This window comes from Carettochelys insculpta, chromosome 6 (assembly GCF_033958435.1).
Source record: "Carettochelys insculpta isolate YL-2023 chromosome 6, ASM3395843v1, whole genome shotgun sequence".
Lineage (NCBI taxonomy): Eukaryota > Metazoa > Chordata > Testudines > Carettochelyidae > Carettochelys > Carettochelys insculpta.
The window spans coordinates 85082349-85370706 of NC_134142.1; the positions used below are offsets into that span (position 1 = coordinate 85082349).

Consider the following 288358-nt stretch of genomic DNA (forward strand, 5'->3'; position numbering starts at 1 on the left):
TGCTTTGTTACTGCTTGGCTGTGTCTATACGTGCCCCAAACTTCGAAATGGCCATGCAAATGGCCATTTCGAAGTTTACTAATGAAGCGCTGAAATGCATATTCAGCGCTTCATTAGCATGCGGGCGGCAGCCGCGCTTCGAAATTGACGCACCTTGCCGCCGTGCGGCGCGTCCAGACTGGGCTCCTTTTCGAAAGGACGCCGCCTACTTCGAAGTCCCCTTATTCCAATGAGCTCATGGGAATAAGGGGACTTCGAAGTAGGTGGCATCCTTTCGAAAAGGAGCCCCGTCTGGACGCGCCGCGCGGCGGCAAGGAGTGTCAATTTCGAAGCGCGGCTGCCGCCCGCATGCTAATGAAGCGCTGAATATGCATTTCAGCGCTTCATTAGTAAACTTCGAAATGGCCATTTGCATGGCCATTTCGAAGTTTGGGGCACGTGTAGACATGTCTTGCCAGGAAGCATACTTAACTGCAAGTTCCTCTGCTTGCATGCAACACAAAATAGACAATTTAAGGAGAACTGCCATGTCAGAAGTAGCAAATAGTGGATTGTAAAAACTAAAATAAAAAAATGAGTCAATGACACAACTGTCCATCCATCTTTAATGATGCTTAGTATATATGCTGTCATCATCAGAGCTCTTCCGACTGAAGAATTTGTCAATGATATAAAAGACAATGCTTCCAGAAAGTATTTTAATACCAAACCGAAGGCACCTTGCAACAAGTAACAGGGATTTATCTGAAATAAGATCTGGCAAAACTCCACTAATATTTCACAAGATAAAGTTCTTTCTTTCCTCACCCTAAATTGCATCAGTAATAGAGGTTTACAGGACACACTACTTATTTACAGATAGTAGATTTCTGACTGAGTCAGAATTAAGTACAGAGAAACATGGCCATTTCATTCTCTGAAATATTTCTAGCAAAGGATATGAAAGGAACAGTAATAAACTTACTCTGTTAAATTACATTCTATCAATGAGAGTGGTAATTTAGGAAAACTGCTACATTTACAAAAACTATCCTGATGAATTCTGTATTCTTGGGCCTCTGATGACTTTTGATTCGGGTCAGATTTAAGGACAGTCGTCCAGGTGACTGTCTGGCATGCTGGGCTTAAAGGCTACCTGGTTCGGGGTGCTGTTTGCGTTGTAAGTGACAAAAGGAAAAAAATAGAATGAAGTAACACGTTTCATGTATTTTTATGCAAATTAATTTTTCACCAACCTTCTAGAATGTCCTGAACCTTAGTAGAATCTCATGGAACTATGCCAGACTTTCTGAAAGCAACAAATTCCTCAAACCTACTGCAATGTTGTTAACCATCCTCTCATGGTAGATAGAGGCAAGGGCATTGCCAGTCTTATGTAAGAAGGATAAATCGTGCATGCAAATTGTGCATTGAAGTAAATTGTGCATTAATTGGACTACAAATACAATAAAATATGGCAATGTAAAGTTTAACAAATTGGGGAAGCGGGGACATGGAACATGTTTGTCACTTGAGGCCAGTCCAGCTTTTGATTAGGTTGTGGAGTCATGATAGCTATACTAAGCGTACGATAGAACTTGAGTAATGTCTGTCCTTTATAGTGGCAAACATGGAGATTTCCTCAGGGAAGTTAATGCTGACATTGAGATCCCTGCCTTATGCAAATGCATTATCCATGCCTTCAACATCTCCCTAATAGGTGGGAGGCAAAGAGCCCTGCAGCTCTAGTAGATAGGGAATAACAAAGAAATTTGGGGGATATGAGTGGCTATCCCTAGCTTTTAGAGATTTCAAAAGGTCACCAGAACTTCCCTCTGGATCTAAGCACATCTACAGGTTATCAAGGGATACTTGATACTCTACTTAAGTGGCCCTATTTCAACCCTGACATCTTGATGTCAAAATTTTCAAGACCACAGGTTTTTCTTGCTATATTCAACCTCCAATTGGCTCCACCACATTTGGGCATGATCATGGTACCAGAGTTAAAGGTTAGAATACAGGCTGAATTGGCAGCCTAGGTACCTCACTGAAACTACTGATCCTATTATGAAAGTGCACCATGGGCATAGTCAAAGAAAGTATTTCAGTATTCAATTAAATGGCGGGGGGGTGGGGTACTTTAGATTTAATTCACCCAACTGTCTGTGAAATGAGAGCATTGGTGACACACGCTCTAGCATGACTTGACTCTCCCAGGAGAACAAGGGGGACTGGAATTGCCCACAGAATTTCTCTTTAAGAAGGTTCTAGAATCTTCAGGGGAAAGGGACATAGAGGCAGCAGAAGCAGCAGCACTAGGCCAACTTCAACCTGTCCTCAGTTCTTGGGTTTTCAGAAGCAAGTGCCAATGATATTTCTGCTCTGTCCTTTAAACCTCAGCCTTCCTTATAATGCCTAAGGCTCTTCATTGCTTTGGAAGATTAAAAGACAGGAAAAATCTGGGAAAAGGTAGTAACTGAGCAGGAACTTACATATAGCTATGCCAACAACACAATTTCACTACCTTGGGCAGTAGTGTCAAGACTCAGGGTGTGTGCTCCAGTGCTGATCAGTAGAGCAACCATTAGAGATTGTCCATGTTAGTGGGTGAAAAAGAACACTAATAAGCAAATGAAAAACAGTATATACATGTGAAACAATCATTGTGGAGTGGTAGCTGCCTTTAGCTAGGGTTCACACTAATTTTATTATTATTATTATTATTATTATTATTATTATTATTTTAAGCATGACACACAGCAACCCCAGGAACATTTTAATGCTGATAGTTGAGAGGTGTGGGAGCAAAAGTTCAGAAAGCACAGACCTGAGTTAGAGGGAATATTTAATACAAACAAAATGTAAATGATTCATAACCATCAAATTGTACATAATGAGAGCGTACATACCCATGCAATCTTATCATTGTTACCTCTCATGCTCACTCCCACATTCCTACTTATGGTTACATTCAGGGCCTCTCAGAAGTCCAGAGGTGCCTGGGCCACATCCAGCTTTTGAGGTCCACAGTCATAATGGAGTGAGACCTAATTTTACTTTTTTTTTAACTTAACAAATGCTATTCTAGCCTTTTCTTTGCAAACACACTGATTACTGAGGGAGGGTCAAAAAAATAGTTTCAAAATTTATCAAATGCCCCAAAAACTAACTAATGTCTAAATTTGAGATCCCCCTGCTTTGAGCTTTGAGGCCAACGCCAAATGTTCCTCTCCTCCCTTCTCCCGCCTGGCCCTGCTTACTTTAACATATATCTTGTTTTTAAATCAATTATAAATTCCTCATTTCAGGCACCATTGCACCTTTTGGTTTTTGCACTGCGGCTAGCACAACAGACAGATTCTGACTGAGGCCCTTAGTGCTACTTGAACACAATTCTTATTCTTATTCTAACAGATTGTTGATTAAATTAAATTGAACGATATCAATAACAAAGAAAGTTAAGACTCCTTAAATTATAGTGCTTTCTCATTGTTTTCACCTTTGTGGTGTTTAAAGAAGCCTATGTAAAGGACTCTATGAAGTTCAAGGTTAATTACTGTTGAATGATTTCAAGTGAAATCCTCAGTTTTCAGGTGAAGTCCCTTTCTTTCCTTCTTTCTTTCTTTCTTTCTTTGCAAACTCAATTTAAGACTGGAAAGAAGCTTTGTTCTCCCTGAGCCATAAATTACTATATTTGAAAAGGACTCTGTAAGATAGCGGACTACTATTTAGATCATGCAAGAGTCAAACAAGAATACAGCTCACTCCTCCACCAAAGTGTTGGGTCAACAGGAATGGCACATTCTTCAGGGTGGCAAAGTGACTGCATGATTTAAAGACATTTGGGGAACAAATGCATTGATTGTGAAATTTCTATTTTAAATCAAAATTACTGTAATCATGGATCCAATCCTGTAATTTACAACGTACAAGCAAACTGTACCTGTGATGAGTTCCAGTGACCTTAAGGGTTATGAATTGTAAGTTACAAGACTGGTATCCATTACTAATCTTGAAACGGAAGAAGGACGATATTTTAAAAATCTTGGTGAGCTAAAACTAATAACAGCTGGTGGCCACTAGCATGCAATAAGCCAGATCCTAGACTGATATGAACAGATATAGGTACATTGGTATTAATTAAGTGATCTGAGCTTAAACAGCTGAAGATTGGGCCCAATATGTCCATCTGTTGACAGCTATTGGATAAATGTGAATATTACACTCTCAGGTCCTTTGAATAAATAAATGTGGTTTTGTGTTCATGTTAGTTAGTGAAATTAGCATCTACTGGTCCCATAATGTTTGTTTACAGCAACCAGTCCTGTCTCTCAGCATTCTGTGATGTTATTTAGTTCTAATTTACCCCTAATTGTCTTCTAAGAGACTAGTATACAGTGGAAGTGTTGATAATGCTGATAGACATTATTGACCTACAGTGGTTTAGTCAATTCTTGTTCGGTGCCAGTCAAGAGTGTCAGACTGGAGAGGTTCGACCTGTAGTTAACACACTGTTAATGTTCTAAATTGCACAAAGAAAACAAAGTCCAATGAAGCTTAAATATTGTGTGATGGTTACAGGGATAGATACATTCCTGACTACTTTTATAAAGTATAAAGTGACAGCCATCTCAAAGCAAAGTATTGTAATCTTTAAAGCAGGAACAAAGAATAAACATAATAGAACAAGGATTTTAAAATTAAAAAATCTGCATGTGTGTACTAAGGTCTTCCACCTCATGGAGAAAGTTTAAGAAGGCTTAGTTTCTTCAGACAACCCAAGGCTGCATTAGACTTCCTGGGATCCAGGGCCTAAGCAGAAGCCTGAAGCCTTGAGTGGCAGGGCATAGGGTACAGGTCACCTGCCTGGGGCTGAAGATCTTGGACTTCATCTTTGGCCTCCCTACCAAGAGAGGTGGAGCTTGGGATTTGGCTTTGTCCCCACCCCCCACCTTCATATCCCCAGTCTGTGGCCTCAAGGATCAGGCAGGCTGAGGCTTCCATCCCCAGTTGTGGGGTTGTATATTATGTTTTGTTGTCAGAAAGGAGTTGTGGTGCAATGAAGTTTGAAAGCCCCTGAAATAAACCAATAACTGTGTCACAAACAGTATTCTAGAGTACTCCTATATTCTTCACAGACCTAATCATGATTTATGGAAAATTAAAATGTGTAAAATTTTGTGTAAAAACAATTGTGTCAATAAATCCTATATTTTCACACAAACAGGACCTGCCTGGCTTTAGCAATGTATCTGTTTTTGCAGTTTATTCTAATCCCAACCTGAAGTAATAATTATTTCTGAAGTAGCTAATTGTGCTGTCCACAAATAGAGGATTATATTTCCTGCTGGGGAATAAGCAGCAGGAGCCCACGAACAATGTTGCTGTTTTCATGCAATTATCCCTAATAAAGAACAAATAGAGGAGCTGCCTGACAGAGATTGTTGCATTACACACATTTTTATCTTTAGGTTAGAAGTACAAGACCATTTTTTGTCAACATGAAGGCTTGGCAAGGATTTATGTGAAATTAATAGGTGGCTCTCATTCCATTTCCATTACACAGAATAAACCCCACCATATAATTGGCACTACCTGGTGTCCTTGTTAGCATCCTTGGCTGGAACCATAAAGCCCTAGAGAAGGTTTATTCAAGTTGGTGATGAGGCACATCAGCAGAATGTTATGTGGGAAATAGCACTGCTTTTGCTGTTTTTGTCCTCAGGAAAAAAAAAACTAAAAAAAAATTTTGTGTTCAAGATCTTCAGTCTAATATTGTTCACAACATCAAAAATAAGATAAAAACAGAAGCCAACAGAACTCAAAACATACAAAGAGAGCTGTCCTCAAATATTTTCTAGAACAGTTTCAAAATTTACCATGAATAGTAACTGGGAATTTAAGCCACAGTATAATTACTGTTGACACTAGTTGACACTGTTGACACTAATCAAACCACATGGATTAGGGCTAACTTTTGGATACTAGTCTTGAATTTTCAGTTATAAACTATAGAGAAGTGACCATCCGTCCCGTATTGGGCAGGACAGTCCCATATTTGGGACACCAAAAAGGCATCCTGACTTATTTTTTAGAAGGGACTCATTGTCTCGTATTTGCCACCCCTGCCAGCCTCAGGGAAGCAGGGGAGTGTGGATAAAGGCCACTTCCCCAGGGCTCCCAGGGAGGCTGGCAGCTGTGGCTTCCCCGGGGCTCCGGGGGATCGCTGGAGGCTGCAGCTTCTCCAGGGCTCCTGGGGAGCGCTGCCAGCAGCCACTTCCCTGGGACTCCAGGGGAGCACTGGCAGCTGCTGCTTTCCTGGGCTTCTGGGGAGTTCTGGCAGCTTCCACTTCCCTGGGCTGCCAGGGAGTGCCAGTGGCTGCTGCCTCCTTCCCAGATCCCCAGGGCTTGGAAGAGTTGCTCCTCCCCACATATCTCCCAGTTCTGTAATTGGGGCAGGGGAGATATGGTTGCCCTAACTGTATGGCTATGTCTACGCAAGGCAGTTTTTCCAGCAAAACTGCTTTTGTCAGTTAAAAAAAATGGAGCATCTATATGCAAAATGTGTTTTGTCAACTGTCTGTCGACAAAACTCAGCACATCTGCCAGCATCATTATACCTTTCTGCATTCAGGTATGACGCCTATCTCAACAATTTCCGGTTGACAAAACACCTGTGTAAACACTTATGGACACTTTTGTCAACAGACAGGGCTTCCAGCTCACCAGGCAGCCCTGTTTGCAGAGCTTTTGGTCAGGCATTCAAAGGAGAAAGGGCCAGGCAGTCTGGCTGCTCTCTGATGACAGAGCAGATTGCTCTTTCAAGCTGCTTTTATGTGTAGACGCAATCTGTTGACAGAAGTTTTGAGAAGAAATCCCTTCCAGCAGTCACTTCTGTCTAAAGATACTTTCCGTGTAGACGTAGCCTAGATGGAAAGCAGTGAGCACGGGGTTTTAACATCCATTATGTGCACCTATACTTTAAATCCCACATCTGTCTCTGAGTTACAGATGCCAGGAAATTAAATGCTTGGATGTCAAATTTATAGATGCTAATAACAGAGGGATCAAAAATAGCCGATTGGTTCTAAACATTTGGTTCTAAATTAGTAAAATAATTAATGCTTAGAAATATTTGATGAAAATGAAATTTCAGTGGGAGGATTTTTTTTCTCCTTTTTACAGCCAATTACAAAATCTCATGAAAAACAATTAGAATCAGCATGAAACTCTTACAGATTCAGTTTCAAAGTTTTCTCTACTAGGAAAAAAAATAACTGCCTTTAAAATGGGACTCATTCTACACTTAGTCTTAGCTCACAGGGATCATGGTCTATAGCCCCAAACAGGACCCCTCATGGGAGGATGGGGGAGCACAAAGGGATAGTTGCACAGAGGCCCCACATTTCAAAGGGGCCCATTTCTCCAGCTGTTGCTGATGCTACTTCAATAGCAGACGGAGCAGTCAGACCCTTTGAAATGCCATGGCATTGCTGCTGCATCACTCTTTGTGGCTCTGAGGGAGAGAGGGGATCTGAGCACTGGGGCCTGAATGGCACTAAAGGCTGGTTGCCCTTGGCCCCACCCCTTCCACCTTTGCCCCCCTCTTCAAGGGGCAAGGAGCTGGGATTTCTTCCCTTTGCCTCAGGCCTGCGGTGGCTGTCAATCCCACTTGTCCCGAAGCTACAAGAGGCAAAGTTACATGCAGTGACCTGTAGGCTTGAGACTCCCATACGTCATCTCTTGAGACCATAGAAAGTCAGAGTGGTACCAAAAACATTGAACTATTTCGCAGGAAGGTTATACACTAGCTATTGCTCATTATTCAGAATGATAATGCGTCAGAATCCAAAATCAGAGAGATAAAGCAAGATAGTCCCTGAAGCAGAGACACACAACTCGCCTACTTTGCCTAAAATGGTTGGATGCAAACTGACTGCCGCTAGGCCCAGATGTGTGCTGCCCTTAGCCTACAAGCAGAACCAGGAAAAAAAACTGAAATATAAAATGACAGCTTATAATTTTAGGACAATATAAGTACTCCACAGAGACCCAAACAACTAAAAGATACAGAGGGACAGGGCTTCTGTAGTTGATAAAGGACAGGACTACAAGTTAACAGGTCTAGATTCTAACTCTATTTCTGCCACTGATTCTCTGTTTGACCTTGAACAAATAATTTTAATTTAATAATTTCTTCTGCTGTGGTTTATTAATCTTTGCAATGGGGATGCTAGTTCCAATATCAGAGATATGTTGTGTTGCTAATTCATCTGTGTGCCTAAAGACCTTTGGGATCCTTTGATTAAAAGCACTAGCCTGCTACATTACACTATTATAGCTTATAATTTATGTAGCTAAACTCAAGAGGACCATTCTGTTAACAGAGTTCCAACATAAAAAAAATCCTTTAATAAGTAATTGTATACTCTTGATCAGTCCTGTAGGCCACTAGGGAAAAATATATTTAACCTCTGAGCCATGTAAATGACGCTATACAATTTTTTTTCTCAAGTTTTATTATGGTATGTCAAATGATTTGGGGGAAATAAAACCTTCTTCCAAGATATGTAATGTTGTCTAAATTCATGAGACTCTTGGATAAAAATCTATACACACACTACATCTTGGAAGCCAGATCCCTGATTTTCTGAGCTTTCTTATTGTAATGTAACACTTGATCTCAGAGGCACTGGCGCCGTAAGTGCTGCAGGGCTGGTGCATACAAGGAGAAAAATTGATAGGTGCAGAGCATCCACCAGAACCAAGCTCTTCCTCTCTGCCCCTTCCCCACCATGCCTCTTGCACGCCAGCTTCCTTGTGCTTAAATATTTTCCCCTCCCTCCCAATGGCCCTGTAGCACCACTAACAGCTGATTTATGGTGTTCAAACTCCAGCAGAAGCAGAAAAAAGATGGGGCATGGATGGCAGTGTGAGGGAACGGGTGACCTAAGGGCAGGATCTGGAGTGGAAGGGTTGTGCTAAGCAAGAAAAGAACCCATTGCCTATGCTTGTTATTTAAAAGATTGAAAAATTTCCGCAGTAAGTTCTCGATGCAACACTGATCTGCGCTCACACAGCGTCTCACTGAAGTCAGTGAGGATTCACCCATGCATAGCGCTTGTAGGAGTGAAGCCAAAGTATGTAACATTCACAAATAGCACATCACTACTGATCAACCTTATCTTACATCTATTGGATGGGGTTTGCAAAGTGGCCTAAGGGAGTTAGGTGTCCACTTCCCATTGAATGCCAATTTCAGCCAATATTCTTTAATAGGAAAGTTTTCAAAACCTTGCCTATTATAAGGTTTATGGACAAAATCCAGTCTTAATATATGACAGCTGTACTCCCCATAGCTTCAAAATTCAGTGAAACATCAGTGGGAGTTGCACCTGATTATGTATGAAGGAATTTAGCTCTGTGACTTTAAATCTCACTCTACCTACCCTAATCTCTCCCTTATTTAGATTGTTTTTGAATGGGGTCCTTATCCACTTCACTTCATTTATATAGAAAAAAGTGGGGGGCTGGGTGCTGCTTACAAATCCATCCATATTCAGCAAGCTGATAAATATGTAAGATGCTGTGTAATAATACCTAAATAATTCTTCCATTATCATCTCAGACAAATTCTATTATTTGATTTCAGAAATAGGTTTTGAACATGGGCCTGTTTTAACTAATTGGATCATCGTTTTCCTATTCTTTTCTATTTAAATGTCGAGTAGTGTAGCTGTGGTTGAGCAAGTCAGTGATTTCGTTTCGCCAACAGAGGGAACTGCCATTCCAGCAAAGTGACAAGAGGCAAATTGGTCAGGGGAGGAAAATACTCCCCGCTAAACTGAAGGGAACCACAGGAGAAATTAAAGTGAAATGTCGTTTCTCAAACACAACGATGACAGGATTACAAAAATCTAATTAGCCGTTTCATTAGCCGAATCCTATCTGTGGCCATGGCAAACAATGGGTATTCGGAAGCTGTCCATCCATTTAAAATACAGGTGCTGTCATGGAGATACTCTGGCTAATGTATTCTTTGCATTGCCACTAATTGTGGAGTGGCTTCAAGAAGGCATTTGTTTAGTTTTAAGGGGAGGGGGGCATTTTAAAGATATATTACCACTGCTGTAATGACACATTGCATGCCTCCTGCTGAAAAAAGTCTTATTTCCTACTTCCCTGCATAACTGAGTAGGTTTGTTTTACAGTTATTATGAAAACCACTTCAAAACATATGAATTCTTAAACCATGAGCTCTCTAAGCTTCAGAGTAACATATACATGTTCAGAAACTTTCTAATTAAAAAAGTCTAATTAGGACTTAATTAGATCTTAGAGGAAATAAAGAGCTTTTATACAGTGCACAGACCATGAAAGTGGTAAGTGGCATTTTCTCTTCCCATCATCAAAAGAAAAGTTATTTTATTAATTTTAGTTTCTAAATAACCATCATGGCTAAGTCACAGTCAACTAGTTAGTGCTGGACACAAGCAGTAGCAAAACATTACAGTATTGATCTTTCACAAGAAGGAATTCAGGAGGTCCTCATGCTGTTATTGGCTACAGCTACACAGTGCTTTTAGTCCGGTCTCCTGACACCCATGCAACATGATTTGTGGCTGCCATGACTCCCCAGCTTTGTGATGAAGGCACTCGAGTATTGTCTAGCAGGAGTTCAGAGCAGCAAAACTTCACAGAGGTAAATCCACAACAGGATTTGAACACCCAAGTCCAAAATTTAGGTCTTCAAAACCCCTGCTCATTTGTCACCTGACCTTGGACATGCATAAGTTTCTTAGGCATGAATTTTTCCACCTATTAAGTTCCCTAAATTCAACTATTGAATATGTATGTGTAAGACCAATGGACCCTAGCTCTCTGCAAGGTGGGAATGAACCTGTTACTTTTGGGGATAAAGCCAGTGCTTCTACAACATGAGCTAAAAGCCAGTTTGCTCTCAGCTAACATTATACAGCAGAGACTTCACTCTTCCTTGTCACTGGTTTCAGTGTCTGTGGGGTTACATATACAACTACCCATGGCCTCATGGTCAGTATTTATATCTGGCTTAAGTTCCACCAGAATCCTCAAAGTAGACATCTTTCTGCTTAATTTGCCTGCTGAGACCAGTCTTGAAGAGTTAGCTCCCCTCCTACAGAGGAGAAAGTATGCTGGTGCACCCTTGTGCAGTGGTCTGACAAGAAAAAGCCAGCCAGCTGGGGCACTCAGTTGCAGCTGCTCCCAGCCAGGTTCTCCTGCAGTCTCCCTTGCTAAAAGAGCAGGCAGCCAGGCAGATGAAAGGGACTCGCTGAAGTCGTGCATACCCCCTACTCCAACTCTCCCTGCTACCTCTGTACCCATTGGAGGTTATGGGGGCTACAGCCACTTATACCTGAGACAGTTCCTCTTCCTCTAATGATCAGGGAGTAAGGGCCAAAACAGCATCCTTGCTTTCACCTTTCCTGCACTCACCCCTCCGCACCCCCAGCCCTGAGCCCTCCACTCCCAGGCCCGTACCCTGACTCCTGAACCACCCACATGTCTGCCATACACAGGCCTTCTGCTCTGGGCCACTCAAACACCTTCCTTGAGATCCACCACACCTTTAGCCCCCTCACCTGACTCTTGCATCCTCACAGCCCTCTGCTCTGAGCCCTCATTCTCCGGCCCTGAAACACTCCTCATCTCCCAACTGAGTCCCGAACCTGCCCATGTCCCAGACCACTGCTTTGAGCCCATCCTCACACCCAATACATGATAGTATCTATTGTACCTTAACTTTAGTAAAGCTTTTTATAGTCCCCCACAGTATTCTTGTCAGCAACTTAAAGACTGGATTGTTGGCAAGTAGTGATCAATGCCTTGATGTCTAGTTGGCAGCCACTACTGAATCCCCAGAGTTTGGTCCCGGAACCAGTTTTGTTCAACAACTTCATTAATGATCTGGACAATAGAATGATTGCATCCTCAGCCAGTTTGCAGATGACACTAAACTAAGGTAGAGTCAGATACACTGGAGGGTAAGGAGGCATGTCCCATACAAACTTGAGGATTAGGTTAAAAGAAATATGAGGAAGTTCAACAAGGATAAGTGATGAGTCCTGCACTTAGCATGGAAGAATCCCATGCACTGGGGACTGGCTATGCTGTAATTCTGCCATAAAGGACCTGAGGATTACAGTGGAGAAGAAACTGCATATGCATCAACAATGTGTCCTTCTTGCTATGAAGTTGAACAGAATATTGGGCTGCATTAATAGGAGCATTTGTAGTAGATAAGGGAAGTGATTATTCCCTTATATTCAGCAGTGGTGAGGCCTGGTCTATGTTTACAATATGTTTACCCAACACATGTGAAATGCGCCTGGTATTTCTAAATATTTTCCAAATATCAGGTATGCTATTTCACCATCCCTCTATAACGTATTGCGGGAGGAGTAAGGGATGTCTCGAAGTAACACAGTATTTTGTCATTTGGCATTGTGTATACAGCACCAAATAGTGAAACATCCTATTTGAAACAGCACAAATTGTGTATCTTATTTCAAGTTAAGGGCACTGTGTAAATGTAGCCCTGGAATACTGGGTCCAGTTTTGGGTCCTCTACCACAAAAAAGATGTGAACAAGTTGGAGAGATCTGACAGAGGGCAATGGCAATGGTTAGGGGGCTGTGGCATATGACTTATGAGGAGAGGCTGAGGAAACTGGGGTTATTTAGTCTGCAGATGAGAAGAATAAGTGGTATTGGATAGCAACCTTCAGCTGCTTAAGGAGGAGTTTCCAAAGAGGATGGAGCCAGGGTATCCTCAGTGGTGGCAGATGACAGAAAAAGAAGCTGTAGTCTCAAGCTGCAGCGGGGAGAGCTATGTTGGATATTACAAAAAACTACCTTACTAGGAGGGTGGTGAAGCACTAAAATGGGTTGCTGAGGGAGGTGGTAGAATCTTCATTACTAGAGGTTTTTAAGGTGATGTGAAATGGTTCAACTGGGGTTGTTCCTGCTTTGAGCAGGGGGTTGGACTAGATAACCTCCTTAGGTCTTGTTTGCACCTACCCTTGTATGGTGCTATTTACATGTAGGGCTTTCCTCCACAAGATACTTTGCTATCCAAAAATAAATTCAGGTTTCCTTAGAAAACAGGCAGCTATTTAATCAGATGAAATAGCAGAACTTCTAGTTTTATTCTCCATGCATATTGAATTCATGCAAGGCACATTTGCCATTATGATCAGCACTAATAGTAAGTAAACAAAATCAATATTTTCCATGGCTCAGAATATCAAACAAGGTGAAAACAAAATGACCACTGGGAAGAGACACAGAAGAAAATTTCAGGAAGGTCTTTTCAGCCAATGCAAGATGTAAGTAAAACAACATGTTAGCACCCCTTAATCTCTTGTGTGTGTGTTTCATTATTTAACAGTATTTTAGTTTGGAAGCTCTTATAAATTTCATGGAGTCTGTGTTGCCCCAGTTGTACCACTATAAGTTAGGACTGACTTGTGTCCCAAGAAGTTCTATAAAATATGGCCGCTAATTTGTGTCTCTAGTTCATTATTCAACAGAAAAAGTGTTTTGGTTGTTTCTGAGAAGGGATATGCAATGTATCCATTGACCTTCTGGCTGAGAAACATAGTAGCATACTGTGCAATTTGAAACAAATTTGCAGGTGTAACCCAGAGGCACTGAGAACATTGACAAGGGAGAGTAAAGTCTGCTCTACAGCTTTAGCTAAGAGCAAGCTAGCTTTTAGCTCATGCTGCTGAGGCACATGTTTCCAACTTCTTTACACCTACTTTAATATAAAAAACGGGAATAAAGCTAGCAAACAGAAAAACAAAATCAAAATCATAGCCAGACAAGTTAATGCTAATAAACTACCCTAATGGCTATTTCTTAAACTTCATCCCTTCACCACATCCTACAGCAGAGTAAGCTTCCACTAAAGCTGGTCTTTACTCCAGGTAGAAAAGTTTCTACCATGCCATATTCTTAAAGGATTCTTACTTCTTTTTGAAAAGAAAGGCTATCCAAGCTTGTTGGAGTACAGAGAACCAAAGAAAAAGCACAATATACTAGAGGCATGTTGGTCTCTGTGGTTACATCTATACAGCAAAGTAATTTCAAAATAAGTCATTATTTTGAAACAATTTTTTCAGCATCTACAGTATGCACACGCTATTTTGAAATAAATTCAAAAGAGCAGCACATTATTTCAAATTCCATAAGTCTCATTGCAGGAGGAAGAATGCCTGTTTTGAAGCTGAATATTACTATACACAGCTCTTGACAAAAATAGACAGTAAACACCATTGCACATTTTCATATTTACTTTTTCTTTTTGATTTTCACAGGCCTGATATTTCTGCTATGAAAGGAAGATGATGTTTTGCCATAGATTGTTATGGAAACAACATTAGCACCTGGAACCACCTATACTCGGCTTCTAAGGTAAAACATGATTCCCTCCCCACCCAGTGCCAATATTTAGGGCAGAACATGGAGACATCTTTAGCCCAGATAAGAAGCCTGTGATGAAGTAAACAATCAAAATCAGGTGTCTGAGTTCCAGAGCCCCAATCCAAAACCCTAACCAAAAGACTATCCTTCCCTCATTATTGTTTCTCTTTCAAAGAAATACTACAGCATTCCATAGCAATGGACATAAATACTACACATCAGCTCATGAGGTTCTCACTCGGATACATTCCCATAAACAGAAAAAGAGTAAAAGCTAAGTAAAAATACCCAATCACTGCACTTATGATTGCATTAATGCAGGCTCTTGGGTCATGAGTTTACAATATTATAGTATTCTTCATTCAGAATATAACTCTTTCAGTGTATAAATAAGGATCCATTTACCAGCCTCCTAATTAATCCAGCAATACCTCCTGATTTCTCATCTTGCATTCCTACTGATACAGTTCCTACTGATAGAGCTTTGTGGCATTGCATCCACTGGAATCTAGGCTCTAAAAACATATAGAACAATATCAGAAATTACAGAACAATATCAGAAATTTTCATGGTTCCACTGCAGGTACAGTCCAGAGTCTGTCAAAAAATGTGTCGATCCCAAAAGTCTAGAACAAATGCCCATTTGTCTCTCCTTTGTCCAAGCAGCTTTGAAGGTATCTAAGAGTCTGCCCAGCTTCCACAGCCAGGATGTTCCATCACACTTTGGGATACAATGGTGCTAGTGTGAGCTTCTAAATAATCTGCCAATTAGGCTTATGCATATGAGATCATGTGATATTTGTATTGGTTGTTATTAACCCAAGCCTCATAAGTATGCCCTATAGTTTTTGTAACCAGAACAAGTACACATTATAGCTCAGTGTATAACATTTTAATATTTCTAGACCAACATTTTTTTCTCCTCTTGGCAGTTAAAATGAAATAAAACACACACAAAAATCCTTTAGGGGTGGGGAATAGAATATTGATCAACCTCGAGAGGGGAAGAAATGGGGTGGGGAAGCAGATGGGGTGAGGACAGCAGAAAAAACACTCATTCAAATTTACAATTTAAATTCCAGTCAAGCAGGAAAATCCTTATAATAGAGAGACAAGCGTAATAATTAATTGTAATTCAGGTACTCAGAAGCACATACAAATGATCCAGATAATAATTTTGTTCTTTTTCTTCATGTAATAGTCTTGTCCTCATCCTATACCCAACATAAATATTCCAGAAACTCTGCCAGAGGAAACAGAGTCACAGCTGTCATTTCAGCATTCTCATCCGTTGTCTTGTTAACTGCAGACCTGAGGACACAAAGTACTTTTTCCTTCTTTAAAAAGAAAAGAAACAAAAAATCCCACAGGAATCTAACATGCTTTGCTAAAGGTTATCTGAAAAGTAGAGCCATCAGTCAGGGTATTTGAAATGAAGATTGCAATGGAATTAGTAGTCCCAACAAATGTTTCAATTCATAATCAAATTAGCAGCTCAATATTTAGGGAATGAATTCAAATACATACACTCAGTCCGTACAGGCCTTATAATTCTTCATTCCTTTCTTTTATTTAGGAGATAATAATTAAGTGTGATTTGAAACTGAATGTAATAAAGTACAGCTTTGCAGTATTTCAGGATTCATAACAAAAATAATTAGATCTGCTGATATTATTTGAAACCACACTGCTATAACCTTTTATTAAAGTAAGAAAAAGAAAGAATAAGAAAACGATGATTTTGTCGACTTTATTAGAATCAAGAACGAAAACCTGTCTTTAAAAAGACGTTTTATATTGGTATTGCTTGAGCTATCTGGGGACACTCTCTTTCCATTTCTGACTCTTTTGTAACCTAAGATTTCCTTGACTACACAGTGGGTTCCTTGACATTTTTGCATTTGTTGAGGAAAATGCAAGGTGAAAATTAAATCACAGGGAATTGGAGAAAAGTGACAGTGTACTCAAGTAACAGGAAATGGAAATGAAATGTTAGCTGATGTAATGATTGCACGTTAACAATTCTGTAGAATGACAGAACAATTAACTATATCCTGAAAGGCTCAGATTTTTTCCTTTTTGAGAACTAAATAAATCATTTTTGGCCACAGCATATACACACAACCAGCTAGTACCTAAACAGAACCAGAGGCCTTTTTCCTTCTTAATGCAAAGATGGCTTGTCTTTGGCAGTTCTGACTGTTCACTGTTCTTTTAAGCAAAATCCAGGTGCTTTGCTTCAACATAGTTGTACCTCAATAGTTGGCCCTCATGTCTCGTGTGTGCATGCGCCTTTTATGGGATCATTTAAAGCCTCCAAAGAAAATATAAATATGTATTTCTTTTAAGCAGTATAGAACTGGAACTGCTTTGTGTATCACTTCCTTTTGTGCCCTGAGGTCCTCTCATCCTTTGTGGCCATTCCTTTTCTGTCTCAAACAAACTCACAGAAACCCAATTACATCTCATCTAGAAAATTTTCCTTCAACACAATTCAATTTATGTATCACATATTTTATATTTTTCTCTCACATTATTGATTGTTGGAGATATACGTGTGAAAAGAGAAGGTCAGATTCCATTCTCACCCAGCGCAAATACAGAGTAACTATTGACTTTAGTGGTGTAAGTTCATTATTATATTGTAAATGAGAGGAAATTTTGGTGCATAATGCCTGTGAGTTTACATTTCCTGTTGTTTAACTGTCTTTTGTGAATTATAACATTTACATTAATGAGAGATATTGCACATTCAAGAGCAGAATTCAGGAATAAGGGGCTGGAGAGAGAGGGGGGCTTAGCTAGCAGAGGCACGTTGACATGTCTTCTGTACTGCTGGCACCCCCACCATCTCCCATCGACAGCAAAATCTTGCGCAACTGTGCTAATTAGCTGCATGAGTTTCCAAATGGTCCTCCATTTGCAATTTCTTAAACTGTCATTAGCCTAGTGCTGCTGGCAGTAGCACTGTGCTAAAGGGCCATGTCGACGTGGCCTAGATGTATACCTTTTTGAAGAACAGGACATTTTTATTAAAAAAGCCCTAAAATTTGAGCAATGATAAAAGCAGGAGGTGAAACTGAAAATACAGGTATACATCTGCAGAAATCTCTCCAAATAGAATGTTTTTCTGGGCATGTTTAACTGGTCTCCAAGTTAAGGAGGCCTTTACACATTATGCCTGTAGCATCTTTCAGAATCTTGACTTTGTGATCAGAGACAGGTTTTTATGAAGAATTCTTTTAACTTTTAATTTGTGTGAGAAGATGTAGTTTCTTTGATGGCTTTAACTGAATCTTCTGTATCTTTTTTTTTATTTTTTTATTAAAACAGGTCCTTTATTCAACAATAAGAAGGGTCACACTGAGGAAGAGACACTACCATTAAAATCCTTGAAATGAACTTGTAACAAAGGTTGAAAGTAACTTAATTCAAGCTGTTAAATTGAGGAACATCATTTTTTCTTTACTATTTCCAAGATTTTTTTTCTTATCCTACATATTTGCTAAATAACAAGTCTAAGATAGAAAATTGGCACTTTTTAATAAAATTCACTGTATTTCCTGAGCGTTTTTCTCTTCTGGTGCCAAATGGTAGACAGACTTCACTGTGTCTATATATGAAGAAAGAGTGAGTCAGGTAGACAACATATAATGATCTGGTATGGTATAAAGCTTTTTATTTGGCCTAACTTTAAGATGAGTGCCTAACTCAAGACATCACAAATCTGAAATTCACTGAAAATATGGCAGTACAAAAATGCAAAATATTACTTCCTGTTTTTGCAGCAGGTGTGTTCTACTGTGGTGAAGATGTGAGTACTAATGAGACCTAAATACCATATGACACCATAATTTTGCCACAGATTTTACAGAAAAACAGCTATGCTTATGTTGCATATATTTCAGCTTTTGAAACTTCTGTGAGAACATTCCAGTACTTGAGACTGTCTCCCACTGATGAATAAGAATCTCTCCTTTGACATGGTATAAAGATTCTTGTGCCTTGCAAATCACACATGAAACCTAAATCCTGACTCTGGTTCAGGATTAAATATTACTGGTCTATGGACTTCAGTCAGCGAATTTATGGAAACATACTAATATATGAGGGGAAAGACTACTATGACAGTCTGTTTGGGGAGCAAAATGGCAGGTCTTTGAAGCTCAGACATTTGGATTGTTAGATGTTGTTATGTGGGGGAAGGGTTATTAGGAAGAGTCCAGATGTGATGGTCAAACAATGCAGGATAGATGCATTTTTTTACAAGAGTCCACAAGTTGTCACTTTAATATCCTACAATACAAGACTAAAACAAAATTGTAATTTTGGACTGGAAATTATTAACAAATTTGACACTTTGTGCCTTGGCTTTAATAGAGATAGCAATTACCTTATTCTTTACAAGGGCGACTTCCCCATCTTTGATATTTGTAGTGCTCTCAAGCAAGTCACTTAACTTAATAGACACTTGTGGTAAGTAATTTCTTCCCTAGCCTTCGCCTATCCCCTCCAGATGATTTCTCAATTTTCTTTTGTTGTTGTTATTGTTGTTTTTCTTTTCTATCTCTCTGTTATATATTCATCATGCCAGTTCACTTTCAGCACTATTTTCAGGTCTGAAGAAGTGGGTCTGCCCCACGAAAGCTCATCACCTAATAAATTATTTTGTTAGTCTTTAAAGTGCTACATGACTGCTTTCTTGTTTTGTGAAAATTGTAGTAGTTAGGGATGATATTCTCAGCTGACGTGAATCAGCATAACTCCATCATAGTATTTAGGAAGTTCTAACTCTGCAAACACATTTGCTGAGTATTGTAAACATATGCTTTCAAACAGCACCAGAAAGACAGACATAGCTCTGTTTATCTGCTAACTGGAGGAGGAGGGAGGGAAACATAAGCAACAGCTGCATAAGTTTTCATTGCATGGTTCCACTTGTAATGGTACCTTGTGGTAGCAGTGGACATTGTTCCATCTTGTGTTGGAGATGGTAGCTCATCATAATCTTGCCCCCATGTTATGTGATTACGGCTAGCTAAAATGTTCAGTCGCTCCAGCATTCCTATGTCTCACACATTTATTTGTGTCAGAAACAAACAAAACCATTGCCAAAAAATGGAGAAAGCAGAATCACCATAAACATTCATTTTGGAAGGAAACCTTACCATGATCAACTGGTTGCCTTGGAGATCTGGTCATTTTTTTTTCATTTTTAAGGTACTGAAATTATTCACAAATGTAGGTCATATTTGATGAATAGTTTCAACCATTCCCTTTCTCTTTCTCCAAAAAAGTTTTTTCTTTTTTCTTTTTGACCACTTTGGAATGTTTGGCTTCAATTTTTCATTTTGAAATGGAATTTCAAATATAAATTTGACCATTAAAAAGGAAAAAAAAAGTAGCCACACTTTTTTAAAAGGTCAACAAAAGTATTTCAGTAAACTCAAAAGTAACAGAACACTAAACCAAAAAAAAAAATCCATTTTGAATTTAACTTAAATATTTTAGTCAATTAGAAGTATTAGTATTTCTAAAAAGTATTAAAAGTCAAATTATGAAAACAAGAGCAAGATAAAACTGTCTATATTTTTAAGGGGTGCGGGAACTTTGGGTTTGGTCCCTGAATTCAAACATCCAGTATTCACTTGGCTCTTATGGTTGGATGGGATAGTCTTTCACAGAATCATTGCACCAAGCAGCATATTGTTGATATTTAATGTTAATTTGTCATGGTCAAAAATCCTTGAAAATGGATTTTATACACTGTACCAGGTTGAAACCACAGTGATCAATACTTATGCTTTCTGTAATAATCAATTTGCAGATCAATATATGTGAGTATTTTAAGTAGGCTTGCCATAGCAATGGAAGGTGCTATAGCCAATTGCCAATTCTCAGAGGTTTGGAGCATGAGACACGCTTGTTAAACAGAATCTGCAATGAAAGAGGAATTTTTAATTTAAAGCTAACGTAGGCAATTGTTCTAAGAAGTCATAATTATGCTAAATAGTCTCCTTGTGGTTAAACTTCGTCATTCACTCTCCTTTCCTGTTTCTTATGCTGTATGTCTTCCTTCTCTACTCCCATATTACCAGCAGTGGTTGATGTAATTAAGCTTGCTCTTATTCTAAGACTTTTTTCCTCTCTCTCTCTCTCTTTCATACAAATTCATTGAAAAAAGTTTCTGTAAAGAGGGCCCTTGATCTAGAGATAAAGGCAAAACAAAATCTAGCAACGGAAAGATGAAGTTTGAAATATTTAAATTCAACTGTTCAACAGTGAAGAGTAATCACTGGCTGATAGAGCATTACGTGGGCAGTAATTAGTCCATCTTGACATGGAGTCTTTCAAGAGACACCATACCTGTCTAAAAGATGTGCTTCAGTTCAATCACAAACCTCTGGGCTTGATAGCATTCACATATGAAGTAGGGAATAGTAAATGTCTCCACTGCAGTGACTAGTAGGAAAAATTCTGTAGGCTGAGTTATGCCTGATTTACGCATTTAGGTTAGATTATCATGATTGATCAAATAATTCAACAAATCCACTCCCCTCAATCATCTTCCACTGGATTTTTGACAGATAGAATTCAGCCAGCTCTGAAAGAAAGTTGAGCCTATGGTAAAATGGGCACATTTTTCCCTGTCATAATACCACACAAAAACCAAATCATTCAGTACTCATTAGGCACTTGATGTCAGGTTATGTCAGCCTTTGTATTGATAGAATTTGCAGTGATATACTGGACGTTTATCCCACTGTTACATTGTTTGGTTTTGTTTATGTGTTAGGATTGCAATTTTACCAGTGAACAATACCTGAACTACCTGAAAAGAAGGCCTGACTTTTCTGAGAATAAGATAAAATTAGAGATGCAATCATGGTGATGCAGGACCATTCCCAAGGTGATGCTCCTGCTCTGTTGGACAGTACTGGGGTGGTTTTTGCTTGGCTACATAGGTGGAAGAGACAACCAATTGAAAGGAACATTTTTAAACCAGTGCATAAGACTGCAGCCATAAGGCACCCCATTCAGGATAATCAAAGTTCTGACTCTCAATCTCCACATACCAATTGGAAAAAAATCCCAATGGAGCTAACTTAAAGAACAAAGCACAAGAGCAAATTGCTCTAAGGACACAGACTCAGTCTTAGCTTTGAGCTTTCTGGTTTCAGTCTGCCAAAGTCAGATTTCTACAAAATGCATATTTACCAAAGAACTATCCTTAAATAATGTTATCTCCCATGAAAGAATAAATGCAGAGAGAGCAGTAAATATGTTTATAGGCAATATTAAAATACATATTTATTATGTTCTTTGGCGATTGAAACAGCTTGGTTGAAGCTTTTCCAGTCTCTCATGCAAATCTATTTTAATGTATTTTATTATGAAGTAGGAGACTCACAAGACTTTAGGATGGAAAAGACCTACTAGGTCACCCCAACTATCTTTCTTCCAAGGCAGGATTGTTGCTATGATTGTAACAAATCATACACAGAGCAAATTAAGTCATAATCAGCTCTTTCAGTTTCTCAGTGAACAGTCTTCTTGTGAGCACCATGATGCCACTACCCCAGGTCAGCAGAAAAGACTCTCCATTCGCATAATAAAAATTAGCTCTTTTTTTCCCAAACAAGAATCACTTTGGTTTAATAAAATAACGTTTAAAGACACAAAAACGATTCAAAGGTCATGAGTTTAATTCAATGCAACGTTCCATTTATGTGCCCAAGTCACACCATTAAAACAATATAGAATACATAAAGCTGATAACATGGCTTTCTGCTGCTCCCAAGCATATGTATGTTGACAAAGAAGTGGATTGTGTTCGAAGTGGTATCCTGGAGCCTCTGGAGGAAACTGCCATGTGAATTGTAGTCAAAAGTATCTCTGAGGCTTTTCTAAATAGTGCTGCAAGCTGAACTGACCCCCAAATGGTCCCAGAAAGCTGGGTTATTTCTGTAAGTGCAATTTAAGAATACCCATAATTCAGTATTGTGTCAGGCTGACTGTCCCGGCAAGGCAGATGAAGGGTTGGGGCTTAGAGGGCCTGTGCAGAACACCAGCCAATAAGGAGAAAGCGTAGTAGGAAATCCAATCAAGAAAAGGCTCACTGAATCAGCCCACATATTAGCAAAGTATCAGAGCAGAAGTCAGTCTTTCTTGGGAGGATGAGGGAGAAGGACTGGCTGCTGAGGAGCACCTGAGATTGTGCTGGGCTAAGTAGCCCTGTGATGGGCTAGAGAGGAGAATAATAGGGGAACTCCTGTCTGACTGCGGCCAGACTGGAGGACCAAGGTAAGGAAAAGGAAGCTACTAGGGCTAAGTAGTAAGTGACCCAAGGAAACTGGCAGAAGCAGTAAGTGGCTGCCAGCTACAGGGTCCCTGGTCTGGGACCTGCAGTAATGCTCGGGCCTGGGTCCCCTACTCACCAGTGAGGAGTGTGACTTAAATTCAGACTGCCGTTTGCTCCTATAATGAGAAGTTAGAGAAGAGAATTCAAATGTTTTCCAAGGCAAGTGGGGGGACAGAAGGCTGTTTCTCCCCTGAAAGCTTGGGGGAAGAGGGGGTGGAGGGGAGGGCACACCTTGAGGGTTGTGCCCAGTAGAAGATGTTACAGTCTTGGGAGTGACACAGGAGTGGAGACAGATAAGTGAAAGTAATGGTGAGAGGGAAACACCACTGGAGGCATGTACCCTGTGGAAGGACGTGAGCTAATTCCCAGCAGGACCAGCAGGAGGCGCTCTAGTGATGAGTTGGCTCTGTTACAGGCATGTGAACTCTCTGTCAAGACACAGTCTTCTTAACCTGAATTATTAGTACTATTTCTATCACTAGGAGCAATTTAGACTTATAATCAGATTTTTCACCAATTTTATTGATTGAGCTGAGTTCAGGGCCACATCATGGCAACAGTCTTTAAGCAGAACTCTCCCTTAAAAATCAGTCAAGATTGCTGCTTAGAAAACAGTGGAACCATCAGATGCTAGTTGCAGACCATTATCTCTCTAACTGAAATCAGTGGTTGTCAGGAAAAGACCCATAACAAAACTAAGGACCTCAGGATTTGGTTAATTGTTTGTTGTTTGTGCTCCATTCATCTGGTTCTCAGTGCATCAAACTATAACCCTTAAACATGCTGATGATCTCATACACTCATAGTACCATTGAATCCAAACTTGACAACATAAATAATGGTTAGATAATCTGATACTGAATTTACACTAGTATTTACTTTCACATTTTTAATTTCTATTCATTTCCAGGTTCTGCTGCCCTAGTACTCTGGTGTCTGTCATTTTCCATAATGTCTAACAACAGACAGAAATTTCATGGGCCTCTAGAAATAAGGAAAAGAAAGGCGGTTGCAACTCATCTGGATCTACTCATACCATGTTTGAGAATCCATGTTTGAGCACAGTGGTGCAATGCTTGTGTTGAAAATATGTCAGAGAAATCTTTCTATGTATACAGACTAATTATATTCAGATTTAAAATTAATTGACACATTCACATTAATACTAAATCCTTCCTTGCCAAACCAAATGTGAAACCTAACTTATCTCCCAATCACCCTTTAGAAACATCAATTTCTGTAATGTTCCACTTCTTTTAATTTAATCAAATTCTTTGCATATATTTAATCTTTTATCTGGAGATAATCCTTTATGCCTCCCTGCTGTTTTGTAACAGTTCTCCAAAGGTTAATAATATATTAAATATGTTTATCTTATTAAGTCAGAATCTATTAGCCCAAGCGAATACAATCAGAAGGACATGTTCAGTTTTTGCCATTGGTTATTTGTGAGATTTTTCTTACGGAACTGGATTTGCCATAACTGCAGTCATTATATTTGATGAAGTAATCTTGACCCACAAAAACTTATTCCCAAATAAATCTTTTAGTCTTCAAGGCACCACATGACTCCTCATTGTTTCTGCAGACATTTTGTGTACTTGCCATCACGTTATCATGAATAACTTGGCCTTTGAATATACAAACAACAGCTTCAAAGCTGCCATGTTGATAATATGGCTAGGTAAAATGACAGATTCATGAGCATGGGAGACAGTGTGGATACCTCATCTTAGTCTTGGGTGTCTATAATCATGACATATTTTTGCTTTGTTTCTGGAAGGTGGAATTGCTTTTCTAACATGTAGAACACTTATTTTACTGACACTAAGGAAATTGTTAGCCTACTAAGTGTTATTATGAATTATGTGCTTTGTTTTGAACAACCTATAAAGAGATTAGATAGCGTGAGCAAGTTGGCGAAATACATAGATGTTTTTAAGAAGGCAGGAGGTTGACACCTGCCTTCCCAGTGGCTATAGGGAAGGCTGGCCACCAGATACTTGCTTCTGACTTTTTGAAACCATCTTATACTTTGGTAAGAATATCTGGGGTACTCTAGACCAAGGTGCACAAAGTGGAAGGGTCAGACCTCTCAGATGGGGCGTGAAATTTTGTAAGGGGGAGCAGCATGATCAGTTTCTGGGTCTCAGGCTCATCCATCTAATTAAAAATGTTAAAATACATTATTGTTTTTGTGTATGTGTAGTCAAATTTATATACCGATTAATAAAGGTTTTACATTCTACATATTTATTTTCTTACATGTGCCAAAAGGGATTTTTTCATATGAAAGTAACCAAAATCTCCATCAGTTTAGATTGCATTAGACAGGGACTGGGGGTGTGTGGGGGAGTGCTGCTAATTGTAGGGACAAAATGGGGGGCCCGACATAAAAAGTTTACTCGCCCCTGCTCTAGACTATTAGTTTAGATGAGTGTTTCAGACTCAGATAAAAATAAGAATTTTTGATTAAAGCAATTATTTGTATATCAATCTTGTTTCAGTCTTAGAAGATGTGTCCCCTTTGATTTATGTCGATAATCCTCTTGGAAAATAAGGACTAGTTACCAGTTACCAGTAAGACCCAGGTAATAAGCTATTTGGGTTTGCTATTCAAGTCAAGATGATTAAACATTTAGGCTGCGTCTACACTGGTAAGCTCCTTTGAAAGATTTTTCAAAAGAAGGAGGCTCTTCCAAAAGTTCCCTCAGATTGTCTACACGCAAAAAGTGTTCTTTTGAAAGTAAATTGAAAGAATGTGGCACTCCTTTTGAAATCGCTTTTCCTTTCCTTTTTCAGGAAAAGCACCCCCTTTCGCAAGCTTCTTTAGAAAGAAAATGTGGAGACACTCCACAGGCCCTTTTTTTTGAACGAGCAGTCCTCAAGGGGCCTGATTTTTTGAGCCCTGGCCCATTTTTCAAAAGAACAGGGGCTGTGGATGGTCTCTTTCGAAAGAGCAGACCTCTGTTTTGATTCACTTTTTTGTGTGTGGACACACTTTTTCAAAAGAAGTTCTTTCAGAAGAGGTCTTCTGGAAGGGCTCCTTTCAAAAGATCTCTGTAGTGTAGACATAGCCTTAATAAATGATGTCCCAGTGCTCTATCTAGTCAGAGGAAATAACAGGGAGGCTCATTGTACCCCTCTGAAAACTTTCTTGCAATCTAAATTAAATAAAACTTCTAAGGAATTTTAATACAGTGTTTTCAATCCTGAATTTTAACATAACGAAACATATTGATCAAGTGGGATTAAGCCTTCACATCTGATAATTATGTTTATGCTCTCTATGTCATTTAGGGATAGTTGCCACACAGTAACACCAATAAAAGTTCTGTCAGCACCGTTCAGCACCTCACTGATTTTACTGATGAATGCACCCACACAGCATCAGGCACTGTCAACAAGTATGGCATAGTGTGGGTTAGACATGCCAGTGCCCTTCATGACATTTCTGTTGTGTATTAAAAACTGTTAATATGATTAACTATCATTTGGAAATCTCAGGGGGTTTCCTGAAAATGTTTGCAGCCTAACAGGCTCAGAAGCAGGAGATCTGTGTCTTCAGCAGTCTGTCTGAAAAGACTTAGCCTAAAGCAAATGTGGATGTGTTGTGCTTCTCCATCTCAGAAAGCAGCCTACTTTCCACCCTGTTTTTGTTCTTCCCTAATGGAGCTTCGGATTTTAATGAATAAATACACTGCAAACTTTTTGAAATATAAAAATACAAAATATCCAGTCTCCTCTTTGTATGTTGTGAACATAACAAGCTTCAAGCACAAGATAATGAGAAAGGTTTACTATGTATTGTGAAGCAGCAACTAAGAATTCAGGGATATCCCCACATCTCAGAGGAGATTTGATGACACATGCCCACAAGTCCCTCTAACGTATCAGATAATGTTCAAAGAAAGTAGTTGATCTATGTGTTTTGTAGAAGACACCTTGCTACATGAATTTCAGCAAGTATTGTATTGCAGCTAGTGTCTCATGAAAAACATGAATAATTTTTTAGGGACATATGAAATGTTTTGTGATTATATGATTTTTATGTAATCCCACAGGCAACAATAACATTGCATAAACAACAATAACATTGCATAACTTTATGACAAATTTCTAGTTTATATACACAGTTCTGCTGTGTAGTAAATAAAGACTCTGATGCAAATTAGAATATAATGCATCTGTTTACAATATTTCAGCAATAAAGGAAAATTACATGTCCATTGTAACAAATGTGCAGCTGCTTATAAAGTGGAGTTAGTTTTAAAAAGTAAGGGCGTTATGGCTTCCCAAATCTTAAAGTAATAATCAGATCAGGGAAAAAGTCAATTTTCCCACAAACATGCTGGTCTTGTTCAGAAATCATTCAAAGAATACACAAAACTTAACTTATCCATGTAAAAGACGTGCAATTCCTTTTGTGGTTTGACAAGATGGTAGTAATGGGACAATTAATCTTGAATGGTCTCTTACAATATGTGAACTACTTATAATAAACAGTCTCTTCCAGTTTGTATTTACCAGTCACATTTTGTGCCCCTTTCTTAAAGATGAAACAAGAGCAGCTTGAAACTTGTAGTTCGCCAACAGAAAATGGTGTAATAGAAGATATCACCTCCCTCACCTTGTCTTTCTAATATTCAGAAACCAGTGTTGCTAAATGAATGTGGCAAAAATCTCCATAGCCATACCAGCTACATCTGCAAACTTTTCTTCAGTCCAATATTTAGGATTTTTTCTTAAGATTTCCTCTTACTTACTCAGAGTGTGAGATCTTCATCTCTCGTTTGGCTGATTTTATGACACATAAAAGGCCCAGAATGGGGTAAAGTGAACCAAAAGTGTCATATTTGGTTGGGGAACATTCCCTAAAACAGGCACCAAGGCAGACAGCTGGATAGACTCTGAAAACTACATTATGGGTCTGGGTCTCAGCAATATGGTAGTGGGTGGAAGAGAGTGCCAGGGATCAGACTAGAGGCTGCAGTACGTCATTCTGTAGGAATAATGCCTATGTTGACAGTTTATGTCAACAAAAATACCATGTAGATGCTCGGTGGGGCTGGGGGGGCCTCTGCTAACAGACAGTGCTTTCTGTTTCACTTGACAGCCCTGTTTGCTGAGCTTCTGGTTGTCCAGACTGTTGGAAGAGCGACTTGGCAGTCTGGTCACTCTCTTTCGAAAGAGCAGATTGCTCTTTTGATCCACTTTTGTGTGTGGACATGATCTGTTGAGAGAATTTTTGCTGGAAGATCTCTTCTGACAATAACTTCTGTTGACAGATCACTGTAGTGTAGATGTAGCCCATGATATTCCTAAGACTGCACATCTTTGAAATATAGGTGAGCTATTTCTATTTCCTTCACTGTTTGTTTTTTTGTTGGGTGGGGGAGGGAGGAGAAAATCAGAAAACTCTCCTTTAAGAACACTCACTTGTTTCACATAAATAAATTGACACACAACCACTTTAGACCCTTCTTTCTCAGACATTCTTGTGGGGTCTACATGGAGCTGCTCTCCCTGAAGCTCTGTGCTAATGAACAGCCTCACGATTTCGAATGGCTGCTCATTAGCATGGTCCCATGGCTTATTAGTATAGCTGCACAAGATCTTACTCTTGGCAGAGGGTGGTGCTGGCAGTAAAGAGGCTGTGTGGACATGTTCCTGCCAGCAAAAAGGCCCTCTGTTGCCAGCCCCTTATTCCTGAAAAAAATAAGGGGCTGGCAACAGAGGGGCTTTTTGCCAGCAGGGACACGGCCTCTTTACTGCTGGCACCTGCCTCTGCCGAGAGCGAGATCTCACGTGGCTATGCTAATGAGCTGCAGGACCATGCTAACGAGCAGACATTTGCAATTGCAAGGCTTCTCGTTAGCATGGAACTTCCAGGAGAGTGGGTCCACATAGACCCAGCCTCTATGTGCCTACAGAACCACACTACATTGTCTCTCTTAATATTGCACTCATCTGCCTCCTTTACAAATGCCCCCATCAAATGCGCACACAATTTCTCTGCAAACTGACAGCCCTCTGACATACAAAGTTCCTCTTCCTCACTCGACATTCAGTCACAAATCAGGCTGGAGATGATAGCTGTCAATACATTCCACCTGGAAAGTTGCTGCTTCCAAAGCATTTACAAACTGCAAGAGAAGTGGGAATTGAGGTGGAAGATGGAACATCATGAGAAGACTGGCTGTTGGTGCTGAGAAGGGTGGAGAAGCTGCTGTAAGGGAAAGGAAAGATGAGTGGAATTACAGGGCAGTTTGAGAATTTAGCTCTCTTCTAGATGGGTGCATTTTCTAACATCAAAAGCAACAGCCCTTTGCTTACAGTAGCCGCACACTGCATTTGTTAACCATGATACCCCTTCAGTCTGCTCCACAGCTATCAGCTACTATTGTATCCAATTGGGCATCTTATTTGAGATCATATCTGAATCTTCTCCCTGTTAGGGATTAAAAAGATGGTAAGTCTAGAAAGGTCTGAAATAAGAGAAGAATTTTAAAGTGAAAATAGAGGAGCAGGGCTAGGGAAAAATCTTGTTTTATAATTATGCTGTGGAATATATCTCTAATGGATTCCATTCTCATTTTCCCAGTCTTAATAAACTGGCATAAGGCCTGTTGTAGATTTGGCAATGCCTGTCACCGCTCACATTTATTTGATGAAAATATGGAACATAAAGTTGGATGTAACTGCCGAATCTCTGCTGAAAAAGTTCCACACATTAGTTGCTGGCAAGTGACACAGCCCAGCAATGGCAAGTGATTTGAAAGTACTGGAGCAAGGAAAATGAATACATGGGGGAGGCATTCTAACTTTCAAATTAGCTAAAATTGAGCACTTAGCTTTGCTGGACAGTTCTCCAGTGATACTGACAGAGAGGAAGCTACAAGATTATTGCATCTGCAGCCCTATCTCTTTAACTGATGTTTGAAATTCCAAAAACTTTCGTATGAGTTCAGTGGGTTCTGGATCAGGCATTTACTTCATGCTACTTTTAAGAATGTCCGTGGAAAACTTTCTATTTTCAATGTCCGCTTTTGCAATTCTTTTTGCTTCTCATACTTTGTCTTTGATCCATTCTCAACACATTGTCTCCATTTTCACACTGCCAAAAATGCTTTTGAAATAATAGCAAAATAAACATCTCCAAAAGAAAAAAAGGCCCTGAAAGTCTTGCTTTGCTACTCACTCTACTTTTCTCACTTACTACTTTCTCCCCACATCCTGTTTTAAAAAGTGTTTTCGGCATTATAAAACACTTTTTAGATTTCTATCCTGTTCCCACTGAAACCAGGGGCAAGCTTCCCATCCATTTCCTTGAGTCTTTATTTTGCAGCTCCGATCCCAAAATATGGGAATAGCAAAGGTAAGCTGTGAATAGTTCTCAAGCTGCTCTTATTTATGCTTGAATTGAAGAACACCATGAAAACCCCATAAACAGGAAAGTATAAAGGTAGACACAGACACTTTCCTAATGGCTGAACAGCTCATTCTGCATTCACCACTGAAAATCTTGACAAATATCTCCAGTACAGATTGAGCCTCTCTAAGCTGGCACACTCTCTTGTCTGGCAACATCCATAATCCAGCATGATTTTAGTTGGCCCAACAACCATTTATTATGGGTGCAGTCAAGTTTCCTGTGGTCCCATACATTTTGTTTACAGCCATCTGTCCTGGCTCTCAGTGTTCTGTCCTATTACTTAGCTGTAATTTACCCCTAAATGTCTTCTAAAAGCCCAGTAAGCGGAAGAAGCATTGGTAATGTGCTAGACAATATTGACCTCCTATGGTGCAGCAGATTCTCTCATTTGGCACAGGTTGGGTCCCAAGGGAGCCAGATGAGAGAGGTTCAACCTCTACTGTGTTTTCCATTAGTCATACAGTAGCATTGGTTACCTTGTGCTGAGTCATCTAGTCACATTGATTCTGCCCAAACTTAAGCATGTGCATTACATTCAGAATGGAAGCAGTTCAGTGTACTTCAGTGAACTGTTCTCATGCATGAAGTTATGAATATGCTTTTCTCTGTTTTAGACATTGTCAATCAAGGGTGGCCACGACACCTAACCAGCTCCAATGGCAATAATTTGTGGCTTATTCACTGGCTTGGGAAGAAGGGGTGAGGGGGATGCTAAAGCATCCTGTGTAGGATCCTGGTGCAGCTAGTCTGGTCTCCATTTTAGAACCTGTACCTGGGGTCCTGGCTTCAGGACACATGACTGAATTCTATTCCCAGACATGTCGACAGAGGCCCATATGCCACTGTTCCTGGCCTCGAATGTGAGGTCCCACCAGCAGATCCTGTAACTGGGCCTCTGCTCCCAATCTCCAATGAGGGATCCCAGGTTTGATCTTTTTTTAACTTTTAACTATATCCACATTGTTCTCCTCCCACCCAGAGACATGGATCCAACCTTGGGGTGTATAGAAAGGAGCATGGCAGGGTGAAGTCATAAGTTTGGGGAGCGGACCCCTGGCTTTCAGCATCCCCAGTATACTAAGGCTATATCTACACTAGCACCCTGCTTTCAAAAGGGGGATGCTAATGAGACACATAGGGATATGCTACTGAGGTGCTGCAATGAATATGCAGCACCTCATTAGCATAATGGCAGCCCTGGCACTTCAAAAGTGCTGTTTCAATTGTTCATGGCTCTGCTACACAGGGTCCTTTTTCAAAGGACCCTGCAGATGTCAAAATCCCCTTATTCCTATAACCAAATAGGAATAAAGTGATTTTGACGTCTGCAGGGTCCTTTCAAAAAGGATCCCGTGTAGACGAGCCACACAGGATCGAAATCGGCACTTTTGAAGTGCTGCAGCTGCCATTATGCTAATGAGGTACTGCATATTCATTGTACCACCTCATTAACATATCCCTATGTGTCTCATTAGCATCCCCCTTTAGAAAGGGGAGTGCTAGTGTAGACCCAGTCTAAATGTTCCAACACCACTTAACTTATTATCTGTTAGTACAGTCACTTATTTTTGGTCCCTTCATTCCACTTTGCTGTGTTTAGGAGCTGATCAGAGGTAAGGCATGCATGTGCATATATTGTGTTTATCTCTTTATAAAAATAAATGGCAACATGATTACTCTCATATATACACATTTTCTCTAAGTTTCATGTTACTTTGTTATACTACATAAAAGTAATGTTGGTGATATGATATGCACTGATATGTAAATTATATCTCTTGAGGACTTTCCACTTTCTGGAAATTGTAACAGGGTTCAAATACTTCTGCTTCAAGTGCTGCTATTTGTAACCCTTTGGGTCTCAGATTTTGTTTCCCATTATTCATTTTTTAGGTAGAACTGAGAATAAAATGAAAGCAAGACACTGCATCATCTGTTGTTTCCACATTTTAATCCCTAACGAGAACTATATTTTAATTATTCATGTACTAGAAATACTTTACTTTCAAGTATAATGCAATATTTGGGGTCTTTTTTAATACCCAGTTTGTTCAAGGGCCTTTCCCCATTTTTCTCCTTCTAGAAGAAATTACATTAATTTTATAATAAATTTAAATAATAAATTTATTTAAATAATAAATTTAAATAATAAATTTAAAATACATTTAAATAATAATAAATAAATAAATTTCAGAAAAATATTTATATGGGTGGTTATTTTATATTCCCCAGATTCTCAGATACTGTCTCATGCCTGGATTTATTCCAAAGTGAATACTGATTTCTAATTAATTGAAACGGATCTCAAGGTAGCCTATAAGATTTTGTTCTTCTTGGGCATGCAAATTAAAACAAAGAAACCTACGGCTCAGAGCAGTAAGCTTTCTATTACAATGCTATACTTATTTTCACAGGGATATAGCTGATTCGAAGCCAGTGCAGTGAATGTATCTCAGGATATGCTCTGTGTCTTAAACGAAACTTTATTTCAGGAACATCTAAGCAGCAGGGACTATCATAACATTCAACAGCTATGTTTCACATGCTGTAAATATTATTGCAGCTCAATCAGTACCTGATTACAAACTGAATCAAAGAAAACCTGGTTCAAAACTGCTCAAATAATACATCCGCTATAAAATAGTCCAAAAGCTTACTGACACAGTGAAAAACAAATCAAAACTCACCATTGAATTCATATTGGTTATCATAAAAAAATGTTTCAAACCTACTTCTGTAGAGATTACATGATCACACAATGACCTTTGAGCTGTTAACCACAGAACATCTGGGCCTAAATATAAATGGATTAGTTATAATATAATTTAAAGTCCTTGTTTTTCTTTTTTCCTTTCCCTAGAGTTCTGACAGAAACCCAAGGTTGTTTCAGTATGCAATTTTTATTTTAGCTTGATCGGTTGGCACTGATATGCAAATTATATCTCTTGACTAGTTTTCGCTTTTTGAAAATTTTAATAGGGTTCAAATAATTCTGCTTCAAGTGCTGTTATCTGTATGTTTCTTTTATGAAGTTCTTCAGATGTGCATAAACACACATATCTATCACACCAATTCTGTTTACATCTTTGTTCCTGCATCCACTATAAATATAATGAAATATGCATAATTTAAGACTGTATCTTTTAGCCTAAAGCAGGCCACAGCAGTTCATCAGGGTCAGCCACCGGTGGGCTATCAGGCAGTTTACAGGCATGGCTGTTCACAGCTCCTGGAGGTAGTGGTTCACTGTTACTGGCCAATAGGAGCTGCAGGCAGCAGCATGGGCCAGGCCACTAATTCACACTTCTCCCATTGGGCAGAAACAGTGAATAGTGACCACTTGGAGCTGTGGGGCACTGTGCTTGTGATTGCTCAGGTAAACAAACATTCAAGTGGTCCAACAAGGCTACCCCTCACAAATGATGTATAGCTGATATGCCAGAGGCTCCCCGCCCTCACCTGAGGACTAAATCTCCAAAAGCATTTAAGCCTAAATTCCATGGACTCAAATTTCTGCTGGTGAGCAGGCACAAAGCCACTTGAGTCATGATGCTCAGAACCCAGGTTATGCCTAATCCCTGGAAGAAACCTCAAACTAGATGCCCTCTATCTTTTGCCATTAAGGCATGACAGACAGAATTCCAAGCAAAACAGACAATTAAGAGGTGTTGCTCCCTACACTATACCCAGTAGCTCAAGCACTCAACTAGAAAGCAGGAAACCTAGCTTCAAATTTCTAATGTACCTGAGACTGAGGAGGAAATTTAACCTGTCTCCTCTTTTCTGGGTGTTTAGGTGGCAAAGTTGAGAGGGCCCTCTTAGTCTCTTTTTTTGAAGCTGTTCCATCGGGATCACTATTTATTAACAAGAGAAGGTTCATTGTTGTTAATCCCAAGCAGATAGAGGTAGGCACCATTAAAAGTCTAAGCCATAGAATCATAGGACTGGAAAGAACCACAAGACGTCATTAAGTTCAATCCCTGGCATTTGTGGCAAAACAAATCAACATCTACATCAACCATAACAGCTATTTGTCTAACTTACTTTTAATCTCCAATGACAGAGATTCCACAACTTACCTATGATGTTTATTTCAGTACTTCACTACCCTCACAGTTAGGGAAGTTTCCATAATGTCTAGCGTAAATCTGTCTTGCTGCAATTTAACCTTCTTGTCCTACCATCAAAAAGTGAGAATATTTGTTCTCCCTCCTGCTTGTAATATGTTTAGGTACTTGAAAACTGTTATATTCTCTCTTTTTCTGCTCTAACTACTTTTAATTGTTTAATCCATTCTACAACTGTTTTAACAGGAGAGACTGAGGGAGCTTCACATCACAATATCCCATTGCTCAGTGAGTAGGGTCCCTTCCCCACCTTCTTCTGAGAGTTAAGAGATGATGCTCCAGGGCACAAAATTGACCTCTGAACAGTGATGTCCCCTTGTTTCTCCAAACCAGGATTATCTTTCACTGCTCTGCAACTGACGAGCAGCCTCTCCAGGTCCTGCTCAGACAGCCATTAGTAGGTAAAGGTACAACCAGCAAAGTCACATGAATGCCTTCTGAGCCACTTATTAATTAAAGCAGGGCAACTGCATATCCCTCAGTCCCTGCTTTTCACCATAGAAATGTGTCTTTTACATTGCTCAAGACCCCCTTGATTAGTGTAAGCTCATCAATTCCATCAAAGGGTAATAGACATGCACCAGCCTTTCTGAAAGTGAATAAAGATTCCACAAACACTTTTGTCAAAATTCACTTGTTTAGATAAAATATGAAAACTAATTTTAATATTAACTGTAGAAAGATGTAAGTGATACAGACAGAAAAGGTCAGAATTGGTGACAAAAACAAAGTAAATCAGTCTAATTTCTACACTTTACCAAAGTAAGTAAAAGTTGAAGCAACCAACTGTTCTCATCCTCACCACATGCTGGAGGCCTTCTAGTTAGGACTAAATCTTTCTGCAGTTCAATGGTGCTACTTTTTGTCTGCCAAATGATCTTATTTCCAGATGTCAAAATGTGACAAAGAGAGTATAATTTGTATGTTGTATGTTCTCCCTTTTTATACCACCTCCTTGAAAATCAATGCAGACACTGAACAACTTCAGCTTTGTGAGGTCACAGTTCTAAGGGTCATCGCACAGGAAACTAAACCACAAATGGGATTAAAAGAAAGCAAAACAAATAAATTTTCTCTGTGTAAAAGTTTTACACAATAGAATCTTATCAGGTAGGCTCTCTTTATCAAAGAGAGATAAGCACAGTGGCTGCTCCCCCCAGGTAACAATTAATTACACTGGGACTGATAGTAAGGAAAAATGCTTTTATTAAGTACAAAGAATGTGATTTAAGTGGTTACAAATGAAGACAGATAGATCAAAATAAGTTACTAAATGAAAAAGAATAGAAAACACATAGCTAGTTCTAATTCACTAATAAACTTGTTACATGCAAAATCTTACCCTAAACAGCTGTATGTACTTCAGGTGTAAACTTCAAGTCAGAGATAGATTCTTTTAATCTGTTTTGGGTTTCCAGCTTTCTCTAAACTTCTTTGTATCCTTTTCCAGTGTATCAAGTAGTTTCCAAGGTCAGAGGAAAATCACTTACCGTTGCTCAAATAGACTCTCCGCCAAGGCAGAAATAATTTGTTTGGCAGCCCCCTCTTCCATGGAAAAATTCCATATTCAAAATGGCTTTCAAACATGGCTTGTCATATGTCTTTCTAGACCAAGTACCTTCTGGACTTACAGGACAAACAAGGCTGTTTACAAGTCATCAAGTTGATTATCAACCCATTAGACTTCCAGGGCACCAGTAATGGCTCTCATTACCACATTCAGAATTATGAACAGATTTACACTTCATAGGTTCTAACCTCTTATACAGGAATGATGAACGCACCAAAATAGGATATACAGATTGTAGCATTAAAATTAATAGGTTATGCGAGGTATTTTGTCTAAAGCATCTTCCACTTAAGCATATTTATAATCATAATCCAATTTTCACAAAGCATAGAGTAGAACTGTCACAGAATGTTTGTGTGTGAGTGCCCCATCTGTATCTATTCTATGTAGGTTCTTCTTATACCACCTTCATAACCATAGTATCTGTGTGTCTTCCAGCAGCACGTTAAATGATATGACCAGAATGTGCAGTTCCTTCTCTCATTCATTTTCCTCCAAGGGAAGAACTGTTTGTGCTGTGTAATGTTTTGTTTTAAATGCATATGTTGCTATGTGTTTATAGTAGAGAACACAAGGTCAAAGAAATGTGCTCTGATCCTATTTAGATTGAAGGCACAGGACAGCACATGTGCTCACCACTTATTCTCAGAAAGCTGTCTTGACAAGCATTCAGATCAGGGTACACAGGTGCTACTAGAGTTTAACAGAATGTTACCCTTAGCTGCTACTAAGTTCAGTGCATGTAGTGAGAAGGATGTGACTAGTTTACTGTTTACGGTATTAGAATGAACAACAGCAAATTTTAAAAACACTAAACATAATTCACTTCTGGATGTTACTGCCAAAAGAAATATAGAATATGTCATAACTTGCATTCAAACACAAACAGAAACTAGCCACATCTTTCCTAGAGCAGAGGGTGATTTATTGAGTGTGTCTGCAAAAACCAGGTTTTGACAGTACCAAGAGATTTGTAGCATGTAGGAATACATATAAAAGCAAGTACATTTTTCTGGAGTTCAGAATTTCTGTAAAATTATTTAAGGAAAATAAAAGTACTTGGGGGGATTTATCAACTCACTGGGGATTACTGAGCAGTTTTGCTACTCAAAGTATAAGCAGCAAAAGTAAAAGACATTTATGAATCATTGCACATGTGATAATCTGAATTTGGATAAGAGTTGGAATGAGGCTTAGTGAAGCTCCCTCTTGTTTTAGCAGGAGGAGAGGGTTTAAAAGTGAAGGCAAAAAGACTTTACTCAAAATCAGGGATGCTGCAGTTTTCCAAAGGAGTGGGGAGATCTGTGAATCATAAGCAAATGGCTTTTTGAACCAGAGTATTTATTTGTGATTGTGATTCTAACAAGGTATGACTCAGCGCTGCTTATAATTAGGTTGAGTCATCATCAGATGAGCAATTGGTGAGAGACTAATTTTTAAAGTACTTGCTGCTTGTCAGTGAGTTGGTTCAAAAAAGTGACTCCAATGGGACAAAGGAGCTGTAAGATAAAAAAGCTTCTGTCATGTTCAGCTGCTTACCACATGACTCATGTGGTTACCATTGCTCATTCATCTACTTTAAAATTAGAGGGTAGATAAAATGGAGGCCAAATACATTCATTATCCCTCTCCCAGGGGCAGTAGATGATAGAAGCACTAATTTTTTGGAAAGACTAAAGTAATTGTAACTAGGGTTGTATTAACTATTGTAACTATTGTAATTATTGTGTCTAGGGCAGCTTGCTTTCCAGTTTTTCAAAACTAGACACTACCAGTCCCCTGGGCAGCTAAGAAGACGCAATAGACTGTCGTGGGCAGTAACCCTGCTTGCTGGCCCCACTTTTCAAATGCCACCCCTCCTTCCCCTTTGTGGTGCCGCTACCTCCTTCTCTGCCAGAGCCCAGAGCCAGTTTGTTCAGCTGCAGCTGCTCTCCCCACTCTCCCAGCAGCAGAGGCTGATCGTGGTTACTGCCCTAACTGGACTTTTGGTGTGTTGTCTGTCAGCAGTGCTGACCGATCTGCATCATTGAGGGACAAAAAATATGACCAGTGTAAAGGCAAACATCAAAACAAAGAATATATTGTCAGGAAGGATACACACAAAACAATCCTTCTGTAAATACCTACATATAAATAAAAGCATGAATGTTTGTTTTTTTCTTAAGAGATAATATGTTAGAAATGCCCAAGGTACCCAGAGCCATGAGGTGGGTGAGGTAATACTTTCTTTATTGCACAAACCTATGTGGGTAGGAGAAATAGCTTTCTAGCTACACAGAGGTCCCCTTCAGGTACATAGAAATGAACTGAGGATCCTGTGGAGGATCAAACTTACAGTGAAGTTAATTCAGCATCGTCCAGCTATAGGTAGCCACCACCCCTCCTTCTGTGGGAATCAGCAGCAAATGAACAGTCTAATTGCCAAACCCAAAAGACAGTCCAAATTTATTTTCATAAAGCTATTCTATGTTTTTTTAAGAAGTGGTTACCTATCACAGATAGCTTGACCCTTAAACGCTCCCATTACCCAGCTACTGCATATGGCAATTGAACTCTATTGATTTCCCATCAATTCCTTTATTTTCAGCTCAGCTGAGGGGAGAAATTGCTGACATGATGTGGATTTGCTGAGTGTTTGTTGGTGGCAGAGTTCCTTAATCCACTTTTCTGTGTGGCCTGACACGGTACAAGGTAAATTGACAATGACGCAAAACCCTAGCCCACCTTCCTAAAAGTCATCTTGCTCAGGTTGTGCTTATTTTCTCTGCAGTTGGTCATCAGGCTTCCTCATGGTGTGGTTTATAATGAAGCTTCATGAAAACAGATAATTTTTATTTCTTCCTCATCTCATTTTTGTGTATATTAAGTCTAAATATAAGCTTAACAATGCAGTTTCTTCACTGTATTACTGCTGATGAAGAAGCTATGAGCTATGGAGGGGCTTGAGGGAACCCCTGAAGTTTGAGCCTAGGAATTTCACACTCATGGTCCTCTTAAGAGCTGCATCTGGGGCTAGGCCATGAGTTTTACCTGTTACAGAGCTTGTGCTGCTCTCAGCTTTGCCTTTGAAGTAGGGAATTTGTTTTTTAATAGAGGAAGGCAGGGTGATTAAGCTAGCAAAAGGGTTCATTACTTGTCATTCAAGTAATGGGAGAATCCTTAGATGATCATGGAACTATTGCCACATACTCCACTTAAAAGATGGGGGAGTAAAAAGGTAGAAATAAAAACACAATAAATAATCCCACTCCAGAGTGAGGTATTCAGACTAGTTCTGTTCAATTTATTCATAAATTATCTTCAAAAAGGGTAAACAGTGGCATGGCAAAATTTGTAGATGATACAAAATTATTCAAAGTTGTTAACTGCAAAGCTGAGAGTTACATAGGGATTTCACAAAACTGGCCGATTGGACAACGTAATAGCAGATGGATGTCAATGTTGATAAATGGACGGTAAGGCACTTGGAAAAATGTAATCCCAACTATACATACAAAACTGATGGGGGTCTAAATTAGCTGTTACCTCTCAAGAAAGTTAATGAGTGGCTATTGTTACTTCATATTTATTTTAGAGAAGCATTGGTGTTCATGCTTATTATGTATAAGCATTAGTGGGAGACAAATCTCAAATATTAAATACACCATTTGAGTTTTATCTGTTTTAGACCTCTGTCTATTTTTTTATTTTTTTCTTTGGAGTGATTTTTGGTTTTGGTGTAACTGCAACTCCTTTGCAGATTCCAGATGAATGAGAGAGGAGAGAAACTTGCTAATGCGTCTTATGTCATAATATTGTAAAGTAGCCTGAAAAACTTGCGAAGTGATTTCATAAAGTTCTGATACTTAGCAACCACGCAGCCCAAAAATCCATTTGCAAAGCACTTTACTAATTATGTTCTACTCCTTGAGAGTGGTAGTCATGTAATTTATTTTATATGATGTAAGAAACACTATTGATTTCACCAGGAACACTCACAGGGCCCAATAAATCTGGGCCCAATGGAGCCAACAGCAAAATCCTCGTTATGATCAGTTTCACCCACTGTGCATAAGCATATGTACAAATTTTTGCAAGATAAATGCCTGAATCCTCACAATGCTCCTGTGAGGTACTGAAGTCAAGGAGATATCATTAGACTTGTTTTCAAATTGGGAAACAGACACAGAAGATGAATCCTCCTTTTAGATCTAGGACTGACTTATCAGTGACTTCAATGGAGCCAGGATGTCACCCAGCATGCTAAGTGCTTTGTTCAGCACCACAGAGGAAGTCAGGGTTAGAGCAGTGATCACAGCTGCTCCTGGATTCCAGTCCTATGCTTCTGCCAGTTAAATCATGGCAATATGAAAGTAAACTCTGTGGACCATCCCCTCCTGCCCCCACCAAAAAAATAAGGCACTTCTGCTAATAATGTTAACAGACAAATTTCCACTGGCTTCCATGATACGGTATCAGAACCTAATTCCAGAGGAATTCATTGTATAATTATGTTGCTGTATCCAGGAGGAAAGATATGTACAGTTCATTAGCTAGTTAACATAACTGTAAACTGAGCAAAAAAGAGGCAATATATCTTGTTCCTATTTCCAGCAGTCGATCATCTCTGTTTCTTGAAGTGTAGTTGCTAGTTGCCCGATGTTATTAAATTTTTTACAGTCACTTCATAATGAAAACCAGTTAGCTGAACAGCATCTACCCAAAAACATGTATTCACATTTCCTGCTGATAATCTAAGAGAAAAGATACCAGCTAAATCTTTGACCTAAAGTTATTTTCTTCCCATTTTAATCCCCCCAGCTGGCTACTGCTTGAGTTTATCTCAGTGGAAGCAGGAAAAGACTGAGCCAGAGAGAGTGAGAAACTTCTTTCTGCCTGTCAATGAAACTGAAAGAAGGATCTTTGGAACCTTGTACAGGGTTAGAGAAGAAAGAGGGAGAAAAAATATATTGTGATAATTTTCCAAGATAAATCCCAGTGAAGGCTCAGTGTCTTTGAAAATAGAGTGCGTAGCTTAAAGAGCTGAAAGGAATTTATCAGTGAGGAAAGCTGAGAGACCAACACACGTAAGTGTTCAATTAAATTTAAAAAGGTTTGAGCATCCAGAGGATTTGTATATGTATGCTTTGTTTTTCAATGAAAGATGACTGAATGTAGAAAGTACTGCATATAGAGAATCATATATATATATATATATATATATATATATATATATATATTCTGCGTCACTCACATGACAACTTGGTGGCAACCTGTTTCAAAAGGAAATAACTGAGCATTTTACCTCCTGTTTCTGTGAGATACAAAAATGCTGCTATCTGATATTGCTTTCCCCCTGAGGGGTAAAACTACATTTTTCACTTAGCAATTTCAGTTTATGGAGCTTTGAGAGCATCATAAAAATATTTTTGGTACAGTGAGATCTTGATGCTTTATCAAATTATAATTCAGAGTTGGGTACAAAACTAATTCAACCTATTTTTAAAAAGATGTTTAGTTTTCCATAGATGTTTAATTAAACATTTAAAGTGAAACTCATGAGAGTTCCTTTAAAAATCTAATAGTGTCTTTTCTAGTGGTTTATTTGGATGAGTTGCCAGCACAGTCTGATTGGTTAACAAAGGCTTAAAAGGGATAAATCAGTCTGTCAAGTTAAAAAAAAATCTTTTTCACTTTCACTCTTTCAAGGTCATTTGACTATATATATAATTTTCCCTTAAGAAATCTTTTTTTTTTTTTTAATTCATCTAGAAAGTAATGGAGTGAAGTGCTGTAATGAACTCCATTTGCCTTCCACAGTACTTGTTTTCATGGAATGGTCCTTTAGTTTTCTACGATAGTTTCCTTTAGAAAGTGTGTTTTATATCAGAAAAGAGCCTTCCCCCTCCACCTGCCCTCCAGTGCCAGTGACCTTATTACTTCTCACCCAGCCCTGCACTCTGTCCCTGACACTGGGCACAACCAGGCTGCCAGACATAGCCCCAGATATGGCTGGGCTGTCAGATGTGGCCCTGGTCCCGAGGATTCCGGCTGCAGATGTGGCAGGATGTGGCCCCACCACTGGCTCCAGCTACTGCTGATCTGCTGATGAGGCCCTGGGGAAGACCCACCAGGTTCCTTTGCACAGGTCCACTGGACCAACAGGGCTTCCAGCCACCACCTGTCCTCCTAATAGCCTCCTGGGAGATCCAGTAACATCTGTGGTCATGCTGGACAAGAGAATCCAGGTTTTGGAAGGTGCAACCTGCATATTTTTTTCTGTATTCCAAGTCCTATACAAATTCTTTACTGACTCAAGTAAGTAGTTAACTACTTTTGACTCTAAGTCCACATCTACACTAAAGAAATCTTTTGAAAGAAGCTCTTCTGGAAGATCTCATCCAAAAGAGCTTCTTTCGAAAGAGTGCATCCGCATACCAAAAGGTGGATCAAAAGAGGGATCTGCTCTTTTGAAAGAGAGTGTCCAGACTGCCCCCTTTCTTTGAAAGAATGGGCCAGGGATCAAGAATGAAGACTGTTCTTTTGAAAGAAGGGTCCTGCAGAGTGTCTACAACTGTTTTATTTTGACAGAAGCTTTTGAAAGGGGGTGCTCTTCCTAAAACGGGAAAGCAAGAGTGATTTCAAAGGGAGAGCCACATTCTTTCAATTCATTTTCGAAAGAATGCTTTTAATGTGTAGTCGCTCCATGGGTTCTTTCAAAAGAGCCCCCTTCTTTCAAGAAATCATTTGAAAGAACTTGCTAGTGTAGATGCAGCTTAAGTTTCTCACTTGATACAGCTATGTGAGAATGAGCTGGATTTTGTATCAACTCATGTTTCCAAAATTCTCATTAAAAAAGTCTTTGAGACTTGGACAGAAATCTCACATGACTTTTGGGTATTGGATTATGTTTGCTGGACTAGCAATTCAAATGACCATCTTTCTATCTGGTATGCAGATTTCAGCTACTTTGTACAAATATAGTATTTGGATGTTCAGCAAATATGTTCATGCAACTTTCAGGTGCAACACAGGCATCTACACTTGAACATATGGCTCATAGTATGCTCAGTTGTGTCTTGCATTCTCATTGAGAGAATTTATCCCAAAGCAGTTAATAGCTATTATCCCTAAAAAGAGGTTATGTTTCTTCACATGGTTCTAGAGTCCAATGTACAGGATATTTTCTCTACAAGTTAACACTTGGAGCCAGTGTCTAGTACCACTGAATATAATTGTGAAAAAGGATCTGTCTTTATTTTACCTGATAGGATGCATGGAGTAAAGAGGATAGGCCTTTGATAATTAAATGTCTATGTCCCTATGCATGGTGTCATGTATCGGAGGGGTAGCCGTGTTAGTCTGGATCTGTAACAGCAACAAAGGGTCCTGTGGCACCTTATAGACTAACAGAAAAGCTTTGAGCATGCGCTTTCATGAGCACAGACTCACTTCATCAGATGCTGGTCATGGAAATCTGCAGTGCCAGGTATAAATAAGCCAGAGCAAGGCTGGAAGGGTGAGGCTTTATTTTGATAGAAGCTTTTGAAAGGGGGCTTACTTTGAAAGTGAGGCTTACTACCAGCAGTTGATCTGGAGGTGTGAACACCAAGGGAGGGGAAGCTGCTTTTGTATTTAACCAGCCATTCACAGTCTTTGTTTAAGCCTGAGCTGAGGGTGTCGAATTTGCAGATGAATTGTAGCTCAGCAATTTCTCTTTGGAGTCTGGTCCTAAAATTTTTTTGCTGTAGGATAGCTACTTTTAAGTCTGCTACTGTGTGGCCCGGAAGATTGAAGTGCTCTCCTACGGGTTTTTGTATATTGCCATTTCTGATATCTGATTTGTGTGCGTTTATTCTTTTATGTAGAGACTGTCCAGTTTGTCCAATGTATATATACCTTCAAATCAGCAGCACAGATATGGGTACCCGCATGGCCCCTCAATATGCCAATATTTTCATGGCTGACCTGGAACAGTGCTTCCTTAGCTCTCGTCCACTAACACCCTGTCTCTACTTACGCTACATTGATGACATCTTCATCATCTGAACCCATGGGAAGGAGACTCTGGAGGAATTCCACTGGGACTTCAACAACTTCCACCCCAACATCAACCTCAGCCTGGAACAGTCCACACAGGAGATCCACTTCCTGGACACCACGGTGCTAATACACAATGGCCACATTAATAGCACCCTGTACCGTAAACCCACTGACCGCTACGCCTACCTTCATGCCTCCAGCTTCCATCCCAGACACACCACACGGTCCGTTTGTCTACAGCCAAGCACCAAGATATTACCGCATTTGCTCCAACCCCTCCGACAGAGACAAACACCTACAGGATCTCTACCAAGCATTCTTGAAACTGCAGTACCCACCTGAGGAAGTGAAAAAACAGATCAACAGAGCCATTCGCATGCCACGAACCCTCTTACTACAGGACAAGCTCAAGAGAGAAACCAACAGAACACCACTAGCCATCACCTACAGTCCTCAGCTAAAACCTCTACAGAGCATCGTCAGGGATTTACAACCCATTCTGGACAATGATCCCCCACTTTCACAGGCCTTGGGAGGCAGACCAGTCCTTGCCCACAGACAACCTGCCAACCTGAAGTAAATCCTAACCAGAAACTATACACCGCAGCACAGTCACTCTAACTCAGGGACCCATCCATGCAACAAAACTCGTTGCCAGCTCTGCCCACATATCTACACCAGCAACACCATTACAGGACCTAACCAAATCAGCCACACCATCATGGGTTCATTCAGCTGCACATCTACCAATATAATTTATGCCATCATGTGCCAGCAATGCCCCTCTGCTATATACATTGGACAAACTGGACAGTCTCTACATAAAAGAATAAACGCACACAAATCAGATATCAGAAATGGCAATATACAAAAACCCATAGGAGAGCACTTCAATCTCCTGGGCCACACAGTAGCAGACTTAAAAGTAGATATCCTACAGCAAAAAATTTTAGGACCAGGCTCCAAAGAGAAATTGCTGAGCTACAATTCATCTGCAAATTCGACACCCTCAGCTCAGGCTTAAACAAAGACTGTGAATGGCTGGCTAAATACAAAAGCGGCTTCCCCTCCCTTGGTGTTCACACCTCCAGATCAACTGCTGGTAGTAAGCCTCACCCTTCCTGACTGAGCTAACCTTGTTATCCCCAGCCTTGCTCTGGCTTATTTATACCTGGCCCTGCAGATTTCCATGACCAGCATCTGATGAAGGGAGTCTGTGCTCACGAAAGCTCATGCTCAAAACTTCTCCGTTAGTCTATAAGGTGCCACAGGACCCTTCATTGCTATGTCCCTATGGTAACTATGCATGTGATTACTGGAAGAGTTGACTGGGGGAGGAAAGCCATAAGAAGGAAAGCAATTTCATATTTACACATATGTCCAGTTCAATCTGGAGAAAAGGCATCTGGTAAGATCATCACTCCTATCATAATTTTTATCTTTTGAAAGCCTTTCCATGCATTGCTACCAGTTACCAAGAGTGACTAGAATCTATTCAGCAGAATTGCTCCACTTCTTTTCTTATCTTGGTAATTGTTTACTATTACTCAAGATATTTTTCAGACAACAGGTTTGCTCTTAAAACAACAAACCATTTGGTTTCTGCCCCCTCAATCCACTTAAGGCAGAGACCAGAATAAAACACAATAACCCTGAAAACCGACTAGCAGCTTTAAGACTTTGGCTTCCTGGCTGCTGAATGAACAAACGGTCTTATTTTTTTAAAACAAACATAGTATATTACAGTCCTGCTTATCCTGTCAGGAGAAGCCTAATGTACCTTGAAATAAGTTTTGTTATGATGAAGTAGTGAACTGAAGTTGGAATAATCCTACAGGCCAGGGAAGTTTATAGAGGTGAGTATATCATGATGGATGAAATTTGAAACAAAGGCATACATCTCAAGGGATTATAAATATTGGTTCTATAGGAACAACATGGGTATTGCTTTAATTTGTTTGTGATGCTTTTTAAAGTTATTATTAGAAGTCCTATCTCTCCACTCATAACAATCAGCAAGGACTCCTCCAGTTTCCACAGTGATATTTCCTGCTAAGGATAGCTCTCTCCAGCTTTTGGGTTCCTAGCACAGATTACGGGTTTGAACCTGAATCATAAATTAATTTTCCAGTGCTGATTGTTTAAATACATTGCTCTTATTTCTCAGAGACTAGATATTGATCTTCCCATAATCCCAGGGCACGGGGAGGGAGTCAGGAGCCATACTAACGTTCCAAAAAATGGAACACAATGCTTCCTAAAAGTAATGCTCCAAAATTCTCAAGTTTCAGTGTGTAAACAGAGAAATGCTACAATGGCATTTGATTGTTAAGTCTCCTTGGTGGCAATAAAGGAGCCTTAACATATCTGCTTCCCTGCAGTGATCTCTTGCTGTGTTAAGCAGTTATTTTAGGAGTACACTGTGTTTATGAGGGTAAAAGCTTGACCAATATTTTTAAACAGCTCATATTTGTGAAATTCAAAATTTAAATTTGAGTATCCTCATTTTAATATTACTCACTTTTAGGCATGTGCTGTCAAATAAAATTCATTCAAGTGCAGAAAGCTAATGCACAGAGATTACACAAGTGTAAGTCTGAGTCAAGCACTATTTTGAGAAACATATAGATTTTGTACTGCCCCTATGCAGAGACGCTAATTTCTTCCCAAATATATTGAGGGGACTAAAATCCAAAGAAATTTTATTAATTAAATGGTAAATTAAAATGGACCTACCTGTACAAATATAACTGATTTATCTATATCTACATCTATATATCTGTGGTTATCTTAGAGGCAATATCCAATAACAGTCTATATAGACAGCAAAATGCCCTGATATGGAAGCCCAGAAAGAAGCATAAACATATATCCAATATCCTATAATACCAAAATGGTTTCAAATATGCTCCTAACAAATGTTTACTTAACACATCTGACTTGTTAAATAAAAGGCAAAAACAATCCGTTTCTTCAGCTATTAATATTAATATTGTACACTATATGGCTTCCCTTTTTAAATTTACAAGAGAGGAATGACACTTCAAAGCTGTAGCTTTTAAGAGCTATCCACTCTGTGCATAGAATAATCTTTCAATTCTTTGTTTTATCCTCTTTGATTCAGTATCCCCTTTTCCAGTATCCCCTTTTCTCACATATTAGCATGTGCTAGCTACCACTCACTACAACATCTCTTGCAGCTTCAGCTTATTCAAATACCATAAACTAACTAAACAATATTGGGACTGGAGCACAATAAGTTGTGATAGACAAATCTCAAATGTTTCAGAAGTAAGGTTCAAATAAGCATCCTAAATTTAGGTCTCCTTACCCAGATTCTTGGGCTGAGTGCTCTGCTGGTATATGTGCTGGAACAATTGTACTGGGGATGTGGTTTCCTCCCCCTGATTTGAAGTGCTTTCCATAATATTTAGGGCATACAGTTTTGTTCAAGGTCTCTCAGCGCTCTCCCTAGACCAACAGATGGTATATTTCAGTATAGTCATGTAGATGTCTGTGCCAGAGGGTCAGAAAGGTCAAGCACCTTGCTAAAGTCTCAGTGGTCAGTATAGGAATCAGCGCCTCCTGCAAGACTTAGCAAACAACCCCACAGTCCACCGGCACCTCACTCTAGGACTGGGACAGGCCTGGCAGCAGTTAATATAGCTCTATCCCTTCCAGCAGGGCTGAACAACAGTGTGTAAGCCCTTGCCCTGGGGAAGGGTGGGGCAGCAGACAATAAGGCTCAGCGCTTTGTGTCAGGCCTGAGAAACACAGTATATAAGCCTGGCCCTGGGGCAGGGCAGCAATCAACAAAGCTCAGCTCTGGGTAGCAGGACTGAGCACACAAACAGTGTATAAGTTGTTTGCCCTGGAGCAGGGCATGGCAGTAGTCTGTGGAAGGCTCAGCTCCCTCTTAACAGGGCTGAGGAAGCAAACAGTTTCCGTGTGGCTTCCCTGAAGCAGGATAGAGCTGTGGGCACAGCACCAGGGCAGTGTGGGTTTGGAGAGGTGAGGGGCTACTTCTCCAAAGGGGAGGAGTAGGAAGGAGCAGGGCCACCCACTCCACTGCACCCCAGCCCAGGGCCCTAACAGCAGCAGACACTAGCTGCCAGTCCGTGGGGATCCAGGCCACAATACACTGTTGTGGGATCTAGTGGAGTGTTCTTCAGGCTGCTTCCTACCATGACCTCCATCAGTGCAGGGTCTCACTCAGGGTCATCCGTGAGATCAGGTAGTTCCATGTCCTCCATGTAAGTAGCCTTGGCAAGTCCAGAAACTGGGACATGTCCACATCATTGGGGTAGGTGATGGATGGCAGGACTGTAGGCTTAGTAAGGTCCTGGGTCTCTGGATATTTGGCGGTTGGTAGGTTCCCAGGCTGGGACAGGTCTGGGACCTCTGGGTAGTTGGCAGCTGGCAAGCTCTTAAACATAGACCTGGACCTCTGGGTAGGGAGCTCAAAGTGAGCCAGAGTGTCCAGGTAGATCCAGGCACTTCAGGTGGGCAAATGGTAGGCCTGGCTACACCTCTGAGGTTTGGTCAGAGCGGCTGGCTGACCAGTCTGGTGTTGGCTCTTCAGCTCCTGCTTGGATGCCGCTTTTCTTATGAGCCCTGGACCCCACCTCTGGCAATTCCTGCCTCAGGTGTCACTCTCTGAAGGGCAGGGCATGGTGCTTTCTATTTTGAAAAAAAACCTCTCATCATCTCCTTCTTCAGGCTTTTCAGGGATATTTCACTGCCATCACTCATGTTGCAGGTGTATGTGTAGTGAAGAGGGAAGTCAAACATTTTTTCCTAGACTTTTCTATCTTCTTTTTCTAACTTTGAGAATACAGTCAGGATCCCTGTACTATTTTCAGGGATTGGACGCAATCAGAGGAGAGGGGGACACCCAGTGGATGGCCAGTTGAGAATTCAGCTACAGAAGAAAGATACTTCTGTAAACTTTTTTCGCCATCTCTGTGGATGCCCTACTTTTCCTTCCTTCCAATGGGAAAAATGGATGTTTGCTTACCACAGGAGTGGAATGAGGAAAATGCAATGTAGGAAGATGATCTCAATGATCAGCGAGCATACCCAGAATGCTACGGGGATGAGGGAACTGTGGGATAGGTTCCCACAATGCACTTCTGCAACAGTTGACATTTGCCAATTGAGTGTGGGAGCAATAAGTCAACTTTGTGAAGAGCAAGTGGGGAGGTGAGGATAGTCAAATTCAAATCTATAAATTCCAGAATTACAAAATCAATACTAATAAATTTGAATTTATCTCATAGTGTAGACTCAGCCTAAGAATGTATGGGAGTACACACAGGAATGTTCTACTCTTAACAAAGCCTTCCACATCAGCTTTATGGTCAACACCTTCCAAATTCCCTGTCCCCAAAGTATGGGGCATGTCCCCAGGGGGCATGGTGGAATGTTCAGATGGTATGATGGGGCCCTAGCCAACCCCATGGGTGCGGGGAATTGCATCCCAAAGCTCAACTTCGGAATCACCCTGCAGCCCCAGCCCCAGTTCTGGACCCTGTCTCAGCTTCCAGATCCCAGCCTGGTTCTTGGAGGTGGGGAGGTGGGGTGCGCCACAGACAGATAACATTAATGTCAAGGGGATGCACAGCATAGTAAGTTTGGGGACCGCTGCTTTACTGGCTCAAATACCATCTACTCATCTGCAGTCACTCAAGCCTCCATACTGCCACTTTCTATGGGAATATATGCATATCGGTTCAGAGCAAGTAGAAACAGTAGCTGTAATTTCAGTAATATAGCTTAGTCTGATCACCAGAAATAAGAGAAAAGGAGATCACAAACACCTCAATTTAGGCACAGTCCAGTTCTGTGGTTCAGAAGAGGAGTGAGCAGTGGTACCTTTCTTCCACCTTTCAACTTCTGGACTAACTGTGAGCTCCAAAACAGTATGGCAGTATCACTGCTGCAGTCTGTGGCCAGCAGCACAAACCAGAATAGTTTTTAGGATCATGTGCTACAGACCCAGCCCCTCTTGCTCACAAGCTGCCTGACAAAGAGACCTTTCACTATGTTTTTTTTTTTCCCTGAATTTTGTGGCTGAGATCCATTGATAATTCCTATAAACAAGAAGAACCAGTCTGGATCATTTTGATTAATCTAGTCCCTTTTCTGAGTGCAAGTGGTACAGAGTGTGAGCATATTTGTATTGATTTCTTTAAGTGAACATTATCACATTCAGACTGATAAGGTCTAGCAGCCAGACAAGATGTGCAGAGCGTTGGTACCTGACTTCTACTTATTTAACAGTATGTTTGAAATGAAGTGCACTTTTAAATTAAGAGAATGTCAGACAGATTCAGCATCTGTTAATTTCAGACTGCCTAAACTGGCCCATATTTGTCCCTAGTGTCCCTTGTTTTCTCCTTATTAAGTTGTGCTATTTTATTTTGACCAAGGGCTAAACAATATTTGAAACTGTAAAGTAAGTGTAGCTGAATATAAAGAAGAATTGTTTGGGCAGACTGCCCAAACAATGGAAAAATAGAACTGCAATGGTTCAAATGTAGTCAAGATTTGTTGTAGGCCTAGAGAGATAGTAAGAAGGATTTATCAATGCAGACAGTATCAGTACTATCCTATTACATGACCGTATACTGGTCTGAATATAACAAACAACAAAGCTAAACTTTCAGAACTCAGACCAAACTGTTTTATGAAAGATTAAAAAGATGTGCATACTGTTAAGCTATGTATGAGATCCTTTGTTTATGGGCTATCATATAAGGCATTAATACATTTGCTGAACATTAAGGTGAGTAATTCCACTGATGTCAATAGGAATACACATCTGCTTCTGGCTAAGTGTGTGCTCAAGTGCTTTGAGAATTGAGGCCTAAACATTACTCCTGCACATAAAAGTTTTCAGGATCAGGGCCTCTCTCTTTATGTATCAGTATATTCACTGGGTATTAGCTCCAGTATCTTTTTGTTGTTGTTGTTTTTTGTCTGTTTGTTTTTTTGCATTGCGTAGTTTTGGCTTTTGTCTTTAATGAAAGTGTAATGCTGAGACACTGACAAAGGAGAGTGAAGGACCTCAGAAGCAGTCAGCTTTTGGCTCATGTAGCAGAGGCTCATGGCTTTAGCCCCTAAGGTCCCAGATTCAATGGCTCCTGCTGATTATCGAGGATGTGAGTGACGTAAGAATAAGTTTGAATATTGATTAGGCTAAGTCAGTCACACCAGAGCAATGGACTGGACTAAAACTAAGTCCTTTCCAATGCTCCCAGGATTTTACCCGCGACCCTGCTCGCCGTCTACGGTGGGTCTAGTCACAACGGGGTTTCAGGGTGTGTGAATTGCGCTGCTGCGGTGTGTTTACCCAAGGAAGAAATACGGACAAGGTGTTAGGTTTAAACAGGGAGAAAGGGTTTATTTAACAAAGTAAAAGTGTGGATTATGATAAGCTAGGTGACACAAAATATGTGGACCCTTGTTTTTCTGAAATAAGCACAGGATTTGAATACTAATTGGCTTATAGCCTTAAACAATAGGTAACTGCTATAACAGCACTGCTATCTAACCCCTTAGCTACTTACTGCGCTTCCGGGACGGGCCGTGCAGCCTTCGATGCGTGCTGTAAAATGGAAGGATAACTTCAGAGCTGAATATTGTATTTATTTATTCCTGGATCTTCCTGAGGTTCACCAGGTCGCTCAACCCTTGGCCGACTACCGCGGGGAGCAGATCTTACTTAGAATAAGAATTTGCCTGCGCTAAGCTAGGTCAATTCTCTAGTTAAGTGGGTTGCCCTGCTGGCCAAGCAGGGGAGAGCCCAGTATATTCGGGGTTTCCTTCTGAGAGGTTATCTCCTTAGTTAAATGGTGGGGTTTTCCTAGTTAAAGGTTATCCCCTCAAAAAGGTACTGCCTATTTCGACCACCTTGTTATGGTAGCCCTTTATTGCAGACCTTCATTACCCTTAAAGGGTTACTAAGAACACCAGGGTTTTCCCTATATAGGGTTATCCCTGACCGCTCTACCCTCCTAAATAGGGGGGAGCTTATAGCTCTGGATTTTAATTATAAAGCAGTTTGCCTAACTATTCTTCTGTGTGCATGTAATAGTTTTAGGCTAGACCAATAGCATTGACCTCCTGTGCCTTTACAAAGAGACAAGGGATACAAAATTTAAGACGCAGATCATGGACTTGGGGAAGTCCCAATCCACTTTCTGTTACAAAACTATATAAAAACATTAACTGCTCACCTAATTACTTATATTAGCCTTACACCCAGACCACAAATACCTCCTTATTCCTGCTCTGTAATCCAGGCGCTGGGCCTGTAGTTCTCTTCGAGCTAGGAAGTGATGACCCTCACGGCGCGCTTGTACGGCAGCCGCGTCAGGTCAGATAGTAAAGGAGGAAGGAAGAAAAAGAGAGCCAGGAGGAAAAACCGGCTTGGTTAACAAAACCTCCTGTGTCTTTTCAGGAATGACCGTGATATTTCAGACACCGGCCCAAGCTAAGGTCGGTGACTGGAAGGGCAGGGTCACTGCTGCGGTTTCCCCGTGCAGGGCACCGTATTTTAGGCGGTGCGGTCTGCCGGGCAAACCCTCCGGATAAAAGAACCGGAGCCTTACTAGTCATTTTTGCTCTGTATAGGCTGGAGCTCTTCTGGTCTTCTGGCTGGAACTCTTCTGTTCTTCGTCGGCCCACGGCGGCTAGCGAGCGATGACTGACACGCAGGTCAGCTTCGGCTCTTCTGCCACAGATGTTCGGCTACAGGCTCAGTCCAGCTCTTAGCTCAGTCCTTCTCTGTAGTCTTCTTTCTTCTTCATCTGCTCTCCTCCGAGGTCTGGTCCGGAATGCCCCAAGCAGGGCTGCTCTCCTGAATATATGCTGCCTGGGTGGACCTGTTTGACAACTTCTGCCTGCTAGGTCCTCCTCAGTGCCACAATGTATCAAAGGGGCATTTGACTACTACATATGTATAAGGATTCTAAATTGACCAATCAGTTTGAAACATTTCAAACCATAACTTCATACATATTCATAGCCCGCCGAATATTAATTGTAACTGTCATTTTCCAGCGGCCATTTTGTGTATCTAAACACCATTTTGACAGTAAATATACTTTACAATTTATCTAATTTTGATGTGGTTTGTGAGGGAAATATGTCACCACTGCTGGTAAAGCAGATTATAAATTTTAAATGCTCAGCTTAAAGGCTGTTTGGTCAGGATGCAGGGCAACCACACAGACACCACGGCTCATGGACAGGGACATATAAATCACCTCAGAAGAGGATTTTTCTACACTGATGACCTGGGTCTAGCCACCTTACTGAAGTAATGAGGGTATGCTTGGAGCTGGCCAGGAAACCCTCTTATTTCTGGTTGATTCTTGGCTGTTTTATAGCCAGTTAAATGGAGAGTATCTGAATAAAATATTTGGAATAGTTTGTTGGTGACCAGAGAATATGCAAAGAATAGAGAAGCAAAATTTCTCCTGTTTTATGCAGCATCAAGCTGGCAAGTGCTTTTCCTTGAGCTTGTTTGGTTTTGTCCTGTAAAAAAGTGTGTCACAGGAAATCCCAGAGAACCACAAAGACTGAACAAGTACTGTGGCCTCTCTATATTTCCCAGAGAATTTCCCCTCTAGCACAACATTCTTCAATCTTGTAGATCTGAATCACAGAAACGAAAGTGTAAGATAAGGAGCCTGATTCTGATGTCACTCGCACCAGTTTTGCCTGAAAGTTACTCCTGATTTTCCTTAGTGTTAAATGAGATCAGGATGAAGTCAAAAGAATTTTACCTCATTTCTGGTGAGTAAGCTAACCAGTGGAAGGCCCTGACTGCAAGGCAGATGGTGAAGCATGAATGAATTAATATCAAAACATTTTTCTTTCTTCATTTCTAACTGAAATTGCTTTTAGTTTGCAGAATATTTAATGCATCCTCCGGTGATCACTTTTTCAGTCTCCCATTTCCACCCCCCCACTCTCTCAATCAGCTCAGCTGCGATGATTGTGCACCATGGAGATGCATGAACCATACTTTAAGATGTAGAGACATTATAATTGATTTTCCCCCTTCAGTTACAGTGAGGAGTGATCAGATTCTTTGTCACTTTCAAGTAAAATAGCACACTGTTTCTCTATTTCATTTTTTCCCTCATTTAATCATACTTCACTGAGACGTGTGGTGTGGAGATGTATGAATCCCTCATGCTGAGCCAACAGGCTAACTTTTAATTGGCTCTTATGAACATTTTCCAGGGGTTCTGAAATGGTAACAGAAAGACCTAGAAAATGTAAAGGGGATGTTGAGTCGTTCTGCATCCTGTTATTAATCACATGGATAACTGCCTGCTTTACTCTGGGTCATCCTATCAATATGCCCAGAAGATGCTGAATTTTAAAGGGACTTCTCGCTTTTGAGCAATAGCCTAATTAACTGAATATATTAGTTCAGTGATCTAATGGAATTAGAAAAAACATTTTTCCATTAAAAAACTTTTACTGTGGGTGGAAGCAGATGTTTAATTTTCATTTAACACCATATGGAAATGAGACCCATTCACTAACATAGTCTACCAAAGACAGACTCATTGTGTCTAAAATTCACAATCAAATCACAAGCCTAACACTGTGGTTGTTGCACCAACTAGGTGAATGTCCTGACGCCTTGTAATATAGATTCTCTCTTGTATTGTTTTTATACTAGTGGTTAGCGAGTAGTCTATACCACCCTCATTCCATATTGTCCAGGCGATACTCCAGCTACTCTAGCTGCAGATTAGCAAGGTTATTAGCAAAGTTATAAACATGACAGAAAGCAGTGTCACAACACCATGAGGTATTACAAAGTAAGATATTTAATTTTGTATTTTATCATCTCTGTTATCATAATACTTCCTTCTTTTCATTTCACACTCTGTGAACTAGATAGGTCTCTCTTCCTATAATGAAGCATCTTATATGTCATATTTAAAAAAAATCTACTTCTCTTAGTAAATGATCGATAATTCATAGCTATTTAGCACAACAGTAGAAATGGCCCTACTATAAGAACTCAACCAAAATTATTTCTAAAACAGGGACAAAATTACATTTCCCAAGGAAATCCTTTTCAGAGCTAAATTCATATTTCCCAGCCGGATTTCTTGTACAGTCATAGTTAGTGATTTAAGCACATAAAGTCAAATTCAGATCTGCTGTAAGACAAAGCAACCTTGTTGAAGTCCACAGAACTACACATTCTTACATCAGAGTCTAATATAGACTTCAGAAAGAAATATAGCCAATGTGACGCATGTAACTAACATTTATTTCTCCTAGTATGAGTCACCTATAATTTGTTTTTCAGGAGAATACTGCATGTAGAGTATACAGTGTTTGAGATCTTGAATGTCTCCATTTAATTTGAGGCAGTTTTAAACAAAAGCAATGGAATGACACCACTTGAATGAAACTGACTTTATCTAATACAGTACAGCTTTACCATCTAAGTGTTACTTCAACTCATTTAATAGACTCAGTTCGTCACAATTCCTAACTTTATGTGTATATAGATCCAATTTTTGTTGCTTTGAGGAGGTCTTTTAAAGGAAGAATTTAACTCTTTGCACATCTCTATAGTTCTTCCAGCTAGGTCAGTATTTCCAAAGATTGGTAGCTGGAGTTAAGCACTCTGGGTCATGTTTAAATATCTTTTAAAAGGCAACCTTATTTTCAGAAGCATTGTGCTTGCACTAATGTTAGTTCGGACATAACTATCTATGCATTTAACAGTCAGAATTTAGTCAACTGCCAAGTTTTTGTAGATAATGGGATTCAACATATTATTAATAACTATCCTCTTCTCTAACCTCCACATGGCTCTTCACAGCATCTGTGGTAACATCCCTTTCTATGATCTGAAACAAAACATTAGCTGAGAGTGGAGGATGAAAGGAACATTGTTTGCTGCAGGTTCTTTCAGTGGGAATATGGACTATTTGGGGCTGTCTGAGATAGTACTGTAAAAAGGGCTCTCCTACCTTCAATCCAGCTTTATCCACAGGAGACAACCAGCCAGGGAGTTTCTGAGGAATGCAAGAGCAACAGTTATTAGAGAGGTTGTGAATATGACAGAAGACAGTACCACAGCAACACTATTACAAAATAGGATACACCATTCCTTATTCCTTACTGTCATCCTGCTCTGCATGAACAAAAACCAGCTGAGGAACGTCTGAAAGGCAATGAGTTGCCTTCAGCTGCCTCTTTGGAACACAGGAATTCTCCCATTGCTATGCACTCTCTGCTGTTGTTTGGGCATGGGAAACCTAAGTGGAACATGTACATCTGATATCTACAAATATGCAATGTATACAAATTTGCTGAAAGGCTCCAAGATAGGTCCACTTAAAAGGAGGAAGTGAGTAAATTGAAATTACATTGGCCACTTACAAGATGGATGTGTCCCTGTAAGACACAAGATCAGAGATCCTTGTTAAATGCTTGTTATCCAAAATGTAGCTATTTTTATGAAATCATGGCCTGTACAGAAAAGCTGGAAACCTAACCTCTCTCAAGACAGTACTTTCACTCTCCACCAAAAATGAATCAATTTATTCCTTTTCCTTCCTCCCTCAGCCTTCACCATCCCAGAAAGACATGGTTCATATTAAAAAGTACATGGGGTCCAACAAAGGCCCTGCAGATCATAGTAAATACATAAATACAAATATGATTAGAAAACTATATGTCTATTTTTATGTCCAGCAGTACCATTGGACTTAGGGTTTGTTCCAGCAAGGCACTGAATACTTTGGCCCTGAACCAGCACAGAACTTAAGAAGGTGCCTAAAGATAAGCTCATGTTTAAATACTTTGCTGAATTGGAGCGAGGACACTCAAAATGTCTGAGATCAAGCTCGTATTTTATTTTGCAAACCCTGAAGGACCAGAGTAAAATCAGAAACTAAGTAAGTAAAAACCTTGTCATCTGTGCTGTAAGGAATCCTTGTTTTTAGTGATTTAAGGAATTTTATGGAAGCTGGGAATTTCATGTGGCACCATGGTCTTCCCCCATCTATGATTCTGATAGAAAGGACTTGGTATGTAGATGTGTTTCTGAGCGCTTAAAATAGAACTGGGAGCAGATATGGCTTCCTTGTTAAGTCATATGAGTCAGTAAACATGAATATTGGCAAAAGTTGTGTGCATGCTATACTTCCCACTGTACCTCTATTACTTGTACCAGGGTGTAATTATACTAATATAGAACAAAAAGTAGATGCTTGCAATGACTGAATGGGAAGTAAGCCTCTTCAAAATCAATATTTATTCCAAAGATGCTAATCAAAGCACTTTATATCTTTGCATAAAAACTTTGTTCTTAACAGTCCAACTAGCTTCACCACAGTCAAAGTCTTCCACTCTCTACAGAGAAGATAGTGCAGCATTTCTGAGTGTTCCTTCATGATTGGCTTTAAGGAACATTGAAAGAGAAGCTAATCTCCAGCAGGATTATCACAATAACATATTATACTTGAGGAAATTGAAATATTTTGTGTCTTAATTTTTTTATTTCCTGTTTGGAGTGGGGATGACGTGAAAAAAGTAGCTGAAACTAGATTTTTTAAAATAGTAACCTTATAGAATTGTTTGTATTGATATTCATCTGTGGTAACTTAATGCTGCATGGCTGCAAACTTGAATCTCATCTGTGTCTCACATGAAAAACAGATTTAAATCCTTCCTTTTCAGAAGAGTCGTTATGTGTTGTTTGCTGGGGCCAATTTTTTCTTCTCTAAGGCCATGTCTATGCTATAGCTGTTCATTGATTCAAGCTACATCAGTATAAAGCTGCTATAGTCAATGTATCGCTTGGGTACGTGCCTGGCTCACAGTGACAGCGCTGTGCATGCAATAGCATGCACTGCCAAATGCTACCATGGGCCCCAGGATAAGGTGGGGTGGGGGCCTGGCTCCATTCTCCTGAGGGGTGAGTCCAATGGCAGAAGGGGTAGGGCCTATGGTGTTCAGCCCTCAGTGCTGCGGCACTGCCCCCGTTCACACCCTCCCAGCAAGCCACACACATCCAGAGTAGTGCTGTCATCGCAATTCAAAGGAGCCTGGAGCTTTATCAATGGCAGTGGATGGAACTCTGAGCCCCTTTGGAAGGCTGGGCCCAGGAGCACATTCCCCCTTTACTTTTTCCACCCACAGTGAGTATGCCTGACAATAGCAATACATATTGGGGTAGAAACAAGCTACACAAGGGTGACAGGGAGGAAATGACAGGGGCTGCAGGGGGGGATCAATTTCCCATCATGCAATAGTCTCCCCATCCGATAGTGTCATCATTATCCCATAATTTTTAAGCTTTTCCAAAATAACTCCTATGAATCTGCACAGACCACTTCACCTTCCACTATCTCTGGCAGAGGTCTGGAGACTGCACAGCTCTGCTGGTGAATCCAGTCCAGCATAAGTGTTGCAAGGACTGTATTCACCATCCACTGGTATTTGCAGAGCTGTATAAAGAACTCAATCAGTGGGGAACAAGATGATTTCTTGGAAGACAGATTGCAGTGAGATAGTGACAACCAGTTCAAGGTTGGGGAAAATATAACCCCAAACTTTTGAAAACTTTGAAGATTTAAATATAAAAAAGTTGGACCACATTCTATCATTTGAACTGTAATTAATGTACCTCACATATTTAAATATAGCCAATGGAACGAGTGGCATGAATACATTTACTTTTTTACTTTACTTATGTCTAAGGTAACTGGCAGAGAGCCAGCCTCAAGTGACTTGTAAACATTAAATATATCTGTTTTTATTAAAGGCTGCTATATTCTACAAAGTGACTTCTAAAAATGGCACCTTTTTACTCAGCAGATTTATCATCTAGTGTCTTTCAGAGCCAGAGTTGCTTAAGCAAATAATCCAACCCTGGATTTTTGCAGTTTTCATCTCTACATCTCTTTCAACTCACAAAGTCTGTGAAGGCTATGACTTTGGTTAAAGTATCATGATGTCCATTGTGAAATGTAACAAAGTAGACCAAGTAGTCTTCAGTAGTAAGTGCCCAAAATTCCTTCCTTGAGGCTTTGGACTGCTAGTGTGCATATTGAGACACAGCATGAGGTGACGAGTCACTCTTCTGCTAGGCTCCAGTCAACTCACAAGCCAGGAATTCTTTTGTTGACCCCTTAAATCAGGTATATCAGCCTCAAATGAGGAACAGCAGCTTATTCCCTTCCAGGATTTGGAACTCTTTCCTATCTGATAGTGGCAGTAGACTCCCTAGGTCTTTGCCTGGTTCAGGCCTGCTCTTCCTTTAGCCCTGCTCTTAGTCCTGCTTCAGCCCTGCTCCTATTCCCACCCTCCTCTTAGTTTTGCTCCAGCTGCTAGCCTCTGATACCTGAGTCGAGCTCTGGCCTCAGGCTCCAATCATTAGGGTGCTTTGGCTGTGACCACTAATACTGTCCATTTCCATTATATTTCTGAAACACAACTCTCCAACTCAGAAAGACATATTTGAACAGCATTGTCTCCTGGTTAGTAACACATATCTGCAAACCTTCCTACCCAGGAGGTCTACCTGTTTAGAGCCCATACCTTGGGGGACTTAAATCTATCTGGATGGGTTCTACTGCTCACAGAGGTCACATTCAGGGAAAATGAATAAAAATCCTCAAATCTTTGCCCAAGAATGAGGTAGAGCTTCTCCATATATTTGCAGTAGGCAGTACTAAAGCTGGTGTGCTCCAGAGAAGCTTAGATGGCTCTGGCAGTCTATTAATAGGCAGTGACTCTCAGGTGCAGATGACTGCAGGAAACTCTGTATGGTATTCTCCTGCAGAAACTCTGCTTGAATACTCAGAAAAGCAGACACCCCTGCAAAAGGTTCTGGCACTCTTTGAGATCCTCCAGTATTGAAGAAGATGAAGAACCAGGGCCTGCAGAACTGTCCAGGGACAGCAATGAAATGGTCTACTGTGCCAGAGCCAGAACTTGCTCCAAGATCAATAATCCTGGAGGGGATGTCTCAAGAAGAAATAGGTTCACTCGTGCCTGGGCCTGTGGCAGATCAACAGTCACCTCCAGATGCCAGCTCAATGATAAGGAGTGGGTCCTCTGTGACAAAGAGCCATCACACAGATTCCATGAATCCCATCCCACAAATATGGACATTGACTGTGGGTCCTCCTCACTAAGCCAGGGATAGCTTGTTCTGATGTCTTCTGTGAGGCAAGGTGCAGACCATTTCTCACTGTCACCAAATATTCAGCTTATGATGTTTCTAATGATCTAATCCCATATAAGCACCATCTGTCTGCATCTCACAAATGTATCCCCATCTCCAGGACTTCTCGTCCTCTTATGTCAAGACTGTCTGTTGCGAAGTTGTTTTCCTCTACAACAGTGAATTTCAGCCTGTGATCCAAAGACCTCTGTGGGTCCACTGACTATGGTCTAGGACTTCTAAAGGGGTCCAAATCTCCACTTGAAATGTTTAAGGCCCTGCAAATAAGAAAAGGTTGAAAATCACTTATCTACAATATCTCTTCATGTTGCTTCTCTAAGGAACTCCATTGCTGTCTGTTGGTCTAATTTAGCAACTCTGCCCTCTACAGCAAACTCCAAGGACTAAGGGTTGCTTGCACTGGATGCATCCACACATCCCTTGGCCTAAAAAAAGTTACACATTCTCCCTTTATCAAGGTTACTTGATTGCTGATCTTCTGCCTTCATAGTACTTACTGCCTGAGACATGTCTAACTTGAAGGCAATAGTTTGTATGTGTTTTATAGGTTTTACATTGTCCACTGTCAAATAACTGAGCAGTCAGTTCCCCTGTGGTGCTGGACTGCCCCACAGTACCTATTCCTGTGTACTAATTCTGTCAGAGCTTCATTCCATCAATTTGAATCATTTGAGAAAAGAATAAAGGGCTACTTTAGCTGAATAATTTATTCTCAACATATAATTTGATACATTTCCAAGTAGACTATGCTCTTTTTTTCCACCACCATTTTCTCTACAGGCATTCTCTTTTCTGTACTTACCCCAGCACTATTCACACAAAGTTAGATATACATTTTAACATAATAGTTTGTACAATACAATTTTAGCATAAGAGAATCACAAAAAGTGACTTTTGACTCCTCCTGAGTCACTGCTGCAGTTAGTAGTAGCTGCATCACCAGCCCTGAAATATGACAGTAAAGGAGAGGATGAGAAGCAGAACTTGCAAAAACACTGTAAGGAAGGCAGAGAAGAAATGGGAAACACCAACATTGTCATTATTTTTATATATATTTCCAGCCTTAAAAGACAAATGGAAATCAGAGAAAATATATGAAAAACATTAACATTTTGGATGCCTCTCAGAAACAGCTGAATGTCCAAACAACATGTGCAAACAACTGGATGAGAAGAGACAGTTCTAAAAGAAAGTCTTCTACCCATGTTGAGGTCTGTGTGAATTGAAATTAGAGCCCTCCTGTATTACTGTTTAGCAGCGGGTGAGGAGAGATAAGAAGCATTATGGAAGAGGACAAAAGCATAAGAGTCAGAAAAAGACAAAGAAGCGGTGAGGTGGTTTTATTGAAAGTGAGAAGAATAAGGAAGCAAGTAGCAGGAAATCAGAGCAGAGATTCTGGAGGGGACAGAGCTTAACAGAGCACTTGTTACTTTGGGGTCACATGGTTTCTTATCCTATTCCTATTGCTGTAAGCACGGGCATGACTGACTTCAGGAGAACAAGGGTCCCTTGATCTGTAAAGTGTTTTACAATATCTGGGCTACGTCTACACGTGCAGCCAACATCAAAATAGCTTATTTCGATGTTGCGACATCGAAATAGTCTATTTCAATGAATAACGTCTACACGTCCTCCAGGGCCGGCAACGTCGATGTTCAACTTCGACGTTGCTCAGCCCAACATCGAAATAGGCGCAGCGAGGGAACGTCTACACGTCAAAGTAGCACACATCGAAATAGGGATGCCAGGCACAGCTGCAGACAGGGTCACAGGGCGGACTCAACAGCCAGCCGCTCCCTTAAAGGGCCCCTCCCAGACACAGTTGCACTAAACAACACAAGATACACAGAGCTGACAACTGGTTGCAGACCCTGTGCCTGCAGCATAGATCCCCAGCTGCCGCAGAAGCAGCCAGAAGCCCTGGGCTAAGGGCTGCTGCCCACGGTGACCATAGAGCCCCGCAGGGGCTGGAGAGAGAGCATCTCTTAACCCCCCAGCTGATGGCCGCCATGGAGGACCCAGCAATTTCGACGTTGCGGGACGCGGATCGTCTACACGGTCCCTACTTCGACGTTGAACGTCGAAGTAGGGCGCTATTCCTATCTCCTCATAGCTGCGTCTACATGTGCACGCTACTTCGAAGTAGCGGCACCAACTTCGAAATAGCGCCCATCGCGTCTACACGCATCGGGCGCTATTTCGAAGATAACTTCGACGTTAGGCGGCGAGACGTCGAAGTCGCTAACCTCATGAGGAGATAGGAATAGCGCCCTACTTCGACGTTCAACGTCGAAGTAGGGACCGTGTAGACGATCCGCGTCCCGCAACGTCGAAATTGCTGGGTCCTCCATGGCGGCCATCAGCTGGGGGGTTGAGAGATGCTCTCTCTCCAGCCCCTGCGGGGCTCTATGGTCACCGTGGGCAGCAGCCCTTAGCCCAGGGCTTCTGGCTGCTTCTGCGGCAGCTGGGGATCTATGCTGCAGGCACAGGGTCTGCAACCAGTTGTCAGCTCTGTGTATCTTGTGTTGTTTAGTGCAACTGTGTCTGGGAGGGGCCCTTTAAGGGAGCAGCTGGCTGTTGAGTCCGCCCTGTGACCCTGTCTGCAGCTGTGCCTGGCATCCCTATTTCGATGTGTGCTACTTTGACGTGTAGACGTTCCCTCGCTGCGCCTATTTCGATGTTGGGCTGAGCAACGTCGAAGTTGAACATCGACGTTGCCGGCCCTGGAGGACGTGTAGACGTTATTCATCGAAATAGACTATTTCAATGTTGGCTGCGCGTGTAGACGTAGCCCATGAGGTTAGCGACTTCGACGTCTCGCCGCCTAACGTCGAAGTTAACTTCGAAATAGCGCCCGACGCGTGTAGACGCGACGGGCGCTATTTCGAAGTTGGTGCCGCTACTTCGAAGTAGCGTGCACGTGTAGACGCAGCTCATAATTTTATTCTGATGGCCCAAATCCATATGTAGTATCCTGATGATGGGTACCGGTAAAGTCATACATGTTGGTGGCAGTATAAAAAAGATGGATGAATACAGCACTAGTAAATCAGTTTGTTTTTTTGTTTTGTTTTGTTTTGTTTTTTGTTTAAATCCTCTTCTGGAGATCAGGGATGATATTTTTCACATAGGTCAGAAGTACAACTGAGATTAAGGAGGTCCTGCGTAGGCTCTAAAGGACAATTGTTGACATTTACAAAACAAATCTTAAAATGTCACCAGCTCTGACATTGTCTGATCAATAGAATACATTTATATGACTCATTCCTAGAATCATAGAACACTAGGACCGGAAGGGGCCTCGAGAGGCCATCGAGTCCAGTCCCCTGCCCCGACGGCAGGACTGACCACTGTCTACACCATCCTTGATAGACATCTATCTAATCTGTTCTTAAATATCTCCAGCAAGGGAGATATTGTTTTTAATATTGTCTTTAATAGGAGGGTCATGCATGCATGCAGTTAGGAGAACTGAGGTGCATAGTATAAGAACTGCATAGCCTATAGGGAAAGCTTGCATAGAACCTCCGTAATCTATAGAAGTGTTTTAGTCCCTATATTCATGAGCATCATCTATTCACCTACAACATAGTTGAAAAGCCAGTGTGCATTAACAAAGCAATAGGCTTTTTTCATCGTCTCTTCTAACATTGTTTCCAAATGTAATCTGACTAACCAAAACACACCACCCATATAAAATAGTTGCTAGAGGAAAGTATTGTAAGCCATGTCACTTGGAACTTCAGGAACTACACCTCGGAAAGCACTCATATGTATTCTGTAGGAAATTGCACAGTCCTGGAAAGAGTGAATGGCTGATTTCCTACGTGTGCTCCACTTCTCTCCCAACAATTCTGTAGAACAAACAAAAAAAAATAATACAGTCCTGTGCCCCTATATTTTATATTTACTTCAGCACGAGGGTGGGCCAATCCTGCTACTAATAAAGTTCTCAAGAGTTCCATTCCAGTTGAAACAATCCATGCTACAAATGTATCTGAAAATTTATCTAAGGAGTCATCTTTTTTTTTTTTTGGCAATTTACATCAATTTCAATGTCACTAAGTTTGAAATTTATTTCCAACTGGAAATATGTTTTTAAACAAAAACTTTTAATTTTACATTTATTTTATTTAAATATAACTTTGGAAAAGTTGGTCAAACTTTTCCTCTGTTCACTAGAAAACCTATGTATAAATGTCAAACTGCATTAAATTGCATTATATGCTGACATTAAATTACTGCAAACTGCCGATACGCTTTTTCTCATTATCTTACTGGAACATCTGTCAATATTGATATGGTAAATGACTAAGCATTCATCCCTTGTAAATAAGCATATCAGATCCAAATGCAGGCACCCTTTAAGTAATTAAATGGAAGTTTATGAATAAGAAGTTAACATACCAATTATTTTGAATGACATTGTTTATGCCTATTTTTACAATATGAAAATCAATAGGTGGTTAAAATGCATATAGCAGGACAGGACAGAAATTCATCAGGATGACCTTTTCTTTCCTTTATTATATAAAAAGTGATCTGGAGTCAGATGATCACACTAAAATGCTTATATATTTAGACATTCTGTAAGGAGCCTAATATAAGTTTGCATATTATCACTAATTCTTAGTTGAAGTCAATACATTTTGTCTAGTAGCTATACAAATGAGCCGAGTTCTTCTGAGTTCTTTGCCCAGCCTTGAGCTAATCAGTCAATATCGGTGTGTCTTACAGTTTAGCCACTTGTAAAAGAGAGAAAATTTTAAACAACCTCATAACGATGTATGAGTTTTAATCATTTTCACAAATGCTTTGGGATCTAACAGACAAGCAAATGTATTTAGCTCACATGGCAAAAGCTCATGCCAGTGAAATAAATACTGAGAAGGAACAATATTGTGAGTAATAAACTCTCATGTTATAAATATATTTACACAGTGAAACTCAACCACCAGTCATGCATCTGATCCACACAGTCAGTAGTACCACTGCAGTTTTGTGTAGAAGGTGCCTATTCCTCAATATATTGTTTTTCTGCAGCTGTTAAGAACCATGCAGCTGTTCCAATTACAAGGCTGGTTTTCAATACTGTGTTCTTACCTACAGCCTATCTTTTGGTTCTAGGGTCTCACAGCCAGTCTCAGTAACTGGATCATTTTTGGATTTGGTGAAATTCTTTAGTTTTGTTCTTTAGTTCCAGATAGTTCAAAATAAAAATCAGCAAGTGCAGATGTAGCTAGTGGATATCTGTGTCCCTGAAATGCAGGATCAGACTTCCCACAATCATTACATGAAGTCTGTAATCACCCTGTTAGCAGTAGTTGATAATCCACACTATGCAATAAATACATACTATGTCATGGCAGAGCTAGTGATAAAATTTACAGCAATGAACATAACACACGTGCATCAAGAAGCAGCTCTTCTATCCGTGTATTAGTATTATTTCTCTTTAATGTACACTGCATCTGTTTCGTGGTAATTTTGTCAGTGATCTAGCTGCTAGCTTTACTTACACTGTGAACTGGCTGCCTATCTCCAAGACATCCTGGAGAAGGAGAAGGGCCTTTTAATGAAAGAACTATTGAGCTGGTTCTGATGTCTATTTATTTCTTGAAACAAACATTCCATAAAAATGTTTCCTTCAGGAAACACAATTCACTTTTCAAACGTGAATTAAGCTTTGTGATATCCTCTGAGTGAGGCATTATAAATGTGGGTTCATCCAGGTATAGATATGCTCAGGTTAAAACATTATTATGTGATACCTCCGATTTTCAATGCTTATCCTGAGACACAACAGGTCTAATTTGTGGAAGTGCTCAATACTCTGCTGTTACAACTGAAGGCAATAGTTGCTTTGTTTGTCAAGGGCCTTACAAGCACATGTCCACATTCCTCAGGACTTTTATCAGTGAGGCCGATAAATCAGTGGCTTCTTGAGAATATTGGGCTTTAGGGTTGTTGGTTTTTTCCCTTAAGCAGAGACTTATGCCACAGAAGCACATGTACACCTGCATTCTTTCATTTGTATGGCTAGTCTCTGCTGTGTGCATGCCCATTGCTTATTTGCATGTTTGTGCACCTGTATGCACGCATCACTTGAGCCAGCTCTCATCTAAGTCAAAGGGAAAATAACCACGGACCTGAAGGGAAGATGCATCAGCCCTCTGCTGCCTCAACATTAAGACATAATCCTCTAATCTCTAGTCCGGAAAACATTTGTTCTCTTCATTAAGTACTGAGTATTTCCCAGCCTTGCTAAGTTTTGGTAAGTGTCGCTAAGTTTTGGTTGCCACTTGTCTCATTATAACTAAAAGATGAAAAACTCCATGGACAAAATAAAGTGTTGGATGATAGTTTAAAGTAATCTCTTTGATGAATACCATTGTCTCAAGCAGTGAGTGACTATCATGAGACTGTGGGAGTGGCAAAGAAAAGATATCAAGGAGTGAGAAGGGGGCATAGGGGCTTTCAATCATATTTGAAAGTGTGGCGTCCCTTTTTAAACAGACAATTTCTCCTTACGTGTTTCTGGCCCTCCTTAAGCATTGATACTCCCGTTGAGAAAATGTTACTTGTCCTGAGGACAAAAGAGAATTTCAGTATAGAACAGCACAGAATGGTACTTAGGGACTGAGCAGCTTGCTGTAAATGCAAGGAAGAGAAATGCTTTGTATAAATAAGTACTTTCTAAAGTAAAACATAATTGTCATCTATACAAAAATAAACACCGTGTCATGATGCAAGGTTTTTTTTTTTTGTTTTTTTTTTTTAACAGAAATCACTGCAAACTATTTTTGGCACTTAAACATGAAATAATTCATGATAAAAATCTTACCTAAATATTCTCCCTCTCCTTATGAAAATGAGCAAGGAGTTCTTGTAAACAGCACTAAATCATTGAAATTAGAGATGGACAACATTTCTTAGGCTGAAAAGTACAAGCTCCCACTCCACTATTGCATGGGATTTAAGCAGCATGCTTGCCATAGTCCTGCAAGGAGGGACTTCTGGGATTTGTTTAGTTTCCCCATTTCATTTTAAGATAGGGCAAAGGGGAAAAAACAAAGCAGTTCACTTGCCTTTGCAGTCAGCATTAAGATAGAAGATAACACAAAATCTCAGGAGGAAAGAAAAGATTCAAATGGCTGTAGAAGCAGGGAAGAATTAACAAATCAAATTCAGTCTCGAAAACTCAAACTAATACACTTGGAGAAAAATGTATTTGTATCAGATAAATGACTGGTGAGCAATAATGCTGAGTTAAAAATAAAAAAGGAGTGACCTATATAGATATGAGTCTATAGTGTTCTATGGTCAAAGAGGGAAGCTAGTTTCATAATGGGCTTAAAATGTAGAGGCATAGATCAGGGAGATAACAGTTATTCTCTGCTTAAAGTTGGTACATAAGGGTGGGGTGGGATAGCACAGTAGTCTGAGCATTGGCCTTCTAAACCCAGGTTTGTGAGCCCAATCCTTGAGGGGGCTATTTAGGGATCTGGGGGAAAAAAAAAAAAAGGATGGTGCTTCATCTTGCCAAAAGGGCAGGCAACTGGACTCAATGACCTGCTGAGGTCTCTTCCATTTCTGTGAGATTTGTATTTCCACATTATATTACACCCTAATTTTGAAACTACATATAGTTTCAATCTCTCCAGTTCAAGAAAGGTATCAGCAAACTGGCCGTGGTGGGGATTGCTGAAAAGGTTTTGTTGTAGAAAGATGAAATGTTAGACATCAGGCAAAAACTCTTAACAGTAAGGTCATTTGGACGGGGGAACAGGCTCTGCAAAGGCAAAATTATTCCAGCTTGGCCCAGACAGAATATTCAGGAATGCTGTGCGTGGAATTAAACTATGTGGCTGGAAGGGGACAGGAAAAACAGGGATCTTCTTAGTTCTTAAATTTATTTTTTAAAATGTTTGTGTACTAATATAAAACAGAATCAAAGGATACCAAAATGCCCTATACTGTAAACATGTAAAGATTAGACAACACACGCTTACATGAATTTGAATTACCAGTGCATATTTTGTTAATAAAAGGACATAATACATTTGTAATGTTAAAACCTTTCTGCCTCACCTTCATGTTACTATGTAATTTTTTCTCTGGTGTTCCCTACATTTTGGATGTCATTATTATTATAAGTTTTTTTCAGAGAGCATTCAAATGTCAACATCTAAGTCCAACGGGGAGACTTTAAAATTGTTTGGAGGGTAAGAATAAGCTTCTATTCTTTTGAAATGAGCTATTTATAAAGGGAAGGAGGAGACCTATTCCTTCAAGTCATAAGCTGAATATTGCAAACAAAACTTCTGCCCAAGGCTCTACTCTGTTTATAAAAAAGTGAGCCCAAAGTTAAGACTAATGTATCAGCGGTCACACATTCTAGCACTCAAACAGTGAAATGTGTAATACTGAAACACAGCTTCAAAGAAATAATCAAACTATAACAGGAAGTTGGACAGACAGACAAGTTGGTCTATATAAAAATAAACTTTCCAAATAAAATTTTTCACTGACCTCATGTTGAAAACTGCCTCTGAATAACAAGGAAACTGTCTCTCAGATTCCTCTCCCCACATGCCCAAAAATGAGACATACCAAAGTAGTATAAAGCAATGTTTATACTTCTTTGTTTGGCAATGGCAACAAAACCAGCTGATCATGTTAGTTTCAGGGAGTCTGTTGATCATGTTTGCTTCAGGCACTCGTTTATAATGATGGCAGCTATAACAAAATTCCAGAGAAGCAATGTAAAATTCTCAGCAGTGTAATATCTATGTTCCCCTACAGTGGAAGTCAACAGGAAACAGAAACAGCTTCTAACCTGATTTCATCCAAATTGGAATGTATGGGAGAGAGCTGGATGAGAACAGAAGCCAACGTTCCGACTTCCTGGTTTTGTGTGTGTTTCCATTATAGAGAATAGACACTGCTGTAAATGTCAGATTTGCCACTAGTTCCTGACTCAAACTTTCCCAAAGACAAGAAGGATCAGATCTGATATAGTTCAGACCCATTTCTACATTTCAGCTGAGATTTTTCAAGGTTCCACTAGAAATTGCTGGGAGTGCCCTGGGTAGATAACAGCCATGACTGGCCCTTGAGCAAGGTGGGGACCTCAGATCCACACTGCAGATGGTGTAGGGCCATGGCTATCCAGCCCTCAGTTCCATCCAGACTGCCATATCCCTGCTTTACCAGGTGTAGGCTGATCTCAAGGCAGTAAATACAAGCTAGGTAAATAGGTTAATTATACTTCAGTATGATGATTTATGTAACAACCCTTCGACCCTGCCAGCTCCAGTCCAACAAAATGATGAAGTACCCGTAATTTGGGGTAGCCAGTTCCCTTGCGGCTAGTCTGCTTCTAGCTGTGTCAGGTAGTGGGAGGGCTCCTCACCCCCAGGGCCTGAGGTTTGTCTGGCCTCCCATAAGCTTAGCAGCAGGGCATCATCAGTGCTGGGCAGGGGTCCCTCTGGTGAGTATCCTGCATGTCACACACCACAGGATGTGGGAGGCAAGGGCAGATGGGATGTGCTTCAAGTGTCACTCAGGCAGCATGGGCAGGACCCCACACTGTGGTCCCAGCATGTGGAACCATGTGCAGCAGTAGTTTGAGCCACCCAGACACAGCAGGCAACCCCTAGGTATGGGTGGCATCCTGCTGCCAGGCTTATGGGAGGCTGGACAAACCTCAGGCTCTGGGGGGTGAGGAGCCCTCCCAGTACCTGACGTAGCTAGAGGCAGACTAGACACAAGGGAACTGGCTTGACCCCAGACACACCCAGCACATGATCATGCCCAAAGGCTAGAGGCAGCACCCACTCCTGCAGGCAGCACTGTGAGCTGTAGGTGTGTGAGTGGGCCCTGGGGAGGGCTAGGCTGCTCCTGGCCCACCCGCCACCCATAGGTGGACCCCTCTGCAGCTGGACAATCCTTTGGCCACTAGCCCATCAAACGGTGGTGGTGCGGGGCATGGAGATGCGCCATGGAGTCCCCATGCAGCAGGGCCTAGTGTGCATTCCAAACATGGCCCCGGGGTGTGTTGGTTGCTGCTGTCGGTGGTGGTGGGGGCAGTGCCTTACAGGCTGTATTTCGTGAATGATTCACCATCTCTGTTCCTTACATCTGGAACTGCACTATCTGAGCAATGGACCATTCCCTCCAACCTATCCCAGCAGCCAGAGGAGACAGTGGTGGGAGCCCATCATCATCCTGAGGAACATCCATGGGACCATGGAGCACCAGCTCAGGTCAGTGTAGAGTGGCGGTCACAGGCCTGGGGCCAGTTAATGTCCTGCTATGACACTGTAACCAATGTCTGGTGGGACATGCTGTCCAGCCACCCATGGCCATCCCTGCCATCCGGCACCTACTGCCCCTCACACATGCTGCCCTGGACCCCCACCTGCTTCAATGGGTGATGGCCATGGCCCCTCCCACATTCCCCAGTCCTCCCCTGCCGCCTCTGCTCCCCGTGCCCACCCAGATCACACCACATCACCTCCCTGTCTCTACTCCCTCTGTTCCTGGCCCCAGCCCAGCCCTGACAAGGGCCCAGAACCCGTGGTGGAAGATCCCAAAGCCAAAGCTGTTCATGGTCTTGCTTGCCTTTGGGTTCACAGCCCCTCACCCCATCCATGTTCTGAGGCCACCACCCCTGTCCAAGCCCCTCCACTGCAAATAGTTCATTGCACTTCACTTTGTTTAAATAGCTTAGTATTGCAGTTTCTTTTTCACATTTTTTTTGTTCAGTAAAACACAGATATTCATTCACCACACCCACATCCCTCTTCATTGTGCAGCGGTCAGGAGGGTGTGAAGGGAGGTGTCCTGGTGTGGACGGGGTAGGGATGTGGGCACAAGGTCCCTGGGAAGAGTTACTGGGGTCCTTGGGAGAAGTTTTCTCTCAGGGCCTCCCAGATCTGTAGCCTATCCTGATGTAGCTGGCAGATGGCAGCTGTGTCTGGCTGCTTCTTGGCATGCATCTCACTGCCAGCATCTTCCCCCTACCGCAGGAAGAAGGCCTACCTTTTCCCCTCCACAATGCTTTGAAGGGTACAACAAGTCACCACAACCTAGTGGATGTTGCACTCTCCCAAGTAGAGGCAGGTGATCAGGCATCTGAACCATGCCTTGAGGCAGCTGAAGGTGAACTCAGCCTGTATCGTGGTGCAGTTCAGGTGGCCCTTGAATAGTTCCTGGCTGGGGTCCAGCTGGCTGGTACAGGGACTCATGAGTGATGGGATAAGGGGGTAGGCCACATTCCCCACAATGCAGAATGGCATCTGCACATTTCCAGCTACCATCTCACATCAGGGGACTAATGTTCCTGCCTTCAGCCTCCAGCACAGGCTGGGTTTACAAAACACATGGGTGTTGTGTGCTTGGCCTGCCCATCTAATGTAAATGTCTGTGAACCATCCACAGTGGTTGACTAGGGCCTGCAGCACCACGGAGAAGTACCCCTTGTGGTTGGGTTGATATACTTGGCTGCACTATGCTCCAGGGCATGGGTCATGATGTGGGCCCCATCAATGTCCCTGGTGCAGTTTGGGAACCCCAGGGCAGTGAATCCAGCCGCAATGTTGTCAAGGTCTCCCAGCTGGATAACCCTGCACAGGAGGATTGTGTTGATGGCTGTCATGGCCTGCAGAGGGAGGCGACCAAACATACAAGACAGAGATTCAGGGAGAGTAACTGAGCCCCTTGGGGATCCCCAGCACCCCATGCCCTTCCCCCTTGCTCCCCAGGAGCCCCCCCCCCGTGAGGCTACCCCTGCAGCAGCAAGCCTGTGTGAGGGTGGTACAGCACAGTTTCCCAGGGATGGAGCTTCCCCCACACCCCATGCCCAGGTACTCTCTCCCTGAATCCCTGTCTTGTATGTTTGGTCGCCTCCCTCCACAGGTCATGACAGCCATCAGCACGATCTTCCTGTGGAGGGCTGGCCTCCAAGTTCAGTTCTTGCAGGAGTTGGGGCTTGGCTGCCTCCTCCTCCTTCTCCTCCAGGGGCTCCTGCTGCACTGTGTTGAGGTTCAGGCAAGGGGGTGAGATGTCCACACCCAGGCTGTTGTGCAGCTCCTTGTAGTAGGGGCACGATGGTGGTACGGCACACCTGCCTTAGTTCTTCTGTTTTCACCCTGAACTGCTCAATGGTGAGGTGGAGGTGGCCCGTTTGGCCAGGACAGCAGCTATGCAGCCATAGGTTTTTACATTTTGCCACCTGAACTGAGGGTCTTGCAGAGCTTTTTCCTCAGCCCAGAAATTCAGAAGGGCCTTGATCTCTGGGAGGGATCAGGAAGGAGCCCTAGGAAGGGTCCTGGGGCCCCTGAGGCTGCTCCGACAGGGTCATGGGGGGGTCTTGTGGAGCCTGTGGCTCTGTCATGTCTCTCAGCATTCAGACAGAATGGTCAGAGGAAGTGGAGGTGTGCAGTGTGCTGTCCAGCTGCTCCTATGCTCTCAGCTTCCTGCCATGGGATTCCCCAGGCTCCCTGAACCTTTAAGATGGGCCAGAGGCAAAAACCATAGTGCTCTGATTACTGTGTGCAGCGTGTCCTCTGGGGCTCCATTGTGATGCCCTGGAGGCCCCCCCAGAATGTCCAGACTGGTCTTTTGTTAACAGATCTCTGTCAACAGCAGTATTCTTCCTCATGAAGAAGTGTGGAGTCCGGCGCTTGGGATGGAAGAATCCCAAGCATCGTTATAGGCTGGGGACCGACTGGCTAAGCAGCAATACAGTGAAAAGGGATCTAGGGGTTATGGAAGTTGAAAAGCTGGATGTGAGTAAACAGTGTGTCCTTGTAGCCAAGAAAGCTAACGGCATATGAGGGTGCGTTCAGAGGGATCATTTTGAGCAAATCTAGAGAAGTGGTTGTTCCCTTCTGTTTGGCACTGGTGAGGCCACATCTGGAATATTGTGTCCAGTTTTGTGCCCCCCCTCCACTATAAAAAGGATGTGGATGTGCTGGAACAGATTCAGCGGAGGGCAACAAAAATGATTAAGGGGCTGGAACACATGACCTATAAAGGAGAGGCTGAGGGATTTGGGCTTGTTTAGTTTACAGAAGAGAAGGCTGATGGGGTGATTTAATAACAGCCGTCAGTTTCCTGAAGGGGAGCTCTAAAGAGGATGGTGAGAAACTGTTCTCAGCGGTGTCAGATAGCAGAACAAGGAGTACTGGTCTGAAGTTAAAGAGGGAGAGGTGTAGGCTGGATATTAGGAAAAACTACTTCACCAGGAGGGTGGTGAAGCACTGGAATGTGTTGCATAGAGAGGTGGTGGAGTCTCCATCCTTAGAGGTTTTTAAGTACTGGCTTGACAAGGTCTTGGCTAGAATGACTTAGCTGGGGTTGATCCTGCTTGAATCAGGGGCTGGACTAGATGACGTCCTGAGGTCTCTTCCAGCCCTATGATTCTATGGCGAGTGGGATACATCTGTCAACAAAAGTGCTTCATTCTATTGACTTACTATCAACAGAACATGCTTCACACTCTGAACACTTCTTGGATTTAGTTGACAAAACAGCTGTTTTATCAACAAAACCCTTCACTCTAGACATAGTGTAAGTGGATGCCTAAAACACACTGGCTGAACTAACATTACAAACCAGGAGGCTCAATACAGGTTCTTTTTTCTAGTCCTATTTTGAATCTTTTCCATAAGAAAAGTGAACCTGCTATACAAGGGATCCTCTCTTGTTTTAGAGATTTCTCATACTGGTGTATTTTAAAAGTTTCAAAGTTCTTCCAGGAACACTTGGGTGATATCAAATAATGTGAATCACAGAAGGATTGTTCCATGAATAGCTCATGCTTTTATAATGCCAGAAAATAGCTAGACAAGGGTTATTGCTGTGACGGTCAAATAGTGAAAAAGGTGTTTTATGAATATTTGCTTGAATACAAGTGCTGAATTTAATTCAATATGTTTGTGGGTGCTTAACATAAACAAGCGCTACACTGTGACTTCAGACACAGCACTAGACAAATAGTAGTAGGTAAGTTACTTAGCCAGTAGCCTTGTGAGGAACTATTTATCGCCTAAGCACACATCTGAGTCACAGCTCTTCCTATTTGATAACATTATTGCTACAATCACCGTCCTGAACTGGTTCAGCATGTAAGTGATGGGAGTGAGATTCAATCAGTTACCTTCTCACTGGCTCTGGGGAGAAATAAAGTGGGTATTATCTCTGGCTTACCTTGCTACATTGAGCCCAAGTCCAAGCAGTACTTGTGAGGGAAATTTTTCCATTCTCTCATGTCCCTGAGTAAGCTGAATCACAATCTAACCCGCTAGTCACAAGCACTCTGACAGCTGATGTGTATTCATACCACAACTGTGTTATCCAGTGTTCACCTGTTTACAAAGTTTCAGATGTCCTGACAGGGAGCTGAAAACCATATGGCACAAATGAGGAGCAAACAGCATGAATAATAAATGGAGAATCCACAGAATCAAAACAGCTCATATACAAACTCATTGGTGGCGAAAAGTATTTTCCCAAAATAAATGATGGATGATAATAAAATAACATATATTCAGAGAAAATCAAAGTGTTTTGCAAACTGGTCACTAGAAAATAAATAAGAGGGGATATTCCTTGTAAATATAATTTATAAATGAATCATGTGACTAGATCAAATAGAATGTTCCAAGCACTGTGGCACAGGCAACATTGTTTAGAAAATAAGCGTTTTGAACGTTAATGTGTCTTTGCTGAGTTTATGCGTCCTGGTGCTATCACCATAAAAAAGTGACAGAATGCCAAATTCACCAAGATTTATCATTGACTTCAGAATCAGCTAAATCACTTCCAAACTAATAGAAAATTCTTCATCTATGGACAACCACTATTAAGGTGCCACATTCATATTACCTACAGTGCTTTAATATCACAGTCAAAACCACCTGCCCCTAATGAACAGCACATCAATACCACATCAACACTTTAAAATAAGAATATCACAAGTACTAAATTTCCTGGAATGCAAAAAGATAAAAATATAGAAACACTTTTTTCTGATGAACTTCAAATAATTACCAGCATACTTGTTTGATCCTTTTTTAATAACACAAATAAAGCTAATCGAATAGGGTGATCTATTTTGTCTTTGTTTTTTAAAATTGTAATCACCTCAAAAATTGGGCACCTGGCTCTTAAAATTATTGCCCATAGAAGGTACAACTTGTACCAATGAACACTTCCAAATCACCAACTCTAAAGTTTTCAGAAGCATTGATGTTGTATTACACTATTTTGAATGACTAGTATCAGGAGAAGAGAATGAATCCTAGAATGAAAATCTAAAATGGGATATCTGTACCCATTATTCTTTTGTAAGAGCCATTTTATCCAGGTGATATCAACAAGCATTTGGTAGGGGTAAATATATCTTGGGCCTGAATGATTATATTCATCGTATGTGTGTGTATGGATGAAGATTTAACTTTTGTTTATCAAGCTCAAAAATAGGACAGACTGATGAATTCTCATTCCACACTAAAAGTAAATCCTAACTTTTATCAGGGCTCAGCATGGGTCATATTCTCCATCTTGCCTTCTCCTAAACCCAAATTTTCTTATGGCTATGATCTGAAGAAGTGGGTCTGTCCCACAAAAGCTCATCACCTAATCAATTATTCTGTTAGTCTTTAAAGTACTACAGGACTGCTTTTTTGTTCCAAATTTTGTTGTTTGCTATTTTCTTTTTCAGTTTAGAGACTAAAAATGAATTTGATGAATTCATACAAAAAAGTTGTTCTCACAATATTTGTTTCCCAACAAAAAGCGGGTTTTACCTGAAATCTCAGTAAATGTTTTTCTAACACAGCAGGTCTTGGGGATGCAACCACATTTTAATGGTATTCCTGGGGCTAATTTATGTTTGCTGGGGCCCACAGCAAAAGCTTAAGCTTCACTATTCGCATTACCAATTTTGGTTGTATGTATTCCTAGAAATACTGTGTGACAATCTTTAAAGATTAATTTTTAATTCCTAGAGACTCCAGGCCAATCCTGGAGGGTTGGCAAGCTTCCCCACAGCCCAGGTCCAAAGAAGCAGCATTTTGGATGATGGGGCTCAGGTTACATGCCCCTAGCTGTCTCAGAAGCCTTTGGATTTTGGCCCCGTTGCCCCAGGTGGAGTGGTTCAGTTGGACTCAGTCATCATCCCCCATCCTGAGGTCATGTAGTAATTTTTCTTGTCAGTGAAGTTTGACACCTCCTCATCAAACAACATTTACAGAAAGTTTTGCAGAAGAATCAAAAGGGTATAAGAATTTTGGAAAGTTACACTTGATCATTGGAACCTGAGGTGCTCACCTGAATGGAGCCACCAAGGCTCTGGATACTTTCAATAATTACAAAATAAACAAAGTAATTCTTTTTAAAGTGATATTGCTGAATTTGGTGGCTTGTTGGTAGCATGTGTTGAAGTTATTTATCCCTTTTCACCTGAGCAGCTTGCCAAATTTGGAATGTTGAAGTTCATCCAGTTAGGAGAAATTGATTTCTTAATGTGATATTTAATGTTCATTTACAAGGATTATACAAAAAGCTCTCTTTCCCTGAATTAGTAAAAATCAAATCACAGAAGACAGTTCCTCTGTTTGTTGTTCCAAACCTGCCTTTCCCATCAGTGCTATATGCTCTTAATGTTTCCTCTTAGCTTTTTATCAGGGCCACATTACCAGCACTTTTATTACTGCCTGTGTTCAAGTGGACTATCAGCTCACATCTTCTCTCCTAGGAAACCCAATCTCACTTGTCACACCAGCGTTACCCCTTTTGACCCAAGGAAAAAAAACATGGAGTCTTTTAGTATTTGTAATTAGGAGGAGAATTTAATGAGAGTCAGCTGTTTCTCTGATTCTGTTTTGTTTATTTACAAAGATGTATGGAGCCCAGTTTCAAACTTTGGAATCAAACAAGGAGAAACAATCTTTTCTCACAGGTCTCGGACTCTTCCACACATCAATCGAACATGTAGCTTTTTCGGGACTTCTCCCACAGCCACATGCCTTGTCTCTAACCCTAAGTGACTTTATCTGGTTTGATTCCTTGACTGGTTGTTCCTGTGGTCCTTTCCCAAACAAAGCCCAGCCAAGCTCTAACCAGGAACTTACATGCATATGTTTTGGGTGCTACTGCTATATTGTTCAGTCACTTCTTTATATTATCCTGCATAGAAGGTAATGGCTGCACCTCATCCACATAAAAAAAAGATCCAAAACAGAATTTCATTTTCAATCTACATATCTCATTTTTATGCCAGAATCATCACTATGACATCAATGCTTCTCTTCAGCCACCTGTTCCTGATTTTTGTCTATTAATTCCCATGCAGTTCCACATTTAGACAATTCAGACTCCAAACAATTTTCTATTTTAATATAAAGCTGTTTGGGGCTATTTATATATTTATTTATTTACTTTGGAATGTTGATTAAGAAACTTTTAGGTCGAAACCTCTGGGAATGGAACTTCAGTGATTAACATTGGCCACCACTTACACAAGTGGAGATAAACTGTGTTATTTTTTTCTTTTGTGTATGTAATGTAACTCATGTATTATGGAAGGATCATTTTACAAAAAAATCATTGTCTCATTCTTAATGCTTCAGCCACCTGAGTATGCTTTACAAAATAGTACAATTCAGCTCTTCATTTTCAGAGCTGCTGACACTGAGTCATTCGCTATGAACTATGATTCTAAACAGAAACGTGACATACAAATAGTCCCTGGAATAAGGTACTCTTTAGTCTCTTTCTATTTGAACAGGGGAGTCATTTAAAAGCCAGATTCTGATTTTCACTTCTCCAGTGTAAACTTAGACTAATTCCCACGACTTCAGCTCAGTTCATCAGATTTTCATCTGTGTAACTGACAACAGGATTTGACTCACCAAAAAGAGGTTAAATGATCCAGCTGTTTGGTTTTATTAAACTCCTCACTCTTTCCAGTAATGTAACACCAGTTTCTTTTACATGTACACAAGAATTCCAAGCCAGGAAAGGAGGGTTTGAATTTTGTTTTCATTCTAATGCAATGCAAAATGATTCTTTGAAAAAAAAATCAAAGACACTTTAAAAAAGCAGATCTACCCAAGAATGACCAGTTTCCTAGGAGTTGGACCACTTTCTTGGAATGGGGATGGTTAGGTTCAAGTCTCTACTCTGAATTAGACTATTCTGGAATGGCTCTGACTGGTTTTATATACACCATTTTTTTCCAATTCATAGCAAGTTGTCCATTCTCTTGTACTAAGTCTATGAAAGTATTTGTGGATGCAGTGTGTAATAATGGCAATATATATCCACATTACTTCGTATTGTAATGCTTAACATAGACCTGCTACGGACATCTTTAAAGTAAGGACTGATAGGTGAAAACTTAAAAAGTTAGAGTACTTGCAAAATACTTGTACATAAGAATGAATGTATTGAACTCCTGAAAATATGACTATGGCTTCAGATGAATTAGAAGTTGATCAAAGATTAATATATGTGTGTCAGCCAGTTACAAGAAGTTGGAATATGGTCACCTGTAGCAGCTTTAGGGCTGCTGATGGAGCAGTGCAAAACAGCCAGAAAACAAGTGATGGTGAGTGTTAGTTATATAATAGTTCAAAAATCCATTACATTTTCTATTATGAAACATCACTTACCGGATGTGTTCAAGTATATTGCAGAGGTTACTGAAAATATACTAGAAATACCATGTGTTAAAGTTTATGAATAGAGAAAGATGAATGTGAGGCCACATCATCCACTATGATGTACAGTAGCAATTATGGGAGCCGTTTCATGATTGCCAATATTCTGTCTGTTTAGGACTTCATAGTGAAGATGCTACCATGAAGGGAAAAGGAGTCCAGGAAAACTGGCAGTATTTTAAGGAAGCCCTGTTGAAGGCGCAGAAAGAAACTGTCCTGATGCGCAGCAAGAGAAGTAAATATAGTAGGAGACCAGACTGCCTTAATGGGGAAATCCTTGGAAAACTTAGGCACAAAAAGGGAGCTTACAAACAGTGGAAACTGGGACAGATGTCTAGGGAGGGGTATAAACATATAGCTCAAGAATGTAGGGCAGTTTTCAGGATGGCGAAAGCACAACTGGAATTGCAACTCGTGAGGAATATGACGGATAACAAGAAAAGTTTTTACAGGCATGTTACCAAGAAGGTTATCAGAGAGGGCGTGGGGCCCCTACTGGATGAGGGAGGTAAGCCAGTGACAGATGATGTAGGGAAAGCTGAAGTACTTAATGCTTTCTTTGCCTCTGTCTTCACAGACAAAGACAGCTCCCGGACTAATGCGATAAGTGGTGCGTTGTGAGATGAAAGTAGACAGCCTTTGGTGGGAAAAGAACAGATTACGAGCTATCTAAAAAAGCGAAATGGTACATAAATTGATGGGCCCAGACCTAATGCATCCTAGGGTTCTGAGGGAGTTGGTGTATGTCGTTGACGAGCCCTGGGCTGTTAACTTTGAAAAGTCGTGGAGATCGGGAAAGATCCTGGATGACTGGAAAAAGGCAAATGAAGTACCCATCTTTAAAAAAGGGAAGAAGGATGATCCAGGGAACTATAGGCCGGTCAGTCTTACATCAGTCCCTGGAAAAATCATGGAGGGGGTCCTCAAGGAAGTCATTTTGAGGCACTTGGAGGAGGGGAGAGTGATCAGGAATAGTCAGCATGGATTCATGAAGGGCAACTCATGCCTGACTAATCTGATTAGTTTCTACATTGAGATAACTGGGTCTGTGGAAAATCAATGGATGTGATTTATCTTGACTTTAGCAAAGCTTTTGATACCGCCTCCCACAATATTCTTGTCGTCAAGTTAAAGGAATATGGATTGGATAAATGGACAGTAAGATGGATAGAAAGCTGGGTAGAAGGTCAGGCCCAGAGGATAGTGATCAACGGCTCGATGTCGGGATGGTGGTCGGTTTCTAGTGGAGTGCCCGAAGGTTCGGTTCTGGGTCCTGTTCTGTTCAACATATTTATCAATGACCTGGATGAAGTGTTGGACTGCACCCTCAGCAAGTTTGCAGGTGACATTAAGCTATGGGGAGAGGTAGGTACGCTGGAGGGTAGGGACAGGGTCCAGACTGACTTAGACAAATTGGAAGACTGGGCTGCAAGAAATCTGATGAGGTTCAATAAGGACAAGTGCAGAGTCCTGCACTGGGGCCAGAAGAATCCCAAGCATTGTTACAGGCTGGGGTCCGACTGGCTCGGTAGAAGTTTTGCAGAAAAGGACCTGGGAGTTGTAGTGGATGAGAAGCTGGACATGAGTCGACAGTGTGCCGTTGTAACCAAGAAAGCTAATGGCAGATTTAGGTTGCATCAAGAGGAGCGTTGCCGGTAGATCCAGAGAAGTGATTATTCCTCTTTATCCGGCTTTGTTGAGGCCGCATCTGGAGTACTGTGTCCAGCTCTGGGCCCCCAGTTATAGGAAGAATGTGGATACACTGAAGAGGGTCCAGCGGAGGGCAACCAAAATAATTAGGGGGCTGGAGCATATGACTTATGAAGAAAGGTTGAGGACATTGGGACTGTTTAGTCTGCAGAAGAGAAGACTAAGGGGGGACTTGATAACAGCCTTCAACTTACTGAGGGGAGGCTGCAAAGAGGCTGGAGAGAGGATGTTCACAGTGGTCACAGATGGCAGAACACGGAACAATGGTCTCAAGTTGCGGTTGGAAAGGTCCAGGTTGAACATTAGGAAAAACTTGTTCACTAGGAGGGTGGTAAAGGACTGGAATGGTCTACCCAGGGAAGTAGTGGAGTCTCCATCCCTTGAGGTGTTTAAGTCTCACCTCGACAAAGCCCTGGAGGGGCTGATCTGATGGGTTTGGTCCTGCTTAGAGCAGGGGGCTGGACTCGATGGCTTCTTTAGGTCTCTTCCAGCTCTATTGTTCTATGATTCTATGAGAACAAGTAGAGAAGGAATTCAGACTCTCATGCTGCAAACTACCAATGACTCTAGGGAGATTCACAGTTAATTGCTAGCTCTAGAGTCCCTAGAACACATGCTGACTGACCCTCATTTCCAACAATAAAGGACAATGGTGCACATTCAGAACAGCCTGATCATTCCAAAATAGGCACCTTAATTCCCATGATTTTTAATCAAACTTACTTCGGAGAAAAAAAAGTTTTATTACATTATAAATTTCAGAACAAAAACACAATAATGGACCAGGTCATTTGGTTTATAAAACATTGTCAACCTATTGATACCAATGTAGTGTGACTGATATGCACCAGATGCAAGTATGACTTAATATTCTATTCTCACTACAAAACTTACAATTCTTTAAAAAGTTGGCCTACATAGTGAACATCATACTTCTCTGGTTTCTCCCTTATCTATGCAGGAGTTGGTAGTTGTGTTTGTTGGTTTATGGTGGAATCAGATATTTATTCAGAAAATGTATGAATCATTGCGTATTATAGCACTCTTGGAGCAGATGCCACAAAAAGCTTAATTAAATAAAATAATATGCAGTTAAAAGGCATGGCCAAATGAATAAATCCTAAGGGTTTATTTTAAAAGTCACTCAGTAGAGTTACAGTAATAAACTTGCAATGGGAAGGGAATGTCACAGACTGGTAGGTCATAAGAATAAATATATTATGTACAGTTGGAAGTTGAAATATTACAAGAGTAATTAATAATAATGCATAGTATTTATATAGTCATTCATCCCAAAGCTTTTTTCTGTATTAATAAAAATCATGTAATCATTTTCTAAAATGTTAATGATTCTGTGTTTTTAGTTTGTCAGTTCCCATTTAGTTATGTTTCTTATAAAAATTCATATTATACTAGAAAACATAATACTATATATATGGACCCAAAAAAAAAGAAACCCTTCACAAATCTCTGTGCTGAAAGGTTGGAACAAACAACCAATTCTCCTCACAGATTACAAAGTGTGCAGGTAACAAAATATACAGATTATCCAGGGCTTTCTTGGTTGATTATTAGGAAAATATCACAAACATGCTTACGGGAATTACTAAGCTATAATAATACAAGTAAAAGCTTCTAATTTTTTTTTTCACTTTGACCATTAGAAGCAGAAAGAAATCTTACAATCTAGCCTATTTTTTTGCAGGTGTCCAGTCTACTTTCAAAAACAAGACATCAACATCAAGGAGATGAATATAAGCTGCAGACAGCAACAGGGACTTTTCTGTTTCAGTTGAAATCAATGGTAATGAATGGCTTGTGTGATTTGCCTCACAGCAGTAGCTATTCTCTGTGTCAGAACTTCAACTGGTGTAAAATGGTCACAATTTACACCAGGCTAGCATCTGTCTCTCTCTGTACAAAATGGTAGTGAGACTATTTTGACACTTCCACAACATGGTCCATAGCCAAAAGAGAATAATGAACTAAACACTGCATTCTTCATTCTTTGAAATTAAATATATCAATATAAAATATGTAAGTAAATAATTGGTGGGAATAAACATGTGAAAGAATGAATTCATTCTGTAAAAAATAATGTATATGGGACTGTGCTCTTTCCTGGATATATATTCATGACTCCCATTGTTACTTAAGTGGGAGCATCTTATGACTACCCCTTCTCACTTCCCCACAAGCCAAACAATAAATAAATTAAAAACAAAGATTCAGCACACCTTTTTGCAGTGCTGAAAGTGCTAAGCAGCAGAAGTTTGAGTGCTGTGGGAATGATCAGGTTATGATCACATCTGGTGCTGAAATTCCAGAGACAGCGTGATGGTGGGGAAGGAAAGAAGATAGCTGTAACTGCTTGGTGGGAAGGTTGCAGTCTCTGTCAATTTACACATGAAATTTACGTTTATTGACACTTTGCTCTGGTTTTATGTCACCATAAATACTCTGTGCTCTGGATGACATTTATGATCCCTTAGATGTCTGTCAATATCAAAGAAGCCTTTCAGTTCCTGAACAGCAGTGGCAAACATGCTGTATGTCAATCTTCTCGGCTGCTTCACAGTTGCTTTGAGACCAATGTGGTTTTATGGCACGATTATGGAGAAGCATGCAAAAAAATCAATTTTATTGGGAGCAGTAGGGGTGAGCAGCTCTAGGGATATAGAGACTTTGCCATCCCACACAAAATTCAAACCAACTATTAAGGCAGTGAGTAATTTGTCTGTTGCTGTGCAGATCTGTTTGGAACCTATGGTTCTCTTTTAGTGAAATTCACACATGTACAGAAGGCCAGGATTAATATTTCATAGGGAGCTAAGGGGATTGCATACATGTGAATTTTACATTTGGAATAATTACCCATAATGGACCAGTTTGGATTTTTGTATTAATTTACGCATGGGTTTTAGGAGCTTCATTTCGGTTACACGATAAAGGGCTGGTTCATCATGGTTTCCTTGTGTTTCTTTTAGAACATATGCTACTCAGCATGAAGCAGGGTGACAGACCAGCATCGAAATAGTAGACAACCAAATGTGTGAAGCATAGTGCTTGAATAAATCCTCCATTCATTGGATCTACATCCAGCATTGTCTCATTATGAAAAACAAATATTAAGCAGAGGAAAATGGAAAAGTCAACATAAGGTACTTCCATTCCTACAAATTCACCACAATGCAGGACATTTCTGAAATGTATTCTACATACTCTTTTTTTTATATATATTGATTCCTCCTTAGGAAATTCTACCATCTCTTGCTTTGGATGGAGAGAGATAAACATATCACAAGACGTATCTCGATCATGCGCATCACTGCACTGAGTCAGTCTTAAAATATTCAGTTATTTTAAGTCATGATAATAAACTGAATAATAAACATAATAATACACAGAAGCCCAGAAGAATATGGACAATGTTTATTTTTATCAGGGATAAGGCGCTGTCGACAAGGAAGGGGTTGGAAGACAGAATACAACCTTCCTCCTGCTCTGACAGACCAATTTTGAAAAATTTGACTAACATATATACCTTTTCCTGTAAAATAAAAAAAAAAATTTCTCATAGAAACTCAAGAATTGGCTATGAATTTCTTTAAAAGTAGGGTGGCTATGTTTTCCTAGGCCAAATATGGGACAGCCTAGTGAGATGTAGGTCCCTGGCTGTGGCTACCAAGTTCCCTGGTTCCAGGAGCAGTTGTAGAAGAGTGGGGTTCACCAGATGACCCAAGCTGCTGGGCACCTAGAATGGGGCTGCTACCCATGTGGGACACCTCACCAACTGCCCCACATGTCAGAGTGCCAGGAATGGGGCTGGGGCCCTACCAGTGCAGCTCCTGGCTTCTTGCCAAGATGCAGGGAGCAAGGAATGGGTCTGTGGTCCCACTGGTGAGGATTCCCACTTCTCCCCATGCTTCAGAGAGCTGGGAATGGGGCTGTGTCCCACCGGTGTGGCTGCCAGTTTCTCCCAAGATGTAGGGAGCTGGGAACAGGCCTGCAGTCTTGCCTTATGGGCAGGGGGGTCTCCCTGGCTGGAGGGGGAGCTGCCCAGGGCACCGGGTTCCATTAAAATCTTAAAAAGGACTTGGGGGACAATACTCACTTAGTTTTCTGGAAATCTAGCTCCTAACAAATACATGTAAGCTCATTTCACTAAAGATTTAATATAAAAATACTATATACACAGATTTTTGAGAGTCATGTTCTCCTAACATAATCTATGTCTAGCCTTCAGATCCATCAGCAGAGATCTGCCAGTTGGGAGCATTCTGTCAGTATCCCTGTAACCTTGTTCCATGATGAAGAAAGGAGGTCTTGACAGAAGGGGGTTTTCTAACATTTGGCCCCATGTGGACAGGCCAAATGTTGGAAAAGCTTCTCCCAATAAAACTGTTGACAAAGGCTTTGCCCAATTTTTGTATCTTTTGGGCTACGTCTACACTAGCCAAAAAATTCAAAATTGCCATGCAAATGGACATTTCGAAGTTTACTAATGAAGCACTGAAATACATATTCAGTGTCTTATTAGCATGTGGGCGGCTGTGGCACTTAGAAATTGATGCAGCTCGTCGCCACGTGGCTCGTCCAGATGGGGCTCCTTTTTGAAAGGACACCACCTACTTCGAAGTCCCCTTATTCCCATCTGCTCATAGGAATAAGGGGACTTCAAAGTAGGCGGGGTCCTTTCGAAAAGGAGCCCCCTCTAGATGAGCCGCGTGCCGGCGAGCCGCGTCAATTTCGAAGTGCCGCGGCTGCCCGCATGCTAATGAGGCGCTGAATATGTATTTCAGCGCTTCATTAGTAAACTTCAAAATGGCCATTTGCATGGCCATTTCGAAGTTTTTGGCTAGTGTAGACACAGCCTTGCAAACAGTTCTCAGCAATCTAGACATAGCCATGGTGTATAATGGCTGATGGCCTTTTTCGCACATTCTAGCACATGGGTGGTTGCAGCAAGAGGACACAAATTCATTATTCCAGATTTTACATAAACACATATATTTGTACAGTCCTGACTTGTCCAGATATATTTATTATATTTAAAATGTAATTAGAGGCTGGTTTGGAAAAGCTTAAAGCTGGTGTAGCTAGTGATGGAAGGATCACCTGGCATATGGAAATCTACTGGAGATTTAGAGTCATGAATGGATATGGTCATGACTGTGGTCAGTTTATGACTATCTACCAGCTCTGGGAACTATTCTGTAAAATACCCGATGCTCCCAGTAAAGCAATGGACTCTCCAACGTGCTTTGCCATATCATCAGTACCTCAGTAGCACAGTTCCTACCGTTTGCATGATCAGGAGTAATTTGTGAAGACTGAAAATCTACCACAGCAGAATTTACTAATTTAACAGGATTAATAAATATATGCCACAGAATTTATTCTCAAAGGGGTTGTAACATAACCAAAGACACCTTGAGATCTTAGGGGGTTAAGTAGCACAATATGAGATGGTGTGACAAAGTCCCTTGTCAGCCTCTGTGGGTCCCTGTTCTTCCTAGCAGATCTGTGCTGCCTCAGAGACTCACGGAGGCCACCCTTTTGCCCAGGCCCTTCCAAAGGCAGGGGTCTCCGCTTAGTGAGCCAACCTTATCATAGGCAGGACCAGTACAGGGAGAATAATACCAGTCCCCTTGCAGGCCCGTGCCTGCTCCAGTAAAGCGATGCCTCGGGGGAAGGGTGGGGGGAGTCCAGACCCACCCTCTACCCTAGACTCCAGCCCAGGGTCCCTATGAGAACAAGAGGCAACCAGCAGGACCTTTACCCCTGCCCCAAAGTAGTAGCCTCACCCTGGACCACTTCGCCCACCACTTCCTCATGGTACCTTTTTGCTGTGCTCGTGCTCCTCTGGTGCACCTCCCAAAACCTTCCCCCCTGCTACCAGATGGGGAGCCTTTATTAGGGAGCACAGGGCCTATCTGACCAATGAAGGTCTGGGCCTAGACAGGGAACAGAAACACTCTGTCCTCTAGGCTGCAGGGCTGCCGCTGGGATCCCATTTGGGGAGCCCTGCGGTTGGGAGGTGAGGTGCTGGGCGGTGGGCAGCCTTTGAGGTTGTCTTTTGGCCTCCCTTTCTGGGCCAGCTTCTCTTCCCTGCCCTGGGCAGGCTGCTTTCTTCTCCCACCCCCACCCCACCCCTCCCAGCTAGTTTTTTTCTGGAACTGCTGGGTGGGTGGTGTGGGGGGGGACTCCTGCTGCCCTGCCTTTTGGCAGGGAGGGGGTACCCCCCCTTTCCATCTTCTGGGGGGGAGTCTGCTGGCCCCTTACTGGGGCCCACTTCACCATCTACTGGCTGCTGCATCCCCGCTGCTTCAGAGGAGGTAAGGGGCTTTCTTGGGCGGCAGCTGGGCTTCCGTCCACAGCTTGCTGTGGAGTGGTTTGGGGAAGGGTGAATTTGGGTGGGGCCCCTCTCTGCTGGGGCTCCAGAGGGGTGGCTGCATAGTTGGGGGTGGGGTGTTAGGGTGTGGTCCCTGCTTCACCCCTGCAGCCACAGCCTCCTTTAACCCCACCCCCAACACCCAGGTGCCGCTGGGGCCCTCTCCAACTGGGCCCCACCCTAACCATCTGCCCCTTCCTCCTTCCTGCATCTGCAGGGCTCTGCAGCAGCAGCTGCTGTGGGCCCTCCTTCAGGAACCCGTGGGCACACCTTTCCCCTAACACCCCCTCCCCTTCCTGATTGGCTCTGCCACCCCTCCTTCTTACCCCTCCCTTTCTGCCCATGCCCCCCCCTTTTTTGTGTTTGTTAGGTGCCTGAGTCCCTCCCCTTCTGTCACACTCACCTCCCCACACATACATATATTGAAACCTGCCCCCACATCCCAGTGCAGTAGTAGGAGCCGCTTACTATCTTGTGCTGGGAGTTGTGGCTTTCTTGCATTCCCTTTCCTCCCTCTCTCCTCCTGCCCCACCCCCACCTGACCAGGTCCTCAGCCTGGCCAGTGGGGGAGGGGTAGCCACTTCCTCCCTCCCTTCTCCCTTCCTCCTCCCCTCCCCCACTCCTTCTTAAAGTGCCCTACCTCTATAAAACTCCTTGCCCTGTGCCCCTCATCATGACCTCCACAACTGCTGGGGGGACATCTGGTGATTCCCCCCTCCCTCTTCCCTCTACTACTACCCCTTCCACCCTTGAAATGGTGGCCCACTCATCCAGGGCTGCCGGGGATCTTGCCATTGCGTTGGTTGAGGGCACGGGCATGGGCTCCGGGGCTCCTGCTGCCTCCTCCACGGTGCCCTCCTCCAGTGACCCCGCCCCGAATCCACCCCCCCAAAAGGGCAGGAAGGGCCAGGGAACCAAAAATGGCAAGAGCCCTGCCCAGAAGGCCAAACCTCCCGCGGCTGGGCCCTCCAACCCAGCTGCCGAAACACCTGCTGCAGCTTCCCCTCCTTCCCGCCCCTCTGTTCCCTCCACTGATCTTGGGATCTCTGATCCCCCAGCCCCCAGGTCGTATGCCCAGGTGGCAGCGGCCGCCATGCATCCTGCTTCTTTCGCCTCCACTCGGCATACCATCCCCGATGGTCGCGGCCCCTTCCACGCCCTCACCAGGAGGCACGGAGTCCACTGCCTCGTAGTGTCAGCCTCGCCCCACGTCGAGACCTACGTGCGGGCATTGGCGTGGGTGGTGGGGCCTGCGGCAGTGGTGGCGGCCTCTCGAATGTTTGGGAAGATCGTCTTCTTCCTGGCATCGGAGGCCGCTGCGCAGGAGGCAGTGGAGAGGGGCTTGGTGGTCAGGGAGCCGCTCGAGGACCTGGGCATATGGGTGGTTTTCTCCTCCGTCCCTCCCTTCCTTCCCAGTTCTGCTCTTCTGCCTTTCCTCATCTCCCTGGGCCGGCCCTTGTCGGTCCTGAGTCCCCTCCCTCAAGGCTGCGAAGACCCTGCCCGACAGCATGTGCTCTCCTTCTGCCGGCAGGCGCGAATCCAACTGCCGCTGGAAGCAGCACAGGGCGGGGTGACCCACGAGAGGATTATACTGGTGCCTCATCAAGGGGCCCAGTACTGGGTCCTTTACACCCTCTCCCTTCTCACCACCCAGAAAACCTCCCCCTCCTGAAACCCCTTTTGTTTGCACTCCTGCCCCCACTCCCACCTTAGCCCCCACCCTCATCCCCACCGCCTCTTCCAATCAATGCCTTGCCCCAGAACCTGTGCCCTTACCCCCTCCGGACCCTCCCTGTCCTCCTCTCCCCCCACTACCTCCCCCACCCTCCCTCCCTCCTCCTCCTCCACCTCCTCCTTTTCCTCATGACCCCTCCCCCTTCCCTAAAACTTTTACCCCTCCTGCCCCCATCCCTTTTGTTCCTGCCCCCCCCCCCAGACCCTGTCTGTTCATAACCACTCCCAAGGTTGCAACCCGTCGGGAGGCCCCCTTTGCTTTGCACTCTCCCAGCACTTTCAGGGCTGCTCTCCCTCCGCCACCCCTACTCCTCCCAAAACCAAGCCCCAGCCCCAATCCCGACCTTTTTGCCGGCTGTTGGGCCCAAAAAGATATGAGGCCAAGAGGCACTTGGGACCCCAAGGCCTCGGCACCCCACGCGCTGGCGGACGAGATGCGCGAGTTCTTGGAGGACGTTCGTGGCCCCAAGAACAAAGTAGCTCTCGCCCTTCCACCACTGGGGTGACTTTCACTTCATCCTTGAGTCCGTGAGGGCCCTTCTAAAGGAGGGCAAGGGGAACGGGAGGAGGGACGCCGCAGCCTACCAATGAGCCTATGGCTTCCGTGACGCTCTAATCACCTATGGCGTCGGCCACAGCTTGCTGCACGGCCCCACGGGGACCGTTGGCATTCCCTCCAGCGAGGATCCTCCCCAGCCCTCTAAATGCCACCGATCATCTTTGCTACCTTGAACACCAGGGGCTGCGGGTCAGGTGTCCGCAGGTGCCAGGTGCTCTCCTTCCTCCAAGAAGGGGGATACTCTGTCACCTTCTTACAGGAGACCCACACTACTCCGGCTGCTGAAGCCAGCTGGCAGCTGGTGTGGGAAGGCAGGGTCCATCTTAGTCACCTCTCGGCCCATCGGGCTGGGGTAGCGACCCTGTTCTCCTCAGGTGCTGGGGAGTGTAAAGGTCGTGCCAGGCCGCCTGCTGTATCTCCAGGTATGGATGGAGGGGCTGCCCCTCCACCTCATCAATGTTTACACCACAACATCCGGCCCGGAGAGAACATCCTTTTTCTGGCAGGTGGCAGCCTTCCTTGACTCCATCAGTCCTCGCGAGTGCCTGGTCCTCGGCGTGGCGTCCTTCTGGGAGTTCTGGCTGGCCTGGAGTGGGCAACGGCAAGCCTTTCAATCAGCGTGGCACTGGTGGGATCTGGGAAAGGTGTGCGCGCGGCTCTTCTGCCGCGACTATGCCCGGGGGGCCAGCTGGCGGTGGGATGCGTTGATAGGACGGCTGGAGTGGGAGGTTCTTGAGCTGGAGAGGCGCCTGGCCGCCAGCCCCGGAGATCCATCCCTCTGTGGCACGTACCGGGAGAAGCAGGACGCGCTCAGGGCCCTCGACGTCCTTCAAGCACAGGGGGCCTTTGTGAGGTCACGGATCCAGCTCCTCCGGGAGATGGACCGTGGCTCCTGCTTGTTCTATGCCCTGGAGAAAAAGAGGGGTGCCAAGAAACATATCCTCTGCCTCCTTGTGAAGGACGGCACCCCTGTTACGGATCCGGTGGAGATGAGCGAGAGGGCTCGCGCCTTCTATGCCACCCTCTTCTTCCCGGATCTGACCGATGCCGACGCCTGCAGAGCGCTTTGGAACCAACTCCCTTCGGTCAGCATGGGCGACCGGGACTGGCTAGAGCTTCCTCTCACTAAAGCTGAACTCTTGGAAGCCCTCAGTCTCATGCCCACCAACAAATCCTTGGGCATGGACAGGCTGACCGTGGAGTTCTACCATGTGTTTTGGGACATCCTCAGCCCAGACCTGCTCAGCATCTGGGCCGAGTCCTTGCAAAGCGGGGTCCTCCCCCTGTCATGCAGGCGGGCTGTCCTCACCCTGCTGCCCAAAAAGGGGGACCCCCGCGACCTTCGGAACTGGCGTCCCATCTTGCTCCTCAGCACGGATTACAAGCTTATCGCTAAAGCCATCTCCCGTTGCTTGGGATCCATGCAGCAGGACATGGTCCACCCCGACCAGACCTACACCGTCCCGGGCCGCACCATCTTTGACAACCTCTATCTGGTCCAGGATCTCTTGGAGCTCAGGTGTACGGATGGTCTGTCGTTGCCCTCCTGTCCCTGGATCAGGAGAAGGCGTTCGACAGGGTGGACCACGGATATTTCCTGGGCACTCTGCGGGCCTTTGGCTTCGCACCCCTTTTCATAGGGTTCCTCTGGGTGCTGTACACTGCCTCAGAGTGTTTGGTCAAGCTCAACTGGACCCTGACTGCTCCGATCAGCTTCGGGCAAGGGGTGCGTTAAGGCTGCCTGCTGTCAGGCCAGCTCTACTCTCTGGCCATCGAGCCCTTCCTCTGTCTTTTTCGACAAAGGTTGACGGGGTTGGTGCTCCATGAGCCGGAGCTGTGGCTGGTTCTGTCAGCGTACACTGACAACGTACTCCTCGTGGTCCAGGACCCGGGAGACCTGGCTCGGTTGGAGGCTTGCCATGCTGTTTACTCGTCAGCCTCCTCCACCCAGGTCAATTGGGTCAAGAGCTCTGGCCTGGTGGTTGGGGCTGGGTGGCAGGTGGGCTGCCTCCCACCCACGCTTCAGGTGGAGCGCGGGTTCACTGTCCTATCTGGGCATCTTTCTATCTGCCACGCATCCCTCTCCGCCAGAGAACTGGCAGGGTTTAGAGGGCAGGGTGGCTGAGTGGTTGCAGAGATGGGCAGGGTTGCTCCAGTGTCTCTCCCTATGGGGGAGGGCACTGGTGCTTAACCAACTAGTCCTGTCCATGCTCTGGCACCATCTCAACACCCTTGTCCCACCCCTAGGTTTCCTGGCCGCCCTCCAGAAGGTAGTTCTGGAGTTCTTTTGGCCAGGACTGCACTGGGTCCCTGCAGGGGTTCTCCATCTCCCCCCGGAGGAGGGAGGACAGGGCCTGACCTGCCTCCGCACTCAGGTCCATGTCTTCTGCTTCCGGGCCCTGCAGGGACTCCTCAACAGCAATAGTGCAGATAGTCCAGCATGGAGCACGCTGGCGCACGCTTTCCTCCATTGCTTCCAAGGGCTGTGATACAACCGGCAGCTCCTTTATTTGCCTCTGAGAGGCCATCCGCGAGACCTCTCGTAGCTGCTGGCCTTCCACCAGGACCTCCTCCGCACCTGGTGGCTGCTCTCAGTCTCCAGGTCCTTAGGGGCCACAGCGGGGGAAGACATCCTCGCGGAGCCCCTGCTACACAACCCCTACCTCCATCTGCAGGCAGCAGAGTCCCCCGCCGTGTGCCGGAGGCTGGTCCTTGGTGGAATCACCAGGGTTGGAGATCTCCTGGACTATGACTGGGGAGACTGGATGGAGGCCCCTGTGCTCGCCTGGCGCATGGAGCTCTCCACCCTACGTTCTCCCCGGTGCGTACTCAAGGAGGTGAAGGCTGCCTTGCCACCTGCTGCTCACGCCTACCTATGCCAGGTCCTGTGACAGGGTGCACCCTGCCCCCCTCTCACTCCTGGCCCTCCAGATCTCTCTGTGGGTCCCCAGCTCCGTGAGCCTTCCGGCCCCACTCCCCTGCATCATCCCAGCCGGCTGTACACTTTGCAGCCGATCCCCTTTCAAACTGCACCCCGACATCATCTGTACACTCTCGTGCTTCACATGCTCCACTTCCCCACCCTCACGTCCCACCCAGACCACAAGTGGCGGGAGCTTCTACCATCTTCGGAGGGTGGGGAGCCCCGGTGGGCCAGCCTCTATTCTACCCTGGTCCCGTGGCCCACCGGGGACATAAGCTGGAGGGTCCTTCATGGGGCGGTGAGCACGGGTGTGTACTTGGCGCAGTTCACCTCCCTCCCGGACCTTGCTTTTTCTGTGGAAAGAGGGAGACCCTGGCGCACATTTACATTGAGTGCTCCAAGTTGCAGCCCCTCTTCCAGCTCCTCCAGAACCTCCTGCTGAGGTGCTGGCTGCACTTTTCCCCACACCTTTTTATCCTTGCACACCCCATCCGTGGCCCCACTAAGTCGTGGGACCTCCTCGTCAGCCTCCTCCTGGCTATGGCCAAGGTAGCCATTTATAACACTCGGGAGAGGAGGCTGGCGGGGGGGAAGCCTGTGACTGTGGGGCCTATTTCCGCTCCGCTCTCCGCTCACGAATCCGGGCAGAGTTCCTTTGGGAGGCATCCACTGGCTCTCTCGACACCTTTGAGGGGCAGTGGGTGCTGTCCGGGGTTCTCTGCTCGGTGTCCCCTTCTGGTTCTCTCGTTTTAAACCTTTGACCTCCACTCCTGTCCCTTTTTTCTCTTTAGTCATCCCCTGTACTTTGTTGGGGCCATGTGTTTTTTTTTTTAATGCATTCCCTCTCCCTTTAAGAGGGGCCCTCTAGTCATGGGCAGGCTGCACCTGCCCACTCCCTAGCCTTCAAATAGAACCCAGTATACTGTCCTTCTAGAAGGCTCTGGAAGCTTCCAGGTAAGGGTCTACCACCGGGTTTACCACAGATGGAAAGAGGTGTTTGTATTTGCACTGAAGAAATGGCACTGGAATAATAAAAAAGGCCTTTGCCTCAGCCAGAGGCTTTATACGATATCATATGATATATGATGCTTTTGTACATCAAGAGAAATAAGATGACTGATTCCTGTTAGAATCTGAATCATCAGCTGCCGCTTCAGAGCCTCACAGGAGAAAGCAGAAGAGGAATCCAGCTCACTGAGCAGTGCCAAAAATTTCATCTAATGCAATCACTAATTATGATAGCTCCTTTAAAAGAGCAATATGCTTGAAAAGTTTCAAAGACTCATTTCACCATGAGAAATAAAACATTGGTCAGATATAGAAAAATTGGGCTAAACTGTAAGTACCAATCAAAGGACTGTCAGTAGTGGGCACAGGTGGTAGAAATTGTCTCATCTCATTCTGCTCTCCCTCAAAACAGAGAGGTCAGTATATAGGTTCACTACAACTAGGGGAACAAGGAAATATTCATCAGGTGTCACTTGTACATGGATTTCTGTCTTCATCAGGGAATGAATGTCCCCATACACAGATTTGTACTCTTAACAGAAGTGATCATCAGAGTGTTGAGTGGATTGAGCACTTCCATGTTTTGGAACATGGATGTATCCATTTTGCATCCAACTATGCACAGCATTAGAATCATACAAAACAAATAAACAGCACAAAAGATCCCCCCAAACTGGAAAGAGTAAAGCTTAAAGCCTCCTGTTTGTGGCTTGTTAACCTTTAATAAGGTTTCTTCTGGCAAGTATACTCTGGATCCTGCAGAATGTACTCCACTGAATAACACTGGATATGGTAAGACAAACCATTCTTGCAGGCCAGATGCAATTTTAGATACTCAAGGAGCTGATAGAGGAGGTATCGGGACCTTTAGCTATCAAGTTTGAAAAGTCCTGGAAGTTGGGAGAGATACCAGAAGACTGGAAAAGGGCAAATATAGTGCCCATCTATAAAAAGGGGGAAAAAAACATCAACCCAGGAAACTACAGACCACTCAGCTTAACTTCTGTGCTGGGAAAGATAATGAGCAGGTAATTAATCTGAAAACATGTGGAAAATAGGTAACAGCCAGCATGGATTTGTAAGGAACATATCATGCCAGACCAATCTGATAGCTTTTTTTTTTTTTGGGCTACTATTTTGGGTGCATAAGTGTTTGGATAACTGTTTCAGAGAGTAGTTCTTAAATGATTTGCATTCATGCTGGAAGGGCATAACAAATGGGGTTTCACATAGGTCTGTTTTGGGACCGGTTCTATTCAATATCTTCATCAACAATTTAGATAGTGGCGTAGACAGTATGTTTATTACGTTTGCAGATGATAAAAAGCTGCGAGGAGTTGCAACTTCTTTGGAGGATAGGGTGAGAATTCAAAATGATGTGGACAGACTGGATGAATGATCTGAGATAAACAGGATGAAATTTAATAAGGACAAATGCAAACTACTCCACTTATGAAGAAACAATCAGCCTCATACATACAAAATGTCTAGGAAGGAGAACTGTGGAAAGGGATTTGGAGGTGATAGTGAACCAAAAGCTAAATATGAGTCAGCAGTGTGATGCTGTTGCAAAAAAAGCAAATATGATTCTGGGATGCATTAACAGGAGTGTTGAGAACAAAACATGAGAAGTCATTCTTCCACTTGGTGCTCTTGAGGCCTCAGTTGGAGTATTGTGTCCAGTTCTGGGCACCACATTTCAAGAAAGATGTAGAGAAATTGAAGAAGATCCAGAGAAGAGCAACAAGAATGATTAAAGGTCTAGAGAACATGAGTTATGAGGTAAGACTGAAAGAACTGGGCTTTTTTAGTTTGGGAAAGAGAAGACTTAGAGGGAACATGAGAGTGGTTTTCAAGTACCTCAAAGAGGGTTACAAGGAGAAGGGAGAAAAAATTGTTTCCCTCGGCTTCTGAGGATAGGACAAGGATCAATGGGCTTAAACTGTAGGAAAGGAGGTTTAGGTTGGACATTAGGAAACTTCCTAACTGTCAGTGTGATTAAACACTGGAATAAATAGCCTAGGGATGTTGTGGAATCTCCATCACTGAAGATATTTAAGACCAGGTTAGATAGACATCCATTAAGGATGGTCTAGGTGGTGCTTGTTCCTGCCATGAGGGCAGAAGACTGGACTCGATGACCTCTTGAGGTCCCTTCCAGTCTAGTGTCTAGTATTCTGTGATTCTATTGCAGCTTTTTTTTCTTTAGAGATTGGGCCTGAGAGCAAGTAACAAGGGAAAAATGAGCCTTGGATGGTGAGCCCTGAGTGGGATATTAATACTGGGCAAAAAGACTGGGATAAGATACTATAGGAGACAAGGAGGAGACAGGACTGGGTAGGAGAAAAGGCTGGTATGGGAATGAAGCTAGTTAGTGGAAGGGCACGTGGATTATGTCAAAAAGCTATTCCTGAAAGGACACAAGACAAGTGATAGGCAATGGTGCAGAAAAGTTTAGGCTTTAAGAACAGTCTGTGACCATTGGAAAATACTCTCCTGTTGTGCCAAAGTGGAAACCAAAAGACCCCCATAGTCTTCTATTGTCAGCAGGTATCTTTGAAACCCACTGGGAAACTGTGTCCCATTCTTCATGCCCATCCCCACAGAGGATGACAACCCACTATTTCTATTAGTTACTCAGTTAGCTCAAGTGCCAGCCAGCCATACAGTGGATCATTCATGTGGGTATCAATACAATACCAAATGATGGAATTTCTTTCTCTTCAATGTATGATTTTTTTTTTTAAACTGGGAAGTTACACACAAAAACTAAGATAAAAACAAGCCAAGTCCAACATGGTAACAGAGAGGTAGCTTTGTTAGTCTCTATGCTACCAAAACAAAACAGCAGTCATTTAGCACTTTAAAGACTAACACAATGATTTATTAGGTGATGAGCTTTCGTGGGACAGACCCATTTCTTCAGATATTATAGCATTTCCAGTCAAGACTCAGTTATTTCTGTGCTATATAACTGAGTCTGGACTGGAAATTCTATAGATCTGAAGAAGTGGGTCTATCCCAGGAAAGCTGATCACCTAATAAATCATTGTGTTAGTCTTTAAAGTGCTAAATGACTGCTATTTTGTTTTGTTTGTGCAAATTACCTTAATCCTAACAAAACAAAATAGCAGCCATTTAGCACTTTAAAGACTAGCACAATGATTTATTAGGTGATGAGCTTTCGTGGGATAGACCCACTTCCTCAGATCTATAGAATTTCCAGTCCAGACTCAGTTGAACATTCTTATATAGTAAAGGAGCCTATTGGTTGTAAGTTTGCTTTCTTATATGCTGCAGAAGTTGGAACGTGTGCACCTATAGTGGTTCTATGAGATGGAGGATATAACTGCATCTAACTAAGCAACCTCTCCTTTTAGAAGGCAAGTAGTGAGCAAGGACAAGAACAGCAGAAAGATAAAGAATGATTCACGATTAAAGCAGTTGAATTATTCCCTGGAGCAGAACCACATTTCCAAAGAGGCACAGTTGGGCCATGCCTAGGGATGCCTTACCATTCTGAAACAGTGATCAATACAAAGGTCAGGTCCGGCTGGGGGAGGGACACTGAAAATGCTATACTTAAGGGCACATACGGCGTAAATCCAGTCATGCCCTGGAGAACTAGATTTTCTCTATCTCAGCCACAAAGGTGGTCTAAGCAAGATACTTTGGAAACTGAAAAGTTGGGCTTCTCAGTTGCAGACTGTCCATGTTGGAAAAACATGGAGTGTGATTTACTAGAATGCTGAACACTCAGAACTGCAACTAAAATCAATGGGACCACATAGAGTGCTATCATAATGGTAGAGTATTATAAAAGAATGAATTTAGGTTTCTTCTCTTGAGCACGCAAAACTCATTGGACACTTCTGACTTGAATTTCTGTGCCTCAGTTCCCCATCTGTAAAATGGAAGAATTCTAAGTATTGTAAGCTAGAAGTGTTCCATAAATATTTCTATTGTGTTCAGGGCAGGGAATCATATAGCTTCATCATATGGTGGTGATAAACTCTGTCCGCTCCACTAATGTCTCTGGAGGATGTTAAACAGAAGCTACTGAAGTTAGATATTTGTAAATCAGCACAGCCACACAGTCACTTTCAAAAGTCTTACATGCCAGTTAAGGAACCAACTGGACTATTAAAGCTGATTTTCCAATAGGTCTTAGAGCAGTAAGGAAATTCCAGAAAATAGCTAGTGCTTTGTCAGTTTTTAAAGAGGTAGAACAGGACCAGAGTCATGGATTTCTCCCTCACCTGGAACCTGCTCCAAGCTGCTCTGGGGAATCTCTCCTTCAGGTCCAACATTTCTGGTGGGCTCTTCACCTTGTCATCTATCCCTCTTTTTCTCTCTGAGGCCCCTCTCTCACTCCAGAATCTTTAGCTTCCTCACTGAGACTCAGCCCTCAAGCCAACTATCAGGTTTCCTCTTCCAGGATATGTATCTAGAGTCACAGTAAATCTAATGCCCACTGAACTGCACTACTCTGTCAGTGCTGGTAGGGGAACCCAAACGTGCTCAGTACTCTAGGCTTTAACCCAGGGACTGTATAAGACAGTCAAGGTCAGCTCTGTCCCTAAACTTGCTGCTGTCTCCATAGATTGTATCCTACTCAAGTCTCACAGGTGTTCTTCTCCACCTGTCTCTTTTTATGATACACCCTTCCCTCAGGGCCAGACTCTCAAGTTTCTAGTCTATTTCCAGCTTATATCTTTCTTGCTCTAATATACAGCTGATAGCTGTAAGTTTCCTGACTGCAGCTTCCTGGCTTTATAGGAGCTGAGTCCATACCCGCTCAGCTGAGCTTTATACTCCAATCAGGAGTTGCTCCTTCAGCCTAAATCCCTCTTGTGACACCCATCACACTAAATGGCCCTTTTGAAGCTTCCTTAACCTCCAAACACCCCATCACACATGGTTATAGGTCTGCAGTCATGACATTGATTTTGGGCAAGATAATGGAGTGGCAGATGCAGGATGCAGTTAATAAAGTAGTAGAAGAAGATGGCTGATTGTTGACTGACTGCTGGGATTTGGGACTAGATGACAGGAGATTATCACCCCATAATTGACTCATTCTGATCATTCCCTATGAAATATTTGGCATTGAATACTGTAAAATAGAGGATAGTGGTACCACTGGTCTGAGCCAGTTTGAAGGTCATGTAAGTAATGAAAATCAACATTTGTTTATGGAAGACAGATTAAGTCAAACTGTTTTTTGTTTTGTTTTGTTTTGTTTTGTTTTGTTTTGTTTTGGATTTTTTTTACATCTCTGATTGTGTTAAAAAGTGTGGTTAATAAAGGCAGTAGTGTTGATGTAATGTGTTTAGACTCCTGTAAGGTTTTTGTTTGGCACCACCTCTCATTTCAATTAAAAAAAAACAGAACAATAAAGATAATCCATTTAGTATGTGTTATGTTAAAGACAGGCTTATGGATAGGTCTCAAAATGTAACTGAAAATGTGAAATCATCTTCAATCAGTTATGTTTCCATTGGGAACTGGCAGGGATCAGATCTCTGCTTTATGATATTTAGCAGTTAAGCCAATGACCTGAAAGAGAACATAAATACATCAACCTTGTTTCCCATGATGATTTTAAGAAAGGGGTAGGGCTGTCAAGGGTAAACCCCTCCAGTATAACGTCCTTGCAGCCCTCCATGACTTTGCCGGCACATTGCACTCAGTACCGCTTGGGATTTTTTCCACACAATTACCTAAGCCAAATCAGTTCAAACCCTCTGTACAGAATAAAAAAGCAATGCTGTAGCACTTTAAAGACTAACAACATGATTTATTAGATGACGAGCATTTGTGGGACAGACATACTTTTTCAGATCTGGAAATTCTGAAAAAAAGAATTTATCAGAATTTCCAGAACTGAAGAAGTACCTCTGTCCTGTGAAAGCTCATACCCTAATAAATCATTTTGTTGATCTTTAATTAACGTGATAACGGGACTGTTTTATTGTTTTGTGAAGATATAGGTTAACATGGCTACCTCTCTGTGACTCTTTACAGAGTCTGCTTTATTCCCTCATGCTGTAGAGGGAATCTTGCTTTTTTTAGTTACTGAAGTTGTCATTCACTGTCCATCCACATGGATTCCTGGTCTATTTCCTTCCCCATTCAAAAAGTGCCCCCAGAGCTATCTTGTAGCTCCCTTGGTCCTTAAGATAGGAGCCTTCTAGTTCTTCTCATGGGAGCTGGAGTTGTACGTAAGAACTTTGCTAGGATCTTTGTCCAATTAGTCCTCCCACCTTCAGGTGGAGAAGTAGGTAGACCTTTCCCTGTTAACATAAGGCTCTGAAAGAACCTGCCTATCTCTGCAGGACATATCAGTGTCCCTTCTGCTCTCAGGGAGGAGGCAGCATTGCTCATTCCTTATTGGCTTTCTTCTCTATCCTTAGGTTTTGTGTATCAGACCACTTCAGACTCTCAGAGGACCACATCACATAATGGGATAATGACAAGACAACCCTTAGAAAGGAGGCATGCTTCTCCCCACAAAATACTTATGTAACTACTTTGCATATCTAAAGTAGTTCTCAGTGCTGTACCCCAATGTAGAGTCTCTGGCACCCTCCCTATCTGTTACTGGCCAAGTCCTGCCTTAAACCTACCATTCCCTAAATACTACTTGGTACTATAGCCTGTGTGCTGGTATCAGTAACACACAGGAGATATGTATCCCTATGCAGCTTTTCTGAATCCAATCACCTACCTTCAGCAGGACTGCACTGATTCTGCTTGCCAGAGGAACTTGGATGGCTGCAGAGATGGTGGGTAGTTCTGCACCTGGATACACATGAAGTAAGAAAATGTTATATTATAGTTTAGATTTTGAATTCAGAAATGTTGGGAAATACCAAGTATAGTTTAATTCCCAGAGCAATTGCAACATGATCTCAGTGCACAGAATGTATATTAAGGAATATCAACAATGATATAATAGAAACTTCTTCCAGTGTGCCTGGTGGCCAAGTTATGTTTGCACATCCTTCAGTATGTTTGTCATCATTTATCTGTTCAGGAGAATCTTGTACCTTTTTGAGCAGGGGAAGGGACTAGCTTTTGCTCCTTGTTTGTAAAGAACCTACTACAATGAGGTTTTTATCCATGACCGGGTCTCTTAAGGTCTATTAGAATAGAAATAATAGGAGCCTTGTAAGCTGGGCATTTGAGTTGCCACTCATGAGAGACTTAAGTGCCATCCAGCTGATGAGCAGAACGTCCACAGCTAGGTTTTGTTTCTCCTGGTCGTGCACATTTTCACATGCCTTAGTGCACATTAAAATTTGTTCTGCAGGTTAATAGAAAAGAAATCAGCATCTGAGTGCAGAAGATTAGAGGGAACAGTGCTTGGACTCTCCTGAATCTTGTTCATAGGAAATTCCTACCACAGAAATATATTAGCTTGAGCATCTGTATGTAGTTTGACTTAAATGATGAAGAGATATAGAAATGCATATAGAGATTTATCAAGGAAAATTTTATTGTACACTGAGAATTTGAAAAGACCAAGGTACAGCATTTTTTTGCAACAACACTTAATTATAGAGTAGTAGTTAAGGAGAGCATTGTTCATTTCAAGTTGAACAACTAACACAAATTACTGCAGAAAAATGGTAGCCATTGGGAATTGAGCTATGAACAGAAAACTGCAGAATGTCTTTAAATCAAAAGCTCAGCAGAATAGATTGAGGAGGGAAAAAATGCTGATGCACAAGCTTAATTTTCTGAGGTGAGGAACGGAGGAAGCCTTTGTTTTGCACATAGCATCCAAATAAAATGCATTTAAAAACACTGCATATCCGAAATTTCAAAACAAATAAATGCCATTCTTTGCAGAAAGGGAGGGAGAAGTGAAATCAATAATTTTGTAAAAGAAGAAAATGACTCTGAGATAAGTAGGCTTTTGTAGGGAGTAGAAAATTACATACCTTCATATGTCTATCATTACTGTCTTTTTGGGATCACTGTCATATGACACATATTTTCAATCCACCACAAAATCATTTACACTGGCTGGGGCTGGCTTGCTGATTGCAGCAAGTAAAAAATAAGACTTAATTGACTACAACATGGTCAGTTTAACACAGGCACTTAAGCTGAGATTTGGGGTATATTTGTCATTCTGAGAGTGCCAGGTACAAGTTTCCATGGCAACTCCAAAGCCTTTTAAAGCCCTGGCCTTTCTTAGAATGTGCTTCTCACAGGCTTTTAGAAGTAAGTGTTGTGGGATTGTTTGTGATGTGTCATTATTCGTGGTCAGGCAGTGGTGAGTAAAGATAAACTTGGCTGTGTCACAGTCAGGCACCGCTAAGTGTAGAAAACTATATTTTGACAGATATGTTTCTACAGTGTGTAACTATGATAAACCTGTATAGCTAAAAGTGCCCTGATTTGTATTTTAGACTGTTTTTATTTTTTAAGTGCATACATCATAGTAGGTCTACTACTCTTGCACTGTGGATAATTGTAATTAAAGATAGTGGGTCAATGGGCCCATCCTACTTTTACAAGAATCTTACACTTGTGACAATTCCTTTTTTACATCTATGATCCACCTGATTATAATATTATTCTGCACAACAGAACAAAGAACATGAAGTGGGTCTTGAAACACAGGAATTCCTGATCTCAGTGTTGTGTTTAAAGGACTCACTCTACCTTCTGATTTCCAATAAACTGTCCCAGACTCCAACATTTTCCCATACTGATATTAACCATTCAAGATACTTTCTGTATTTCTGAATTTTTACAAATGCAATTTGATGTGGGACAGGGGAAGGGGCGCATGGTTTAGCCACAGCTTGTTGAATACGAAAATATAGTAATATGGCTCCACTTGGATGGTGAGCTGAGCACATGCGCTGCCAGTAAGCAGTTCTTGCCTAGTGTGTTTGCTTGTACAGGTTGTTCCTCTTTTGTCCAGAACCCTCAGGACCTGACTGGCCCTGGATGAGGTAATTTGCTGGACAAAGGGAGGTTCCCTTCACCAGTCATGCAGTCTGTTGTCCACCCCTCTTCCCCCGCACACACAGAGAGAGAGAGCTTGGCCTTTTCCTATCACCAGCCAGCTCCAGCTCTGGCTGGGTACCAAACACTGCCCCAGCCCCACAGACACTGTCCTTGAAGGTGACACTGGCTTGGCTGCCAGCATGATCACCACCTTGTGAGGGCCAGCTCTGGTCCCAGCTGGGTTGCCAGCATGGTCCTGGCCCTATGAGCACTGGGTACAGCCCCAGCCCCGCAAAGGTCAGCTCTGGCTAGTTCTCACTTTGGGCCAGGGACAAAAGCCCCACTAGGCTCCTCTGCCCATGGTAACTGGACTCCCCCTACTAACCTCCCAACTTGGTTGGGGGTCTTGGTCCAGTAACATCCATGGTCCTGCCAGATCATGGATGTTGCCAGGCAAGAGAATGCCAGTTTTGGGAGGTTCACCCTGTACTAAGCAAGTGTGTATAAAACTCAAGAAGAAACCTGGCCTTAAAGCTCAAACGTCAAAGGTTCATTAGCACAGCCATCCCATGGAGCTGTTTACCAGAGGATGTTGAGAAATCCAAGAATATAACCGGGTTCGAAAAAGAACTAGATACATTCATGGAAGAGGGGTCCGTCAATGGCTATTAGCCTTGGTGGGCAAGGATGGTGTCCCTAGCTTCTGTTTGCCAGAGGTTGGGAGTAGGTGACAAGAGATAGATGGGATAAATATTTGCTATGCTTTCCCAGTGTCTAAAAGTCTAAATCGATCAGAAATGTAATCATCTTCTTTTTATTCTGGCTTTGCCTTTATCATCATCACTGAGTATCATTTTGCTATCAGGATTTCTCGGTGTTATCCTTTCTGATAAACAATGAGTGCTCAAATATTTTAAAATGGAAGATTCAAGTAATTTTAGATTAAAGGAAGACAGTAGTTACAAAAGTAACTTAGGAGCAAGGTAAGCATTCTCCTTTCCAACCTGCCTCATTACTCTACATCACAAATGGTAGCTGACTTGAGTATATAAAACACTTTTAGAAATTTAAAAAGCTTACAAATAAACAAGATCATAACAATTATATAGCTACATACAATTAAAATGTATACTGCAAAAGCTATTACATTATCTCTTCCCAATAAAAGTAGATTCAGAATAAAACAATTCCTGGGAAGAGGTGTACTCATTGATTAAAGTTTTCTGTCATCCTGTGCCTACAATGAATAAAATGTTCCAGATATGTACGTACAATATTAGTGTTATCAGGATGTATACATAAGCATCATGAGGAAACTAGTGGAGTTTGCTTTTGCAGTCTCCTGCTTAAATGGCAGAAAAAATAATTCAGATAAAACCATGTTTTGGTGGTTTAATAAATTACAGTGCTCATGTTTTATCATCATAAATTGCTCAGGAAGATTTCTGTCCTATTAAAAATGGTACCAAAAGAGAAGGTAGGGAATTAGAGCAGATACTTATAGAATACTTGTCTCTGATGCAGAATGTGGACAAACTGATCAGACTGAACAATCACTGAAGCTCAATTGTATGGGATTCCTACTGAGAGATTATACTGTGTATGTATGGAGTTTTTTGAAAAGCAGACAATGTCTGTAAATTGCTGATAACAAGCAGCTAATTACCATTTGTGTGGTCAACAGAATGTCCTCAATATTGTCATGTACAATTGTCCAAACAAATTTTCTGTCTGAATAAATGGTGAGGAAAAAGGCATTTTAGAATATAGTCAGTATACACAGTAATTAAAATTGGTATTTCATTCCATCCTCACAGGACACTAGAGTTCACCGATGACCTGACTCAGTGGACTAGAGAACACTGGAGGACTAATGGTGAACCACCAATGGTGATTTAGATCTGCTGTATCAGTGTTTGTCAGTGATCTGTCCAGTGCTCGTGCCAGTCTTAGAGATCTCCCTGATACAGTTTAGGAAGGCAGAAAGATGGTGAGCTAGACAATAAGGATAACATAAAAGCCCAATGGTGGCAAAGACCAAGAACTTTCACTGTTCTATACCAGGGATGGCTTGACTGGGCTGGACTGCCTACATCAAGTGGTGCAAAAAGAAACAAAGAACCCAGGTCATGTGTGTCTACAATGCATGCAACAGCTTTAATGAATGTAAACTGTATGTTTCCCACCCACCACAAAAAAAAACCAAAACACCGCACTTCTTGGTCCTCTATGGGAACGGAAGGACTAAGAGCTCAATCATTTTAACTTTTAATACCCAGAGCATTCAGTGGAACTATGATTATACACATTAGCTGAAAATCTGGCTTAGAAAGTCTAGTGACAAGGTTGACTTAGTATTTTCCTTAGCTGATACCACCTATTCTATAGCAGAGATCATTTTTCAAGGATCTCCCTAACACCAGACAAGATCTAGTCAGCCATGTTTAGCAATATGGGAAAGACAGGGTGGTTGTAACCTCCCAACTCCTGTTCATGAATTTTGTCTTCAAGCTGAAAACTCCTGAGTTAATGAAACATGGCAGATGTTCTGTTTTCACAAATAGCTCATGCAGAGCACTCTACATTTGGCAATCAAAACAAAAAGCAGTCAAGTAGTACTTTAAAGACTAGCAAAATAGTTTATTAGGTGAGCTTTCGTGGGACAGACTCAATATTGAGTCTGTTCTGGTCTGGCTATGGTCTGAAGAAGTGGGCCTGTCCCACGAAAGCTCACCTAATAAACTATTTTGCTAGTCTTTAAAGTGCTACTTGACTGCTTTTTGTTTTGATAGTGTATAGACTAGCACGGTTTCCTCTCTGTTACATTTGTCAATGTTTGGCTAAAAGTAGAAATGATATACATATTATCTATTCCCATCTCTTTTTGTGAAGTGCAAGTTATAGTCACCTGACATGAAAGCATCTTAGCAGACACATGGAAAAGACACTTCTCTTAGGCCACATCTACATTAGCAAGTTCTTTTGGAAAATCAGGCCCTTTTTTCAAAAGAATATGCAGAGCATCCACACACAATGTGCTCTTTCAATCATAAAGTGGAAGAATGCAGCTCTTGCTCTGGAAGCCCTCTTTCCACTACCAGATCAGGAAAAGCAACTCCTTTCAAAAAGCTTCTTTTTTCAAAAAAGCATGAGTAAACCCTCCATGGGTCCATCATCATGGTACCAGATTTTTTGATCCCCTTTCTTTCGAAAGAGCAGAGGCTCTGTGGGTATTCTTTACTGAAAAAGCTGATTGATCTTTCAATCCACTTTTTTGTGTGTGGACATGCTCTTTTGAAAGATCTTCTGGAAGAGGTCTTCTGGAAGATCATCTTTCCAAAGATCGCTGTAGTGTAGACAAGGCCTTAGTGGGGCAGCTCTTTGTTATCTTATTATTGACTATTGTGGAATTGGTGTTTGAAAGTTAGGGTAATATTATTATTGGATGTTCATTCCACTTAGGAAAACTGTGAGAAGGAGTGGAGAAGGGCCAGAGAAAATATGCTCTTACTCTCAAAAAACAACATCTTTGTGCAGCCTACTTTTTGGAGGGCTCTTTTATCAACTGAACAATTCTTGAAAAAGTTAATTGTCTTTAATTACCACCGAAGAAAAAATTACATATTTCAATCATTTTCTCAAACCTGAAAGTTATTTTGGGAAGTGTGCCAAATCTCAAATGTCACAAGATTTGCCCAACCCTTTGTATAACAATGGAATATTCAATGTTAACAAAATATGGTAAGGCAAAGATAAGATTGCTTGGTGATATGTCATCCCTTTGCAAAACACTGAGTTGAGCAAAGCTCAAGCTTCTGAAAATCAGGAAATATATAGTTAAAATTGCCCACAGAACCTGAACTCTGTCTTGTTTCACCAATGAACAAATATGACCTGTTCATGTACATTTTTATTCTCTCAACCCAACAGCTAATATAAAATTTCTTTATCTTCTTTTACAACACCTTCATTGGCATCCATGAATTCCATCTGACATTATTAATGGACAAAAATGAGGGTCAGAAAATGTATATTTTTTTCAGCAGATAAAAGTATGTAGTTGGTAGGCATTAGAAGTCAGTTAGGCAGGTGTATATATCATGTTACATAATTTAGGTAGTGAGCCAGACAGCCCCCATTCCCAATTAACTGAGTCTTGGAACAAGTTCCTAACCATGCCCTGACTGTGGTCCCGCTCCATTGTGATCCCTTCCCACTAATGTACCTAGCCTCCCTCTCCCCACCAAAGCAAGAGATGCATCTCACTGAAGTCTTCACTCCCTGGTACATAAACAGGAATGTTGCCATTATTTCCCCACTCCTGTATCCCAACTCATAAGCCATATTTGGAGTGAAGGATAACAATTTTTCAGTGAAATGGTGTTCCTGGTCAAGTTTCATAGTTGAAAGCAGGCAGAGATTGTGGCAGAACTAATAAGAGTAATCAGAGATAGGGTTTCAACACAAAATGCTTACGGTTTTGAGTTTGTGAGCTAGATAATGATCCATCTTCAATAGATGTCCTCAACTTTTGAAAAATAGTGTCAGTGCTTGTAGAGTTTCCACACCATACCATATGAATTTTACAGTTAGCCATGAACCCTCATATTTCCTAATTGATATCCTTCCAGCACTTATTGATGGATTTCATATAGCCACTGTAGCAATTATTTGAACTCTTAGAGAAATCAGGGAATTTTTTCTCAGTTTCTGGACACAAATCTTTGAGACCCATATCTGCTCTCAAATTGTAGGAGGCATATACCAAGAATAAGACCACCACATAGCTGGTAAAATAGTTTATTTTTCTCCCAAAAAACAACAGAGCTAAGGTCTTGCCTACTAAATACCTTCAATTTCTTCAACCAGGCTACGTCCACACAGCAGCCTAATCTCAAAATAAACTATGCAATTTTCACTATTTCAAAATGGATGCGTGTAAAAGACACAGAGTAGATACTTTGGGTTACAGTTACCTCTACCTATGCCACGTAGATGTAGCTCCACAGTCCCTCTCCCTGTCCCTGCCTCCCCAGTCCTAACTCTCTAAAAATGAAAAAAAATGTTCTCTCTCCAGCTTCTTCCCACCCAACAAAACAAAATATTTGTTTTGACTGGTGGCTGACTGTTCAGTTGTATTCACAGTAAACCTCCCCATAAATAAAATTATTTTATAAAGGTGACAGCTTGTAAAAAGATACAAGCTGCTACATTTTCATTGCAGAGGCTTATAAAGGTTTGGACTAGATATGTCAGTGGTGAGGTGCTGGCATTGGGGCATTCCCTTTTTGTCCCCAGGTAAACAAACCTCCACAGGAACCCTTTAATTCTGTCCCTTTAAAATGTCCACAGAACAATAAAACAGACTCACCATTTGAACCCCGCAAACCCATGCTGGCTGACTTTGGTCAACTGTGGGTTTTTGTTTGCTATGTAGCCATACCCTATGATATGTAGGGTACTTTAAATGAACAATTTGTTTGATCAGCATAATTATATGCATTCAATACAATAACATCACAAACTAAAATCTTTTCCAACACTTCTTAATTCTTCATCCATTTGTCCTGAACAAACACATTGTAAGTTTCTTGGCCTATAGCCCTGGCTCCTCTCTCATCCTCAAAGGAGAGAGGTACAAACACAAACTGAACCCATATTAAATTTGGCTGTGCCTGTACCTCTTCCTTACTTCCACAATAACCACACTGATGTGATGCATGGGGGTCTTCACAGCCCATCCCTGATACATTAGACCATCATGGGTCCTCTTTTGTCTTAAAATATCTGGTACTTTGAGGACCCTTGCTAATTATATATGTATCTTTTGATTCCTTGGGCATTGCATCAGCAGAGAATGTGCTCTCTCCTCTCCTTCCCCCTGTACATAGATACCACAGTTCTCTGGGACACACTTATTCTTGTGTTTGCAAGGTTCTTCATATTTCATACCACTCTCCTTTGGAAAGCATCCCCCATTTCTCTAAGTAATGCAATATACTGAGGAGACATTTAGGGAGATGGCTCTCGCTACTCATCCTACTCCTCCATTCTTGCCCTGGTTTCACAAGTTTCTCTTCCCATCTTCCTCAAGTGGTGTCCACCAAGCCATATGCCAATAGCACTTTACCAACACCTCTGATTGTAACCCTAATGGTTACTCAAGCCTTGCTGCACCTTCTGCAGTTGCAGTGCAATTTCCAGATCTTTCTAAAATCCTATGGTATCTCATCCCCCACTCCTATAGTCCACCTCTTGATAGACCTAAGACCTCTGCAGATTTCTTCCTCTGTCCTCACAAATATTACCTTTGAACATGATTCAAACAAAGATTCAAGTAATAACAGCATATAGCTACTGTTTCCTCTATTCTGTTGTAGCAATTTGAATGGTTCTACAACTGAGTCCAATGTCATTCTGAAAAAAGTCATGAGTCTAATGCCTCAGGATCAGAAAGACAGTTCATTTAAATTAAAGTTTCCATATATAACTGGAAAACTTCTGTTTTTCATAGAAAGTCAACTAATAAACATTCTTAACCCAATCGCTGGCATCTTATTCCACTTTTTGGAAAAGGCTGGTGTTGATAAGGATTTAAAATTGGTGTTATCTTGGTATCAGATGTTGGGTATTATATTCCTAGCACTGATAAATTTCCCTTATTCATTCTTTTTCCTCATCAGTTTGGTGAATGTTAAACTTATTTTTCTGAGCAAAAGCTACTTTAAAACTTTGCACAGACACTGGCAATGGGTTCTGTCCTTGAAGGCTAACAATACAAAGAACTTTTGCCCCATTCTTCAAGCATATACATACAAAAAATTCTAAATGTGTCACATTTTGGAAACAGACAATGAACTGGGAATGCCATCTACATAATGGCAAGAACACAAGATGTTGTTTTATATTTTCCAGTGTGCAAGACAGATTCTGTGTGGTTAGGGATTGTTTTCCTCAGCCACCACGTTGTCCTGCATGAAAAGCTCTCTCACTTAGTTAGCTAGAAATTTCACTTTGTTTATTTTCACAGCTGTTTCTGCATTTTATGGTTCAGAAGTACTTTATATTAGCAAAGAGAAATATTCTTCCTCCCCTCCATCTGCCTGCAGACAACCCTGACTCAGTTATCCATTGCCTTTTTTTTTGCTTTTATGAGAACTTTAATAGCAACAAAGACAGAACAAGATTCTCAAGATTTGCTGTTTGTTTTCTTCACTTTTCTAAAGTGCTCCTACCTATTTGATTGTTCCCACCTTAGCGGTAACAGGACTGACATGATGTGCTGCCCATGTGAGAATAATATTTTTCACACTAAATCATTGATGTGCTCCTTTGGGCCTCCCACTTAAGATGGCACTTTATCAGGTCTTGCAGTTATTGGATTTCTTTGTTTTCTTTCATTTAAGTGAATTTAATACTTGTGAAGGGTGCTAGGTTGACAGCCCTGGAGAATAAAGTCCTCTGTTTATCCACAGAGCAATTTATCTCAGACTGGAGCTGGAGGCACAACCTGTAATGGTGGCAATGAAGTCTCTTGACACTTTTATGCTCTCATTCTTTAGCCTCTCTTCTGAGATTGGTAGGGGTCGTTTTCATGAAATAGGCATCTTTGCAGTAAGAACCAATCTGAAACTATCAGCTTATTTCACATTAATATTAAGTCTTTCTAACTACAAGTCGTTCTGGATTTAAAATAACAAGCTAGAGGCAAGAAGTACCATCTCCCACTTATCCTTTCTTGTTTCCTAGAGCACTGAAGGAGTACATTAAATGTTACTAATGTCAGTTATTTGCCTTGTGAATGGTTGTATTTGCTAGATTTCCTGTATTATGTTTGTTGGGAACTGACTTTGAACAAAACAGATTACTTTAGCCATGAAATGACAAAAGTGGCATGTAGAAAGTACTAAGCACAAGTAAATATTGCTCTAGTAATGTGGAGGTTGTTTCCTCTAGCTTCCACTTTTCTAGTTAACTTTTTGCATTTTTCTATAAATGGTATGTTCATAATAATAATGAGTGCCAATTATGTGGAAAGTGATCTCAGTATGAAAGTAAAAGAAAAATTTAACACTTCATAATTTGAACTCATTAAATACTTACAGAATATACAAGTATAATTTGTTACCCACTGACATGTTGCCATCTGTGGATTGTGACATAGTAGTTATTTAAACATGCACAGTGTCACAATTAATTTTAAGACAAGAAAAAATTATGTTGTCCACAAGGTGGAGTCTTAGAAACCAGATACACATAGGGCTGCAAGAGCCCCTGTGCTGTGGCAGGCCCAAGTAGACTCAGACATTCCTGATAGGCATATGCCTAACTTGTTTTAAAGCATTTCCAATGATGGGGATTCTACAAATTCTCTTGGAAATGCATTCCACAGCCTAATTCTCCCAGATTTAGAAAGCTTTTCCATATAACTAACTTAAATCTCCCTCTTGTAGATTTAGAGCATTATTCTTGTCATATCTTCGATGGCATGGAGAACAAATGATCACTGTCCTTTTTAAAAGATCATAACATATTTAAAAGTGGTTATCAGGCTCCTGCTCAGTCTTCTTTTCTCAAGACTAAGTATTCCCAGTTTCCCAAAGGTCAAATTTTCTAAACCTTTAATTATTTTAGTTGCTCTCCTTTGGGCAGACTCTGGTTCACACACACCATTCCTAAAGTACCCAGAATGGGACACAATATTCCACCTGAGATCTGACCAGAGTCAAGCAGAGTGGAACAATTATCCCATGTGTCTTACATGTTATGTTCCTATTAATACACCCTAGAATTATTTTTCTCAACTACATCCAATTGTTAATGAATCTTCAATTTCTTGTGCAGTATCACTTCCAAAACCTTTCCTGAGTTACTACACCAGGCCAGGATGCAGCAATTTAGACAGAATAAAATTACTCAAACTGGATATTTGAAGCAACAACTCTTCTTTCATAAAAATAGCCATGACATTCCTCCCCACTCCCCCAAGATGCACAACTAGTCTGGATCTCATTTTAATAGTTTATCTGCAAGCCAGTTCTTGCAGTACACTGTCCCCTAGTCTGGGACTGGGACTTGGTTCTGTACTGATGTAGATGGAAGGGTGTCTCCTACTCAATCACCTATATCAAAATTATCCCCTTGAAAGGGCAGGGGGCATGATTTGTTTTTCATCAGGATATTTTATATTTTAGTTTTCATGCACTTTGCAGAGTCTTCCTTTCCATCACTGCTTTGGTTCAGCCTGATCCTCCAGGTAAACTCGCTATCCCCACAGTCTTTGAGGACACATACATCTTAATTTCCTCTTCTTTCTGTTTTCATGTTTATAGGTTTATTTATGATCTATCACTAGTTTTAGTCTGGGAAAAGAGATACAGACGTGTATTTTTAATACTTTTTTGAAAGATTGACTGAATTGGAATATTTACAACACAGCCAATTTACGTCCCTATCATTGTGCCTCTGGTTCTGCTTCACCTGTGCACATTTTCATCATGGACAATAAATCCAATCTTGTATGAACCTCAAGACCACAGACCAAAGATATAATTCCAGGGGAGGAAATATGAATACACTGTAAATAGCTATGCAACAGCATAATCAGTTTATTTCCAAATAGGAATATCTTCACAGCTTAACCACAGCTTTGGAAAAGGTACACAGAAAATTGCATGTCAAAATGATAAATCTGTCAATTTGTAAAACTGCTTATTGTTATGAGCGTGACATTGACAATAAAATGAGAAAAAAATAACATATCTCAGAACGGTTCTGCTACAAAAGACATAACACACCTGCTCTTCAGTTATATTTGCATTTGGGTTGCTACATTTATTCAGGACATTTTATCCCACAAATCCATTGGCCAAAAGGAGAAGCACAATCAAAACATTGTCTGTAGAAAAATTCGCTTATGTATTTGCTAGGTCACTACAGACATGGTTACATTAACTGACTGCCATGTAATACAGAGATTATGAGCCATAAAATCCCAATGTTCCTTCTAAGTAATAGGGATGTGATTGGGCTATTACCTCACTGAAATAGGAATAAGAGTTCAGAGAGGGAGAGAAGGATCTTCCTGGAGAAGCCTAGTTAGCTCTTGGGCTCTCTCAAGCTGAGTCTGCACACTAGATTTACACAGCACAGTAGTAGAGCAAGGAAAGAGTACAGGTCTTAAAAGAAAAAAAAAAAAGCCTTGTCTCCTTGTAGCCTTGTGTACATCTACACTACGAGAAATTCAAATTTATTCAAATAAATTTTAGAATGCTGGGTTTTATAAATTTGAATTTGAGTATCCTGACCTTCCCACAGGCTCCCCACAAATTTGACTTATTGCTGCCACACTCAATTGCCAAACATCGACTGTAGCAACAGCACATTGTAGGAACCTATCCCACATTTCCCTCAGCCCCATTGACTTCTGGGTATTTTCACTGGTGCAACCTGGGAAAAAAGGCCTCACAAGTGGTTGTGGATATGTGATGCCATCTTTCCACATTACGGTACCCTCATTCCCCTCCCATGGAGAGCAAACAGCCCTTTTTTCCTGGAGGGAGGAAGGAAAAGTAGGGTATGGCATCAGCAAAGAGCACCAAATTAACTGAATCCTCTTGCTTCTATAACTGAAGTGCTTTTTATACCTGGGGGGTAGCTCAGTGGTTTGAACAGTGGCCTGTTAAACCCTCAGTTGCAAGTTCAATCTTTGAAGGAGGCTGTGTATGGATCAGAGTCAAACAGCTTTTTTGTTTGTATTTATTTATTTATTTATTTATAAACATGTCCAAAATGGTAACAGGTCCTGTTGCGAGTGAAGGGGACTAGACCTGATGGGGGTTGGAGGGCTTGCTGCTCATGGCAGACACCTGCTGCTTTTTCCAAAATCTTGGATAATTCAGTTAGAGCTACAATTTTATATGGAGCTATACCTATATCATAGACTTGGAAGGGAAGTCGCAAGGTCATTGATTCCAGTCCTCTGCACCCATAGCAGGACCTATTACCTTTGGACAGATTTTTTTTAAATCTATTTGTCCCTGTTTGAAATGTATAGTAATTAAGTTCATAAATGTCTTGTATGACTTTGTACATTTTATATTACTGCATCTTTTATACTAGTGGTAGTTTATGGGTTTCTCCTTTTCAGACTATCTTGAAATAAGAAGTTTTAAATAAAGGGGAAAAAAGAATTTATTCTGCTGCAGTATAACTTCAGAGTAAAAAAAATGCACTAAAAGCCTTTTTTATGATATTTCATGCAATAAATAGACACAAGACATTCCATATAGGTGCACACATCTTTTGTTCAAATAAGAACAAAAATATCCTGCAATACCAAGGGGAAAAAAAGAAGTCATTTTGTAGACCAAAATAGGTAACTTCTAAAACATGAAATTCATGAAAAAATCAGGCAAGACATCTGAATATTTTAACTGTCTGATTCCTTTTGCTCTATGCTTTCAGTTCTTCCTTTTTTGATAGTTTTTAAAGATATGTAAGTATCTATTAAAAGTTTATCCAGTGGGGTTAGCCATTTTTTTCTGTTTGTGGAATTATGATTGTCTCAAATGTATTCAGTATTCTAAAAGCATATAATATTCCTTTTGCTGTTATTTCTATTTCCCCTATGTCTGTTGACTGGTCTCAGTTCTCTGTGACTATTTGATGCTTTCCCATTTACGCAGGGTTGATTAGTTTTGACTGGCATGAAAAGTCCCATGGTATTGCTTCTCTTCTCTGGCTGCATATGAAATTCTGCTGCAGACAAGTATCAAAAGTAAATTTCACATACTCACAGGCAAATTTGAAATTCATTATCAATGGACATTCATCCCAGCACAACCCTGGTTCAACAAATGAGCCCAGCAAGTGAGCCAGCATAGCCAAATCAAATTCATTTCCATTTACTAGTCAAGGTTTTTGTGGGAAGTATTTTGCGGGATTCATCTAGGTATATTATAACATTCAGCTCCCTCTTGTGTTATCTTATTTGCTGATATGGACTTTGGTGTCTGTATGGAACTCAGTTGAATCTTTGGGACTTGCCATAGCAAATCTCTGCCCACACAGTCCCATCAAAGCCAAGAGGCTTTGCATGGATGCAAAGCTGCATCTCTGTGCACCACAGACAGAAGGATCAGAGAGAGTATGTAAGTCATCTTTTTTGTTCAGCATTTCCTTCAAGGACCAATTAGAGCTTTGTCGTCACCTCAAATGTACTTCCCCTTTGCATTGTGCATACATGTGCACTAATCCAGAGCAATCTATTTTAGGTCAATTATGGAATGTAAACGTTCTGCATTGAATATAGCAGGATAAATCAATTCTGCATGGGTTATTGGAAAGACATGTGCCTTCAGGACGGTGGATTAATCAATAATGTATCTTATGTATGCATTATGATTCCTTTTGCTAAGAATATTATATATAAAATAGAGATTTAGGGGTCAGAGTTAATGGAAAGGGACTACTGCTAAAAATGACATAATGCCTCAAGAGTATGAACTATTCAAATTTTACATTCCCTAAAATCAGTTTCCTCGGCTGTCTTGTTTATTGTGTTAGAAAAAAAATAAAATAAAAACCTTCCCACCCTAAGTTCTGTTTTATTTCAAACAGAAAGAAAATGTTTGTCTGATTCCTAAAGCAAAGACTATTGTCCAGACAGTTATCTCCTGTATTAGCTTCCAAAGCCTCTGCCTCCTCCATCTCCATGACAACCTCATTACCCTCTACCAATTCAGAATAGTACTGCTAATATCAACTCTGAAGCCCACTATTCAGACCATTACACTCTAAACCATGAGACTAACATTATGAAACAATTTACAGTAGACACTTAATTATCTGGCAAACCTGGGGAGCAGGGGTTGTCAGATAACCAAGTTTTCCAGATAGTTGAGCAGAATGACTGGCCACACTCTCCCAGCCCTGTGGCAACTGGCACCACTCCAACAGCCCCAAAGCAGCTGGTTCCAGGCAGCCAGCAGCTGTCCCCAATCTGCCAGCCCCATGGCAGCAAACCCCAGAACAGCCGGCCGTGGCTGGGCACCCAGTTTTGTGACAGCCAGCAGCCAAACGCACTCCACTGGCCTGCCTGGACAGCCAGGAGCACAGCAGACACATTATTTGAGAGTTCCAGTTATCTGAATACCAGGTATCATGGCTTTTACTGTAATCTGGTTTTGCTGATGGAAACAAGGGAAAGTCAAAAACCTTGATCACCCAACTTTCTGTACCCATCATTAAGTGTTCCACAGGTCACCAGTTGTCTGGGACCACTGATGTAAAAGATAATCAGCATTTTTCTTTTTGGTGTCACTTAATTTGCCCTGTTACTGTGGCAGCATTTCTCCTTTCTTGTGGGTTTTTTTTTTTCCTTTTTTGGTAGTGTAAAATTGTTACTGATTTTGTCCATTTCGAAGTTTACTAAAGAAGAGCTGAAATGCATATTCAGCACTTCATTAGCACGCGGGCGGCTGCAGCGCTTCGAAATTGACACAGCTCGTTCTGACGGGGCTCCTTTTCGAAAGGACCCCGCCTACTTCGAAGCCCCCTTCTTCCCATCTGCTCATAGGAATAAGGGGACTTCGAAGTAGGCGGGGTCCTTTCAAAAAGGAGCCCCGTCAGGATAAGCCGCGTGGCGGCGAGCCACGTCAATTTCGAAGTGCCGTGGCCACCCGCATGCTAATGAAGCGCTGAATATGCATTTCAGCACTTCATTAGTAAACTTCAAAATGGCCATTTGCGTGGCCATTTCCAAGTTTTTGGCTAGTGTAAACACGGCCTTGAAGAGTCCCAAATCAGTGTTACTGCAAGATTCCACAGCAGATTCTGTAAAATACAAAGGGGAAATGATTCAAATAGAATTTGTGTGTTTTCAACTAATACATTTTCAATACTGAAGTGCTGAAAAAGAAAATTACAATTTTTTTTCATTATTGATTTGCTGCCTAAATGACAGTTTAATTATCATTGAAAAACAGAAATTGCAGTGATAAAAAAGAATCAATCTTTAATGTGGCAAAATATATTTTTCAAAAAAATAATATTACTCTAAAACCCATCAAACTCCAATTTTCATTTTCTTAAAAGATATATGAGTTGCACTCCTTGTTTTGCTGAGGCATGGGACATCATGAATGAGTTTTAAATGGGACAGACCACTTCATTATTTTTCTGAAGTTTTAAATGGGACAGACCACTTCATTATTTTCCCTTCTTCTAGTTACATGTGTATTTCTCATGTCTTTCCTGACAGTTCACTCTCCCCCTTCTCCTTAATCATCTTCTATTACCTTTTGCTGAACTGACTCTCCTTTATCAACATCCCTGTGATATTGAAGTCGCCAGTATGGAACAAAGCATTCCAGATATTGTCTAGTAACTATTGCACATTGCCTAACTGAACAGCATCCAAAAAATGAATCATCAGCTCAATTTTAGAAACCTTTGGTCCTTTTTTTTCTGAAATACATAAAAGTGATGTAGTCAGTTCTCAGTGACAATTTGATCTGCCACTAAATATTATCTACACATGACTAAAAAGAGACTTTGCTTTATTCTATGCTGAAATGAAGCTCTGTCTAATTGCAAATAATTTTAAATTTACTTTCTGCAGTGGATATGCTATAAAGGAATCGTTGCCTATGCCAAGCTCTGTATCATTTTTGTAATACTTGCTCTCAACCATATTAGCATTTGTATTGAATTTAGCAGATGATGGGCATAGCTACATCTGGCATAGCACAGATTAAAGTGAAAGGCACAAGGGAATTTACAGAGCACTGTGTAAAAGACGATGGCCTTGTAAACTTTTAACACCAAGGTGAATTATAATGAGGAAGAGGCTGAAGCATCTGCAAACACTTTTTTTGTACCCACTGAAGTGAACTGAAGTGGAACTACTGCTTATTTGGTTGACCACATTTTTTAAATATATGGCTCAGGCTCTGATTAAAGTTAATAATAATAATAATAATGATAATAAACCTCATTGAAACCAATAAAAAGATTCTTGGATGGAGTCTGTATTTTGGGAAATGTTAAATAGATTTTTGAAGCAGGTAGATATAGAATTTTTTTCAATTGTAACTTAAAAGATGTTTTTTCAAGAAGCCATAATATTAAATCTATATACTTTACACCTAACAAGTCCTTATGTTAGTAGATTTATAGGTGAAGGGAAATTGGTTCATAGTCTGCAGCAAGTCAAAATTATTTCTAGGGACTGACATGCAGTTGAGTCCTCTTATATTAAGAAAATTTGAAACCCCAGTTCAGCTCTCACTGTGTTAAGCATGTTTCAAAGCATAGTAAAAATCCTGGTTCCAGTGAAATCAAGGGAAAAAACCCCTCCCATTGCCTTGAATAGGTCCAGGAGTTCACCCTTGCTGTACATAGTCATCTGCTTATGTCATTGTTTGAGGCACTATGTTATCTAAGGTTATTCAGCGTTTGCCTAATCAGAACAGTGTTGCAAATGGCGACAGCAGTTAATAGAACATCTGCAGTCTGTCTCCCAAATGTTCATAACACTAGTGGAGGCAAGACAATTTATAAGTGAGATATTTTTGAAAAGTGTCTATATTCATTCAGGGCCTTACTGTAAAATTGCACAGTGCCCATTTCCCAGTAAAAAATTATTCTTCATTGTGAAAGTCCCTCTTTGTATTAGTGTCCTTGGTTTCCTAGATTTATCGCTAGTTCAAAATAAATATTAATATTTTCATAAACCAAGAGGGTGAGTTGTATTCCTCATTTACTGAGTATGTAGATAGCTACTGTTTTATCTGTGAAAACTATCAGGAATTCTGAAAGTCCCACAAATTTAGCAAAAAATGTCTGGTTTATTCATTATTCACTACTCGACATTTGTGATTCTAGTACACTCATCCCTTACTATATGAGCACAATTGGTTCCCACCTTTCTGCTCATGAGCAAAAACTTATAAGAGGAACTCTAAATTCTCATTAAAATGCACATAAAAGCCTCTGATTAGAGAAGGAGTGGCAGCAGGTGGTGCTGCTCTGGAAGGTAAGAGAACCTTGGGTTGGGGGAGAGGTTGAAGGCTGAGGGCAGTTTGGGGCCATGAGTGGAAGAGAGGGTTAAAACCTGGTGGTGGGTAGGGTTCATGGTGCAGGTATGGGGAGTTAAGGCTGCTGCAGGTTGGGGGTGGCCAGTGAGGGGGACAGGCTGTGATGGGTTAGGTCTGTGTTGTCAGCGGTGGGCGGGAGGGATGTCAGGCTTCCCGGCTGGTCTGCTGGGCCAGTGGGGGTGGGGTTAAGGCTGCCAAGGTCGGTCTGAGGGCCAGCAGGGGGGTCAGGCTGCTGGGGCCAGTCTGCAGGGGCAGTGAGGGGAGATAAGACTGTTATGGGTTGGGTCAGGCTGGCACAGGGCCGGTCTGCAGGGCCGGCTTGGGGTGGGAGGGGGTAAGGCTGCCACAGGCTGGGGCCATGGCAGGTGGGGTCAGAGTATGGCAGGTTGGAGCTGCAGGGAGTAGGGTAAAGCTCTCATAGTGGGGGGTGTTCACTCATCTAGTGAACTAAGGTAAGTGTATGTGTCCCTCATTTAAGGGAGCACTCGTAAGTAAAACACTCGTTTAAGGAGGGATGAGTGTAGTGAAATGCTTCAACCATCAAATCATGGAGCTGAAAACATTGGTTATTTAAGCCACATGATAACCACATACTAGAAATAGAATAAGAAATTTCACATGCTAGAAATTATCATCTGTGAGGAGGAAGAGGATTGAGGTATCATTAAATTACTAACCCTCTAATTAAGGCTAAATTTCACCAACAATGAATTGACAATGTTGGCAAGTTTTAAACAAACCACAGAATGAACAAACCATAGAATCATTTAATAATTACTTGGTCATTACTTACACAATTGATAAATTGGTAAAAATCAAGCTCAGTTCTTGAATAGTTTGAAAATTATACAAAGGTCTGTATTTATCAGACAAATTATTCACACAAAATAATTTAACCAGCTCTATTTAGGATGTTTGAGTCACAGGCTATGTCTACACTTAGTAAAAACTTCGAAATGGCCACGCTAATGGTCAGATCGAAGAATACTAATGAGGAACTGAAATGCATATTCAGTGTGTCATTAGCATGCTGGCGGCCGCGGCACTTCAAAGGTACCACGGTTTGCTCCCGGGCGGCTCGTTTACACCGGGGTCCTTTCTGAAAGGACCCTGCCAACATCGAAATCCCCTTATTCCTATGAGCTTATAGGAATAAGGGGATTTCGATGTTTTCAGGATCCTTTCAAAAAGGACCCTGGTATAGACAAGCCACACAGGAGCAAACCCTGGCCCTTTCAAAGTGCTGCGGCCACGACCGTGCTAATGAGGTGCTGAATATGCATTTCAGTGCCTCATTAGTATTCTTTGATCTGGCCATTAGCATGTCCATTTTGAAGTTTTTACTAAGTATAGACATGGCAATAAAAACTTATAGGCTATGGCTTCATTATTCTTCTATTTCGGGAGACATTTGTATCCGTAAATAGAAACCCTATGGCCAAACACCATGCTCACAATGGCACAGCCTTTCTTTCCTGCTACCCCTGGTCATATGAGAGATACCAGGAAGTTGGAAATAGGTGCATATTTTGAACTGCAGTACAGTGTAGCCAGCACAGAGCTCAAAATGAGATACCTTGGAATAACTTACATAATTTGTGCAACTTATTTTTGAGATGGAGCTACATTGTAGCCCTAGCCATATTCTGTTGTCATTTTATTCCACAAATTCATGTTTATTAAGAGAAATGTTTCCATGTACATGTCATGATATCAATGATATCATCAATATCTCGCATGTGTATAATTAACACCTTTGCAAAACCAAATAAGACTATTACACAACATATCTGTTGGTCTATAAGGTGCCACATGACTTCTGGCTGTTCTTACAGATACAGACCAACATGGCTACCTCTCTGATACATGTCACAGAATGGAATCTTTTTCAGTAAATTAGTTACAACTAAATGTGTAGCATAGTGTGTGTGATAGGACTTCACCCACTCCCTAGGCAAAGGCAAGAATTCCAGCTAGTTATGCTCCACAATTTGGGGTTATAAACTAATTGCCCCCAGGCCGGAGGAGATGGAGTTAATTCTCATCACTAGATTGATGGAGATCAAGTGGGAGAGGAGCTGCAGAGGTGGCAGGTTTATGCTTGGGGAAAAAAAATTCTTGAGTAACTTTTAACCAGACAGGTAATGCTGGAAGAAGAAAATATAAGCTATAGGACCAGGTTATGCTTTTGCAGGGGACATCCTGAGGCAGAGCCAAAAAGGGAATTACCGTGAGGCCTTAGAGATGCAGAAGGACCATTGGTTCTAAGATTTACTTGGACTTCCATTTAGTCTTGTTCATGCTATCACACAGCAGTTTAGACATCTATGTGGTCCAACACCTACAGGGGGAGTTGAGAGAAAACCCAGGATTAAGAAGGCCCATTGCAGGTGTGAAGAAAAGCTCAAAGGGCTGCCAGATGGGAAACACACTCTGCAATTCTGTGTCGAAGGAAGAGGGGTTGATCTAGAGATGAAGGATGTTTGCATGTCATGTGCAAAAAGCCCATCAGCCACAAGATAAATACACATTGGGTTTTCTTGACTTCACGAGTTCATATGTGCAGAAACCCATGCATCGGAAGCAGAAAGACATCAGACCATCTAATCTGACCTAATATTACAGACCTCCAAATTCCACCCAGTTGTCCCTATGCCCAGTAATTTGATTAAACCATTTCAGTTCTCAGAAGCCTGAGTGTTTGTGTGTGGTTTGGGGGACAGCTGGCCTTTTAGTAAATAACTGTGACTGGTGGCTGATCTGGCTTGCCTCTCCTCATGTGAGGAGAAAGATGGATTGCTGAAGAAGAGTCGGGATCATGGGACTGACAGTGATTCTGGGTAAAGGGCTCTAAACTGAGGTCAATGGGAAGTAGTCAGCACCTCAAATCAATATGATTGACCAGGCAGTGGGACCTGTCAGGCAGCTGCAATTCAGATTCTGGCCCATGTGTACTGGAGGGAAGGAGAGAAAGCAAATGAGCAGGCCATCAGAGGGAGAGGGAGTGAGATGCAATGAGGAGCTGAGTCCAAAAGCCAATGGGAGAACAGTGAGAGGGCAGAAGCAAATCAGACATACCCTATAAGGGAATGAAGGACAGTTCCGGGGACAGCAAGAACGAGGCTGAGCTATGGAACTTAACCTCCCTACCCCACCACATTATTGTGAAACCACTTATGCAGAGAGCCATGACTAGGTTCAGCCTGGAGAACTCCCAGAAGTCCCTGAGTCCATGGAATTGATGACAAGTCCTGCAGGGCAACTTCAACTGGTTCTATGCAGGCTTGTCCAGTTCAGTCCTAAGAAAAAGACTCGCATGAGCTGTGCATAGCCCTGGGACAATGGTACCACAGCCTTGGACAATTTAGGAGATTCTGGAGTGCAGAAGAGAACAGGGTTTTCCCCTCTCTGTTTCAGTCAACCATTGAGCACAGGAAGATGAGGCAACCAGTCCTTCTGGTGACTACATGGCATTCACCTAGTTATCTTCTTCAGTCACTAAAATTCCATGTAGACCATCTAATGATCTTTTGAACTAGGGTCATTGTTATAGGGAAAGATTTGGGTTTTGCACAAAAGAGAGAGAGAGGGTGGGAGGGACTGGACAGTAATGATATAATTTCTGGGTATGTCTGACTGAAGCCGTAACCCAGTGGACAGGGCAATATGCTCATCTCATGTCCTTTTGGGAACTATCCAAAGAAAGAATCAAGAGAAGAGAAAGAATACAAAAAATAAATATAGCATTACTGATTAAAGTGTGGTGGTTTGTATAAGGTACTTATTTGTAAAGAATGTATAGCTTAGTGTGTCTTTTCATTTGGGTGTAGGAGGTAATTGTAAGATTAGCTTAGCATATTTTGAAACTGGCTAACAAGTTCTCTCTTGGATTTAGCATGCACTCTTTTCAGATATAAAATGGATTAGAAGAATACCTGGGAAGAAGGTACTACAACGAGAGGGTGAGGCAATTCAGAAGCTCCTTCACCATAATGTCCAGTTTTCAGGATCAGTTGTAGGCACTTAGAAGCCACATATGATAACTCCTCAGGAAGAAAAATGATTGGATTACACCCTTAATCACAATTCCAGCATGATGAGGGGGATGCAAGAGGTAAAGTCCGGTAGACTAGGGAAAAGGAAATCCTTTGGAACTACCTGCTTCCCACAAGTGGGGAACCAAGGCCAGTCTCTTTTTCTTGGTAATGCAGGAAGTTGTGAGGAGCTCATCCCTGTGATAATTTATTGTGAGATTGGATCCCGTTTTGCCATATCCCTGCCTCTGTCACATGCACCACAGGCAGAGGAGACACCTGGATGCCAACAACACCCAAGGCCCTTGAAATGGTAGGAATTTGATTAGGTGGCTTATGCTCAAATGATCTCAGGAGTAAACATGTTCAAGACTTCAAAGGAATGGAAAAATTGCCAAATTCCATTCTGATGTAACCTGTGAGGAGATTCTTTCCAACCCCAAATCCGGTGATCAGTTTGACTCTGATTATGTGACCAAGACTCTCCAGCCAAGCAGCTGAGGAAAAAGTCTCTCTCTCTGTATCATGTCAGACCAGTGGTCTACATTATCTGCGGTCTTACTGCCAGCATCAGACAGTTGCTCATATTTCAGAGGAAGGTTAAAAGGAGAAGAAGGAGGCAAAAAAACCCATGCATCTGGGTAGTTAACAGGAAAGTTTCCTTCTTAATCACTGAAGGTAAATGCATGATATATGAAATGAAATTGTGCTTAACTTAATGAAGAGCTGCATTATAAGATTTTTGAGGGACATACAGATCTTTCAGTTCTCCCTAAGGCGATGGCTACCCTGTGGTTTCTATTTCAGGATAGATTTGTATCCCAAAATAGAAACCTCATGGCTAAACACAGCTTTCAAAATAGAAGGGCTATTTCAAGTGTGCTATTTCTTTCCTGCTACCCCTTATCACGAGAGAGGTAGTGGGAAGTTTAAAATAGGGGCTTATTCTGAAATAATGCATGCAATTTGCATTACAAAAATTGTGTAAGTTATTTCAGGTTATGGCTACAGTGTTGTCCTAACCTAAGTGTTGTTTACACAGCAAAGTTATTTTGAAATAAATTTCCTGTTTTCAAAATAAATCTGCTAGTGTCTATACAACACAAGCATTATTTCAAAAGCAGATGATTTATTTTGAAACAGGTAAACCTTATTGCACAAGGAATAGCACCTATTTCAAAATAACTAATTCAAAATACGGGCTGTTTAGAGAGGGAAAAAGGCTTATACCATAATAAGCCATAGGCTGTTTCTACACAGGCCACTTCCTTCGAAAGTGGCATGCTAATGCAAGGAGTGAAATATGTAAATTCCCCATGCTTTATTAGCATAATATCACATGATTTTGAGTCTGGAAGACCATTCTTCCAGACTACAAAACACCATGTAGAAGCGCAGCAGTGGTGGGGGAGTTGGCTTCCAGAAGGAAGTCCTTCTTCTGGAGGCCCCTTCTTCCTGAACATTTTTGGGAAGAAGGGGCCTCTGGAAGAAGCACGTCCTTCCAGAAGCCCCCTGGGCCACGCTTCTACACAGCATTTTGGAGTCTGGAAGAACGGTCTTCTGGACTCCAAAACACATGACATTATGCTAATGAGGCATGAAGAATTTGCATCCGTGCTTCATTAGCATATTTCACTTTGTGTACTAGCATGCCACTTCCGAAGGAAGTAGCCTGTGTACAAAAGGCCATAGTGTGTCCAATGGTTCTATTCTGAAATAAGCTGTATTGTGTAGATTCTATTTCAAAATAGCACTTAATTATTTTGAAATGCATTTTGTGTGTACAAGCATTGTTTTGAAATGAGCAATTCCAGAATAGCTCCTCTGGAATAGTTTATTTTAAAATAAGGCTGTTGTGTAGACATACTCTAAGGTAATGAAGGGAGTGAATGAGCAAAGGGATTCATGACTCATAGATTCCAAGGGCAGAAGAGAGCACCCCAAATATCTAGCCTGACCATTGTGTGCACACAAATTTTAGAATTTTTCCAGGAAGTTTAATGTTACCTTTTTGAAAGATTGCTAATATCATTTTAACATCTCCAAGAAAGACTGAGTCTACCACTTCCCCTGGTAAGCTGCTCCAGTGTTTAATTATCCTTACTGCTAGGAAACTGAATCTTATTTCAAGGTTCAATTCGTTCAACTTTAATTTTCAGCCTCAGATCTTGTTATGCCTTTGACAAGAAGATTAAAAAGCCTCTTACAATTACGTATTTTTTCCTTGTATAAGAACCTATATACAGTGATCAAGTCACCTCTCAATCTTGCTTTTGATGAAATGAATAGCCTTTCATCAAAAGCTCCTTTCAGATGCTTTCTTAGCATTGTGAGCATTGCATAGCCGATTGTTACAGAAGTTAAAAGACTATCTGGAATAATAAAACTGAAGATGCAGCTTTATTGCTTCAACTACCAATAGCCCCACAAAACACCTTTCAGGATCCATGATTCCTAAACATGCCTATACATCAGTAAGTGGTGCGTTTCAGTCAGCGCATTAACTATCTCAACAGCAACTACATGGGTGAAATCAGATCACTACTACATCTTTCACACAGAAAAAAATGACAAAATCATAGAAATGTAAGCCTGGAAGGGATCTTGATAAGTCATCTAGTCAAGCCCCCTAAACTCCTGAGCAGGAAGAAGTAGTATGTTGGCCACATGTAAGCAGTGTTTGTCTAACCTTCTCTCAAAAATCTCCCTGGCAGATAGGATTTTTTTCCCCCTAATGTCCAAACAAAACCCCTGTTGCTTATAATTTAAACCCAGTACTTCTTGCTCTATCCTCAGGGGTGAAGGGAAACAATTTCCCCTCTATCTCCTTGTAACAACCTTTTATGTGCTTAAAAACATCTATGTCCCATTCCAGTCTTCTCCTTTCCAGACTAAACAAACTCATTTTTTTTCCCCACTCTTCTCTCATAGGTCTTCTTTTCTAGATTTTTGTAATCATTTCAGGTGCTCTTCTCTGGACATTTTCAAATGTGTCTATATCTTTCCTAAACTGTATTGAACTGAACTGGACAGAATATTCCAGTGGAGACCTAGTCAGCACAGAATAGAGGGGAAGAATTGCTTTGCCTTGCTTACAACACTCCTGCTAATTCATCCCACAATTATGTTTATTTAAAAAAAACAAACAAAAAAGTGTTACATTGTTGACTCATATTTAACTTGTCTACTATTTAATTAAGTCTACTATGACACTCACCTCCCCCACCACATCCCTTTCTGGAGTATTCATTCCTAGTGAGTCATTTCCCATTTTATGTGTAACTGGTTGTTCTTTCCTAAGCAGAGTATGTTGTATTTCTGTTTTGAACTTCACCTTGTTTACATCAGACCATTCCTTTAATTTGTTCCAATAATTTTAAGTTATAATTCGATACACTAAAGCATATGCAAGCTTCCCAGCTTGGTATGAGCCACAAACTTAATAAGTGTAGTGTCCATGTCATTATCTAAATAATTGAAGACTATTGTATTGTATTGTATTATTGTATTATTATTGTAATTGAAGATTGAAGAGAACCAGGTCCAGAACAGATCCATGTAAGACACCACTCATTATGCCCTTCCAGCAGAACTGTGAGCCATCTAATGAAGTGGGTCTTTGCCCACAAAAGCTTATGATCCAATAACTTCGTTAGTCTACAAGGTGCCACAGGATTTCTCCATTGTGAGCCACTGATGACTACTCTTTAGCAAACCGGTTATTCATCCACTTTATAGTAGCTCCCTCTAGGTTAATTTTCCATGATGGAAGCCCAAACTACTTTAGGAGAGGAGAACCCCTGAGGCATAGCTGAAACTCTGCCACACCTTGTATTTAGCTCACCAATCTTGTCACTTTCTCTGGATCTGTGGAAGAATTCTGAGACTCTCAAACAGTTGTCTCTTCCACCAACAGAAAAATCGGTCTAATAAGAGACATTAGCTAATCCATTTTATCTATCTGGAGGAAGGTTATAAGAAAAAAAGATATGTGTGTGTGCATGCACATGCATACACACATTTTCAAGGGTCCTTACTAATGCAGAATAAAATTAAATTAGGCCATTGGGGCTCATTATATTAGGGTTCTTGCATTTTAAGCTCATTCTTTTGTAGCTCCAAATTTGTGTTATCAAAAGATGCCATGATTTCAAACACAGTTCAGAAGCAAGAGTCATTGATGTTTAAATACAAACACTGCATTTAAATGGCTGAAAGTGATAACATGGAAAAAATGTCAAGGTGAGTTAAACAGGAGTCCTTCCAAGCAACAAGACAAGTAACATATAACATCAATTTATTTCATATACATCTAAATAAGTCTACCAGATGGATTCTGAAGCTTCCATATGGAGAGAAGGATATTTGAAATCCAAACTGAAACCCAGACCTGCCTACTTAGCTAGTACCAGACAAGGCATCCAACCTGAAAAATAGTGTCTCTTTCCAGGAATCCGAGAAACCAGGCTTTAATAGTTAATCCAGGTGCAATGTAAGGTGTTGATTTTAAAAGACTATCTCCTTCTGCATGTAATGTTAATACAGCTATGTCCACAAGTATATATGAAAAGTGAAGCAATAAAACAAGTTTAGGACGATAAATTAAGTGTATTAAGGATTAGTTGAATCTTACTCTGTGAACAGTCCCATTTATTTAATTGGGATCACATATGGAAGATGCATAGCTAAGACATTGGCTGTCCCTAAATTAAATTTCCTGTTTGGGAAATTATTGATAATGAATGAAATGGACATGTTAATTTATGTGGACATCTTTTGTTAAAAGTTAATGCTGTTCAATTTCTTCATATCAACTATAGAACCAGTTTACAATGATTTAGTATGACAAAAATCATGTTGCTGGTTGAGTTTCATGAGGTCAGTTTCTCAATTATATTTTTCAAGAATAAAAATGGCAGGATTGGTATTGTAATTTCCTTGTTTCTCCCACAACTAAGCAATATAAAGATCAACGGAAATTCTTGCAGTGACATATGAACAGTGCTTTTGCATTTATCACAAGGCTATTCACTTACTAATGCTAGTATGGTGTAGCACTTTCAAAATTTAAGCACAGAACTGATGAGTTAACCTACTGTCACTCAAGCTCCAAGTCAGGGAGGAGAATTTGAGTTGGTTGGGCAAGCTGGCCCTAACTGGAAGAGATGCTTCCTCATTAGGCTGGGGATTGATAAAAGCCTCAGTGTAAGGAAGCCAGAACAGGAGCTGGGAAGAGAAGAGTCGTAGGAAGGAAAAGGCGGGGAATAGTGGAAGAAGACAGGTAGTGTTCTTTTCTCTAGCCTGTGGACTGTGAGGTATGGTGAAAAGGTTGTGGAAGCACAGTCTGTAAATAAAAGCATTAGGTGAAAACTACACTCAAAAGATGTCAGTGGGATTTTCTCAGCCCAATAGGGCAAGAGCCAGGAGATCCCTGCAGTAAACTCTGCTACACTTGGGCTTGTCCAGGATCCTGGGTCAGAGCAAGAATTTAGCAGCCTAGAGACGGAGGGGATAGAGCTGTAGAAAGCCAAGCAAGCCTTCCAATCTTCTCAGCAGCTGGAAGACTGGATTTTGGAACAGACCACCATTCCACAGCAGTTCCTCAAGAAAATAGTGAGTCTTTTAGTAGGGGATGGCATTTGGGCACTGGGCTTGAGACTTTGTAAGACGGGTCTTGCAGATAACCCTGATGTCATCTTAGGCACTTTTGAACAGGAAGCTATGGGAGCGAGCTAGGATATGCAAACTGGGCCCTGTGCCTTGTTCTCTACCTAGCGGGGGAGGGCCAGGAGCTATGGTATGGTAAAGGCAACTGTCACAGAGTGTGTGAGGCTGTCAGATGAAAATATTGCCAGTGCTTCCAGGTGGCAAAGTGCACAAGGCGTTGAGGTCCCAAGCCTTTGCCCAGAAATTAAAGGATGTTGTTGTTGTGTGAGACCTGAGGCCCAGACAGTGGGGGATATCATGGAGCAGATCTTGTCCTGCAGCAGATTTTTATACAGCTTCCTAGAAAACACCAGGGTTTGGATTTGATAGCACAAACTTAGCAGCCATGTCTACACAGGAAGCTTCTGTCAACAGAGGTCACTGTCAACAGAGAAATCTCAGAAGAACTTCTGTTGGGAAATCGTGTCTACACACAAAAGCAGATCAAATGAGCAATCTGCTCTGTGAACAGAGCAGCCAGACTGCTGCCCTTCCCTCTTTTGACAGAATGGCTGACCAGAAGCTCAGCAAACAGGGCTGCCCAGGGAACCTAAAGCCCTCTCAACAAAAATGTCTACATGGGCCCTCTATTGACAAAACACCATCAAGAGGCTTTATACTTTATTGTGAACAGGGATAATGCTGCCAACTGAATGGCTGAGTTTTGTTGACAAACTCTCGATAGAGCACTTTAACTGTGTAGCTGCTCAGTGAGTTTTGTCTACGAAAGTGCAGCTTTGTCAACAGAAGCTGCTCTTATAGACACAGTCAACATAGCAGAGACAGTGGTAAAGGAGTACACAGAAGCAGACTTCCTTAGGGAGGTGGGATACCCTTACAAAGAAGAGGAAATCAGGAGAAAAATCCAGGGCACTCTTCTTTTTTCTGGTCCATCCCTGGTCAGGGAGATGTCTTGCGATGATCTCCCTGGGCCCAGTCCACTCATGTGTGGGCTACCAGGAGATAAACAGGGAGAGTGCTTAGACATGGACAGCAGCTTCACAGAATGTTGTGGGTGGATCAACTCTGGAGGGCAGATGAAGGAGTGGAAACTGTCCACTCTTCCTGTGAGGGTTGGAAGAAGGTCCCAACGGATTCTGATGGACACTGCCTAAGCCTGCTGTCTTGTAAAAAGGGGGTTGGTGAAACCACAATGGACAATTTCTAGGGCCAAAGAAAATATGGATTACATTGTTGGGGATGAGAGGTAGTGCCTAATGGGCCCGTGCACTCCTTGAGTTTTGGGGTGGGTTTTGTTGGGAGTGGACTTGGGAAGTAGAGGATCTTCTATACCCAGATGGGCACTGAGTGTCCACGAGGCAAAAGAGGGGTAGGGAGGTGAATTGTTACTGTTTAAATAACCTGGCCCTAACAGGAAATGCTTGAGCAGCTGCTGTATTATTAGGTAGATAAAAGCCTCAGCGGAAGGAAGCCAGAGAGGGGAGTTTGAAAGAGGAGAGATGGAGGAGGAAAGAAAAAGCAGGGCCATGGAAGCAAAGAGAAGTAGTTCTCCCCTCCTTCTTCTGGACTGTAAAAGGATCTGCTGGTATGGTGAAGAGATGGTGGGAGAACAATGAGTAAATAAAAGCACCTGGTGAGCACTGCACTTAAATCACTGAGTAACTTACTCAGAAAATTTCCCTTTTCAGGATGGGGGCAGGAACAAGCCCTACAGCGAACCCTTTTACACTATGTGCCCATTTTTATGTGAGGTCATCAGACCTGTATTTCATTTGGATACTGTTAAATACAAGTAACACAAACTAGTACTGGGTTCTAAATAAAAATAAATCAAAAATAATGGTACCTGTCAAATGTTTATACCACTTTGCTTGTTTTACTGTTTTAGGCAAAACTGCAAGCAGTCCCAGTTTGCATTGCTTCTTAACGTCCTGCAGAGTGGACAGATATCTCTTGCCCTTGCATAGTACTTTTAAATGTGTCAAGAACTGGGCAGCCATACATTTAAGTGCTTCAGAGTGAGCACTAATGAATGAACTATTCCTAATTACAAGTTATCATTAGTGTTTATCATCATTAGTTTTATTACCCTGGGACCTAGTCCTTTTGGGATCATGCATCAAAAACCCTGTCCACATGTGAATGTTCCCTTTCCCTTAGAGAAAGGCAGCTTAAGTGTTTTCCTGGCAGTGCTGTACCTTCCTCTGTTCCTTTCAGAAGGTGCTCTGGAGGTCTGGGAATGGACACAGGGCAGGAGTGGGCTGGCTGTGGGAGATGCACATTAATTCTCCCTCTGGTTCCACAGTGGATTTCTGAAGATAGTGCAGTATGTGTGGGGGTCAGGGAGGGGAATCTTTTCTGTAGTGACCACCTGTGGGAGGCAGAAGGCCTTTGAATGGATGGGAAAGCCTCATGAATAGGGCAACCATATCTCCCTGTCCAAAATATGAGACAGGGAGATATGGGCTGGAGGGATGGCTCCTCCCAGCTCCACCAAGCCCTGCGAAGCCAGGAAGGGGGTGGCAGCTGCAGGCACTCCATGGGAGCCCCCAGGGAAGCAGCATCCACCTGCGCTCCCCGGGAGCCCTGGGGAAGCAGCAGCTGTCCCCACTTCCCTGAGGCTCAGGGAATGTTTTCCAGCCCGCTGCTGTGCCTTCACAGCTGCTGGCAGAAAAAGTCGGGAGGGAGGGCCAAAATACAGGACAATTAGTCCCTTTTAAAAAATAAGTAGGGACGTCTTTTTGACATCTCAAATACAGGACAATCCTGTCAAATATGAGATGGGTGGTCTCCCTGGCCATGAAGAGCAAATATTATCCTCTGAAGAAACTATGTGGACTCTATAAAATGCTTTCCACCTGGAAATTTCCTTCCCTACTTCTCTATATTACTCTAGGCAGGAATGATCTGGATTTATTGATAATATTATCTAATACATGTTTCTTAGCCATATAGCCATACTGTAGGCACCAATAACTGGGTTTCCCTTCCATTAGATTGCCCATTATTGACAAAGCATTCCTCAGTTTCCAGATACTTCTCTTCACTGACCCCATTACTACTCAGCTTGAACTTCAGAGCCCCAGAGACGTTGCCTTGGCAACTCCACCAGTAGCTTTTGCAGTAACATGCATGGTGCTTTCATACATTTGCTTTTCTTGATTTTTTTTTAAATTATTTGTCTTTTTAGAAGGACTGAACCATAAGGTTCACTACATTTTGAAAAGTATCAGAGGGGTAGCCAAGTTAGTCTGTATCTTCAAAAACAACAGGAAGTCCTGTGGCACTTTATAGACTAACATATTTTCAAGCAGAAGCTTTTGTGGGCAAGGCCTGCTTTGTCAGATGCTTGAGTGGGGGGTTCCAGAGGAGGGTTTAAAAAGGGAGTCTCAGTCAAGGGGGAGGGCCAGAGCTGACAAGGACAATTCAGTCACAGAGGACACGGTCCATTATCATTAGCTAATGTGGAGTTTTGAATATCAAGAGAGGAGAAATCAGGTAAATTAAGTCAGGGAGGATGTGGCCCATTATCAGTAGCTAATGTGAGAGTGTGAACATTAAGAGAGGAGAAACTGCTTTTTTAATAGGCCAGCCACTCCCAGTCTCTGTTCAATCCTTGGCTGATAGTGTCAAATCTGCAAATGAATTACAGTACTACAATTTCTCTTTGGAATCTCTTTTTGAATTATTTTTTTGTTGTAGGATGGCTACTTTTAAATCTGTTACTGAGTGTCCAAGGAGACTAAAATGTTTGCCTACAGGTTTTTGTATGTTACCATCCCTGATGTTTGATTTGGGTCCATTTATTCTTTTACATAGAAACTGTCCAATTTGGCCAATGTATATTGCAGTGGGGCAGGTTTTTAAATTTTGGAAGTTTGTTCTATTCCTGTGGATAGCATGATTTCCTACTTTTCTAAATTATGTACTATTTTGATTGAAAAGCAATCCATACTTGCCTCTCTGAAACTTTATCTGTAGTTCTTCTCGTAGTTCACTGCTTTCTTTTAAACTGCTCCTGACTAAGTCTGTGAGGAAATCACTTTTGACAGAGAAACTTTGCTATAAAGACTGGCTCATTGCAATCGGAATTGAAATCTGCACATTGCAATGCACTGAAGCAGTGCACTGAGACTAGTTGAGGCTTTCATACTCCCTCATTGTAACTGGAGTTTCACAAGATCAGGTTAATGACAGACTTTAATATATTAATATATCGCCAAACCATGGCTCGACTTTCATGGCCATATGGGGAGAAGACGTGTAGTGGCACTTCTTAGCTCCCCTGAGCAGGATAATTATGGTGAAGGGATCTGTGGTGGGAGAGCACAGCTTTTGAGGAGTTGCTGCATTCCTTCCAAGCCCTCACCACAAATACATGGATACCAATGGGCAAAAGGGCTGGAGATGGTGATGAATATTTCCACTCTCTTGCTTGAGGTTTGTGACAGTCATAATTTAGTCAATAGTCATCAAGAGCTGGGCTGCCAAACTGGAATATGAAAGAGTAACATGTAGCTATACAACACCAGAAGCAAACCAGAGAATGATGCAAAAATTGTTCTTCGATCATGCACTGCAGCAGGGAGGGGGTGAATTACTTTACCAGGTATTTTGTGGAGCAGCTTGTCTCCTGCCTAGGAACCCACCCAACAACTAAATGGAAATATCCAGGCTTCCTCCTCAAAATCTGCTCAGCTCCCCAGCCTATTTAATTGCATCTGGGAGCATCAGGTGAGAAGTCCTTACTCTGAAAACAGAGTAGGTCAGCTGGGGATCTAGTGCTGGTTTATGTTACAGTGCAAGACTGAATTACAGCAGGGGTTGGCACCAAAATTCTGTAAAATGAAGATGACGTAAAAGGAAGGAGAATTAAATATTATGCCGTGATGGGGTTGGAGTGTCAGCCTGCCCCACATACACCCTGCAGTTAGGGCTCTGTCCCATGACTCCTTGCTTTCAAATTTGTCCTGGCCACCCCATCACTATCAAAGAAGTGTGGCTGAGCCAAGTTTGAGTGGCATTACAACTTGGTGCATGGGGTCATGGGACTATTAGGGTTTGGTCCTGTCACTTCTTGAATCAAACCTCAGTGGTGTGACCCGTGAGCTACCTCACAACAATGGAAGCAAGGAGTCAGTTCCAGATCTGTTTCTGCTATGAGGTCCAACAACCCCCACAGGGTTTCTTCTCCACAGGAGACTGGGAAGAATGATTCTTTCCACATTTTTTTCTAAGCAGGTCTTTCTCTGATACAGGTTCATTTTAAACCTGGGTTTCTAAAACGAGCATTTGTAGTAAAAATGTGTGTACACAAACATTCCTGGCTATGGGAATTAACATTTTTCAACATCCAAGTCAATTTTACAGTGTTTAAAAATTCAAATAAAACTTGCCTCATACTTGTATGTAAGTCAAGAATTTAACAACAAATCTACTATTTTATGATAAAAATATACTACAATTTTAAAAAGGGAAAAATGAAAGTCTGATTAATGTATAGCTTTATAGATGGATGAGATTCATTGCCAGTCAAACAAGATAAAGAAATATGTATCAATATTATTTCAACAGTAGTATAACTCAGAGATTCATACACAACATGGCCAGCATAAGACCTGTTCCATGTAAATGAGCAAAGAAAATTATCGAAAAAGTCCAAGATAAACATCCCACCTTCTCTGCTGAAATTCACAGAACGAATAATCAAACATCATGTCTGGTGATCCTTCAGACGTAAGACAGAAAGAGCTGCGTATACATGGAGCTCAGCATAAATCTTTCCCTACAGCATATATATTACCTGATAAGCCTTTCTAGCACGCTCAAATCACTGTTTGTTTCATTACTTTTGATCCTGAGGTAAACCGTTGGGGAGTAATCAGTATCCTTGGCACTATTTGATTAACTTTATTCTGCAGTGGACCCAGAAGTTGATACCACTTTTATTACCTCTTTGTGAGATAATTTTATTCAATGTCACTGGGCACAGCACTAAAGCCCAGCCAATCATTGAAGAAAATAACACCTGCAATGGAATATATTGAAACAGAACTCCAGGGGAATGGTAAAAATCTACTTATACTTAAAATTATCCCTATATATATTTTTTCAGGGCATACCATCATCCTATGGGAGGAATATTTGTATGAGTCAAACTATGATTTAGCACTATTAGTTGTGGAGGATACTATTGACATAAAAACCACCGTTTTGCTTATGGGACTGTAGCCCTAATAATGTGTTTGTTATTACTATGCAAGAAAGATAAGTATTATAGATTTCTGATATAAAAAATCTAACAGGAGAATTCACAGCGACAGTAGAACAGTATTGACAAAATTATTCTATGTAATAAATTAACTTTTGAAGAGTTTAGCATTCTGCAGAATTACATAAATAAATTCTCAGAACCTGTGGAACAGTAAGTGTTTTGTAAAACAGTTTAAACTCATTGCTGTAGCAGAGCCATCAAGCTGTCTGGATTATGCTCCTAAACTTAAATTGCTCACAGTGTGATCTTAGGCAAGACATACCACTTTCTTTCCTACATATAAATGTCTTGTTTGATTCAATTCTGACCTCCAAACTTGACCACCAGTATGTCCATCACAAATTCAGGTTCTCCACACTTCAAAACAGAAGGTTTAAATATTTTGTTACAAAAATACAGAGTTATTATCCAGTGGTAAAAATAATCTGATGCACCATAAATTGGTTTAATTCATAATATCAGGTTGCCTTGCTGACCTTGAAAAACAGCAAGACTTGCTGATCCTTGAATCCTGAGGTTCCATTAACTAATAACCCAATTAAGTGTTTAATAAAGCTCATTCATACACAGAAACTGTATTTTATATTTGATTGTGTTTCTTGTTCCATGTATTTTACCACCCTTACCGCATATAGTCATGGCTTAAAGCCTCAGTCATGACTGAGGATTGCACAGACCAGCTCAGGAAACAGGGAGCAAGTGATGTGAAACTCATCTTTATTCTCTGTTAAGTCGGGCCAGCTCAGAGTGTTAGTAAGCTGGGATGCTGGGAAATTTTTTTGTAGTGGGGGCACTACAAGTTGTTGAACCAAACTGGAAATGCTCTATGTAATGGAAACCTCTTCAAGCAAGGGGGTCCTGAAGAACAACCCCCCGCTCCCATACACACACACACATATTTCCACCACCTATTGGTGAAAGCTGTTTGAAGTTATGGTAAGTGACAATTTCCCTGAGGGGAAAGATTCTATGGACCAGCCACATCCTATGATAGCTGAAAGGGGTTAAAGGATATAAACTGGAGTGATCTTCCAGTGCTTGATTATATTGGCTTTAGGATTTTGTACGTGTAGCACAAAGGAATGGCACCCTTACACAGAATCTGAACCAATATTTAAAATTATGTTTCATCCTAAATAGTCTAACTAGTTAGGGACTTCCATCCACACAGGCTCATATAAACCCCATGTGTTAATATTAATAGTCTGAATTCTTGCAAATCAAAGCACATGTAAAGGGGGCACTTAGCCTGGCTGTCTTTTCAGGTGCAGGAAACAAGAAGTGCAGCCATCTCATGTGTAGGACAGCAATGTAACATCAGAGGAAGGCTCTGATCCTAATTAAACTACTGATTTCCCACTCCTAGGTTCAAAGAGATCTATTACATCAGACTGCAGAGTGGCCATATAGATTAGAATAAAATCTATAGATGTCATTCTTGCAGTGTCACAAACAACACTTGTTATTTGCTCAAAGTCCAGCTCTAATTCTGATAGAGATGGAGGGAAAATAAAATAGCCCAATAATCAGTTCTGTATGGTAAGGGGAATGAAAGGAGGCTCCAACTGTTTTTAAACAAGTAACTCAAGGGACAACTATTTATTTTTCTTGGTCTTTCATTGCCTGGGTGCTGGGTAACACAAAGGATGGGCAGCTCCATTTAGGATGACCGAGACACACACTAGTAAATTACATTTCTGGTCTTAACAGGGGTGGAATTAGTACAAAACATGTGCAGCTGACATAGCTAGCACAGCAGAATCACCATTTGATGAGTGAGAGAGAAAAGGAGAATTGGAAAGCATGAAGTACTACATACTTAAGCACAGCGGCTGAGTACCTGCTGGTCTATTGAATTTAGTGGGATTTGTGAGTATTCAACAATTCTGCAAGAACAGGTAATTGTTGTTTAGCTGTATGGCAGCCTAACTTTAAACCCCCACATTTTAAATTTTATCTCAAAATGGTGTTATTATAGCTCAATTAATTAATAATAAAAACTGTTTTCCCGTGCTAAAAGGTGTTATACAAATTGAAAGCATTTCTGGTACTCTGCCCCTGGAATTTCGAGGACATTTATTTAACACAGTGGCATCTAAGCACCAGGGAACAAACATATTCACTCATAATAATTCCCTGAAAATTCACATACATTTCTTCACATGAAGGTCACTCGTACAGCTGGTAAGTCTGCGATATAGAGAAATACATAACTGACTCTATTCCTACTAGCGAGTCTTCATATTTTGTTTTGTTTTCTTTTGTTTTTTCCCCCAGCTGTATGCATGCACATTGTCTACTTTCACAGCTATTTTAGAGTTTGTGTGTTTGACCAAGAACTCTTCCTGAACAGGACTAGGACCACCAAATTCTGTATACAGCTTCCTCTTATACCTTACATCAAGGTGACAGTTGGGTTGTGCCAGGGAAATGGGATGTACCTGGAATGGGATTGCTTTCTAATAAAAAAAAAAAACACAGAAAAGGGACAGAATGACCAAATCAAGTATAGTCCTCAAAACTGCCATAACTGAATGAGTTTTGAAAGAGACTGAACCAAGAGGAACCAAAATATAGGGTAAATTTGAAACAGTATAGTTGCGCAGTAAACCTTACAGAAAAGAGATAAGCTAAAAAATGTAGGGCGTTCTAAGTTTTGGCACAGCTTAATCAATGCTGAAGGTTTGAAAACTACAAGAAAATGTTTTTCAAAACCAAATTGACTCCAATCTTTTTTTGCTAAAACAGGGAATAAGAGTTTATAGGGATGAAAAAATACCCTTCATAGAATTCCCATTAAAAAAAAAACCTACATGTTAAAATGCTAATTCCTTTTTTTTAAAAAAATCTGAAATAAAATAATGAATAAGGCTATGAGCATCCTGTGGATTTTTACAGAGCTTCAGTAGAAATGACTGAGCAGAGGAGAAATTTGGGTGAGCTTGCAGCAAGAAACAATTGTATACCGGGCCAGATTGTAATTTCAGCTATACAAATGCAATTGGCTTCAATGGAGTTACTCCAGATTTAACACTGATTGGCTGTGTCTACGCGTGCCCCAAACTTTGAAATGGCCATCCAAATGGCCATTTCGAAGTTTACTAATGAAGCGCTGAAATGCATATTCAGCGCTTCATTAGCATGTGGGCGGCAGCAGCGCTTCGAAATTGACGCGCCTTGCCGCTGCGCAGCGCGTCCAGATGGGGCTCCTTTTCGAAAGCACGCCACCTACTTCAAAGTCCCCTTATTCCCGTGAGCTCATGGGAATAAGGGGACTTCGAAGTAGGCGGGGCCCTTTCGAAAAGGAGCCCCGTCTGGACGCGTCACGCGGCGACAACGCGTGTCAATTTCGAAGTGCTGCTGCCGCCCGCATGCTAATGAAGCGCTGAATATGCATTTCAGCGCTTCATTAGTAAACTTCGAAATGGCCATTTGGATGGCCATTTCGAAGTTTGGGGCACGTGTAGACGTAGCCATTGAGATCATCCCGTGGTCTACATTTCCGGTTAGGTGACAGAGGTGTATGGCCATTTCACTATGAAGCTGCCAGCCAAGCCATGCTTGCTTGAACCAATGATTTTAAAATGCAAGACAAGGGGATTGAACATACAGGATTCAATCAAAACGTAGCTTTAATCACTGTTAATGAAATTACTTTGTTATGCACTGCTCTTGAAAGTGGAAATTGTTGTACTGTTCATGTAGGTGCACTGGGTCAAAATGTATCTTGGTTTAACTCCCTTGAACTCAATCAATCAATTAAAACAGAAGATTTTATCGTCTTTTTATGACATAAGGGAGTCCTGGAAGAAACTGCAGCCTTTTTCTTAGACAAATATTGTTTTAGTTAAACATGTTACACTGGAAAAGACTAAAGGACATATTCTTTCAATGAAGTCTCATGAATTACAGCTATTCCTGGATTTAAACTAATAGACTAAGTGAAAGGAGAAGTAGGGTTATGTAGGTATAAAAATGTAACAGGACGGCTATAAACAAAACATACATAGATGCAGATGAAGAATGCAATTCTACTTTGTGACCAGAGATAACACTCTATGTATATTGTATGTTGTCTCTTCTCTTAGGAAATCCGGGCATGATGTTCTTGACCAGTGTTTCAGGCTCCTGGAGGGAAAGCACTCCATAGAATGAGAAAGTAAATATAGCCTAAGAATTCAGAGGTCTATGTCTATACTAGACATAAGTCGACTGCTGAAACACAACTTTAGATACTCTAATTGCATAGCTAAATCAACATAGCAGTTGACTTCAATGGCTGTTTATATGGAAGAATGTCAATGGGACCATTTCTCCTATCGACCTTCCTTAATCTTCACCACTCATGAGGAGTCCTGGGGTCAACTTTGACCCCAGGAGGCTCCATTTTGTGCATTCACTAAAAAAAAAAAAAAGAAAAAAAAAAGCCAGAAGATCAACCCTAAGTGAACTGATCTTCAGCAGTAGTATAGATCTAACTTTAGGGATTCCCAGAAGAGGGAATTTAGACTCATAGGACTGGAAGGGACCTTAAGAGGTCATCTTGTCCAGTTTCTGCACTCATGGCAGGATTGAGTATTATCTAGACCATCCCTGCTAGCCTTTTGTCTAACCTCCTCCTAAAAAAATCTCTAGCGACAGAGATTCTAAAATTTACCTAGGCAATTTATTCCAGTGCTTACCTATATTGAGAGTTTGGAATGTTTTGCTTAATTTCCAATCTGAAGGAATTTATTTCAATTTAAGTCCATTGTTTTTAGTATTATCCTCAGAGGTTAAGAAAAAAAATCCTTCTCTTACTTCTAATAACTTTATGTATTTGAAAACAGCTCTAATGTCCCCTCTTAGATTTCTTCTCTCTAGATTAAATGAACCTACTTTTTTCTATCTTCCCTCACAGATCAAACTTTTTTAGAACTTTAATATTTGTTGGTCTTCACTGGACTTTTTCTGATTTGTCCACATATTTCCAGCATCATGTTATCCAGAACTGAATACTTTGAGAAGAGCATAAAGAATTACTTTTTATGTCTTGCTTACAATAATCCTGCCAATGCATCTTAGAATGCTTAATTATTTTCAGCAGAGTTACACTGTTGACCCATATTTAGCTTGTAGCCACTGGCCATGTCTACATGGCAGAGCTTTTGCAGGATACCTTAGTATCCCAAAATAGCTATTCCTTGTCTATGAAACACACCTGTTATTTCAAAACATGTTTCAAAATATCAGGTGCATCCCTGTAGTCCCCATTGCAGAAGGTGTAAGGGATGCTTCAAAATAGTGCATTATTTTGACATTTGGTTGCTGTTTAGACATAGCCAAATGCCAAAACAGCCTATTTCAAAATACATCCAAAATAAGATATGTAAATTCCATATCTTACTGTGACTTAGGGTGCTGTGTAGACATAGCCACTGTGATCTCCACATCCCTTTCTGTTGCACTTCTTCCTAGACAGTTATCTCCCTTTTTGTATACAGGCAACTGATTGCTACCTTCCAAGTGCTTATTGTATTTTATCCTGTTTACCTCAGATCATTTCTTCATTTTGTCCAGATCATTCTGAATTTTAATCCTATCCTCTAAAGCACTTGCAGCCTCCTCCCAACTTGGTATTATCTCTAAGTTTGTAGTGTATCCTTACGTCCTTATCTGAATCACCAATTAATTTCCTCTCTTGCACTATCACTGTTGACTGGTCTATAATTCCCTGATTTGTCCTTATTTTCTATTTTATAGATTGGATTGAATTTAACCCTTTATAGTCCTCTTGAATCTAAATAATCTTCCAGGACTTTTTGAATAAAGTTGCTCATACTTCAGATTACCTCCTCAGTTAGTTTCTTGAATATTCTAAGATGTATTCAATAGGCTGTGGTGATTTGAAGATATATGACCAATCTAAAATACGTTTCAACTTGTTCTTTCCACATTTTAGCCTCATATTCTACCTCATTTTAGATGTTATGTCTAGCTTTCTGATCCTAATGCCAGCCAGACATAGGGCACATACCCTGTATAGTTTAGATCATCCCTAAAAGGCCATCTGGCATCCAGAGATTGGCTGTGATAATTCTCACCAGGAATGCTACTATAACACTAACTCTGTCTGAGGCAGTGCATGGGCTCTGGACCACCTAAGGACTTCTCCAGAGATCCAGCTATTAGAGGGACTGATATGGACAAACAAATAGTATGAACACTGCAAAGGACACCATGGCTATGTCTACACGTGAAGCCTACATCGAAGTAGCTTATTTCGATGTAGCAACATCGAAGTCTACACGTCCTCCAGGGCTGGCAACGTCGATGTTCAACTTCGACGTTGCGCAGCACCACATCGAAATAGGTGCTGCGAGGGAACGTCTACACACCAAAGTAACACACATCGAAATAAGGGTGCCAGGCACAGCTGCAGACAGGGTCACAGGGCGGACTCAACAGCAAGCCACTCCCTTAAAGGGCCCCTCCCAGACACAGTTGCACTAAACAACACAAGATCCAGAGAGCCGACAACTGGTTGCAGACCCTGTGCCTGCAGCATGGATCCCCAGCTGCAGCAGCAGCAGCCAGAAGCCCTGGGCTAAGGTCTGCTGCACACGGTGACCATAGAGCCCCGCAGGGGCTGGAGAGAGAGAGTCTCTCAACCCCTCAGCTGATGGCCGCCATGGCAGACCCCGCTATTTCGAAGTTGCGGGACGCGCAATGACTAAACGGTCCCTACTTCGACGTTGAACGTCGAAGTAGGGCGCTATCCCCATCTCCTGATGAGGATAGCGACTTCGACGTCTCGCCGCCTAACGTCGAAGTTAACTTCAAAATAGCGCCTGAAGCGTGTAGCCGTGACGGGCGCTATTTCGAAGTTAGTGCCGCTACTTCGAAGTAGCGTGCACGTGTAGACACGGCTCATAAGGTTTGTTTACTGTGAATGATGGGCTGCAGAAAGAGAAGTGGGGAAAGGTGATCATTGGTTATGCATATTTTCTGTGCAAATGCTGAGAAAAGAAAAAGTTCTGGTGAAATAACTCTGAACATGATATGGAGAGATGGAGACTAGAGGGGGACAAGACAAACTTTTCAAATGCATTTAGCTGGTTCTGTTCCAGAGTTCAAGAATCAAAACTGGAAAAAGGCAAATTGGAAAAAAACAAAAATACTCATTTTCCTGGCAACCAGAATGATCCAATATATAACTCTGAGTTTTCTTTTGTACTTGACAATAGAAATTGCATTCTACTAGCTTTGCATGTTTAGAGCTACTTAACTATATTCAGAGATATTTTAAAGGGCTTCCCTACAATTGATTTTAATGCATGAGAATAACTATTTTTTCATTGCTGTGCTTACTGTAAGATCAGAGGCCTTTCCATGCCCTTCCATTCAAGTCAATGCCAATTTGTCTCTTTCATGAGCTTCTAAATCTAAGCCTCTAAATCTGTTTTCATTCCTATTCTTTACTGATTGTCATTTTCCTGACAATTCAACCATTATACAAGTTCCTTACAGCAGCAAAAAAGTATTTTGCCCACAATTCATTTTATACCAGAAGATCCTCATACAATGTATGAAATGTCAAAAAGAATATTAGCAGTAGGTGTTGGACCTTAAAGTATTTGAGATTCAGTGCTGACAAGTTGAAAGTTTATTAAAGCAAGTTTGGGTATGACAGAAAGTTAATTTAAGCTGTGCTAGGACTAATATCTTCTTTCAATGACTGCCTCAAATGCCAGTGAATGCCATCTTCTTGTTTACTATCTTTCAAAACATGAAGGGCTGTTAACCCAGATTAGCAGTGGAAACTCTGGACTAACATTAGTGTGATGAATATTAATGAAAGGTTTTAACAGTCTGTTCATGCCTTTATATGCAGTGTTGCAGCTTTGTTGGTCCAAGGATATTAGACAGAGAAGATCAGTGAGGTATAGGGTGAACATCTAGTCTGTCACCCTCCAAACCTGACTGGAGCCAAAGCAGAGAATTTTTCAACCATGCATTGTCAATATTGTCCAGCACATCACCAACTCTTCCACTGTTTACTGGGCTCTTAGCTGTAATTTACCCCTAAATCTCTTCTAAGTAACAGAACAGAACATGGAGAGCCAGAACTGGTGTCTGTAAGCAAAGTTTATGGGGCCACGGTCACCCAGCTAACTAAAATCTTGCCAGATTATGGGTATTGCTGGATGAGAGAGAGGTTCAACATGTAATATCTTTTATTGGACAAACTTTTGTTGGGGAAAGAGACAAGCTTTCAAGATCACATCATGAAGAATTTCGTGTAGCCCCAAAGCTTGTCTCTTTCACCAAGAGAATTTTGTCCTGTGAAAGATATTACCTCATACGCTTGTTTATGATATTATAAGTACATATGTTTCATTATCATCCATGATAAGCGGTCACCCAGCTAACTAAAATCTTGCCAGATTATGGGTATTGCTGGATGAGAGAGAGGTTCAATATGTAATATCTTTAATTGGATAAACTTTTGTTGGTGAAAGAGACGAGCTTTGAAGATCACATCATGAATTTTGTGTAGCCCCAAAGCTTCTCTCTTTCACCAAGAGAATTTTGTCCTGTGAAAGATATTACCTCAGACACTTGTTTATGATGTTATAAGTACTTATGTTTCATTACTATGGGGGTGAATGATTTTCAGTGGTGCAATAGGCAAGATTCTCCCTGTACTGGAATGTGTGTGTGTGTGTGTGTGTGAATGCATAGCACACCTCCCCATCTGTTCCCTTTCACAAACAGTATGCCCAGCTGGTCTGAGAGTAGAAGCAGAGAGCAGGTTCCAGATCTTGCAGAGCTTTGGCTCCATCCCGCAGAGGTATGGCCAGTGAATTGAACATATCAGTTGCATAATCTGAGGGAGAACTGTGGCTCTCACAATCTAGCCCATTGCTAGTACAATGATTTTGGATCCTTTGAAGGAAAAGTGTTATCTACATGCAAAATTTCACTACAAAACCTATCTTCCTATTTCGTGTTACTATTTTGTGAGGAAAAAATAACCCACATTGCTGAGGATCCATAACAACTGGGCTATCAATTTTAATTTGGTGTAACGTCATTGAATTCTGCAAAGTTTGTCTGATTTGTCCCTGAGTAAGTAAGAGGAGAACTGAGCCATTTTCCTTTATTTGATAGCATTATGACTTTAAGATATTTTTAACAAAGGTGTAAGAATGAAATTATTAGGTTTGAAATACTCCCCTTTAAAACATCTAAACAAAATGGACTCAACCTGTCTTTTTTCTGATCTCAGCTTGTAGAACACTACAAAAATAAATTCCAAAATATTGTGCATGACTAAAAATGGTAAGTACAGTTCTGAGGGTGTTTCATGAGGTACTAGGGTTGGCAGAAGTAGGGGTGTACATGGTTATTTGAATGGTGACCATGTATTCACAAAAGTGTTTATTAAAAATCAGCTCTACAAATTGACACAAGAAAGTCCAATAGACAGAGTTATGCATGAGGTCAGGCTACATCACAATGGTCTCCTCTGGTTTTAGAAACTGATTCTTTGGTACAAGTACTGAAATATATTGGAAGTGTGTTATTATTCATTTTCCAGTTTAATAAGTGTCACTCATCGGCTACGTCTACACGTGAAGCCTACATCGAAGTAGCCTATTTCGATGTTGCGACATCGAAATAGGCTATTTCAATGAATAACGTCTACACGTTCTCCAGGGCTGCCAAACGTCGATGTTCAACTTCGACGTTGCGCAGCCCAACATCGAAATAGGCGCAGAGAGGGAACGTCTACACGCCAAACTAGCAGACATCGAAATAGGGATGCCAGGCACAGGTGCACACAGGGTCAACGGGCGGACTAGCGCTTCCGGGGCAACAGCTAGCCGTTCCCTTAAAGGACCCCTCCCAGACACACTCAGCCTGCACAGCACGCGGTCTGAGGAGCCATAGGCACACAGACCCCAGGCGCCGCAGTCATGGACCCCCAGCAGCAGCAGCAGCAGCAGCAGCAGCTAGAGGTCCACCCAGCCCTCCCGGCAGGAGCAGGGCTTGCCCTGACCCATGCCATGTGGGAGGTAGCTGAGCACCTCCTTGCCCCAGGGGAGGAGATGCCCCCAGGGCAGCAGGGCTCAACCCCTACCCCTGCAGCACCCCGCTCCACCCCCCGCCTCACACGCCGGCGGCTGTGGAGCTACCCCACCAGCACCGACTGGTGGGAGCGGTTGGTGCTTGGGGAGTGGGACGACGACCACTGGCTCAGGAACTTCAGGATGACCCGCCAGACATTCCTGGAGCTGTGCCAGTGGCTCACCCCCGCACTCAGGCACCAGGACACTGCCATGCGGCGTGCCCTCACAGTGCAGAAACGGGTTGGCATCGCTGTCTGGAAGCTGGCCACTCCGGACAGCTACCGATCCATGGGCCAGCAGTTTGGTGTCGGAAAGGCCACCGTCGGAGCTGTCTTCATGGAGGTAAGCGAACCCACGGGGGGAGGCCAGGGCAGGGGGGCCAGGGCAGGGGGGCCAGAGCAGGGCCAGAGCAGGGCAGGGCAGCCAGGGCAGGGGGGCCAGAGCAGGGCAGGGCAGGGCCACGCACACCCTGCTCACCCCTCATTGGTGCCGTCCCATGTGCTTTCTCTGCAGGTTGTGCGTGCCATCAACGCCATGCTCCTGCACAGGCTCGTGAGGCTGGGGGACCCAGATGCCACTGTCGCCGCCTTTGCCACCCTGGGCTTCCCCAACTGCTTCGGGGCTCTGGATGGGACTCACATCCCCATCCGCGCCCCGCATCACAGTGGCGGACGATACCTCAATCACAAGGGCTACCATTCTGTCGTCCTGAAGGCCTTAGTGGACAGCCGGGGACGTTTCCAGGACATTTACGTGGGCTGGCCTGGCAGCACCCACGACGACTGGGTTTTCCGGAACTTGGGCCTGTGCCGCCGGCTGGAGGCGGGGACCTACATCCCCCAGCGGGAGATCCCTCTGGGGGACACCACCATGCTCTTCTGCGTCATCGCAGATGCGGCCTACCCCCTCCAGCCGTGGCTCATGCACCCCTACATGGGCCATCTCTCCGCTAGCCAGGAGCGCTTCAACGAGCGCCTGAACCGTGCGCGCCAGGTGGTGGAGCGCTCATTTGGCCGCCTGAAGGGATGCTGGAGATGTCTCCTGACCCGCCTGGATGCAGTCCCCAACAACATCCCCCAGATTGTGGGTGCCTGCTGCTCCCTGCACAATTTGGTCAAGAGCAAGGGGGAGACCTTTCTCCAGGGCTGGGCTGCGGAGGCCGGCAGGGCACATGTCCAGCCACCTGCTGCCCCCAGTCGGCAGGTGGACCCCGAGGGGACCCGGGTCCGGGAGGCCCTGAGGGCCCACTTCGACCAACAGGCCACGAGGTGAACTCTGCCCGGGCCCCCTACTGCCCGCCCCTTCCTCCCCCATACTCCTGCCCCAACGCCTACACCATGGAGCACCCCACCGCCCACCCCCACTTGTCCTGGACAAATGACATCACGCACTTGTGGCTGAACGTAATTTTTTTTTTTTCTTTCTGAACCTTTTTTTTTTGGATGTAAATAAATATGTGAACCACAAACAGAAAACTAGGTACAAACGTTCAACAAAAGCAATATGTACAAAAATAAAACAATCCAAAGAAACAACTGTGTGCCATAAATAATAAAAAGAAAGCCAGGGAGGATAAAGGGGAGAACTATTTACATGGGGGGGACGGGGCAAACGGGGGGACCAAAAAAACAGGGTCCAACTATATACAAGGGGGGGGGCCATGTCCCGGGCCCCTCGCCCCTATAGCCTGGGACTGGGCGTGGCTGGCCGGGAGCCCCGCCACGCTTGCAGCCTGGTCCGTGGCTGGGTGGGAGCGGGCTGGACCGGAAGGTATGGTGGCTGGCGAGTGTCAGGTGGCTCCAGGGGTCCCTCGGCGCTCTGGCCCTTGCAGGTGGGTGGCGGGGCGACGGCGGACGGGCCGGCGACAGGCAGAGCAGCTGGTGGTGGGGCTGCAGGAGCGGGCAGGGCGGGCAATGGGTCGGCCAGCGCGGCATGGGGGGCCAGGTAGTCCACCAGGCGGTTAAATGTCTGCATGTAGGCCCCCCATGCCTCCTGGCGCCAGGCCAGCGCCCGCTCCTGCAGCTGGAGGTGCTGCTCCGCGACCTCCAGCTGCTGACGGAGGATGGCCAGCAGCTAGGGGTCCGTCGCCAGCGGTGGTTGTAGGCGCGGGATCTGCCGTCTAGCCCAATGCGGGGCCGAGGGGCTGCCCTGGAGCGATGGTCCTGGAGGGCTCTCTGGGACGACTGACACCTTGCCGGCGCTCTCTTCCGGTCCTTGTGATGGTGCAGGTGCAGGACACAGGAGAGGAAGGGGGGAAGAAGAATGGAGACAGGCGTTAGTGTGGGCCCCGAGCCGTGGCCTTTGTCCCCCCCGCCCTGTGCTGCAGGTTCCCCATCCCCATCCCCGGGAGATGCTGCTGTGATGGATGGGGTTCAGGGGTCCCCCTGCCCTGCACCCCGTCCCCTGGTGGGAGCAACTCTCACTGCATCCCGCAGGGTCTGACAGCAGGAGAGCTTTCTTAGGGCACAGATGCCCAGTTTCTGGCAGGAGTGACAGCACCAGCTGTCGGAAGAGACAGTCCTTCCAACCCGTCGTGGGGAGAAGACCCCAAGGGGGGCCCCTCTGGGATGCAGCTTTCCCCCTCCTCAGGCTGGCTGCCTACCAGCACTCCCTTCCCCTAGCCTCTACCTGTGGCCCCCGCCCTCGCCCCCCAATTCCAAGCCAGCTCGGCTCCTCCCTCCTGTTTGTTCAGGGCAGAGGTGTCACCTGCCAGCTGTAGCGCCAGGATCCTCCTTTGGCCCTGGGAGCTATTCGGCTCTGGTTGCTCATATGTAGCCTGAGTCTCCCTTTGGCACTCCCCCCACTCCATCACATGCTGCTGCTGCAGGGTGTCCCAACCCCTCCTCCCGGGGGCCCCTCGAGGTTCCGCTCCCCCCTGGCCCGGGGATGGGGCATGGCACTGTCATGCGGGGTGTGGGGGGCACGGGCTGATGGCTGCAGTGCTGTGAGGGCCATGGCCCTGGTGTCCTTGGGGCCATGGCCATGTGAGCATGTGGGGGGCCCTGGACACATATCTCTTACCCCCGCCCCTCAAGCCCAGGGGCGTCCACCAGAGAGGAGTACCTACCTGTGGGTCCGCTCCCACGGTCCGGAGATCCCCGGGGGTTGGAGGCCCTGCTGCTGCTCCGGGATGGCAGGAGGAAGATCTGCAGGCTGGATTCTGCGGAGGAGGAGCCCCCCTCCTCCCCCTCCTGCCGCGATGTCCCGGGGGTGGCCTCCGGGGGGGGCTCCCGGGGTGCGGGGCTTGCCTCCGGGGCGGACTCCGGCTGCAGGGCCTGCTGGGGCTCGTCAGCCGAGGTGTCAAGGGTGGCCGGAGGGGAGGAGGTGTGCTGGGAGCTCCCTGTAAAAGGAGCAAGTGACGGGGGCGGCCCCAGATTGGCTGGCCGCATCCCGGGCCCGGGAGTAACCCTGCCGCAGCTCCTTCACCTTACTCCTAACGTGGTCAGGAGTGCGGGCATGGTGACCCCGGGCAGCCAGGCCGTCGGCCAGCTGAGCGAACGCATCCGCGTTCCGCCTCTTGCTCCCCATTACCTGGAGCACCTCCTCCTCGCTCCAGAGCCCCAGCAGGTCCCGCAGCTCGGCCTCCATCCAGGAGGGGCCCCGCTGCTGCTTGCCAGCCTGGCTGCCCCTCTGGCTGGGCTGGCTGCCCTGGCTCCCCTTGGGGGGGATCCCCTGGGGGTGCTGGGGGGGCTGCCAGGCGGCCATCGCAGCTCTTTGGGGCTGAGGGTGGTGCAGGCTGGCCGCGTGTGCAGGCTGCAGCCTGCATGTTCCCTCAGCTTCCTGCAGAGGCAGGGAGGGGGAGGGGACCTTTAAGGGGCCGCTCCACGCGGCCACCAGTGAGCTGAGGGGCTGGAGAGAGCGTCTCTCAACCCCCCAGCTGATGGCCGCCATGGAGGACCCAGCAATTTCGACGTTGAGGGATGCGCAACGACTACACTGTCCCTACTTTGACGTTGAACGTCGAAGTAGGGCGCTATTCCTATCCCCTCATGGGGTTAGCGACTTCGACGTCTCGCCGCCTAACGTCGAAGTTAACTTCGAAATAGCGCCCGACGCGTGTAGCCGCGACGGGCGCTATTTTGAAGTTAGTGCCGCTACTTCGAAGTAGCGTGCACGTGTAGACACAGCTATCCAGTCAAAAGGCAGAAATAATCTCGTTACTTAGTTGACCAATCACATAGCATGAAATGCATGAAATGTGACTTCTTAGATTAATTGTTCCCAGACAATCTATTCATATAAATCCATTCAGATAAACAATTTAGCAAAAAAACTCAGAACAAATATTTCCAGACACAGGACTGGCTTATGAATGATTTGCAAACAAAGAAAGCTAAATTTACAACTCGTATTATTTGACCAACCTGCTTCTTAGGCACACAGATCTAGTGCAACTTACTTAGGAAACAGCATATTCAGAAAAGCAATCATGTACTAGACTACTTGCCCAAAATGTATGGTTCATATTTAAATGCTGTCCTTTCTCTGCTGCTCTCCCTACCCAAAATTTTCAGAGAAGTTCCTGTAGGTATTAGTTTGTAAATCCCCATGAGATTCTTTGAGATTAAAAAGATTTCATAATGGTAAAATTTCATATATTGCTATAAGCATCAGGCATCATGGTTTCAGTGTTGTGCATTATCCAACTATCATTTTTCATACACATACTATATTTTAATCAATTTATCAATTTGTGAATCTGATCATCTAAAACTCTAAAGAAAAAAATAAGCCTGGGATGGTGATGGTGATGAAACAACTGTGATCATGCATTTGTGTGATATAGATTCTCTGAAGCACAGAGTCTGTAGCACTATAAAGTAATCAGGTATTCTCTGAGCAGAATGGGAAGCATTCAGCACAATAGATTTGTCTGGTAGAAGAATTGGGGATGCTCATTTTCAGATGCCCAGAAAAGTAGTGAAAGCAATACATGCTCACATTCATATGTCTAGGAAGAATGAAAAAAAAAAAAAAAAAGAGGAGGTGAGTGTATCAAGTGAAATACAAAGAGATGCCCCAGAACATTATCCTAATATGACATCTCCATTTAACAGGATAAATTTTTATCTGATTTACCATAGTGTAAAGATGGAGTAAGTCCCCTGAATTTAAATTAGAGTTAAATATGTGCAACAAATGTGCAACTAGCAAGATGGTGTAAGAGGAAACAAGTCCTTGCTACCTTATCTAATACTGTAACATCCATTTCTGACAGTCCCTGGTCTGAACTTAGCCATAGAATAAGCCCTGTCAGCTCAGGGGCCTGTGCCTACTCATTACTGGGATTGAAATTGGTCTCTACAGAATGCCACGTGTGTCTAAATCAGAACCATTTTGCACTCCCACTCAATGTCAATTTCTTAGAAGTTACATAAGTTTCACTTCCATTTTCCACTAAACTTATACCACTGTTTACAATACTGTGGAATTTGTCCCAGTGACTTCATGGGATCTGTACCTATCTTTTCCAAATGCTATTTGGCCCCATCTCTTTGTAGCCCACTTTTTCATGGTCACTAGCGCTAGCAAAATATTTTGTTTCATTTGCCAAATGAGCGTAGAAAGTTGATTTAAAAATATATATTAAAATAATGTTCACAGTAGGTCAAAAATCACTCCTGATCTAGTCACAGAATAAGAGTGAAAGCCAGTAGAGATGCACCCTTCAAGGTGAGGCACAGTAGAACACTGATAACAATAACCATCATCATCATTGTGAGCTGCATCCCTTATTTTACGTTATATCCCATCTGCTCCATTCATAAGTACATTTGCCATCTTGGTTTGAACGCAGCCGAGAAGTCTCGAAAGTTGGAAAAATAAAAATACCCCAGAATTTAAAGATATAGTAACCATATACATTTAAACCAAACCAAAACAAAACAAAACAAAAACAAACAAACAAACAAAACTATATGCATCACAGAAAGGCATAATAGCTCTGCCTTTGTTGACCTTATTTTGTGCAGTACTACAGATCTTGAATCCTAGGGATGACAATCTGATGCCTTTCAATACTACATTCACTTTTTAAAAAATGACAATCTGGAAGCTTTTAGTAATAAACCATCCCCTGAAACCAGGTCTGGCAATAATACCATTCATGTTTCATGAAATGAAAAGATCCCAGAAGTCAATCTAGAAAGGACGTGTTGATCTTTTAATATTCTCGACACAGCCACATGACCAAGCCTGGAATCAATTCACTGGACGTTTAGTACCCTGCAAACACCTTCACAGACAAACTCCTGTGGGTCCAAGCCTTCCAAATGGCAGCCATTTGGCCAGCTGCCAAGCCAGGAAACTTGGATCTGTGCATTACAGCTGCCTTCCATTTTAAATGTATCAAACTGATCTCAGATGATAGTTCATCTGTAACTATTTGATATGAATTGTTTAAAACACGCTGCTTCTTGAGAATTGAAAAGAAATGAAATATTATCTGTGAGTTAAGCCTGCATTAAAAAAATCAAAACATTAATAAATGGCAGAAAATAGCATCCTAATGGGCCCAATGAAGAATAAAACTTTATAGTGATTTTTCCAGCAGAATGAAGTAATATCAGAAAAGGGTGCCTCTTCTGGACTTAATTATCTCAGTTTCCTGTCTTCATTCATTCCAAGGAAACTTCAATCAGATCAGATGAAGAATTCCTCCCAGCACAGACATATGTAACCACTGATAGGCAGATTCCAACCTAAGACCTCTAGAGCTCAGTGCAGGACCTTCTATAGGTGGAACTAAAACCAGCTGGCTCTCAGCTAAGGCTGTAGGGGAGACTCATTCTTTCTGGAAGTGGTTTAGGTGCCACTACATGGAACAGTGAACCACTCTGTGTAGTTGTGTGGGTTACACATACAGCTTACTACGTTACTTTTAATAGATCTGAAAGGAGGCAATACAAGAGCTGCAGAACCTATTCCGCAGAGCATATCAGTGTTGTAGCGATGCCTGCTCATGCCACTAGAGTTAAGGGTCTGTCCAGGGTCTCTGCCTAGGAAGAAGAACCTATATTTTCCCAGTAAGTGGAGTAACATAAATGCATAGATTCCCTAATTTTTTTAAACACTGCTTTATGTACAACCATTGTAAGTATCTTGAACTCTATTGTTACGTATGAGTGTGCATGAGAATAACAGGGAATTCAGCAAACGTTTAGGATCAAAAACTGCAGGTGAAAAAGTTATTCTATGTTTTACACACGGCATTGCTCTCAATGTGCAGATGATAGATGCTCTTATATGGAGTTGATGTGTGGAAAATAAGCCACCCACATGTGGCAGGAATCAGGGTCTGCTGCAGTTAGTCTCCAGCCAGTCTTATCAGTGGAGCTGCCCTGCAGCAGGTTGACTGATTGGCAGTGTCACATGAGAGGCAGCAGGAGCCAGCAGAAGCTCATTGACTTTTCAATGTCTTTTCCATCCATCATGCCTGCTTCTGCAATATCTTGTTGTTCTTTCTATTGCTTTGCACCCACCCTGCCTCTACCCTGCCTTTGCCTTGAGTCCCTCCTTGCCTGATATCCTGCTCACTACAGTTCCTGCCTTCTGGTTTGACCCTTGGCATTGGCTTTTGACTACAGATACTGGATAGATCAGGGTCAGCTACCCCTGGCACAGGTGCCAAGAGTGGCATGTGAGCCTATTTTTCATTAGCACATGAGGAAGAAGCTCAGCCCAGATCCTTCTCCTCCATGCAGATGAGAGCCTGCTCAAAGCCATGTTGCCTGTAGAATAAAAGACCAGCTAATGCAACCAACCACTACCTAAAACATTAATTAATGAAGCTGTTGTATGTAGGAGCATTAGTGACTAAAGAGGATCACCAGCACTCTGACCATAGAAGTCAAAAGGCTTAATTTTGTTACTCCCCCTAGGCAAGTTTACTTCTGACACTGGATCTGATGCGAATACTTAGGTCAATGCCTCCCCCAATTAGTGGGCCTGATACACATTACAACCACTAGGCTAGATTGCCCTCATCCTTGTCAGCTGATTGAGAAGCTCCATAAATTTAATCAGCAGTTCTCAGCAGTACCATGGACCTTGTTAAGACCTAGTGGAACTGGTGAATGCTGTCCACAACATTGAGGTGAAAGCAACCAACTGCCATCAAAGAATGCGGCTGTGCAGCTGCACTTGGCACTGTCCACCTGCTACTGCACATCAAATATGCTAGCAATTGGGACAAGTTTGGGAGTTCCTGAACAAGTTTTGGCTCCTGTAACTATTGTTACTTTCTAAATTATTCCTCACAGTACAGGCCAGATAGGCTGTGATCTGGGCTTTTCACTTCCTGCAACAGTCCAGCCTCCACTTATGACAATTAGGAGAATTTTGAGGCAACCCTCTGGGTTATACGGCAGGGATACAGGCCCCTTTGCCAAGTGTACTATTGAATTTCATTGTCTGACTTCTGATAAAGACGATACTGTATCACTTCTGTCTGTGATAAAACAAGATATAACTGATGAGCTTGTGTGGGTTTACTTCTGTTCACTTTGAAGAGTCCAATGGACTTCCGCATTAGAATCAATGACTGCCTCCCAGAGTATAGTCTGAGTAGTATTGTCAGTATACCTCTATTTTCTGAAGACTTCCATTCACACTCACCCATAATACCTTAAATGTTCAAGTCTTCCCTGGCATTATAGCTCAAGCAAGTGAATCACATTTTCCATCCCTTTAAACTCAGAGAAACCCATCCCAAGTGTTAAAGATCATACAATACTTTCTAATATCTGAAAACATCCAGGCAGCTGAATCAGAGGCAGGTATACTGATCTCTCCTTCAGTTTCAGTTTGTGATCATTTACTAGTGAGGGAAAAGGAGTAGGAAAATGGATGCATTGTCTCAAAGGATGAATACTACAAACCCAGTGAGGGGAATACAATTACAATTCCAAAGCCCAATGACTTCATTTTTGCTACCATAAGCTCTGATCTGTTGCTATCCCTCTCTCAGTGAGTGATCATCTTGCTGTTCAAACACATCAAGCCTTATATCATAACCCAGACAGGACCTCTAAAATCTTCATGTTCCAGAATGGTATCCTTTAAGTCAAAAGGATCCACTTTATTTTGAATGCTGCAGCTTTGTTATGATGCTACCCTAGTGGGCCACTTTGACAGTTCCAAGATAGAAGACAGTTTCCAGAAACATTTAGTAGCTTGTTTATGGATATTTGTTTAATCCTACATAGATTCTTGTGGTCATTGCAGTTGGACCAAGTTTTTCCAGCCCTTACCCATTCCACCCAGTCCTTGGGCCATAATTTCCAAGTACTTTATTGTCAAATTACCATGTTCCCAAGGCCACACTACTATTGCAATGGTGGTTGATTATATATTATTCAAGATGGTGCATTTTATTCCATGGTAACAGCTTCCTCCTTTTGTAAGCAACATCTTTCACCTTGATGGCTTGCCTACAGTTGTAGTATTTAAATGAGGATCTCTGATTATTTACCAGTTCTGTTAAGAATTTTGATGTCACCAGGGTATCAGGGTCCTGATGTCAAAAACCCATCACCTCAGAATCAATGTGGAGAGCCCTCCACAGATACAAATTTGGTATCTGCATCTGTATCCACAAAAATGAGCCATAGATATCTGTGGACGTAAAGCAGATATCTGCAAATTTGCATGGTTCTACATACAAAATTTGTATCTGCATCCATATTTGCAAAAATGAGCCACAAATATCCACATCCTTGGATACACACCGATACAAAGTGGATATCTCTGTATTAGTATGGCTCTACCAACATGCAGGTGGACTGACTCAATCACATCCTCGAACAGTACTTATGCTGCTTCCTAAACTATCATCAAGATGATCATCTGTCTCTAGTTCTTCATGACTAGATTTCTTACAACAAGGCCTACTTAAAAACAGACACCCATCTTTACCAATTACGGTTTCCATTTACATACTCATCCATTGAATCTCACAATTACTAAATCCAGAAGGTACACCAAGAAATTCAGAATGTCACAATTTGCAAAGATGACATATAAATGGTATTCCAGCTGGTCTTGTTAACCCCTAATTTTGGGAGAAGGGATAATGTATGGCTGTCCTTAAAAACAAAAACAAAAACAAAAATAAACTACCATCAACTCACCCTTTTACAAAGCTGTATAGTATGAACTTAGGACCTTTCCATACCAAAAAACAGATTAACTCAGTTACACGGTGAAGTCATATAGGGAGAGGAGAGACAAAAGCCTGCCTGTCATCCATTCTTGGATAGCAGGGCGTGTTATATTTTGCATGCAGTGTGTCTCTTTTGGCAAACTGTTCTTGGTAGCTTAAGCTACCTATGCTAAAATTCTAATAGTTTATTGAAGCTGGGAGGTGGATGGGGGACTGGCACTCATAAACAAATAAATGGTTCCTGTACCTCCAGCAGATCTACAGAGATTCTTCATGTTTTGGATAAATTGTTATTTAGCGACTGTGTGAAGTCTCAGATTCAGATCCAGATTTCAAGTACACAAATTAAAGACCACTCTGGTCTGTGGGTTTTGTTGTGCCCATTATCAAAATACTAAAAACTCCCAAAAAGTTCAGGAAGACTTTAGCTATTGGATTTTGTTATGGGGCAGTCTCTAGTACTATTTTATGAAACAACTTGTTTCAAACAGAGATAAGAGAGCTCTTCAGAAAAAAATATATAAATTCTTAAGAAATCTAAATACAAGGTCACAACTTCCTTCTATAGTAACAGAATTAATCTCAATATCAGGAAAAGAACTACATGTATACAGCAAAAGAATTCTCACAGAGAAAATTAGGGGAATCTATATGCACAATAAATTCCAGCTGATGTTATAAAAATGTTGGCAAGTGGCATGCCTCAGTGTAAATATGGAGACATCCATCTGCTTTACTGTGATAGCACATCCATGCCAGAGAAGGTACAATGGTTGGTTTTGTTAGACCCTTAAGGGCCACCAATTCAGTTGGAAGCAGTTTGGAACAAGGTGTTAGCTGAAGTATAGGGAAATCAGTTTGTACAAGTATCAGGGAGGTAGCTGTGTTAGTCTGTAGCTTTGAGAACAACAAGAAGTCCTGTGGCACCTTATAGACTAACATATTTTGAAGCATAAGCATTTGTGGGCAAAGACCAGCTTCATCAGATGCATCTGATGAAGCGGATCTTTGCCCATGAAAGCCTACGCTTCAAAATATGTTAGTCTATAAGGTGCCATAGGACTTGTTCTCACTTTCTACAAGTTTCTCAGCAGCAGGATTAAGGAAAGGGACAATGGAAAATTCCCAGCTGCAGAACAAAAGGACCAAGGTTACAAAGCAGAGGGTTAAGGAAATTCATGATACATACTCAGGTGGTTTGGGCAAGAGAGAGGAAGAGACGTGCCTGCTTTTCTGTAGTAGAGAGCCCCTGCTTCAGAGTGGGAGCATCCAAGGTGAAAGGAGTATAGCTCTTAGAAATCTAGAAGGAGAAGCAACCATGTTCTGGATGAGAAACAATGTTCAGGAAGACAAGGGAGAAAAGACAGATTATAGATTCCTTAGGCATTCTGGCCAATACCCAAAGAATGCTTGAAAGGGAAGGGAAATGAGGCAGGAAATTGTCTATAGGACCATTTTATGTATATATATGCTAGATCTGTGAATTTCTAATCCTAAGTAAAGAGTAATGATATGCAGAATCCTTTTGCAAATTCTGTGTGCGTGTTTGTTACTACATGCCACTAAGTATTAACACAGTAAACCCACAGCAGATGCATGGTTAGACAGCTGGGAGAAGGTATGCATAAGTTAGACCTCTGAGCTATCAGTGCTGGTCCCAAAGGCAAGAAAGTTGGACTGTGGAATCTGAAGTCTAAGAAGGTGGTGTTGAACAGACTATCTTCACTCTCTGCATTTGCAAAAAGGACAAACCCAGAAACAGTCTTAGGAACCTTAAAGCACCCAGGGCTCGTTCATATGTATAAATGGCCTAGATTTGACTATGCTGACACCGTTTTCGCATTGACTTTTTAAAACAAGTTCCTCTGTGTAGGTATTTGCATGGCCTAATATAATATCTGAGGACTCAGTAAACTCCAGAAAATAAGTTAGTTGGTAAGAAATTTGATAGAAAGATGATTTTAAGCAACTATTGCATAATGCTCATGGAAACTTAATTTCAGATTAGCCATTGTGCCTGGTTACACCAAAAAATCTGCTTGTAAATCTCTACTTATATCAGGAAAAATAATCTTACTGTTTGACCTGTGTCCACTCACAGAGTTCAGAGTATGAATATAATTTATTTGCAATGAACTCCTTCCCACCCCAGAATCTTTCACTAAAATTATATGGCACAATTTCAAATGAAAATAAATTTCAGACAACACAATCTGCTCACAGATGAGATGCAAACAGGAAAAAAAAAAGGTGAAAATCACTGAATAAATTATTCATTATAAATAATTAGCCCAACTCTAATCAGGATAGCTGTAGGTGTGGATTATTATGCAAAAGCCACTGAAGTTCTTAAATAACTCTAATCCTCTTTACAAATATGCAGTATATCTAGAGGCTAGATTGTGAAATGTTATTTAGTTAGTGAACACTTACTCAACTGATCAATCCCATTGCAGTCAATAGCACTTTTTTTGTGAGTAAGTGCTAAACTAACAGGAATAAAGATCCTTAATTAGTAATGAATAAGGGGAGGGAAGAGAAATCCAGTCAACAGGTAAGTCATAGATCCAAGTCACATTGTCAAATAATTTTTTCAATTACTTAGTAACAAAGAGAAAGCCTTGCTAGTTTATATACTATCAAAACAAAAAAGCAGTTAAGTAGCACTTTAAAGTGCTACTTTACTGCTTTTTTTTTTCAGTTACGTAAGGCTTCATTATCTCTTTAGAACACATACCAAGTGAAATGCAGACCGCTGCCCTTATGTTTTAGCTGAATAGTTATTGCAGCAGATACAAAAAAAGATGAATACTGTACATGAAAACCGATCTGATAGGAAATCACAGAGAGGTCATTGGGCACTAAGGCTATGTCTACATTCACACACCCCTTTTGGAAGGGGGTGCTAATGAGAAACATCAGGATATGCTAATGGGGAACTGCATAATGGCAGCTGCAACATTTCAAAAATGCCACTTTTGATTGAGCATGGCTGGCCTATATTGGATTCTTTCCAGAAGGACCCCACAGATGTCAAAATCCCCTTTTCCTATTTGCAACTCCTCATTGCATATTGTAGTGTGTCTCATTAGCATCCCCCTTTCAAAAGAGGGTGTGAATGCAGACATAGCCTCAGAGTGCTTGCTACATTCTGATCCTGGGGAGGAAGCATAGCCCTATACTAAAATTATTGAATTAAGGCCAAAATCTATAGTTTCTGATTCCCCTCTAAGGGATTCAAGTACCTGCTTGTGCTTACTCTTCTCAGAGCACTCTTTATCATCTGTACTTCTTATCCAGGAACTGAACCAGCGAAGGAAAAGTCCTTTTTATATCCGTCTCAGCTGGTTCTTCATTGGCTCCAGCTGTCCTGATTACCCTGGCTCCCTTGAGTCTCCAAGCCTCCTAATTGGCCCCAGGTTGTTTTATTGTGCTTAATTGCCCTGAATGCTTCTAGAAGGTTCCTGCTTTTTCTGGATCAGAGCTTGCTAGTTTATACTGGGAACAGAGACATATTCAGTCTAGGGCTAATATACCTCCCATCCACTACTCTTCTGTTACCTTCTGGTCTGATCCTGTCAACTACTTTTATGGGGATACTAATACTGACCTACCTGCCACAGCTATTGTGAGGATAAATTCGTGTGTGTGTGTGTGTGTGTGTGTGTGTGAGAGAGAGAGAGAAAGAAAGTGTGCATACATGTGTGCATGTGTGCATGCACATAAGATACTAGACTGGTGATGTCAGTGTCAGAACAAAGAAGAATACTCATCTTCTGATCTGAGAAAGTTACAGGGCTTTTAATTTGTGTGAAACTCCTTAAGATTATTAAGGAAAAGGAACACCGATGCCATGGTGGCAAAGTTGTATTAATAGTTCTGCAAGTGGTGTAACACAGTAAACTGATGAGAAGATGCTGCTCTGACAGGGAAATTCCCTGCTTTTGTTGGTCTACGTCAAACTCTCAGTGCTATTAAGATGTAGTTCTCTTTTTAATTTAATTTTGTGTCTAATTAACACGAGTACTCCTTCATGTATTATGACAGCATGTTAAATGCCATGTTGCCTTTCACTTAGCAACTTAATGATTCATGACCTGAATGATAATTGACACATGAATTGTGATTTCAGCACATGAATGCTGTTTTGTCAATGTGCCATCGCCTGATCCCTCCTCCCACTCAAACTGAGTAAAATGCAAGAAACAGACTGAATTCCCAGATGCTAAGAACATGGTACAGTTGTTCTTCATTACATACAGCTGCCAAGCTGCTATGCCACACTGGCTACGTCTACACGTGAAGCCAACATCGAAATAGCTCATTTCGATGTTGCGACATCGAAATAGGCTATTTCGATGAATAACGTCTACACGTCCTCCAGGGCTGGCAACGTCGATGTTCAACTTCGACGTTGCTCAGCCCAACATCGAAATAGGCGCAGCGAGGGAACGTCTACACGTCAAAGTAGCACACATTGAAATAGGGATGCCAGGCACAGCTGCAGACAGGGTCAACGGGCAGACTAGCGCTTCCGGGGCAACAGCTAGCCGCTCCCTTAAAGGGCCCCTCCCACATACACTCAGCCTGCACAGCACGCGGTCTGAGGAGCCATAGGCACACAGACCCCGGGCGCCGCAGTCATGGACCCCCAGCAGCAGCAGCAGCAGCAGCAGCAGCAGCAGCAGCTAGAGGTCCACCCAGCCCTCCCGGCAGGAGCAGGGCTTGCCCTGACCCATGCCATGTGGGAGGCAGCTGACTACCTTCTTGCCCCAGGGGAGGAGATGCCCCCAGGGCAGCAGGGCTCAACCCCTACCCCTGCAGCACCCCGCTCCACCCACCGCCTCACACGCCAGCGGCTGTGGAGCTACCCCACCAGCACCAACTGGTGGGAGCGGCTGGTGCTTGGGGAGTGGGACGACGACCACTGGCTCAGGAACTTCAGGATGACCCGCCAGACATTCCTGGAGCTGTGCCAGTGGCTCACCCCCGCACTCAGGCACCGGGACACTGCCATGTGGCGTGCCCTCCCTGTGGAGAAACGGGTCGGCATCGCTGTCTGGAAGCTGGCCACTCCGGACAGCTACCGATCCGTGGGGCAGCAGTTTGGTGTCGGAAAGGCCACCGTCGGGGCTGTCTTCATGGAGGTAAGAGAACCCACGGGGGGAGGCCAGGCCAGGGCAGGGGGGCCAGGGCAGGGCAGGGCAGGGCAGGGCGGGGGGCCAGGGCAGGGGGGCCAGGGCAGGGCAGGGCAGGGCAGGGCAGGGGCCCAGGGCAGGGCAGGTGGGCCAGGGCAGGGCAGGGCAGGCCAGGGGGGCCAGGGCAGGGCAGGGCAGGCCAGGGGGGCCAGGGCAGGGCAGGGCAGGGCAGGGCAGGGGGGCCAGGGCAGGGCAGGGCAGGGGGGCCAGGGCAGGGCAGGGCAGGGCCACGCACACCCTGCTCACCCCTCATTGGGGCTGTCCCATGTGCTTTCTCTGCAGGTCGTGCGTGCCATCAACGCCATGCTCCTGCACAGGCTCGTGAGGCTGGGCGACCCAGATGCCACTGTCGCCGCCTTTGCCACCCTGGGCTTCCCCAACTGCTTCGGGGCTCTGGATGGGACTCACATCCCCATCCGCGCCCCGCATCACAGTGGCGGACGATACCTCAATCACAGGGGCTACCATTCTGTCGTCCTCCAGGCCTTGGTGGACAGCCGGGGATGTTTCCAGGACATTTACGTGGGCTGGCCTGGCAGCACCCACGACGACTGGGTTTTCCGGAACTTGGGCCTGTGCCGCCGGCTGGAGGCGTGGACCTACATCCCCCAGCGGGAGATCTCTCTGGGGGACACCACCATGCCCTTCTGCGTCATCGCAGATGCGGCCTACCCCCTCCGGCCGTGGCTCATGCACCCCTACACGGGCCATCTCTCCGCTAGCCAGGAGCGCTTCAACGAGCGCCTGAACCGTGCGCGCCAGGTGGTGGAGCGCTCATTTGGCCACCTCAAGGGACGCTGGTGATGTCTCCTGAGCCGCCTGGATGCGGGCCCCAACAACATCCACCAGATTGTGGGTGCCTGCTGCTCCCTGCACAATTTGGTCAAGAGCAAGGGGAAGACCTGTCTGCAGGGCTGGGCCGCGGAGGCTGGCAGGGCACATGTGCAGCCACCTGCTGCCCCCAGTCGGCAGGTGGACCCCGAGGGGACCCGGGTCCGGGAGGCCCTGCGGGCCCACTTCGACCAACAGGCCGCGGGGTGAACTCTGCCCAGGCCCCCTACTGCCCGCCCCTTCCTCCCCCACACTCCTGCCCCAACGCCCACACCATGGAGCACCCCACCGCCCCCCCCCACTTGTCCTGGACAAATGACAGCACGAACTTGTGGGTGAACGTAAAGTATTTTTTCGTCTTTACGAAACTTTTTTTTTTTTTGTAAATAAATAAATATGTGAAACACAAACCAAAAAGGAGGGACAAACGTTCAACCAAAGCAAGATGTGCACAAATAAAACAATACAACAACAAAGCAAAGAAGTGTGCGCCATCAACAAAAAAGAAAAGCAGGGAGGAGAACGGGGAGAACTATTTACATGGGGGGGACGGGGCAAACGGGGGCACCAAAAACAAACATTCAAACTATATACAACAAGGGGGGGGCCACGTCCCGGGCCCCTCGCCCCTAGAGCCCAGCACTGGGCGTGCCCAGCCGGGAGCCCCGCCGTGCCTGCAGTCTGGTCCGTGGCTGGGTGGGAGCGGGCTGCACAGGAAGGTATCGGCGCCGGTGAGTCTCAGGTGGCTCCAGGGGTCCCTCGGCGCTGTGGCCCTCGTGGGTGGGTGGTGGGGCGACGGCGGACGGCCTGGCGACGGCTGGAGCAGCTGGTGGTGGGGCTGCAGGAGCGGGCAGGGCAGGCGATGGCGCGGCCGGCGTGGCATGGGGGGCCAGGTAATCAACCAGCCGGTTGAATGTCTGCATACAGGCCCCCCATGCCTCCTGGCGCCAGGCCAGCGCCCGCTCCTGCAGCTGGAGGTGCTGCTCCAACACCTCCAGCTGCCGGCGGAGGATGGCCAGCAGCTGGGGGTCCGTCGCTGCCGCTGGTAGTAGATGCGGGGTCCGCCGCCTTGCCCTCCGCGGGGCCGGTTGTTCCTCGGCCAAGGGGCTGCCCTGGAGCGAGGGTCCCGGAGGGCTCTCCGGGACAACTGAGGCCTCGCCGGCGCTCTCTTCCGGTCCTTCGGATGGTGCAGGACACAGGAGAGGAGGGGGGAAAGAAGAATGGAGACAGGCGTTAGTGTGGGCCCCGAGCCGTGGCCTTTGTCCCCCCCGCCCTGTGCTGCAGGTTCCCCATCCCCGTCCCCGGGAGATGCTGCTGTGATGGATGGGGTTCAGGGGTCCCCCTGCCCTGCACCCCGTCCCCTGGTGGGAGCGACTCTCACTTCACCCTGCAGGGTCTGACAGCAGGAGAGCTTTCTTAGGGCACAGATGCCCAGTTTCTGCCAGGAGTGACAGCACCAGCTGTCGGAAGAGACAGTCCTTCCAACCCGTCGTGGGGAGAAGACCCCAAGGGGGGCCCCTCTGGGATGCAGCTTTCCCCCTCCTCTGGCTGGCTGCCTACCAGCACTCCCTTCCCCTAGCCTCTACCTGTGGCCCCCGCCCTTGCCCCCCAATTCCAAGCCAGCTCGGCTCCTCCCTCCTGTTTGCTCAGGGCAGAGGTGTCACCTGCCAGCTGTAGCGCCAGGATGCTCCTTTGGCCCTGGGAGCTCCTCGGCTCTTGTGGCTCATATATAGCCTGAGTCTCCCTTTGGCACTCCCCCCACTCCATCACATGCTGCTGCTGCGGGGTGTGCCACCCCCTCCGCCCGGGGGCCCCTCGAGGTTCCGCTCCCCCCTGGCCCGGGGATGGGGCATGGCACTGTCATGCAGGGTGGGGGGGGCAGAGGCTGACGGCTGCAGTGCTGTGAGGGCCATGGCCCTGGTGTCCTTGGGGCTATGGCCATATGAGCGTGTGGGGGGCCCTGGACACATCTCTGTTACCCCCGCCCCTCAAGCCCAGGGGTGTCCACCAGAAAGGGGTACCTACCTGTGGGTCCGCTCCCATGGTCCGGAGATCCCCGGGGGTCGGAGGCCCTGCTGCTGCTCCGGGATGGCAGGAGGAGGATCTGCAGGCTGGATTCTGCGGAGGAGGAGCCCCCCCCCCTCCTCCTCCTCCTCCTCCTGCCGTGATGTCCCGGGGATGGCCTCCGGGGGGGGCCCCCTCGGGGTGCAGGGCTTGCCTCCGGGTCGGACTCCGGCTGCAGGGCCTGCTGGGGCTCGTCAGCCGAGGTGTCAAGGGTGGCCGGAGGGGAGGAGGTGTGCCGGGAGCCCAGGATGTCCCTGAGCTCCCTGTAAAAGGGGCAAGTGACGGGGGCGGCCCCAGATCGGCTGGCTGCATCCCTGGCCCGGGCATAACCCTGCCGCAGCTCCTTCACCTTACTCCAGACATGGTCCGGAGTGCGGGCAGGGTGACCCCGGGCAGCCAGGCCGTCGGCCAGCCGAGCGAATGCATCTGCGTTCTGCCTCTTGCTCCCCATTACCTGGAGCACCTCCTCCTCGCTCCAGAGCCCCAGCAGGTCCCGCAGCTCGGCCTCCATCCAGGAGGGGCCCCGCTGCCGCTTCCCAGACTGGGTGGCCCTCTGGCTGGGCTGGGTGCCCTGGCTCCCCTTGGGGGGGCTCCCCTGGGGGCGCTGGGGGGGCTCCTGGCTCGCCATCGCCGCTGTGTGGTGGGCTGAGGGCTCTGCAGGCTGCCCGCGTGTGCAGGCTGCAGCCTGCACGTTGCCTCAGCTTCCTGCAGAGTCAGGGCGGGGAAGGGGACCTTTAAGGGGCCGCTCCATGCGGCCACCAGTGAGCTGAGGGGCTGGAGAGAGCGTCTCTCAACCCCCCAGCTGATGGCTGCCATGGAGGACCCAGCAATTTCGACGTTGCGGGACGCGGATCGTCTACACTGTCCCTACTTCGACGTTGAACGTCGAAGTAGGGTGCTATTCCTATCTCCTCATGGGGTTAGCGACTTCGACGTCTCGCCGCCTAACGTCGAAGTTAACTTCGAAATAGCGCCCGACGCGTGTATCCGCGACGGGCGCTATTTCGAAGTTAGTGCCGCTACTTCGAAGTAGCGTGCACGTGTAGACACAGCTACTATGCTAATAACTCATCTACACTTTAGCCAGCGCTACATCAGTGGAGACATGAGAATCCAGAATGAAATGAGCAAAATAAATGCAGCAATCTCAACACACCCACCATAGCATCAGTGTCAAACCTTTTTTTTTTCCCCCATGTTGCTACAGATCTGGAGATAAACTGGCAATGCAAGACAGTTCTCTGTCTCCTTTTCCAGTTACTCTGAACTTCCTTCATCACTAACTTTAAAGTATAATTGCTTTAATTGCTGCTTAAGAAAAGTTCCAGATTTACATATTGATGAATGAAAAGCTCTATTTATATACCTAGCTTAAAATTCGACCTTGCACAGAAGGGATATGCAGGGCCTAAACTTCACTAAAGTCCCACATTCAGCTTTCAACTTTGATGTTAAATTCAATGTAAACCTAATATGGGCCTTCTACCCTGGAGCATATTTCATCCGTACAGAACATGTGTAAAGCAGCTGACTACTGGGGAAGTTTCTTTCACTCAGTCTGAGGGTATAACTGAAGTCTGTTCTGAAAGGTGCAACTTTAGAGTTGAGAGCATCATTCAGTCTCTTGTTCCCTCAACCTCTTTGTTATAAGTGCCAACAAGATGGCTAATCAGTGATAATTGTGTTGCTGGCTTAGTAAAGCCACCTCTTGCTTATTTTGTAGAATGATTTAATGCTGAGCAAAATCCATCTCCTTCCTCCATTTCTTTTTCTTTTTTTCCACCCTACTTCACATACCAATGGGTGGCATCTCTGTTGTCAGCTTGCATCAGTCACATTGAATCACAGGAGGTAACCAAACACTAGGGAAGCAAAATGACATAATTTACCAACTGATTTCTCAGCAGTAATAAATTCCTCGGAAGAAAAAGAAGATAAAGTATTTTTGTTTCCAACTCACCAGTTTCCCTTTTTGATATTGTTGGAAAGGCACTCAAGAAAGAAAAATCTTGTTTTTCCAAAGCAGTAGCTCATCCTGGCATCTCACCTCACTCACACACTAAATGAATTAAAAAAAACCTGAATAAATACTGAAATTCCTACCAATGGATGAACTTTTTGCAACATACAGTAAATAACTGCACACAGAAGGCATATAGATTAGATTATGCAAATAGAGTTCTCTGGAGAAGCACAAAATCTCATTTAATGCATCATTTCAGTTATTAAACATTTTATTTATGTATATCTTTCAATTTTTCTAAACTGTTAATAAGTTTATAGTCAATTTAGCTGCAATGGAAGTTTTTACTTCCTTTTCCTCAGCCCCTGATAGAACACGGTTTTAGACCAAGACAGGATTATTAGCTAGAGAATGTACTACACAGTCCTGAAAATAAGGATTGGCTGGAAAACAGAAATAAGTGTGTTACATTTGAATGAACTGTAGAATAAACAATTATTCCTTTAACTGTTTTAAAAAATGTATGTTATCATCCCTGTTGATAGATTAATATTAGACCTTTTCACAAATGGACAAATGGAAGCACAGGATGTTCAGGTGATTTACCTAGGCTGTTGAACTAGTGCTTTGATTGTTCAGGCCCAAAAGAGCATGGCAATACAAATAACACTGGGGTCAGGTCATACTTTCACTGTGGGACATACACCCAAGGACATTTCATACCTTCCTGAGTATCCTTTGGAGGGGACCCAAGAACAAGTTGGGGGGGGGAATGTTACTGTCAGGTACTATGACACCATCAGAATGTAAGAGCCTCAGGGTTAGAAAATGCATCCCCTAGGCTCTTGCTCTCCCCAAAGCTCTTGCTCTTTCTCTCTCCGAGCCCCAAGGCAGAATGTATCCACCTGTGCCATCTCTGCCAGTTGAGGTCCCTTTTACTTGAATCAGTAGGTTGGAAAAAAATAGGACAAATATTTAGTTTAATTTGCTTGGAGAATTTGAGGAGACCAAACTATAAAACCCAAGTGGGAATTTGAACAAGACAGGGCTATTTCATTATCAATATGTGATATAGCAAGGCTTTATTAAACAAATTGAAGTCCAGCGTAACATTCTGAGATTCTGCTCCTTATCGACATATCACTTCCAAGAGCTAGCCCAAAGTTTGCATTCTCAGACTTCTTCTCCTAAACTCCCACCTAGAGAGGTGATGGATTCTCCATCCCTCGAGGTTTTTAAATCCCGGCTTGACAAGTTCCTGACTGGGATGACTTAGTGGGGGTTGATCCTGCTTGAAGCAGGGGGCTGGAATAGATGACCTTCTGAGGTCCTTTCCAGACTATGATTCTATGATTCTATGAATGTAGGTCCCTCCTGTAAGATGGTACTCTTTCTTCAGTATTTCTCCAGTTCCACTTATCATACTTCAACAAGGGATAATATCCTTACTCTTATGTAAAGTGCAAGAGGGTCCTTAATGATCAGCATACTTGGGCTTTTTTCTACAAAAGTTGAGCTAAGAAGAGAAAACATATAATGAAATGGGAAATGCCACTTTCTGTTCTGTTAGTTCTTTTAATTGTAGATTAAATAAATAATTGCATAGGCTTGACATGTAGTCTGTAGCATCACTTACAAAACAAAAAATAGGGATGAATTATTTCTTTCTTCACAGTTCTGTGCCATTCTCTGAGTTGGTTAATCTGTAATGCCAGTTACTTGTTACAGTTCTGAAAGTCCTTCTAATTCATTCCTAATTTTCTTCTAATGGTTATTGGCTTATACCTACTTTAATGTTATTGGATCTACCAAGCTAATAAAGTAACCAACTTTCAAAAATGAGCCAATTTATACAAGGTAATATCTATATTTATTGTTCATGTGCTTGTAGTCTGTACTTTTTTATTTTTAAGGAACTGCTTTGTTTACAATAATACAATAATATCTACTGATTTCAATAACATTCTGACAAAGAAGGAAGTAAAGAGAATAGATATGTCAATACATATTGTAAATTAACAAAGCTCCGTGAACCCTAACTGAGGAACTAGGTCATAGAGAAAGTGTGTGAACTGTAAGCATATAAACAAGAAACTTGTGCTTTAGATATATAAATTGAAATTAAATTATTAACACCTTTTACCTAATGAAATGTCATTAGTAGATGTTTTGAATGGTCTACATTCTCTCTGGCTACATCTACATGGGAGTCTTCTTCCAGCAAAACTGGGATTTTGTCAGGGAAAAATGGGGAGTGTCTACACGTAAAATGTGCTTTATTGACAGCTAGTTGACAAAACCCAGCTCATCCTCTGGCAGTGTTACACCTCTCCCTGTTGATATACAATGCCTCTCCAGACAGTGTTCTATCAACAATTTAGCCATGCAGACATTCTGGGGCCCTCTTGTTGATAGACAGGGCTTCTGGTTCACCAGAAAGGCCTGTTCACAGAGCCTCCAGTCAGCCATTCTGTCAAGAGAGAGCTGGGCAGTCTGGTTGCTCTCTGTCAATAGAGCAAATTGCTCTTTTGATCTGCTTTTATGTGTATATGCAGTCTGTCGACAGAAGTTTTGCTGAGAAATCCATTCCGACAGTGACGTCTGACAACAGAGGATTTTCATGTAGATGTAGCCTCCCAGATTTTCAGGAAGGGATAGTTTGGTGGTTTTAGCATTGGCCTGTTAAACCCAGAGTGGTGAGCTCAATCCTTGAGAGGGCTATTTAAAGATCTGGGGCAAATAGATTAAAAAACAAACAAACAAAAAAACTGGGATGATGCTTGATCCTTGATCCTTATAAGAGGGTAGGGGACTGGACTTGATGACCTCTTGATGTCCCTTCCTGCTCTGTGAGGTGTGTATGTGTAGTTGTCACATGCATAGTTTGTAGAGGAATTTACAATAATTGAAAATGCAACTAAACAGAAATCTTGCAAGTCAACTGTATTTGCATATTGGCTACATCTACACTTCAGAGATCTTTCAAAAGAAGATCTCTTCTGGAAGATCTTCTTTTGGAACAGTGCATCCACACACAAAAAAGCAGATCAAAAGAGTGAACTGCTCTTTTGAAAAAGAATGTCTACACAGACGCCACTCTTTCTAAAGAATGGGCCAGGGATTGAAAATAAAAACTGTTCTTTTGAAAGAAGGGCCCTGCAGAGCATCTACACATGTTTTCTTTCAAAGAAAGCTTTCAAAAGGGGACGCTTTTCCTAAAGGCTGTTTCTACACATGTCACTTTTGGAGAAAGTGACATGCTAATAAACAGCCTGAAAATGCTAATGAGGTGTGGATGTAAATTCCCAGTACCTCATTAGCATAAGGTCACATGATTTGCAGTTCAGCAGACATTCTTTCAGACTGCAAAACAACATGTAGAAGCGTGGCCCCTGGGGTGGTCTTCTGGAAGGAACTTCTCCTTCTGGAGGCCCCTTCTTCCTGAAAATTTGTGTAGACACTCCATGGGCTCTTTCAAAAGAGCCCCCTTATTTCAAAAAATCTTTTGAAAGAACTTGCTAATGTAGACACAGCCATTATGAATACAGACAACTCTGAATTCTGACCTATTGCAAGGCATGCAAGCGGTAAGAAGAAGAGTCCCCTCCCTGTAAAATTATGAAGAAGGAGGAAGAATTAGTGAAAATTTACACCTACTATATCTCAAATGCATAACCTTTTATATAATTGAACTGTATCATATGAATGGGACTAGGAAATAAACAGAAGCCTCTTCCTAGAACTTATCACATCTTTTTAACTCATAAAGCCACATGAATCTTTCAGTATGAAACCAGATCTCAGATGAAACAACTGAAGTGATATTACATGAGTTCAAAGAGGCATTTCAGAAAGGGATTAAACAAAGATCAAATCAACTGTGGCATTCTTTATAACCAGGAAAAATAAGGTGAATGCAAAGAATGGGGAAATTTGCAGAACAAATTAAAACTGTACTTCCCAAAAAGATGCTAAATGTGAAAGTATTGAAGTGCATTCAATTAAGAATACAGAATGAAGATTATAGACTAGCTTAAAAATCCAGATACCATCTTCCTGAAATTCATTGCCTCTATGGGACTAATCTTCCACATATACAGTTGGAAGTGAAGTGTGGCTTTATTTTTTCCTTTCTCTTTGTCCCAAGTAATCAAGCAATAGAATTCATCCTGCAGGACAGGACAATGTTGACTCTTAACTTCCATAACTAATGCTCTTTCATATATAGATTATTAGGAAAATATTTATTTACTTATTTCTCTTTTTGTCTTAATTAATTGCCATGCCAAATGATATGCATCCCAAATTCTGGTCTTCTTTGAGATTCATATAAAAATAAATTCTTCACCTTCATAACTCGTAAGATCAAGATGGTTTAAAAAGCCTTTGTCTCTCAACACTTTTTACCACCAGAGAGAAATTCCAATACAACCTGCCTGTATTCTGTGCCAGTACCTGCTCAAGCACATTAGAAAGCTTTCATCTTCAAGCACCTTCACAAGACCTAAATTCACTCCCAGGAAATCAAGCAATAGAATTTGTCCTGCAGGTCAGGGTATCCATAGCATGAGAAGTGCTATTCTGAGACTGGAAGAATATGTCAAATTTCGGAAGAAAAGGAAAATGAGTGCTGACTTAGGCTCTTTGACTAGTTTATTAGCAAATGAACTCCAATAAAAACTATATAAGTATATTGATCTATCTATCTTTCTATCTATCCTCTTTGGAGAAAGGTTAGTATTTTCTTCTGAATAGTTTACAGTGATGAGCATGTTACTAGTAGAAAATAAATAAAAAAAATATTTAATGAAGTATTATCCTCATCTCATTGTAAATGAACCACTCACCTCACTCTAAATAATAGATCCTGAAAGGGAAGGGACTTTTTCACTGCTCCATAAACATATAAGACAGATGACCACTACCACGTGAACTTTTACTACTTGTTTACTTCCGAGGCCTTTCATAATCCAGCCTCATCCTACCTTCATGTCTTCTTTGCTACCAGTCAATGCTCATCACTGCTTGACTCATGATGCCAGCCTCCACTGCCCACGTGTTACATTTTCTAACAAACAGTTTTGTGCTTTCTTCTCATAAATTTCTGCACCTTTTAATCCTTCCTTAAAACATTAATTTACCATGCTGTCAGCAAAAACTGGACATTGATTACACTGCAGGTGTGCTAAGACCATCTATCACGCTGGCCGGTGCTGTCTCTTTCTTTTCATGTAGTCCATTTTCTCTTTGTATTCAGTTATGATCTCTTGCCTTACAGTTGGGTAGGGGCAGGGAGTGTCTTTTGTTCTCTGTTTGTATAGCAAATGAACTCATGGTCCATGACTAAGGAGCCTAAGGTGTTATAAGCAAATAAATATTCTTAATAATTAATGTACTGTATGGGACACAGAACAGCTGCTTAGACAGCAGACTTGTGTTTGGTTAGAACAGTTCAAGGATACCTGAGCTCTAGAAGAGAGGCAGTCCATTAGTCTACTCCTTTATGTCTCTTTGTCTTCTACATGGAAAATACGGATATTTTCTCTCTAAAGATGTAGGTATGTTAGTTCATTTGAGATAATGAGATGCCAGCTGTTTTCATTACTTAAAATGAGAAGATACTATAACATTGACATTTCCCCCTCTCTTACTCAGGCAATTTATATGGAACTCATTGTCCTGAACATTTCTGCAGTAAAATATTTTCAGCTCTATTTTTTAAACACTTTTCTTTCCTTCACTAGATGGCACCTTGTCTCTCTCCATATACTATGCTACATTTATTTCAGTTTCTTGATACAGTTAGATGCCCACAGTGCTTTTTTGCCCCCTCCCTTTCAAAGCTCATTGTTTGTGTTTAGAGACCTTTAATTAAGTAACAAAATCTGACGAAAGAATCTTTTTCTTAACTGAAAATGCGTGGAGACTAGGAAACTGTTGCAGGATAACCCACAGTGAACCTAAAGGGAACTGAGGTCACAGCTGGAAAAAAATACTTAAAATAATCCTGTGAAATGACTTTATATTGCAGACAGATAGCAAACTAGAAAAGAAGAATTTTGTTTTGTTTTGTTTTGTTTTTTCCTCAAGATTTTCTTTCAGAAAGACAATGTTGAGGGCCTCGCGATTCATTGTTTTACCAGAATATTTCTGTAAGGTATAAACCTTAGGTGTCCTAATCAAACTCCAGCTTGTATTTTATGTCCAGGAAAATTCATCAGCTATAGTCCATTAGCAAAACTATTTTTCATTTCATCTTTTATAATAATTGGCAGCAACATTCTGCTCTTGACATTGCAGCATTTCTATGACCAGTAAATCAAAAACATTTGTGAAGTCTAATGTGCTACAGAAGTACCTACTATTATTATTTTAAACTGTTGCTTTTATCCACTGAGAACAGCTAATACAGAATATATTAGTAAATGTATAGATACAGAAGTCAGAACTTCTGTTCTTGCCATCTAGCTCTTTTATGTTCCTTCATTTTGATGCCAGCGATCACCACCACTTTCAGCCCTTGCTCATCACCCTCTTCTATAAAGTAAACACAAAAAATTCCTGGGTTTAACCTAACCTTCAAGCCCACAACCCTCCCAAATTAATTTTCTCTCTTTTTTACAACTAATCACTATTATAGACCTTACCTTGAACACTTCTAAGAAGCTAGAATGACTTTAACTATTAGTTTGCCACAGACTGTGTAATGCCCTTGCTCCATTTCACAAATTGCTCCTTACAGTTCTTTCAGCTATCATGCCACTTAGGCTATGAAAAAAATCACGTCACTTAGGCTACGAAAAAAAAATCTGTTTTCCTGTCAGTTGTTGGTAGTTATGTAACACTATATTTTTTTTCATTCTGGAATTTCTAGGAGCCTAAATCCAATATGCCAATATAGGATTCAGCAAGCCAAACTTAAAGGACAGTTAGAAGGTTTTGGAAGTACTCTGGGTACACATGCTATGTGCTTGGATAGTGTAGCAGAACGTTAACAGGATGTACTATGATGAGATTGGAGGAATTTCCTTTTTCAATAAGCAAATATCCAAAGCTGGTAACTGTGGATACTGAAGAGTAAACTGGATGGGATGTCTGATTGCTCTAGGCCAGGGGTCAGCAACCTTTCATAGACAGAGTGCTAAAACTTGACCTTTTGAGCCCATGTAAGGTTTAAGTTCTGGTGGTAATTTTTAAGGTCACTAATAGTATGACTTATAACAGTTTCATTAATAAATAAAGATGCAAAGCTTTACTGTTTAGGTGATGGTTGACAACATTAGCTGGTCTTTTGTTAATTCACAGGCAGCCTGGCTTTGAACAAGTTCCTGGCTGCATGAGGAAGGAGGGGAAACGCTGACAATCAATTCACAAGACACACTTGACATGCATGCTGGGGATTGCTAACCCCTGCTCTAGTCTATCTTTTCATGAATATAGATCCATCGATTTGTCCTGTAGTTTCCACTACCACTGTCATGCACTGTGCTGTGTATGGTTATTTTGTGTTATCAACTATAGAGACACTATAGTGATTCATTTTTCATTACACAGCATGTTTAACTCTTCTTGTATGTCTGCTAAAGGTATTGCTGTGGGTTAATTTGAGATTTTTATAACAAAATGAGTCACACATACTATGCTATGTTTCTCTGCATTCCATGGCAATTTTATTGGTTTTGGTCCTTCTTTCCTTGTTTATCTGAAACAAAACTTTTTGAGTACTTGACTTTGAATATGAAAGCAGAGCAGGTTGGTTCCTGCATTTTGATAGTTCTGCATGTAAATTCAATGCTCTATTAGTAAATCCCTTATGGAGAAAAGCAACAAACACAATAATATATGATTTATAATCCTACTAATAATAAAATAATAAAAAATGTTTTATATCTGTTTAATCAATTGTTGTTATTTTAAGGGAATGATCACCATAATTAATAGCTCTTGCTTCATAAACCACTCTATAAAAAGCAAAAATATTAATCTGTGTGGATTTTTTTTCAATATGCATTTTTCGTTAGGAATGCATGTACCATGTTAATGGGATGTGCTACTATTTATTAAGTATTTTGAGACAGACCCCAAAATATACTATGTGCTAGGTGAACATTACATTTTCTCTCATTTTCTGGTATAAATAGATTGAAAATAGACAAAGTCTAGGGAAAAGGGATACAATGCAAGAACTAAGCTATTAGAGTAACCGGTGGCATGTGTCTTATTAGGAACTTCAGTGATTTTGTTATGTATTGCATTACATTATTTTAAAAAAAAGATTGTTATATGACAGGAGCTTTTTGGTAGTCACTTGCCTTCTGGCCAAAATGTTCAACTTTAATTGTTTGTATCTTTAGTGTTATTGCTATTTATAAAATAATGTTTGTAAAGGGATTTGTCTTCTAATAAACGCATCTGCTTCCTGACATATAAGAGACTAGAACCTAGCACCTGTCATCAGAATTGCAAAGCAATATAAAGTGGTGTAATACTTTCATTAATTTATCATAAAGATAAATAATATATCATATAAAACAATATTCTTTGTTTTTGTCACATGGAATTCCTCTGGGATACCATACAAAAACAGTAACAAATTCCAAAGGACATGTGTATGTGTGTTTGAGTAACTGCCAAATTTTGGAATCAACTGAATCAATAAAATAATGTTTGCCATTATAAAGTGCACCTGTCTTTTAATCTTTAGCTGCTATTTATATATAATCTCATGGTTGCCTCAGTGGGATAGCTAGATAATAAACAGGGCAACACTTTAGTTTTAATCAGCCCATGATTCCTATTATAGATAGTCTGGCAATACAGCCTATTATTAATGTTGCTTAAAAGCTTCCCTTTCTAAATCCTTTATCAGTGACCTATAACTTTGCCAAACTAAAATTCTTCTGACTTAAATTTTCCACACTGGTTTTATACCCCATGATGAATATCCTTTGAACATTTACTGAAAAGGATTCAGCACTACTGAGAACAAAAATAGAGAAAAATACATTGTTTTGCAATGATAAAATCCAGCTACTTTTTCTTTGAGAAGTTCTAGAAGCCCCAGGTTTTGTAACAGGAAGATGAAATGTGACATAAGAATGACCTTTGTATCAGGGAGGTGCCACTTCCCATGCCTGTGATAATCTACTTCAAATTGGCCAGTTTTTAAGCCTCTAAAAAATCTCAAGGTCAGTAGAAGCTTATTAGAGCTTAACAACTAAAATACCCAAAGATTCCATCTTCAATGAAAATGTTCCATCCCCAATACTCATAGCTATGACCAGATTGCACATATACAATACCCACAGAGCAACTGTGCATGCTCCACTTCAGAGCTAGAGATGTGAGTGTAATAATGAAATAATTAAAGCTGTGTGTTGAGGGTAGGTGGCACTATGCATCTACACAGGGGATGAGAACTGAAACTCAGGGCAATGACCCTATCTTCCTGTGCTGTCAGTGACCTCAGTGCTGTCACCCCAGAAGCCACCTGACTCAAATGCAGAGTGGATTCGAGTTCCTGTTCAGAGAAAGGGAAAGGGAAAGGGAAAAGGATCCTGGTGAAATAGGGATTGGGGAAGGGTTTGGAAGAAATAAACTATTAGTGAGAGTTGTTGCTGGAGGAGGAGGAGGAGGCTGTGTCTAAGACATGGGTGGAGAGAAGAGGCTATGATTGGTTAGTCAAGGACATTGGACCTGGCATGGGAAGTAGCTTAGCGAAGAAAATCTGAACTTCGAATCTGAAAATCTGAACTTCGAAAGAAGTTCTTTTATAAGATCTCTTGGACATGTCTACACTAGCCCAAAACTTCGAAACAGCCATGCAAATGGCCATTTTGAAGTTTACTAATGAAGCACTGAAATACATATTCACCACCTCAATAGATTGCGGGCGGCTGCGGCACTTCGAAATTGACATGGTTCGCCGCCGCCGCGCAGCTCATCCAGACGGGGCTCCGTTTGAAAAGGACCCCGGTAACTATGATAGGAATAAGGGGATTTCAAAGTTGTCGGGGTCCTTTCGAAATGGAGCCCCATCTGGACAAGCCATGCGGCAGCGAGCTGCATCAATTTCGAAGTGATGTGGCTGCCCGCATTCTAATGAGGCACTGAATATGTATTTCAGCACTTCATTAGTAAACTTTGAAATAAAGTTTTGGGCTAGTGTAGACATAGCCCTTCTGAAAAAAACTTCTCTCAATAGAGCATGTCCACACACAAAAAAGCAGATTAAAAAAATCCAGCCACTCTTTCAAAAGAGAGCATCTACACAACTCCACACAACTCTTCCAAAAGAATGTGCCAGGGATGAAAAAATTCAGCACCATGAGGACTGCTCTTTTGAAAAATACGGTCCCAAGGGCATCTACATATTTTTTTTCCTGAAAGAATCTTTAAGAAAAAGGTACTCTTTCTCATCTGGGAGAGAAAGAGCCCCTGGAAAAAGTGCTGCATTCTTCCCATTTAATATCTGGAGAACACATTTTGTGTGTAGACACCCTGTGGGATTTTTCAAAAGATCTCCAACTTTAAAACAAAACCAAAACCAAAAAACCAAACCAAAAACACTTGCTAGTGTTGATGTAGCCAGTGGTAAGAGATGAGAGAGCAAGTAGCTGTGGTCTCAAGTAGTGGTGAGGGAGATCTACATAGAAGATTATGAAAAACGATTTCACTTAGAATTGTGAAGCTCTGAAATGGGTTACCTAGGGAGGTGACAGAATCTCCTTCCCTAGAGGTCTTTAAGTTCTGTCTTGACAAAGCCCTCACTGGGATGGTTTAGTTGGGATTGATCCTGCTTTGAGCAGGGGGTTGTACTCAATGACTTCCAGAGATCTCTTCCGCCCTTATGATTCTGTGATCCTACAGTTGCAGAATCCATACATTAACTCATAAGGCAGGATGTTGAGTAGGACTGGGCATGTACCCACTACCAAGCATTCGACAAGGGAAATCCTAAAATAGTGTTAGCCAGAAGAGCCACTGACACTCCAGGCTGATGTATTGAAAAAAGGAGTTGGGATTAGCTCTTTTGCAGGAGCAGCCACTTTGCTTACGCCTGTCAGACTGAGCAGTCATACACCCAAATTAAGCACTGAGTTGTCATGTCATTGGTTGATGCAATGTTACAGGATATAAATAGGGAAGACTTGCTATACTCAAGACCTGCTATACTCAAGACTTGCTATACTCAAGACTTGCTATACTCAAGGTCCAGCTGGGTCATGTAGCATTACTCCTTGCATTGAAGTCTCCAATGATTTAGCCAGTTGTCTAACTCATCTCTTCTGTAGACTATTTGGCCGTGTCTACAATAGTCCCAAACTTCAAAATGGCCACTCAGATGGCCATTTTGGAGTTTACCAATGAAGCGCTGAAATGCACATTCAGCGCTTCATTAGCATGTGGGCGGCTGTGGCACTTCGAAACTGACGCGGCTCGCAGCCGCGCAGCTCGTCCCAGTGGGGCTCCTTTTCAAAAGGACCCCGCCTACTTCAAAGTCCCCTTATTCCCATCTGCTCATAGGAATAAGGGGACTTTGAAGTAGGCAGGGTCCTTTCGAAAAGGAGCCCCGTCAGGATGAGCCGCGCAGCAGCGAGCTGCATCAATTTCGAAGAGCCACAGCCGTCCGCATGCTAATGAAGTGCTGAATATTCATTTCAGCGCTTCATTAATAAACTTCAAAATGGCCATTTGCGTGGCCATTTTGAAGTTTGGGGCTAGTGTAGACATAGCCTATAAGACCAAACATAAGACATAGCCTATAAGACCAAATCCCTCAGCGTATCCTCATAAGACATGTGCTCCAGCCCCCTAATGATCTTGTAGCCCTCTGCTGGAGTCTCTCCAGTGTGTTCACAGTCTTTGTGTCACGGGGGCCCAGAAATGGATGCGGTACTCCAGATGTAGCCTCGTCAGTGCTGAATAAAGACCTCGCTAGATATGCTGGCCATGGTCCTACTAATGTACCCCAGTATTCCATTAGCTTTCTCGGCTGTAAAGACACACTTCTGTTTCAGATCAATGGTCCCATTCACTGTAGTCCTATGGGTCTTTTCTGTAGAACTGCTGTTTAATCAGCCAATTTCCAGCATGTAATAGTGCTTGGGACTTCTCCATCCTAAAGGCAGGACTCTACCCTTGTCCTTGTTGAACCCCATCAGATTTCTTTTGGTCCAGTCCTACCCTCTCTCTCTCGTCCCTCACCCTACCCTCAAGCATTTCAACCTCTCCCCCTAATTTAGAGTCATACACAAATTTGCTGAGGATTTAACTCAGGTGTATGGACAGCTTGGACATAAAACATGTCATTCTTATGAAGAGTTGTCCACCTTTCATATCCACTGGACATATCATGTGTATGACTGACATGATTTTGATCTGCTTCCAGTCCTTCTGGTGTAAGCAGATATCCAATGTATGTAAACTCGTGCTATTTGAGTTGCATTGTTTTCTGTTTTGTTTTGTTTTCTAGGGTTCTTGTCCCTGAATCAATGTAGAGGAATGTTTATTTTTCTCTCATGGACTCAATTAGCTTCTTTATCTTCATTCCTTTCACCTACAACAAGGATATCTTCAATTATTTTCACCTGAGGCAGTTCTTCCAGACCTGGGTGAATCTTCTCTGGAACACATCTGATGCCCTTGAGCACGCATAGCCATCTGTAGTGACCAAATGGTATTGTGAAGATTGCCAGCCTGTTGAACTCTTTATCCATGCTTCTGTGCCAAAAGCCATTCCTTACATCACAGACCATAGAGATTCTGGCTTTGTGAAGTTTTGGCCAAATGTCAACAGTTTTTAGACACCTTTACAATGCCTGGCTCGGTAGCTTGGGTCTATGTACATGTGTAAATTGCCTGATGGCTTTTTTACCACCATCCTGCTGCTTACCCATGTTGTAATGTCCCCTTCAGGAGCCATGATACCCCCGCTCTGCATATACTTGAGCTCCTAGTGTACTGGATTATTTAGTGCCACTGGAATTTTCCTTCACTGAAAGCACACAATTTCAGCTGCAGAGTCCATTTTCAATAGCAGCTTTCCTTCAGGCCTGGCCTGAGGGCAGGGTGAGCAAGGCAGTTGCCTTGGGCTCTAAGCTTTTGGTGCCCTGCACTGCAACTGATTGTAACATCCACCACCCACTGGTGATGTTCTGTTGTGAGCGTGCTGCTTTGGGCCGCACCCACCACCCACGTCCTGCTGGGTAGGCTCTGCTTTCCTTCAAGGCATCCATCACACTTACAGTTATCCCCATTTTGTATTTAAAGTTGTTTCCATTATCCTTAAAATGTCTCCATTTTTATTTCTGTAAAGCAGCTATAAAGTTCTGATTTATCTTCCCATCATATCTATGGCTCATGTAGATGGTACTATATCCAAGCAGGATCTATGGTATTTACCATTCACCACCACAAACTTTAGTTGGTATAGTCCTATTTATTTTTTGGATTAGTTACTCTGAGGTTACATTTTCCTATGGTCTGCCTTCTGCTCTCAGTCTTTATTCTTAGGTTGTGCTTGCTGTTTGTAATTGGTCTGTGTGAGTCCAATTCACCCCAAGGAATTACACTGTAGAATGCCCTCCTATACAGTAGAACTTGCACAGGACATTTCTCTACTAACGTTGTTGCATGCACAGAGTTTAGTATTGTTGCTTGTTGTTTTTCTGTTTCAACAGACTGAACCTGATATGATCTCAGACTCAAGGAGAGACATATAATGTCATTGTTGCTGCCTGTTGTGCCATCCTCCTCTTATGCACATCTGACTGAATCTTTGTGGGATTGTCCACTGTTCTTGCATACATAGCTATGATGGATCAACTTGCCACATTCTTTGTAAGAATAGCATAGTGCTGGGTGTTTCTTTGACAGTTTTTGCTGTCTCTGATAATAAATGCATCTCACTATGGCTGTGGCCACACTTGGCCAAAACTTTGAAATGGCCATGCAAATGGCCATTTCGAAGATAACTAATGAGGGGCTGAACTGAATATTCAGTGCCTCATTAGCATCAGGACCCTTCCAGCTGCGGCACTTTGAAAGCATTGCTTTCGAGCACTCGTGGCTCGGCACATCTACATGGGGGTCCTTTTCGAAATCCCCTTATTCCTCTCAGTTTAAAGGTGTGGGGTCCTTTCAAACAAGACCCCCGTGTAGCCATGCTGAACCACAAGCTTTCAAAGTGCCACAGCCAGAAGCGTCCTGATGCTAATGAGGCACTGAATATTCAATTCAGCATCTCATTAGTCATCTTCGAAATGGCCATTTGCATGGCCATTTTGAAGTTTTGGCCAATTGTGGCCACAGCCAATGGGTGTGTATACACTTGCATTCCTCTTTTGAAAGAGGAATGCAAATGAGTTAAATAGAAACGCAAATGAGGTATAAATTTACGTATTTGGCACCTCATTTGCATATTCCAATTTCAAAAGAGCTTCTTTCAAAAGAAAGCTAGTTTAGACGCTGTTCTTTTGAAAGTAAACCTCATCTTTGAAAGAATCCTCCTTCCCATTAAATAAAGGGAAGAAGGATTCTTTTGAAGATGGGTTTACTTTCAAAAGAGCAGTGTGTACAATGGCTTTCTTCTTTCAAAAGAAGCACTTTTGAAATTAAAATATGCAAATGATGTGCAAAATATGCAAATTTATACCTCATTTGCATCTTCAGTTTGCCTCATTTGCATACCTATTTCAAAAGACGCATGCAAGTGTAGATGCACCCAATGTGAGGTGCCTCCTAGGACTGCTGTTTCCATACATGCCAATTGGCTAACCATTTGTTTAATGTTAGATTGCTTTCCCAGAGCCGCTGGTTTCATAAATGGTGATCACAAGTGCTCCCTCCCATTCTGATTGGTCTCTCATGAAACAAAAACAAAAATTAAAACCAACCAACCAAACAAAAAACCAGTGTCACCCACACAGTTACATTCTGGTTTGGGCAGTGGTAGGTCCCCAGGATTGGTAGGACTACTGTGAGACTTGAGGCAGTGGTGAGCTGGCTGGTGTCTGTGTTTTCAAAATAATGAAGCCGGCTGGGGCGTGTGTGTGCAGGGGCCAGAAAGGGGGTGGGGTGGATGGGGGACTTTGTAATAATTTTCATCACTCAGGCTGTCAGCTCCTGTAGTTCAGGGAACTCACACCTGACATGCTGCCATCATTTTTCATTAGCAAACCATGACACTGAATGCAGATTAAATTTGAAAAGGGGAAATTTATTAAACTCTATGTCCTCCTCTGTCTCTGTGTTGCCAGACATGAACCCCCCCCTCACTTGGCCTTTTCTTCCTCTCCCCCCACTGGGAGAGACAGAGGGAGAAACAAGCAGGGGAGACAGGTAGCCTTTGATGTCCGGGGAACGCAGGTGTGCTGTCTTGCCCAGCCTCTCTACTATACACAAAAACCAAATAGTGAATGGGCTAGCTAATGGCCACCCTTCTGGCTGATATCGGTAATTGACATGCCTTGATCACTTCCCCAGGAAGGACAGGGGAACCCCCACCCATCACCTCCAAAGGTGCCCAATTGTCCACAATTCACGGGTGCGAATTGAGCCTTGCACCTTCCCTGGGAAACCTGGGGTTCAAAACATTCCTCCCATCTGGCCACTTGAGACCAGGAAGAAGCGTACGTGACAAAAGGAGTATAAAGAGGCTTGGCAGACCACCCCCCCTTTGAGTTTCAATCACCTACACCTGCTGGCCAGGTCTGGAATTAACTCCCGAGACTAGGGACGCCTGGTTCGTATCTACTTCTTCCCGAGGGATTGAGAGAAAGATTCTGGGTCACACTGGATCTAGGAGGCAGGGGTAAGAATTACACCTGTATTACACTTCTTTCCTATAGGAATTGAGGGAAAGACTCTGGTTCCACCAGGTCTAAGAGGCAGGGGTGAAAATCACACCTGCAACTTGCCTTTCTTGTGTACACATTACTTGTATTAGTTTAAGCTAGCTAGTTTGTCTAAAATTTTTCTTAAGTTAAATTGTGTTGTTTCCCCTTTTAAAAACTGCAAGTACTAACTTGTACTTTAATCATTTGTCTTAGTTATATTGTTTCTATCTTTGTATAAATAAAAAGTAACTGTTAAAGCCTCTCTAAGTGTAATTTTTCTCTTGCTGTTGTACCCAAACTAAACACAAACCAAAGAACCCAGCCTGCCCTGGCTGCTTAGCGTAGCTGCTGGTGTGGCATCGCCCCCTTTGCCCCACTGGACCTTTAGCTGGCACCTGGGCATTGGCTCACACCCTGTGGTTGCATTTCTTCCCAACTAGCTCCACTCACTTCCCCTGTTGCATCAAGGTCCTTAACAGAGCATCCAGGGAAAATAGGCCCTCTGACTCCAGTTCCATTAATCATGCTACACTGTTCAAGGACCAATGAGTCCAAGATCCTTTCTGATGAACCTGAGCTCCAGGGTGTCTCTAGATAAGAAGGTGGAACCTCTGCATGTCTGAAAACCATATCTCCAAAGAGAGAATGATCAGGAATCTCCACGAGCTGTAACCATAGATGCCTGGTCTAAATAGCAGAGAGACACATGGGATAGCAAATTAAACTGGGAGAAGCCAAAACTAAACCATAAACTTTCCAATTGCCTCTTTTGTGTGGCAATAATGCACACTGAGAAGATTTGAACTTGGAATCATTACTATGGCATACAGTAGTATATATCAGAAAAGACACCTATAAATGAACTGTGCAGACATATATACACAGAAGTATAAGGAAATCATCAGGTCTCCTGAAAGGGAAACAGGATAATCAAATGCCTGAGTAAGAAAATGAGGCACTTTAAATGTTCTGTTATGGTTTCCAATCTGTACAGGCAGTCATCCATTTCCTTCCGACACCCTCTCCCCACTCCGAGCACTTCATCAGGATGTTACAAATGTGCAGCTGCCTGCTCAATAGAGTTAATGAATTCCCGCACAGGTGCTCTTGATTGTATTGAATAATCGAAACCTTTGCTTTTCCCTAGTCTTGTCTTTATATCTTTACCGTGCTTTACATTCCAATTTTGGTTTGAAGAAAGCAAGCCTTTTATTGCTTTAAGGACAAGGTATTTGCAGTTAAATGCTGACTCTGTAAAAAGAGTTAATGAAAAGGAGCTGGGCCTAAAGTAGATTAGTCTATGCAAATGTGAATCCAAGGAAAAACTTAACTTTTACATGTATAACAGTGATATTGGTTCCAACCTGATAGCTACAATTGTGATTTCAGATACTTACCTGACAGGGTGCTGTGAGACTAGTTAAATTACCTATATTTTTTTTAAAAAAAAGCTAAATAAGGATGTGCTGATGTAAGTACAGAAGCAAGCTGAAATACTGCATTTTAACATGGTGGGTGAAATCCTGGCCCAATTGCAGGCAATGGCAAAACTCCCATTTACTAGCTAGAACTTCAGCAAATGCAGGTAATGTTTGCTACATTTACCTTTATACTGCAGAATGATGCTTTCTTTTGCCAGTGTTTTGCCAAGCAACATGAAAATTTGGTGTGTTAGAATACAACACAGAGAATCCCAAAGGAGTTTTAACATCTTTTCTCCGCGATAGGGCATTGTGTCTGAGCCTCTCTAGACCTGTGTATCATTTGGATAGAATAGAGCAAGCTCCAGATGTGCAGATACATAAAGGCCAGTTGTGTCTACTGAAAAAACCAAGCAGTGCCATCCCTACTAGTGCTGGTGCCCTCCCGTCAGCTGCTCCACAAAGAAGGATGAGGGAGGCTGAAGCTGTGAGGAAAAAAGTACTGCAGTGGTGCCTGTTCCATCCAGTTCAGGAGAGCTGTCAATATAGGAGCAAGGCAGGGAGGAAGAGGCAGGTGGGAGGAGCAGCAGGCTGCTGTATAAACAGTAGGAGAGAAGTGGTGCTTTTAATAGGAAAGTGCTGCTTCTCCCCAGCTACTCACTGCATGGCTGGACTTTGTTTCATGAGTCCTGTGGTCCTCTGAATGCTGCTCCTTTGGAGAGGCCTGTTGATGAGCTCTGAGAGGGGGCCTGGTGGATGGGGGCTGCCAGATGAGTGTGAAGCTGGAGGGAGTGGCTTAGGGATGGGGGCTACTAGAGCCCTAAAACTGCACCTGTGTGCTGGGGGAGGGAATGGGACTGGGAGTTGCCAGAGCTCATAAGTAGCATGAAGCTGCATAGACCACAGTACCCTATGAGGCTATGCAATTTAATATGAGTAGGGAAAGCACTGAAGCCAGGCTATTAAATTTCTGCTATGCACTCTGGCAAGCCCAAGCTGGTAAACTCCTGCTTGCTGTACAGCGACTGTCCGTCAGCAGTCTCCCACAGTGCAGCGTAAAGCATTCTTCAGAATCATCTGATCCCTGCTAATTTCGGGCAGATAGCAAAATAAACAGCAAATTAGAGATTTGTTTGCATTGCTGAGAAAGAAGTGCTGCAAAGGTTACAGATGTATCCAGAGCTGACACCGGTGAAAATTATTCACAGTTGTCGCTCGGGCTTCTGTAACAAGCAAAACACAGAGCAAGGAACAACCATGGAACAGAGTGGTCTGTGCTGCTGCCTGATTATGTGTTTCTAGGTCTAATGAGGTGTGTGGCTGACAGATCATTTTGTAATTCAGTTGTTTGTAGCTCGTAGGTTCTACTGGGGTTCTAATCAAGGACAGTAAGCTGCATTGTGAGAGGAAACCTACTTATGCTCTGACCCTGTGTGATAGTTGGACCAGTTTCTCCTTCAGATAATGCTTTTATATCACCTGCACTAACATGTCAGAATTTCAAGTGTTAATCACAATCTCAGGTGGAAGACGTGAAAAAACACTCGTCAATAAGGCTGAGAGTTAAGTAGATAGTTGAGTTAATGTTCAGAATAATTGCCTAGACTGATGTTGGACTAAAGAGCCTAAGATTAGTTTAGCCAAATATTTACTGTGTTGATGTTTAATATTAATTAAATGAGTTAAATTAGTTAAATCTAGTTTAATTTAAAGAAGAAAAAAACTGTTCAAAACAGGAATGGAATCTGACGAACTGTCGAATTACCAAAGAAATACCCATTTTGTAAGTTCTGGATGTATCCCCTTCTTTGTTGCTTTGTGCTCTGTTTACAGACAAGAATCTTAACAAATGTAACATTGAGTTAGAATGATATGAGAGCACCCAAATGATACAATTCAGATTTTAATCTGGATATCACATATCGGCTACGTCTACACGTGCCCCAAACTTCGAAATGGCCGTGCAAATGGCCATTTCGAAGTTTATTGATGAAGTGCTGAAACGCTTATTCAGCGCTTCATTAGCATGCGGGTGGCAGCAGCGCTTCGAAATTGATGCGCCTTGCCGCCGCGTGGCGCGTCCAGATGGGCCTCCTTTTCGAAAGGACCCCGCCTACTTCGAAGTCCCCTTATTCCCATCAGCTCATGGGAATAAAGGGACTTCGAAGTAGGCGGGGTCCTTTCGAAAAGGAGCCCCGTCTGGACGAGATACACAGTGGCAAGCCGCGTCAATTTTGAAGTGCCGCTGCCACCCGCATGCTAATGAAGTGCTGAATATGCATTTCAGCGCTTCATTAGTAAACTTTAAAATGGCCATTTGCGTGGCCATTTCGAAGTTTGGGGCACGTGTAGACACGGCCTTATATTTTTAATGTAATTCACCTAATTCATGACACATAAATTAGTGCCATCTGTGGGGTAATAAGGATGCTGCTGGGGTATGCCACTCACAAGCCTGCATGCAGACAACTCAGTAGTGATGGTCATTTATCACTGACTTAGGGTGACATTGGCATCCATGCCAGAGAAGCCCTTTTCAGGCACAGCATTTCTCCACCCATTTCAGGGATGCGGGAGAAAGGATCCTGAAACATTGTTCAACTTGACTTAGTGGTGCTATATGCTGTGACTACTTGGTCATCCAAATGCATATTAAAAAGAAACATCACACACAAAAAAACATTGACCTCTTTATCCTGGAATGTCTGTATTCGTTCCGATTATGCAAGGGGTTTGCATTGTATGCATCAGAAAAGAACTTAACAAGCAGAAAATTGATAAAGCTGCACTGAGTGTAGCACATCCCTCAGATGACTCCCATCTTGAAGAATTCCATGCTGGATACGTACTGTGCTAGGTAGGCAAATACTCAAATCCTCAAAGATGAGACAAATATTCAAGGGGTAGTCTTTGCTATTTGGACATAGACTGCATGCACATCTGTTTGTGTACAACATGGAATAAATGATCACCTGGTAGTCCTTCTCCTTAACTTGACATCTGCATGTCATTTACCAATCATTAGTGGAACCCCAATAATACATTCTGATGATGTCAAAGAAATGTTCTACAAAGATTGTAAGAACACCATAAAATCATCAGCAGTATGACAAATTAATCATCCAAGGAGACTAACACCAGAGCTAGTCACAGTCATGAAGCTTGGCCTACAATAATCTGATGTGGAGAAAGAATTCAGGGAGCAAGTTACTTAATTTCTTGCCATGTTTGTGATAACAAGCTGGTTCTCAATAGACAATGTGAAGATTACAAAACATGGGTGCATCCCTGCTCTGCCACCCCAAATGTTGTGATGCGAAAATCACCTATGCAATACCAGAGGACATGCATGTGATCTGCTCATTGCCTTAGATATAAAATGACAATGATCTTCCAGTTAAAAGAGGACAAATGTTGTCAATTTCTAATACCCAAGCTCAGGGTGCACATATTGAAATCTGAGCTCTTGAATGCGAGGCTTATTAAAAAAGAATCTTAATTATGTTAATCACTTTCTCAGTTTGGCTAGGTAGCTTTTTAAAGAGGAAGCATCAGGACTGTTTTGATGAAAATTACTTCAAGATAAAGCAACTTCTGAGAGCCTTGCACATTCTTCATGTTATAAATGGATGATAAAAAATCTATTATTAATGTACAGTATGTAATGTGTGAGCTAATTCTCAACACATGAGGAATAGCTGACAGAGTGAAAGGTGAGCAGTTCACTCAATCAATAGAAGACCAAAAATATCCTAAATATTCTTCTGATATAATGGAGACCAAGTTTTGATCTCCAGTGTAAGTCACCAGCCCCATCTGGATTAATCACTGCTTCTGCCTGGTCATAGAGAAATTCTCAAAAGATGGTATGAACACTTTAATAACATTCCAAACTGCTGATGCACTATGTCAGGATCAGCAATTGTTGATCTTGAACAGCTTCCAATTATGGTAAATATATCCTAACACTTCAGCAAATGGAAAATGGCAAAGCTATAAATTAAATATAGGGGGCATGCATTCATCAGGAAGGTCACTGGTTTCTACTTAAGGTTTTGGAATTAGTAAGCTGTGCCACAGGAAATTGATTAATGCCAATGTTATTCACTCTTACAAAAGGTAAGGCAATCATGTTTCTTGCCATGGTAGGACATATACCTACCTTCCTGAAGGGAAGATACTGTCTGAAATTCAATATCGCTTCTGTCTGGGTGGGGTACTTCACGTAGGATCTCTGCACTGTGGCAAGTTCAGAAAAAATACCTTGAGCAGAATCAAGACCAAAATAGTTTTCATTGATCTCACTAAGGATTTTGACTCTATAAATTGTGATGGTTTGTAGACAATCTTCTGTGAGTTTGTTTTCCCTGATGAGTTTAGTAGTGTCATTAAATCTCCTCATGCAGGAACTCAGATGGGTATCCTTGACCAAGACTGCTTTTTCATCTACCTTAGTTATTGCCAACGGACTAATAGATGCTTTTGGAGATGTGGACTGTGGCAATTACAGGAAGGAGAGTAGATTCAAGACATCTCCAGCCACACATGCTTGAGTACAAAGGCAAAATTTGAGACAATTATTTGGGAATTACTATTTGTTGATAATGAGGTTTATGGCCTATAAACTTAGGGACATTTAATAGCTCACTGACTTTTTTTGAGCAGGCTGCAAAACGTTTTAGCTTAGTGATCTTGAAGAAGACAAAATTCATTGTCCATCTTCAACTGGGAAGTTCTGAAACTGTTCTGTTCTGGCCATTGGACATGTAATGCATAAGGGTGTTACCACATTTTGGCTGTGTCTACACTAGCCAAAAACTTCGAAATGGCCATGCAAATGGCCATTTCAAAGTTTACTAATGAAGCGTTTACTAATTGACACAGCTCACCACTGCGCAGCTCATGCAGACAGGGCTCCTTTTCGAAAGGATCCCGGATACTTCGAAGTCCTCTTATTCCTATCTGCTCATAGGAAAAAGGGGACTTTGAAGTAGCTGGGATCCTTTCAAAAAAGAGCCCCTTCTGGACGAGCTGTGTCAATTTCGAAGTGCCACAGCCTCCCGCATGCTAATGAGGCACTGAATATGTATTTCATGTATTTTCATGGCCATTTTGAAGTTTTTGGCTAGTTTAGACATAGCCCAAGAGGGGAGAAAGTACTTTAGTAATTGGCCATCCATTCCCAGTCTTTGTTCAATCCTGATTGATGAGTAATGTGATTTCCCAGAATCATTAAAAAGTAAGCCCCTCAAAGGATCCTTGCTATTATTTTCAAATGGAAGAAGAAAGTAATCAGAGAGGCATAAAAATAAGGAAAATCTTACATTGGATTTGTTTTGGTAACAAGTCAAGGAAATATATTTTTTGTGGATGGTTATCTTACAGCTTCATTTATTTTTCTTTGTTTAGTCAGTGAACAATCTACAAGTGCTTTCCTAACTCATGATTACTTTCTAGTTAATACTTTGTGCAATCACAATCAATACTTTTCTCCTTTAATACTGAAGGATTTCTGTAATTGTATAGAATAAATAAAAAAAATAGCTCCCTATTTTTCAGCTCAGCATTTAGGAGGGATGCTGTAAGGTGTCCCTTCAGAGAGGCACTTGGATCTTCATTTCTGGGACTCAAATTCCATGCAATATCATCTTCTGTGTTTTAGAAGGTTTTAACAATCTTACCTCATGCCCTTCTAGAGATCAATATTACAAAACCAGTCAAATTAGTTGAGTGTCTGACAAATGATCTAACTTTAAATTAAAATTAAGATCCAATATCTAATCCCATGAAAATGGTGCCTGAAGTTCAGGGTTGAATTAGTGATTGGGTAGGTAATAGCTTACTTTGGAATAATAAAACAAGAGTTTAGTTTCCATTACTGCTGCCGTGTTTAATCAAACCTAAGTGAACTCTTTTGTATTTAGTCCTTATTTTAAATACAGTAATATTCCCATTAATAAGAATTTTCCATTAAGATATCCAACAAAACATCTGTACAATTCATTATTGGAAATATTTTTATCGCTCTATTAGATTTCTCCCTGTAAAATTACTGTTATGGTTATTGAACAGATGTCTGAACTAGATAATATTATTAATGACAATATAGAATTATACATTAAAATCAACCTCTTAATGTCATAAATAATTGGTCATTTTTTCCCAGATGTTAAGTGAGGCTACTCTAAATGAACAGAATAGGAAAGAAATACGGGAAAAACGTTCTACTGGACTCTCTACTAACCTGGTAGGCAATCAAATCCTATCAAAGCTTCTATCAGAGACAGCGGCATCATTTTGACAGATCCCTTTCTTTTAAAAATATATTGGCAATGTAGGCGAAAGGTTCTGATTAACAACACTACAGACTGAATGCCTCTGTTTATGCTACAGATCATGAGCAAACCACAAATCATTGCCTATATAATCTCAGTCCAGCCTAGTAGCTGAGTCTGAGGAGTAAGTGGCCTATTAAGGTCAAGTATTTCTCTAATGAAATGTGATGGGGTGGACTGGGCCTTGAAGCTCCCTGCTGGAAGCTTACAGCTCTTCCACACTCTGTCCCAGCAACTATAGAGGAGTCCTGCCAGGGAGACTAGAGAAAAAGGAGCTCTTCTTCATTTGGGAGAGGAAGAGGACCTCCAGAAGAAGTACCACATTCTTTCAAAAGGAATTCAAAAGAGAAAATTATATGTGTGGACACTCCACTTGTCCTTTCAGGAAAGGGCCTCATTTTCTGAAAGGACTTGCTAATGAGACACGGCCTCTGAGTGTGGAAAGCACCTGTCAGAAACAGAGACCACAGAGAAGAAACCAAGATGGGCTCTTGCTAAATGTATACCCCAGATGGGAGTTAGTGCTATATGCTGTGCATGACTTGGCCACAGGCCTGAGTGTCTGAGGCTATGGCTACACTTGCCCTTGCTCTTTCAAAAGTGGGATGCTAATGAGCCACTTCAGCAGATGCTAATGAGGTGCTTCCATGCATATGGTTTTGGGAAGAAGGGGCTTTCAAAATCCAGGGGAAGGTGTCCTTTCAAAAGGCCCCTGTCTACACCGGCGGCGTGCATTTCAAAAGCTGCAATTTCAAAACATGTGTGGCTGCCGTTATGATAATGAGGCAGTGCATATGTATGGAAGTGCCTCATTAGCATCTGCCAAAGTGACATATTAGCATCCCCTTTTCGAAAGCGGGGGGCGGGGGGGCTAGTGTAACTACGGCCAAAGGATATGTCTACACAGAAGACTTATTCCAAAATAAGCTATTCTTAAATAGCTTATTTCAACTAAATAGTGCTACATGCAAAAATGTATTTTGAAATACCACTTGGCTATTTTGAAATACATCATCTAAGCCGTGTCTACACGTGCACACTACTTCGAAGTAGCGGCACTAACTTCGAAATAGCACCCATCATGGCTACACGTGTTGGGCGCTATTTCGATGTTAACATCGACGTTAGGCAGCGAGACGTCGAAGCCGCTAACCCCATGAGGGGATGGGAATAGCGCCCTACTTCGAAGTTGAACATCGAAGTAGGGCACGTGTAGACAATCCGCGTCCCGCAACATTGAAATAGCGGGGTCCGCCATGGTGGCCATCAGCTGAGAGGTTGAGAGGCGCGTTCTCTCCAGCCCCTGCGGGGCTCTATGGTCACTGTGTGCAGCAGCCCTTAGCCCAGGGCTTCTGGTTGCTGCTGCGGCAGCTGGGGATCCATGCTGCATGCACAGGGTCTGCGACCAGTTGTTGGCTCTGTGAATCTTGTGTTGTTTAGTGCAACTGTGTCTGGGAGGGGCCCTTTAAGGGAGCAGCTTGCTGTTGAGTCCGCCCTGTGACCCTGTCTGCAGCTGTGCCTGGCACCCTTATTTCGTTGTGTGCTACTTTGGCGTGCAGACGTTCCCTCGCAGCGCCTATTTCAATGTGGTGCTGCGCAACGTCGATATTGAACGTCAACGTTGCCAGCCCTGGAGGACGTGTAGACGTTATTCATCGAAATAGCCTATTTCGATGTCTCTACATCGAAATAAGCTACTTCGATGTAGGCTTCACATGTAGACGTAGCTCTAAAGACATAGAGCCTATTTTGAAATAGAGCCATTTCCTGAAAAAAAATTAGGAAGAAGGGTGCTTTGGAAAGTGGGTTTTCCTTTCGAATGAACCCTGTCTACATGGCTGTTTTGGCTTTCAAAATCGGTTCTTCTGGAATCAAAATCCGGCATGAGTATGCAAATGAGGCATGAGATAGGTAAATGTGTGCCTTATTTGCATTTCTGATTGGCTACATTTGCATACCCCTTCCAGTAGGGGCAGTATATTCACAGCCTAGCTTATTATTTCAAAATAACAGTGCTGTAAAGACCTGCCCTAAAGCTGTGTCTACACATAAGCATCCTTTCAAAAGGGTGAAAATCAAAAGAGGGCATTTGAAAGAAAGTGACCACACGTAAAAACCAGATTGACCCACTGAGTCATTAAGACCCTTAAGTATTACTAATGGCTTTCACTAGAAGTTCTAGATTAATAAGCAGGCTTACACTTCATGTTTCTAACTCCACAGATAAGAAGATACATGCACACAAATAGAATATACACGTTCAGGTAATCACAGGCTATTGAATCATAGGTTGCTTAACCTTATTTGCATAAAGCATACTCAAGTTATGCACATTCATATTTAAAACATATATCCATAACAATATTGGTCAAAGTGTCAAGGAGTGCAAATGAGAATTTGGCCCTAGGTATGACATTTACTCCATTATAGTATATAGAAATGAAAGGCAAACCTTAAAAAGTTCTCATGTTTGATTTGCATTGCAAGAATATCTCTTTTTTTATTATTCCAATCTGCAGAATCAGGCTAGAAATCACATGGCAGATTCTTTGATGAAACTTCATATATATCTTATACTATATTAGCATACCAGCAGAAATGTAGCACTTCAAAGACTAACAAAGGCTATGTCTACACTAGCCCCCACCTACTGAAAGGGGGATGCTAATGAGAACTTTGGCAGATGCTAATGAGGCTCTGCCATGAATATACAGTGCCTCATTAGCATAATACTGGCCGTAGCAATTTGAAAGTGCTGTTTTTGAATCAAGTGCTGCCCATGTAGATTGGGGCCTTTCAGAAGGACCCCCCAGTCTTTGAAAGCCCCTTATTACTATTTGGTTTTAGGAATAAGGGGCTTTCGAAGACTGGGGAATTCTTTTGAAAGGCTCCCATCTACATGGGCAGCACGTAATTCAAAAGCAGCACTTTCAAATCACTGCTGCTGCCATTATGCTAATGAGCCTCTGCATATTCATAGCAGTGCCTCATTAGCATCTGCCAAAGTATCTCATGAGCATCTCCCTTTCAAAAGGCAGGGGCTAGTGTAAACATAGCCAAAATGATTTATTTGGTAAAGAATTTTGGTGGGTCAGACCCACTTCTTCATCCACGAAAGCTCATCACCAAATAAATCATTTTGTTAGTCTTCAAAGTGCTACATTTCTGCTGCTTTGTTTTGTTGGAGTGCAGACTAACATGGCTCCCTCTCTGTTACTGTTCACTGTATTATCAGTTATTTCTTTTTCATGTATTGGTATTGTATGGTAAATCTATTCTAGTATTTATGAGTATTATTTATTTTTTTTCCATAGAGCTTAACCTCTCTCAGTTTAAGCATGAATATGCAGCACAGTTACAGCTGCCTTTTCAATAAGTAAATTTGTCTAGGGAGCCAGACCCGCACAAGCTCGCCCAGCTTGCTGCAATTTTTAATACATGAATTGCATCCTCAGTGCTGCAAATGAGCAAGTGGGAGAGGGTAAATTTTGTTGCACTATACAGAATTTCCAAACTGCTGTTGGGAGATGAGCAAGTTCATCAGTAGGATATGGTGCTCTTACTTACAGAAAACAATGACATTTAGCTGGGATAAATGAGAGATTGGATGATATGTAAAAAGTGTTATGCTCTACAATCCGATAAAATAGGCTAGGCTTCACCATTTGAAAATTGTCCATCAGCTACAATTGTATGCAAATCATAGACCCAATATTTATTATTACCATTAGATGACATTGGAATAATTGCACAAATCTTATTCCAGAAGAATTTAGTTAGCACAGAACAGCTCCTGGGAACAAACTCAGTCCATGGAGATTGAACTGATGGTTGTCAAAAATTTCTGAGGAGCAGACAATTCTTTCAATATGCTTCAAAGAAAGAAGGACAAAATAGGATATTTAAACAAAAAATAACTACAGAGGGAGCTGATTTCTTTGCTCTTATTTCCCAGGTATGGTGCAATGTCCCCATATGGATTCCTTCAGTTATTTCTAAGTGAAGAAAAGGCTGAGTAATCATCTAAATTTAAATCTGAAAACTGCAGAACAAAGTATCATTGTTAATTTAACTACCCCCTAGCTCTAAATCACAGGACATCTTTCAAAATTAAGAAAGTTGAACATAATAATCCTACACAGACTGAATGAGATGGGCAGAGGTTTTCTTCTTTTCTAAGCAGGTGTATGGAATAACTCCAGCATAAATGTATTAAACACAGATAAAATATGCTGCCAATTGGCTACAAAGGAAAATTAGTTTGCCAGCTTTCTGTAAAAACCTCTGCACTGTTGGGAGGCTTAGTAAGAGAGGAGAATAAACATTACAGTTAAAATAAAAAAATGTTACATCTGTTGAAATTAACAACCAGACTAATCTGTGAGAGCTGTCAAAATTGCTCACACAGTTCATTCAGCTGCACATACAGGATATTCACATGCAACTCATACGAATAGATTAAAAACATGAATTAAGGAGGGTATCTAAACTTGAAATGTAACAGGTTATGTAAGGGAAAAGTCACTGATGGGAGCTGTAAGTACTTCAAGTAAGGATTAACAATGTTTTAGTAATCACTAAGGGGATGTAAAAAAAATCATTTGCCTTTCAAGATTTTATCCTTACATGTTCAGAAGGAAGAGACAGGGTTTGTTTGTGTATCTGCTATTACAGTGACTAGCACCATATAAGAACTAGATAAAAGTAGAAGGAGCCATTTTGGATTCCTATCTTTGACTTTTCACTGAAAAAGTAAATAAAATCAAAATCCCTTTATTAGACTGAAATAAGTTGCATCAGGTTCACTCTTCCATTGTATTTACTAGGCTTTCTGTAAATCATAATACATGTTTTGATCTCTGCAAGCCCAGTGTGAACCTGGAAAAGCTCCACCAAACTCCACTGAAGCTAGTAAGATAACTGAGTTCAGAATTGGGTCTCTGTTCCAGGCAAGGGCCAAATTCAGTTGAAAAAAGTTCAGCATGATGAATCTCATGCTTATTTCAGTTACAGCAAAAGTAAATCCAGTATATTGTTAGTAAAAACAAAGTTATTACAGAACAGGAACTTGTTTTCCATATCAACTCTGCTTAATACCCTTCAGCCCAAGTAGAGCTATGAGACAGGCCAGCCTTGCTACTGTTCATGCTGTACCAGTTTTGTGGACAGAAGTCTTCTGTCTATGATTACAAACACATATAGCTAGAAATAAAGAATATAGCCATGTTCACAGGATAATGCATTCCATCCTGGGAAGTGACTCTGAAAAATAGTTTGGGGAGTCTTGTTATATAATGATTGAATGGCCAAAAGAGCCAATGTGTTTGGTAGATGCAAGAACAAGTGACTTTTGACAAGGAGAGGGTTTATTTTACTGCTGCATTTGGCCCTTGTGTGACTGCTGCAGAAATACTTTGAGCAGTCCTGATACCCATAGTTCAGTCAGAGGTTGATAAACTGGAGAGAGTTGAAAGACCATGAGAATGATAAGGATTTTTTTTTAAAAAGTGCTATGTATTCACTGATTCAATGCAAAGTATTTTATTTAATAAAGTGAAGTTTAGATTATACTCTATAAGCATCTCTATGGAGAACAAATATTTAACAATGGGTTCTTCAACCTAGCAAAGATGGGCACAACACAATGCAATGTCTGGAAGTTTAAGCTAGACAAATTCAGACTGGAAATAAGGTATAAATTTGTAATGGTGAGAGTAATTAAGCATTGGAACAATTTACCACAGGTCATTATGGATTCTCCATCACTAACAATTTTTAAATTGCAATTGGAAGTTTTTAAAGATGCGCTGTAGGAATTATTTAGGGGATGTTTTATGTTTTGATGAGCACAATGGTCCCTTTTGTCCTTCGAATCTATGAATGTAAGGTTTTGTTTCTGGCAGTTATCACTGGCTTTAGACACACACACATGAGAAACAAGCTCTGCAAACCTGTGGCATGTGTAATCATGTTTATCTGAATGGGTCTTTAAATTTGATTATCCCACATGACTCAGTCACCTGGAAAGAGAATGAGTGCTGAAGCTGTCATATTTCAAATACCTAATAATAACATCACCTTGATTTTTTTTCAGAACTTTACAGAGAAAAGATAAATCCAGTTTGCCCCTTCTTGTTTTTAATGTCTGCTATTAGTGGGTTACCTTATAGTCTGAAGAGGAAGGGTCTCAGGCTGTCTATCTGAGGTCTATAGTCTAGTTTTATTAGCAGTCAGTGCCAGAAATAGCTTCCTTGAAGTTTAGTTAATAAATAGTCTCTCTAGTTTGGCAAAAATATCCTGTAAAGAAATGTTTCTCTAGCAATTTCAGATTTAATAACCCTTTCCATGGGCCAAATGCTGGATTTGCCATTATACTGTCCCTTAATTCATGCCACCACTTCCTTCTCCACCCCGACCTATCTTTTGTGCCTGTTTTTATTTGGTTTCAAATCCTGACTCTGGAATTGGCCAAATGCCCAACTCCCTAGCAAGCCTTTATAAAAAGCCACTCTGCATGAAATTTTATCTTTGTATCATGCAGGGGAAAAAAACCACAGCAACAGACACCTAACGTAGTGAATGTTGGTGAAAATGAGATAGACTCAGAAGTTAAAATAGGAAAAGAACAAGTTAAAATTACTTAAAGTAGTTAAAAAGAGAAATCCTGTGGAACATTATAGACTAACATTTATTGGGGCATAACCTGTAGTGAGCAAAGATCCACTTTATCACATGCATGGAGTGAAGATTCCAGAGGCAGGTCTAAATATACAGAGTCATGAAAAGAAAGGGGTACCAATCGAGAAGAAATCCTAAGCTGGTCAGGTCAGTTCAGTCAGGGAGGATGTGGCCCTCTTCCAGCAGCTGATGTGGAGGTGTGAACACCTACAGAGGAGAAACTGCTTTTGTAATTGGCCATCCATTCCCAGTCTTTGTTCAATCCTAAACCGACAGTGTCAAATTTGCAAATGAATTGTTCCTCTGCAGTTCCTCTTTGAAGCCTGTTTTAAAAGTGTTTTTGTTGCAAGAAAGGTACTTTTAAATTTGCTACTGAGTATCCAGGGAGATTGAAGTGCTCTCCTACAGGTTTTTGTTTGTTACCATTCCTGATATCTGATTTTTTTTCCTTTTAGTTTTTATTTAGGGTCTTTCCAATTTGGCCAATATATATGGCAAAGACACATTGCTGGCACATGATAGCTCATGTTACATTAGTAGATAAGCATGTCAATGATCCCCTGATGGTGTGGCTGATATGGTTAGGTTCTGTAATGGTGTCACTGGTGTAGATGTGTGGCCAGAGTTGACATTGAGGTTTGTTGCAGGGATTGGTGCCTGAGCTAGAGTTACTGTGGTGTACAGTTGCTGGTAAGAATTCGCTTCAGGTTGGCAGGCTTTCTGTACGTGAGGACTAGCATTCCTCCCAGTGTGTGTGAGAGTGAGAGGTCATTGTCCAGGATGGATTGTAGATCAGTGATGATGCATTGGAGCGGTTTCAGCTGGCAGCTGTAGGTGATGGCCAGTGGTGTTTTGTAATTTTCTTTGTTGGGCCTGTCTTGAAGCAGGTGGCTTCTGAGTACATGTCTGACTCTGCCAGTCTGTTTCTTCACTTCCTCAGCTGAGTACTGTATTTTTGAGAATGCTTGGTAAAAGTCTTGTAGGTGTTTGTTTCTGTCTGAGGCACCGGAGCAAATGTGGTTGTACTTCAGTGCTTGGCTGTACACAATGAGCCACGTGGTGTTCCCTGGAGGGAAGCTGGAGACATGTAGGCAAGCATAGCTGTCTGTAGGTTTCCGGTATAGGGTTGTGTTTGTGATCATCACTTATTTGCACTCTAGTGTCAAAAAAGTGAATCTGATCTCTTGTGTGGACTGGTCCAGGCTAATGTTGATGGTGGGGTGGAAACTATTGAAATCATGGTGGAATTCTTCAAGAACCTCCTTCCCTTGGCTCCAGATGATGAAGCTATTATCAGTGTAGGGCAAGGAGAGGAAGGTTGCTGTGGGGTGAGACCTGAGGAAGCGTTGTTCCAGGTCAATAATAAAAAAGTTGGCATCCTGTGGGGCCATGAGGGTGCCCATAGCGGTGCCATTCATTTGAAGGTATAAATTGTTCCCAAATCTGAAATAGTTGTGGGTGAGGATAAAGTAACAAAGCTGTGCCACAAGTTGTGCCATGGTATCATCAGGGATACTGTTCCTGACACTTTGTACTCCATCTTTGTGTGGGAAGTTGATATAGAGAGCCTCTACATCCACGGTGGCCAGAATGGTCCTTTCCAGTAGATCACCAATGAACTGTAGTTTCCTCAGAAAGTCAGTGGTGCCCCAAGAGGACAGATGTTATGCAAAACAAGGTCGTATTCTCTTGTTTCTGATCTGCAGTGCCATTTGTTTTAAACAAAAAAACAAACTGCTCTTGTTCTAAATCAAATACGGATATATCTGTGTAAAGAAATGTGTGTGTGTGTGTGGAGTGAGGGAAGCCAATGAGAAAGTTCTGTCTCAGGCTGAGGACTGAACTACAAGAACAGAAACAGGAAGGGTGCAGGGAGAAATAGGGATGATTAGAAGCCTAGTAGGCTGTAAAGGTTGGCTGTTGTTCTCTTAGACCACAAAAACAAAGCCTACCCTGATTCAGGGTATGTCTACACGGCAACTGGATACCTGTGGCTGTCCCATGCCAGATGGCTAAGGGTAAGTCTCTCAGGGCTTGACCACAGGCTGGTTCATTGAGGTGTATATGTATGAGCTCAGGCTAGAGCCCAGGCTCAGAGACTTCACATAGGTCAGTCCCAGTATGGGCACTCTTATGTTCTTATAATTACACTGTCTTAAAATTGTTCTATCTTAATCAGACCCACAGTCACCAGTTGAAATTGTTTTTATGCAGGCAGGGTTCCTGTAAATGTAAAAACACATTTCAAATGAAAATTAAAAAGCTGTTATGTGTATGACTGCTCCGATAGTCATTAACTAAAGAGTGCAGTTTCACTTTGGAATCCCAGTTTTCAAGACACTTTTGTTCCCACAACAAAGTGAATTCTAGATGTCCTTTTACAAGAGTTATTTACTACCCACAGAAATAGCACATGGGGTTTTACAACACTTACACAGTAACTATATGTTTACTCTACTGGAAACAGTGGTAATAGCACAATTACATTCAGCAACACTACTGTGTTATCTGATGATAATATGGTAAATAGCTGAAGGCAAAGCTTTGTAATTTGTTCCATGTTAGAAAATGCAATTTACTCATTTCCAATTATTAGGCTTATGGGGATGCTACAGTTTTCATAAAGAAGGATTTTCTTTTTAAACCAGCTGGGGTTCAACAACCTGGAAGGGTGAATGATTCAAATTAGGGTGCAATGGTGGGGGTGAGGTTATTTTGCCTCTCTTTAAGGCACTCAGTACTGGATATTTTCATAATCTTGTTTCAGGAATGGATTATTAATGGTTTAATTTGAATATGGAAAATACTATGGTTTTTTGTTTGCAATGATTTGTTATTTTAGTTTCTAAATGGAAAGAAAAAGGAAGGAAAAGATAGTACAACTCTTATCTATTGAATTCAAATTAGCCAAAGATCTATATTAACTGAAGACCAGTGATATGCCCCTCAGGAAAAGAGTCTTCAGTGCTGCAGAGCCCCTAACCTCCACAGCATTTAAAATGTACTCCTGCTGAGAACAATGGCTTAGTGGTGAAAGCAGTTTCCCCTTGCCCTCTTGGCTCAGCAGGGTTTATGCCCCTACCTTCAGCCAACAGTGGTGCTGACAGCCTCACCAGGCGCTGGCCAATGCAGGGGGGATGATCTGCTCTGTGCTCCCAAAGAGGCAGAGCCTCAAGCAGAATGGGTGAGGTTGGGACTGGCAGCCCTCTACCATGGCACACCCCTTACCCCCCCAGCTCTTAGCACTGCCCAGAGTACACACTGTGCAGAGTTCTGGCAGCAGTTTAAAGGTCCCTGTGGCTCTGGGCCCTTTTTGTATAACTGGTCCCAGGGCAATTGCCCCCTTTGCCCTCGATTCCTGTCTGTAGGCCTGTCATCAAATTAAAAACTTTATGGAGCTAGGTCCAAAGGTCAGCCTAGGGTAAGACTATTAGCATTGTACAATCAGGGCAGTTCTGCTGATCTAACACCATGATTTTAAAAGTAGTTGGGTATTTGCCACGCCCTTTGTAACGGATTACCCTTTCTCTCATTGAAGTGGATGGCAAAACTTTCATTAACTTCAGCAGGGCATGATTGGCCTCTTTTGAACAGAGTCATTGGCTTATCTAAACCCTAGCTGTACTCTGTGTTCCAGATCAGTGTTTAAAACACAGTCACTGTTGCTTAAATTGTTCACAAGTTATTGGACTGACTTGAGGCTCTGCATAAAAACAAGGACTTGGGAGAAGCACCTTTGTGGGAAGCAAAATATTTCATTTTAAATTAAAAGCTGAAACTTTGCTTGTCAGAACTGGCTTCAGGCAAGTAGTAAAATTTAGGATTTCTTAGTGGATGAAACAAGTTGAAAAGGAAGGCTGAGAATGGCTTTCAGGTGTTTTAAATCTCTTTGGAGCAAGACATCTACTTCAAGCAAGCTGTGAATCCTCACATATCTTTTTTAGTAGATTTTTCTTAGTTTCCTCTTATTTTTGAAAAAGCATAAAATGCTTTCTATAATACCCGCCTAGGGCTGTTTTGCTTAAGTGCTAAATTTGATACAATTTCCCATCCCTTACAGCATTTTGGTTTAAATCAGCTAGATCTGCTCCAGTGGACCACAGTAGGGTAATGAGCAGCATTTAATTTTCCCAGATGCTATTCTATCAAACTATCTATTCCTTTTTGAATGTTACACAGGCTGGTTAATGTAATGGCCTTTTTTTTCAGGGACTGTACTTGTTAATCTTAGAAACAAGATAAAACGTAACTGGGCTGTTTCAGAATCTAAGAGGGGTGCTAGTAACAATTTACATATACTTAGGCGCTAAGAGAAAGTGTGAGGTGGCCTTCATGTGCTTAATATTCATCAGGAAATTTGGATACTCTTGCCACCACATACCAGAATGAATTCAGTATAAATACTGTGTAGATAAACAAGGATGGACAGATTCTTGGACCTAAGTCCTCTGTGTGCTGCTCTGCAAGGGGACTCAAAGCAACCTCAGACATGATCCCAAGCATTGTTACAGGCTGGGGACCGACTGGCTCAGCAGTAGTACGAAGGAAAGGGACCCAGGGGTTATGGTGGATGAAAGGCTGGAAATGAGTAAACAGTGTTCCCTGGTAGCCAAGAAGGCTAACGGCATAGTAGGGTGCATTAGGAGGAGCATTTCGAGCAGATCTAGAGAAGTAGTTATTCCTCTTTATTTGGCACTGGTGAGGCCAAATCTGGAATATTGTGTCCAGTTTTGGGCCCCCCAGTATAAAAAGGATGTGGATTTGCTGGAGCCAGTTCAGCGAAGGGCAACAAAAGTGATTAAGGGTCTGGAGCACAAGATCTATGAGGATAGGCTGAGGAATTTGGGCTTGTTTAGTTTACAGAAGAGAAGACTTAGAGGTGATTAATAGCAGTCTTCAACTTCCTGGAGGTGAGCTCTAAAAAGGAGGGTGAGAAACTGTTCTCAGTGGTGTCAGATGGCAGAACAAGGAGGAATAGTCTGAAGTTGAAGAGGAAGAGGTGTAGGTTAGATATTAGGAAAAACTACTTCATCAGGTGGGTGGTGAAGCATTGGAATGCGTTGCCTAGAGAAGTTTTTAAGTCCCAGCTGAACAAGGTCCTGGCTGGGATGACTTAGTGGGGGTTGATCCTGCTTGAAGCAGGGGGCTGGACTAGATGACCTCCTGAGGTTCCTTCCAGCCCTGTGATTCTGTGATTCTTGTCTGGTGAAAAATTGTCTTTATACGCCATGACTTTAGGACATGCACAAATTGGCAAAGAACAGAGCTGGTCTCAGGGACAGACAAGTCTAACCCCCAATGAATGATAGAAAATAATAACAAATCAGAACTGTAGTGTTTTATTCTTCCTTGTCACACATGTTGTTGACTGTGACACACACAAGGCATTGGAGATTCTGACTTTCAGTGTAGTCCTAGAATCACAGAAATGTAGATCTGGAAGGTTGCTTGAAAGATCTTCTAGTCCAGTCCTGAATGCTTAAGCAGGATGAAGTAAACCTCAACCATATTTATGTCTATCATATTCTAGATGGGGATTCTTCAAACACCCTTGGAACCCTATTCTAAAGCTTAACTACTATTGAAATTTCCCCCAAAAACTAATCTAAATTTGCCTCATTACTTCTTGTCCTACCTCCAGAGGACATGGAGAATCACTGTCCTCTTTAGAAAAACTCTATATATTCAAAGACTTACCATATACCTCTTCAGTCTTCTTTTCTGAAAACTAAGCATATCCAGGTTTTCTAGACCTTTTATCTGTTTTGTTTTCTTCTGGACTCTAGCGTTGTTCTTATCTTCTGGGATCATTTCAAGAGAAGTGTTGCTGTGCATGTGTAACCCACATGCCTAGGTGTGGTTCACTGTCCCATGTAGTGGTGCCTAGCCCACTTCAAAGAGAAAGAATGGGTGTTCCTACATCGCAAGCTGAGTGGGAGGAGGCTTTTAGCTCAAACTGTAGAGTTACCTGCATTAAGCTTCAAAAATCCCAGGTTTGAGTCTGCCTGGTGACAGTTATACATGCAGGCATAGTGATGAAAGGGGCATGCTAATGAGATTCAATTTATGTCAGCTATGTGAAAAAGAATCCTCCACTCAAAGGACTCATAGTAGATTAATGGTACAATAAAGTGACAAAGTTTATACTCTGCATCAAAATATGTATAAATAATCAGTATAAGGTTATTCTATACTTCTGCAGAATGGCCATCCATATTTGCCTTTTTCTGTCTATTATTTTTAACTTTCTATCCTCACAGTATTTTTTGACGTTCTTCCCATTCTCTTGGACAGGGTTTTCTCATTTTCTTCTTGACAAAAGAAACCAGACTTGTGGCCTAGAAATGCCACAACAGTCTCTTGTAGCCTGATATTTTAAACACCTAGCCAGCTGCCTTTAACAATGTTACTGAAAGATTACACTCAAAGGCTACGTCTACACGTGCAGCCAACATCGAAATAGCTTATTTCGATGTTGCGACATCAAAATAGTCTATTTCGATGAATAACGTCTACACGTCCTCCAGGGCCGGCAACGTCGATGTTCAACTTCGACGTTGCTCAGCCCAACATCGAAATAGGCGCAGCGAGGGAACGTCTACACGTCAAAGTAGCACACATCGAAATAGGGATGCCAGGCACAGCTGCAGACAGGGTCACAGGGCGGACTCAACAGCAAGCCGCTCCCTTAAAGGGCCCCTCCCAGACATAGTTGCACTAAACAACACAAGATACACAGAGCTGACAACTGGTTGCAGACCCTGTGCCTGCAGCATAGATCCCCAGCTGCCGCAGAAGCAGCCAGAAGCCCTGGGCTAAGGGCTGCTGCCCACGGTGACCATAGAGCCCCGCAGGGGCTGGAGAGAGAGCATCTCTCAACCCCCCAGCTGATGGCCGCCATGGAGGACCCAGCAATTTCGACGTTGCGGGACGCGGATCGTCTACATGGTCCCTACTTCGACGTTGAACGTCGAAGTAGGGCGCTATTCCTATCTCCTCATGAGGTTAGTGACTTCGACGTCTCACCGCCTAACGTCGAAGTTAACTTCGAAATAGCGCCCGACGCGTGTAGACGCGACGGGCGCTATTTCGAAGTTGGTGCCGCTACTTCGAAGTAGCGTGCACGTGTAGACGCAGCTAAAGTAATCTACTTGGCAATTTTAGGGATAACAGATCTTTGTAATAATATATTGACATAGATGTTTAAAGCCAGATGGGACCACTGCAATCATCTAGTCTGAACTCCTGTGTAATATGAACCACTGAATTTCACCAAGGGATTCCTGCATCAGGGCCAATTTTCCTTCTCAGTGTTTTTTTTTTTTTATATATATGATCTAGAATGCAGTGATGGTATACTACCTGAACAAAGGAGGGAGCAATCTAAATTGCAAGAAATGTATAAACTTATGTGTTTTTCATTGTCTATACAGCGTAAAATAATTGCAAATTTAACATCAAAATAAGATGCATTTAGGAGTATATTAAAAGGCATTATGATTGATCTAGTAAAATTCACTCAGTTAACATGACAGTGTTCACAGCTTCCAAACATCATCATATAATGGTAGACATGCTCATCCTTTTATGTCTTGACAGTCAGGTATGACAGTGATGAAAAAAAAAAAGAATGTAAAGGGAAAAAGTGCTTATTCAAGGAAGGTTTTGGATGCTGTGCCATAAGAAGGCCTCAACCCACAGGCTACATCTACACTAGTGAGTTTTTTTGAAAAAGTTGGGGCTCTTTCAAAAAATCCCATGTAGTATCTACACACAAAATATGTTCTTTCAATATTAAATCAGAAGAAAGCAGCACTTTTTCCATCAACCCTCTTCCTCTCCCAGATGAGGAAGAGTGCCTTTTTCCAAAAGATTTTGTTATAAAAAAAAAATGCGTGTAGATGACACAGGAGCCTTTTTTCAAAAGAGCAGTCATCATGCTGCTGGATTTTTTGATTCCTGGCCCATTCTTTCGAAAGAGCAGAGGCTGTATGGACACTCTCTATCTAAACAGCGGGTAAATTTTTCGATCTGCTTTTTTGTGTGTGCAGGCATTCTTTTGAAAGAATTTTTATCAAAAGAGATCTTCCAGAAGAACTTCTTTCGCAGGATCACTGTAGCATAGACTTAGCCACATGCTGAACAATGAGGGAAAAGCACAGAAATGAACCGTTGCCTCATTCATTTTTCATGATTTACTGTATACACTGATTAAGACAAAGCATCCACGGAAAACTAGCGTGTGAAGAGAAGAGATTTTTTTTCGTGTGAATGCATCAGGAGTCAGAGTTCAGGTTGCCACTTTACCTTTGTAATCTGCTTAATTTTAACTCTTTTGTTTGCACTAGTCACATTTTTCATATGTAGGTCTTTTTATGAGGTAGCTCTCTTTAGTTCTGAAATTCATTACGTAGATGTTACTTTACATACAACGTATTCTGTAAAAGAATTCTTCCCCAGGTTTTCAAAGGAGACGCAGCTCCTCTTTATACCTTAATCTGTGTAATTTGCTCAATTTAGTTTTACGTGAGGACTGACTATCTACATTTATAGATGAAGTCAAAATAGATTAGGTGATTTGTCCAAGATCACAGAAGGATTTTGATCACGGTACTGTTAAATGCTTGCCTTTCACCCACCTCTCTCCCTTTTCTAACTCCAAATTTGTGCTCAATATTTCAACTCTTTGCAGAGATACAGTGTAAAGACCAAACAGTTTTGTTATTAACTGATCCTGTGTTTACTGTAACACACTGGGAATATCAGCATTTGCCAGCTGCAACATTCACGTGACTTTGGGAACTTCCTTTGCAATAACACAGGTCTCTGTGACTTCAGTGACAGACTCTACTGGTCAACATGGTCCCATGTTAATCAATATATTGTAATGCATCTATATGGATTTGGTAGACCAAGTTTATTTTTTAAAGTAATTTGTTCTGTCTTAATCACTTCAGGACAAGAAATTTATTAAAAAGCCCCGGTTCTGTGTTTTGATGGTAGTCTAGAACATAAAAGTTAGACATAAAAGTGTTCATCTTCACACAGCGTACAGTCAACCTATGGAATTCATGGTCAGGAGAAGTCATGAAGGACAAAAGTATAAGTACGTTCACAGAAGAATTAGGTAAATTGAAGAAGGATAGGTCCACCAATCTTCTTCTTGGTGGTAACTCTATAACGATCATGACATCTTCATGTCACCTTCCTATTTGTGAGTCCATTGGTAGCTGATCAGCCCAATTCTGGAGCCATAGATTTTATCATAGAAGAGGCAGGTGTTAGTAGCTGTTGGCGGGCCACAGGACAGTTTTTTACACTCTTTTCTTCTTCTCCACCTCTCCTCATCTGCACTGCAGCAGGATGTCTCAAATTGCACCATCCCCTCATGGATTGCCATCCACCACTGCAAGGTTCTCTCAAGTGTTGACACCGATGCTGAACTTTTTCATGTGTGCCTTCAGCATGTCCTTATATCACTTCTGCTGGCCTTCAATGCTCCTTCATCCTTCCTCTAATTTGGAAAACAGAATCTATTTTGGTACGCACTGATCAGACATTCAAGCCATGTGACCATTCCAATGAAGTTGTTGATGAATGATAAAGGCTTCAATGCTTGGCATGTTTGACTCTTCCAGGATACTAGTGCATGTGCCTATACTCCCAAGAGATACTTAGGATTCTCCTGAGGTAGCATTGATGTTATTGTTCAAGTACCTTAAAACGATGCTTGTATGTTGTCCAGGTTTCACATGCACATAGTAGCACTGGAACAACTACTGCACAGTATACAAGGAACTTTGTCTTGGGATAGATGTCACAGTTCTCGAAGATCCTTTGTCTCTGGCGGGCAAAAACAAAGCTTGCACAGCTCAGATGATCCTGGATTTCCACATCAATGTCGACTTCAGCAGAACGATGACTTCCAAGGTATGGGAGGTGCTCCATATTTTCCATAGTCTCCATTTACTTCAATAGAAGGTGCATGAGATTGTTGGTAAAGGTTGGTGGAAGACCTTGGTCTTGGTCTTTATTACGTTCACTTTGAGGCACAGATTCTTGTACGCTTCAGTGAAGGCATGTAAGATGATCTGAAGGGTTGTGGGAGAAAGAGCAACAACCTTATTGTAATCTGAATACTGGACCTCTATGACTGAGTTTGCGGATGTCTTGCTTTTAGCCTTCAGTCTCCTGAGATTGAAAAGCTTCCCATTCATTCTACAGACAATCTTCACACCATCTGGAAGCTTGCCATCAATGAGGTGAAGCATCATGGCCGTGAAGATGCAGAACAGTGATGGGGCAATGCCTCAGAATTGCTTGACTCCCATTTTGCCCTCAAAGGGATCTCTTTGGGATCCATTATTGCTCAATACTGTGGCAGTCATGTTGTCATAAAGCAGCCTTAAAATGCCAAATAATTTTTGAGGCAGCCAATCTTTGAGAGGATGGCTCACAGGGCACTACGATTGACTATTCCTAATGGCTATTAGGGAACATGGTCAGGGACACAAACCAAGGTCTAGGGTATCTTAAACTATGACTACTAGAAACTGTAACTGGATGACCACGGATATGAAACTGCAGAGGCACTGAGACCACTGACAAGGGAGAGTTAAATCTGCTCTACAGACTTAGCTGAGAGACAGCTGGCTTTTAGCTCATGCTGGAGAAGCACATGGCTTTAGTCCCTAAGGTCTCAGATTCTTTCCTCCCTGCTGACAACCTGAGTCCCTCAGTCTTACAGATGGATCACTTGATAATTGGCCTAGTCTATTCATTCCCTCTGAAGCATCTGGCACTGGCTTCTGCCAGAAGACAGGATAATAGGCTAGATAAACCATTGGTCTGCTGAATGTTGTCTTATATGTTTAATGAAGATAAGTGTCTCCAAAGAGTTTACCAAAACCAGCTAAACATATGAAAACTACAACATGCATTGTCCACCCTAGCATTTTAACACAATCCCTATCTTCTATTAAAGATGAGTCCTCAGTAGAAAGAAATTGGGATTGCTGTACATCATTGCCAAAATTACGAGAAACTTTTGCTCATACACTGAAATGAGCATATTTTGACTTGATATTTTGGCTTCCAATATGTTGAAGAAAATTCAGTGTATTTCTATCCTCAGCACTTTCATGGGGTATTGTGAGACTTTGGGAACTTGTAAAGTTTGGCACCATATTTCAGTTTTGCTGTAAATAGTTATAAAGAATTTGAGATAGTTTTGTTTCTTTAGAAAAGGAAGAGTTCTTGAGAAAATAAAGACCTTTAATGAAAGTTTCTCTACAAATAATAATCTGAGCTGTCACAGTTTGGTGAAATGTAAGAAATATTGTGTAATGTTCACAAAACACAACACAGAATGGAACAAAATCTGAATACATAGGGACCAATATTTGATGTAACATAGGACCAGAATTTACACCAGGCTAAAATGTGCATTTTAAAATTGCATTATCCAGAGTGATTTGAAACAAAGACAAACTCATGCTTGCATTCAGCTGTGCTTTTTCACAAAAAATATACAGTGAGAGGAAGAGCAACAGGAATTGATCTTTGAGCTCAGAACACTGTGAGGGAAAATAATTCATAGTTTCAAGTGCTTGTAGCGCTTCCCATCACTATTTTGCTGTCACTGTATCTCCTGTCATGGTGTGGTAAAGAGCTCAGTGATAAAGCAACAGAAGTACTTCCAAGGTCAACAGACAGAAACATACTGTTCTCTTTATATTTGTTAATAGGCCATAATAATTTGTTATCAAACTAAAAGCAAGCCAGTCTGTCAGACTGCAGTGGGGTAACTGGCAATGTTTGCATTACTGTGAAGAATTCATCCTCTGCTTGACTACGAAAATATTCTTGATATATTGGGATATGAAATAAAAGGGGCAGAATATCCTCAGTGCAGTCAGTGGAATTTGATTGCCTTGAGGACCTTGCAGGATCAAGTCCAGTGATAGTCAGATACAGTTCATAATATTCTTTTTAAAGTATTCTGGAAGGGAAACTAACATTTAACATCATTATTTTGTCCTAAAACTGGCAGTGCCCCTGTATGTGTTGAAACATCATGTGGCTACAACGACAGAAAGATAAAATTCGCATATGACCTGACTTGTGCAGTTCTCAGTAATCCGTGAGGCTGCTGAGTAGATTGAAAAGTCAGACATTCTGGCTACATCTACACTAGCATTCCTCTTTCAAGAAAGGCATGCTAATGAGGGAAATAGAAAATGCAAATGAGATGCAGCTATCTGGCACCTCATTTGCATATTATTCCTTTGAAAGAGCTTCTTTTGAAAGAAGAAAAGCAGTCTAGATGCAGGTCTTTCAAAAGTAATCCCCATCTTCAAAGGAACCCTTCTTTCTGTTTTTTTCTTTTTTTTCAGTAAGAAGGGTTCTTTTGAAGATGGAGTTTACTCTCAAAAGAGCTGCATCTACATGGCAGTGGCTACACTAGCAGCCCACTTCCAAAAGGGGGGATGCTAATGAGCCACTTGGGCAGATGCCAATGAGGCACTGCCATGCATATGCAGCACCTCATTATCATAATCGTGGCCGCACACATTTCAAAAGCGCCACTTCTGAAATGCACACTGCCAGTGTAGATGGGGGCCTTCAAAAGGAACCCCCAGATTTCGAAAACCCCCTCTTCCCAAAACCAAATGATAAACCTATTAAATTATTCTGCATCTCTGAAGGAAGGACTTGGGGTTGTTCTGTACAAGATTTATAATCCACTAAGCCTCTAAAAATAAAAATAATCAAAATAGTATGTACAAAAAGTTCTAAAGGAAAACACCTCTGATAAAATCTTTTGAATATCAGTCAAGAAAGGAGAGATGTCAGTTCAATCTCCCTGGTCTGGCACCCTCAGGAAATGAGCAGTCCCGGACCATGTATTTTGCTGGATGAGGACAGGTCAATTCTGCCTCCTGCTGGTGTTCCAGACTCTGCTCCTGGGCTCCCCTCCCCATTGTTGCCTGCAGCTCCCTGGCTTCCCACCTCCCAGGATCACTAGCCCATAGCTTACAACCCCAGCCACCCCTCCACAGCTGCAGCTTCCCTGAGCTACAGCATCCCACCTGGCTCAGGGCATCTTCTCCATGATGAGGTATCCCGCCTGGCCATCCCTAGCCACTGTTCCCAGCCTAGGGTGAGGGTCTCTCTTTGCAGCTCCTAGCTTTGCTGCCTGGTCTGTCCCCTCCTTGTCACCAGAGCAGCTGTAGTTACCCTATCCTGGGCTCCTGATGCTCGTTTGGCTTTCCCCCTCCTCCTCCCAGCCCCAGGGCTCTCTGGTCCTAGCAGATCCTTAGTCGGGCAGGGCCATGGATGTCTCTGGATGAGAGAATGATGGATTTGGGTGGCTCAGCCTGTGAATTTTGGTGATCAATAAATAGCTTATCTTGATCTCTTAAAATGATTATTATTCATTTTCATCAGAACACTACAGTAAACCCTCAATTTTACAGACCCAGATTTAGCAGACTTCAGGAATAGCAGACCCCTCATCGTCCATTAAATCGAGGGTTTACGGTATGGAAATCACTTATATCTCTGCATTTTGTATTCTAAACTCTAAACAAGGTTGACATAAATCATAATATTGGAATAGCTTGCTCCCTTTTCTTCCATACTTTGTGATTGCTAGTGAATGGCTGTTTTACAAGGACAGAATTCTGGTCTCACACAGTGTAATTTCTAAAATGCCCATGATTTAAGTTGATCGCTCAGGAGCTACATTAATAAAATAAAATATTTTAAACATTAATCTTTCAATCAAAGCCATAGATATTTAGGACAATTATTTTTTTTCCTAAAATCTTCAGGATCCCCTAAAACTGATAGTGACAATCTATGTGTAGATTGGAATCATCTTAGAATAGTAATAATAAATTGTGTTCATATGATGGAAATCTTAAAAAATACTTTCCTTCTACCACCCTATTCTGTTTTGTGACTTGCACTAGCCATGTTCTTTGTATGAGCGACAAGTAAAACCTATGCAAAGTTTTATGCTCCACTGATCCCTCTTTCATGGCCATTGCAGTCTTCTGAAAATTGTGAAGATGTGCTTCAGGGTTTCAATCCCAATGTTTCTACAAAGTTTTAACCTGATCCTAACTTAAATGGAAGCAAGAACAGTCCTGTTAAATTATCATATCATATTCATCCTCAATAGTCAACATTGTCTAGCACCATCTGTTTCTCAGGATGATGCAAGAAGCTGTTCACTGGGCAACATTAAGATAACATATTTCAAAAGGAAATCTGTTAGCCTTCAAAAATTAGAGTTTAGGTAAAGTTATGAAGCATGTGGTTTTATATCCATAACAAAACAAAACATTTCCTTTTACAGCCCTGGCTATGTTTTTATCTATGTAACTGTCTGATCCCTTTTTTGTCTTGTTAAGTTCTTGTCTTCAACGAAATTTGGTGGAAATGAATTCTACCATCTATGCAATAGTAAATCTAATGCCCATCCTCTTAAGCCATGAGCCATGAAAGTGCTCCCAAATACCACCCAGAAGTATTCCCCAATGAGACAGAAACAAAAAAAATCTCAGACCCCGTTCTCTGAAAATCAGACTTTTTTGAGATAGGAGAATGATGAACTAACTTGTTTTCATACGTGCATGAGTTTCTCTTCCTCCTGGTTTCAGCAGGCATTAGAAGGAACCAGAATACTGTGCAGCTAGCACCTAAAAGATACCAGAAATGTCACAAGGAATTCAGCCTGCAGATGTGGTGACTGAAGAGCTCAGTTCAGCAGTGTTCCCCAAATTAGTCCCAAACATCAAACCCATCCAACTAGCCCTGGTCTTCAGGCATCTAAAATTCCTGAGATTTGTTGTATGAAAAAAATCCCAAAGAGCAGATATAATAGGGCAGTGTGGAAATAAAGGTTCACAGGCTCCCCATCTCTGTGACCATCCTTATTGCTTGCCCTAGTGCAATTTCATGATGGTGGATTGAGACTAGCAAATACATAAAACCTCTGGCACATGGGTCATTTCAAATGGGTTTGTGATCCAGTGTAAATGTTTATACAGGCCTGTCCAGGACGTTTGGTTAAGTAGCAGAACTACTGCACACCTATCCAAATCTCCAAAGCTTTTCAAGCAGTTTTGCCTATGTGTGATCTCTCTTCTTCTCCTGCTTCCTGTTTTTGTATATTTATCATGGTTAGTGCCACAATAATTTCACTCTGTCTGGTTCTACAAGCATATGCTGCAAAACATAAAGCAGTGATATATGGCCTTTTGTGGCTAGTAATTTTCTTTTCAGTATTATCCATATTTTGTATTAATTTTCTCATTTGTAAATAGTAAGCTCCTGCTCACTGACATGATGGAGCTAATAGACTCTGCTTAAAGATGAGTATGAGGTTAAACAGAGCCTAAATTATCTAGCATTTCAAATCCCCAAAGACCTCCATGTAACTGCATGGATTTTTGTCTCCTTTTCACTCTTGAATCTTTGACTTTGATCTTCCTACCAAAGGATCCTAGCCCACTGCTGGCAAACACCAATTAGCTGAGAACAGTGCCACTGCCTACTGCTGTGCCTGTTGTTATGTCTATACTAAAGAGTTATTCCAGAATACTTCATTCTGGAATTATTATTCCAAAATAAGATATTCCAGAATAATGCATCTACACTAGAGAGAAGCCCCCAAAATAAGCAAAATCTATTCCAAAATATTGTATGCACACATGAAGAAGCCTATTTTGGATTAGAACTGCTGGGAGTAATACTTCCAGGGGCTCTCATCTGAAAGACCATTTTACACAGCTGAGTTATTTTGGAAAAAACTCTTTAGCTATGTCTACAGCAATCTTTTGAAAGGCATTCTTTTGGAAGGCACCATCCAAAAGGTTGTCTTTTGAAAGTGTGTGTGTCTACACACAAAAACTGGATCAAGTCTGCGATCCACTCTTTCAAAAGAACACTCAGCTCTTTTGAAAGGGAACAACCACACAGCCACAGGCTCTTACAAAAGAGTAGAGCAGGAAACACCATGGAAGGGGTTGCATGGCTGACAAACCCTTCCAGGGCCTGCAGCCAGCTGCTCCCTTGAAGGGCCCCTCCCAAACATGCCCCCAACCTCTGCACTCATTCAAGCCTACAGAGCTGTCACAAGCCCTACAGAGCCCCTGCACGGACCCAACAGTGCCTGGAAGCCTGCCCAATGGCCCCTCAGAAGCAGCTCCTGGTTATTGAGCTGACCATCCTCCATGCCATGGTCAGGCATCTGGCCGCGGTCCTCACTGCAACCCTCCCACTCCTCCTGTGGGTGATCCCCCTGCTGGGGCCCTAGAGCTCTTTGACTCTGAGTGGCACCCCCACCACTCAAGTGACCCAGCATCTCTGGAGCCACCACAGCAGCTGTGACTATTGGGAGTGCCTGTTGCTGGGGGACTGGGACAATGCTTGATTGCTACAGAATTCCTGAATGAGCAAGCAGACTTTCCAGGGTTTCCAGACTGTCACTGGCTCAACCCTTCCTTGAGGCACCAGGACACCCACATGAGCCCTGTGCTCCGCCTTGAAAAATGGGTGGTGATCACCATCTGGAAGCTGGCCACTCTGTACAGATACCAGCCCATGGGGCACCAGTTTGGTGTGGGCAAGGCCACCATTGGAGCTGTTGTCGTGGAGGTAAGGCATGCTCAGATCACAAACCTTGCACAGGGAGTTGGGGAGGCAAATCCCAGGCAAGGAGGACCCTTGGCAGCTGGGGGTAAGGAGGGAGGAGACAGGAGGAAGAGGGTAAGAGGGACAGGCCGGGGGGTAGCAGGATGGGATGGGGCAGGGGGAAAGGGGCAGAGGGGCCAAAGCCTGGGCATGCCCCTTCATGCTCTCACGAGGCTGCACACCTTCCCTCCCATGCAGCTTTGCACACCATCGATGTGATGCTGCTGCACGGGGTCATCCACATGAGGGATGTGGACACGGTCATCATGGGACTCGCAGTGCTTGGATTCCCGAACTGCTTTGGTGCCTTGGATCAGACGCACATCCCCACCCGTGCCCCAGAACACACTGCTGGAATACACATCTATAGAAAAGGCTTCCCCTTGGTAATGCTCTAGGCACTGATGGACAGCAAGGGCCACTGCTTCGACATTTATGTGGGCTGGGTGGAATGGACACATACCTGTATGTTCTGTAATTCCAGGCTCTGCTGCTGCATGGAGGCAAGGACATAAGACCAAAGCAGAGCACTGAAGGGCATGGTGGATTACATATGGGACACCTCTCAAAGCTAATAAATTTAAAGCTCCACACTGACCTTTAATTGAACTTCTTAATTCAAGCTTGATGCTATACCCGTCAGGTAACAGAGATATTGTAATCCCAATATTACTGCTCCCAAAATCAAGCTAATGGCATTAAAAGTGGAGAGAGTCATGTGGTAATATCGAGCTAACTGCCTTAAATTCAATTAGTTTGTGGTGTAGATGCAGCCTTTACTACAAAAAATATATACACACCTGAGTCTTTGTTCTCAGAAGGAAGCAAGGAACAGTTTCTTAACTTATAGCTCTCAAATTGCAACACAAACACAAAACTTACCTTCTAAGTCTATATATTTTCCACAGTTACACTGAATTTACAGGCTCAGACTCCAGCTCAACTTTCTTGCCTTTCTCTCCTCCTCTGACTGCTCTTCATTTTGTGTGATCTTTCTTTCTGCTCTCAATACACTCAAAACATAATTTACCAGAAGCTCCTAGGGAGCTTCCCCCCCATTTTTTTCCTCTCTGGGGATTTATGCTTAATTTTATATTAACTGAAACCGGAGTTCACAACTATTAACTTCAGTGAGTTTTAACTCCACCTGTAACAAGGTTTTGCAGCACAATGTATAACAATATCACCATCCAGATACAGGCATAAAATGGTGACACCCAAACCACGAGAAACAGAAAAAAATAATATAGCAAATTAAAAATTATACAAGTTTAATTATTCACACAGGTATTGAATCTTACTGTTAAGATGTTTTCACATCAACGCACAATAATTTTATTTTGCATTGTTTTAAAATAATCACACCATTGATTTTTTTCTTCCTGGATTTGCTTTCAATCTGACCCCAAACAATGCCTACACTTCTGTGTAACTTGCTGTCCAGGGTGGATCCTGTCCATTTTGTTACAATGGTAGGTAGTAAAGAGTGTTGAAATGATGAAATAATGGAAGAGGAAGTTTCATACTGGCACATGAATTCCAGCAGATCTGTCCAACTTAGCCACTAGCTACCATCTTCATCCTTATGAGCACCTCAGGATTTGAACTGAATAATTTCTTTTTTATAGTCTTCTGGATGATTATTGTCATTTAGCATCATCGAATTTCTTGCAGGGCCTCACATAACGCTCCCAAGTTTATTTCTCACTGTGTTTATGCAGTTTTGATACCACTGAGTGTCTACCTGCTTGCTGCTGGACCCAAGACATCCAATTGCATGAAGCTGCTTTATGTGACTACAAGAAAATACAATTATTTGCAGTATACTCCTCAGAGGGATTTTGATACGTTCTTTTTTTCGCATCTGCTTACCACAGGAGTCTTTGTTATAAACCCCTATATATTTTTACTTATCCACAATGAAGGTTTGAAATAACTTATAAACCTGGAATGTGTTGGTTCATCATCCTAGGTATACTACCTCCCCCTGTGTGAATAATAATAATAATAATAATAATAATAATAATAATAATAATAATAACCAAACAATGATCACCACTTCAAGAGAACTGAGTCTTTCTCAAACAGTCATTATAGAATGAAAGGATGGACAATACTTTGTAGTATTAATTTAGTTGGAACAAATGAGCCCAAAGATTCAGAGGTGTTAAAATGATCATATCACTATCCAGCATTTAACAGGATTAGCCAAGGTTTGGGATCTGACATGTAGAGAAGTCAGCTTGCTTGGCACCATGAAATATACAACATTAAGCAATTTTAATCATTTATGAAAAATACAGAAGACAAGCTAAAAACTAGGTTAAAGCATTTAAAATGTAAACAACTACATAAGACTTTCATTTTAATAACACCTATTACATTTAGCTCAGGGGTAGTGAACCTGTTGCCTGTAGGCCAGATCCAGCCCACTGCTTCAAAAAGTCTCCAGCATGTCACGATACCATCCACTGGAAGCCCCAAGTCTTGGCAGTCCCATGCAGAGTGGGAGCCATGGGTGCTGTGCCCTGTGGCATCTCAACATATGGACAATCAGAGAAGTTCAGCATGCTGTCTCTAACGCTGACTCCACAGCTCCCATTGGCTGGGAACTGCAGCCAATGAGATTGCAGGGATGATGTCTGTGAGCAGTACACACTGCATAAAGCTGCCAGACCCCTATGCCCTAAGGGAGCCTCCCTTACCCTGCTGCCAACTGGGAGCGGCCTGATGTAAGTGCTGCCTGGCTAAAGCCCACACCCAAGCCTCCTCATGCACTCTAACTTTCTTCCAGAACTTGAACCCCCTCTTTCACTCCAACCCTGAGCTTGTCTTGTACACAGCCTCCTTACCTAAGCCTGCACCCTGTACCTCCTCCTGCACTTCAACCCTCAGCCCTGAGATGTCTCCCAGCTTGGATTCCCTCCTGCACCCAACTGCCTGCCCCAGCCCACAGACTACTCCCATACCTTGAATTTCTCATTTCTGTCTTCATCCCAGAACCTAGTGGAAACCCTGAGCCTCTACTGTCCCCTCACACCACCCCCGCCCCCAGTGGGGTCATATGATATTTTCCATAGGTCCATAGCTCCTGATAGAAAAATGGTTCTTAACTCCTGCTTTTAGCTGGAAAGTGTTTTTAAAGGGAACACCCTCTTGTCCTCTCTCCCTGACATGCTTTTAGATGGTGTTAGGGATAGTAATAACTATCCTTTCAGAGGAAACTAAAATATATGAGTTGAGATGGGCTGGAACTATTGCTGCTAGAATCGTGCTAGTTACAGTCCCATCTTGTTTTCTAGAAGACAAGTGGGAAAGAAAAAAAGAGCAAAAATGCTGGTGGTGTTTTTCACTTGTAAGCACAAGGTCTAAGTAACCACTATGTTATTTGGTAAACTTGTACGAGCATAGGGCTTTTCAGGGTTTTGCTGTTACTTGCCTCTTTGATCATAGGCTTAGAGCAATGTTGCCAAACATACAGTCTTGGCCAAATAAGCTAGACTTTTATTAAACAGAAAACAAAAGAAGAGGGACATAAAAAAGAAGGTGAGGAAGGAAAAGGCTACACAAAAGGGCTGTGGGAGTTGAGAAAATGTCACATCTAAGATGGTTTATTTAGGCAGAGTTGGTGGGTACTCTGATGTCATCTGAGCCCAATGAATTCAGGATGTCCCTCAGGATTAAGTTGATGAGGCCCATCAATGTCCCAGGATATCACAGTGCCCTAGGAAATGGTGGGGATGGCATCCATGTTAGTGAAACTGTCAAAAAAAAAGACTTGGAGGGTCAGATGTAGTGGTTGGAGCAGCGGCAATCAGGACTAGTGTTTTGTGTGGTGTCATCTGAACTAGGTACCACAGCTAGGGGTTTGAGATGGAATCCGGAAGCAAAAGCATGGTCAGAACATGGCATGGATTTAGGACTATCCTGGAGCAAGGGCAGGACTGTAGCAGGACTGGGAACAAGACTGGAGTCAAAGCATGGCAGGATCAAGCTAAGGTCTGTGGAAACTGTTACCCCTATCTGGAGGGAGAGAGTTTCAGGCCATGATGTAATATTCTCCAGACTGAGATTCTGTTTCTCTTCTGAGGTTTATATACTTTCCCTAAATGTCTCAGGGCAGTTTGTGGCTCATGGGTTGACTCATCACCACAGCTGGCTTAATCAGGTTCTAGTTCAGGGCAGATTTTACTTCTCCTCACCCTCTCCATCCTTGCCCCCTACTCCTCTGTCCCCAAAGGGTGCATCCTTAGTTTACTTAGGTCCACATTCTTGGGTTGAGATTAATGGAATTTTCAAGAGTTCAGGTGCATGTATGCTACTAACTTGTTCCTGTGATTTCCAAATGGTTTAGCCCATTCCCAGCCCATGATGAACATGAGTCATCTTCTGAAGGTCATAGAATCCAGATTCTGTCTCACTGTATTTTAGTCCAGACATGAAACCATGGGTGAGGGATGGGATGGAGTGGTGTTTGAAAAGGAAATCTGAGCAAGGAGTTATCCACGTATTTCTTGAATAAGGAAGCTCTGAATATTGGATTTATCATTGTGACTTGGGGTAACTGAGCTTCAAGTCCATTGGTTGATTTGTTGAATTATCTGGAAAGGGCCAAGTTAACTGTGGTCTCATTTCTTTGATGGTTAGGAGGTATCCAAGAAGGAACTGACTCCGATGACCAGAAAAAGAGGATCCTCTTGTTGTTGGAAGTCACTGAGTAATTTGTAGTCCTCCTTGGTTGAGTTTAAATAAGATTTCAATTACTCTTGATGCAGTGTAGGTGTTGAGCAAAATCAGAGGCTGCAGAGATGCAGGAGATTAATGGTATGGATTGATGAAACAAGGGTAGAACCCATAACCAGCACTGAAAGAATTTTTTGAGTTGATTTGAGATTGGAGTTAGTTCGAACAAATTCAGCAAAAAAATAAAAGTAAGAACCAATCATCTGCATGGTATATAACAAAGTCGTGCAGAAAAAGTGCCAAAATTTGATTTATGTGTTCCTATTTTGTGTGGGGAGTCAGCAGATGAAATAGTTAGGGTGACGTCCAGGAGTCTGAACAATTCTCTTCAAAATGGGAGATAATTTATGGCCCAGGATCAAGTATAATGTTGTTTGGCAACACATGGAGCTTTGAAGATATGAATGAAAAATAAATGAGTCATCACTTCTTCTGTTAAAGCTTCTAACAAGGAACAAAGCATTCTGTTTTGTTGAAGAAGTTGATTATGACCAGTATAATTTTATAGACCTGAGAAAAAGGAAAATGAGTTATGAAGTCCTCTGAACTAGATGCTCAGGTTTAGAGTAGAGTGAGAAATAGGATCAGGGCAAGGGAAAATGATGTTTTGTTAAAGGGCTATGAAAGCTATTAATATTTATACAACACCATATTTTAGGGATATTTGATAAATGTTGAGGAAAATAACGGGATGACAATTTGCAGCTGACGTCAAGCACAAGAAATAAAGACAAATACTTTGATCTAGATCAGGAATGGGAAAACTAAGACTCACAGGCCTTGAGCTCCTGCTGGGAAGAATGATCAGTGGGTTCGCCCTGATCCAGCACTCCAGATAGGCAGTGGGGTCAGAGGCTTGCCTTGCTCCATGGGGATCCTGGAAGCAGCAATGTATCCTCCCCGGCTCCTACAACAGGGGTAACCAGAGGGCTCTGTGATGCCCCTGTCCCAAGTGTTGCTTCCACAACTCCCACTGCCAGAGAATCACAGCCAGTGGAGGCTGTAGAGGTGGCACCTATAAATGGGATAGGGCACTGAGCAACCTGGCAATGACATGCATGTACTTCCAGGAGGTGCTTGAGGTAAGCACTGTCTGCAGCCTGTGCTCCTGACCTCCAGAACTTGCCTCCCCCATCAGATTCCTCACTCCCTCCCACACCCCAGCCCAACACCAACTTCCCAAGCCATTTGCTGCTTGCTTAATAAATTTCCATATCCCAATGGGTGCCTCAGTCCAAAAAGTTTGCCCACTCCTACCCAGACCCTCAAAGGTATTTGGTGCCTAACTTCCTAAACTTTATATGTTATGGAGATGGACAGACAACAGATAGAAATGGAAGGGATAATGATGCTTTTTAGTATTGTGGATAAGTCTTACAGAGTAAATTCTACTATTTTACTGAACAAATACTAATGAAGTAGGGAAAGGAGCAAAGATGACTACAAAAAAGTAGGTGTGTAGGTTAAGGCGATGTCTACACAGCAGAATTAGCCTGTTTTGAACTAGCACAGCTACACACATATTGCATTTCAAAATAGCACTCAGTTATTTCAAAATAGAGCATCAAAGATGCAAGAGAGCCTACTTTGGAAGAGAGCCTTGAATGCACTATAGCTTACTCTAAATAGCCCCTATTCCCTGTCTACACAGCCCCTATTTCAAAATAGGCACTATTCCCCATGTAATAAGGTTTACCAAATTTGAAATAAGCCTTTAGAAACTATTTCAAAATAGCCATTGCACTGTGTAGATGCTTGCAAAGTTATTTCAGAATTGCGACTACTATTACATTTGCCGGTTTTCTGAACAATTTATTCTCTGCATGCCAGTTGTGATTAGAATCTGTGCAATCTCACCTCTTACTAATTCTAGAAATATTAATTGGGTATCTTGCTTAGCTTTATTTATTAAAAATAAGCTACTGGTTATGGGATGACTTTGAAAAATTGCCTTTGACAGAGTGTTTAAGCCTAGAGCCACAGTCTTGTGTCACAAAGCATTTGTTAGCCAATATTCCATTAATTCACACACAAATAATTTGACATTATGCATGCTGACCTTTGCAGAACATCCTCCGTTTTCTTAACCAATGAATTTTACATGTTTTTATTATCAACTGTGATTTAATTTCCTAGACATCAAATTAAACTCTGCTAATTTTAACATTAAAAGGATAAACTGTTTGGAAATGACTTCTTGCTACATTTAAGAGCCCAGAACACGTTACATTAGGAAACAAATTAAGAAGGAAGCTTTTCACTTAAAAAACCTTTCAGGAATACTTGTCATAATTTATTTTATTGAGAGAAATGATAAAATAAAACCAAAGCCAATTAGCTATTAAGCTGAAATACACACATAGCACATGTGAGACACACTGCAAGCTCAGAGCACTCTCAAAGGGGAAGTATAGGAAAAATTACTATGCATTTAAAATTAGGAAAATTATTGGCCTCATCCAAAATCTATTAAAATTGTTAGGTGTGCTGTTTAAGAAAGATTTGTTTCTTCATATGTTTATAACTAGAAAAATTGCCATTTTTTGGCATGTGCTTATAGCACAGTGTATAAATCATTGGTAGAAATAGTCAATATATTTCATCTAGAACAGTTTTCCTTCAGAAAATTCTAATTCAAGAAAATAAAACAGTTCAAATGTAACATTGATTTTGTTAACTCTTTTTTTTTGACAAAGCCTTACTGAAATATTTATTTTGGTGAGATCAAAGGGGTTTATATTGACTGTTTTATTTTAATATGTGTTGTGAGAAGCCTTGGCCCGTTCCATTATAATAAGAATATAAGTTTTGTAACTTTCAGTCATTGCTAGTATAACCTCTTAAGTTCTGTAACTGTCTGCAAGCTTTGTACTTACTCACATAACCCTTGAGCTTTGAACCAGTCCATCATGTGATAAGGGAGTGTGAATAGCAGAGTGGCTACGTCTACACGTGAAGCCTATATCGAAGTAGCCTATTTCGATGTGGCGACATCGAAATAGGCTATTTCGATGAATATCGTCTACACGTCCTCCAGCGCCGGCAACGTCGATGTTCAACTTCGACGTTGCGCAGCCCAACATCGAAATAGGCGCAGCGAGGGAACGTCTACACGCCAAAGTAGCACACATCGAAATAGGGATGCCAGGCACAGCTGCACACAGGGTCACAGGGCGGACTAGCGCTTCCAGGGCAACAGCTAGCCGCTCCCTTAAAGGGCCCCTCCCAGACACACTCAGCCTGCACAGCACGTGGTCTGAGGAGCCGTAGGCACACAGACCCCGGGCGCCGCAGTCATGGACCCCCAGCAGCAGCAGCAGCAGCAGCAGCAGCTAGAGATCCACCCAGCCCTCCCGGCAGGAGCAGGGCTTGCCCTGACCCATGCCATGTGGGAGGCAGCTGAGCACCTCCTTGCCCCAGGGGAGGAGATGCCCCCAGGGCAGCAGGGCTCAACCCCTACCCCTGCAGCACCCCGCTCCACCCCCCGCCTCACATGCCGGCGGCTGTGGAGCTACCCCACCAGCACCGACTGGTGGGAGCGGCTGGTGCTTGGGGAGTGGGACGACGACCACTGGCTCAGGAACTTCAGGATGACCCGCCAGACATTCCTGGAGCTGTGCCAGTGGCTCACCCCCGCACTCAGGCACCAGGACACTGCCATGCGGCGTGCCCTCAAAGTGCAGAAACGGGTCGGCATCGCTGTCTGGAAGCTGGCCACTCCGGACAGCTACTGATCCGTGGGACACCAGTTTGGTGTCGGCAAGGCCACCGTCGGGGCTGTCTTCATGGAGGTAAGCGAACCCACGGGGGGAGGCCAGGGCTGGGGGGCCAGAGCAGGGGGGCCAGAGCAGGGCAGGGGGGGCAGGGCAGGGGGGCCAGAGCAGGGCAGGGCGGCCAGAGCAGGGCAGGGCAGGGCAGGGCAGGGCAGGGGGGCCAGAGCAGGGGGCCAGAGCAGGGCAGGGGGGCCAGGGCAGGGGGGCCAGAGCAGGGCAGGGCAGGGCAGGGCAGGGCAGGGCAGGGCCACGCACACCCTGCTCACCCCTCATTGGTGCTGTCCCATGTGCTTTCTCTGCAGGTTGTGCGTGCCATCAACGCCATGCTCCTGCACAGGCTCGTGAGGCTGGGGGACCCAGATGCCACCATCGCCGCCTTTGCCACACTGGGCTTCCCCAACTGCTTCGGGGCTCTGGATGGGACTCACATCCCCATCCGCGCCCCGCATCACAGTGGAGGACGATACCTCAATCGAAAGGGCTACCATTCTGTCGTCCTGCAGGCCTTGGTGGACAGCCGGGGACGTTTCCAGGACATTTACGTGGGCTGGCCTGGCAGCACCCACGAAGCCCGGGTTTTCCGGAACTCGGGCCTGTGCCGCCGGCTGGAGGCGGGGACCTACATCCCCCAGCGGGAGATCCCTGTGGGGGACACCACCATGCCCTTCTGCGTTATCGCAGATGCGGCCTACCCCCTCCGGCCGTGGCTCATGCACCCGTACACGGGCCATCTCTCCGCTAGCCAGGAGCACTTCAACGAGCGCCTGAACCGTGCGCGCCAGGTGGTGAAGCGCTCATTTGGCCGCCTGAAGGGACGCTGGAGATGTCTCCTGACCCGCCTGGATGCGGGCCCCAACAACATCCCCCAGATTGTGGGTGCCTGCTGCGCCCTGCACAATTTGGTCGAGAGCAAGGGGGAGACCTTTCTCCAGGGCTCGGCTGTGGAGGCCGGCAGGACACACGTCCAGCCACCTGCTGCCCCCAGTCGGCAGGTGGACCCCGAGGGGACCCGGGTCCGGGAGGCCCTGCGGGCCCATTTCGACGAACAGGCCACGGGGTGAACTCTGCCCAGGCCCCCTACTGCCTGCTCCTTCCTCCCCCACACTCCTGCCCCAACGCCCACACCATGGAGCACCCCACCACCCCCCCCCACTTGTCCTGGACAAATGACAGCACGCACTTGTGGCTGAACGTAAATTTTTTTTTTCCTTGCCGAAACTTATTTTTTTCTTTCAGAAATTTTTTGTTTTTGATGTAAATAAATATATGTGAACCACAAACAGAAAAGAACGAGGTACAAACGTTCAAGAAAAGCAATATGTACAAAAATAAAACAATCCAAAGAAACAACTGTGTGCCATAAATAATAAAAAGAAAACCAGGGAGGATAAAGGGGAGAACTATTTACATGGGGGGGACGGGGCAAACGGGGGGACCAAAAAAACAGGGTCCAACTATATACAAGGGGGGGGGCCACATCCCGGGCCCCTCGCCCTTATAGCCCGGCACTGGGCGTGGCTGGCCGGGAGCCCCGCCGCGCTTGCAGCCTGGTCCGTGGCTGGGTGGGAGCGGGCTGGACCGGAATGTATGGGGTCTGGCGAGTGTCAGGTGGCTCCAGGGGTCCCTCGGCGCTCCGGCCCTCGCGGGTGGGTGGCGGGGCGACGGCGGATGGGCTGGCGACGGGCAGAGCAGCTGGTGGTGGGGCTGCAGGAGCAGGCAGGGTGGGCGATGGTTCGGCCGGCGCGGCATGGGGTGCCAGGTAGTCCACCAGGCGGTTAAATGTCTGCATGTAGGCCCCCCATGCCTCCTGGCGCCAGGCCAGCGCCCACTCCTGCAGCTGGAGGTGCTGCTCCGCAACCTCCAGCTGCCAACTGAGGATGGCCAGCAGCTGGGTGTCCATCGCCATCACCAGTTGCAGGCGCAGGGTCCGCCGTCTATCCCGTCGTGGGGCCGGTCGGTCCTCGGCCGAGGGGCTGCCCTGGAGCGAGGGTCCCGGAGGGCTCTCCGGGACGACTGACGCCTCGCTGGCGCTCTCTTCCGGTCCTTCTGATGGTGCAGGTGCAGGACACAGGAGAGGAGGCGGGGAAGAAGAATGGAGACAGGCGTTAGTGTGGGCCCCGAGCTGTGGCCTTTGTCCCCCCAGCCCTGTGCTGCAGGTTCCCCATCTCCGTCCCCAGGAAATGCTGCTGTGATGGATGGGGTTCAGGGGTCCCCCTGCCCTGCACCCCATCCCCTGGTGGGAGCGACTCTCACTTCACCCCGCAGGGTCTGAGAGCAGGAGAGGTTTCTTAGGGCACAGATGCCCTGTTTCTGCCAGGAGTGACAGCACCAGCTGTCGGAAGAGACAGTCCTTCCAACCCGTCGTGGGGAGAAGACCCCAAGGGGGGCCCCTCTGGGATGCAGCTTTCCCCCTCCTCAGGCTGGCTGCCTACCAGCTCTCCCTTCCCCTAGCCTCTACCTGTGGCCCCCGCCCTCGCCCCCCAATTCCAAGCCAGCTCGGCTCCTCCCTCCTGTTTGTTCAGGGCAGAGGTGTCACCTGCCAGCTGTAGCCCCACGATCATCCTTTGCCCCTGGGAGCTCCTCGGCTCTTGTGGCTCATATATAGCCTGAGTCTCCCTTTGGCACTCCCCCCACTCCATCACATGCTGCTGCTGCGGGGTGTGCCACCCCCTCCTTCCGGGGGCCCTTCGAGGTTCCGCTCCCCCCTGGCCTGGGGATGGGGCATGGCACTGTCATGCGGGGTCGGGGGGGGCAGGGTCTGATGGCTGCAGTGCTGTGAGGGCCATGGCCCTGGTGTCCTTGGGGCCATGGCCATGTGAGCATGTGGGGGGCCCTGGACACATATCTCTTACCCCTGCCCCTCAAGCCCAGGGGTGTCCACTAGAGAGGGGTACCTACCTGTTGGTCCGCTCCCACGGTCCGGAGATCCTCGGGGGGGCGGAGGCCCTGCTGCTGCTCCGGGATGGCAGGAGGAGGATCTGCAGGCTGGATTCTGCGGAAGAGGAGCCCCCCTCCTCCTCCTCCTTCTGCCGCGATGTCCCGGGGGTGGCCTCCGGGGGGGGCCCCCGGGGTGCGGGGCTTGCCTCCGGGGTGGACTCCGGCTGCAGGGCCTGCTGGGGCTCGTCAGTTGAGGTGTCAAGGGTGGCCGGAGGGGAGGAGGTGTGCCGGGAGCCCAGGATGTCCCTGAGCTCCCTGTAAAAGGGGAAGTGACGGGGGTGGCCCCATATCGGCTGGCCGCATCCCGGGCCCGGGAGTCACCCTGCCGCACCTCCTTGACCTTACTCCTGACGTGGTCAGGAGAGTGGGCAGGGTGACCCCGGGCAGCCAGGCCGTCGGCCAGCCGAGCGAACACATCCACGTTCCGCTTCTTGCTCCCCATTACCTGGAGCACCTCCTCCTCACTCCAGAGCCCCAGCAGGTCCTGCAGCTCGGCCTCCATCCAGGAGGGGCCCCGCTGCCGCTTGCCAGCCTGGCTGCCCCTCTGGCTGGGCTGGCTGCCCTGGCTCCCCTTGGGGGGGGTCGCCTGGGGGCGCTGGGGGGGCTGCCGGGCAGCCATCGCAGCTGGCTGGGTCGCTGAGGGTGGTGCAGGCTAGCCGCGTGTGCAGGCTGCAGCCTGCACGTTCCCTCAGCTTCCTGCAGAGGCAGGGAGGGGGAGGGGACCTTTAAGGGGCCGCTCCACGCGGCCACCAGTGAGTTGAGGGGCTGGAGAGAGCGTCTCTCAACCCCCCAGCTGATGGCCGCCATGGAGGACCCGGCAATTTTGACGTTGCGGGATGCGCAACGACTACACGGTCCCTATTTCGACGTTGAACGTCGAAGTAGGGCGCTATTCCTATCCCCTCATGGGGTTAGCGACTTCGACGTCTCGCCGCCTAACGTCGAAGTTAACTTCGAAATAGCGCCCGACGCGTGTAGCCGCGACGTGTGCTATTTCGAAGTTAGTGCCGCTACTTTGAAGTAGCGTGCACGTGTAGACACAGCTAGTGTGTGTGTGACTGAGTGGAAAGAAACCACAAGACAAGAGAACCCAGAACCAACAGCCAGGTGGTGTCCAATATAATCTGCCCAGAGCAATATCAGAGAAAATCACAGAGGCACCACTGCCCTAAGCATGAGTAACGCAATCAACTTGGCATGCATGTGAAGGAGGAGGCTTGGGCATACAGCTCAGTGGTAGACATAGAAGAGGGATTCTGTGTACTTAAGTGGAGATGCCCAGTTCCAATAAAACAAGAGAGCATGCTGACAACAGGTTGTATGATCAGCTTGCCAGTGCAGATTCATGACTGCAGGCAGAAACACCAGACAAAATATGCTCTGGCTTCTTTTGCTATCTCTTTGTGACTGTTCATTGGTGTGAGTGTATGAATGTGTGCTTGTGGGAATACCTTTGAATCCTTTTCCATTTAATTTCATGGTGGCATTTAATTAATCAGTATGGCTATGGTTACACTGGTGAGTTTTGCCAACAAACCCGTTTTGTTGACAAAACTGGTGGAACATATACACACAAAATGCATTTTGTTGACAGATTGTTGACTAAACTCAGCACTTTTGTCAGCAGAACTCTGCCTCTCAGCCACGAGGCATAACACTGCTGTCAACAGAGTCTATCAACAAAACAGTTGTGTGGACATTTGGGTGGGGGGTGGGTACTTCTCTCAACAGACATGGCTATGTCTACACGTGAAGCCTACATCGAAGTAGCTTATTTCAATGTAGTGACAACGAAATAGGCTATTTCAATGAATAACGTCTACACGTCCTCCAGGGCTGGCAACGTTGATGTTCAACATCGACGTTGCGCAGCACCACATCGAAATAGGCGCTGCGAGGGAACGTCTACACGCCAAAGTAGCACACATCGAAATAAGGGTGCCAGGCACAGCTGCAGACAGGGTCACAGGGCGGACTCAACAGCCAGCCGCTCCCTTAAAGGGCCCCTCCCAGACACAGTTGCACTAAACAACACAAGATCCACAGAGCCAACAACTGGTTGCAGACCCTGTGCATGCAGCATGGATCCCTAGCTGCCGCAGCAGCAGCCAGAAGCCCTGGGCTAAGGGCTGCTGCACACGGTGACCAGAGAGCCCCGCAGGGGCTGGAGAGAGAGCGTCTCTCAACCCCTCAGCTGATGGCCGCAATGGCAGACCCCGCTATTTTGATGTTGTGGGATGCGGATCATCTACGCATGCCCTACTTCGATGTTCAACTTCGAAGTAGGGCGCTATTCCCATTCCCTCATGGGGTTAGCGGCTTCGATGTCTCGCCGCCTAACGTTGATGTTAACATCCAAATAGCGCCCAAGACGTGTAGCCGTCACGGGTGCTATTTCGAAGTTAGTGCCGCTACTTCGAAGTAGTGTGCACGTGTAGACACGGCTAGGGTGTCCAGGATAACAGGAAGCACTATCTACTGTGTTTCTGGGTGCTTGTTTTATCAAGAGAGCTGCTGGCCAGTCTGGCCGCTCTGTCAATGGAGAGGAGCACTCTTCTGATTGGGTTTTGTGTGTGGCCAGAGTCTGTCAACAGAAGTTTTGCTGGGATATTTCAGTGACTTCTGTTGACAGATTGCTGTAATGTAACCATAGCCTATTAGTGTCACCCTGGGTTGGTCTTTAATGAAAATAACATAACAATATGCATATAAGATGTGTTCTTTTGATCATATCAAAATGCAGCACTTATATAAGTTTGGTTTTTAAAGGTAGAAAAAATTATTTTATGGAAACTTTCAAAATTTTAGTTTTGAAAGGAGATTCAAAATAAAAGGGCCTAGACAAGACATATAGTTATTTGCTGCATGTTAAAAGCAGCCCATGGGGAGGCATTTCTTGTGCACAACAACAACTAACCAGAACTAGTAAAAGGAAATTTCAACATTTTGAAAAAAAAATCTGTCACAGACCTATATACCACAGAAGCTCGTGTAAAGCTTAAAAATAGGGTCTACATGTACCTTTTGGTAAGTGGTGCATAGGCCTTATTGTAGCCTTTAAAACAGGGTAGAACTTTACCACTTGAGGGGAAAACTGTTGCTTTCATGGACTTCTTTGGTCAAGGGTACCCTCGGGAACCCTGAAGAATGGGGTTTTGTTTTATGGAAAAAATGTATCCTCCAGGAAGTTTCAGTTGTTTTCAGAATGCTGTGGATGTTCCTTTTCTATAACCCCCATACTCCTCTCTGGTCATGCTTGCCTGAAACTCACCCACTCCTCTTCTAGGACTCTCTTATAACTTGGATTGAGCACTTATCAACAAAATGTCTACTGTCAGGTCCGGACAGGGTGGGGAGTAAATGTTGGTGTGGAGCTACCTAACCTCTACAATACAGAAAAGGGAATACCCATGCACAGAGGTTCTCTTCCATTAACAAGTCTCAGGGGAATGACCTAGGCAACAGTATTTAAAGACAATAGTTTCATTTCTGTAGTTCATATAAAAATCTGATTATAATTCTTAGTAAAGGTATAACTATTTATTTAACTCTACAGAAGGATTAACGGGTATCAGAGGAGTAGCCATGATAGTCTGTAACTGCAAAAACAATGATTTCAGACCCACTTTGTCTTTGCCCACAAAAGCTTATGGCTGCATCTAAACTATGAGATAAATTAAAATTTAAGGCCATTAGCTCAATATTACCAGGTGACTGTCTTCACTGTATATACCGTTAGATCGAATTAGGGTGCACTAATGTCAGGATTACAAAATCGCAGTTACCTGATAGATCTAGCATCAAGCTTGAATTCAGAAGTTCTATTAAAGACCAGTGTGGAAGGGCTACATCTTAAAAAATGAATTGATTAGCCTCCAGAAGTGTCCCTTATGTATCCCACAAAGCCATGTGTGCTGCACCTGGGTCCCAGCTCCCCGCTACTAGAGAGAGCTGAGAAACTGACCAGGCTGCTGCACTCCTGGAGTGGGGGGCCTGCACTGGCCGTTCTAGCCAATGCAGGTGGTTCCAGCCACACAGTGCCAGGCACCCCAGCATCGGGCAGCTTGAGCCGTGGATGGGGCCAGGCACTCTGCTGCCGGGCTACTCCTGCTGCAGGGAGCCAGATGTCTAACGATCTGTAACTGAGTGGACAGCTCAACAGCAACCAAAAGGCTATAAGGCTACCGAAGGCGTTCCACCAGTGGCTAGAATACTGCCCCAGGTTTTACCCCGCGACCTGTGTCGATGCCTACGGGGCCTGGTCCAATGAGGTTTTCAGGGTGTGTGACGAGCTGCACCCGTTCCCCAGAAGAGACGACAGACAAGCGATCAACTTAACCACACAAACGTTTTTTTTTAAAGAAGAGGGTTCTTTTTATAATTAGATATTTCTTTTTATATTTAAATAAGCTAGTTATGTTTAAATACTAAAGATACAACTATTTAACTCCCCTACTATCCTAAGCCTAGCACACGATTTGTATGCTTACAGACTAGTAGCCTTCAATATGATATGGTATTGCAATGACCAGCACTACTCTAAACCCTCCTAACACTTACTTGTGCTCCAGAGGCGCGCATAATGCTCTTCTGCGCGTGCTGAAAGGGAAAAGATTATGACAGAACTGTATATTTATATTTATATTATGTATTATATTTATCTCTCCAGCTCTTCCTGTGGTGGCTGAAGTCGCTCGACCCTTAGCCCAATTACTTCGGGGAGCAGATGTTATAATTATTTATATTAAATTTACCTAAGCTTGTGCTACAGGTTACTACGTTAAATGAGTTGCCCTGCTGGCCAGGCAGGGGAGAGCTCAGTAAATGCACGGGGTTTCCCTTTAAGGTACTTTCCCTTAACTATTACAGATATGGGGTTATCCTGATTACAGGTTGTCCCCTCAATTCAATAATGGAACTGCCTATTTCGACCCCTGGGTACAGGGAGCCCTTTATTGCAGAACCAATTCTACCCTTATGGGGTTAAAATGTCGGGGTTATCCCAGGTAATGGGTTTGCACATGACAGCTCTACCTCTGCTCAATGGCGAGGGAGCTAACAGTTCTGTATACAATATCAATAATAAAACAATAGGCTGTAGCCTAATCTAATCTTCTATCTGCGTGTACAGTTTTCAAGGCTAGGTCGTATAAGACCGCCTCCTGTGCTTTACAATGGCTGTAGGGAGTAGAGGTTACAAATATATGGCGCGCCTAATTTAAACAGTCTCAGAATTCCCAGCTCTGCCATAAACATAGCAGCAACATGGGATAACAATGAACAATGTAACTACTAAAAGAATTACAGATAACAGAAAGAACACAAAGCCTATTTCCATAACTAACCTAAATGCTCATGTGAATGGAGGATGTTGTTAAGATACCTATAAAATCCCGATCTGTCAGTCTGGGTGCTGGGCCCGCAGGTCTCTTCACAGGATGCTAAGAAGAGAAGCCCTCACGGCGCGCTTTTACGGCTGCCGCGGACAGGCAGACAGGAAAGCAAAGGAAAAAGAAGACAGGCCAGGGGGAAAAGGCCAGCGTGGTACACAAAAACCCCCTGGCTGATAAGCCGCCTGCAATTCCACCGCCGGCCCGCAGGGGTCGGCGGCCGAAAAAGCAGGACCGCTTCTAAGGCTCACCAAAGCAGGGCACCTACCGGCGCGTTCTGCTAGGTGAGTCTGCCTCAGGCAAAGCTCTGAGGTCTTTGATAGTGAATTCAGTTCAGTTCAGTTCTGTTCTTCCGGGCTGGAGCTCTTAGAAAAGTCTTCGCAGCTGGAGCTCTTCGAAAAAGCTTCGGCGTCCCGTGGCGGCTGGGGAGCGATGACTGACTTGCAGTTCGCCTTCTCCGCTCCGAATCTTCGGCTACAAGCAAGTGTCCAGCTCTTAACGCAGTCCTTTTAGATCTTCCTGGTCCGCTCCTCTCTTCGTCCTCCGGCGGACTGGGTTGCCTGGGGCTGCGCTCCAGAATTTATGGAGCCAGGGCGGACCTGGTTGAACACTTCCACCTGCCAGGTCCGCACCTGTGTTGCCCCGGCAACCAGGATGCACATTCCAAATGAATATTTATGAGCATCTTCCCCTATCCTATCAGAGCATAGAATTTTAAACCCTTGCTCATGAATATTAATATACCTTATAAATATGTATTTCAACCGGCGACCCTAACGGCCGCTCCCTATACCTAACATTATACCTATATTACCTATACACTTTCACATTATATTTTAAAGTATTTCTTTCTTTATTTTCGTTTTATTCTTAGACGGATTGACAGAGTATAAAGTTAAAAAGATAAAAGTGAAAACTTTTTATTTTTAAATTGCTCAGTTTCTCGAGGCTGCCTGGAAAGGGTAGTGGATGGCACACAAACCTCACAGCCCATGGCCAGGGACATGTTCTCTTAAAAGGGGAATTTACAACAATGTCCATGTGCAGGCACCCACCCCACAGGCGCCCTTGGCCACCTGCAAACAGGCACCCCCAGCTAGTGAGCTACAGCCCCTCTTCCACCAGATCCAGTGAGTGACAGGGGTTTGTTTTTTGTGGAGAAGGTTTTTTGTTTTTGTTTTTTGCGGGGGGGGGGGGGATGTTTTGGGGTGTATTTGGGGGTGTGGTTCTGGGGCAGTTTTGTCTTGGGGGAAGTTGGAGTTGAGCTGGGGCTGGAGGACCCTGAGGAGAGGGGGAATCAACCCTCACATTTAAGGGACTATGGGGAAGAACAGACATCCCTGAGTCCACTAAATGGAGGGCTTACTGTACTAGTGGTAAATATTTTTACATGTCCTTTATTTTACAAAAAACAAAAAATAACAAGAGAAAATAATCTGAATGAATAACTAATGTCCTTCTGATAGGAGAATGATTAGCAACCCTATAATTAAGTATAACTATAAAAATTAAGTACAAACCCAAAACAAAACATCAATATAACAGCTGAAAGAAAAGATAACCTGAAAAAGGCTGTTTTTGTGATGTTTCCAGCATGAAATTGCCAGAAATATTACAAGAAAAAACATTCATTCAAGATTTCTGGATTTACTATAGAGACTCATGAGAACCAAATGATTCAAATAGGTTTCTGTTTCGTAACTTACCGGCTGATCTCCCTTGATAGATAGTTAATTACAAGTACAGGCCTCCTCTGTCAAATGGAATGTAGATTGTTCTATACATTTTTGTTCTTCAATGTAGTATAGTATCAGGACATTTAAATAAATGGAGGAGGGAAGAGTACAAAATAGAGAATTTTTGCCCTTCTCAAGTTCTCAGATGTTAATTATTTAAACACAATGACAAAGAAAAAGAAAACCCTTAAACCAATGGTGCTGCATTTTGTGTGTCTCTGGAAACTCTTTGATGCATTATGTATGTTTAGAACATTATAGCATCACACATATTTAAATACATCATTTTATTGCACCAGACTGAAGAAAAAAATATTTGTTCTAATAAAATAGTGCGATTAGCTTTTACGTTCTGCTAAAAAAATATGCTTCATGTGAGTTAGGAACAAAGCAATAACTCATACCCAACACTATTTTTTTCCTTTGATAGTTAAGTTACCCATTTTTTTTACTAATGGTCCTTCTGAAATTCATCGTCTCAGAGTTGTATGCAGCAGCTATTTTGCTGTTTTGATGAAGATTTTAACAGCAGTACCCTCACGTTAATACACATAATGGACCTGATCTCATTGGCATTCAAGCATTTGGTAGAGCTGCCATTATTTTCTCTTGGAATCTCACCTGATATGTTATTTTATAGAGCTATAATGATATTGTATATATATGTGGAGTTACCAGAACCATACTCTAGGTCTGAGAGTCTGCTGGCAGAGTGAAATTAATTTATGATTGGATTTAAGGAAGATGGAATATTTACTGAAGCAGCTAAAATTAAGTATCTCATTTATAATTTAATCACATCAGTAGCAAGACTGTTCAAAATTTCAGTGGGCAGCAATAGAATTTTATGAACTATAGTCACCAACACAGAATAGACTATATATATCCTTTCCTCCAGTGTACAGATTTTATATAACATAAGCTCCAGCTGCTTGTACAGTATATATTCTGAACTCTGTCCTTCCTATACGCCTATGACATTCCAAATTTTTATCACTTAAAAGTGACCATCATTTTCATGTTACAGGTGAATTTTAAATTTCCAGAGTATCCTGATTTCCTGTTAAAAATGAAGTTGTGTCATATTTTTCCTCGTATTAAACATCTTTGTGCTGCAAAAAGTACTTTGAGACAAAGCTAATTCTGTATAATTTATTTAACAAGATAAAATGAGTTTAGAGTGTTTCATGAATTTAAAGGTTATTTCCTTAGTATATATCATTTTATGTAAAATCATTATACTAAAATATGAAACTATAGCCATGGCTTTTTACGTGGCCAAAAGTCCATGCCCCTGTGTTCACCCATTTCTCTGGAATATGATAAATTTTCTATAAAACCCTTGTGAGGTATCTTTTGAAAAATCATAATTTGCTGGTCAATATTATTCAGGAAAAATATGCTTCTAAAGTTATAATATTCCTTGTTGCAGTATTTTACGGGCTGTTCTAAATCTGGGGAGCAGCTACAAATAAGCTCTACAGAGACAAATGAAAAGCTAATGTCTCAGCCAGGCATCAATAAAATCAAACGGACCATCACCTGCTTTAGTGGTCACTCTTTGGCAGGAAGCAGGGCATGGAAGAAATCTATGTCTTGACACAGAAATACCTTAGTGTTCTCATCCATGCAGACTTTCTGTCTCCTGGAGAGGCTTCTTGAAGTAGATAAAGAACTGTAAGAATGGAGAGCTGATGTCCCAAATTATTCCTCATTTTCATCCTGCGCTTGACATCCATAAAACCGGAAGAACAAAGGAAGCAGCAGTGAAATAAGGGAAGAATTTTGACTGAAATAAATTCAGTTAGCAAGACTGCTGAAACTTGTCATGATCAGTTTTTGCTTTAAATTAACTTTGCTTGCTACATTAGGCATTAGATGTATTTTTCTTTTATTTTAACTCAGTCTAACTCTTATAACTCATTACTTGCATTAATTTAAAATCTCTCTCTTTTCAGTTGATAAATTTATTTTATAGTTTTACCTAAACAGGGGTGATTGAAGTATTTGAGAAACTCCATTTAGGATAATAGGATTTGCGTATATCATTTTCTACTTATAAAATTATAGACTTTGCATAAGTTTGTACTGTCCAGGAGAGAACTGAGCTCTACAAAATGCAAATTTCTAGAGAAGGCTTTCAATTGTGAGTTTGCTGGTGTCACTCTGAAATGGAATTCAAAGTTGACTGGCCACAGCACTATCACTGAGGCTAATTTACATATGGAAGGCTCTGTGTAAGCAGACCTCACAACAAAGCAATGTAAAAGACACTCAAATGGAAGACCTGAGGGGATGCACCTTTTCATTAGGGAAAGCCACACTGGGGTGGAGATAAAGCTGGAGGGGGTGATAGATGCACTGAAGTGAGCAGCCCTACTGCTGTTGATCAAGGAGGGGAACAGAGCTGATTGAGGCTGGGAGACTGCCAGGAAATGGACTGTCAGAGATTCCTGGGATGTGAGGCTCTGGCTGGTTGATTGATAACTTTGATTTAAGAAATAAACCTCCTTGAAGAGATTAGGTATGGCTGTGCATGCCGTGGGTTTGAGGAACAGCAACTGTCCAGTGATAGGCACTAAGCAGTAGGTTGTAAATACATTGAATTATATTATCTCCTTTCCGTATTTCCATATGGAAAACCCAACTGGCAAGGAATAGTAATGTTATTATTAGTTATTATTAGTATTAGACCATTCAAATCTGCAGGGCTGGAACCTGGGACCGTAGGGATTCTGGGCTGCTAATGCTAATAATATATTTAGGATAAGCTCTCATGGGAGGGCCCTATGAGACTGGAGCTGGCAGGACACACAGACCAGCAGGAATTGAGTGGCAGCCATTCACAGCCTACTGACTGTCTGATTCAAGTACGTAAACCAGGAATCCACAAAGGGGAGCTGTTTTAGCAAAACCACCAACTGTGTACCCACCTGTACTCCAGACATTGCATTAAATATACCCTCGACTCCATCTAATGCCCCTGGTTTGTTCTTGACTTCACTCTTTGATTACTGCCTGTCCCAATCTCCTAGTAACCTATATCACACTGGCAGGAATGTCTTACAACCATGAATGTTAATCCCAGAACACTCACACAAGACAAGGCAGAAATCCCGAACTGATTGTAGGTTCTTTAATTAGATTTCAGAAACAAAGTAGAAAGTGTGAACTTTAAAGCATCACAATATCTCAAGAATATTCAGGTTACTCTCAGTTTCAGAGGATTAGTCCCTTCCAAGATCATCATACTCAGATCTCAAAATATCAACAATGCTTGTAATAAGTCCTATAATAAATCAACTAAAGATTTATTAATCAAGAAAAGGGAGATTTTCTTACAAGGTTAAAACAAGAAACATACACATGCAAATTAATTTACAATCTTAGATATTTAAAACGCCACGTAAACTTCTGCAATAAATACCTCTATTTGTCAAAGAGGGCTGCCACATGCCAAGCAGCACTGGCAATCTCTTGCTTATAACTACAGATCTTTGAACCTCAGAGTTCAGACAACACAGAATATCCACTTTTTCATTTTCAGGGATTTTTGGCCAACCTGATGGCACCTACATGTAACTCTTCATGGTTGCATGGGGTGAGCAATCAACTAAGATTTTGTTTGGCCTATTAGCATTCAATGATACTTCCTGTTCAGGTAAACTAATATTTCACATTTGGTAATGCTTATGCCCTGACTGCAGGGGATTTTCAATCTTACGAAACATTTTTTTAAATATTTTTAGAGCAAACATTTAAACATAACCTTGTAACGTGTGATATAGATACTATAAATTAGATTATGCAGCACTCTACAAGTGTTCCATTAAGTTTTCACACATTGTTATAATGCTAACATCTATCTTGTTAATGCTAACACACAGATAAGAAAACAAGTTTTCCAGATATGTGTCAGATAATCCCTGATATTGAGGTTTAATGCTGATAACAAAAGGATTGTGAACTGATTAGTGATATGTTCAGGATTACTGAGTGCACAATGCTTGTATTACTTATAGCAAGTTTTTGTGGGCCTTTTTTTCTTCATAATGGACAGCAGTATATTTCACCTTTTGTTATCTCTTTATGTTAGTTCTTTATACCATGGCTGTGAGTGTGATTGCCTGTACGTTTCCAACTTATAATATGTTCCTCTTTCCAGTCAGAATTTTGATTACAAATTGACTTGATTTAAAATGACTTTGCTCCTTTATATTTCTTTCATTTGTAAAAGATAAAAAAACCAACAACCAAACTTAGAGGGATTCAATAAAATGCTGTAGCAGATGAAGCAAATTTAAGAACTGTATATTGTTCATGAGACAACTGCACATTACTTGAAGCAAACACCATATATGTATAAAACACGGGTAGCACATCTACAAGTATTTGAGGGCATGTTCACAAGAATGAAGAAGAGGAATTAGTTAGTGTAATGACCAGAGAAAAGAGGATACAGATAAGACAATTAACAATAAACTTCACAACGACGTGAAATAATTCCCTAAATTAGATGGTATAAGCTAGAGCAACGAAGGGTCCTGTGGCACCTTATAGACTAACAGAAAAGTTTAGAGCATGAGCTTTCGTGAGTTAACTCACTTCTTCAGATCTGAAGATCCAGCATCTGAAGAAGTGAGTTAACTCACGAAAGCTCATGCTCTAAACTTTTCTGTTAGTCTATAAGGTGCCACAGGACCCTTCGTTGCTCTACAGATCCAGACTAACACGGCTACCCCTCTGATACATGGTATAAGCTGTCACTTGAGACTTTTAAATTTATCATGTGACATTGGGTAAGGAATCACAAAAATGAGTTCATTTTCAGAAACATGTTTAGAAACAGCCCTATAAAATTTTGTTAGAAACCATCTGCAATCCTGTTTGAACTAATGTTTTCGCTGTTTTTTGCTATTCTTTTATGGATTCTATCTATAACAATGACCATTGATTTTATGTTTAAGTAATTATAGAGCTCATCTTATTTTCAGTGCTGGCTGAATTGAGGTTACATAAACACATACTCAATGTGGACTCACTTGTCTTGACAGATACGTGACCCTCTGACATATCTTTGTCTAAACAGACAAGTCTTTGGAAAAGAACTTATAGATTGCAAACTGTCCCTGCCCAACTGAATTATACTTTCCTCGTGTGATGTGACGAAGTAAGAATTACTTATTTGTCTTAATATCCAAGTAAAACCACTTGTTGTGACCAGATTGACTGGAATACAGTTCTACCATAATAAACAATGAAGAATTTAGGAATTTAGTCAGGAAAGAAGGAGAGAGAAGTGGAGAGACTTAAAAAAATCAGGTAGTTTGCAGATTTTTTTCTGAATTATATATAAAAGGATATGTAATCTACTTTATATTCCATAAAAGCAAAATCTTTCTGAGACAAATCCAAGAATTCCAGTATGTCTTCATATTTCTTGTACTTAAATGTATGTTGGAGCAAAGAAAATTTTACTGGATTACATGCAGTCCATGACAGAATACATACTCTAATGACTAAATTCAGGTTAATTTTATAACAGTAGGGATATTTGCCACAAATTTTAATTAAACTGTTATGGCCCTAAAGCTGTTCTGAACTAGCCTAGTATTTCCAAGAAGAACATACAGAACATTTTAAATAAATTATGACATGAAGGAAAAAGTCTGAGCACACAAGTAAATAAGCCATTTTAGCACTAGATTCGACCATGTTCACAGTAAGTGCATACACATGATAATACTATTCTTGCACTCCTCTAGTGCCTTTCTCCTGATGATCTCAGTGCAGGTTCTAAATATTAACCCCCTATTAAATACAAAAACATAACTGGAAGGAGAACCTAAAGTTACGGTTATGCTACGGCGATCAGTTGACAGAAGTCACTGTCAGAAGAGGTTTACTGACAAAATTTCTGTTGACAGAGTGCAGCCACACACAAAAGCCAATCAGAAGAGCATTCCACTCTGTCGATACAATGGCTAGACTGCCCAGCTGCTCTCTCAACAAAACAGGCACCCAGAAGCACAGTGGACAGGGCTGCCCATTGTTCTGGATGCCCTGTCTATTGAGAGAAGACCCCCACCCCCAGAGCATCCACACAGCTTTTTTGCCTACAGAATCTGTTAACAGCAGTGTTAAGCCCTGTGGCTGAGAGGCAGAATGCTGCCAGCGAAAGTGTCGATTTTGTCAACAAACTGTCAACAAAACATATTTTGTGTGTGGCCTTTCCACCAGTTTTGTTGGCAAAACTCGCTAGTGTAACAGTAACCTAAGACTCCCCAGTGGAAGTCCACTGCTTTGACCATACAGTAAATACTCCTTTCCAAACAAGTGGGCCAGCATTTATGGGACATAAGAACAAACCAACTTCTTGAATTTTACATATAGTCTTTAAACAAATAGGCAGTGTCTACACTAGCTCAAATCTTCAAAATGGCCATGCAAATGGCCAGTTCAAAGATTACTAATGAGGCACTGAAATACATATTCAGTGCCTCCTTAGCATGCTGCCGGCTGCAGTTGTTCGAAATTGCCACCCTTGGCTGTTGTGTGGCTCATCCAGAAGGGGGTCCTTTTTGAATGGATCCCTCCAACTTCAAAATCCCCTTATTCCTATCTTCTCATAGAAGTAAGGGGATTTCGAAGTTGGAGGGGTCCTTTTGAAAAGGACCCCCATCTGAATGAGACACGTGGCAGAGAAAAGCGGCAATTTTGAAGAGCTGCGGCCGGTGGCATGCTAATGATGTGCTGAATATGTATTTCAGCGCCTCATTAGAAATCTTCGAAATGGCCATTTGCATGGCCATTTTGAAGATTTGGGCTAGTGTAGACATAGCCATAGTGTTGAAAGCAATGAATGAATTCTTCCATATTGATGTTACTTACAATGTATGTAAAGAAGATGCATCTATAATGAAATGTTGAATCAACTTTATGGTTTTCCCTGCAGCTGCCATAACTGTAAAATGTGGTACGGATATTAACCTTATAAGAAGCCATCCAGGAAGCCAGTCAAAACCCAGACGCTACTGCTGGAAACACAAATTGGTGGCGTTCCATCCGGGATCTTGTATTTGCCAAATTTGTCACATAAGTGGTCACAGCAGTTAAGTTCTGTGCTTCACATAAGAGAGAAAGTCACCAAAGGGAACCATTTCCTGCCCTGCAATCAACAGGAAAATGTTGTGCCAACTGAAATTGTAATTATATCTACAGCTATGTTCTAATGAACCTTGAAAATGTTTGGCTAAAAAAAAGAAGCCCCTAGAATATGGAGAATCAAATATACTGTACAAAGGCATCAAATTAAATATTAGTATCCATGATTAAAAAAAATCATTAGCCATAAGCTGTCTGTAAAACAATCAAGTGAAAGGTAAAGCTATGCCAAGCTGCTTTGCTGGACTTTGTAGCTAGCTCTCTATTCACAGGTACCTTGACCAATGATTGATGTAAGCAGGAATGGTTGCTACAGCCTCTGCCCCGGGTGTGTAGATGAATGCATAGCTAACCAGAAGAACTCACTGGAAGAGGATGTGATGAAGGGCAAAAGTATAATGTGGTTCGAAAACAATTAGATAAGTTCACAGAAGATAGGATGACAGGATAGTGGGCTATTTTGCCCTCTAATCAGACCCCAGGATGGATTGTCTTGTTTTTAAGTCCAAACCCTGCTCTTGCTGGATAAATATTAGCAATTTTAGGAATCAATACAAACCAAGGGTTTCATGTCAGAGTACAAAAATGACCATTCAGATTTAAGGGAAAGCAGTGTTAAGAATTTTTTTCTCACCAAGATGTTCTCAGAGGGATTGCTAAGTGCAACCCTGGACAATGATTCAGCAGATGGGGTTTCTATTATCATCTGTCACTGATCTGCATGATGTCAGACAAGGAATGCCACTGTTCAGTCCTATGTCTATTTAGTTGTGAGCTCTTTGAGGCTCTTTCTTGCTATGTATATGTGCAGCCTAGTGCAGAGAGCCCCTGACATTGAAATTTTACTGATACAATAGTAAAATTGTTGTGATAGGATTAGAGGCATTATCCAGTGTGTCATGAATATTATGCTCCACTGAATCTTGTTTTGCATATAAGGTTTCCCCGCTTCTCTGTTGTAATTCAGGGTGTTCCATGCTACATCCTGTTAGTAAAGTGTGTGTAATCCCTATACACAAATTACTGTTCTAAAATATCACAAGAATAATTAATAACAGCAAAAGCATTACTGTGTAATGCAACCCCAGAAATCAGAAATGTCACTGGGACCAGCTTTATCACAGATAACGGATCTAGTGCAATTCAAACATCCCCTATATGAGAAGATAAGTCACAGATACAATGATAGATTTTTCAGAGATGGTCACTAAAGTGGTATTGGCACATTGGACCTCGTTAATTCTCTTTTATCATTATCTGAAATGAAAGGAGACAGCTGGTTGTTTGAGTTGTCCTAATTCATTACATTAAGAAACCCCAAACACATTAACTGAAAAGATCAAGTTTCTCCTAAACTGACCCTAATGAACCTGAGGCTACTTTTAATACAGCTAATGCATGTTAATGAGAAATCTGCACTGATTCTATTTGGTATTCTTATAGTGCATAGCCCTTCTCTCTTATCCCATGACAGCTTACTTCGCTTAAAAGCCTTTGGTGAGAGACCTTGTCAAAAGCTTTCAGAAAATCTAAGTCTGCAATGTACACTGAATCACCCCTGTCCACATGCTTGTTGTCCCCCTCAAAGACTTCTATTAGATCAGTGAGATGTGATTTGACTTTACAAAAAGCATATTTACTTTCCCCAACAAATCTTGTTCTCCTATGTGTTTGAAAACTCTGTTCTTTAATATTGTTTTAATAATTTACCTGGTACTAAAATTAGGCTGACTGAGCCTGTAATTGCCAAGTTGGTTTCTGGAGCCTTTGAAAAAATGGTATCACATTAGCTATCCTCCAGTCACCTGGCACAGATGCTAATTTAAATGCTGGTTTACATACCAGAGTCAATTGTTCTGCAATTTCACATGAGTTCCTCCAGAACCCTTTGGTAAATATATGAACTCTGGGTTACTTATTACATTTAATTTATTTCTTTCTTCCAAAACCACCACTAATGATACCTCTGTCTGAGACACTTACTTCAATTTGTCACCTAAAAAGAATGTCTCAGACTTGCGAATCTCCCTTAGATTCCCAGCCAGGAAGAACAATGCAAAGAATTAATTTTGTTTCTCTGCAATGACTGCATCTTCCTGGCGTACACCTTTATTATCATGACTAACCAGTGGTGCCACTAGCTGCTTAACAGTCTTCCTGTTTCAATGCAATTATTTATTGTTATATTTATTGTTATAACTATTATTAATTACTTGAGCCTTTTGTTATCTTTTATTTGAATTCTTTATTTGCCTTCCTAGTTATATTTTTATACTTCACTTGCCAAAATCTGTGTTCTTTTATTCAATATGATTTAACTTTCGCTTTTTTCAGCACACCTTTTTGGCTCTAACTGCTTATTTTGTTTGTTGTTTAGCCACAGGGGCACTTTTTTGGTCCTCTTACTATTTTTGTTATTTGGAGTATATTCGCCTATATTCCCTTCTTGGACCAGATCCTATAATACACTTATGACTAAATCAAGAAGTGCCTCTCATCTTGTGAGTTTCAGGACTAGTTACTCCAAGAAGCAGCCATTTAAGGTGTCAGAAAAATTTATATCTGCATCCGCTCCTGTCTTAACATTTATCCAGTTAATATAGGAAATGTCCCCATTATTACTGAGTTTTTTTATCTAATAGCCTTTAATTTCCCTTAGCATTTCACAGTCAGTATCACCATCCTGGTCAGGTGGTCAGTACTATATCACTAGTGCTATATTCTTATTATTCAATCATGGAATTACTATCTGTGGACATTCTATTACATTTTGGTTCATTTAAGATTTTTTCTTCATTTGACTCTATACTTTCTTTACATATGGTATCACTACTCCACTTGTATGACCTATTCTGTCCTTCCCATATATAGGCTACGTCTACACGTGAAGCCTACATCGAAGTAGCCTATTTCGATGTGGCGACATCAATAACGTCTACACATCCTCCAGGGCTGGCAACGTCGATGTTCAACATCGACGTTGCGCAGCACCACATCGAAATAGGCGCTGCGAGGGAATGTCTACACACCACAGTAGCACACATCGAAATAAGGGTGCCAGGCACAGCTGCAGACAGGGTCACAGGGCGGACTTAACAGCCAGCCGCTCCCTTAAAGGGCCCCTCCCAGACACACTTGCACTAAACAACACAAGATCCACAGAGCCGACAACGAGTTGCAGACCCTGTGCATGCAGCATGAATCCCCTGCTGCAGCAGCAGCAGCCAGAAGCCCTGGGCTAAAGGCTGCTGCACACGGTGACCATACAGCCCCACACGGGCTGGAGAGAGAGCATCTCTCAACCCCCCAGCTGATGGCTGCCATGGAGGACCCCACAATTTCGACGTTGCGGGACGCAGATCGTCTACACGGTCACTACTTCAACGTTGAACGTCGAAGTAAGGCGCTATTCCGATCCCCTCATGAGGTTAGCGACTTCGACGTCTCGCTGCCTAACGTTGAAGTTAACTTCGAAATAGCGCCCGACGCGTGTAGCCGCGACGGGTGCTATTTCGAAGTTAGTGCCGCTACTTCGAAGTAGCGTGCACGTGTAGACACAGCCATAGTGTCCTAATATTTACTGTCTTCCATTGATTATTCTCATTCTTCAAAGGTTCTGTGATGTCTACTATATCAGTACCCTCATTTAATCTGGCATTCCCAAGTTCTCATCTTAGCATTTAGCTTTTATTTAGTCCTTAATTTAAAAAATGGTCCATCACCTTTTTAATTTTACAAGGTTCCATTTTGGTTTAGGTGGAGTGTATCCTTCCTATATAGTCTACCTCTTCTGAAAAGGTTACCTAGTTCTTAATAAACCTAACCGCCTTCTGCCTAAATGACAGACATAAGGGACTGGCAACAGAGAGGGAATTTAGCCAACAGAGCATATCCACAGGGCCTCTGCAGTGCTGGCTCCCCCTTCTGCTGATGCCAAACTCTCGCGGGACTATGGTAATGAGCTTCATGAGTACGCAAATGGCACGCTATTTGCAATCCTGAGAGTTCATTTTGCACAGCTCTGCTTGCAGCAGCACTTGGTGGAGCAAGTAGACTTTATGTGCATAGATAATCTCTGAGTTATGTTGACAGACGGTCCCTCTGTTGACAAAATTCTCCAATGTAGACACAGCCATAGTGTGGTGAAGAACGACTGATGTTTCTCAGGGCCATGGATTGCATTACACAATGTGAGAGTTTGGCAAACTGCATGCTGGCTGGAATTTGGAGCAGATGTTAGCTGGCTTGAATCCTATAAACGTATCCTGCCCCTTTCCCTACTGGTTTATCCAAAGATCTTCTGGTTTCTCTAAAAACACATAGACAGAAATCATTGTACTGCATCTTTATGCTAATTCCCTAACTTGTTATAAAATTATTTCTGCAAATGTTCATTTGTGATGACCAAATACGAAAAGGTTGTTAACACTCATCACATAAAGGAAGGTAACAGTATCATGGTAAAGCAAATTGCTTATTGCTTTATACTGCAGTGCTGGAGACAGCCAATTATAATGTAATGTAGGGTGCTGCCATAGTTAGTTCCTATAAGAATTATATATAATGCAGGATTTTCTGAGAGAGAAAGGTAAGAAATCAAATCAGAGAAAATAAGCAACTCAAGGTTATAGAACTGCTTGACTGTGTAAATTGTGCAGCAGGCAAAAAAAGCCTTGTATTTAGTCTCCTTTTAAATACAAGTACCTTGTTTGTCATTAGTTGCCCCTGCTGTTCCATCCCACCTGTGGTCCATGCATTCTCCCTTCTGACAAGGTCAAGTGACCTAGAAGTAGGAATTACATCTAGAGAAAACAGAGGTAGCATATCTCCCTCTTCCTCCGCTCAAAGCAAAGTAGATCACCCCCTTTTCTCCACAGTTGAAGTAAGCAATGTTCTTACACATCTCCCCTACTTCATGGCTGCTATTCTGCGCTCCTCCCACCCTCCCCCATTTCAAACAATTTTAATCATGCCTTAGAACATTTTGTATGGCTCCCCTCCTCATCAGCTGAGCAATAAAGTCCAGCAGAGGATTCATATTGACGTACTCAGGGGAATTCCATATGAACTGGTGATTGCTGGGTCCTTGATGTTTAGGTTTGAAAGCTCTCCTTCTTTGGCCCTTTAAAGGCAGGAGCATAGGAAGAAGCTTAATAATACAGCTGAGTTACAGATAGATCTCCAATCCCTAAAATGTTATTTGAAATGAAAATTAATGTTAGCATGAAAACCTGAAAAACCAAAACAAATTTCAGTTCAGGTCAATCAAAATGTGCAGTTTTGAAAAAGTCAAAATCCTTTATTTTAATTTCAACCTTTTCTTTTTGAAACACTTTGGCTACAGTTACACTACAGCATTCTGTCAGCAGAAGTCGCTGTTGGGAGAGTTTTCCCGACAAAACTTCTGTTGACAGAGTGCGGCCACACACAAAAGCCAATCGGGAGAGTGCTCTGCTCTGTTGACAAAGCAGCCAGACTGCTCTACTGCTCTCTTGACAAAATAGGCACCTGGAACTAAGCCACTCTGCACTGGACAGAGAAAGATGGAAGGAAATAGTGAGAGAGGCATCATACACCAACAGGTGCAGAGCCCATGGTTAGTGATGATGATGAGGAGGAGGATGAAGCACAGCAGACAGGGATGCTCATTGTTATGGATGCCCTGTCTGTCAAAAGAAGATCCCCCCACAGAGTATCCATACAGCTTTTTTGTTGAGAGAATCTGGCAATGGCACCATTGTGCCTCAAAGCTTTGAGGCAGAATGCTACCAGCAAAAGTGCTGAGTTTTGTCCAGATAGTATCGATAAAGGGCATTTTCTATGTCCAAGCACCACAAATTTTGGTGACAAAACTAGGGTTTGCCAGCAAAATTGCTAGCATAACCACAGCCTTTTATCAGAGGGGTAGCCAAGTTCATCTGTATCTTCAAAAACAACAAGAAGTCCTGTGGCACCTTATAGACTACCAGATATTTTGGAGCATAAGCTTTCATGGGAAAAACCTACTTTGTGAAAAGTCATTTCACATTAAGAAAATGTTTTTATTTTGGAAATGTCAAAACTGGACAATTTGACAATTTCAAAATATTTTCCATATCTTTTTTCAAGTCAAGAGATTAATCAGAAACTAAACTTAAATTGTGAACAGTTTGTGATAAATTGGCATTTTACGACTCCACAAAAAATTGTCAAAAAATTCCTGAGCAGCTGCTGATGAAATGTACTGTGTTGATCCTTCCTGGAAAAAAAAAATAGCAGAAAAGAATGAAGCAAAGATGGTAAAGGAGTGCCAGGAGTCACTGCAGAACAAAATACAGTAGCATTTTATGATGACTGGAAATAAAATTAACTTTTTAGTCAAATATGCAGACACATAATCACATTACACATGATGTCCTAGGTTAAAATACATTTACTAAAGGTGCCTAGGGTCCAACATTTTCTCACAACATATGAGTAACTTCTTGATTACTTTAAATAAATGGGCCCCACTCACTGGAACTCAGGAAAACTAGTAATCATCCAGTCTTAGTGTTGAGTGCATTAAATATTGAATAGCATACTCTTCATAAGAGGAGTTATACTGCAACAGGTCTTGCTCTGTAGCCTGCCTGGCACAGAATTTCTGAATCTTTTAGTCCTGACAGCAGGAGCTACCCTGATGATGATCATGCATTACAGTTTTAGGTGGCACTACACAATATGCCAGCATGATAGTGTAGAGTGTCTACTTCACACACTTCTGTCTGCAACACCCACTTTCACCCAAAATAGCTAATCAAAGATTCTTGACTGAGCCCATCAGAGTGAAAAATGTCTATGGCAAAATTTTATTTGAATTCTATATTTCTTATAAAAGAAACTCACAGTAGAAAAGTGTCATAAGCACAGAGGTCAGTTTTGCAGGTATATCGACAGCAGGAAAATATTAACTCTCAAGTTCATCCAAGGACAGTCACGGAGCTTTCACTGTTATGTGTCAAATTTAGCTTGAGAGACAGTGTACAGCTGATGTTATGTTACTGTACTGTGCATCAAGATGAAAGTGACAAAGCATTTACTTATTCAATTCTTCCCCCTCATCCAACATTTTTGATCTATGTGGCATTTCAATAAATTAGACACCCCACCTCAGCCCAGACCCTCATGGCCCCCTCCCCTGCTGGGCTCTGGAGATTTAAAGCAGGGCTCCTCAAAGGTCCAGAGAAGCCTGGGACACTCCCAGCTTTTGAGAGCCCTCATCATAATAAAAATTAAAAAAAGAGATGACACACGAAAACAAGACAAGGCTCCAAAAAAGAGTGAGACAGACTTGGGCCGTGTCTACACTATCCAAAAACTTTGAAATGGCCATGCAGATGGCCATTTTGAAGCTTACTAATGAAGCACTGAAATACATATTCAGCGCCTCATTAGCATGTGGGCGGTCGCGGCACTTCAAAATTGACACAGCTTGCAGCTGTGTGGCTTGTCCAGACAGGGCTCCTCTTTGAAAGGACCCTGGCTACTTCGAAATCCCCTTATTCCTATGAGCAGGTGGGAATAAGGGGACTTCCAAGTAGCCGGGGTCCTTTAGAAAAGGAACCCTGTCTGGATGAGCCATGCGGCAGCAAGCCGCTTCAATTTTGAAGTGCAGAGGCCGCCCACATGCTAATGAGGCTCTGAATATATATTTCAGCACTTTGTGGCCATTTTGAAGTTTTTGGCTAGTGTATACATAGCCTTGGAATACTATTTTTTATGCAACAAGTGCTTTTCTAGCCTATCAAATGACAAAAAATTATTAAATCTGTGGCCCTCTTTGAGCTCGAAGTCAAGATCAAATGACAATTCACCCTCTGGCCCCCATTGGCTTTGGTTGAGGGAGGGTATCGCATAGTTCTGATGGATTGCCATTGAACTTGCTTGAATTTGAGCAATTTTATCAGGTGTCCTGTATTTATCAACAAGAAATATGGACACCCTAAACTTTGGGGTATACAAAATATATCAGACTTCTGAATGGTAGTCTGAAAAAGCAGAGAACTTCCTTCTTTGAGCTGATAAATGTTAATGGAAATCACTCCTTCCTTCACTATTTTCAAAATGAGTTGACCCTATCTATAAAAACAAGTATAACAATGGGAAAGTTTTTTTTTCACATTCCTATGATTTGATAAGTAATTCTATACAAGAAGCATGGATGAAAAATTTTCAAAGAAGTGGCATACCTTTGGCAGCAGTAGTTTGTTGTATTAGACTGGCACCTGTGTGTGAACTGCAGGTGTAAATTTGTGTTCCTGCACTTGCTACAACACTTGTATCACTTGTATACACTTGTATCAATTGTGCTGGCAGAAAAGGTAATCACGTGAAAATGTGGCCCATAAAGAAAATACATATTAGAAGTACACCAAGGAAATACATGGCCCCAACTCACATGTGCACAAAATTTCTTATATGCATTCAGACTTGTTCTATGCTGAACCTAGTGTTGATTTTATTACTTTTAATAATATAACTTAGAAGCTTTAGATTTTCATAAATCCATTGCAGTGGTTAAGTTATGACTTCTCAAACTCACCATCACAGCCATTATCTTATTAACAGTATAAGTGCAACTGTTTATAGATATCTAGTGAAACCATGTATACATGAATGCACAAGTTGAATTTTCAACAAATACCCCTTTGCAGCCCATTTTCAGATAATAATTTTGCATAATTCCTAATTATATAATATATAGACCTGGTTGGAAGATATATTTTTTCATTCCTCCCAGTGGAACATCTTTGAGGTTTTTTTTCATTTTTGAAAACAATACTGAAAACCCAAATATTTTGGCCAAAAATTAAATATTTCAATTAACAATGATGCTGCTGCTTTATCTGAGTTGCAGTTTGGGTGTCATGTGCTCCAAAGCTTATATATAGGCTGGGCTGTCTCTATAGAATACATCTCCCATGATACACCATTTTCCTGTAGCTTGGTACGGGCAGGTTGGAGATATAGGATTGTCTATTATTGTGGAACATCATAAATTAGCTTCAAACATAGTATTTTGTTTAAATTTTCCTGAGAGAAAATTGAAATTTTCCCCTGAAAAACTGTGATTTTGTGCAAAATTTATTTTTGGTTAAAAGTTCCCAAGCAGTATTAGCAATAAGACTCACCTATCCATATGAATCATCAGATATCTGTTGTACTTTTCCTAAATAAATCTTTAAGATGTGACCATATAATGACTCAACAGAAGCTTCTTTTCTACTTATACAGAGTCCACTAGCCTGTTATGAAGTGACAAAGGTTATTGTGAAATCTGAAAGCTGTTCAAAGGGCTAGTTTTGTAAATCAAAAGAGTGAGTGTTTCTTGTCCCAGGCAAATTAAATGACAATGTGATTCAGTACGCAGTCTTGTGATTTTCAATACATGCACTATCTCAAAGCAGTCTAGTTAATATCTTACATTTTGGTCCACAAATACAGGATATTAATCTTCCAGGAAAATCCATGGGTATTTTCTAGTTCATGATGATTTTCTTCAAATATCGCTACCTGGAATCAGGGTTTTAAGAGTTTTCTGAAAAGTACCTTGACCCTTAAGCCAGCCCGGAAATTGAATTTAGTCTCAGAGCTCCTAAACATCTTCCTTCTGATTTTAGATTATCAGTTTTCATTGCATCTGAAAAATACTCACCTGAAGGGAAAGCAGAGAAGGCTAGGCAGGCCTAATTTCTTGAAAGGTTAACCATATGAGGATTTGTTTGGGGAAAAACACAAAGTATTTTGTACCTGCTTCAAGATATACAGATGAAATAGATTATGTAAGATATCTGAATAGGTTTCTTTCTTTTTTTTTTTCATTTTCAATTATGAAACTACTTGAACAAACTTGCTGGTAAGTGGTTTTCTTAGATGCAAATGGAGACACAATGAACTTCTCCTCAACATTGCAAGCAATGACCAAGCTGAATAGCTGAATTAATTTATCATTGTGAATACAGCATGTTCTACAAAGAATGTGGTGTATGTTCAGATTCCAAGAGCACTAGTCAACCTAATGATTGACATGAATATGACACTTGATTACTTTAGCAATGTGTTTTGGGTCCCAGTAAGCTTTTGAGGCCCTGCCTACATGATGGAACAGCTGAGCTAGCTGAAGCAAATTAACACAATATCGTTATAATGGCATAGAGTTATAAAGTTATAAACAAACTTACACATTTTTTGTACAATGTTACCTGGGAAGAGTTGCAAGTGCTTTGGAGGATATGAATAACATTCAAAATGATCTGGACATACTGGACAAATGGTCTGACATAAACATGATGAAATTCAAGAAAGACAAATTTAAAGTGCTACAAGATGAACACAACCTAAATATAAGTCAATAGTGTAACACTGTTGAAGAAATACCAAACATCTTTCTGGGATATATTAGTAGGATTGTGGTAAGTAAGATATGAGAAACCCAGAGGAATGCTTGTGTTCAATTACACATTGTATACCTTTAAGATTCCCAAAAGAGTCAAGAGTCTTCAGTCAAGAAGAAAACAAATATTCTATTACTGTTTCCAACTCAGCTGGCACCTGTGTCTTGCTTAGATATACAAAGGAAGACTGAGAGCCCATTAAGTTTGTTCCTCCTGCATAGCAACTGAATATAACCCAAGTAGCTCTGCTTCTTCAGGTATTGCTCTGTCTTAGGAAAAACACAGCTTGCTTGGGGGACAGGGTGTTGGGGTAACTCAATGGTTAGCATGTTGGCCTGCTAAACCCAGGGATGTGAGTGCAATCCCCAAGGGAGTCATTTAGGGATCGGGGCAAATCAATTTTTAAAAATGTGTCAAGGATGGTGACAAAAGGAAGAATGGTGAGCAGTAAAATACACACACTTGATTTCAGAAGTGCAGACTTCAACTCCCTGAGGGAACTGATGGGTAGGATCCCTTAGGAAAGAGATATGAAGGAGTTCATGAGAACAGACAGTGTTTTAAAGTCTTATTGAAGGCACAGGAACAAACCATCCTGATGCACAGTAAGAAAAGCAACCATAATAGGCCATCAGGTTGGCTTAACAGGGAAATCCTTGGCAAGCTCAAACTCAAAAAGCATGCATATAAAGTGGAAACTTGGACACATGAGTAAGGAGTCTAAGAAGCTTGGACAGATGACTAAGGAGGAGTATAACTATATTGTTGGAGAATGTCAGGGAGCAAACACGAAAGCAAAAGCACAGTTGAAACTGCAGCTAGCGAGGAATGTAAAAGTTAACAAGAAGGGATTCTACAGGCTTATTAACAATAGGAGGGTGATCAGATAGGGTGTGGGGCCGTTATTGGATGAGGGAGGTAACCTCGTGACAGATGATGCGGGCAAAGCTGAAGTACTCAATGCTTTTTTTGCCTCAGTCTTCATGGACAAGACCAGATCCCAACCTATGGCACTAGGTAATGTAGTATGGGAAGGTGGGCAGTCCTCAGTGTGGAAAGACCAGGTTAAGAGCTAGTTAGAAAAAGATAGTGGTACACAGATACATGGGTCCAGATTTAATGCATCCAAGGGTACTGAGGGAATTGGCAGACTTCATTGCAGAGCCTTTGGCCATTATCTTTGAAAACTCATGGAGATCAGGAGAGATCCCAGATGATTGGAAAAAGGCAAATGAAGTGCCATCTTCAAAAAAGAAAGAAGGACAATCCAGGGAACTATAGACTACCAACCTTACCTCAGTCCCCAGAAAAATCATGGAAGGAATCCTCAAGGAGTCTATTTTGGAGCACTTGGAAGAGGGAAAAGTGATCAAGAGTGATCAGCCTGGATTCACCAAGGCAAGTCATGCCTGACCAATCTGATTAGTTTCTATAATGAGGTAACTGGATCTGTGGACATGGGAAAGTCAATCGATGTGACATACTTTGCCTTTAGCAAAGCTTTTGATACAGTCTCCTATAACATTCTTGCCCATAAGTTAAGGAAGTATGAATTGAATACATGAACTGTAAGATGGATAGAAAGCTGACTAGAGAGTCAGGCCGAATGAGTAACAGTCAATAGCTCAATGTCTGATTGGCGGTCAGATTCAAGTGGAGTGTCCCAAGGATCCATCCTAGGACCAGTACTGTTCAACAACTTTATTAATGACCTGGAAGAGGGGATGGATAGCACCCTCAGCAAATTTGCAGATGACATTAATCTAGGAAGTCAGCTAGATACCATGGAGGGTAGGAATAGGTTGCAGAATGACTTAGACAAATTGGAGGATTGAGCCAAAAGAAATTTCATGAGCTTCAGCAAGAAGTGCAGAGTCCTGCACTTGGGATGGAAGACGTCCAAGCACTGTTACAGGCTGGGGACTGACTGGTTAAGTATCAGTGCAGCAGAAAAGTACCTGGGGCTTACAGTGGATGAGAGGCTGGATATGAATCAACAGTGTGGCCTTGAAACCAAAAAGGCTAATGGTATATTGTGGTATATTAGGAGAAGCATTTCCAGCAGATCTAGAAAAGTTATTATTCCCCGCTACTCGGCACTGGTGAGGCCTCATCTGGAGTATTGCGTCCAGCTTTGGGCCCCCAGCATAGAAAAAATGTGGATGCATTGGAGCAGGTTCAGTGGAGGGCGACAAAAATGATTAAGGGGATGGAGCACGTGACCTATGAGGAGAGGCTGAGAGATATGGTCTTATTTAGTTTGCAGAAGAGAAGACTGAGGGGCAATTTGATAGCAGCCCTCAACTTCCTGAAAAGGGGCACTAAAGAGGATGGAGAGAGACTCTTCTTAACGGTGACAGATGGCAGAACGAGAAGCAACAGTGTGAAGTTACAGATGGAGAGGTGTAGGTTAGATATTAGGAAAAACAATTTCACAAGGAGAGTGGTGAAGCACTGGAATGCATTCCTGAGACAGGTGGTGGAATCTCTATCCTTAGAGATTTTTAAGTCATGGGTTGACATAGTAATAGCTGGGATGATTTGTTGGGGTTCATCCTGCTTTAGACAGGGAGCTGGACTACATGACCTCTTGAGGTCCCTTCCAGCCCTAGTATTCTATGATTGTATGTTTGTGTGATAGTCCTGCCATGAGGTCAGGGTACTGGACTCAATGACCTCTCAAGGTCTTTTCCAGTCCTATGAGATAGGTACATCTCCATATAAGTTTCTCATATCTGCTCTCCCTATGGATCTAGATTGTCCAAGATGAAAGTCAAAATACAGGACAAAATCTGAGTCCAGTTCTTTTAGAGTATCCTCTGGGTTATTTTTTCATACTCTGTTTCACCTAAATAAGTGAGTCATTAGAATGGCTGATATTAATGAAAACTATATATTAATATGCTGAAAGAGGAAAAAAGACACTGCATTTGTGAAGCATAAGATAACAGTGTCAGAGTAGAATCTAAGGCCCTGAGTTAAGATCTAGATACAATCCTCTTCAGAGCTTTGGTGTGGATTTTGTCTTTGATATTGTATGATAATTGGAAATGGAGCACATTTTCTCAAAAGTAAGGAGCACTTGGACTTCAAGGTCTGATAGGAGTATATAGTAAGCACACTGCTGGAGCCAAAGTGTGTGTAATGCAACATAACTTCACTAGAATTAATTAATAGACACACTGAAGTCATCTGAGGATCTGATCCATCACATCAACAATACATCAAATTCAGCAGAATTGCTCTCCATGCTGACATATTATTTTCACACTGGAGCCGCATCTACACGTGCTGGCTACTTCGAAGTAGCCACGCCAACTTCGAAATAGCGCCCGCCATGTCTACACGTGGCTAGCGCTATTTCGAAGTTGAAATCAACATAAGGCGGCCAGACGTCGAAGTCGCTATTCTCATGAGGAGATGGGAATAGCGCCCTACTTCGACTACGAACGTCGAGGTAGGGCACGTGTAGCCGATCTGCATCCCGCAACATCGAAATAGCGGGGTCCTCCATGGCAGCCATCAGCTGAGGGGTTGAGAGATGCTCTCTCCAGCCCCTGCGGGGCTCTATGGTCACCGTGTGCAGCAGCCCTTAGCCCAGGGCTTCTGGCTGCTGCTGCTGCAGCTGGGGATCCATGCTGCATGCACAGGGTCTGCAACCAGTTGTCGGCTCTATGGATCTTGTGCTGTTTAGTGCAAGTGTGTCTGGGAGGGGCCCCTTAAGGGAGCAGCTTGCTGTTGAGTCCGCCCTGTGACCCTGTCTGCAGCTGTTCCTGGCACCCTTATTTCGATGTGGGCTGCTTTGGTGTGTAGACGTTCCCCTGCAGAGCCTACTTCGATGTAGTGCTGCCCAACGTTGACGTTGAATGTCGACGGCACCAGCCCTGGAGGACGTGTAGACATTATTCATCGAAATAGCTTATTTCGATGTCGCTACATCGAAATAAGCTATTTCGATGTAGCATTCACGTGTAGACGTAGCTTAGGAATCCTAATATTTTTCTACTTCTGCTCTTTCAACTGGATTACTCAGTTCAGAAATCATTGAGAGAATCTTTTTTTCTCAGAGGCAGGGCTAAACTATAAGGAAACTGCAGTTTAACAGCATTAGCAATAATTGAACTGAAGATGAGATCACGCATTAAACAAATAAACAAACAAAAAATCTCACAAGTTTCAGAGGTTGGTTAGTTCAAATATGTCTTTGGAATATTTGTTGCTTTTCTGTAGTTCAGATCTCATGGACCTATAAAAATAGTCTGGAAATCTCATGAGAGGGAACTAGATGAATTTACTAATTTCTGTTCCTTTGAAAGGACCTATCTACCACCCTTCCTAGCTAAGCTGCTCTGTCCTCAAGTGGAACAGAGCAATTACAATGCCGCAGAATGATGAAGACTCAGAGGATGCACCTAAGAAAATGCTTGAGAGAAGAGTAATTCGAAAGCTATGCCAGCTAAAGTCTTTGATTTGCCTGGAGTACCTGCTGATTTACATTAGTGAATGTGAGGCCAGAATCAGGCATTTAAATGTTTAATGTGTCCATGTACTTTTATAAACTGTGTGCTTCATCATACATTACATGGTTTTTTTTTTACTTTTTGTCAGTTATTACTACCACTGTTGGTGCTAGGGACCAAACCACTAGGATGGACACCTATCACTCTTTCCTAGGCACAAGCTCAAATCACAGTTATGTTAACTTCGATATTCTGAGGACTACTAATTTTGTACACATTATTAGACCTTAAAAGCCAATGTTCTGTGTGTTTTATATCACTTTCATAACAATCAAGAGCTTCTACTAATATATTTTTTGCTGTTCCATTGACTTCAGTAGAACTGAACTAAATAATGCCAACAGAATTCTTAACTCCAAAGACCAAGTGGCACTTTATTAATAGGTTATTAATTTACACTCCCCTCCTCTTTTTTTGGCTTGCAAAGTTTTTTTTTTTTTTGGTCTGACAAGCTACCACCCTCTAATTCTACTTGATTCTTTATTATAGTTGTCTTACTTTATTATCATAGTCAAAGTATTCCTCTATGTAGGTTATATATGACTCGCCCCTTAGCCCTCACTTACATGGGCCACTAAGTCAATGGGACCACTTGTCTGAAAAAGGACTTCAGTTTTGGTGTCTGTAAATTAAATTGGAATCCTTTGGTACAGAAACTGCTATATAAATCAAACATAGTTATTAATCATCATCATCATCATCATCATCATCAAGCTGGAAAGGAAAGGTTCCAAATGTGCCAGGACATATTTATTTTGACATTTACAACAATCTGGAATATATGCTTTTTATGAGCCATAATCTGTTGCATAATAAACACGAACCATTTAGGGTGCAGACACAAAATAAATCTTAGGGTATGAAATATAGTTAACTAAATTCAGATTTTAAAAGATACATCTCATATATCACACTACAGCTCAAATTAATTTTTAAATGACCAAGTTGGCATTTGATTTAGACTTCTAAAATGCTTCCTGAATGTGATTAGATCAAAATAATTGCAGGGAAGCTCTAACAATGTAGCAATTCATTGGTCAAAACCACAGAAGTAGTAAGTCATTATCGATTGGAAGACTGAAAGCCAAATATTGATTTTCTTGCATTTAATAGCAAAACTCCTTTTGACTTGAATGGAACCATAGTTTTTGCCCTAAAAATATCATCCTGCACGTGCTGCTTCTCTGTTAACCAAATACCAGCACCGTTTTTTATAAGCATAACCTCTGAGACATTAGCAAACCCTGCACTCTACTGCTGAAGTAGTGCTACAGGGAATGTCACAAGCACACAGAAGAACATACTCTTTCTTACTGGTTTGGACAGCTCTTACTTACTTGAGTTTGTGTCAGACTAAGGGAGGATTCAAGTGTTTAATATAATTCAGTCACCTCCACATCCACTAACATGACAAATGCCATCCAGTTCCAGCAATGCCCCACTGCAATGTATCCTGAGTAAACAGGACAGACTTCACCAAAGGATAAATGAACACAAATCAGATTACAGTCATGGGGGCACACACAAACCTGCAGGGCAACATTTCAACTTCCCTGGACATTCAATAATGGATTTAAGTAGCCCTTCTTCTACAAAATTATTTTATCAACTGATTACAAAGGGAGCTACCTGAATTGGAATTCATTTACAAATTTAACAGCGTTGACTTAGGCTTGAATAAACACTTTAACTGGCTATCATGTTATAAGGGCAATTTCTCTGCCTTTGATAGTCACACTTCTCCTTTACATGCAATGAATGAGATATATCTAGCTTAATTTGCATCAGTAACTGATTCTGCTAATGGCAGAGAAATTCCTTCCTTCCTTCCTTCCATATGTATTTATTTATTTATTGTTGTTACACATGCCCAAAATTCTGTTAATTCCATCCATATGAGGGACCAGATGTGGTCCCACCCAAGGGGGTGGCAGCCTTAGCCCCAGCCAAGCTGACAGACATGCCTCCAACCTTGTGCTTGGTCCCAGAGACACAGGGTCCAGCTTTGGCTGGGCTGCTGTACACAAATGTTGCCAGACCAGAGAATCCGGATTTTTGGAGGTACAACATGTATATGTGCTTTAATATTGTATTTTACAGTCTTATTCTAAATCTATACATATGTATACACACCTACACAATGCACTATTATTTCAAGTGTTTCAATATGGGCTGGAATGCAGAAATGCAAAATTACATATTCAAATCCCCAACCATTTTGTTTTGAGCTTGTGGAAAAGATTTTCATTGCATTTCAGTGAGGTTTGCTTATTCTTAGCACAGTTAGGCCCAGTCATAAAATTTGGATCCTAATTTCTGAATATTTGGAAGTGTTGGGGGACAAGGATTTTCACCAGTCCTGTAGGGCTTTAAAGACTAACAAAATGTATTTATTAGGTAATGAGCTTTCATGGGTAAGACCCACTTCCTCACTCAGTGAATAAATTGGTCAGTCTTTAGGGTGTCACTGAGGACAAAGGAAAGGAAATAAGCATGCAGAGTAATGTTACAGAGATCATTCCTTGTAAGGCACACACACAAAACCCCAAGGTGCTGGATTTTGAACAAGAACAGTTATTTTTTTTTTAAAGATAGGGAACAAAAAATGTTCCCCAGATACATCAGACTGGTGTGATAGAAGAATAATAAAGATAGTGTCTGTCCTATCGTGTGTGTTTGAAAAAAAATAATCCATCCTACTTAGCAACAACAGGACTTTTACTGAGATCAAGCTTGTAAACCAATAGATAGAATTCCCCAGGAGAAGCACCCTCTCAATTCCATTTCCAATTCTATAGTGAGGATTAGTTTAGATTTAGCCCTGATGGACAGATAAAAGTAGCAGTGTGTGGAGCTTTTTTTAATAGACTGGATCTTGGGTATCAGTGCTCAAATGGACTGTCAGTTAATGTAGATGGGAAAAGAGACCTTTTGTTTCCTGATGACCCTCATCAACCTCTAAAATAAAAATGTATCTGTAGTTTTTCTGCATTAAGTAATGTTTCACATATTCAACTGGAGCACCTAGCAATTACTGACAGAAGAACTTGTAGGTACAAACAATATTTCCAAATAATGATTTGAAATTCCAAATCTCTCTTGTTCTGATCTCATTTGTATCCCTTGTTCTTTTCTGATTGTGGACCTACACATAAATAAAGTTTTATTCGGGTTTTTGGGAATGATCTTTATTCATATCAAAAACTTTATTTGCTTGGTGAAAAGGGTATTTAACGTTGGAAGAAGAGTTTTGTCATTTCTATTCTCCTGATTGAAAACAGAAATAAAAGCAAACAAACAACAAACCTATCCATTGACCAATCCCACAAAATGGTGACTAGTAAATAAATCAGTAGTTGTAGTGTAGTTCATGAATACTCCATTAATTTAGATTTATGTGTATTTACAGTTTGGTGAATATTTGTGAATAATGAATACATTCTCAGAAGTAAAGCTGGGATCACAAATGATCCATATAGAGAAATGGAAGAAAGATTCACCAAACCACAGATCCAGCAACTCTGTTCCTCTCCTATAACCTAACTTGCCCAGCCACTCCAAATTGTCACATGCACTGAAGTACAGAGAACACTGTAGATCATAGCTCTGTCCTGTGTAAGTTGTGATGATAAAAGCTCTCTCTATAAAGTCAGGGTTGCTGAAGCTATGTTGTGAGCCAAATATGTCAATGTAATTTGTGTTTTCCTACACTGTCAATTATCACACTATCTGAGCAAGTAGGAAGAATTATTTTGGCTCAAGTAATAGAGACTTGTGCTTTTGAGACTTGATTCTGCATCACCTGGACCTTTTAATCAAATCACAGGGTGATTTGCCATTCACTTTGATGGTCACAGGATAAGACCTTGGGAACAAATGCTCTAGGTATTATCCTTGCAGATATGTGTGCAGGGAACTCTAGTTTGTTACAAAGAGAGTAGAAGCTCCTATGTAATGGAAAAGAACTGTGCACAGTGGGATATTTAGGGAAGCTCTGCAAAATAGCTACCCCTTAGAGAGAACTCTATGAAGTAGGAAAATGAAATCCAGTGCTGCTAGAGACCTAGGTGTGCACTCAAAGGACTAGTAATACCAGATTCCTAGCATTTTTTTAAATAAAAAGAGAATAAAACTGTGCATCATCCTCTTAGAGAGAAGCTGGCTGAGATGAAATTCTGATGGTGAGAGTCAAGCATTTGAACTATGCAGTCCTTCAGGTCTGGACCTGAAGCTGGTCCAATAAAAATATTGCTTCACCGACCTTGCCTCTTTATTGTCCTGGAATCAGCAAGTCAAATATGTTATTGCAAACATCCCCCTTCTATCATTTTCCATTTGGCTTCAAGTCCCACTTAAAGTTACCTTTCCACATCCACTGTCTCCCCCATGCCCTTTACTAAATATTCACTAGTGTTCCAGCTGAACTACTTATTTCCATAATTAGAGACATGTTAATCTTACATTACTCAAAGTATGTGTGTTGACTAACAACAGTGTGACATAACCATGAAAGACGCAGCATGACAACATCTCAAAAGAAGACCAAAGTCAAACAAATGAAGCCTGAAGTAGTTGGGTAGCTCTTCCATGGAAGTCTGAATCAAGTTCAGTGAAAATACACAGTAGAACAAATTACTTCTTGGTTTAAAAACTTGTCAGACTTCAAGAATGAATGTTAACTGCCTGGCAGGTATGCAACACATATATTTTAAGCAATGTAGTTGCAGGAAGAAAATATAAGAACATAAGAATGGCCATACTGGGTCAGACGAAAGGCCCATCTAGCCCTGTACCGTGTCTTCTGAGTGGCCAATACTAGATGTCCTAGATGAAGTGAACAGAACAGGTAATCACTGAGAAATCCCTCTCTTGTCATCCATTTCCTGTCTCTGACAAACAGGCTAGAGACAGCATTCGTACCCATCCTAGCTAATAACGATTGATGGATTTAACCTCTATAACTATGTCTATACTACAGCACTCCTTTAAAATATGAGCCTCTGGAAGACTGTCTATCGAAAGAGTGCAGCTACACACATAAAAATGGATTTGAGGCCCAATTTGCCCTATAGAAAGCCCACCCCAGTCTTTCAAAAGAGAACATCCACACAGCCACAGGTGCTCTTTTGAAAAAGTGGAGCGGAAAATGCCTTGAAGGGGGTCTCATGTCTCACAAGTCCTTCTGAGTTCCACAGACAGTTGATCCCTAAAAGGGACCCTCCCAAACACCCCAGAGCTGCACATGCTGAGGCTTGCAGTACTATCCATGGAGGCGGGTGCTGAGTGTCACCAGCAGCCATTGCATTGTGCTGGGAGCCATGGCCAACCAGGATATCTCTAGCCCAGGTCCACTGGCTGGCCTGCTAACATCTGTGGAGCCCCCGCCCCACGAGCTGGGGTGTGCACCCTGATGGATATTTACCAGATGGTCCTTCACCAAGGTCCTTCACCAAGGTCCAGCAATGCCTGGCTTGCTGTCACCTGGATGACTGTGAGGGTAGGTCTATCACAAATTGCCCCTCCTGGCTGGACCACTCTGTGGGTGGCTCCAGCTCCTGGTGTATGGGGTGGCCCTCAGGTCCTGGCACCTCCTCAGCCTCTTGTGGGTGCTCGTCCTCCATGTTGTGAACGATGCCAGGTGGCAGGGAGCTGTCCCATGGATCTAGGAGGTTCCGGAGCTCCTGGTAGTAGGGGCAGGTTGCAGGACATGCCCTTGAGTAGGTGGTGGAGTCCTGAGCCCAGGCATAGCCCTGCGATAGCTCCTTTACTTTATTGCAGACCTACTACTGGATCCAGGCAGGATGTCTCCAGGTGGCCAGTCCTTTGTCAAGGCATGCAAATAAGGAGATGTTCCACTACTTGCCCCACATCTCCCAGAGGTCCTCCTCCTCCTTCCAGGGGCCAAGACATCCCTGAGATTCACCTCTATCCAGAAGGTGGCCCTTCTTTTGGGGAGGCTGGCTCTGGTCCTGTGAGCCTTATAAGGGCTCTGAGGTCGGGGGGAGGGGGACTCTGGACTCCTGGGAGGGGCAGTTTGCTGGCCATTTGGGTTTTACTGGTCTGTGCAAGTGGCTGTGAGGGTGTGCTCTGAGCAGCTCATGCCTTCCCTGCTCCAGCCATGCTCTCAGCTCCCTGCCATGGGGTTTCTGGGTCTGTGGGGCTTGAAACATGGCCAGATGTAGAGGGCATAGAGTGTCACTGCTGCTGGTCAGGGTGTCTCCACGCTTCAGCTGGCCAGAGCCATGGAGGACTCTTCTTTCGCAAAAGCAGCCTGCAGAGTGTCTACTTGTGTTTTCTTTTTAAATAATCTTTTGGAAAAGGACATTCTTACTAATACAGGACTGGAGAAATGCTTTCAAAAGTGGGGCTGTGTTCTTTCAACTGACTTTTGAAAGAATACATTTGGTGCATAGATGCTTCCTGGGGTCTTTCAGAAGAGCCCCCAGCTTCTGGTTTATCTTCCAAAAGATCATACTAGTGTAGATGCAGCTTATGAGTTTATCTTTTAGTTCTTATTTAAACTCTGCTGAAGTCCTAGTATTTTCAATATCCTCTGGCAAGGAGTTCCACAGATTGACTGTGCACTGTGTGAAGAAAAACTTCCTTTTGTTTGTTTTAAACCTGGCACCTATTAGAAACATAAGTAATAAGCCTGAAAAAAACACATTATCAGACACCTTTTAAATATTTTTTCCTTTTTTTCTCTAGGCACAATTAAGGTATTGTTTTGGTAAACTTGGCAAATGTTCTACACAGGGCTCATTTTTCAGTAGATGCTGCCATCATGTCCATGAAACTCTGGATTACAATGACTTCTTTAGCAACTATTTGGGAAATATAGATGCAGTAAATAAGATTTTTATTTTCCAAGACCTGCAGAGAACAGTGTACTTTAATCTCTTTGGCTACAGTTGCAGCACTTCTAAATCACAGAGTAATGATTAAACAATCTTGAAATGAATTTCACCACATTGTTCAAGTTTGATGCTTAAGTTGGTTGGACTTAGACCTCTTTAACTATTTTAACTACTACTTTAACCACCATTAGTTAAAGCCTCACTCACACTCAGCAGAAAGATAGATCTCCACTATTTGAAGGTCGCAGTACAAAATTTATTCAGACTAGTACTCTCAAATTTTATAGAGAGTCTTATACATCCAGACAGGATCCTCATAAGATGCCTTCAACTCTGTTCCTATTTATAGTATTTAGTCCTATTAATTTTTCTATTTATAGTAACATTTTATTTCTCTGACATTGTTTTCTGAATAAATAAGACAAAGACACAGATTAACTTTTTCTATGTAATTTTTTTCTTTATAAAGTGTCTGTGCCTTTCCTAGCCAAACAGATACTTGCCTCAGCCAAGAAAGAAATTGAGTTCTGAAAAAGGAGGTTTCTTGGAAGCTGAGCCAGAACCTGAGCCAGAATGGGACATGGTAGAGCAGTAAGTCACTAGTAAGCAGCTGATGTGTAACTAATTGCATCCAGCTGGCCACCACAGGCTGTTTTGAGGTAGGAGTCTACCCTGTGTCAACTGGCTCTTGTTGAACCCTCATGTCACATCATACTAAGGAAAGAACCGGTAGACTGAACAGAAGAGAAACATGACACCAACTTCTCTAATGTGATCTATGCATGTGGCTGGCTATCTCATAGGCAAAAGCAGAAAATATTTAAGGTGGAAAAAAGTGAGTAAATTTTTTTTGGATCTAGGCCCAGTATTGACTTCATGAGTATCCTAAGGATTAGATTTGCAGCTGGATGACCAAAGAAGGCAAGTCTAGTGCATTACAAACAAGGGATGAAATGGTCAGTTTAAGAAAGTTATTGCTAAACTTCCTAATTTCTCTATGTTTCCTTGAAATGTTGGTATATGATTAATAATGATGTGGGGTAGGGAATAACTCCCTTAATAAAACACTGCTTTCTGTAACTACCTTCCCATGTGGTGGGGCACAAATGGCAAAATATTTCATACTGTAGATATTCTCTGCTTTCATCCCATGGCAGGAAATGCCATGATACAGAAGAAGAAACTTCAGCATGATACAAAGCATGATAGGAGGACACAGGGTGGAAGTAGAAGGTAACTGGTTGTTGCCTGGATGCTGATAATGATTGCTTTCTGGAAATGTCAGCTCATTCAAACTAAGGAAAAAGCCTGAGACTGTTAAAAAGAAAATAAACATCTTGCACAAATAAATAATAGGATTTGAAAGTTGTTCCTACTGAGACTGCAGGGAGACTGAAATAATTGGCTTACCAGTTCAGAGGAAAGCACTGTGCAGGGTTTTTTCATATCTTAAATGCTTGCAAAACTAAATAAAAGAAAAAAAAATATATTCTCCTAGAAGCCGGTGGTTTCTTCACTATTGTGAGGCAACGCAGAAGTGGATCTAAAAAAATTTACAGATTAAAGAAAATCCCTGAAAGAATTAATGTTTCTTCCTCTCATCATCATACCATTACTCAGACACAGCTAACCTGATGGTTTGAGAGGAATGGGATTGACTAATGTCCTACTGTCAAAGGTCCCTTGATGAAGAGTATTGGGTACTCACAAAGCAATCTTGTGTGATCGTCCTGGGAATCTCCCATACTGAAAGAAAATGGAGATGCCACTGAGGTAATTCAAACCCAGCATGTTTCCCCACAGTTACCAGCAGTGTATATACAACAGAATTCCATATTTTCTGAAATATAGGCAGACCCGCCTGGGGAGAAGTAGTTAATACACACATCCACAGTGCATTATTTCTGGCCTAGGAACAGATCTTCCAACAAAGTCTCTGTCAACAAATCCTGTCAGAAAAACCCCTGACAGGGTTTCGAGATGCCCCCAGCCTCTGATGTATTGCAGGGTCTCCTTGGTGACAGGTCATGCTTGATACATCAACAAAGCACAAAGTTTTACCTCAGAAATTTCTTTGGAAAGTGATTTTAACTTAAAATCAATACATAGCCATCCATTTAATCTGGGGGGTAACTTTAAGTGGGAAAGCAACAGCCTATGAATATTAATGAACTGTAACTGCCACTTATGACCATAAAAGGAAAACTTCTGGAAAGGTCTGAAGTCTCTGGACTTGTTGGGGTAGTTTTCTATCAGGTCCGCACCCAGCCCCCAGACTTATGAATTATTCATGAGCTGGGTGAATAAAAGAGGGGTGCTCACCACAGAAGGGGCCCTTTGGCAAGGTCCTGTCTCTTGACCTGGACCAGTCCCTTTTGGTAGCCCTTTGGGGTGAAGCAGCTGAAACATCATTGGACAGACAAGCAGCACTGAGGGGACCTGGATCGCCGCAGCAGGCGTCATCTGCACCTCACAGCCATACCATCGCAGTGAAGCCCAGCAGTGACAGCAGTATACTACATCACCTGACACCGCTCCCCGGCAGGGGCCGACCAGACCAGGGCCAGCCCTCGCTCCAAAGAGACTTCTTTAATGGACTGGACAACTCACAAACTAAGCAGCTGTGAGCTGAGGCTACAAAAGAAAGGCTGCTCCAGCTGCTGTATCCTTCTAATATTGACTCTTTTCTTTCCTTTTACTCCTATTCACAGTTGCTGATATTATTGTTAATTATTGCTGTTGTTATTGTTATTGTTAAGTATTAGGTATAATATTATTAGTAGAAACTTATTGTTTAATGTCTCTTAAAGACCTTCTATTGCTGTTAACATAGTGCAATTATATATACTTACAAATTCATTATAAGTCACTACTGATGTCAGGGATTAGCAACCCCTGGGCCGAACACTTATAAATAAGGGGTGTTAGGAAGCAGCAGCACCGCTCCCCTTTAGGTAAATGCAGGGGATAGCAGGGCCCCCAAGCGTATCATACCCGAACACAGTATTATATTTTATTTTTGGGTCCCTGGGGAGTAGCGCCCCCAGTGGACTTAATTAACAGCAGGGATTGTTGTCTGGTTTAACAACACCCTGTCAGTCTTTAATACTTTTGCGAATAAGACATGGGAATGGCAATTGGATTCATCTTTTGTGTAAATAAATGTAAATAACTAGATTAACTGTAATCAAAATGTTTCTTTGGTGAACACTTACAATAAACTTCCACTTTGTTTTTCTAACAGTCCATTATTCTCAGCCTCCATTTTCTCTGGGCCATACAGGGAACTGCAGGGACCTAACACCAGGGGATGCCCTCTAAGGAACATTATTAGCTACTGATGACACTGGTGTTTCCTTTAATCTGACCACCATGCTAAATTGCCTTTGAGTCTTTCTAATTCAATTAGGCATCACTGTGTTTTATTTTTAAAGCAAATTGTTTTTTATTAAAAGAGGGAAACCCACGAGGGGTCCTTACATCACAGACCTAGAGCTGTTGTTAGAGCCTACTAGGTCTGATAGAGCTTGGAGTTTTTGGTCGGCTCTCACTGCTCACACAGCACCCTCGTCTTGTGGTTGCTTGCCATGTTGGGAGTCTCAGCACTGGCTGCAACAGTCTCCTGCCCTAACTGGCTCTATCATTTGAACGACACTCTTAGGGCTAGTTTATACTAGAAACCTAACTTTGGCTTAGCTGTCCCAATGCAGTTGCACACATGTAGTGCATCTGGTTCTCTCTTCAGTATGAGAAAGCCACCTTCTTGAGTTGCAGTAGCTGTGGCAGTGGAAGAAGCTGTGCCACAAACCCTATAATTCTATATGGTGGTTCTGATGTAATAAATTTACAGTTTCCCAAATGCTACTCAGGGCTAACCAGAATAATTCTGGGAATCTCAGTCTTCTTGTTCCACTATTCAACCCTTTAGATTCCAAAGAGTCCTGGAAAGAAAGGATGTTTCTTCTCATAGGAAAAAAAAAAAAAGAAAAACATTGTCACTACCTAAGTGGGCTTTTCCTTTTATGGTGGCAAGTAAGGAATGCATTTAGAGTCCTTAGCTTTCAGTCACCACACAAAATGACCACAAGCTTTGAAATTAGCACTTTGTTCTTAAAGTTGTTAATTTGCATTCCATAAATCTTCACCCTATTTTTAGTTATTTAGAAACAACGTTATTTATAGCGTAACTTCTTTTAGTATACTGTACTTGGATGAACATGGGTGAAAACAATGTAAATTACAACCCATTAGCTTCCGTGAAGTTTAAACTCCAAATACACTTTGAAAGTGTTTCTCAACCTTTTTTTTTATTAACTACTCCTTTTAAAAAAATTATATAAATATCTCCAGACTTCTGTCACATACCCCTAAGGCTACATGTACCACTGGTTGAGAAACATGGTCCTAAAGTTATCTGAGATCTTGAAACAGGTGCTATTCAACCTTTCCACATTACTGTACCCATTTCAGGCATCAGATTGTTTTGCGTGCCATCAAGCTATACCTCACTTAAAGATTATTTACTTGCAAAAACATGCAAAATATCACAGAAGATTACTAATGAAAACTTGCTGACTTTCTACTGTCTTATTATCAAAAAATGAATTGCTATAGAAATATTGTACTTACATTACAGCATAAGGCATAAGAAGCAGTAGACACAAGTCATTGTCTGAATGCACCTTAAGATTGTACTGATTTTACTAGTGTTTTTAAGTAGCCTGTTGTAAAACTAGGCAAATATCTAGATGAATTGATGTACCATCTGGAAGACCTTTGCAAAACCCCAAGGGAATATGTACCCCTGGTTGTGAAACACTGCACTATTACATATTTAATAATTACATTGATCTATGCTAATATATAAATAAATTGTTGTGGGGCTTTGTCATGATCTAGCAACTGGACTTCCTCTCTCCACAACCTCAACCCTGAAAGTCTCTCCCCTAAAATACTTTTTTGAGACTATCAAACAGCGCTGTGAAAACAAGTTTATCCACATATATTCTGAACCTTCTTGACTTCAGGTAGGTTGAGTCATCCATAAATTGTAGTGAATACAGAAGAGAATTCCAATGGATTTTTTATCTCTAAAGACCAAGTGGCATTCAGATACACCTGAAATGATTTAAACCCCTAACCTTTTTGAGTACTTCTGTTTAAGACAAAAAATATAGTATAATAGAAATACAGGACTGGAAGGGATCTTGATAGGTCGTCCAATCCAGTCCCCTCCACTGAGAGAGAAGTAAGGATTTATTACACTATCCTTGACAGGTGTTTGTCTGACTTGCTCTTAAAAACCTCCAGTGACATTGATTCAGCAACTTCCCTAAGAAATGTGCAGCAATGCTAAACTACTGTGGCAGTTAGGGAGGTTTTGCTAAGGTCTAGTTTAAATCTATTTGAGGCCATTACTTCTTATTTTAAGTACCATGATAAAAGACAACAATTGGTCACATTCCTCTTTCTAACACTCTTTTATGTAGTTGAAGGCTTATGCCCCCCTCACACATGTTCAGGCTGCACGTACACTATGAGATAAATTTGAATTTATTTATAACTATTTTCTTATTCTGTAATTTATAAGTTTGAATTTGACCATCCTCACTTCCCACATGCTCCCCACAAAGTCAAGTCATTGTTGCCACACACAAATTGGCCAACATTGACTGTTGCAGTAGTGCATTTTGGGAAGATATCCCACAGATCCCTCATCCCCATAGCATTCTGGGTATGCTCACTGGTTTTGACATCTTCTCACATTGCATTTTAATCATTCCTCTCCCAATCCCTGAAAATATGCCGATTCCTGGCAATAATGCAGGGAACCTCAAAGTTAGAAGAAAGAGGAAAGAAAAGTCTAGGAAAAAAAAAGAATTTTTATTTTCCCCCCCAACATTACATTGCCAACATGGGTGCAACAACTGTGTTCTCAACCAGCCATCCACTGAGTATGGAAAAAAGAATTTTTGGTTTCCTGACTCGTTATACAGATATTGCCAACACAGGTGCAACACCTGTCTCAACTGGCCACCCACTGAGTATCCCACCTCCTATCATTGCATGCATATAATCCCTGAAAGTAACACAGCTGCCAGGACTGAATTTGAAAGTGAGAAGAAACAGGATAGAAAAGTGTAGGAAGAAAGCATATTTAGTTTCCCCGTTCATTATTTTGGTATGGGAAATGGTCTGTGGCTTTCCAGTACATTATAAGTCTTCTGTGCAATGACTGTGGTCTCAACTGGCCATCCACTGAGTATCCCACTTCCCATCATTACATGTGACCCTTGAAAATAATACAGGTGCCTGGACTATTTTTTAAAGTGAAAAGAAAGAGGATACCAAAGTATATGAAAAAAGGAGCAAGCCTTGAGGGACCAGTTGGCATGATCCCTTCTTGGGGAATCATATCCCCTAGTTCATGAGACTCCCCCCCTGCCCCCCCGACAGCAGCAGCAAGCCCCATTATGGGCTTTTCCCCCCATAGCAGCAAAGGTCCCCATGTTTCTTAGTAACCAGGGGAGATTTTTTCCCAGAGGCAGCAAGGTCCAGTATGGGTGAAGAGGGTAGTCAGTGGGTGTGGGGGGGGACAGTTGAAGTTCTCCTTCCCCATGGCAGCAGCAAAGCCCAGAATATCTTTCCTGCCCTTGGAGCCCTAAATGCCTGACTGTCATCATGGTGAGCACCAAATGGCAGGCACATCCTATTATTGGGTTGGGGGCTACCCATATGATGTAGCTGAGCATGGGAAAGACCCGGATTGTGTGGCACCTGTGTGGGAGGGACGGGGGTTCATACACAAAAGTACACTGCTGTTAAGAAGTTTCTTGACATGTTATGCAAGCACAAACCCCAGCACTACCTTGTTGATATGTAGTATGGCAGGGCATGGGCTGGCTCCAAGCAGCACAGAAAAAAAAATAACAAGCATATAGACAGATTCGTGAACTCTCTGCAGGGGCTTTTTGAATAGGCAGATCTGCTCACGGTGCTAATAGCAAAGAAAGAAAGATGGATAGAAAGCTGGCTAGAAGGTCAGGCTCAGCAGGTAGTGATCAACGGCTTGATGTCAGGATGGCGGTCGGTTTCTAGTGGACAAGGCTTGGTTCTGAGTCCTGTTCTGCTCAACATATTTATCAATGACCTGGCTGAGGGGCTGAATTTCACACTCAGCAGGTTTGCGGATGACACTAAGCTAGGGGAGAGGTAGATACGCTGGAGGGTAGGGACAGGGTGCAGATTGACTTACAAATTGGTGTCAGTGCGGGCAGTTGTGAGCAATGGTCACTAACCCCACACCAGTGACCTGCCTGGATCCTCAGAAGGCCTACAGAATGGAACAAGGAGGGGACAGCGGAGACCCGGCGACAAGTGGAGGTCGCCCCGCCCCTCTGCAGACCACCCCCACCCACCTCCGGCAAGAGGCCCCGGGGATGTGCACTTTCCCTATATCGCTGTGTGAGAGGCTGAGAGGTTTTTCCCTGGCAGGCAGGAGGCTGGCTGTTAGGGCGGAGGGTGAGACAAGAAGAGGAAGGCTGGAGGGTATATAAACCGCCACTATATATTTATTAACAAAACCAGCAGCATGCAAACAAACAACAAAACATGTAAAGCAAACACATAAAGCAATTCATAACAATATTTAAGTTTTTAGCAAATGCTTACAATTATTCTAATAAATGCTTATAGTTACTACTAATCCATTAAATTCTAACAACAGTATATTATCTACACACTTACAATAAAAAGTAAAAGGAAATCCATAAGGCAGACCTGTACAGTTGTTTTTATTGAATTGGGAGGCAAGAAAGGTGGTTAAAGGAAAGGTTTAAGGAAAGAGGTTTAGGAATTTGAGATAATTTTGGCTCCGAGCAGGGGAAGGTCAGTTTGCCTTCCCCCTTTGCGCTCTGGGTGGTTTGCTAGGCCACCCTATTGGAGACCTTGGGGCTTTGCCTGCCAAGGCCTCCTCCCAGCTGAGTGAGGGGTTGTGTAACCTCCTCGGTGGGGCTTGGAATATAAGGATAGGTAAGGAAACCAGGAAGGATGCAGGATTAACCGGGAAGCCAGGAGATTATACCTCCACCGGATTAGCCCGCCTGCACCTTAAGCTAATGATACACTCACTAAGTAATTAAATTCACTAAGTAAACACTACTGAATTTAACTAGATAATTAGATTAACAGATTAACTATAATTGTAAAACTATTAATGCAAGTGTGCAGTTGTAAAGTTGGTAATTTAAACCTGGGCAGTAAGGCCCGGCCTTAGGGTCGAGCCCCTGGGTGTGGCCCTTCCTTGGCCCTGGAAGGGCGCGGTCCGGGTCGCGACCCCGAACCCCCCCGATGTGGGGACCCAACGCCCAAAGTGTCAAACTGGGTGAGAGGAATAGCCTGGGTTAGGGGCCTCAGGCCCATGGTAGTCAGAATAGCCTGGGCTAGGCCTCAGGCCTGTGGTAGTTTTGCATGTCCAGATGCTGCAGTCCAGTCAGGTAAGTAGGTCTTGTCCGGAAGATGGCGTCGACGCCGCAAGATGGCAGGAGGTGGCGGGAGTGAGGGTGCCGCTTGGGTGGCAGACCCTGGGCTTCACAGCCAGATACGCAGTACCTCGCCACTAAGGCGAGGCCAGTTCGCCACCCGACTGATTCACCTCAGGGCCTACTTGCTGCTCCCTTGATGCTGTAGTGGCTGAGGTAAAGCTGGGGGGTGGAACCACAGCAGCCGATGAGCACTGCTGGTGCTCTGCCTCAGGAGCTCTTCACAAAGTCAGGAGCTCTTCACAAAGTCTTCGGGCAACAGCGCCACTCCACAGTTCCGCTGCTCCTGAGGCAGGCTGAGCTGTGGTTATTCAGCTCTGAGCAGCACTGCCTAGGGGCAGAAGCTGCTGTGATTTCAGCTCTTCAAAAAACAGGAGCTCTTCGAAAAGGCTTCACTGATCTTGTGCTGCGCCCAGACTGACTCTGGGTGCTGTCCTGCGCCCCCTTTTATTCGGTGTTCTCATGCATAATTCATTATTTGATTTTAATATTCATGATTTTGTCCCTGGTTTTCAACCAGGTCCTCCAGGTTGTGGAAGTTTCTAGAAACTCTCCACAGGTGTCCAATCAGAAGCCTGGATTTTGACTTCCAGGTTCTGAATTATTTATGAGTTCAGGTTACCGGGGAAACCAACTGACACAGAATGACCATTGCAGGGGGCTGCTAAATGGCAGCCTATGTGACTTTAGATTCTACCTGTGCCTGTAATGATGTTTAATAGCCAAAGGCTTGTTTCCGCTGACCCATGGGGACGATAATGCCCAAGGGATAAAAATCCCTGACAATTGGAAGACTGGGCTGCAAGAAATCAGATGAGGTTCAATAAGGACAAGTGCAGAGTCCTGCACTTGGGCCGGAAGAATCCCAAACATTGTTACAGGCTGGGGTCCGACAGGCTCAGTAGTAGTTCTGCAGAAAAGGACGTGGGAGTTGTAGTGGATGAGAAGCTGGACACGAGTCAACAGTGTGCCATTGTAGCCAATAAGACTAATGGCATGTTAGGTTGCATCAAAAGGAGCATTGCCAGTAGATCCCCAAAGTGATTGTTCCTCTTTATTCGGCTTTGGTGAGGCCACATCTGGAGTACTGTGTCCAGTTCTGGGCCCCCAATTATAGGAAGGATGTGGATACACTGGAGAGGGTCCAGCGGAGGGTGACCAAAATAATTAGGGGGCTGGAGCAAATGACTTATGAAGAAAGGTTGAGGGAATTGGGACTGTTTAGTCTGCAGAAAAGACTGAGTGGGGACTTGATAACAGCTTTCAGCTTACTGAAGGGAAGTTGAAAAGAGGCTGAAGAGAGGCTGTTCAAGGTGCTCACAGATGGCAGAACACAGAACAATGGTCTCAAGTTGCGGTTGGGAAGGGCCAGGTTGAACATTAGGAAAAACGTTTTCACTAGGAGGGTGGTGAAATATTGGAATGATCTACCCAGGGAAGTAGTGGAGTCTCCATCCCTGGAGGTGTTTAAGTCTCACCTTGACAAAGCCCTGGAAGGGCTGATCTGATGGGTTTGGTCCTGCTTAGAGCAGGGGGCTGGACTTGATGGCTTTTTTAGGTCTCTTCCAGCACTATTGTTCTATGATTCTACTTGCCACTTGCAATGGAGACTTTGGGGGAAATAGAATGGCTTAACTAGCCTATTCCTGAGAATTTGAGCCATTCAGTCTATATTTACACCCTTCTGAAGGGAAAGAAGCTCTTCATCAAACATTTGTTTAACTGAATTGAATATTCAGTATGTTCCTTTTTATGTCTGATTTTTCTCAGGGTGAATTACACCCCGAGAAAGTCCCACTTGTTAAGCCCTGTTCCTATTTATTTTTAAAATTCACATAGAATAGGAGTCAGATGGAAATCAGTTTTCCCTACATAAAAAAAGTGAGATTGTTATGTTTTGTCGCAGTCTGAGATCATCAACATTTTGAAAAACTGTCCTAAGATTTAATTGGCTCTGATGTCACACTCCCATCTCTCTATTCCTTCTTTTTTTTTCTCTTCCGCATCTGAGGAAGTGAGTTGCATCTCACAAAGCCTATGTCCTAATACCTTTATAAATTTGTTAGTCTTTAAAGTATCACTGTACTCCTTGTTTTTATATCCCTATATTTGTGTTATACTAAACATTCATTGCTTGTTTTAAATATGAATCCCCAGCTAAGAAAAAGTGAAAACAAACACTATACAATTTCTCACTGAGTATCTGCAAAAGCATAATTAGAAACTCATGGTTTTCTACATCCAGTTAGGAAATAAAGACACTAGCTTCCCTTTTATGAACTAGTGATAGTTCAAAGCAAATAAACAAGTGATTTCTACATTGCCCTGTAACATACGTTCCGCCTCTGAATCCAAAGCATGTAAGCCCAAAAGACAATATGCTGTCAAGTAACAATTCAATTAAACAAGTAAGTCATCTATCATCCCTGCACAATGATTAAAATGTCCTTGGTTATCGGCACTATCATCCTTTAAATAAAGGCAAGATCCATTTTAACAGAGGAAATCAGCAAAATGAGGTGCAACAAATTTGATTAATCAGGTCCTAATTACCAAAGACTGACAGAATATTTTAAAAATAATAATATGGGAGCAACAAGCCTAGAAATGTTAGAACATGGAAATAATAAAAACAAGAGATAATATGTTCCACTGTCACATTTCAAAAGTGGCATTTGCAATCGTTAGTGAGTTGTCAGCATGAAATTTTATTAACCTTTTCTTAGCATTTTGTGCAAGGCATGTACATGTGCACTTTGCCTGAGATAAAACAAATTGCTTTCTTCACTGGGTTACAGCATTAAGAACAAAAAAGAAGAGGTTTGCAGGCACCAGATGGCACCAATATTTTAAGGTGTAATGCTGGTATTAAAAATCCAGAAAAAGCTAGGAAACAACAGAAGGCTCAGGTTTGCCCGCTAAGACTAAATAAAAATGAAATCATACAATGAACTTTCAGGCGAATTATGAATGGCACCTGTGACCTGTGCAGGTTGGCATGGTGGAGAGTCCCTGTCTCCTTTTCAGACCCACAACAGCACTAATCACATCAATCCTTGTGCACTATCAGAGGGTAAGTAGAAAGAGCAGGAAGTATTGTATGGGATCATGATATACTACAAGCTGCGTCTACACGTGCACGCTACTTCGAAGTAGCGGCACTAACTTCGAAATAGCGCCCGTTGCGGCTACACGCGTCAGGCGCTATTTCGAAGTTAACTTCGACGTTAGGCGGCGAGACGTCGAAGTCGCTAACCTCATGAGGGGATAGGAATAGCGCCCTACTTCGACGTTCAACGTCGAAGTAGGGACCGTGTAGACGATCCGCGTCCCGCAACGTCGAAATTGCCGGGTCCTCCATGGCGGCCATCAGCTGAGGGGTTGAGAGATGCTCTCTCTCCAGCCCCTGCGGGGCTCTATGGTCACCGTGGGCAGCAGCCCTTAGCCCAGGGCTTCTGGCTGCTTCTGCGGCAGCTGGGGATCCATGCTGCAGGCACAGGGTCTGCAACCAGTTGTCAGCTCTGTGTATCTTGTGTTGTTTAGTGCAACTGTGTCTGGGAGGGGCCCTTTAAGGGAGCGGCTTGCTGTTGAGTCCGCCCTGTGACCCTGTCTGCAGCTGTGCCTGGCACCCTTATTTCGATGTGTGCTACTTTGGCGTGTAGACGTACCCTCACAGCGCCTATTTCGATGTGGTGCCGCGCAACGTCGAAGTTGAACATCGACGTTGCCAGCCCTGGAGGACGTGTAGACGTTATTCATCGAAATAGCCTATTTCGACGATGCTACATCGAAATAAGCTATTTTGATGTTGGCTTCACGTGTAGACGTAGCCACAGTGAGGTAAAGGTCAAGGAATTTATTTACTGCATACTGGGTGCATCTACACTAGCTGGCTACTTTGAAGTAGCCAGCACAACATCAAAATAGCACCCACCACATGCTATTTTGACATTGAAATCAATGTTAGGTGGCGAGACGTCGAACTCGCTATTCCCATCTGAAGATGGGAATAGCGCCCTACTTCGATGTTGAACGTCGAAGTAGGGTGTGTGTAGATGATCCGCGTACCGCTACTTCGAAATAGCGGGGTCCTCCATGGCGGCCATCAGCTTAGGGATTGAGATGCTCTGTCCAGCCCCTGCAGGGCTCTATGGTCCCCACATGCAGCAGCCTTTAAAGCACCACAGACCCAGATTTCCTGTGGCAGGAAGCTGAGAGCGTGCAGGCAGCAGCATACGCACACGTTAGCCCTGCACGCTTTCCAGAGGCCCTGATCTGCACTGCCACCACCCATGGCCTCGAGCCAGCCCCCCGTGCGACCCCAGGGCTCCCCTCCTGAGGGGACACAGGCCCCCCCGGCAGCCAAGTGGGGGGGCCAAAAAGAGGCGGGGCCCTTCCTGGTCAGAGGCCAAGCTCCAAGACCTGCTGGGGCTCTGGGGTGAGGAGAAGTTGCTCCACGTGATGGGGAGCAAGCGGCGGAATGCAGAAGCATTCACCCAACTGGCCAAGGGCCTGGTCACCCGGGGTCACCCTGCCTGCGCTCCGGATCACATCCGGAGTAAGGTGAAGGGGTTGAGGCAGGGGTACACCGGGGCCTGGGACTCAGCCAGACGGTCTGAGGTTGACCCTGCCTTTTGCCCCTATTACAGGGAGCTCAGGGCCATTCTGGGCCCCTGGGCCACCTCCTCCCCCACCCCCTCTGGACACCCTTGACACCACGGCGGACGAGCCCCAGCAGGCCTCGGAGCTGGAGTCTGGCCCTGAGGCCAGACCCACACCCCGGGGCCCACCCAAGGAGCGCCCCCTTGGGACAGCGGAGGAGGGGTCCAGCAGCGAGGAAGGTGGGCTCCTCATCAACCTCCGCTCCTGGAGCACCAGCTGGACGTCTGCCCGCGGGGCTTCCCCAACCATGGCAATTGATGGTCAGGTATGTACCCTACAGAGTACACACCAATGGGCCACAGGGCAGGGGCACCAGACATGACCGGGAGCCTCACACACATCCAGCGGACCCCAACCCGCAAACACCCAGCCACAGTACAGTCCCAGGACGGCGGCACGGCCATTAGCTCCCGTCAGCACCCGCACCCATTGACACCACTCAGCCTTAACCCCGGGGGCGGAGGGACAATGCCATGGCAACAGCCAACAGGGACATCAAACCCACCAATGGGGACGGAGACCCAGCACCCAAGAGGGGGTGGGGGGAATGGGCCACGGGCCAGGGCACTGTACTAACAGCCTTCCCCTCCCTCTCTCCAGCTGCAGCATCTGATGCGTCAGGCAGCCAGGCACCCTCCGTCATCCCCGACAGCTCACCAGAGGTCAGCCACTGCCAGCACCTAGAGACACCCCCAAGGGCAGCAGGACGGTCCTGCCACCGCCGGACTCTGGGGATGGCCCTGTGGACCCCCAGCTCCTGGCAGCTCTTCAGCAGCAGATAGAGGTGGTGGAGGAGAGACTCTGCTTTGACCAGGAGGAGTCCACCTGGCGGTGGCCGGCATGGAAGGACTTCTTCATGGGGGTCTTTTGGGACATAGCCAGGTCAATCCAGAAGGCCGTCACCCGGCTCCTGCCCCCCGCTGCCCCCCAGCCCACCCTCCCAGCTGCTTCATCGGAGGGCCACCCTGCCACACTGCCTGACGCCCCACCTGCCTCTCCGCCTGCTGCCCTGCCTGCTGCCCCACCTGCCTCGCCCCCTGTAAGTTCCACAGAGCCCACTGGAGCTGAAGACTGGCCAGTGGAGGCATCCCGGACATACTTGCCAGTCCTCCCAGCCCCCAGCCAGCCACGCCGGGGACCATGGACACGGGGGGGGGAGGCGCAAGCTGTACCCGCTTGGGGTCGCACCTCTCTACCCCCACCCCAGACTGATGGGCCAACGGCTGAGCCATTCGCCAGGCCCCCATGTGTATAGTTGTCCCTCTTTTCGTATATTGGTTGCAGTTTCTGTTGTGAACAAAACAAGTTATCAGGTTTCAGAAAAAAAAAAAAGATTTTATTTTCCAAAAAGCTGGAGGCGTGTGCTTGTTGGTGGGGTGGCATGTGGGTGTTGGGGGTAGTGTGTGGGCAGTGAAGTCTGTGTGTTTGTGGGGGTCTTCTGGGGAAGGCCGGGGAAGTGCTCAGGGGTCTCCCTGATCAAAGTGGGCCTGCAGGGCCTCGCAGACCTGTACCCCCTCATGGTGGGCCTGGCGGATGGGTGCAGCAGCTGGCTGGGGGAAGCCTGTGCTGGTGTCGACTGCCCACCCCTGGACAAAAGCCTCCCCCTTGCTCTTAACAATGTTGTGGTGTGTGCAGCACACGCCCACAACCTGGGGTATGTTTTGGAGGCTGACGTCCAGTCGGGCAAGAAGGCACCACCAGCGGCCCTTCAGACAGCCGAATGTCCTCTCCACCACCTGGCAGGCGTGGTTCAGGTGGGCATTGAACTGCTCCTGGCTGGCGTTGAGGTGGCCGGTGTACGGGCTCATGAGCCAGGGCTGGAGGGGGTAGGCGCATCCACCATGAGGAAGAGGGGCATGGTGGTGTCACCCAGAGGGATCCCTCTGGGGGATGTAGGTCCCCACCTCCACCTAGCGGCACAGGCCTGAGTTCCTAAAAACATGGGTATCATGTGTGCAGCCTGGCCAGCCCACGTACATGTCCTGGAAGCGGCCCCGACTGTCCACCATGGCCTGCAGGACCACGGATTGATAGCCACTGCGGTTTATGTATCTTCCTCTGATGTGGTCCGGGGCATGGATGTGGATATGGGTCCCATCCAGGGCCCCGAAGCAGTTTGGGAACCCCATGGAGGCGAATCTGGTGATGGCTGCGTCCAGGTCCCTGAGTCGGACGACCCTCTGCAGCAACATGGTGTTAAGTGCATGGACCACATGTGGGGAGGGAACACAGGCACCCAAGAGGCTGTTCAGGGTACCCCAGGGCCTTTCCCCCAGGCCCCCCACCCAACCCCTCCCTCCCCAGTGCCCCTCCCTCCCCAGCCCCACACCCAGCCCCTCCCTCCCCAGCACCATACCTGGCCCCCCCGCCCCTCAGTGGATGTGTGCCCGGGCCTCCTTACCTCCTTGACGACGGCCCTGACCATGGCCTTTCCCACTCCAAACTGGTGTCCCACGGAGCGGTAGCTGTCTGGAGTGACCAGCTTCCAGCTGGCTATTGTGACCCTCCTCTCGACGGGGAGAGTGCGCCGCATCCGGGTGTCATGGTGCCTCATTGCTGGGGTGAGCCACTGGCAGAGCTCGAGAAAGGTCTGCCGGCACATGCAGAAGTTCCGGAGCCACATATCTTCGTCCCACTCCCGCATGATGAGCTGCTCCCACCACTCAGAGCTGGTGGGGTAGCTCCAGAGGCAGGGGAGCAGCTGGTGGGGGAGGAAGAGGGGAGCCTGGTGGTCAGAGGCATCCCTGTCTGCCTCTGGGGAGGGCTCCTCTGGCAGGAACCACTGGGTGGCCTCCTGGGCAGCACCTAGCAGGGCGCTTGCCCCCTGGATGACTACCTGGAGGGCCTCCTCTTCCTGCCGCTGCTGCTGCTGCTGCTGCTGCTGCTGGGTGTCCATATCCGCTGTGACTTGGTCTGTGAGAGAGTGGCTACTGCTTTGCAGACCTCATGCTGTGAAGGCCATGTGTGTCTGGGAGGGGCCCTTTAAAGGAGCGGCTTGCTGTTGCCCCCGAAGGGCTAGTCCAGCCTGTGACCCGGTCCGTGGGCTTTCCTGGCCCCTTATTTTGAAAGAGGTGCTTGTGTGTGTGGACACTCAGCATTTCCATCCGGGGTGGCTCCTTTCGATGTTCCCTGTCGCTACTTCGACGTTGAACATCGACGGCACTAGCCCTGGAGAATGTGTAGACGATACGTGTCGAAGTAGCCTATTTCTACGTTCTTACTTCGAAATAGGCTACTTTGACGTAGTGTGCCAGTGTAGACATAGCCTCTGTGTCTATAGCCTTCTGCTGCTGAGTGTACAGCACCCTTATTGATCATGGCCAATTATTCCCCAAAATGTATTTTGTTTGTAGGGTTGAAATACTAACAGTGTCCATGAGGCAGACATGTGGAAAGCCAGGCAAAATATAAAGTGTGGATTCTGTTTGAATAAACACTCAGAATATATCGGTGTTTCATTGGCACCTTTTAGATCTGCAGAGCTGCAATATAAATCTGTTACTAAAAATGATATTACCATATCATAACAGTTCTAATTGGGCTGTTTTGTATCCTTATGTTTCTAATGCCAGCTAGGACCATGGATTACAAAGGCATAGAATGCTAAAATACCATAGGGGATTTTTTTTCTCATTTTTAATTTTTATCTTTTGTAAGCCACATGAAAAGCTTAGCTTGAGTGGGGATTAAATTTTATAGCTCATACTTTATCCGAACTACTTTTCTGATTCTTGATAAAGTCACAGCAGACTTAGATTAGAGGTTAAGAAATTTACTCACTCCATATAGGGTGTGTCTACACTAGCCCTCTTCTTCGAAGGGCTCATGGTAAGCAGGCAAGTCAGAGGAGGCTAATAAAGTGCTGTGATGCATATGCAGCACCTCATTAACATAATGGATGCTGTGGGAACTTTGAATCTGTTAACTTTGAAGCACTGACAGGCAGTGTACCTGCTGGTGCTTCGAAGATCGAAATTCAAAGTTCACTTCCTCACAAAACTTCAAAGTGCCTGCAGCTACACTGCCAGTCGGTGCTTTGAAGCTAGCAGCTTTGAAATTCCCGCAGCGGCTGTTATGCTAATGCTGCATATGCATCTCAGCACCTCATTAGCTTCCTCCGAGCTGCCTGCTTCACATGTCCCCTTCGAAGAAGGGGGCTAGTGTAAATGCACCCCTAGTGTATTGTGATGGTTCTGCTTACTTTAAATGAACTGTAGGCCTGGGCTGAACTACCATAGGTGGCCATAAATTTTCTGGGTGGAGCTACTTAAAGCATTGCATCAAATTAATGTTATGAAATGTAATGTTATGAACTGCTGGGCACCGCAGTTCAGGAAGGATGTGGAGAAATTGGAGAGGGTCCAGAGGAGAGCAATGAGAATGATCAAAGGTCTAGAGAACATGACCTATGAAGAAAGGCTGAAAGAATTGGGCTTGTTTAGTTTGGAAAAGAGAAGATTGAGGGGGGACATGATAGTAGTTTTCAGGTATTTAAAAGGGTGTCATAAGGCAGAGGGAGGGAACTTGTTCTTCCTTGCCTCTGAGGATAGAACAAGAGGCAATGGACTGAAATTGCAGCAGGGGAAGTTCAGGTTGGACATTAGGAAAAAGTTCCTAACTGTCAGAGTGATCAAACACTGGAATGAATTGCCAAGGGAGGTGGTAGAATCTCCATCACTGGAGCTATTTAAGAAGAGGTTAGATAGATGGCTTTCAGGGATGGTCTAGAAAATGCTTGGTCCTGCCATGAAGGCAGGGGGCTGGACTCGATGGCCTCTCGAGGTCCCTTCCAGTCCTACTCTTCTATGATTCTATGATTCTATGACCCCACACAAAAAGTTGCTTGTGTGCATAACACTTTTGAAAAAGGCTTAGATGTCCTCACACTCATTTATGCTGAGGACAAAGTGCGATGATGTGTGTAAGTGGGTGGGGATGCAAGTCACACTGCAGCAAAGAGTAGTCAGTATATTGTTAAATCTATTAGCATGTAGAGGTAGTCAGAGTCAGGTGGTGTTACACTTTCTTCTGATTGCTTCAATGTGACTTTGTCTCCCTCCCTCCCTATGATACAAATAAGAGAATAATAATTCCAATTCTCCAACAAGTGGATCAAATATGATACATTTCACAAGCATGAGGTCCACTTAAACCCACTAACAATAAAACAATCTGCTAACATAGAAGTTTAATATAACTTTCTTTGCAGTTACTATAATACATCAATTTCAACTCAACAGATTTTTCTGCATCTGTTTGTAGGAGAAATTTTCTTGATTTTCTTCAACAAAGGCTAAAATAGATACCGGATTTGTTAAAAAGCTGCTTGCTAAATAATCAATAGCATGAATAATAAAGCAGAGAGTATACTTATTAGTTTTGCAGGCTGGAAACACTCTGAAAGATAGGATTAGAATTCAAAATAATCTTCAAAAATTGGAAGCTTGATCTAAAATCAACAAGATAAAATTCAGTAAAGGTAAGTTCATGGTACATCACAGAAAAAACACAAAGGCTACGTCTACACTTAGAAAAAACTTCAAAATGGCCATGCTAATGGCCAAATCAAAGATTACTAATGAGGAGCTGAAATGAATAATCAGTGCTTCATTAGCATGCTGCCAGCTGTGGCACTTCAAAAGCGCAACATTTCGCTCATATGTGGCTCATCCACATGGGGGGCCCTTTTTGAAAGGACCCTGTAAACCTCAGAATACCCTTATTTCTGAGAGCTGATAGGAATCAGGAGATTTTGATGTTTACAGGGGTCCTTTTGAAAAGGACCCCCATGTGGATGAGCTGCATGTGAGAAAAGCGCGGAACTTTCGAAGTGCCATTGCCGGTGGCATGCTCATGAAGTGTTCAGTGCCTCACTGGTATTATTCAATTTGGCCATTAGCATGGCCATTTTGAAGTTTTTTCTAAGTGTAGACAAGGCAAAAATAGAGAATAAATAGCTAAGTTGCAATACTGCTTTAAGGGTCTGCTTTTATACTTGATCACAAATTGAAAAAGAGCTAATTATGTGATACAACTGCAAAAAAGACTGTTATCATTTGGGGTGTGTTAGCCGGAGTGTCATATGTATGACATGAGAAGTAATTGTTCCATTCTACCCATTACTGGTCAGAACTTGGCTGAAGTACTGTGTCTACTTCTTAGTGCGAATCTAGAAGAAAGAAGTGAACAAATTGGAGAGTATCAAGAGGCAAATATAAAAATAGTAAAAGCTTTAGAAAATATGATGCCTGAGAAAAGGTTAAAAAGAACTGGTTATGTTTAGTCTTGAAAAAAATAAGTCTGAAGTGAACCTGATAACAGTTTTCAACTGTATTAATAAATGCTGTAAAGAAGACAGTGATCAATTATTTTCCATGTCCACTTGGAGTAAGGTAAGAAATAACCATACAACCATAGAATACTAGAACTGGAAGGGAATTCAAGAGGTCCAGTCCCCTGGCCTCACAGGAGGACCAGCCACCATCTAAATCTAAATATTTATCCAAACTGTTCTTAAAGATCTTCAGTGATGGAGATTCTACAAGCACCCTAGGCAATGTGTTCCAGTATTTAACCATTCTGACAGTTAGGAATTTTTTCCCAATATTGAACTTCAACCTCCCTTACTGCAATTTAAGCTTCTTGTCCTAGAATCAGGGGCTCAGAAGTATAATTTCCAAACTAAATAAATCCAGTTCTTCTAATCTTCTCTTATAGGTCATATTTTCTAGATCTTTAATCAATTAGTTGCTCTTCTCTAGACTCTCTCCAATTTCTCAACATCTTTCCTAAAGTGTGATACCTGGAACTGGACACAGTACTCTAATTCAGGCCAAATCAGTAGAGCACAAGAGTTACTTCTTGGGCCTTGCTCACAACACTACTTTTAGTGCATCCCAGAATCAAGTTTGCTTTTTTTGCAACGGTGTCACACTGTTGACTCATACTCATCATGTGGTCCACTATGAATGCTGGGGTAGGTCTACACAGCAAAGTTATTTGAAATAGGAAAAGGGGCTTTTGAAGTTTGAGAGGGTCTTTTCAAAAGCCCCCACCCCGCCTACATGGTCAGCGTGTGTGCAGAAAGCGTCACTTTCAAATCATGCATGGCTGCCATTCATGTCACTGTCTCATTAGCATCTTCCAAACTCCCTCATTACCATGCCCCTTCTGAAAAGAGGGAGCTAGTGCAGATATAGCTTCTGTGAACAGTTATCCAACTAGTTATGCACCCACCTGATAGTAGTCTTATCAAGGTTGTGTTTACTGATAAGAAGGTCATGTAGTACTGTATCAAATGCCTTACTAAGGTCTAGATATACTGCATCCAGTGCTTCTCCTTTATCCACAGGGCTTGTTATCCTATCAAAGAAAGTTATTAGGTTGATTTATTCTTGAAAACTCCATGTTGACTGTTACATATCAACTTATTTTCTTCTAGATGTTTGCACATGGAATCCTTAATTATTTGTTCCATCTTTCCTGGCACTGAAGTTAAGCTGACTGGTCAGTAAATTTCTGGGTTGTCCTTTTTTCCCTTTTTATAAATGGCCACTATACATGCCATTTTTCAGTCTTCTTGAATCTCTCCTGACTTCCATGACTTTTCAAAGATGGTAGCTAGTGACACAGATACCTTCAAGCAAATCCTTGAATATTCCAGGGTACAATTAATCAGGACCTGGTGACTTAAAGATATCTAACTTTTCTAAGCACTTTTTAACTTTTTATTTTCCTATTTTAACTACTTGACCTAGTCCATTTTCATCAGCATTCACTATGTTAGGCACCCAGTCTCAACTAACTTCTTGGTGAAGATTCAAATACATCATTAAGTACTTCTGCCATTTCCACATTTTCTGTCACTGTTTCTCTCTCTTCATTGTGCAACAGGCCTACCCTGTCCTTGGTCTTCTCATTGCTTCTAATATATTCGTAGAATGTTTTCTTATTTCTCTTTGTGTCTTGAGCTAAACTGAGCTCATTTTGTGCTTTCATCTTTATTTTGCCCCTATATTCCTGTGTTATGTGTTTATATTCCTCCTTTGTAGTTTGACCTAATTTCCACTTTTTATACAATTCCTGTTCAATTTTTAGGTCATTCAAGATCTCTTGGTTAAGCCAAGTTGGTCTCTTGCCACTCTCCCTCTCTTTCCTATGCATAGGAAAGGTTTGCTCTTGCACCCTTACTAATGTCCCTTTGAAAAATTGCCAAATGTCTTCAATTTTTTTTCCTCGTAGTCTTGTTTTGCATGGGACCTTACCTACCAGATATTTAAGTTTACTAAAGTCTGCCTTCCTGAGATTCATGTCTTTATTTTGCTGTTCTTCCTTCTATCGCTCCTTAGAATCATAAAATCTACCATTTCATGATCACTTGCACCCAAGCTGCCTGCCACTTTCAAATTCTCAACCAGTTGCTCCCTATTTGTTAAAATCAAATTTAAAACAGCTTCCCCTTCATAGATGTCTCCATATTCTTAAATTAAAACAAAAAAATGTCTCCAATTCATTCCAAGAACTTGTTTGATAATCTGTGCCTTGTGTTGTTCTTTTCCCAGCAGATGCTGGATAGCTAAAGTCCCCATCAAGACCAAGTTCGGTGCTTTGGATGATTTGTTAGTTGTATAGAGAAATCTTCATCCACTTCTTCTTCCTGGTTAGGTGATCTTTAGAAGACACTTACCATGACATCTCTCCTGCTTTTTACCCCTTGTAAATTTACCGGGGTACTCTCAACAAGTCCATCTCCTACATCCATCTTAACCTCAGTCCAGGTATATATATATTCTTAATGTATGAGGCAACACCTCCTTTTTTCCCTGCCTATGTTTCATGACCAAGCTGTACCCTTCTATACCAATATACCAATCATGTGTATTGTCCCACCAAAGCTCTCTGATACCAATTATCTCATACTTTGTGTATTTACTAGAATTTCAATTTCTTCCTTCTTATTCCCCATATTTCTTGCATTTTTGTATGGATATCTTAGAAACCAATTGGATTTCACTCTCCAGTTCTTCCTTGTTTCTCCTTTAGTTCTGCAGTTATAGCCCATCCTTACTCCAATTTCTGACCTATCTCCAAGGTTTCCAGGGTTTTCACTTACCTGAGGTCTTTGGTCACCTGCCCACATCAAACCTAGTTTAAAACCCTCCTCACTAAGTTAGCCACATAATGGAAGTAATCTACACCAAGGAAGATTTAGGTTAGCTTTTGAGAGAGAACTCTATTTATAAAGATAGGTAATTGCTTGAATAGGATTCCAAGGCTGATTGTGGAATCCTTGTAAGTGGAGATTTTTAAGACTAGATTAATCAAGTACATATCAGGGATTATCTATAAGGCCCCTTTAGTCAAGTATTTCTATTATTCTATTATATACAATTCTGATAAAAGATGTGCTTTCAGTTGCTTTCATGATCTATTTATAAAGAAGTTAAACAAATGACTGTATATGGCAAAGTTCCATTGCTGGGTTTCTCTCCCTCTCTCTCTCTCTCCCTAATGATTATTTGTTGTGTTGGCTACTTTCCTTACTCACAAAAAATTGTACAAACAGAAAGTTAGCCAGAAAGAAAAGACTCCTGGGTTTAGTGAACAGTAAACATCTCTTCATAAATCTGCAAAGCTTCTTCTGATGTAGTACATCCCATTTGTTATTCCCACTATCTCTTTTGCCCAGGAGGCAAGGCCAAGTTGTAAAGTTGTCCTGTTTGTCATTCTTATAACAAATATGTCTCTTTGGGTAACATTAACATTAATCACATTCTCTCTCTTTCCATTAGAGTAATTATTTGTCTCTCCCTCCTCCCTGTGTCTGATTATTATGTCTACAATTGATCTACATAAGTGTTATGGGGTGTAAGTATATATCTTCTCTCAGGGAGCCTATTATATGTAAATCCGTTACCTTTCTCCATTATGCTAATGAATTCATTGCATTTCTGATTAGAATAATCTGTCTTCTTGGAACGACTTCTTAAAACAGAGAAATAAAAATAAATGTTTGTAATTGAAAATAATTCTGGATCAAAAGAAAAGGAAAACATCTTCTTGGCTCTCAATCTGCAGCAAGATGGCTTAAGTGAAAACAAGGAAAGTAATATATCACTGTTTTGAATTCCACTGCTATTTCAGCCAAAGCTAGCAGTCAGTCCTTCACTAAGGTATTCAATCCTAATATATTGTTTCCTTAGTGATAAATGAATACTGCTTAGGTAGAGCCGCTATAAATTACTTTGCTCATCTTCCCCTTTTCAGATGGTTCTGAGTGCAGAATGTGTCTGTAGCTAACAACCTACAATGGTGAGGGTCAGGAGAGAATAGAAGATCTTTAACAACATAGGAATATATTTTTAATTGTTTGGTTGTTTTTCCTTCTTACTCATTGATTCAAGTGCATCACAAGTCAAAACTGTAACCATTTCAGGGGCATTCACAGTCCCTGTTGAGTTCTACTCCGTCAGATGAGTGTCTACATAATAAAATAAAACTGCAACTAATTGACAAGCTTATCAGCTCTCATTATGGGGCCAAAATGCAAGAGGAGTTCCACAAAAGTTTTCCACATCAACAGTTTTCCATTGGAAAATGCTGATTTGTCTGAATTGAGATGTTCTTTGAGAATGTGTTGATTTTATCAATACTTATGATGGAAAGCAGACACGGACATAGACTGGACTCCCATGTCTCAGACTCCATGACAGTCTTCCAGATGAGCTTCCAAGAAACTGGAATTTTCTGGACTCCTAGGCTATTGGCTTCTTGACAGCTTATTTGGAGGACCGTGGAGTAGCCTGCACTTCTAAGTTCCTCCATAGACTGACTGGCACACTGTTGTGGCCCCTGTATATATTGTCTCTCAAGCTTCCTAGCTCCATGACAGCTCACCAGACAGACTTCCATAGGCCTGAAAAATGTGTGGACTGGAACAAGAATATTGTGGTTTCTCCAAAAACAGAATTTGTTGACAATGTCCAACTTCTTGTTTTAATTCAGAACAATTTCTGTTCGAAATATGCAAAATGTTCTATAGGAAAACATCCAACTCTACCCACCCGCCTTTTCAGCTCCAGAGATGCTGTTTCCCCTACAGCTGGAGGAACATTGCCAATATACTATGTCTCATAATTTTTAGCCACACAGTACAAGGAGGAGGGAGCAGAATTGTTCTTATCCTGAAAAATCTTCCTAATTGTCAGGGTAGTTAATACTGGAACAAATTACCACAGGGGGTTGTGGAATCATAATCACTGGCAGTTTTTAATAGGTTAGACAAACATTTCTCAAGGATGGTCTAGATCTGCGGTATCCATTATCCTTACCATTCACCACATGTGGTGAACTGGACACTGTGGTGTGGCAAAACGTGGCTCCTTAGAGCTTCCTCCTCAGAGCTCCCCCTCCTCTGCCTGCTCTAAACATGCATCCCATTACTTGGTAGGACAAGCGTATTGCAGCAGCAGCAGCAGTGGCTCCTTGAGAAATGGGAAGGATGTACTTGGATCAAGACTGGCTAACCTCATGAGGAGGGCTTTAAACTACGGTCGATGGAAAAAGGTGACCAAAGCCCACAGGTAAGTAAAAAACCTGGACACCTGAGAGTTGGGTTGGGAATGGGAGAGATCATGGGCTGTAATAGCAAGGAAAAAAGATGGACTAGGCAGAAATGGGGGGACAAAAGCGAATCAGTATCTTAGATGCCTCTACGCAAATGCAAGAAGTATGTGTAATAAGCAGGAAGAACTTGAAATCCTAATAAACAAATACAATTATGATATAATTGGTATCACAGAAACTTGATGGGATAACATGCATGATTGGAATAGTGGTGTAGAAGGGTACAATTTACTCAGGAAGGATAGGCAAACAGGGGGGAGGTGTTGACTTATATGTCAAAAATGTGCATACCTGGACTGAGGTGGAGATGGATGAAAGAGACAGACATATTGAGATCCTCCGTGTTAAGTTAAAAGGGGTAAAAAACAAGGGTTATGTAATGATAGGGGTCTACTGCAAGCCATCTAGCCAGGTAGAAGAGGTGGATGAGACTTTCTCTAAACAATTAACAATTTTTTCCAAAACACAGGAATTGGTGGTGATGAGGGACTGCAGCTATCCAGACATATCTTGGGAAACTAACACAGCGAGGCACAGAATATTCAGAAAGGTTTGGACTGCATGGATGATAATTTTTTATTTCTGAAGGTGGAAAAAGCTACTAATGGGGGACGCAGTTCTAGATTTGATTTTAACAAATAGGGAGGAACCCACTGAGAATTTGAAAGTGGAAGGTAGCTTGGGAGAAAGTGATCATAACATCATAGAGTTCATAATTCCAAGCAATAGTGAAAGGGAGAACAGCAAATACAGACAATGGATTTCAGGAAAGAAAATTTTGGCAAACTCAGAGAGCTGGTAGGTAAGGTCCCCTGGGAAGCAAGATTAAGAGAAAAAACAACTGAGGAGAGTTGGCAGTTTTTCAAAGAGACATTATTAAGGGCCCAAAAGTAAACTATGCTGCTGCATAGGAAAGCTAGAAGGTATGGTAAAAGACCACTTTGACTTAGCCAGAAGATCTTGCATGATCTCAAAATCAAAAAGAAGCCATATAAAAAGTGGTGGAAAAAGGAGAAATTACAAAAGATGTATATAAGCAAACAATGTGTGTATGCAGGGGCAAGATTAGAAAGGCCAAGGCACAGAATGAGCTCAAATTAGCTAGAGACATAAAGGGTAACAAGAAGTCATTCTATAAATATATTAGAATCAAGAGGAAGACAAAGGACAGGGTAGGCCACTGCTCAGTGAGGAGGGAGAAACAATATCAGGAAACCTGTAAATGGGAGAAGCGCCTAATGACTCCTTTGTTTGGATCTTCACCAAGAAGGCTGATGCAGAAATGCCTAACATAATGCATGCTAGTCAGAAGGGGGTAGGTTTAAAGGATAAAATACATAAAGAACAAGTTAAAAGTTACTTAAAAAAATTAGATGTCTTCAAGTCACCAGGGCCTGATGAAATGCATCCTAGAATACTCGAGGAGCTGAGAGAGGAGGTTTCTGAGACTTTAGCTATCATCTTTGAAAAGAACTGGAAGTCAGGAGAGATTCCAGAACTCTTAAAAAGGGCAATCATAGTGCCCATCTATAAAAAGGAAAAAAGAAAAGAACAACCTAGGAAAGTATAGACCAGTCAGTTTAACTTCTGTGCTGGGAAAGATAATGGAGCAAATAATTAAGGAAAGATCTGGATGAAAATAAGGTGATAGGCAACAGCCACCATGGATTTGTAAAGAACAAATCATGCCAGACCAATCTGATTTTCTCTTTTTTGGTGGGATGACTAGTCTTGTGGATAAGGGAGAAGGAGTGGATGTGGTATACCTTAACTTTAGTAAGGGATTTGACATGGTCTTGCATGATCTTCTTATAAACTTAAGCATACTACTTAGATGGGGCCACTATAAGGTGGGTGCATAACTGGCTGGGTGACTGTTCTCAAAAAGTAGTCATTAATGGTTTGCAGTCACACTGGAAGGGCATAACAAATGGCGTTCTACAGGGGTCTGTTTTGGGACCAGTTCTATTCAATATCTTCATGAATTATTTAGATGTTGGCATAGAGAGTATGCTTATTAAATTTTCAGATGGTACCAAGCTGGGAGGGGTTGCAACTGCTTTGTGGGATAGGGTCAGAATTCAGAATGATCTGGACAAACTGGATAAATGATCTGAGGTAAACAGGATGAAGTCTAATAAGGACAAATGCAAACTATTGCACTTTGGAAGAAACAATCAGTTTCATACATATAGAATGGGATCAGACTGTCTAGGAAGGAGTACTGCAGAAAGAGACTTATGGGTCATAGTGGACAACAAGCTAAATATGAGTCAAAAGTGTGATGCTGTTGCCAAAAAAAGCAAACATGATTCTAGGATGTATTAACAGGAACATAGTGAGCAAGACACGATAAGTCATTCTTCTGTTCTACTCAACACTCATTAGGCCTCAGTTGGAGTATTGTGTCCGGTCCTAGACATCACATTTCAAGAAAGATATGGAGAAATAGGAAAAGGTACAAACAAGAGCAACACAAATGATTAAAGGTCTAGACAATATGAGCTATGAGGAAAGACTGAAAGAACTGAACTTGTTTAGTTTAGAAAAGAGAAGACTTATAAGGAGACATGATAGTGGTGTTCAAGTACCGCAAATAAGGTTACAAGGAGGAGGGAGAAAAATTGTTCTCCTTAGCCTCTGAGGTTAGGACAAGGAGCAATGGGCTTAAACTGCAGCAAGGGAGGTTTAGATTAGACATTAGGAAAAGCTTCCTAACAGTCAGGGTAGTTAAACACTGAAATAAGTTACCTAGGGAGGTTGTGGAATCTCCATTGCTGGATATATTTAAGCTATCTAAGAGCAGGTTAATAGCTTTTGGGGATGATCTAGATAATGTTTGGTCCTGCCAAGAGGGCAGGGAACTGGACTCGATGACCTCTTGAGTTCACTTCCAGTTCTGGTGTTCTATGATTCTATTATTCTTATCCAGCAAATTCCCTTGTTTGGGACCCATCAGGCATCCTGTATGTGTAGAAAAAGGATACACTTGGACTTTGTTAATCCAGAAACCCTATGAAATGAATTATGCCAGATTATGGAATTTGTTTGGATCATGGTGAGGTCTGAGTGAGAAGGTGCAGGGCTGAGGTGCTTAACTGGTTCTCTGCTCCCAGCACACTCATGGCTCCATGCTACTCACCACTCCCAAGCACCACTGCCTCCTTCCCCCATAGCTATGAGAACAGCAGCAGAAATCCTTCCGAGAAGTGCTATACTTAGTCCATTCCTCCATGTCTGGGGAGGGGAAGAGGCAATGTGAACAGCTGCTTCCTTCTCCCCCTGCTAAGGTCTAATCAGGAGTGTTTCTGGATTAGAGACACCTGGATTCTGTAGGTTCAAGTATGTCACAAAACTGAGCAGGAAATACCAACCTAGAACATACAGGAAAAATACTGTGGATGATATTATTACAGTTAGCACCTTTGGGACCTCAGTGGTGTCAAACGAAGAATTTTGCCAGACCAAGGAAGGTCAATGCTCTTCTATTCCCTGGCTACCCACAGCTGGCCCTCCACCTATGGTTCCCTGGCTCTCCAGCCATCACTCACTACTGCAGGTGGACCCTCAGACCCAGCTTCAGCATTCTGGCCCCATGATACTGCCAAGGGATGGTAGTACTCTGGCTCCAGGGCTGCTGGGAAGTGTCCATGCTCAGGCCCCAGTCCTCTGTGGGGGGCTGTGGAGGGATACTGGCTCTTCAGTCCCAGCTGCCAGGGGACATCAGTATTTCAGCTCCAGGGGGGACTTCCAGGGACTTCGCTGAAATCCCCCATGGGGTTGCCAGGGAACACCACCTCTGGCCCTGGGCTCACTTTCCACTATGGGGCTACCAGCTGATTGTATTCCTGCCCCAGTTCTCTGAGGCAGGACCAGGGATGTTGCCAGACCAGAGAGTGTCAGCTAATGGATAAACCATGGGAATTTAGAGTTTTTGCTCTAGGACATGAGATGTTTTTCCAAGATAACGACTTCAAATTTCTTTCTGAATCTTATCCTCTTCCCTATCTCCTGTCCCAACCCCTAAAAAAAGGGTTACGAGGCAAAGCAAAAAAAGCATTTTAAAAATCACCTCTGCTGACTTTGCTAAAGTGATTTTTCTCTGGGAAAATAAGTCACTGCAAGGCTAGCGGGATAATCATTAGCCACAAAGACCAGTCTCAAAATTACAAGGTTACAACACCCAACCACAATCTCAAAACCAGTATATGAGGTTATCTACAAGTAATCTGACACAAGAATTCTTCCACATATTTCTATCAGTAAAGGAAATTAAACTACAATGTTCTGTGTTGTGGTTCCTATGAAAGCTACCACTCAATCTAAAATTCTCCACATCACACTGTAACACTATCTGTATCTTTGTCATC

General features: G+C 42.6%; 2 long non-coding RNA genes across 2 annotated transcripts; both read right to left on the reverse strand.

Moving 5' to 3' along the window:
• Nucleotides 1-98707: 98707 nt before the first annotated feature.
• On the reverse strand, nt 98708-170129 carry LOC142015440 (uncharacterized). The gene is made up of 4 exons (XR_012646151.1): nt 170112-170129; nt 164484-164745; nt 100002-100075; nt 98708-98830 (listed from the first exon to the last, which is right to left on the reverse strand). It is a non-coding gene; the product is annotated as an uncharacterized LOC142015440 (long non-coding RNA).
• A 15993-nt stretch (nt 170130-186122) lies between these two features.
• On the reverse strand, nt 186123-228848 carry LOC142015441 (uncharacterized). Its single transcript, XR_012646152.1, has 3 exons — nt 228463-228848; nt 209549-209630; nt 186123-186172 (listed from the first exon to the last, which is right to left on the reverse strand). It is a non-coding gene; the product is annotated as an uncharacterized LOC142015441 (long non-coding RNA).
• Between the last annotated feature and the right edge of the window lie 59510 nt (nt 228849-288358).